Genomic DNA, 249341 nt, shown 5'->3' with positions numbered 1-249341 from the left:
ATTCGGGGGACATCTATCAAGGAGAAAGACAACCTTGCACACTCACACTCATACCGAAGGACAATTTAGGCTACCATGCATGTTTTTGGAATGTGGGAGGAAACCGGAGTACCCGGAGAAAACCCACGTAGGCCCGGGGAGAACATGCAAACTCCACACAGGTGGACGTGACCAGGATTTGAACCCAAGGGGCAATTTAAAGTGTTCAGCCAGCATACGATGCATGTTTTTGTGATGTGGGAGGAAAACAGATTACCTGGTGAAAATCCACACAAGCCCGGGCAGAACATGCAAACTACACACAATCAGGACCCACTTGGTATCAAACCCTTGATCTGAGGGACGTAAGGCAGACATGGAAACCACTCAATCACCTTTATAGGTCAACAATAATATCTAGTATACTGTACAAGGGACTACTATACATAAAGTGAATGTAATTTATTAAGAGTTTGTTCTCCAAGAAACCACGGAAACCAAACTTTATGATGATGTCTTAGTGCCACACAAGGGAAAAATCCAGCAGTGTGTAAAAGATATGAGTGTGTTGGCAAATGAGAGAGAAAAATAAAGGTTGCTACATTTTAGTTTGCATGCGAGAGAAAGACCTCCCTGATAGTCTCTGGACCGTGGATGGTTTGAAGGAATTACAGGGACACTGCATTGGCAGAAAGATAATTGCTAGTTGGGGATAATGCTGAGGAGGAAAATCACATCCTTGTGGAAAAGATGAAGACTAAACGTGAGAGTGGTAAAACAGAAAAGTGGTGCTTTAAGCTGGCTTTGGCTTTGCACAGAGCCAAGAGGCTTTATCTATATGTGTGGATTCAGGAAGAGTCAAGGAAATATGAAAAACGATTGATATTAAAACTAAGTTGCCAATGTTGCTGATTTTTTTTTTTTAGCCTAACTAGGGAGAGGAGTCTCACACAGTTAACTAAGTTCTACTCTATCAGAATGACTTTCCAACTTACAGTTAGTATGATATTCATTAAAAAAACATAGTCTCATTGAGTAAATTAAACCACTTTTGTGTGGTTTACTTTGTTTCCCATGGGGTTACAAGGTACATCCGTGTGGCTGGTCCATTAACTCTCAAAAGGCCTTGGGTACTTACTTTGATGGATAGACTGTCTCTTTATGGATTCTGGTAACTTTAAACCAACTAAAGATAAGAACATGTCAACCCAAACAAACTCAAACATATGCAAACATTACACAAAAACACTATTTACTCACTTCTCTTGTGGGGTGGTCTGTAGAAAATACAAATAGCTCCAATTTAGGGTCATGTGATTAATGATATCAAGCCATGATATCTTACTTTAACTTTTGTAGTAGATTTGCATTAGTAGCAGACATACAATGTAAGGAGTGGCAAGACTTTTCTATCATGCATCTTCTGTAAAGTTACATTTCACCAACATGCTTTAAATTGTATGTTGGCATTTCCCCAAGTTTCCAAGTTCTTTTCTTAATTCTTGTACTTTTGCCAAATGGAGTAAAAACAAATGTGAACTATTACAATTCAAATAGGCATTACAACTGGAGTGCTAATGCCCGCCTTAGTTGAGGAACATCATAACAATTTTTGACAAACTTATTCCACAATTCTATTATCCACATGATAGAATTTTAGAATGCAAAACAAAATGCTTGTCAAGTCAAATAACCGCTTCAAATTTAATAAGTGCAAGGCTGTTGCGAATATGCATCGAGAACGAGGACCAAGAATGAAACCTTAGCTGGACCAACATGTCTGAGGCTTTGGATAGTGTTATAGATGACACTCTCAGACCTATAGTTGCCAAAAAGTAAAGGAGTGGTATTTTTCTTGAAATAAATGAAGTGGATTGTGTGACGTGCCAAGCGAAATTACAGCAAGACAGAGCATGCAAGCCATGGGTAATTTTGATATCTTCATGCACAAGCAGCACAGCAATTGCATCATTTTAAATTGTACAGCAAAAGAAAGCACTGTGAGATCCAGGAATCTTTTTTAGGCCTCACTACCAAAAACAATTTCACTGTTATTTTCATTGAATCATGTAGCATGCCATTTTATGAAACCAGATTTGATAGTTGCTATATGCCATATAAAACGGCATATAATTGGATAATATATGCCATTTTAATAATTAATAACTATATGTATCCCTCATAAGTTACAAATAAATTCCCAGATTTTTGCAGATATTTGCCCCAAAATTCAAGCTTGTTTGCCCCGGAAGAATTGTGGCCATTTCTTGGGCAATTTTCTCCATGTTAGAATGTTGAATTACCACAAATTTGAAGCACAGTTAAAAAAAAAAGATTACTTTGCCAGATTTCAAAACTCTTTCCAATGTATTCAGTCTTCAAAAAGACAATGTTGACAGCTGAAAAGTTAGATTTTCCATTTTTGACCTAAGCGTATGGTGGATAGCTATCCTAAACCTTTCATTTCAACACGGGGGAGTCACAGAACCAACAATGGCATGTTTTACCAGCAACTGCATATGGAAAAGGGTCAAGGCCTGTGAAGAAGAAAAGAAGGTTGGCAGGATTCCTACTTTTCAAACAATAATAATAACATGATCACTTTATAGTCAGATATATGACTTAATTCTAATAATTTGTCAGAATTCTGACTCAAATAGCGACGAACCTGTGAACTTATTTTTTTGCTTCACAGGCCTTAATCCTCTTTTGTATCTGCAAACACACAAGCACTTAAACATAATGTCTTTTTAACATTATGAATCAAGCACATACCCTGAGGGGCCTTGTCTGTTATTTTTAAGTCTGGGTTTAAGAGGGAGCTCTTAAACCCTCAGTGATGACTGACTAGCAGGTTTCTAATGGCACCTCATGGAATTCATATTGGTGTCCATTCTTTAGAATCTTTGGAAAAATTTCCAATGTATTATTGTATTGTATATGTTTTCATATTACATATACATTAGATTGGGGCCAGGTGGCGCAAGTGGTTAGCGCATTGGCCTCATGCTCTGGGGTCCTGGGTTCAAAACTAGGCCATTTACATCTAGGTGGAGTTTGCATGTTCTCTCTGGGCCTGCGTAGGTTTCCTCCGGGTACTAAAGTTTCCTCACACTTTCCAAAAACATGCATGGTAGGCTGAGTGGACACTCTAAATTGCCCCTAGGTGTGGGTGTGAGAGTGGTTGTCTGTCTCCTTATGCACTGCGATCAGCTGGCCACCGCCTGTGGCCCTGAGACAGCTGGGATAGGCTCCAGCAACCCCTGTGACTGTAATGAAGATAAAGCAAATCAGAAAATGAGATGAGATGAGATATTACATTGCTGTGTGGTTACATTTGCTCTTGGTTTTAGCAAAGGCATAAATTAGATTTAAAGACTCCTTCCCTTTAGGCCAGAAAAAGACAGATTATGTTTGATTTATGCCCTTGAAAATAAACCTGTTTTCTTTATGGGCTACCACAGGGGTGGCCAATTCCAGTCTTCTCGAGCCCCTATCCAGTCTGTTTTACATATCTCCTCCGGTACCACACCTGAATCAAATGACCAACTCATCAGCAAGTTGTCCAGAAGCTTTAGACTGATCCCAATTATTTGATTCAGGGGTGATGGTGGAGGGAGACATGGAAAACAGTACATAGGCTTCAGTGTACTCGGCTACTCGAGGACCGGACGTGGCAACACCTGCGCCTAAGCCGAACTCTAACCGTAACTCTAACCCAAAACTTAACCTTAAACCTAACAAACCCCAAACCTAACCCTAAACTTAACACTAAACCTAACCCTAAGCCTAACCCTAAACCTAAACCTAAACCTAAACCTAAACCTAAACCTAACCCTTAACTTAACCCTAAACCTAACCTTAACCTTAAACCTAACCCTAAACCAAATCCTAACCCTAAAAATAACCCTAAACCTAACCTTAAACAAAGATCCCCTATCCAGTCTGTTTTCCATATCCTCCTCCTCCACCAACACACCTGAATCAAATGATCAACTCATCAGCCAGCTCTCCAGTAGCTTCATACTGATCCCAATTATTTGATTGAGGTGTGTATTTTTATTCAAAATGCCTGAAATGAGAATGCCAGTTAATCTGGAAGAATGTGTTAAACAGAAGATTGAAAATAACAATTGAAGCAGGGGATCTCTTTAATGCCAATTCCGATGTCCCTTGCCTGTTCCACCTCCAACACTCTCTGGCACCCCTCTTCCCCCATATTTTTATTTGGATATTAAATCAAACAAAATTACACGGGTACTGCAATATAACATTTCTGTCTCTGCTGCAGTTTGGCCGACAGTTGAATGAATGATCCAAGTTGTCAGTCGATAACAGCGCCAAAATAGAAATAATGGCAACGTACTTGTGACCACTGCCATGACCCAAAATAAAACCAAGTCATTTTAGAATCCTTTTATTCCAGTACCAAAAATGATTTTTCATCTTCAAAGCTGTACAGTAAAAAAATATATCCCTCTTTCCCTTGTTTTCAAAAAGCATTTCCCACTTCAAATGGTTTTGTTGATTTTTTTTTTTTATCCCGATTTAAATTATGTCATAAAAAAGACGTGGTATCTGGGTTTTTTTCTTCTAGAATTGGAGAGTGAAAAAAGTAACAATTTTTTCTACTATTTTTACTCTATTGAACCAACAACAATTCTTTGCTATGAGTTACCTCTACGCAAGTAGTCATGAGTGACTACTGTTTAAACTTCCATGACGCACTTCTTTTCCTAATGATACCACACTGCAGACAAATTATTTAGTATGCATATTTTCAGGATGGTGTAAACATCCTAAATTCTAAGAACGGGCAAGTTGCTCCAACATTATCTTTCTTTTGCTGTTTTCATTTCCTCTCATATCCAACAACATTCCAAAGAAAAAAAATCAGTTACTGTTAAGCAGAGCCACAAGTCAGATTGTCAGACAGGATTGATATACAGTGTAGTGTATGTGGTCCACATACAGTCTGAGGAGAAGCAGAAGGAGACACTCATTTAGGACTTGATAGGTAGCTCACAAAGTAATGCTACCGAGGGACATATGTTTTGACTTTGTTTTTTGTTTTACCCTGGAAACAAAAAGAACAGTTGAGTATCACGAAACCACTAATGGCCTAATTTTTGTTCAGTGCTGTAAAAAACTGTTCACAGGTCTCATTCTTCCATATAATTAAGTAGGCAGAAAAAACAAAAAAACAAGCTTTGGCCCAGTCATCTCATGAAATGTACAAATATTTTAAATGCTACAAAATAAATCTAATCTAATGTTTTCCTGCAGGAAACACATTTTAATCAAAGTGCATATTCAAAATGTAAAATATTTGGCAAGGCCCAAAAATGAAGCCAATTTTGTGTTATGGATTATTTGTTTGATTATGTACATTGCATTGGAAATGCTGCACCGTAGTTATGTATAGAGTATATCAACTAACTAAACATGGTGAACTGCTTTGTCTTTGTTGACTAAAATTGTTGACATTATCAAATGGAAACATTTACATATAAATGTAATGAGGCAAAGTCTTTAGTTTGTATATTCTTTTAAAACTGTGTACCCAGCAGACATGAGTAGAGACAGACATTGCGACCATGAAAGAAAATATTTGGACGGATGATAAACACTGACTTGATAGTGTTTGAAAAATTAGGCAACATTGGGTCTAAGAATTGGACCACACTGTTTTTAAGTGTGTAATCTAAGTTTGCAGATAGCCTATGAAGAGTGAGAAATCTCCCCACCGTGGCAAGTACTTCAGGGATCCCAAATTGGTGAGTCCCATTTATTCAACTACAGGACATTATTTACATAAATTACATCCTGGAGCCAAAACGAATGACTTAAGCTTCAGACTAAAGTGAGCCAAAATGGCAGCTAAGTACTAAACAGAAGGTAACTCTCATTAAAGCAATGACATTACCCAATTAAGATAATTCGTTGACAACTTCAACCTTGAGGCAGTAGCCTTAAAGTCGTATCGTCTTGTCAATTTAAGTACAGACAGCAAACAGTATATTTTATCGTACATGCTTTGTTTTCCCTAATGTGATAGTTCATAGTGCATTATTGCTGCATTTACACAAGATCACACCATATTGTTATGCATACAAAAGAAATGGAAGAAAGCCCAGCAAATTCATGCAATTTGAACAACAGGATGTGACAATGCAATACCCTCAGTGGCCCTTTATTCTGGGCTTCAAACCAACACGCAAACATCTTGAAGCGTTTAATCTCATCACAGCTTTTTTTTGTTCTTTTTTTCCAGCAACCACACGCTGTAAGAAGTGGTGGGCTGCGGAGATTCAACACGCTCCATCCATATGTAGAATCTCATAAAGTGAGCAAGGGGGTTTGTGAGGAACGAATTAGCTTCTGGCAGAGATTGTTGATTTTTGTCCATTGGGTGCAGATTGAGACACAAACAGATTTCATTTTATAAGTGGGACTGAGTCAAGTTACTATTACATTTTACTTTTCTTTTGGGTTGTATTGAAATTAAAAGCTCTAATACATAAACTCTACGGCATTGTAGCAAATTATTCTTGTGGGAAGAAAAGGTTGTCTTGTCTTACACTTGAAGCACTGAATCCAAGTGACATTTAAAAAATGCACACATTTATGGTTTGCAAATCTTCTTATCAGCACTTCATCATTTCTACTACCAAAAAGTGATTTTCTTGCTATTCCTATAGAAAACCAAAAAAGACCTTAAAGATATCAAAAGGCCTCCCGGGCAGAACATATGTGGAAGAGGTCTAATCACAGTGTAGAATGTGCATTGAGGTTGCAAAGCTCCTTCCCACACATTCCAATTACCCAGCCACTGTTCATCCATAAATTTCCAGCATGCAGTCATCTGGAGGCCATCTTTACAACTTCACACTCAAAGCCTGATGGATTTCACAGGACCACTGCACACAGGTATTGGTTCATTTTACCTTACAGATCAGGAATGAACACACACACACAAAATCTTATCTCATTCACTGATGTCGACAGTGATAGACATTCAATTCCATTTGAACTGGGAGGGAAACAGTGAAATACCTATCACCGAATGTGATTACCATTCAATGCATTTTGCCAATATGGATAGGATGAGTACATGTAAAGTTATTCATTCATTCCCTACATTGCTTATCCTCAACATTGCTGATCAAACCCTCGATCTCAGAATTGTGGGGCCGATGCGCTAACCTTTTAGTCACTGGCCAATCTATATAAAAATTATATAAAAATAAAATAAATCTGCGGGCATTGTTTACAACTTGTTCTCTGTCATTACGTTAAGGGAAGAAAAACCCAGCTCACACACATGCTATGTGTGCATTGTAATGTTGAGTGAAAATAGAGACTTGGCCAGCTGTATTTACACAGTCAACATGCTGTACCACATAATAGTCATTCACAACATTTATCTTTTGGGTGTATCACTTAGTCACAATAGCACTCATATTATGAACTTTGGTCCTACATAGCAAAAAGCATGAATATACATGTTTCACATTTCTCTGAATTTGAGTATGGCAGATTAAATACATTTTTAATAAAAATGGTCCTTTGGCTGGCTACTGGTGCACATAGGCTTCGGCACCCCTCGCTACCGTTGTAATCATAAGATGTGAAACTATAAGCAGTTCATACAGTGTCTGGCATAAGATACATACAAGGTTGAGTGTTTATCTATTATATAAGACACATAATATATAACACACAAATAACAACAATGTAAAGGGAGAAAAGAAATATTCACTATTGCAATTTGGTTAACAGATATGCCAAATTCTTTGTTTTCTTAAAACAAATGGAAAAAAGTGGGTTTCAACCACCACAAACAATACATCAGCTCAACATTCAGTAAGAGAAACTTAAGAAAGAACTGTCCATATAATACAACAAGCTGTCCACAGTGGAAGCGACGATTCAAACGATTCACTGTCATTGGTGGCAATAGATGGCCAGGAAAGGAAGACTGACAGTGATCACTCACTATTTACACGAACACTGTAAATGTATTGGATGTCTCATTTGCTGCAATTAAGTTAACCTCGTGTATGAAATTGGAATGCTCAGTAGACCTCAATTTACTCTGCTTAATGTGTTTTACATTGTATTGTTTTTAGAGAATAGTATCTCATATGGACGTCACATTTTCCCTCGCAAAAAAAAAAAAAAAAAACACAGATGCAACTGGGAGCCTGGAACAAATCAATGTACGCTAATTTGTGTGCAGTACAACAAACTGGGAATGTGCCTTCAAATACTGATGCGAGCATTGAAGAATGCCTTTTTGCAAATCCTTTCATTCTGCAGCTTCTCTTTGACTTCTCCAACAAAAATGAGACATTGCATGCAGAAAGCTAAAAGCTTTTGCGATCCAGGTTCAATTCAGGAAAATGTATTAACCATGTGGGCTGCACATTCATGTATCTTTCACACACTAGAAGAAAGGATGCCTGATTGATGGTTTCATGCTAAACCTGATGCTTCTTATCTTTTTTTTATTTAATATATACTAGTAGTCTAAGGATTTCAAAGCTAAAAGAGCAAAAACTCAAAACATATGACCAGATAGAACCCAAAACACCTGCTGCGCTTTGCTCTTCGAGTTACAAAAGCGATTTTGCCTTCTTAAAATTATTTCTTTCTTCAGCTACTTCATCAGGGAGTGTGAAGTATGAGGTGCTCTTGTCTACAAATGTATAGTCCATCAATTTTCAGTTTTTTACTTATGTAAGACCAGTCAGGCCAAAAGCTATACACAATTTTTATTCCCGATAGAGCAGACCCCAAGGACCATGCTCTATGAATCTGATCAACATCAGTGCAAGAACTAACTATTGGAGGGAGGAATGCCAAGCTAGAAAATACTTAATACATTGTGTACAATTGATGAGCTACTGTCCAATAAGTTTGTTTAAAGAGCATTAAAAATGAGGAAAAATAGAATGAAGAACAGGACCAAAGTAAGCAAGTTTTTCCAGACCTAAAAAGTATTGGATGACACATACTAAATTGGAATAGTATCTTCACCAAGTTTGAAACAGTTCGACCCGGCAAGTGAGACTTGGGAGACCCTTTAGTATTTGAATAATCAAGGCTTCATGTTAAAGTGTCAACGTTAGCTTGTATAAAGATTTGAATCTGAGGGTTGTGTATTTCGTACTTTCCTTTAATCCTTTGCCTACCATTGACCTTCAGAGATGCCCTGGAATTCCCTGCCAGCCCTCACCACTCATATGGATTAGATGTCTATCGCTGTCAATGCCACTGTTTGAATTAAATTTCACTTTACCTGGATAAAATGATGCAATACACTAATCCTGAGAGCTACACAGCTAGGCAAGTTGATGAAGTAGATAGTAAATCAGAGACATCTGTCCAGCTGGACTAGGATAGGATCAAGGTGGATCATCAGCATGCTGCCAGATTCAAGTGAAACAGATGATTTCTTCAGATTTAACTCATAGCAGATTTCTGGGCAGCCCTTGGATACAAATTCCATTTCATTTTATCTCCTCGCACACTTGGCTTATCCCTTTGCCAAACCAGAGCTGGTTTGAAGCCAGTCCCAAAGTGTTCCCTGTACAACAACTCTCCAAAACGATTAAGTGTAGATGGGCCAGCACAGCAGCGTTGTGAACAAAACTTGGGCAAAATCTAAGGTCAAGAACGTGCAATCCGTTGGAATGAAATATACTTACATGTATTGAGTGATTATTTCCAAGTGTCTTATGGATATAACTTGCCAGATGAACAGTGTTCTTGTGATTTAATTTAAATCAGTTTTAAAACAAGCAATCTGTTCCACATTTTAGAAAGCAAATAAAAGGCCCTGTGTGGAAAGCTATGAATTTTCAATCAGACAGCAGCTGATTTAGGAAAGACATTTCCAAAGTAGGAACATTGAATCATCCAAATTTGGGATAATATTGAGACCCTAAAGACAATATAAGTGATAAACTGTATCGTCTTCGGAGGTACTGATTGGTCCTTTAGGTGGTTATTAAGTATATTAACACAGTAAAGGTTAATTTATCCGAGATTTACCCAAGTCTTGATATTCAGACAGCATGGTCGATAACTTGTCTATAAATCCACACATAACACTTGAAGTGAAAAGGTCAAGGTGGATAATTGAGTTCAAAATACCAGCCACAAAACACCTGCATATTAATGTTCCCATGAGAAAAATGGGAGAAGAGAGCCTCTGTGAATGTGAGTGGACACAGCAATCTGTTTGAACAATCCATAACAACTACCAGAGTTACATACACACGCATGAACGGTATTCATATCTATCCATAGGAACATCTGTTACTGCTGCAGACTGTGGGCTGAAGAATGGTTGTGTCATTTTTTTTTCTTTTTTCCAAAAGCAGAATACGTCTTCCAATCACTGAAAAGAGGCTTTCCTTTTTGAGATACACTTAGTTTGCACCCTCCTTTTACCTCATACTTTGAAATCGGACCGTTCATGTCTTGGTGGGCAAGAGCTGAAGATCATTGTCCTCATAATAAGATTAATTCGGAATATGATACATACAAATCCATTTTCCATGCTGCTTATACTCACAAGGGTAGCGGGAGATGCTGGAGCCTATCCCAGCTAACCACAGGCAATAGGCGCGGAACACCCTGAATTGATTGCCTGACAATGATTTTTTTAAAAAAATAAATATGGAATCATTTATAGAGAGCAGACACTTTTGCAGCGGCAGGTGTCCAAAATATTTAGTGGTACGTTGACTTCCAGCCAGTCCAACCAGTCCAACACTAACCCTGTCAATCACTTCCAAATTGAAGAGAGATGTAAGGAGAAATATTATTACAAGAGCACCAAACATGCTCTCACAGAAATGACATAGATAATGATGATAAGTTTAATCATCTCATGGTCCCCCACCCATAATAAATACAAATTCACCAAATGAAATGTCATTTTATATCAAATCATTTAACACACACACAGACACAAACCCACTTCTTAAGACAAAATACTTCTCAGTAAAACATAATTTATTTTACCACTGTGGTGTCTGTATTCTAGTCAGGGTAGACATTTACAAAAGTGCCACCCAGTGAGAAAGCATTGGCTTTCCAGCGTGATGAGATATCATTTTGCCATATTTCCTTATCCCTCATTAGGTGGTTTATGCCTTAACATTCCTTCAGATCTTTTTGTCAAAAGACACATGATAACATGTTCAATTGAGCATGTTCATTCAATTGATCCACAGCAACCCATTCCTACTGTTAGAAGTCATTGCTATATCACCCCTGGCAGTCAAATCCTTTTCTGAATCTGCCAATTTATAAGTGTGCTACTAGTGAGTTGAGACACAATGTGAAATCATTTCTGGCCGAGATCTGGGATGGAAATTCTTACAAATAGACCAGTCAATGAATGAAATTATAACTCTTATACCAAAATCCTAGATCCCTTAAAGATGATACATTTTTGACCACAGTCTAACTCTGCTGGGCACAGCTGCGGTGAGAACAAAACCGGTTTCCATCACATTCTCACAGGGGAAAACATAACATAACGTTTATTTTGCAATGGACAGCAATTCTGAGAATACGTATTCAGAGAATTCCACCTAATCCAGAAATAAACTATTAATAATGTATCTTGGACAGCCTGAAATATAATTGATTTCTACACTTTTCCAAGCCGTGGAAAGCAAGCATAGCTTGTTACTCACCAGCTTATTTTTGAAACTGCGTGCGCTGAAGTCAGGCGAGTGAACCACTACACCATCAGGTGCCCCTTTGTCTTGTATATATATCCTAAATTTGATTAATTTTCCCAAGAAGCAGTTGTCTATGTATAATGTCTGGGTCTCAGTTAGTGATGAGTACTATGAGCCAATTAGGAAAAAGGAATTTGATGTCTATTACTGACATTGGCAGCTAGTAAGTTAGTTTTGTCTTAAAACTGTGTACACAATATGTACAGTAAACCAGACTTTTCTAAATTCCTCCTTGTGACAAATGTAAATGTCATAAAAACATTTTCTTTTGGCAGTGAATGAGTTAATTATTCATTCATTTTTTTCCCTACAGTCAAAGGGAAATGTAATTAGTGGTACATTCCTAACTGTTTCAGTACAAATGTTAATCAGTGGCAACTTCAACAAAGTATACAGTTCCTAAGAGGAAAAAAACCCGCACTGAATTTTTACAAGCTGTATATTTATCTTGAAACTGTGAAAGCCAAGTAGTAATTGCCTTGTTAGCTTTCTTTGAATTACAAGATCAACCCAAGGGTGTTGTTAAAGATAGAATTGAAACCAAATCAAAAATTTGCTACTTAGGTGCATTGAATATTCTTTCAAAATCTTGTGGGAGAGAAAAAATGTTTGCATTTTGATGGACTTTTTTTTTTAGAACTTATATATATTAATTTAATTCCCTTTGACATTCTGTGATTACCTCTTATCTTAACCACTTTCCTTCATGTTACATGATTAGGACAGACGTCTATATAAACACAAAAGACTCCATGAGCTCGACTTTACAATGGGAACATCAATGTGGCTAGTCGGATGCCCATAAGAAGAAAGAATGGTCCAATGAGAAACACATGCTCTTATATATTCCAGAGAGGTTGAGCCATATACAGCAAGTGGAACTCCAATCTCATCCACTGGCATGAATTCAATTCAAAATGGGACTAAAAGTTCCAATGCGTAGATGCACGATAATATTGAGTGCAGACATGGGTGAATCCTGTTCAGGTTACCAAAAAATAAATAAAAAATGCTCCAGTAATTAAATGGAAGTTACTGGTGCGTAAATAGAAGGATTAAGGAAGCAAGAAGTAGGTTTCCGTGATGTCACGCACAAAATAAAACCACACTTAATAGTGTAACTGCAAGCATACTGTTAAATGATCATATAATAGCTTTCCTTGTGCTATAATACTGTCACCATGCTTGCTTCGCATGAAATCTGACTTGGAAACCAAGAGGAGCCAGGCTACTGCATGATTTCATGACCATACCGCTTCCTTTGAATACATCTCATGTTCCTCCGCTCTATCATCAAAGTAATGTACCATTATTTCAGAGCCACACCGCAAAGGATGGGGAAATCGATGACTCACTTCGATGTCTACCAGGATGGTTGGATGTTGACACTTAGATGGTTGCATTAATCGCAGTCAAAGCCATTGCTGAAAATCCATGCAATACTGATAAATCATACCATTTTTGTCAATTAGAGTGTGGGCGGTAATACCTTATTCTTAAATACAAAGCAGAAAACCTCAAAAGTGCATTTTTAATCTCCTAAGTATATATACATTATGTAAATATATGATTCTATAGTACTATATGACACCATATTGTTAAAACAACGATGGCTAACACGAAAAAAATATTGTTTTAACAAATTTCTAATACAGCTTCTCTGAGATTTGCTATTCACTAAATGTATATGAAGATACTGTAATCAATAACATCTTGGTGTAATCATACATGTGCTCCCTTGCTGGGGAAAAAAGTCCCAAATACCCGCTCTATTAAGAGTTTTAAAAAGCTTTTCTGGATGAAGTAATGTCGTGCATATGTGTGTGAAATAGAGTTAAAAAAAAAAAGGTAATAGCAAATGTTCATGTTTTCCTTGTCTAGCTGCAAACATTGAAAACTTCAGTTGTGGAAAGCTTTCACGCAGATTAAAGTTGTACTAAAGCTTTGGAAAGGGCCGCCAAAACATGAAGCCAAAACAAATACAAAAAAACTTTCACAAAGGAAACTCTGCTGCTGCTCAGGACAATAAAAGCCTCAACTCGTAATTACAGAGGCACACAAGTGATGCCGCGTGCACACGTGGCTTTGAATAAAAAGACTCCAAAGTGTCCCCAGACAGATCCACAGGCATCAAGTCGATTAGAGCCGCATCGCGTGATGCGCTAGGCCAGTAAAGACCTCTAAATCATTGGCGCAGATAACTCTAAACCCCCAACTGTACACTTTGCCATCTTTTGCGACTGCATAAAAGGGTGAATGTCTCCAAGTGTGATGTCAGTCCTTCCAAGGCCTTAAACCAGAGACGTGTGGTAGGATTCGGCTTATTTACCACTGAGCCGTGTCTCTTGATCCGCGACACTATTTCCCGTCCACATGTGTGACTCTGACAGTTTACTGCCACTCTTAAGCTTCCCCAGCACATCATGAAAGATGAAACTGAAAGAAATATCAGCTAACACAAAACACACACACACGCACACACACACTCCCTCAACGAGAGCATAACTGTTCCTTATAAAGTTGACATTTCACAACCAATGGTGAAAAAAAAGGTCACGTCATTACCACATGTAAAGCAAATGTGAACAAGAGAATAAAGTGCATGTACGTTAATGTGAATTTAGATTTTTCTTTTCCTGTTGCAAGTATATTCAGCATTTTGTCAAGAGTGCAATATTTCACTTCAGTAAACTGGTTCCGCAATTTTAATATGACTGAAATATCTCAAGCATTTAAATCATAGAGAAATAGTGCAGTAGTTCTAAATAGAATACTGTGCTGCTCTCACCTGTTAGTTGTGTGCATTACAATCTGTAATCATTCATTAATATAAGGTAACCTTCCTAAACTCTCATTCGCTGTGTTGACCTTTGAGCTAGACAGAAAACAAAAGAAAATGAAAGGGAGGAAATTACCTTTAATTGACTTCCAATAAATTTGAACCAATTTCATATCATCGGGAAATCACAGATCATTAACTATAGATAAATATCATCATTACAAATCTTTCAAAAATAAGGACCTAAGTCATGTTTTTACATTTCAGAAAACAAAAAAATGGACCAAATGGTAAATATATGACAAGCTACAAAATTTTAGGATCATATATATTACACAACTGTCACTGTGAGGATGTGCAAATTTTTAGCAAACGTGGCCAGAATCATGTGAAGATAATGAGAAAAAATAACAATTAAAATTAACTTTTTTTGGTGCTTTTTTTGGAGGAATAAAGACTACCAATTTCTTGTAAACTTTGAGGGAGACACCAAAGATAAACACTGTCTTCTAGTGGATGTTATTGAGTACTGCTTCTTTCTCAAAATATTCTCAAAAAAGTACACAACAGGTCAAAATTATGCAAGCAATCAATATTATATGATTATATTCAAAATAAATGTTCAAAATGTTGGCAAAAATATTTAAATTAAATGTTTTATTCTTATTGTTCCTAACATAAATACTTGTCATTGCATATAAAATATGTATTTGACAGTTTCTTCTTTTAATTTTCAATGTGAATTATATCAAAATATATTTACATATATATTTGATATTGACATGATGGACGAGCGTTGCTATAGTAACCATAGATAACAGCCCCGCCCCTTCTGTTTGCCTATCCGGCGTGTGCTCAGTGAAATTCCACCACTTACACACTGGCCACACTATTTGTCACCTTTCTGTGTCAAAGTCATTTGCTTCAAGTTAAACTAAGCCGTAAAAACAACGAAAATTGACTCTTTGGCTTACCTGGTATGTACGTTTTCTCTGTCTTTTTTCCATTTTAAAGCCATCGAAATGGAGTTGTTGAACTGGCACGCCTTTTTGACTGATTCTATCTAGATTTTTATTTTAACAAGTGTGTGTGTAAAGGATGGTAAGAGGCCTTCAGTGGTCCCAAAGAGTATTGCACGATTAGATTTAAATTGTCAAAGTAAACATAGTTTTCTTTTCTCCACATTTATTTTAATGAATCATGTGGCAATGAATGAACTGGTGCGTCTGTTCCTGTTTACTTCCTATTTCAGGTATAAAGCTTGGTGTCATTTTATTGAAATTACCAAACATAAAAATGTTAGAAATTTACTGCAACCTGGTGAAATGCAAATAAGGAAAAACAAGAGAAAATAAATGATAATATTCAACACTAGAGGTCATTTTAATTCTGATTTTGATGCATGAGCTCTAATTTGCAGAGATATTTTTGTCTCAATATTATCAAATATTTGGGACAAATGACAGCAAATTTGCTGTAAACTTTTAAAATATACAGGTAATTGGTTCATAGTATATTGAGAAGTTAGTCAGTTATTCTATTCTGAATGTATTTGAATAAGAAGCCATTATACCGAAGCTATTTCATGATAAAAAAAGGAGCCTTTAACCGTAGAGCTAGTTTTAGATGTCAGTTCCTCCCAAATTTGTCGATAGATTTGTTTAATGGTCTTCAAAAAAATACAATAATATTACCATGTCCAGGTTGAGGTCAGATACAGCATGTTGAATTTGTTTTTGTCCCCCATATAACCTTATCTAAGAATTCTTTAAATAGTCTACCAAGTGTGAATTGAGTTCAGTTGAGGACTGGTGCATTTGGGGGCTTTAACCGTTTGTCTTTCGGAAGTCTCTGGTCATTCGTCAACACCTTTGAAAGACACTTTAATGCAACCTTTACTCCAGCCTATATATCACCACATGAGAGATGAAACAATGAAGACGAAAAACATTGACTTCCTCTTCTAGTTTCCTCTTTTAGACTCGAGAGAGATCAGTTGTGCTTGCAAGAAGTTGCAGAATGTGTTTTGGTGTTTGTATTTCTTTGTGTGTGTGTATGTGTAAATGAACTGTCTCATTGGCATGCTTTATTTTAGAATCAACCAAAGTTAGTGTGAGACAAAGGAAAATGCACCCAATGTAAAAGTCACAATTCTTTCATAATTTAGAGAGCTACAGAAAATAGAGAGATTAAGACGTGCAATATCTCTTTGTTTACTTATTGTGTATCTGCGGGTAACTCATAAATGTTTTTAGTGTCTTAGGATATATAAAAAGGCTTGAAATGCATGATTTCAAGAGGTTAAATTTTAAATTTAGAACTAAAAACATTGTACACACTCTTTTGAACAGGTTTGCTTTATTTTTCTCTTGTAAACTCCTTGTCTTTATAAGCATTTGACCATGTAACATTATTGTAAATTACATTTTTCAGTCCTTAAAAGTTGATTTTTCTTGTTGTTGCAACTCTCATTTAATGGAAATTCAATGGATGCTTTTCTAGGAATTTAAATGAAATAAAATAAATACTAATTCCGAAAATATTCCTTCTAAGAACATCGCTTTCAAATACATGAGCTAAATCTCTTTCAATCTGCTTGCTATCTTTCATGTCCAAATGAACCAGGTGGTTGCTAAGAGATGATGTGTCACATCGCTGAGAGCTTCTGATGTCCTGGCACCTGTAAACCTTACTTCTTCTTCTGTGATCCATCCTCTGTGCACCTCACTCATGTGAAGTTTAACGTTGGTGCTCACATCACTACGAGCTACCGCCTAGGCAACTACCATGGCGGCATTAATTGTCCCTTCTGCCCTCACCAACACCACTGCTGGGTCCAAATGTGGAAATGAAGGGGCAAACCTGGAGAAGCGCCATGTTGCTCAAAACATGGTCCTGGAGAAAACAAGGGAGTTCTTCCAAGTCTGTGACATTGAAAAAAAGGGCTTCATCACTCAACGGGACATGCAGGTGAGGTGGCAGTTTTACATTTAAAACTTTATTACTTTCTAATTTCTATTGAGAAATCCTAAATGCAATCACTTTTTCAAACCTATATTTTAATTCCCAGCATCTCAAAATCATTTTTTCTTTGTACCCATTTATTATATATTTTGCTAATTTCCGGTTAAGCATGCTTGTAAAATAAAAATACTATTGTCTATGTTAGTTTGTAGTTTAAACAGAAATATTGTACTGTTTTTCTTATTGGACAATGTGAGTTTCAAATGAGATCTGAAATTTGTGACCCATCACTCTTTTTAAGCGCCAGTTTAAAATCCAAAATATTGCTGCAATTAATAGTGTAATATTTATTATTATATGTGTCTATGTTTATTTGAAAACACAATACAATAGGATACAGCACACATTAACACTTGCACCTTTAAATTAAAATTTACAATGAAATCATTATCTGTTCACTCATTTGTGATTCTGATAATTAGACATGAAGAGAACACGTGTTCTTTAGTGAAAGCCGCGAAAGAGGAAGGTGGTAAAGATAGTCTACTGAGCAACATGGAGCGCTTTGTGATCCGAGCTCTCCACTTGCATTATTGTGCAGATTTACTCGGCCCTCGGATGTTGCCGTTCCATTGATGAAGCACTCGAGAACACAAACACTCGCAAAAAAAAAAAAAAAAAAAGCTTTGATATGAAAGCCTGTTCTAATGAGGCTTTAGAGTGGAACAATACTTGAGGCTGTTACTTACAATATCTATCCATTATGCTTTCAGATACTCACTGTTTCAACCTATCTCTCTCTCTGTCGTAATGGAGGTGTCCCAGAATTTTATTTAAGTTTACTTATCCCCACCCTGTCTTAAATGGATGTTCTTTGTCAAAGGATGAGGGAGAGTAAACATATCCTAATACTACCACACTGCTTTAAATGTGTGCCTTTATGAGTGTGTGTTTTAACCTTTGGTAAATACTATGTGACAGGTACTGTCATGGGTTTTTGGCATGATCACATCTTTATGTAACCTCTAGTTATCAGATTCAATGCCTTTGTTGGCAAAAGACATCCAATGCATTTGAATTGGACTGTAATGACTCACTAAATTCAAATGGATTCATGTGAATGAAACAGCTTTTGTTGACAATGACAATGAGTGACTCTTTAGTAACTTCTTTATTCTTGAACTAATTATTCAATTAAAAAAAATGTGATTCATCGACATCACTTGTTTTTCACCATTGTATTTAATCCTAATTAAAAAAAGTTTATATCTTTTCACAACTTATCTCTGCCTCTTTTAAATAGCATTTTTACTATTTGAATCTAGTAACATAAAATTAAACTAAAACCCTGATTTTCCACATTGTAACCCGTTGGAAAAGCTACATTTTATGTGGAAATAAAACATATGTTTGGCCTAGTTCTGACCTAGTCAATCATTGAGCCTCTTATTTAATCTCTACTGGGAATATTTCAGATGGTTCTTGGTATGAGATTCTCCATTACATGTGCATGTAACAACATAAGAGTTAACTCACACACCATCTTTCCTGTGTTGTTTAAAATCAATAAAGGAAACAGCTATTGGTTTACCTAAATCAGCCTTGAGCCCCTTTAAAGGCGTTCCAAGAAACTACTATTGTCAATGTACGTCATTATTATGATGGCACAAATGCTCCTAATGGCTCTTAAATAGCCGTTGTTATGGCTACTCTGTTGTATTGTCTTTTTTTCTGTGTCCATTGTCACTAACAGCTGTTCATCTTGTCTAAAACAGAGGCTTCTTGGCGAAGTCCCTCTCAATGCAGACGACTTGGAGAAAGTTTTTGACACTCTCGATTCTGACAGCAACGGATTTCTAACCCTCGAGGAGTTTTCAGCTGGCTTTAGTATGTTTGACTGCAATTTATCATGGACAAAGTCAACAAAACATGTCTAATATGTTGATTTTCAACTGTTTTCCAGGTGAATTTATGTATGGCAGGGACATTTCGTTAAAAGAAGGCATGGGAGAAAAAAACCCCTGCACAAAACTTCCGGAGGCGCTTTACCTGAGCCGATGGGAAGCGAGTTCGGTAACCTCAGAGGATGAAGAGGAGAAGCATTTTTCCATGCTAATGGAGCGCCTCGGAGCCAACAGGGTCCTTGAAGAGTGAGTATTCTGTGAGTCTCTTCTATGGTCAGTCTCGAAAAGTTGAAAAATTATCCTTATCATTTCTGCCCAATTGTTCATTGTTGTAATTAAAAATATGTTTTATGTCATGTTTCCCAAAGTTGTTTCTACTCTATTCATCATCAATTGCTCCTGTTGGTCGTTATTCATAAATTGAGCACTTCTTTTATTCCATTTAAGTGGCCTGAAAGAATGTCTCAGTTGTGGAAAACCATAATTTGTGTGGTTTTTTTGTTTAATTTCCAACCTATTACAAAGAGACATGGCTTTTCTCAAGGAAAATATGTATGGGGGGGGGGGGATAATTGAATTTTTGTCATTGAACATTGTCAGTGAAAACTTCTTGTCAGAAGAATATTTGTTTGTTAACTTTGTTCTAATATTGACATTTAATTGACTATTCTTATGTTCATCTTAATATTTTCATGGTACTACCTGCTTTTTTTTTAGTCCTGCAGAGGTACGTAATTTGTGGGCTCAACTACGACGGGATGAGCCACACCTGTTGACTAATTTTGAGGACTTCCTAGCAAGGGTAACATCCCAAATAATTGTTGCAAACCAGGAAAAAAAGGAGATGGAGAGTGCACTGCACAGGTCAGAAAATGAAGCACACATTTGGATTGCATTGAGATTAATGACGCTTTGCTCTTTAATCTGAAAATCAATGCAACCACATTCCTTATGTATGATTAAAACAAGACTGAATGACTAACTATGATTTTGTTATAGAAAAACAGCAACACATGATGATGAGATCCATCGACTTTACGAGGAAATGGAGCAGCAAATAAAGACTGAAAGAGAACGAATTGTGTTGCAGGTAAAACAAACAAATAATTAAGCAAATAATTCTTTTTAAAAAGGACTTTTTTTTAAACCAAATGGATCTCAAATCAATTTGAGCTAGAAGCTTGACAGTATCTGATCTTTCAAAGGCACCACTGATCACTGACTTGGTGCTTGTAACGTTCCTTTTCATTCCTGAAGGATTATAAGAAGTTTGTGTCCCGTAGTCAAGACCTTGAAAGACAGCTGACCACTAAAGAGAAAGAGTTGGAGCAGCTATTTCACAAGCAGAGGAGCGTAAGTGATTCCTTTTATTTATTTCGTATTTTAAATCATTGTGTGCTCCGCGTTGCACTAAGTAGGGTATTATGAAATAAAGAGCAGACAATCCAAGCACATCCAATTGAAATGTCATTCTTTTGCTCCCATTGTTCATTCGCAGTTGGAAGATCAGTGTCAGGAGCTTCACAGTGTGCAACATGTGACCAATGTGGAGAATGTAAAGTTGAAAAAAACAAATAATGAACTGGCAAAAGAATTGGATTATGCCAGTCAAGAGCTGCTTTTGGCACAGGAGCAGCTAAGTTTGCTCCACGAAAAGTCCACACGACTCAACGAGGAGCAGGAAATGTGAGTGTCGGCAACACGGGGCCCCGTTTGTTGCACTTAAACTTGCACTAAAGACAGAATATGACAGTGCCTTGTTAATAATGACAATGACAGGGAAATATACCGGATGACAGAAGGACTGCAACGTGAGCGAGCAAGCCTTCTTAAACAATTGGAGATGATGAGGTGTGTGGACTTAACTAAAAAAAGCTGTGAATAATTTGCAAAACTTGGCTTAATGTTGTAATATCCAAATTTATTTTTATGGACTGTTTCATTTTCCTCTATGAAATTGCCATTTGTAGATTTAGTGTCCCGAGTTGTAATCCATTTTTTGTCCATGTTAACTCAACTTTTTGTGGCATTGAGTCTTTTATTCGTAGGCTTCTTTTTAGCATTAGTTGAAAATGTGAGTATTGATTTTTTTTTTTTTTTATTGAATCGTCTCCAATATTTTTCTTTCAGGGAAGTAAACAAACATTTACGAGATGAAAAAGACATTTCATTTCAGGTTTGTCATACGTACCAAAGAACAATTTATTAACTGTGTGTGTCTTTTTAAATGATATCAATAATAATTATTACTCATGTTTGGCATTTCAGAATCCTCATAATTTTAAGAGCACAAGATTGCAGCCAAGGCTTCCATATAATGCTTTGACAAACACTCACTTCCTCAAAAGGTAAAAACATTGTGTTTTTGTGCTGTGTGACCTCCCAAGTTGAACCCAGTTATGTTCAGACTTTAATTTACTTTACTGTAATTTAAAAAAACATAGTTATGTTAAGGTTCCTAAACAATGTTCCCTCTAATGTGCGCAATTGCGCACTACTCTCGTCTTCTCTGCGCAGCAGCAATCGTATGGCGCGCAGTAAATAAAATCCAAACTTTTTTTGGACCTGATAGGACCTGATTTCATTATTACGTCTTTTTTTCGTCACCTTTAGGAAGTTTTTGTTTGTAAATATGATCTGCTTGTGCATTAAAATGACTTGTTGAAGTATTTCAAAGCCCTTCATGTCTATGTCTTTAAATTGAATCAGCTGTGAGGATGTAGAAGAGGATCTAAGTAAGAACCCAGCCAAGATGTTGATGAAAACATGTGGCCCAGACGTGACCAGAGGTTACCTACCAAGGCTCATCTCCATTGAGGAGGACCACCTGCCACATTTGCTCCAAAATGGCGCCTACACTCAATTCCCTCTTCAGCCATATAATGAAGGCGAGGAAGTGACAGACCAGGAAGAGAATATAGACTTGATGATGAGTGATATTTATCCTGATCAGCATCATTTGTCGGATGAAGTTGAAGAAATGTACCAAACTCCCACGTCTCCAAGGGGTCAACCTGTTGGCAAGGAGACCAGCATAAATGTAAGCTTTTGTTTGAGTTTGATTTATTCCAGCTAGTTTCAACACCGTTAATCTTGTGTACTATTTGTAGGAAGAAAGCAGTCCCTCGTTGCCAGACCGCCTCTTTAAAATCGTACTTGTGGGGAATTCCAGTGTTGGCAAGACCTCACTCCTACGACGCTTTTGTGATAACTGTTTCCATTCTGACACATCTGCCACTGTTGGTAAGAATACATTTATCAATTCCTACTTTGTTAGAAAAACTGGATTGATAACATTAAAATGAATAAAAGCAGCAATACGGACAAGTTACAGTTACTCAAAAGAAGGTGCAAATATTGTAATTGCAGGTTTGGACTACAGTGTGAAAACAATAATGGTGGATAACAGCCAGGTGGCACTGCAGGTGTGGGATACGGCAGGACAAGAAAGGTCATAAAACCTTAATATCCATTAAAATTCTTTTATGGTGACAGTTTGACTTTAAAAAAATGACTTTACTACTTCCGAGACTTCTCTATTTCTTCTTTCGGAATAACCGCTGTTGATCTTATCTGTATTATTTCCCCATTTAAGGTATCGAAGCATTACCAAGCAATTTTTCCGCAAAGCTGATGGTGTGGTTGTAATGTATGACATAACAGTTCAGCAGAGTTTCACAGCTGTCAGGGAGTGGCTCACAAGTGTAAAGGTGAAACTTAATGTTTGTTCATTTTCTCCTCGTTGTCTAGATTTAAACCTTAAATGCATGTCTTTTAGGAAGGCTCAGGCGAAGACATAACTTTAATGCTGTTGGGAAACAAAACCGACTTGGAACGGGAAAGACAAGTGCATAAAGCAATGGGGGAGAGGCTGGCTAAGGTCAGTCTTATTTTCCTTGTAATGAAATTGCAGAAAGTTTGACTATTTTATTACCAGCTATAATTTCTTCGTTTTCCAGTGGCATTGTGGGGAAATTTGATTTATGTGTGTTTTAAAGGACTGTCAGATGACTTTCTTTGAGTGCAGTGCATGCTCAGGGCAAAATGTAGTAGAGGCCATGCTTCATTTGGCTAGGTAAGTTGGATATGTTTTTCTTTTTGGTAAAATCACCAAAATTCATTTGCAAAAAGTGTCATTTTGAAATGAAACAATCAAACTAGGTTTGAATGTCAAGCTCATTTTAACTACTCATTCCCAATGTGAGCATCAGATATGTTTTACTCAAATATGATGCTGACAGGGTGTAAATGCAGACTTTTTGGTTTTCTTTCCATTGTCTCAGAACCCTAAAAGAGCAAGAAGATCGAGAAAAAGAAAAGACTGTCCAGTTGATCAACAGCTCAATGGAGAAGAAGAAAATCTGCTGCTAACAAACAGATAAAACACACTTGCACATTGTCACTTCCCCTTATTATTATTATTATCATTATTATCTCTTCAACTTATTTTCAATCATCAAATTCTTTTAAAATGTTGCCCTTTTCAGTCACGCTGTCATATTTTAAATATATATCAATTCAAGCTGTATTTTTCCACATCATTCAATCATCTTTTGCAGTACAGCAGAACAGAAATATATGTGAAATGACATTTAATGTTTTCTGGTGTTCTTGCAATCGGTGTCCCGGTATTGTTTCTTATCACTGCTTTGTTTAATGTCTTGCTCACTAGGTTCTTATGAGTATTATAATGTGTAGCATTTGCGGATAGAGCATTGTATATATTGTTATTTTATTCTCCATTTTTTTGTAGTGTAGTGGCGATTCTTTGAAGATTTGACTTGCAGACAATCACATTATTTGATTGTATCGAAAACATTTACATAAAATGCACAGGATTCACTTGCCAAGTATTTTATACACATAATACTATTCATTATTTAATGTTATACCAAGTTATATATTATGTATGTGACCTCAGATACAATTGTAATTCACTCACTATTAGGGGTTCACTACATCTGTTGCCTTGCATATCAATTTTATGTGTATACACTGATATTTAATTCATGAAAATAATAAAGCATTGAGTATTGTTCATATAGTTTTAACGTTCTATTTATTTTTTACAGCATCAACGAACGAGTGGGCAATTTTTCACAGTGCAATTTATTCAATTTTCAAGACATCACAACAGGATTTGGAATACATACATTACAAATTAAATATGATTAACTGGAAGAGACATAAAAACATGCTTCTTATATATCTAGTGGCATTTAAATCAACACCCTCAAAAGAGTTCCCAAATATAGTATAAGCAGTGCTGTGATTTTACGCACATATTTTTAACAAAATACGTACATGTGTACTATGTACTCTGTAAGATAGATACAAGGGATTAAGAGTTTTACTTTTCTTCAATAGTTGATCAAACCTATACTTTATATTAGAAGTCCTTAGAGGGTATACCTTAGTCACATTATGCAAAGTATTTAGCTTACTCTTAAACGTATTCTCCAGTCAGTAGTTTTTGTCTATGTGGAATTCTGTAGGCCGTATTAAAATGACCAGGAAAATTGTTTGATGTGGTTAACAACAGTGTTCACAAGTCGTGTAGAAACAAATGACATGTTAACTTATTGTTACTAATGTAAATGCAGCATTGAAAATAAGAACCAGGAACACTTGGGAACTTGGTCAAGGCATTAAGCAAGGGAAACAAACCAGCCATTTCAAAAGGAGGAGACCCATTACATTAAGAGCTATATGGTTTTGATTGTGTGATCTTTATCATTTCAGTTGCAGTTTCTGGTGATGTATCATAGTAATCTTTGTGTCATAGAATTTTGGATACAGCTTGATCATTGGATCACATTAGTTTTTTTCACTATTAGTGGCATAGCAGAAAACTGTGTGGAACTCTGTTCAAACTGATGACACAGAACACAATATGGAATTCTGCAACAGTTGAAATCGCCCATCACACACGGTATTAGTACACTAACTATAAAATACATTACCTTTTCACATAGCACCTAATAAGTAGCCCTGCTGCTTGTACACTTCCTGCAGCACGGTAATGGTAATCCTTGGCTATGGTGCTCAGGTCAATATTTTTTTCATCACTAAGCATTAAGTAATACATTAATAATTTCATACCCAACCATAATTAAAACGTTTCACACCCAAAAAAAAAAAAAGACAATACCCTCATAAACTGACATACAACCCACCCCTAATCAGTGTAATTCAAGTCATGGTGAAAAACAAAACAAGTACATCACTTCATTTCACCAAAATGTACAGGTAGAATCAAAGTCTGAACACAAACACACACATTCACACAATTACATTCAGAGGTGTTTAACAGTCTCCGCCCATTACTTTCTGTCCGACAGTGTGCTTGGCGACTTATTAGTGAGATCATTTCTGTCTGCCCCATCCTTCTGTCTGCTATTCACCAAGGCTCTTTTCTTCCTCTCAGGCCTTGGAATTGATGTCTCCTCTTAAACCTAACGCATCTTATAGTCATGGCCTATCGCTGCTTCGCACAGTTGTCCTTTAAAATCCAGCTCAAATGTAAAGTCCAAGTCCCGCTGCATTGAGAGAGAAAACTCAAGTCAATCCAATTGCTCTCAATATTAGATTGTCATGGGTTGATATTTACACTTAAAATCTGCCAGTAAAAATGCAGGGATTGAATTCAAAGTGAAACATAAAGGTATTTTTGTAAATGCAGGACGGGTACAAGTGCAAAAAGCTTGTTGATGAACTCTAACAACTGTTAATCAGCTGTTTTTTGCCAGGCTTTTCCTGAGATTCTTTTGTTTACTGTGCTCTATGTTTCCATTTTTAGAGCATTTTATTTTTTCAAACAGCTTATAAACCTAATTGAATGCTACAGTTAACATTCATTTATTTTCATTACCACTTATCCTTACATATCCCAGCAAACTGTGCAGTAGGCAAGAGACAACCCGAATTGGTTACCAGCCAATCGCAGGGCACTTACAGACGAACAAAAAAGCACATTCATATCTAGGTGCAATTCAGTCTTAATTTTTTTTTGCATCTCAAAAAGATATCAATAGTAATGATACCAATGGACAAAATAGTTTTGTTTAACACTTACGATATTTTTGTCATTTGGCTTCATTGCAATGCTGCCAGTAATTTCCTCTCCTCTTCGCACTGTCAAATAGTCCTCCAGATAGAAAACTGTCTGCTTCCAGTGCGTGAATGCAGCATTTGGAGCTGGGAGACACATGTAACACACACACAAAATTACATGCCACATATATATACATACATATATATGTATATTTTACACTCAATCCTATAATGTCACTGCAAAACAAAGCATTACCGAGTTAAGTAACATGAAAATCAGCTACACCTTACCTGTGGAGAATCCAGTCTTTTTATGACACTTGGTGAACTCAATATTGAAATAAGTGACCAATGCATGAATGTAGTCATTTCTCTGGATCTGCAGACAGAATGCTGATGTGAAAGACAGATCTTCAGTCTTCACCGTGTAGATGTCCACCTCCTATTAGTGGAAAGAGATGGATCTCTTACATAAATGTAAATTCACAGGTATTTCACTATACATCACGATGGCCAGATTTTAAAAATACTATATCTTTTTATGTTAACTTTGGCAGCCCTTGATGGCGATAGAAATCCAATTTATTTGTGACTGAGAGTCAAATAAGTCAAATTGGATTTTACATCTACTCCCGTTAATAGAAGTGAAAGATAATCACTGCCAGTCTAATTTATCATAGAGCATGGTCATAATGAGCTCACTCTGCTCATTTGGAACTTCAGCGGGGAACCATTGTTCTCCTTGACAAGACGGACTTAATTACTAGTTTCCTTTCGTTATTTCCAATGTGACGCTGATTCTGCATGACCTCAGAGTAACATTTCACAATTAGCATCAGACATTGGTTAATGTCAAAAGAGTAAAAATAAGGTATGACAATGAGCAAGAAAGCAAAAAGCATCGAAAGAACAATGGCATCAAAACAGTGAATTTGGTAGTATCAATATTGGCAATGAACATGCATTTTATATTTATTAAGGGTGAACAATATGGAGTCTTTTAGCATACATGTGACTTCTAACTTCTATTTTGCACTGATCACAAGAGTTTAACAGTGTTTTACTCTCCAAACCCAAATTCACACTTTGAAGAATGTTTTGTTCTACTGTAATGGAAGATCTAAATCTAATTCTAATTGTAATATTTGATAAAATGTAACTTTATGATACTTGAGAAGCGTGAAAAATGTATTTAATTTCATTAGTTACCTCACTAATTCTCAACCTGACTTGTACCAAGTGACACATTTTACATCAGTAAACTCTTACTGCACACTACCAATTAAAACTATGACATTGCATTTAATTTAATTTGGATCATGCAATATACTCTACAAGTTGGTGTTACACATTGACAAATTGGTTTAAATTGGTCCATACAAGTCATAGTAAACATCATCATGCAACTGAGCACTGCCCAAATGGCCTATTTAAGTATTTCTTTTAGCTGTTTTAATGCTTAGTGTGAGTCTGCTTACAAAACCAAGCTCAGACACAACTTTAAAATGTAATCCAAGAAGTGACTCATAATTCTGTGACTAATTCTATTCTTAATCTATAATAACACAGATTGCTACCCACTAGATGGTGTTATATCTTATTTTGACACTGGGTGAGAAGCATCTGGTTTCGCCTCACAAAAGCATGTCTTTCAAACCTCAAGCCTTTGCTTGGTTTTTGTTCCAAGCACAGACCGTTGAACCAACGTGGTTTATGCTAAAAACAAGCAGTACCGAACTGCTATTAACGAATGACACTTGGCTGGTGAAAAGGTCTTTTGTAGTTGAAATGAAAATCCTGCAGCTAGTGACTTAGTAACCAACGCGACCACTAAAGTACTCAATGTGGATAGTTTGGAGAACCTTGCTTTACAACATGTCACCCTAAGAAACTGAATAGAATACGTAAGAATGAACAAATTGATCATTATAATGGTGGAGAAAAAAAAAACATTGTTAATGGTCATAAAAAAATGGATGGTACATACCTTGATAAGACAGGAATTGGTCACCACCTGTTTGGGATCCACTATATCGACCAGAGGCTCTTTCATTGCCACATTGCGAATACAAGTCATGTCAAAACCATACACATTCTCCCACCCTGCAGTAGAAAAAAAACAGTATAATTATTCTAGCGTGTGAAAGAATAAAGACGTTACTTGGAAATTCTTGCGTGCATTAAAAAGCCACGGATATAGACATTGTTTTGAGTTATATGACTATAAAACCACAAGAACTGAATCTCTTCCTTCATAGCACTTTTAATTCCTTACATTAGATCCTGCATTCTTTAGAAGCAATTTGCTGTCATTCGACACGCAAAAGAAAGACACGTTGTCTCAACATAAACTTCTTAAAGTGCTGCTTTCACAATTTAAATAAAAATACACTGCAAAACATCATCCGATAGAACAAACTGAGTCTGAGTTAAAGTCATGAGTGAGCACATTTTGGAGTACATTTGCCGGGTTATATAACCTATGATGTTCAACATTAAGATTAATGATGCTGTCCCTGTAGAAAGACGATGCTTTGCTAAGAGTAGTGCTTATAAAAGAGTGGGCTTTGCAGAAGGCCACTTCTACTTTGGTGCAGAGGTCAAATGAGGCCATCTGCCCACAGAAGGACAAGACGAGTGCAGATTGTGCATCACTCGTTTCAGTTCGTCCTGTGTGTAAACTTCACATTTACACAACATTAAATAAAATATATTTTAAGAGTTAAAGTATTGTGCGGTACCGGCATAACTCCAGGATGCATCAACTGTGACACTTCCTTGCAATTAGCAAGTATTTCAACAGTTATGTGAAGTGATATAGAATCCATGAAAGTCAACATGATTGAATGCATTTTTGTTGTTGTTATTCAACATGAAAAAAGGATTCTCTGAATGCATTTTTTTGTTGTCATTATTCAACATGAAAAAGGATTCTCTCGTACCTCAAACTAATTAAATTATTTGCAAGGTTGTGGAGTTGTTGTAGATGACTGCTGTTGTTTATGTTTCCTTTGACACATTTTGGAGAAATAGTTTTCGCTTTAAATATTGGGCAATTTGTGGTTTCTTCGGCAAGAAAACATCAGTTAAACTCAGTTACGTGTTTCTCAATGATGCTGAAGAAAAACCCTCAAACTAAAGCCACATGCCTTTTGTAGTGTTATTATAAAAATGGATATTCTTGTTGACCAATAGCCAAAATAAGTTTCTCACACTCACATTGTGGATCTGCATAATTTTTTTACAGTATTGTGTTACTGCACACAAGAGACATTCAGTGAAGGTTTAGATAAAAAATTACAGTCAATAAGTTCTTAATGTTGGGAGTTGCTTTTCTGCAGTTTCCCTCACACTCAGCTTTTTTTGTGAGTCTTTTAGCTTCCCTTTTCTATTCAACATGACAAATACTCTCTTCTTTCAGATAGTCCTGAGTCGCTTCTAGAGTGTCTTTGGAGTCATTATTCAACTGCACCATGAAAGGCCTCCCTATCCTTTGTTGCATTGTATTCAATAAGAGCAAAAGAAAATACAGTTTACATCTATTTATTCATGTCAGAAGTTACATCATCACTAAACACTAAGGACTCTCTCTATCTGTTCCATAAGCAGGCACACACATAACCCTCACTGTCTCTTCCATGTTCATAAATTCTTTCATTCATCCTCACTTGGGCCGCGGGGGGTACTGGAGCGGTGGCCAGCCGATCGCAAGGCACAAGGACACGGACAAGCATTAACGTCCTCATAACTAGTGGCAATTTAGAGTGTCCAACCAGCCCACCACGCATGATTTTTGGAATTTGGGAACAAACCAGAGTACCTGGGAAAACCCACGCAGGTCCGAGGAGAACAGCAAGCTCCACACAGATGGACATGGCCTGGATTCAAACCAAGGACCCCAGAGCTGTGAGGCTGACGCACTAACCACTCAAGTCGCCGTGCCCTCTTCGATGCTTTATATAAATATAATATGGTATGTTCATATTTGCAATTATGTCAATGGAGCAAATACTTCTAAGATCATTACATTTGCCAGATGAAAATGTGTGAAATATTACAAATTCTAGCATATTGACAGACATACTTACAATGTATTTTGAAGTCTTTATATTGCCTGTCCTCAATGGCCAAGATGTACAAAGAGGCACGATCGGGAAACATCAATCCACCAGGTTTCTTTTAAAGATAAAAAGCAGAGATAATGGGCTTTTTCTTTTTGCTGTAATTTGCAATATTCACAGCTGTTCATTATCTGCTGCAAAGATTTTGCCTGCACAGGAACTAGGCGACAATTTTCATCAGGACATAATTCACACATGTTGTTAGTTAGTAAACCTAAGTTAATGCCATTAAAATGACAATTAAAAGTTTCAATTACCTGTTACTTTTATGGATTTTAAATTTTATCATGAGGAAGGCTATAGGAAAGTCAAATGTAATAATTTCACTGCAGAATCAATGTCCAATATATTTGAACCGTGAAGGCTAGCAGTAAATGTTAAATGAGTTGACTTTACAAACGGCAAACATGACATTTTTAATGAAATTTCAGTGTGTTTTGTGTCATTAATGCTGTGTACCAGCCACTTGTCCCTGGCAAAGATGACCGTGTTCAGCATGGATTCATAGAAGAGACAATAGCCCATCCACTCTGATATAATGATGTCCACCTTCTCCACAGGGAGCTCCACATCCTCCACTTTTCCATTAATGATGGTAATCACTAAAACACACAATTTGAAAGGAATCTATGCAGTTGTCAAGGCAGGAAATATTGAAGATTTGATGTGGTGACATTGGTGGCGTAATTGTGTGAGAAAGGGATTATTTAAACCACAAAGATAGACCGTCTGTACAAAGTATGTACCATTATGGTGATTTTAAGCATGTGTGCGGCGCAGCTGGAGGTTAACCAGAGATTTTGTGAGACTCTGCAATTGGAGAAAAGTAGCTGACTATGGCTTTTGCCTGTTGTGTCACAACTTTTTTGGCCTGACGCAAGAGTCAGTTTTAAGCACATCTTAGTCCTTGTGGCTCTTTTAGGTGATTGGCTTCTTTGTTTTGGATATTTTTTCTATCTCAAGCCAAGTATATTTTATCTTATTTATGTGAATCAGATGAATAAAATGTACTAGTGTACGCTGCAGTGTAAGTCATCGAATTAGGCCATTTTATGGAGTTTTGGTACTGCAGTCGGAAGCTCGGAAAAACATTTTGTCTCTAAAGTAGTGCACTACTTGTTCCCTTTTATTGATTTAACTGCCTATGGGATGTCATGAACACATCTGTACATCTTGCATAGTTGTTTCAAATCTGTAACAGACCTTTCTATAGCGAAATTGTATGTTAAAAAAATCATAGACCATTTTTCAAATAATACATATTGTACAAAGTAAGTTAAATGAAGAAAAAACACAATGTAGACGTGTGCAAAGGGAATCACTGGTCTTCTCTATAGCAGTACAAAAAATCAACTCTTGCATTGAAGTTGGAGATTTACAATGGTAGCAATTAAGATTTTTGTGATAAAGTGAAAGGCACCAGAAAGATGAGAAATCTCCTACCACTGTCAAGGTGATTGGACTTGATGATCCTTTCTGAGTGTTCAGAAATACTTGAACATTCAATCTGGGGGAAGAACAGGAAAAGAATACAGCTCTGTCATCTTTTGGATAAAAGAGGAAACAGACATTATTTTATCTTCCAAGTCAATGCAACATTAGGAAGTGTGAGGTTCAATCTCCAATTTTTTTTCATAACCACATTATATTTCATCTGTCAGGGGTAATTTGGAAGTGCATCTGGTCGACATAAAAAACACATCAGAAGTAAAAAGAGATGAATAGAGAGTCTTGATGCAGTGTATTGTGAGACCTCAAGACTCCCAAGTTGTTTGGTTAGGTGCAACCAGACAACAGTTTGATGTTTCCAATAATGAGTTTTGATTCTTTGTGCCTCTCAAATAATGGGTTGGTGTGATGGCAAGGGTGCCACGTGTGACCCTTGGGAATATGTGTTTTTGTTGGCCCTACTACTAGAAAAAATGTAATTGCACATCCACTACAATAGGCCATAGTTATTCTACCGTTGCCTCTATTGTGTAATGTGTTTTTATCCCAGAACAGCGTAATTAAATCCCCAAGAGAGTACTATTGCACAGATAAGACTGCAAGAGATGTTGATCATTGGCCCAAAATGCTATAAAGCCCAAATGCTAAAAAGAGGAGTTTAAGGCATATTTAGTACTTGACTTAGACTTTGATTAATAATTTTGATATACTTGAAATCAGTTCTGTTACTGATTAAAAGCACACTCCAGTCATTTTAAGGATTTGTTTATAAATACATGACTTATGTTTGAGGATGAGTGCATGCACATACACAGGCTGAGAACAATTGAGTGATAAATCTTAGTTATAGCAAGAATGAAGCAGCAGTCATATGCCTGACCACTTTTAGAGAAAAAGTGAAAAAAAATATGTTTTTTTCATCTATGTTGGTTACGAGGATCCTAATTTCTTTCAGCATTCTCAATGAATCAGAACTAATGGTTGCCTTACATTTGAATAAATGTTATAAGGAAATTGTACTTTATCATTTGATATGGTGCAAATGTAAGGCACATGTGACTATATGGGATCAGTTATAGTGTATATCATCACGCCTATTGGACAAATGGAATCGAGCAAGTAATTTATTTGGACTTGTGACCATCAATTTCTTTATTTTTTTCAAAATTAGTCCATCTGATAGTATGTTGTTTTTCTGGTTAGTCACCCAGGTTTTCACCTTAGTTGCCCCTACTTAAAAAGATTCTTCATACACTTTTGAGTACAAAAGTATGGGCCTGTCTTTTGTGCGATAATCATGATCAAAGTGGACTCGATCCCTCAACTAAAAAATGCCATTTTTGGGTGTTTGAGAAAGCCAGATGGGCATCAGTGACACAAAAGTGAGTTGAAGCTGAAACAAAAATGCTGCTAGAGAGAAAGAGAGAGGAGGGATGGCTGGCCAAATCGTCACGCATATGCATGTCAAGCACTACCTTACAACACTCTTGGCAATTCCAAGTTAATCATTCCTCGCCTGAAGCAAACTACTCTCAGGCCTACTCCCAAAATAGGATCCATGTGTTTATCCAGAGCAAGTAGCGTGTATCCTCTGACATGACCTGACTAGCAATGACTTGCACCCCCTGTTCATGGTGATATAGAGGATTCTTTAATGGTTGCTGCTCGCCATGTGTACGGACCTGAGAAGCCATAACACTTTTATCGCCTGCCTATGAGATGGGAGATTCCTCTAAGATTATACTAAGATGGACCTGTGGTGCACTGCTTCAAATAAAAAGTGTGGTTGTATCAACAGAGGAGCAGAAAGTAGTACACACTCTCTAAAAGGCTGTCATATTCAGACACGTGAGTTACTTACACCATACACATGTTTTGCTCCTGCCTTGGCTGCAAACATGGATAAGATCCCCGTGCCACTTCCAACATCCAGAACTATTTTGTCCTTAAACACGTGCTTGTTATGATACATGGAATTGCGGTAGGTGAGTGTCCTCACTTCATCTTTCAGCATCTCCTGGTTTAATGAACAACAAAAACATGCATTGCTTTACATAAAAATTCTGCACAGAAGGGCCGTTTATCATAACAAGAACTGCACCACAGTTAACGACAATTTAATGGTTGTTATTGGTTCCCATGTGAACCACTTTCGAGCATTGTTTCATTTGAACAAATGGAAGTGTAGACGCTGCAGTTTTCTTGCAGCGGGGGAACAACTAAAAATTCAATGTACGTAGTAGCTATCATATCAATAAGTATACACCAACATACCTCATGGATACCAAAGTGGGCATAAGAATCAAAGTAGTAGTCTTTTGAGGTCATCTCGTCAGGATTAAACAGCTTTCCCATCTTACCCCGACCAGGACAGCTGGCAAGGGTGGCAGCATGTGGTGGGAGGGGGGGTCTAGGGGTGGGCTGGATGGAAGGCACAGGCTTTGGCAAAGAGCTTGGCTGAGCCAACTGTGAGCCGATGATGCGGACTGGCTGTTGCTGCGGCTGTTACAGAAAAAGTAGATTTAAATTACCGAAAAAAGATGATACTTTGCTTCTTAACTAATTGTATGTCATTCACGGTGACAGGTGTCCAGTCCATTTAGGGGGGGAGGTTTTGCAGTCATCATTCTTTGACAGCACTAAAAATTCAAATAGATTGAATATCTTTTCCAAACTCAAAACCCAGATTGCTGTTCCATTTGGCGGTTTGGTTTGCCCAAGCAGCCCAACGATTCTAGCATACACGCTAGATCATCAACTTGAATTTAGTCCATCTGTTAGCACAAGGAAATAAATTCTTCCTCCACACAGAAGGTATGCTATAAAAAATGCCATTATTATCTTATCGAGAGGTTGCTGGGAAGGCTGAATAAAGCAGAGACAAACAGACGGATGCATTTAAGAAGTATGCCAATAGCTAAATAAAGAAGTCAATTTCTTTCAGTACAAAAATAATCAACATGTCCAAGGACACAATGCTAAATAAAATGTTCAGTCATGTACAAGCTTGATGCCATTGTAAATTCAGCACACAAAGTCTGTAGCTACATACATGTATGTACCAATTTATCCAATTGCTATGACGAATGTGAGTGCTGGCCTTTCAGCCATTGTGGGTATCTGTTGTGTAAATGTATAAGAATGATAGAGATATCTGCTTGGCAAGGATCATAATTTAGTTTGCTAGGAACAATGCATATTCATAAACATTTACATTTGTGTATAAGTATTTTGCATTTGATGGACTGTTATTGCCCATGGCTCAATGCTATAGTGACTAATACATTATGCATTTAAGCCAAAGCGTCAAGTTGGTGTGGTTTTCTTCTCTTGAACTTTTTAAAACATGCGTAGGCGTGACAAATAGCGAAGTGCTGCCAGTGCATAAATGTTAGGAATGAATGCTGAAGTGTTGGTTTCTAACTTGTAATGCAAAATAAAAGATTTCTATTTAGGTATCTGCAATTCAGACTGGTACCACGGACAGCGCCAATTGGGACCCATTGAATAGAGATGGCTCATTCAGCTTCTTCATGCATTGTTAATTTAATTCGATAAATACTCCGGCTAAAATATAAAAGGAGAGAAGTCTAACAATTTACACAAACTACATACAATCGTAAGTAAACTGATTTATTATTATGACCCGATTTGCAATAGTACATTGCTTTAACAATCAATGTTGTGGTAGGGCAGCATATTCATTTATAGGGGCTTTATTTTTATATATAATTTAATAGGCAGCCCAGTGGGTGGGTGGTTAGAGTGGTGCGGGGTTCAAATCCAGGTCGGTCCACTTGTGACGAGTTTGCATGTTCTCCCCAGGCCTGCGTGGGTTTCCTCCGGGTACACCGATTTCCTCCCACATTCCAAAGACATGCACTTTAAATCGCCTCTATGCATGAGGTGTGAATGATTGTCCGTCATTGGCTGAATCAGGGTGTTCCCCGCCTTTGGCCCGAAGTTAGCTGGGATAAGCTCCAGCACCCTCTGTGAACCTTGTGACGGTAAAGCGGTTCAGAAAACGAATGAATAATGTAATAGCCAGCGTTCCATCAAGTAAGAAAGTAAAGCAGATCAATGCAGATTTTTTTAGCAGTTGTGGCATTGCTCATATTGAAAACTCCAACGGATTCTTTCAAGGCAAAACGAGACAACCATGATGTGGACCAACCAGGTCATAATGAAGACACTATATATGCAGGATGGGCAGCACTTTGTACGTTTTGCACGTTTTGGGATAATTCTCACTTATACCCAAATGCCCAGCATGCCAGTTAACACACAAGTGTCCAACCTTGCGATGAGGACCCCCTCCCCCTCAACTTTTCAACTGGAAGCAGCACCCCAAGACAATTGTGAGCGTCAGAGTCCTAACAAGTAAGAGCAGCCGATTGGTTTTACGCAACCAAAAAAGCCACTTGCTGACTTACCTCAATGCTCTCGGAATCCGCCATTTTTCTCCTTAGGAGCATGCAACGCGTCGAGTGCTTGATTCCCATAAGAAAAACGTGTTCTGACGCTTGGTAGGTGAGAAAACGACGTCCCGTGCACCTCCAGCTGTCCGACAGAGATTTGTCATTGAGCACTCGTCATTTTCAGTCCCCGATGCATCTGGAAGTGCAAAAAACTACAGGAACCACCAAAGGCCAGCAAAGTGTCGGTGCTGCAAAGTTGTCCAGCTCCCATGGTGCAAAACTTCTGCTCTTCTGTGTCAAGGCAAAACGAGAGGACAGACGAAATGAAATGAAAATACGTCGAGGTGCACGAAAGATGTGTGGTTGGCACTAAGAGCACAACCGGCGCAAAATAGTGGATCGCAAGCCACTTTGATTGATTCCACTACTGCAACGTTGTTTCTAAAAATAGGAACAGTGCGGTTACCTCACACAGCGCACGAACCCGCGCTCGCCGACGACGACGCGCACGGCAATCTGATGAGTTTGATACGTGTACGGGTCCTCGCCGCATTACAGTAGACACGACATCTGTTCACTGGCTTGCTGCACAAAATCACTTTAAACTGGAAACTACATTTTCTGCACCGCGTATCTTCACAAAGATCGCAGGGGGTGCTGGAACATTTCCCAGCCAACTATGGGCACCAGGTAGGGTGCCATTCAATCCCAGTATACAGTTATTGTATTACAAGGGTGCAGCTCTTTGCTTTTTAATCATATTTTGTATAATCCGTGGATCTTTGCCTCATTTCATGTTGATCTTATTTTCAATTTGTATGTTCTCTTAAAACACTAGAATTCATCATGGTCCATTAAAAAACAAATAATAATTAGGCAGATTGGATTTTTTTAATGCTCATCCTGACGTAAGGGGTGGCTCTTCAACTCTAAGTTACAAATGTTGGCTTTCTGTGTCTAACTTGTTCGCCACCCCTGTTATATTCATGTTCTGGAGACAACAAGGGTCGTGGGTGGAGGGGGTGCTGTAGCCAATCCCACCTAACTATAGGTACCAGGTGGTAGAGAAACTGAATCGGTGGCCAGCCAATCGCAAGCCACAAGGAGACAGACAACTATTCCATTTAGAGTGTTCAATCATCCTATTCTTCTTCTTTTGCGATGTGGGAGTACCCGGAGCAAACCCAAACATTAACGGGGAGAACATGCAAACTCCACACAGTGAGGACCAACCTGGAATCAAACCCACTACCCCAGAACTGAGAGGCGACGCGCTAGCCAATTGGCAGCCGGGCCGCCTGCAGCAATTATATCAGAATAGAATGATAATATAGATGTTGGTGTTGGCACACATATTTTATGATTCACCTGATGCCAAGAACCTTTTATCTCATCAGTTGACACAAGTGTTGGGGGCTAATACTTTTTAATACTCTTTGACAGGATTCTATTGTTTGTTTGGTGTGTAAAAATTAGTGAAAGTGGGCTTTTAATGAACACTGCCCTTGGAAACAAGCAAACTTTAGTACCAAATATATCTGCGTTTTGGGCACTGTTAAAATCATTTATTTTCCCCTAAAATTGATGCTTCTTTTATAATCCTTATTTATGAATTCTGGTGTTGTTCAATGACCTCCAACCAATTATTTTGAAGCTCTGTATTATACAGCTCCCTGCAGTAAAACAAGAAACATTCATCATCCACCAAACCCATCAAGAAAACAAGGATAAATGAATTAATATATAAAAGAGAGTTTAACAATAAAGAGCAAATGACAAATGTAGTAATAATGCACTATTATTACGCCTTACAAAAAGGTGCTCATTGATGGTGTGCTTTATAATTTGGCAAAGTATGTTGTTATGAACATATGAGGAGTCAAATTAAGCATGTCAAAATTTAACAATAGAATTTTATCAATAATAGTTTGATAGTTGTTGGTTCGTGTGCCATTATTATGTAGCAAAAAAGTTGCTGTGTCACAGGCATATTTCCATACTGTTGCAGTTCTTGTACTGCAGTAATTCTGCAGTCCTGGCATTCCTATTCCTCTGAACTACTTCTCTTGTATGGTGGACTGATGTCTATTTTAAGTAATGGCCATCTTTCTTTCCCACCCACACTACTCACCATTTGCTACATTATTCAGCACTGAGAGTAGGCAGACAATCACCGGGTAGAAAGCTGCAAAGGCAGCATTATGTATTTCCATGCCAAGTGACAATTCATTCATTTGCACCTAATATAAGACCTATATTTTGCCATACAGATGGTTCTCCTTTTGAACCAAATATAGATGACTTTAACCTGATTCACCTCTGGGTAATTACTGGAATAATGAGCTGTAGAATTAGTAACAGAGAAGGCAAATGACTCCTTTCCTCACAAGCTCCTTGGGACATTCAAAAATACACTGGAATGACTTCACCTTAATCCCCCTGGTGTATCTATATTGCTCTTTTCCCTGTTTAAAATATTGCACTGCCTGCTCTAGCTGAAAATACCTTTCTTCTGATATGCTATGAATTTTAACAATGTGTTGCTTTTGTCAGATTTAGACCTACAGCGGGGGTGTCTAACCACACTAGTGCGAGTGCACGACAGAGATTCATGATTATTGGGAGAATACTGCTACTCTGCAAAGCCTAATTGGGTCGATGACATCCATTTCATTTGAAGGCCAAAATGCTTTGATTCGGACCTTTATACAGTACATTTGTACAGATAAGGGAGAAAATCTGTTATAGTTCATTAAATCCATTGTGCTATGTAATGTGTCAGTGTCATAGTGAAGCAAAGGTTACTACCTCTTTGACATTTGCTGCCTTTCTATTCCCAATAAATCTCATTTAATACATACTCGAAGCATTCCATTCACCTAAAATGTTTTTTATTGTTTGTCTGGCGTTCCAACAACCTCAAGGAAAACAAATTAAAGATGCTCTATGTATGTAGGAGTTGAATTTCTGTTATGGAAAATATAATTATTTTTGTCTATTTGGGATTGCAACCAAAAGATAAGAAAAATAGCTTTGCTTGAGCTGCAATGAAATACTCAACTGCTGATTACAACTGCATTTATTTGAATGCAAGTTGAGCATAAATGTTATCCACATTCAAAAATCATCGCCTTCAGAAACTTAAATTTGAAAAAATTAAGTCATGTGTTGGCCAAATAACTCTAAAGATAGTATGTGCTATAAGTGTTAAAGCTACATCACAAAACTTACAAATAGACTTTGTCATGAATTAAAATGAAATCTTGACAAGAACATTGGAAGATTATACAATTGTCTTCGGTAATTTGTACTAGGTATGTACATGTGTGGACCTGTACCTTCCTCTATGAATGTTTAGACGGCAATTTTGTTGTATCTTCCATTACAATAACAATCTTTCTATCTCGTTATCATGTTGGAGAGTACTGTATAAACATAATTAATGGTAATGAAGCTATTACTCACATGAGTAAACATTCGATATTGCAGGTAGACAAAAATTGTTTTCCAGAAAACAACATTTGCAAACAAAGGCTGAATGTCCCCGCAAACATTTCACCTGTGATGCAGTCAAGGGAAAAGATTCATATTTAATGACCCACTTGCAACAGTATTTTCTGTTAGGACACCAGCCATAACAGAACCCAGAACCAGGTCGTCAAATTTTGCTTAGAAAATAAAGGCATTTTCTAAGATTTTTTTTTAAATAAAAAGAAAGCCTTATCGATAAATATCAATCATGGTTGCTTTTAAAATATATATCCCTCAACTTGCGAGAATATTAAATCATTGACTGCCTTTGACAGCAATGTGTGCTCAATACATTGAACTCCATTGAAATGGATTAATGGTCTAGAATTAATCAACAATGTGGTTCCTCTTTTTTTTATGTATGGCTTGATGCCCCCGGATGTATTGGATAACTCAAGGTTGACTATAATTCTTCCGCAGCAAAAATTTTGCCTACCTGGCTCCTTGCAGTGAGATCAAATACCAAATAAAGCATCAATCAGCATGTTTACATTCTGAATAGCTAAGCTCTTGACACTGATACTCCAAGTGTAAAAGGCTTTTATTTAATTTTCCATTTACTCAATCACAAAATATTTACTTTAAATTACTAATTCTTAAATTCAATGTCTACACCTCATCTAAACAAACTAATGATATGGTTGGAATGCTGAAAATAAAATTCTGACATGATATGCATTGATATACATACATACCAATTTGCAGTTAGCACTCCATTAAAACCTGCTTTATACATCTGACAATAAACCTTTTACATATTCATGCCAAGAGATTTTATTATAAAGCTTTATTTGATTTCAATGAAAGTTTACGTACATGTTTAGTTTTCTACAACAGTGTTGATCGCCATCTCAGCCAAAAAATGTGAAGCACAAAACAGATTGATGACACAAGCCTTTTAAATTCATCTTGTAAAACATCAGAGTGCTGCTATAGCTCACAATGGCAAATAGAATATAAATAATCCATGTGCTACTTGGCAACAAAATAACTTTTAGATATCTCCACGCTATTAATATGTCCAAGCTTACTCCCCAAAAACATTTTAAGGTCGTCTCTTGGCGTGGTGATACTCTTGTCCGCATTCCATTGAAAAAAATATACTGTATGCAGACCTCCCCTATGGTTTTGAGTGCATTCAGTTCTAAGGTTTGCGACAGGATTTGGCATTCTCCTCACACTTAATTGTCTTCACTCATGATTGCACCATCACAAGAAGGATGACACTGGTGGCTTGTCAATAGAGGGCACTGGAGACCCGGCCCACTGCTTGGACCATTTGATTCCAAGATTTAAATTATTTGTGACTTGATTGACAGTCGACCAAATGACTTGCGACTTGCTTGTGACTTAGATCATAGGGGCTCAGAATAAGAATCCTCTTGATCACGGACGAAAGTGGGCATTTGCGGTAAAAAATAACCGTTACTAAGAAAAAAAAGACAACTTCAGTTAAAATCATTTTCCGATTTAGTTATTTGCATTTTGCTATTTATTTTTTTCTTTCTGAGTCCATTAATGTTCATATTTGATCATTGGAATAGCTAAAAATGGGTGAAACCTGTTTAAATATGTCTCATGGGCAAGGTCTTAACTGACAACATGAAGACAAACGCACACACAAGAACTGTCACAGTGACCAATGAAATTCACATTGATGCATCGTTGGTCATTTGATGGAGATTGACAAATAAAAGACCAGATCTTGACAGTTCCATTTTGAGCTCAAGTGACCTGAGAAAGAAAAAAATCTGCTTCTGTTTCTCAGGCCATCCCAATACAGTCAATTGAAAGATTTGTAACTGTTCACAAACCAACAGCAATAACTATATTTAACAAGTGTCAATGTCCTTTTGGATTACGATAATCACCCTGCTGCTTTGACGAAAACATGTACTACATAACAAACATCTTTCCGGTACTGAGAGCCAATTGGATCTGTTTGGTATGCAGGAGTGTTCAGAGCAATAAAAAAAGACTTACTGCAGGTAACATCCTTCTTCGGGCACTCAGCCAACATAAAGGCTTATAGCTCATTCATCCTCGAGTGTCGATTCATATCCATTACCAGAGCTTCTCTGTGGAACAGGACAGCTGATGGAAATTAAAAATGAAGGTCCAATGCTGTTGAGCCAACTCTATGACAGAAACGAGCATATTTCTGTGAGATTTAATTCATTCTGATTGCAGGCTCACAGACAGAGTGAAAACAAATATTTGTGTTGAGAGGATGTCCAAAAAAAAAGTCCCCCCCATTCAGATATGACCTCTTTTGATTTAAAACTTTTATAAAACATGTCAATCTGAAAACAATTGGAGTTTGTCAATCAGCCTGATGGAATTTAGCATGTTATTTGAATCCATAATCATGCCATTTAGTGTTTGAAAACTCTCACTGATGTTGCTCATTCTTAGGAATCCATCTATTTTCTTTAATACTCATCCTGAGTCAAACTGTATACATTTATGAAATATAAACAAGAACAGGGGCAGCAAATGAGTGGGAAAGTTAAGGAATGCACCAAAGCATTCCACTGGTTAAAAACTTTTGAAGATAAACACAAAAAAAGCTAATTGACAAAATAAACACAGGCAGGTTTGCCGAGCTTTTGGACTTTGGGCTGCTTTTACTTGGGTAAATCTTACCTTGCTATTATTACATTATGCTCACAGTTATTTGCAACAGATGATGACACAAGTACATACATTGTATTCAACCTCCCAGAAGGGAGTCTTATTCATGTAATCTGTTCTTCTCCACGGGCAAATCAGTTCCTCTTCTAGCCTTTTTATTTCCTGCTGTCTCTCATTTTATAATTGTAAAATAAATAAATGTGGGGACACAATCTCAGACACAATTTAGTCCCCAGGCTTTGTTTACTGGGTGGTTTCTTATGTCAAAGTTTAGTCATGCTTGTCTTTTTGAAAACTAAGTTAAACGAAAATTCCAAGATGCTCTGAGTTGGTATGTATTGCATTTGTGTATTTATTTGGTCCTTTGCAACAGGCTTGTGACCAGTCCAGTATTTACAATATTAAACCCTATCATAACGGACAGACACAAACATTTGTTATGTTTGTGTGAAGGTTTCAAATGATTAATTTTGTTGGTGTGGTGGAAAGACCGTTTGAGTAATTTCCCAATGGAGTGGATGGAACCGATAGACATTGGTGGTAGTGAAGGCAGGGACACATTTCGTTGTTGCTGGCTGGCATGAACATTTCGCGAATGGAATTTCTGGAAGAGATCCCGGAACAAGGGAAAAAGGGTGGAGTAGCCTGAGGGTTCAAGGCGTAAGGAGAGATGGAGTAGTCGATTTATGGTAGAGCCTGTGGTCATTTAGCTGGTTGTTGATGTGAGTGGAGTAGTAATGGGTCTTGGCATGGAAAGAGCAGCTTTCTATTTTAACAGATGGTCCTCGAAGCCTTTAAGGTGGACGTAAAGGCCGTTTTTTTGAAGAGCTGTTCAAGATGATAGCCGGCAGCCTTGATGGTGCGGAGTTCAGGCATGAATCAAGGAGCATGGAAGGACAAAGAAACAAGCTGTTTCTCAATTCAAGGGTTGCACAGACAGTACTTAAGCAGCTCTCTATGTCATTGTTATATCTGCATGTGTGTTTTCAATTTTCTCTCTCACTCCAGATACAAATTGAAGTGGATGGGTAGTCATTTCACCTGCACCAAAAGTGCCCGTGAAAGAATCAACATGAATATTTAATAGAATGCGGAGAAATAGAGATGCTGACAGAGGCTAATCAGTAAACTGTTGCGATCATGGGCAGAGGACCTCAAAGCAGGCAAATACACACTTGATGTGGAACTTTCTATTTATTGAATGCGTTCCAAAGACAGGCGAAGGCACAAAACGAGCAGCGTAGACGAGTCGTCTGGGATAGATTCATTTCAGCTGGACCCCAACCACGATCCGAGAGAAAATATAAATCATTGGATTTGATTTGTGTGAAATCATTAAAATTGTAGCTCATGATAATTTGAGCTTTCCATATGTGAGTTGGCCAGTATCTTGCAGCTCTGATAATTAACAGGTGGACAGAAAAGACAGAATAAAAAGGATCCGAAGAATCAAAAGGGCCTCCTGTGGTGTCTATCCCAGCAGGACTTCATGAAAAAGTTTTAAGAGAGACATGATTTTAATCATTGACTCCAGATTTCCTGGGTGGTTTGTTCCTTTTCTTTTGTTTGAGGCCCGTAGACAAATTGAGCCGGTCTATGAAATGTGATCACTCACATTTACGCATTCAAATTCTACTCCATACCTCTTCAATCTGATCCTGGCTTTGGTAAGCCTCAATGAAACGGCCCCCCAGATAACCCATAAAAAGGGAGTACACCTAATGAATCAATGGTTGGAGCTCCAAGGACATCTACAGCTAAAAACACATTACTGCCATCCCCCTCGTGACCATTCCAAGAGCTTCTTGCTCTGATATGATTGGCTGATAAGGACCTTGTTAAGTATTCCACATTAAATCAGATCAGAACAGCAAGTACTGCAGCTTCCTCATTCACTGTTTTGGACAAGATTCACTTTTGCTTTTTTAAGACTTTTATATCTTCAATAAATACAATCCTTAAAAGGAAAAGTCTTGTAAATATTATATCCCACTTAGATGTGATTAAAAAAATGTTTCCTCTATAAAAATAAAATCTAAAGCTGAAAACTCCCTTTTTGTGACAATTTAAGAATATCCAATGTTAAAAAAGAATTATTTATTACATTTGTGAAGAAAGTTTTGCAGGGTAGTACGTTTAAAAGTAAGATAACATCATTAGTACTTTGAAAAGTGCTCCTCTATACCGAATGATTACACTTTCCTTAGCTGATAATTGTGTACTCTATTTAGATATTTATTGCTTGATGAGAAAATGGAGTTGAAAAGAGACAATTTCCTTGTATGCAGGTTATTTTTCCACCAGACGCAGTCATTTCTAACCAAATTTCACTTCAATTTAGTGCTCTGGTCATTTCCGTCACCATGTGTTTCCTCTCAACATGTTACCTTTCAAAGATAATGTACTTTTCCACAAATATAATTAAAGCCTAGAAACATAACTCAATGCTGTTCCTGACTTTAGCCGATGGGTAGAGGACATGCAGCATTGTTCCTTATTCCACTGGTTTAATGTTGAAATGGGCGATGCCAGTAACAGTGTTATGCGTCTAATCCATTTCAACTGGGAGGGCTGAAAGTGAATGATCATCTTTCAAAGCCAGTGACTTATCCAGGCCTGCCATCATGATCATGGCATGTTCCCTGTGTGTATTAGTGTTTGCAAGTTTGAATCTAGACAAGCAGAGCACCGGAAATTGCAAGGAATTACCAACTAACCGATTATTTAAACAAGCACTAATTGGTGTCGCCAAACTGTCTTTTGTTGTCATTCATATTCTGTACTTTCCCTTTTTGTGCAAAATTTTCCTTGTTTGTCTGCCAATACTACTATGCGGCTGAGAATAAGTAAAGGGTTGTTGCAAAAATGTCTGTTTTCTCCTAATTTTAGTAATCCACCCAGACGACCAGACTTTAGGTCGATATGCTATCATGAAGACGAGACTGTAGTCTTTCTGACTGTGGCATTCCCCGGTCTTGACGAATAGATCACTGTGACTCATTTTGCTGCTGCAACCCCTCTGGGGGCCTTAAACTGAAATCTCGAATGGTGCTTCTACACCAATACTACTTCACAAAATTCACAAAAAGTTTTTTTTTTTAAATCACTGCATTACTTTATCATAGTTTTGAATAAAGTCAGTGAAACTTTTCAAAAAACAATAAATATTTGGAACAAAATGTCATTGGGAATAGTATTTACACGGTTTAAGTTAACTAAAATCAGTATTATTGATACTATATCTTGTTAAAAGTTAGGTCATTTTAAAACGATAATAAGAATTTAAGAAGATAAGAATTTAAAACCCCATATTTCAAGTAACCTCCGGAGGAAGGCAAATGAAAGCAATCTGTTCAATGATTTATGCCTCACTTCCCTCATTTAGTTTATTGTCTGAAGAAAAGCACAGCATTGGTGCATCCTGGGTGGCTTCATAAAATACAAAAAAACAACATTCCTTTGTGTGATGCTCATAGTGCAATGTGTCATTTATTATATGGTGTGGCATAAATATATTGTACTTTGTAAATGTATAATTCCTATGCACATATTCATAATACATATATATCCATATACAAACGTAAACAAAAGGAATGGCCATAACATTCAGATACACTGTGTGCTTAAATGTCAATTTCAACAACAACAACAACAACAAAAATTACTAATAGACAAAATAAGACCTCAATCTTAAAAGGCGAAAAATACAGGCAGCAACATTTCTTCTAAATCTGAAAGAAGAAAATCGTATTGAAAGAAAACAGTTGTTTTCAAAGGCACAAGAGGTTAATGATGTTAATTGCCAAGTGATTTGCTGATTCATTGCAAGGTATCACCACCAGAGAGCTTCTAATTAACCACAATAAACAGTGTTGAATTAATCAAAGGAAATACATGCACCCCATCCATCACGCCAGCATACCCTTGTTTACCTTAGTATTGTACTACAGTGAGGACAAGTGGAAAACTTGCACATGCAGGTAATAGGTCTAGTTGTTTAAGGATTTCAATACGTCAATAGTACCTTAATTGTTGTGTGGACTGCACTGCCTGTAATGAATGCTTGTAATTTTCCATTGTATGATGCATGGGCTCATCTCTGTACTTGAAATAATACCAATGGACATGACGGGAAGTCTGTTTCTACCTGTGTGTGTGTGTGTGTGTGTGTGTTTTTGTGTGTGTGTAAGTCATAGACTCCATTAGAGATTGGTAATAGACATCTTCATTGCTGTAAACTGTAAAGTGTTTCCCTTTGCAAGCCATGTTCTGTGAAATGGGTTTGAGAGTAGGTTCCGACTTTACTGGTAGAAGATCTTCAACTCTCCTGGGAAGACATTTTTGCATGCTTGGTTGTGTGCTACGTTTGTTATTGTTAATTTATCCACAGAGACGTTGGTCATTGTAGATATCGAGTTCTATTCCAACCACATTATGAATGACCTTTGTTCTAGAGTGTGGGCTGCAGGAGAAAAGGACATTTATCCCAAAGTGTTTCCACAAAATTTAAAGTATTGTTCAAGCTGTCACTTCGTTATCCTGGAAATTCTCCCGTAACATTAAACAATAGGCGGGGGATTCCCTGATTTTTGTTGCCAGCCTGTTGGAAGTGTGTTATAAAGTAAATATTAGTGTGAGAAATGGACAAACAATGAGCCAAGTGCAAAATGTTCTTTCATTGCATAGACAGCTTCACAAGGGCTCTCAGCTGATAAATGAGTTGAGAACCCTCCTCTTCATTTTGCTTTCAGTCCAGAGGGAGGCACACACAAAAAAATGATGGAAGAATAGGAGAGGAGGCTCTGACAATAAAAAATAAGGAAATTATTCGAGAAAGCCTAAATTGTGCTCTAATTGTCTCACAGGATTATGGAATTGACTTTTGATAACGAGCATTATTCATTTGCATTCACAAAAAAGAAATATGTGAGTTATTGGGAGTGTTGTGCTCCCCAACACAATGCTTACTATTGCATTGTTAGCTTTGCTTTTACTACATTTACTATATTTATATATTTGCATGTTCTTCTCGAGTTTGCATGGGTTTTCTCCGGGTACTCTGGTTTCCTGTCACATCCCCAAAACTGAGTAGGCTGTTTGTACACTCCAAATTGGCCCTAGGTATGGTTTTAACAGGGCTCCTGTTACGAGACGGTAAAGTTGAAAACGACCAAACGATCTACGACAAAAATATGAAACATCCATCAATTTCCACCCCCTTATATGAGAAGCATGATATGAGTAACTTCAGCAGGGAAATAAAGACTTTCCTTTCTGCATCCATTTCTTTCAGCTCCTACACTCCACTCATACAGTGATTGAACCGCCCAAATGGGGGGTTGTGGTACGTTGTAGGACTCCTGAAGGGTCTCTCGCCTCTCACATTGCGCAATTCCGGAGTTGAAGAGTGTCGAGCCCCTCTCAAGAGGAATGGTATCAGAGTAAAAGCTGAGGTGAGCCTGATTATATCAATTGGGAATTTCTCAACCTTACACACTAGCTTGGATTCCTTTACAATGTGAGAGATGAGAATCCTCTTCCCAAGAGAACGCTTCTGCAGACGGGGATCGGACCACTAAGGACAACTTCTTTGGCCACATCTTGGTTATATATTGCCAGAAGCAGATTTGTCTTTCTCAGTCTTCCACATTAACATATAAGCACAGTAATTATGGACAAGTTTAAATCTAGTATGGCGTTTTTAGAGTGATACAGATTAAAACCACTGGCTGAAAAGTAAAATAAAACTAATTCGGGAAATAAAGTGGGATGTACAAATCAAAGCCTTTGGGATCATATGCTGTTTTATGACCTGACAAGCCCAATGTGGAATAAAATCCTTTATTGGGAATTATTTTCATTGTGCTTCATTAAAACAGCAAACTGTAATGCAAAACAGAAAATAGTTAACAATATTTCTTTCTTCCAGGCTCATTGACACATCTTTATTCTCTTTAGCGCCATGCGACCAAAATGGAAAGAGATGTGATTAACTCTGGCCTTTATCCATGTATTTCCATTTTAATTTCCTATCCTATTCCTGCTTGTCCCTGCTTTTTGCGGACAGTTTTCTGAAGCCAGCTCTCTCCACTGCACAGGGTATAGTAATTGTTACCCATTTGTCTGAATATGTTTTCCCATTTATTTTGTCACCGGAGTCAAGGGAGACACAAGCACTTGGCACATGAAATTGTACTGAATCGTTTATTCTAACAAGGGTCACATGGGGTGCTGGAGCCTATCCCAGTCAAAAATGGGGACCAGGCGGGGGAAATGATGAATCGGTGGGCAGCCAATTGCAAGACTAAGGAGACGGACAACCATTCACCCTCACACTCATACCTAGGGGCAATTTAGAGTGTGCAACTAGCCCACCCTGCATGTTTCTGGAATGTGGGGAGGAAGAAAGCTGAAGAAAACCCACGCAAGCTTGGGGAGAACATGCAAACTCCACATAGTGAGGACCCAACTCTTGAGCCCAGAACTGTGAGGCCGATACGCTAATCACTCGGCCGCAATTAAGTAAGTAAGTCCATTAGGAGGTCTCATTTTCAGTTGTATTTGTGTAGATACAAATTCTCTAGCTGAATTGGCTGAAATCAGTAGGCATGTGTTCATCATATGTTAAGACTTCCAAATGTACATAAAGTGGAAACCACCAGTGAAGTCATAAATCTTCAAAATATTCCAAGTATTTGATTTGAATGATCCACAAGGGAAGTCTAGATTCATTCATTCATCTTCTAGTCCAGCTAATTGCAGGGCACAATGAAATGGACAATCTTTCATGCTGACTATCACACCATCACTGCTTGGGAATCGAACCCGGACTGGCCGCACCAAAGGATTCTTATAACAAAACTACATCAAAACAAATCCCCTTTAACCTAACCTAGTAATAATAGTCCAATTGTTTGAGCATGAAGATTTTTTTTATTTTTTATTGCCTCCTTTGACAGGCCATGTCAAGTTTTGAGGAAAAACGCTAAATTAATTCAGGGTGCATTTCACATCACAAGGTTGTTTTCCTGATGTCGCCTGATGAGAAGCTTTCTCACAATGCACATAAATATTCCAGTCAGAAACTGTCACAAACCATTATGGTTATGATGACAGCACATCTGACTTCACGGTTACAAATCTTTTATGTTATGATTGCACAAAGAGAAGAGGGCAGTGGGTAAACATGCATCTGGTGACCCAAACTTAGAAGAAAAGTTTGGGGAATATGTTGACAAGATAACACAAAGAGGCATTTATAAATGTTGTTCTTCTTTAAAGTTAAATTTAGTTAGCGTATGATCTTATTAAATTTCCTTCCTTAAATGCCGGAAAAATCTGTCATTGGAAAATTTCAATTCCGTTTGGAATTATATCATATCCTTTCCAATTTATTTGTGGTTTTAAGAGTTTGCAGATGATTGAAGTCGGTGTGATTCTGTTTTTGACTTCAACATGAAAGAAATATTTGTTCTAAGCAATACTGTGTGGAGCTTTTTTTTGGGTGGTGAAGTTCTTCAGTGTGAGCAGAGTGTGTGGATTGGTTGAATGGAGATTGAGAGCTCCTTCAGGTGTTGCACATCATCACACGCTATAGAAGCAACCCCTAAATTATCAAAAGATTGCATTATGGTTGTTAAATCAGATGAGGTGAAGCATCCTTCGTTATAATGTAATTCTCACAGACAAAATGAAGAACTCCTCTAGCTGGAATGAAGCTGGTTGATCACTTGCACATTTTCCACCAGAGCGTGAGAGCATTGTTATTGTTTCATCATACTTTATGGAATCAGTACTCTTAGTACTGTTAAACACAATAACAAGTGAATTTTAGGAAGGAACTTGTGTTATTGTGGAACAATACATCCAAGGAGCATTTAACCTTTTTAGCTACGACACTTTGGGAATCTTTCATGTCCAACAAGGGATGATTACCGGTTAAATACAGATTACAATATAAAACAAACAAAAAATGAACTTGTTGAGATGAAAAAGTCACAAAATGAGTTCTCTGGTTCAAAAAATATGTCGTGTTCTGCTGGTTGATTGCAGTGATGTGTGTTAATGATCCAACACTATCCACATGTTTATGAGTGCCAAAATACTAATACTGATTTGTATTTATAGTATGGCCTATTTTGAAAGAAAAAATATAATGTTGATTCTAAGATTACTGATTACCTGCAGGATTTTATTTTGCCTTTTTTTGTGTTCTAATTAATGTTATACACCATCTTTATGGTGTGCCATTAGTAGGTGAATATTTAGAAAACCCTTCAACAAGTGAAAGATCATCTGTCATTTCCCTTGCATGTGCTGTAATTACTAGTGCAGGCCTGCTTTGGCAACCTTCCATGTTCATCCCAAGCTGGCTGTTAAGTCATTAGCCCATTATGCCCCTCCATGACGCCCCCTCATCATGTGTCTACCACTGCTGCAGAGAGTTATGAGCAAATCAGATTGTAGTTCTTGCTGTAAAATATATATAGAGGTCACATCCAAATGTATCACTAGGGACTAAACTTCAGTTATGAAAATGTTATTGAATCTCATGAATAATGGCAGAAATAAGAAAAAGTGGACGAAGCTGAATGGGAAAAATCATTTCTAAATCAATTCCTTTTTAAATTGCATTTCTCTTATAGGATCATGGTCATAAAAAAAGAAGCTAAGGACCACATTACACACAAACCCACAATTTGAGTGCCTGTCCTTGCAAAATTGCAATTTAAATAAAAATATGACCATCCATAATTTTGACATGGAATATCAATACTACAGTTAAGTTACATTTTAAACTGATTGTAGAAAAGTTGTTGTTGATTGTTATATCGAAACAATAATTATAAATACAGTTTTAGGAAATAACCACCCATGCTTCAATTCTTGGATTTTGTCCTCTTTTAGGTGCATGTTTTATCTGGTGGGTGGCCCGGTGGTGCGAGTGGTTGGCGCGCCGGCCTCACAGCTCTAGGGGTCCTGGGTTCAGGTACAGGTCGGTCCACCTGTTTGGAGTTTGTATGCTTTCCCTGTGCCTGTGTGGGTTTCCTCAGTGTACTCCAGTTTCCCCCCATATTCCAAAAAACATGCACGTCCTTCTCCTTGTGCCCTGCGACCGGCTGGCCACCGATTCAGGGTGTCACCGACCTCTGGCCCGGAGATAGATGGGATTGGCTCGAGCACACCCCGTGACCCTAATGAGGATAAAGTGCTTCAATAAATCATATGAGATGAGATTTATCTGATGCCATCTGACTTTGGCTAAGACCAGGATTCATCACTGTTCAATCACAGGCCCCAACAAGACAAAGTAAACTTGTGCCCTGTGAAATAAAATCAAAATGTATTAAATTCATCAAAATATTTGTAATAACATATGATTTGGAGCAAGGAGTTTGTTGAGACTCACAATTTAACGTACAATAAAACTGGATTTTAGTGTCACTTCCAATTGAGTTTGATTTTTTCCCCTGGAGCACAAAAATCCCCCAGTACTCTCTCTCGCCGCTAGATGTCAGTAAGAGCTTCTTGCTGCTTCTCCACCTCATTTCTTGCTCGTCTAAACCAAAAAGGTGCAGCAACTTTTATCATCACATGCACGAGACAACATAGTGCGCACCTCCAAATCGATGAATATACCCCAAAAATCCAACAATTAAAGGGGTGTAAATCATCAGAGCGATTTTGACTGTCACTGCCTTTTGACCACACAATTGGATTTGAGATACAACGCACACCCACACAAAAACACAGCTTGAAAAGTTTTGTGTGGGAGCTTCGAGCTCGTGGCAGCTGACAGATTGCTGTGTTTACAACTATTTTGAAGGTAAACCAACTTTTTAAAAAGTTTTATCATACTGTAATGACCAGTTTGTCTTTCTTTCTTTGTGTTTTGTGCCGATTTCAAGTCCGGATTACTCATAGTTAACAAATCTAATAACAATCTAATAACAATTATAGTAGTACATTAGAACTCGACCATGGAAGATTTGATGATTTTGTGTTTATTATAGTATATTAATTTTGTACACGTTCGGAATCATTCTTAAAGTTGTCATAAATAAAACAAAATAAAAAGAAAAGAAAATGCAAACAAATCAGTCGCTCAATATATTGATTAATTGGTAACAGCTTAGAGTGCGAGGCACCTGTATTCTGTGTGTGCGCGCTTGTGTGTGCGCTGATTTCATACAATTAGGATGTAAATGTGGTGTTAATGCAACTAATCATAGTACTTAAATCGTTTCTGATGTAAGCAAATGACAAAGTTACTTATTCAATAACCTGAGACCATTCTGGATTTTGTTGAAAATATTTCTTTCATTGTTTGCATTTTTATAAAAATATTAAAAGTCAATGATTATTTGGCAACACATTTCTTTGGACACAAAATCAATCAATCACATTCTCACTAGACTTCAAATTGAAATATTAACAAACACTGTAAACTTTGTGAAGGATCACTTTTAATCTGATAAAAATACATCCCCAAAGTTATTAACAAAGACTGAACTAGACTTGCATTTATATAGTTTAATATTTATGTTTTACTGGTAAAAATTTCCTTTGTTTTTAATGTTTTGATTATTGTTTACATGTCTTGTAAAGTCAATTCATTTAATCGAAGGATCTAAGTTTACTTTATCCCAACTGATTCCAATCAAATATTAAGTTGTTTACTTTTTATGTACTATGTGGAATGTCCAATGTCCTTTCATAGGCAACAGATGCATCTCCTTCAACTATTTTATTGATACTTCCAAGAGAATAGTAGTTTTATTTACAAAGTTATTCTTTAAATTTATTTTGTAGCAATTGACCCGCAATTTCTTTGGTACTTTGGGATATTAAAAGTCTTTCAGTGACATAGAATGCATGCATTCTATCAATGATTGATGAGCTTGCTCGTGTTTCTCTGTTTACATTAAAATGACTAATGTCACTTTTGACATCAACTTTGGGTAAAAAGTGACCACAACTATGTCTTTTTCACACATTTTCTCTGAATGCTGATTCTGCGTTGTCAGTTGTGGTGTGTTTAATGTGCTGTACATTGTTGTCTTCCTGTCATCCACTGAAAACTTCTCTGATGTTGTTTACTTGTTTAGGGAAAAAGAAGACTAGGTTATTGCTGTGCTTCTCCGGCTGGGCCTGAACAATCAAACCAACGATTTCCTTCCAGCAGTCTGTTTTTAAACTTGAAAAGTATAAAGTCAGTGATATATCAACTATGTATTTAACTTTGAATTCATATCAATTATAACATTTGTTAGTTGAGTGTCTTTCCTGTGGGAAACACTGGTTTATTCGCCGTGCTGGTAAACAAAAGAAGCAATGTTGCTGTTACCCTCTCTGTGTTGCGGCCCTTCCTGAAAGTTCCTGTTCTCTGAGAGCACAAACATCCGTACTCTGTAGGGCCTCACAATAGACAAGCTGTTATATCAACATTTACTCCATTCTTTTCCCCACCCGGAGCTTTATTCGCATTCTTGTGGGGCAATTGGTATCAGCGAGTGGCTGTGTGAGATTATACAGTTGATTTGTTGCTGCCAACACTCCATGACATTCTATAGATCAGTGTTTCACAACCTTTTTTGAGCTGTGGCACATTTTTGGCATGGAAAAAAATCGACAGGCACACCACAAGCTAAAAATCTTCAAATTTAAACCTATGTCACTTATATTAACATAATAAAGTCGTCCTCATGTCCTCAAGTTTTATTAACAGGAATTAAATAATCCCCCCCAAATTATCTCCAAATATATTTTTTTTCACACCGATCTAACGTCATCAAAGTTGATCTCCAAAGACCCTGAACAGCTTTCAGTTGAACTGATGTTAAAATATTGAACCTTTTTTAGCCTTATTTTATTTTTTGACTTTTCCTCCCAATATTGCGCAAAAAGTAATGTGCTCACAGAGACTTCATACCCCCAAAAGTTGATGCCCCTGAAGCCAAACAACTTCCGGTTCAGGCACCGTAAAAACATAAAAATGATTTAAATTTCATAATATATTACAACTTTTTCCCTCCCAATATTACAAAGCATTACATGAAGAGCCGCTTTGTGCTCACATAGACTTAACGTCAACAAAAGTTGAAGCCCGGAAAACCACACAGCTTTCAGTTACATATGGATAAGCAAGAAAATTGCTTCAATCTCATATTATGATTTTAATCTTTTTTTCTCTCTTGTATTATTACAATGTATGACTTTCCCGCGGCACATCGCTCACTTGGGAAACACTGCTAACGATGGATGGATGCAGACATTTTTGTGCGTGCCATTCGTAAACCATCATTGACAGGCTTCTCTTTTCCTTCAACCACAGGGCTCTACTAAACCTTATACACATTGTGTTCTTAGTTTTTGGCAAAATGTATTCAAGAGCACTGCTTAATAACAATCCCCAGTAATATTCTTGATTGCAAAATGTGCTTAAAATTACATTTGAAAAAATTACTCTTGCACACTTTTGACATCACAAGACATTGTTTTAAGTATTCATGAAACGTCTTAAAAAGGAAAAGTTTTTTTTTTTATAACATATCAACACTAGATCAATCAAAGTACTTCACACCACATACAAGTCAAAAACACAAAATTATTCAGTAAAGTCACATTGAATCATCAGGACAGTTAAAAGCAGTTGAAGCAGGGAAATAGAAAAAAAAAGAAAATCTGAAATTATGAGTTGAAACTTAAACCATATAGGCGGTTATAAATACAATGCGATAAACAAGACAGTTTATAGCTCTGATTTAAAGGAGCTAACTGTTTCAGCAAACTTCAGACCTTAAGGGAACTTGTTCCAGTGGTGAGAAGCATAGTAACTGAATCTTGCCCCATCCAGACACCTGAAGGGGCCAGAAGCTTTTTAGGACACATTTTGGTCCTAGGGCATTAAGGAAGAACTGTAAAATTCTATTGCTATGGTTCAATCTACGAAAAATACTTGCATTGATAGGTTTCTAGTTTGGACAAGGCACCCCAACCCTAATTCTGGCTATATTTTGGCAGTAATAGACAGATCTTCTGATGAACTCTCGATACTGATATTTCACCTTTCTTTTTTTGGCCAAAAGATGATTTCTGGGTGATCTGCCATATGGAATCATTGACTTAGTCACCCTGGTTGCTAACAATGATTTTGGACAGCTCTAGCAATATTTATTTCTTTTTCGATGTTGATGTGAGAAAACTTCACATTATGTTCTGACAGAATATCCCTGATGATTTGGATTAAATACAGATTTTTTTTGTTCTTGCAACAGAACAGAAAGAAGGTTTAGGCTTATAGAAATATAATTGAGTATTGTTGAGTAAATATGTACGCCAAAAAGATAAACATTTCAATGCACTGTTAGAGTTATTAATGTCATCATGGCATGATTAGTGTTCATTGGAGTAATAATAGTGTTCGTTGGATATTGCATCACTACAAAAGCAATCATTACTTCATGAGACTGGCAACCAGCTGGGATATGCTGTTGCCTACAGCTAACTGTTGCTTTGCTGTGATCAGTCTATGCGATCTAAAAATGCAGTATTGTGCACAACAGATGAGCTTTTGATTCACTGCGACTGGCCAACATGTTCTAGAGGTGGCATGACCTTCCTCTGCATAACTGCTTAACAGATGGCTACAAATAGGTTCATAATCCATTCATCAGACATCAATCTAGAGGTCTTTGGAGGGAACGGTCGGTCCCCCATTCTGTTGGAATTTGTCAGGTTTAATTTCAAAGGTGTTATATTTTAACTCGGTTGTCTGGCTTCAAAATTAAACTGTGCACAGCAACTTCTTAAAGTTGCTTTGTGTCAAATGAACCAGCAGCGGCAGCTGCTCATTAAATGATACATTGATCTTTTCCACGTGTGCTTCAATTTGGTGTTGAAGGGACTGTTTCAGTTGCCTTGTCTCCCAACTTGGTCGCCTTTTTGTTGTTGTTGCAAGCCTGATGATAATTGACTTCTTTTTTTGGCATTCTAAAGTTAAGTTTGAACCCTGGCACCCTTGCTAGGAAAGCAAAGGAATCGTAATGAAGCTGAATTTGCAAGATTGCTAAAATTATATTTTTGGTTGTTGTTTGTAGTAGTTTTTGATGATGTTGTGGTTCAAAATCCTGAATAAATCTTTTCTCCGCAATTTACAACCATCTTGTTTGCAGGGAAATTTCTAGTTAAAAAGAAACAGATATGGTTGTAAACGAGGGGTTTCCAAACCAGTAAGTGACACTGATTGTAAAACAAAAACTGAATAAAAGCAAAAAGGTTTCTTACTGAAGCCTCTGATTTGTCTATGTGTGGAGATCTTAAAGACTATCTTTCTTCAGAAAGATTATTACTCTTAAGATTAGAAGGAAGCATTGAACCTGCTGTGAGTAAGCAGAAACTAGGACGCCTCATTGGAAAGGCAGAGCTCGCACTGCTTGAGCTCCGTGCCAATGCGCTCATCAAAAGCACCTTTGTAAGTTGAGCCTGCCTCAATTGAACTGTTCAAATGAGATCCTAGCGGCTTTAAATTATTTCTTTTGACCTCGACCCCTTGGATTTTTTTCTATTTTTAGATTCTTCTTTATAGAACTTGTTTTTTTTTAAGTTAGAAAAGACGTCAAATTTATTTCCTGGTGAACCCCATGGAGTGGTTTCATATGGAGACTTGAAATATGTGAGAAAATAGCAGACAACAGCCAAGAATGTGACGCTGGCAGAGCTTAAATTTGAATCAGAGATTTCATCTCAATTTATTTCTTAGTCGAGGTATCGGTAGGTTTCACCATATCTGATTAACAAGGGTACTTTGTTCGAGAAAATGACTCCTACTACTGCTACTAGAGCAGAGGTCCCCAATATAAGCATTACCTGACTGATTGCATTTATAAAACACTGTCCCGTTTAATTGCAATGAAATCCTTCACCCTCTGTGGCCATTTGTGGAATATTATAGAGAGTACTAGTGTTTCAAATTACTTTTTGATGGTTCAAGCTTTAAACTTAGCTTTAACTATTAAATCCCCTAGGAATCTCCCTTTATGAAATATGGCATGTTATTATTTAAGTTCCAAGGGCGCTTGCGTGCTTCTTTTTGAAAATGTGTTTGCGCATAAAATGTTCTATACAATTTATTTCCCCTTTTTTTGTTTTTTTGTTTTTTTAAATATCACCCTCCCCGTTTGTATGCATATGTTTTTCATATGGATTTAAAGCTTTTACCACTCAGGGGAAGTTTGTAAGTGTGTGATGACTGACTTGTTTAGTTCCCTTCAGAAGGCTGCCAGAGAGCCTTTAGCTACTGATATTTATTCCCTCTGACAGTTCATTTAACCTATTTAAAGTTCCCCGCCTCATTTTCACATTAATGTTGAATAGGGTTGGCATTTTGCCTGTCATCGGTCTTGGCATCTTTTCGCATTGGATGTGATGAGAGAATAAATACTTTATGCCAGACATCACCTCCGTCTTCTTATTTATTAGTCATATTGCTTTCGCAGGTGTCATATTTAGAATTCCGACTGACACTGCTGAAAAACAGCCAGTTGTGATTTCAACAATTTCTAGAAGGATTTATACCTTTGACATCTTAGTCTTCCAACCTTCTGGAATAAACTGTCGTTCAAAAAGATAATTTAAAAAGATAATTATTTAATTTTTTTTTAAGAAACTTATTTTCAAATAAATCAGAGCGAAAAGAAGCAGTGGGACTTAACATTTTAAGTCGATCTATTTGTTGTGAAAAGCCAACTATTATGGAATAGAGCACCACAATATTATTTTTATTATAATTGACTTGGAGTTGACATGTCACACTGATGTCAATCCTGGTCATATTGTTAATCACTAAGTGTTAAAATATATTAAATATATTAAAATTATCTTTTAGGTCTTCAGATTTTTTTGTCATTGTATGTTTTTTTTCCTCAGTCAAAGGCAGTTATTGTCTCGATCAATCGACACCGTCTTTCATTGTTGTCACCAAATGAGTTTCTCCAGCCAAGCATGGACACATCAACTTCTACAACACCTTTCAAACCATATAATTCGTAAATCTGTGCCAAAGAGACATTGTATTTTATATATCTTGATGGTGAAAGAAAATTGGCAAGAAAAACATTTGGGGCACTGTTTGCCTTTGGTATAAATGTTTCATTTCATTCAGTTGTGGTCAAAAGTTTACATACACTTGTGAAAAACATAATGCCATGGCTCTGTTGAATTTCCATTTATTTCTACAACTCAGATTTTTCTCTGACAGAGTGATTGGATGTGGCTGTATGTTGACTGTATGTGTCCTGTCCCTTTTGCTCTACTTGCTAAGGTTCCCAACACCACTAAGTGGTGCTTAGTAGGCCCTCTCTACTCCACTACGCTTGTTTGACACGAATGTTCCCACTCTAGACCCCCTTCAATGTGTAAATCGGGTGAAATGAAACCAAACTGCCAATTCCAGTGTGCACGCTTCTTTATCTGAGCCAATATGCCATAGGCAAAATGTAAGATATTTAGAAAAAAGAAATCATTGCCAAAGTGAAGTGTCTTGCACACTTTACAACTATATAGGCATCATCCCATTCAGACTTCAGGCGTACACACGGTGCATATATGGGACATGTGTTTAACACCATCTAAAAGGTGTGAAATAGAAGAAAGACGCAGCTGTTAGATATCTTAATAACCATTAGCATTTTTTAAAACGTTAAATTTAAGGCATGCAGAATGATTTTCTTTAAGATACTAAAAAACAGGTTTTACACTTACTACTACTACATAATACTGGCATATTAAGATGAGGACTGACTGCCATCATATTTGAAATTGCCTCTGTAGCCCAATCAGGACACTTGACATTCGGTACTTGCTCTGCAAGCCTATATTGTGTTTAGCCCACATCCTTTCTAACAAAGTCATCCATTAAAATTTATTCACCAAGTTTATTAACATTGCAGGCAGAATGGTCAAAACAAGAAACAATTCCATTTGGGCTCCTAATAAAGGCAATGATTTGTTAATTGGGTGTCAGTTGAATATCATTGTTCCATTTCTCCAATTTTCCTCTGATTATTTTGCGTCTAGGTCGAATTTTTTTTTCAATCAATAGATACCCTAATGTGTTTCTGAATAAAGATTGCAGTAAATGCTTTACTGTGACATGCCACACAAGAGTTGGCTATATCTCACTAAAGTCGATTATGATTGTAGTTGTTGGTCATTATACACCAATTGAGTCATCTGCACAATCATCAGTTTACTATGCATGCATCGCATTCAAGGGCACAGCGGGCAGGCTGGAGTCCGTCCCAGTTGACGTCGGGCGATAGGCTGACTGCTTTGTATACTGGAATCAAGTCAATTTCACGCCGTGAAGGGGATTTTGCAGCAATTGATCCCACACCAATACATTCCAAATTGACAAGTGCTGGCATGATGCTGGAAAAGATCCATTGACTGTACTAGCTGAGAACTGTCTGAGTTTGTGATTCTGCTTTTGGGGCTGTGACATTACATATTGCTGGTTTGTTTGTACATAAGATGCAAAGTTGGCCAAGTTCAGGAAAAGATAAGACAAATCCAGTTCTATATGTCAGCATGGTTTAATGGTGATAAGGTCTTTAAACACATCTTTGGTATAAGTAAAAAATGAAACCGAGAGCTTTTCTTGTTGGATAGGTTTTCTTTTACCCATGTAGTTTGTAAAGAAACGCACAAAGTCACTTAGCTTTTTGGCCATATTACCTAATTGATCTGACAGATAATGTAGTCATATAGTACCATTCTATGGCTACTTTCTCGTTTCCAAACATTTCTATGTACTGTAAATGGTTGTGGAAGTCATTTGTCTATTTTGTCAATTTTGCATATTACTGACACTGCTTTTGAGTTGTCTAGTTCAAATATTCTGCAAACAAAGACATAGGATTAAACATGGATTGCAATTTTTTTTTGCCCATTACTGTGTATCAACAAGCCTGTTAAGAACGCAGGGCTGGGTATTAGTCTGAATCCCTCAATATTGAAAAATAATCACCATAGAATAAAAAGTGTATCTCGGAACCAATCCCCCGAACTCCAGTTCTTACAGCTTGTCAAGTTAATTCAAGTTGATGGGAGAAAATTATTTAAAACAGAAGGAGCAGACTATTTGTAGAATCAGTACCAGGTGTCTGAGTGTTTATTTTTTTAATAGTTGCTAATATAATTCTGTAGTTAAATAAAAATTGTGCAGATATTGCCTTGCTATATTGTTGTTTTGACAGATTTGTTTTCTGGAGGTAATGTGAATTGACCCCCATTGTGACTGTTTAGGTCAAGCATCTTAAAAGATCTATCACAGGCACATGTGAAGAAATATCCCCCTTTAAAATGTCCAAAGAGAAAGTTGATACAGATGCTGTTAGTGGATGCCATCAAAGTGATTGATCTTCTCAATGTTTTTATGTGCATGAAATGATGTACCTCTTCTTATTTATGGTGGATTTAAAAGGAAAGTTTTCAAACTGGGAAAGTGTGTCCTTTCTGGCTTAATGGCTAGAAATGTAGAACAGAGGCTGGATGTACAAATGAATTGATGGGTGGATAGATGGAAATGGCCCCAATTATGTACACAGTTTATCTATGTACATTTTGCATTTGTATGTAAAAGTTGGGTTGCAAAGGATTTGTAAATAATGTCAATTTCTGTCATTTCGAGGTACTTTTTCCACTCCAATTTGAAGCATGCGCCTTGCAGTCCAGTGTGGCTTTATAGTTATCTAGTATATATGAAGGATTATCAGAGACCTGTCTTTCAGTGTGAATATATCTGCAGTTTATTGTCCATTTTTATTTTTCTATGAACAAATATTATAGATACTAAATTACATTAGTTTGTATTTGTGGGAAATACATTTAAAAAAAAGTGTAATAATATTTTATTCTTCTATCAAATTAATACTTCTGTGTTTAAAAAAAAAAAGATGATTATTTCTTTATGGCCAAAATCCTAATGACGGATGGATAACTTTATTCATCCCGTATTCGGGAAACAGCAAAAGCAAGAATACAGTAAAGTCCCAGCATTTAAACGCATTCCATATATATGTCACAATATCCTTAGAGTTTATAAGAATTTTTATCGTTATGATTCACAGATGTTTAACTAGGGCTAAAGCTAAGATTTTGAAGCCAGATTCAGTTATTTATAGGTTTGCTCTTACACTCTCTCAGTAAGATACTTTACTCCACACAAGTTAAGTCATGCTTGATGTATACACTTATGTAAAGATTTAGATCCTGTAAATTCATCAGATCAGTTCTTCTTAAATCTTTCTACAACAAATACTCAAAAATAAAATACTATGAACATCAAGCTGAAGGGTATTTACAAAGTGCGCTACTTAAACTCGTACAACCACTTTTTCCACATTGTAAAAAAGCAGTGGGGATTTGTGTTGATGTCAGTGAAATAATTCACTAAGTCATTTTTTTACGTGTATATATAGGTAAAGTATTAGAGTACATAGTATTTGTTTTAAATTGGAAGGAGCATTTGAAAGTTGGGATTCTAAAGCTCAGGGCAAAATTATACAAAGGTGGATCAAGTTCCAAACATTTTTCTCCTTTTATACCAACTTCTTTGAGGCTTTTTCTGCCCGAAGAGGTACAGTAAGTCTTCTCCAGGTATGTTGGGTCTATGTATTTCCATTTTTGAAAGAAATGGAAATGTTAAATATTCAAAGGGTGAAACCCAAAAGAATTCTGAGCCAATACACTGTACTGCCTGTTGATCTTCCATTTTAGGTTAAATGAGGGAGAACATTTATAAATAAATGCCACTTCTCAAACTGACATTTGCTTTTTTTTTTCCCCGCTTCCAATTTTCACGGCAGCTTTCCTCATTTTTTGATTCATCTTCATATATTTTTATGTCACCATTTCCACTCATCTGTTTCTAGCTTTAAAATATTTACCTATACCCCTGCTTTTTGATTTTGGTTACATCATTTGCTGGCTGCACTCACCAAAATTTTATTTAGTGGAAAACTCCTTCAGCTGGTCAGTGATTCTGCTACTGCTACTTTTGAAGCAGCTGAGTATACAGAATACTATACTGTGTGCAATTTTATCATTAACCTCTAGTTAAAAAAATAGCAACCATATACCACATATAGGGAGTGCTTCAAAATATGCAATACGCATTATCGGTGTCAACAAATTCAAACCCAATGATGTTTTTCAACGTCCTATTGGGAAAAAAGAAAGATGCACAGAACCATACATACATATAGAATAATTTTTACAAGTACATAACAATGGGAAGTAAGTCAAACCAGTCTTTAATGAGTTGTAGCCTTTTATAGTGTATATTTAAAATGTTGTGCATCTGCAATTTCATCAGTAGCAACCTACTAATCCCATAAAATGCATTTTATTACTCTGCTTTGCTCAACAATAAGTTTGTGTAACAGACTAATAGAATGTTTGCGTTATAGTTGTGTGTATGTGGGTGTGCACGCTTGTTGTGTATCTGTGTGAGAGAGCGAGAAAGATAAGAAGGCGAACATATGTGGAGCATAAGTGAATCTGTTCAATGCATAATGTCACGTTCAGAGACACTTCTATACACATGTGATTTGTCTTTCATTTAGTTTTCTTACACCAGCGCTGTGGGACAATCAGCTCCTTGAAAATCCACTTTAAGAATTATGACATCAGTCTTCTGTAACCCTTTTTTAAATTAGCGGTAGAGCAAAATTGGAGGACTGGTCTTAGTCTCTGTTTTTCTTCTTCTGTTTGACAGGTCGTTGAGGGTGATTCCTAGTAGGACTGTTTCCTCCGTTTCCAACTGCGTGCAAGCAGGTGAGGAATTTTTCCACTCTGCTTATGTTAGAATCCACTCATTCAGTAATTCTTCCTAATTCTGTTCCTCCTTTTTAAATGTTGAAAGTAATTGCTTCCACCAAGAAGATGCAATACAATTGATTGAATATTATTGAAACCATACTGGGATAATAATTTATTGAACAATTTGGTTATATGATGTTGATATACTTGGGCTGCTGTTGACAGCGATAGACGATGGTCATTCAGTGCCACCCAATCCATATTTAGTTTTTATTTACATTTAATTCATCTTTTACACTGAACCGCTTTAAAACTGTATATACTTTCAGTTTTTTTTAAAATTAGATGAATCCATAGCCATGGTTAAAGTTATTGTTTTACAAATTTTACTATTGTGGTGGAAGAAGAAAAATCATAAAGCTGCACCAAGAGCATTTTGACTATGTTTGGGACTTAAAAATAGTACACACAATTGCACCATTGGGAATATGAAATATTTTATAAATAAAAATACCTAAATTTAATGACAACTGCAATACAATCATCAAATCAGTGTGTTTAAAAAAAACACTATCGGTCTATATGTCTGTCTACTTATTTTACTAAAGTAACACTTTTAACATTCCCTGTGTTTATACTGTATATTATTAATTTAAACCTTGACAGGTTTTGTTTTGTTTAATTTCCCTGTTGTGTTGTAGTAAAGGCTTTATGCTTTATCCTGGGGTTTGTGCCAACTAGCGGCAATTTAAAGACACGCCATGGGCTTCAAATCATCTGATCTTGATTATCTACCAATAAAACATCATCCCTTGCCCCTTTTTTACTCCCCCGATTTTCATTCATTTATTATTATTTTTTTTAAAGAAAACATTCCAAAATAAGCTATATCAAACGCTGAGTTATCTGAAGGGCTGATTTGAATTCTTCAATGGACCAATTAGGCAGGTATAAAATTAAATTAAAATTAGTACTGTAGATGATGCTCTCAAGGGTATTTATGAAGACAGAGAAACCCTTGGGAGTTTCTGAGTTGAAAGCAGTGTTGTTTAAAGGGGTTGGTGGTTGAGAGTGGCTCTTAATCAGTATTACTGGTAACACACAAGCCCCAAAATCCCCACGAATGTTGTGCCAAAGCTTTTTCAATGGCAAGGTTGGGGGGCTGACTGGTTTCTATGCAACTGCTGCCACTAGGCGTCAGTGTAAACACACGACTAAAAGGAAGACTGCAGTAACATTGCGAATTACAAGTGCCTATACTTCTGCTCAGTTATTTTTTTCCCAAGCTTATAATCCTGTGTTGAATTTTCCCTGCTTATGCAAACTTCATAAATCGGTGCTTGCCCCTGCGACTAAGCGGAGCAAGATGTCTTTTCAAAAGCAATCCTAAACAACGACATTCACTGTGTCAGTCTAATTCAGGCTCAATGGTGACAACTTTTACGCATAGTAATGAGAAGAACGTTTTTGTATAATGTCCTCGTGCTGCTGAAAGAGACACACTGAGCTATCAACATGAGATCTGACCTAATGTGGCAGGAGTAAAGATTTGTCAACCCTGTCCTCCTCCTTCTCCTCCTCTCTTCCGACACTGACAGCAATTCTTCACCCCGGGTATTGATCCTCATTTGGCTCGGATTCTTGCTTTCCCTACCCTCTATGTAATGACCGTGATCAGTCTCAGGGCATCTGTTAATGACCCTCTCTCTTTGGGTACGTGTAAAGAGAGGAAGTACATGACAGGCAAGGTTAGGTGAACATGCTTGGCATGAGGAGGCCGCCAAATGGAATGCTTGGGCAGGAAGTGCTGTGACAGCCGCAAATGCTTTGTGGTCAAACTTCACATGACTATCTGCATGCAGGCAAGCGGAAGGGTAATAGAATCCCGCTATGATGCATGTGAATAGTGTGCATAGGATAAATTTAGCCATGGCCTCAAGCAGGCTGATCCTCGGGCCAGTGGATACTATTGGGACAATTTAGACTACCCTGCAATCCCAATAGGAATCCACTTTTCTACTAACACAAGGTGATTTGCCAATTGGAGAGAAACACAACGAGCAATGGCGGTAGTTGCAATCACCCACTCTTTCATGCCTTTCATCTATCTGGCATCACTTTTGTTAACAAGTTTGACGCTTTTGAAAGCAATAGATGTTCAATCCGTTTGAATTGGGAAGGCAGTGGATGAAGCCATTTCGGTGCCATTGTGTGTCTACCACCGGGGATGGCAGTGGATTAGTTTCCATGCGGTATGTCAAAAAAATGTTGGAACTGGAGCCAAAGAGTATATATTTCAAGCCCAAATGAAAATCAAGTTAGTTCCTTCACTTTATTCTTGCTTTTTCTCCCCCACCAAGTTCATTTTGACAAACACACACACACACACACACACATATATATACTTTTCTTCTATTGCTCCCATTGGTAGTGTTTGCTGTTGACAGTCGCTAACTGTGAGTGATTAGATAAAAAATCAGAAATTATCATAATTTGTACTGGACGTCTTGGTTTCGTCTTTGGTTTGATCTTTTTATGGTTGCACAGTACAACTTGCAAACAGCCAGTGTGTGAGTTCTCAATTCCTGAGAAAAAATCTCTACCATCTGTGAACGCCAACAAGGTTTGTAAAGGCTGAAATGGCTGAAATACTGGAATGTCACTTGATTCTGTGAAGCACAGATAGGCCTAGGAAAAACATAGAAGCTTAAAAAACATTGCTTTATTATTCAACATAAAGGTCATGTTTTGTTTGTTGTCAAATTAAAGGTGGTGGGAAGTTCTTCTCACCAGTCAATAATCAGGGTTTTTTTTTCTTCCCATCAAAAATCTCTTGTCACCTTGTTGATAATTGCAAGTTTATGGTTGTACTCTAGTTGCATTTTTGCAAATGAGGGAGAGAGCTTTTTGCACACACATTGCCCATCTGTGCAAATTGTTGTGGTACTTAGTATTCTGACATTCAAAACGGATTGTGCATTGTCCTTAAAAAAGAAGAAAAATAAATAATTCAATGTCTTCTTATTTGTGTATTCAGCGAGCATCATAATACATGCAGAGTCTGGTTTAAACTCAATATGTGTGCCATTTGTGTGAGTGGATACATTCTCAACAATTATCTCAATTTTTTTTGTTCTGTTTCTAATTTGCCTTTTGGCATGGCTTATATTTATCTCTGTGATCTCAACTTTTATTCAATATTTTCCAAGCCTCACAAACAATAACTGCATCTGGCTCTGAGTCCAGTTTTCATCCTTATTGTATGATAGCTGAGGGACTATATTTTCCCTTTAGGACATCACACAATGAATTGCAAATTCACTGTGGGCACCTGCCCTTAAAAATATATATATTTTGTTGTTGTAGTTTTTCTTGATCAATCTGGCACCAGTCATCCAATGGCAAATGCAAACATTATTATCATTAGTATTATTTTTAACGACAAGCTGCTGTGAACTACAGCACGCCTCTGAATGGAGTTTATCCATGGAACTATAATAATAACAATAATAAAGATTTTATTCAGCTCCTGCTAGCAGCAGTCCTTTCTACTTTTTGTATTCATATAATAACCATTGATATTCTTCATTGACCTGTGTACTCCTTTTCTTTGCATTGTCCAAGGGAAGCTGCTTACTTATTTTTTGTTCAAAATGACAGTAAAGGAATGCTGATTTCGATTGTGTTTCTCTTATTGTAATGCATGTTCAGGAAATGTGTGATCGGAATACATTTTTTTTGTCTTGAATCATAGCCAGACCAAAAGACATCTTTATTGTTGTATTTAATAGTATGTACATGCATGCAAGCAGATGGCATCTCCATGATGACAATGTGTTAAGGGGCTGCTATACGAGTCTCGCAAAGCATTTTTCAGCCAAAAAAGGTAGTTTTTTTTCAATAATATGAGGAGCAGGGGTCCCGAAAGAAACCTTTGTTCTATGTGGACATTTCCGTTGATCGTTTCCCCCTTGATTTTTGGCAGAGATTTTTCTCCCGTATTGATGAAAGATGACTCAGAATGGTTTTCTATAAAAAAGTTGTGTGTACTGTGCCAATGTTCTTATTGGTGAAGCAGCACAATGGAAAAAAAGGCGAGTGTGTGCCATCAAGGTCAAATGATCGTGGTTAGAATCTTCAATTGAACATCTGTATCACATACAACTGTAGCATTCCTTATTCCAAAAACATGTTATACAGTTTCATTTTCAGTTCTCTCAGTTAGGTAAGGTAAGGTTCTTGCTAAACCCCCATTGCTTCCTCTACATAATCAGTATCAGCTGTTGTCTCCTGCTACAACAAAAGACAATGCCGGATTCTTAGAATAACCTCTTGTCTAGACTAAGTGTCCCTTGCCTCTTTGTCATTTTAGATCTGTCACAGGTGTTTTTTTTTTGTTTTTAGTCTTTTGTCCACCGTCTTCTTGTAAAGGGTCCCTGTTCACCACTTACTCAGTTCACAGGTGGTCCCTTTGTAGTGACGGGTGGTCCCATTGTAGTGATGATTTTAAACAGTCAGGTTGGATACATTTCATGACATTGGTCGGGCATAAAAAAGCTGCCTGTGCATATCAGGTATTTATCACAATTATTGACAACTGCTCGATGCTTCAGCTTTGGATAAACAATGATACTTAAAAAAAAAAAAAAAACTTTCTGAAATGTTGCATTTCAAACCAGTATTGAAACAATTGGTTCATGAAAAAAAATAGGTAGATTCATGAATTAAGAAAATATTTGAATTTTGCAGCTGCGGTAAGCTTTCACCGCTGTGGTTTGTCATAAATGTCAGAGATACATAAACGTAACTGCATACTTAAAACAAGATGAGGAAATAGGTCTTAATTTAAAACAGATTATTATGTACATCATGACCTCATATGAGTTCATTGTTATTTTTTCAGTTTTTGTTTAACTCCCTTCCGACTATTGACATTCATAGAAATGAATTGGCTATCCATCCCCGTCAATGACTTTAAAGAACAGTAAGGCTGCGATATTGAAAGGGAAAACTTTGTGGTTTATCTTAAAAATATCTTTTTTTTCACCAGTACTGAAACATTTCACTCTTTTTGGAAACACAAAATGGCTCGGTTGAAATGTTAGATTTCTCATTTCGATTTGAGTTGCTATAGACTGTTTGGCCTTCTCGAAAGATTGCGAATCAATATGGCCAACGTTAAATGCTTGTGTAGATGTGGAGAAGGAGGTCTGATGTCCTATGTTTTTCAGAGATGTTGAGTGAAGGCCTGCAATTGATGGAGAACTGGAGCAATCCTGACATCTTGAATGTGTTTTTTCAGCATGCACGCTCTGTCATCTTTACACTGTTGTCATGCTTGTCTTGGCAGGAGTCGGTTTGTCGCTGCAGAGGCACGCCAGTTGTACCTCCTGTGAGACTGATTTTGCACAGGTGGTGGTCTTTTGTATGCTTAACTGCAATCGCCTGCCATCTGGAGTCACTATTGTCAATGCTACACCCCTTCCTCCCACTGAGATTTATGTTTTGTATAGAATTGGCCGCCAAATTTGTCAGGTCATCCAAGTACAAGTCATGACCTTCAAGTCATCTATACTTTTTGTTGGAATGATCACTCAGTCATAGTTTCCGTATCAAAGCTGGACAACACAGAATTATGCTGGACACATAAAGCATGAGAATAAATGCTGATGGCCACATCTGGGTGGAAGTCCGGTGTTACACTGCATTGTGTTGGACTTTTCTTACTGATTGTGGTCACCAAGATACAGTTTGGGTAAACATTGGTCTGAGGCCACCGACAACTCATTTATCACATCCTAATACTGGGGTGAGATACTGTGTGCAGGTAATACCTTGACTCTCCTTCAAGACTCCCGCCTACAACTTGAATCATTGTTTGTAATTACACTGGGTAACTTCGAAATGGCTAACATAGCAGTGTTATAATTAGCGGACCATATTAAAATCTGAACCATGAAGCATGTCATTAAAAATCATCTGCAGCAAGCCACCTCCGCCTTGCTGAATGAAAAAAGCTCAAAGGGGTTTATCCTTTCATTACCTTAATCCTTTATATTGACCTGCTTCCCTGGCACGAACCCTTGAAGTCTTAGAGGGGTGAGAATCGGCAGCCTCACCGATATGGATCCATATCGGTGAGGCTGCCCAATTGACTTATAGACTTACAATAAGTCACTATTTGTTGAGACAGGATCAAAGCCACATTATATAGTCCCATGAAGGCCATAATTGGGGGATTTGTAAGATGCATCCAGACGTCTTGTCTGTCAAAATAATGATAAATGAGAACACCATTGGAATTGTTCCCTCTCTCTCTCTCTTGTTACTCGGGCTCCTCCTCTCTCTGGTTACTCATAGCTAAGCAAAATGATGAGCAGCAGAGTGGAGAACAGGTGGCGAGAGACTGTGTGGGTTTTCCTTGAAAGTGACATAACGCCCTGAAGCCTCTGGAGTGGGCAAAGCTGTTATATACGTTGCCATCTCTGTTGAATGATCATGAGTAGATTTCGGTCCTCAAATACTGCAATCTCACAAGGAGAGACCTATTAAAAAATACTTATATATTATTCATAAAGATGTGCATTTCCTCAGATACGGCAATGCGGTTTGTTTTCCAATTAACAGATCACCACCTCTTCTGCCACGGCAGCCTCCACACCTTTGTTTTAAAACAGTGTAGGGAGTGTTCTTGACACATTGAATTGGCAGCATTTCTTCTCGTTGGTGTCAACTGGCCTGAAAAGAAGAGGAGCATAAATAGGGAGGCTCGGGTGAACTTTTATGCACCTAAGCAGGAACGAAGATTTCGAGATGCAACATTCCCCAGACCTACTTTCATTGATAGGCCAACAGTGGCACAGCATGGCTTTAGCCAAAGTAATATTCTTTGTGTTCTTTGTCTTTCTTTGCATCTGCAGATCGTAATGTATATTAGAAGATGCACAGTGGTTAAGACCGACTGGTTGCCAGGTCAATTGACTATTGCCTTCAGTTGCCTAGTTGTGAAAGTTGGACAATAAAAAACATTTGAATTTGCTGTGTTGATTAGTACTTTGACAAAACTGCACTCTGAAGAATCATGTAAAGCACTTGATATAGTGATAGATGTGTACTACCTCAGTAATGTTTGAACTGGCTCCACAGAATTCCTCTGTAACACTCTTATAATGTGGTGAGGTTTGAGTATCTTTTTTCTTTAATGTCTTTGCTTGACAGTTTCTAATATATTCTGTAGTACATTAAGAGACGGAGTTATAAAAGCCATTTTTACTAATGATGTTTTCCAATCACAAGCAGTTCTATTTCATCTTCTCTGCACGGTTCCCACTTTTCATTTAGCAAACACCCCTTGCTCATCTCTCTCTTCATTTTCCTCCGTTTGAAGTAGCATCATATATTTTGCCTCGGAACAGAACACGTGGGAGACAGATGAGATAATGGGATCATTATTATCTTTAAATCCAATACCGTTGACATAAATGTGTATGAATTATTTCAGCATGAACCGCACATGGATGTCGTTCAATTAACTTTATCATTTATCAAGATTAAATTTTTACACCTTTCTTAACAAGTGGCAAAAACATTTCATTAAAAAATAGCCTTTGCAAGGTTGAACATTCTCACAAAATGGTCCTTATTTAGTTTGATGGCAATTGTGTAAAAACCTTTCATGGGAGATTTTTTCACTATTTAAAAGAGAAAAAACAGAAACTTGATCATCTTAATCTGAAAAATTGAAAGTTTTGCTAAATAATGGAGGTTCTGAAGCATGTTGTACCATGTGGAGCTCTGTAGCTCTAAACTTCGCCAAGAGATGATTTGAAGCCATCTGTGATGACACTTAGTCAACATGCATTGAACACTCACCCCCCCTAAAATCCTTTGTGTGCAGTTTCATGTCAGATGTGTGTGTCTGTTGTTGCATACAAATGTATGCATTTAGTTTAGTGGTTCCACATAGATGCCCTAGATGTTTTATGCCCTTAACGCGGATGAACAATCTCTTGCTTATTGGACACTGCAGCTTCTTCTGTCTATATTTTGGATCCGTAAGCAAAAGTCTTCAAAGACAAGGGAAAAAGATTAAGAGCTACATTGTTTGTGCCTATCTTGCCAGCGTGGAAGATGTGTTATCCTTTGTTATTTTTCTTATGAAATGGAGTATTGCTTTGACCGGGCCGTTCAATGAAAAAACAAGCAATCAGATTCCGGCCTGATAACAAGAAACTTAATGGCTACACTATTTCTGTATTCATCTGCTTGATGTCAAGGTTTAATGGTTACAGTTAAGAAAATGGAAGCTGCGAACCATCAGCAACTGTAAGGGAATATGCAATTCTTATACATTATGTGTAGTTGTATCAACTGTTATATTGATTTTGTTACCACCAGCTCTTACAAAATGCTGCATTATAGTTGAGTCATAGAACCATATGGTGGATAAGTTAGTCCTACAGCTTCATACATATTTCCACAAAGACTGAGTAATTCTAAATTGTACTCACTTTAAAGTGCCATATTTGTATTTTTTGACAGTTTCATTGTGTTTGCAATCTCACACAATGTTCTGTGTCCATCTCTTTAGTTTCTTCCAAATGCATAAACTTCTTGGGGAGGTAGGGAGCTGACCTTGGGCTCAAAGTAAACTTAGATCTAACCACAAACCAGACGGTCATATAATGATATTTAAAGCCCCTGTGGAAACAAAGACCCATCAGTGTCATTGTGACACTGGCAATAGTTTATATTTTCCGCTTCTCTCATCAAGGATCATCTTAAAAAGTCATATTTCAAATGCCCAGGATTATTCACATTCTGGTTTTACGCAATAAATAAAATATAATTAAAATAAATGTAGCTGTACTGCTCCCGGCAACAATGAAACTTGGTTTCTCATCTTCATTGCTGTATTCAGGGGATAATCAAAGTCTGCTGCAAAATATTTTGTCCTCAAAAAGATTGAGATGGCAATCATTTAACATTTAACGATCTGTTTGCCTTCTTAATTTCAAATCAGAACCTGGCTGCAGGGTGCACACTCCACTCTTAATGTAGCAATATAATTTGTTTCTACCATCCTTTTTTCCAATACACTGTAATCATTGAAAGCACAAGTGTTCTTCAGAGCTTGTCTGTAGTTTCTTCCTACTTTTCTTGTGATACCCATCTGTCCAGCAGACACCCACTTTTTATTCTGCTACCAATCTTGCAAAAAAAAAAAAAAATTCTGAAATGAGCAAAAAGTAGGAAATAAAAACATTGTGTCTGTATGAATTGCTTTCAATCAGTCTGTTTCCTTTGGAACAATACTATAATTTTCCCGCTGTCTAAGAATTTTTTTAATAGTGTCATATTTTGTTATTTAATTTAGTACTTTGGCCAGTTATTAGATCTCATCTTATCTCATTCTCTGAACCACTTTATCCACATTGGGGTGGCGAGGGGTGCCGGAGCTTATCCCAGCCGATTCCAGACGGACAACCATGCACTGTCACGCCCATACCTAGGAGCAATTTAGAGTGTCCAATCAGTCTACCATGCATGTTTTTGGAATGTGGGAGGAAACCGGAGCACCTGGAGGAAACCCACGCAGGTGAACGTGAACTGGATTTGAACCCTTACATACATATGCAAAATATAGGCGCTACAATATGCCAGTTAACCTGTCATGTTTTTGAAATAGGCAGTAAAATCTCTTCTCTTGACGGCATTCCCACCCATGATGTTGAGTGTTAGACTCTGAAGTGCCGCAGATTAATGGCAGCGTGTGACATGACAGCAGGGCTGATGAGATGGTGTCCAACCATCGTAAATCTGCTCCACTGGAACACCATGCATGGACCTTGGCTTAGGGCCGACTCCTGAAACCTTTCTTATACGGCGGCTGAAAGTCTGCGTGTGTGTGCAAGCAATCATACAAAACATATGGGCTTCTCTGACAGAATTGTCAACAGCTGACATGTTATGACATTAGATATATATATTTTTTCTCTTAATTTTAGAAATAACAGCTTTGCATTGTTTACTATGACACTCTAAAAAGCTCAATTTCCTCTCTATAGTGCTTCAAATTGAAGATGTACTCTGTACTCGAGGCCTGTAGTCACACATGCCCCCCCCTCAAACCAACCCTCCTCCTCTATCTGACAAGCAATTTCCTGGTCAAAGCCAGCCATGGAATTCAAACACTTACGAATTCTCTGCAGAAATTTCAGGCGCTTGTCTTTTAACTGAGCAATGTCACCCTGTGTGGACCCCTGGCTCAACTTCCACTCACATCGGCTGCTAGCGAGAAATTACAAAGCAATTGACTGCAATAACTTCTTTAGCCTTGACTATTTGTGGCAAAATAACATGCAGCGTTTGGAAAGCCATGAGATGGAAATGTGTAATTGAACATCAACACCGTTGACATCTTTATTTATTTCTTTTTTTGATACTCCCTACAATGTCAGTTCAAGTGTAGTGTCTTGGCTGCATGTAGATTGCAGAAGTTCGAGCATCCACTTCTCCACTCTTTGCAAGGAGATCTGTTTTGACTTCTTTTTGGCATCACTGGCTCAATCTAGCTGCTGCCTGCTTTAATAAATGGCCCGAAGAAGCACCATGGGTTGAGAGCCAATAACAACGACAACAGCGTGTATACTCCCTAAAAGTTCATTTTGATTTTCTTCAAAGCAAAACAACTACTTATTTACTTGGTATTTTTAAAAGAGGCTTCTTTGCCAAAGCGTTCTTGGCTTGTCCTGAGTTGATATGATTTTAGTTTGATCAGATTCTGTAATAAATTCTACTAGGGTACTAGGTCACATACACAAGGAAACTGAAAACAAATTTATGGGATTAGCTCCCACTTTGAAGTTATAACGAATTCCACCGGTCTGGCGAGACATTCTAGATTTTCTTTTTCTTTTGGAGTTTCCCATTCAAGTAGAAGATCATTTGGGTCATCGTAAACTTCGCTAAAACTATCTTTTTTGTAGCGATTTTTGTTCGGGTAATCTCCAGTTTATTTCAAAGGGGGTTAAGAATTTTTAATAGCCCTACCCATTTCTATTGAGTCGACTGCTGTCAACGCCAAAGAAGGTGTTAAAATCATATATTTGTTTCAATTGCTGGTTGATGAAATGGAAGTGTGACCCAAAGTTTTATTTGTTGTCATTCTCACATTTTTAAATTCCAACAATTTTATTATATGCACTCCCAAATATTTGCTTATATGAACCCCATTTACACTTTGACAAATTGCCTTACTCTCTACACTAAAGAAACACAATTAACACTCGCCAGTGGATTTCTTTAGACCTTTTACCAAAAAAGCAAAGCATGACTTTGCTTTCCTGTGAAAACCCACAGCCATGATTGCCCCAGAGGAAAAATATCAGGATTGTTTATTTTTGTAGCTAAATGTCAGATAGCCAATGTGATTTTTTTTCTTTACAGGGGAGTTCAAAAAGATTGAACTGATTTCATTCGTCAATATTAAGGGAAAGCAACAGAAAATTCAGCCAAATAGTAATCTTACCGTAAACTTATGTTTCTTTTATTTCACAGTGTTTGTTTGGTAACAAAAATGTTATATGTAGTATATTCAATAATGAATATGAGCCGCCTGATGTAGTGGTTGACTTAATTGACTTTAGTTCGGGAAGGTATGGGCTCGATTCCCACAGGTAGCGGTATGATTGTGAGTGCGAATGACCCCCTGTCTCTGCCGTATGGCTGACTGGCGACCAGTCCAAGTTGTAGTCTGCCCTTCGCTTGAAGTCAGCTGTGATAGGCTCCAGCAACCCTTACGAGGATACGAGGTACGGGTACGAGATGAATGAATGAACAATAAATACTTTACAGCTATACCTCTCATATTTTTGTATTCAGGTATTTTTTTATCCCCTTAGGCAGTATCACACAGTTCCCGTTTCGTGCCCCACACTCACACAATTGTGCATTTATCCATGCCAAAACATGTTTATGCTTGCCATATTTCACAATAACTACAGATTTTGCTGCAAACCATCAGTCTGGGAGAGTTTACTTCTCTTTTGTGATGATCCCCATGGACCCCAAAGCTATGTACGTATACTGGTATTTGAAGGTTTTTATATCTGGCAAAAGAACTCATGGGATTGTGTGTGAATGAATGCTATTATGTGGACACCCGAAATGCTGAGTGGGTTCTAAATGTCCGCAGTGTAAAACAGAATGTCACGTATGGCCCACCAGATAATTAGCTTTCATCATTGCAGCTGCAGTAGCATATAAGGGGCACATGCAGGAGCACATTCTCGCATTCGCACCTGCGCTGTATGAGAAGAAGGCCACAGATGTTAAATATAGTTCACAGGGCTGAGCGATCACATACGATTGAAATTATTTCTGTTTATAGCTGTAGGAACAGCTTAATGGATAGACCTACGCTAGAGCTTTCCTGCATTGAACAAAGTCTGATGACCAGAAACCAAACATTTATTCTATGAGCGTGATTTGATAGTTTCGTAATGTTGTGCTAAGTGAGTAATACCTTACATCCTTGTTTGTCACAGTTTAGAGTTATTTCTTATTTTTGAAGGGCTGCATGCCCCTGGGGAATGACGAGAAGCACATAATGAGAAGTAATTATGTAGCACATTTCTCTTATTACATTGGATGGCTGCCAATTAATGGTGTGTTCTGCCTTGTGCCTATTGTTGGCCTGAGATAGGCTCCAGCACCCCCAGGACCTATGTTTGATTAAGCGGTATGGAAAATGAATGAATAAATGGATTTGTCTTATGATATAAAATAGTGATTTTTGAATTCATTTTCTACTAATTGAAGCCACGTGAGCCAAGTGTCAATGATTTGTTTGCTCTGCTTTCATTGAGTCCAGTGATTGCTATTCTTTGTATTGATTAATAAATTTGTCTTGTTATTCTTTGCCCAATTTAGTTCTCTATATTATCAGTACTTCCAAATAAACCTGGGGAGCTGACTCTTTTATGGAAGAAAAAGAACTTCCACAATATATTGCGTTAGTGATTGACATGGCTACCATAGATATGAAGTACAGATGAATACCATTGCCAAACAGTTGCAGCCTGTCTAATGCCACATGGAACAATCATTGTCCTTCACCTGAGCTCTTGCAACAGGGAGAGGCAACTTTAAGCCACCATACATCACAATAAAATGGAAATGAAAGCCCTGAGTGCGCACTCGTAAGTCATCCAGTGGGGAGAAAAGTGACCCCTCTTGTATGAGATTGAGGTGCTAAATCAGCCCGCAGACACCTCCAGCTCCCCTCATCTAAGTCGCTCCTGGAGAAACATCATTCATGCTCGAGAGCAGGAGCAAGGTGCTGATATTTTGTGTGTTCTACCATGACTAAGTGGTGCAATGAGACTGCATGTCTTTCTTGTTGACTTGTCTTTAAATGTTTAATACAACAACTCACGAGTTGTGCCCTGGAATGCAGGTGTTTTAAAGTTTTGATGTTGACCTGGACATCTTGCACCATGTTGTTATCATGGCTGGAGTCATACACAAATAATTTATCAGTTTCGTATTTTGTCGTAAATAGTAAATTGTATAAGTTAATTATAAAAAGTATTTAATGCTGGTGGGTTTAGAGTTGCATTTATTGGTTTCATTTCATTTGTTAGTCACTGTCTTGTTGTTTTTGGTAACCCTCTCCCTCGGTCATCATTTGAATGACAATCTGTTCTCAATTCATTTTACCTGGTGTTACATTTTATGATCAGTCACTCATATTTGTCTAACTCTGTTTGAGGTTTTATTACAGCTTTCAATGCTTGTCAACTTCAGTCTCAAATAACTAATATGTAAGCCATGACAATACCAAGGTTTCTGATTTACAGTATATGCAAAACAAGAGATTAGAGTTGTCAAACTCAAGTCCTTGGGTCTCATCCAGCTTGCCACAAAAGCAAGTAATGCATGTCTGCTTTGTTTGTTGGCAAAATATGTGGAGAAATGTCTTCAATTTTAATACGGTGGTGGTGTTGCCTTTTGTTGTTGTTGTTGTTCCAAAATTCCAAAAATATATCTCTACCTAAGAATGTCTCTACAGACAAAATATTCATGTTACAAGGCTTCAACCGGAAACCTTTTCTCCTGATATGAAAGAAATTCCAAGTTATGAAACGGGAAATTTAATAAGCCCTTGTAGCAATCAGGATTTCATTTTAAAATTGCCGTAACCGAGTTGCTCTCCTTTTGCCTATTAGTGGGGTAATGGCCACCGGAGAAATATGAATGTGACCACCTGAACAAAAGCCCACTTTCCAGGCACTTTTTGATTTTTTTTCCTGGACTATGTTAGAGCCGTTCCAGCTGGTGGTGAGTTCCTGATTTGTCGTCTTGGCATTTTCTCTTTACGTGGATGTCTTTGTATGTTTACTCAGCTGCCAAACATTTGCCTCCATCTCCGTCACATAACTCACTGGCCCATCCAAGCCTATACAAAATCTCTTTGCATGAAATTAATTGAAATTCTCAACAACTAATTTTATTATCTTTTTCACTTTTTTTGTGTTTTGCACCTATTTTGGCCATTATATTGGGGACCCTAGAACAGGGAACGTAGGTTATGCATGTAAATTATGTCTCTACTTGAAGAAAATTCAAGTTACAAAATCACTTTTGGAATAAGTTTTGTAATTCTATTTATCACTGTAAATTGATCAAGAGTGGAACAAACCTTTCTGTAATCAAGGAATTCAATTATTCAGTTATTTGCACAAAAAAAATATCACGGGTCAGTGAGGCATACCTGTGTGTCCACAATAATAATGTAAGACCTCTCAGGCAAAACTCAAATGTGGTCCGCCACAAGCATGAGTATTGAAATCATATTTTAAGATTTACAACATGTCCACTCAGATCACATGGTGAATTTTATCATTCAGCAACATTACACCTGCTATTAGTAATCTTTACACGATTGCATCATGGAAAAAGTCTGCACCAAGAGGGTCTTTAAAATCCAATCCTTCGTAAGCCTCTGTTTTAGATTGAATTTAGAAGATCCAATGTCCTTCTTTTCTTTAGTCATCATCATCATCATCATCAAAAAAATAAAACTTTATAAGATAACCATTTTTACTGATGTTCACATACACAATTCAATGTCACATATTAACATTGTTTGATCCCACATGGTAAGCATGAGAGTGATTTTTTTTGTTCATGAATAAGTCATCGTATGAAAATCACTGGGGCTCTACTCGATACCACCGTTCAAGGTGAAAGCAAAACGTAGCTGAGCTATAGATAATGCGCCTTTTCCGCAAAGCTAGCCAGAACGACCAGACTCTCTAATGGCGCCTGTGGTAGTTAAAGCTCTGTTAGAGTGTTTTGTGATGGAGGAATGTATGACAGCAGAGCAGCAGTGAGTGACACCACATTACTGCTTGTGCGGGTTATATCTGACAGGTTGGTCCCATGGGATCTATCATTTAACAAACTCACACTACGGTTTAGCTCCAACAACCAAAAAGTGTCTGTCTTTCGTTGCTCATGTTGTGAAACTACCTTTTTTGTTTCCCATTGATGGTGATAGATGTCCTATCCAACATTATCTGGCACTGCTGCAGTTAATGTTTCCTATCCATATGAATGAATTCAAATGGACTAGACATATCTCACCATCAATAGCAGCCATTGAGTTAAATGTGAATTCCTTCCAATTACAAACTACCAATGTCTACTAAACCTAAATTAAATCAAATAAATAGGGAATATACCGTTCTTGGTGCATTCTGATGATGCCACTATGCTTGCCACTTTTGAAATTTCTTAAGAGTTTACATCTAAGAAATCATTCTTTCTTATACTCCTACGCCTTAACCTCATGGGCAAAATGTACCATACAACATCAGTGATTGCCTATCTTATTTTTTTGTATTAGATTCACAATTTATTTTATGTATGTTCTTTTTAATTTCAACACCATGATAATTGAGCAATTCCTTCATTTAAACTAAGCTTGTATATGATATAGTTTATTTTTTCTTGATGTCGCACTCCAACTGCATTTTAATTAAGATAAAAATGGCCTGCTACAATTTAGAAGAAATAATGGAATGGCGCAAAGTGCTGAGTGTGGAATTATTCCAGATCATTGTTTTCATGGAGATTGAGTGTTCTTTCTCATTCTTTGTTGTTAATCACTCGTAAAGCATAGCAATCCGCTATGAAGACAATTAGACCAGTGTTTCCCAACCAGCGGCACACTGGTGTGCCGTGAGTGATGCTCAGGTGTGCCGCGGGAAATTACAAGAAGTCATACATCCTAATAATCCAAGAGAGAAATCTAAATATTTTAGAGATTAAAATCGAACTATCATGAGGGCAAAATTGAATTATGAAATCATATATTGTACTATAAAATATTAAAACCGTAATATTGTATATTATATCATATTTTAAAGTAATTTTGTTGCTTATTTTTATGTCAAGTAAACCAGAAGCTCTTTGGTTCCCCGGGCTTCAATTTTTGTCGACGTTTAATCTGTTTGAGAACAAAACGGTTCTTCTCATAATGTTAGGTGGTTGAAGTAATATTACAAGATTGAAGTCATTTTCCTCTTTTCACATTACAAAACGTTGTAAAACTTTGATGAGAACGACTTTATAATGTTAACATAGACGACATGGTTTTCAATTATAAGATTTTCAGATAGTGGTGTGCCTTGAGATTTTTTTAATGCAAAAATTGTGCTGCAGCTCAAAAAAGGTTTGGGAAACACTGAATTAGACAATGGTGATGTGATGCACCAGCAAAATGCAAAATTCTGTCTGCTTGTTTGGCGATAATAAGATCATAGTGTACAACAGACTGCAATGCGGTGTGCCTGTGTATTTGTATAATTGCACTTTTAAAAAATATATATTATACAAGTTGTTGACCTGACCTGATGATCATGACATGATGATTCTCCCATTTCAACTTGGCTTAAAAGAACCACACGCACCACTGACCACCAGAAACCATGGCTCTATAATTGGTTATTGATTGACTAAGCAATGGCAGTGGCATAAAATAAGATACTTTAGTTGAGAGAGTGGTGGTTGACAACTTGTGTGTGAGGTGTCCGCATTGAATGTGGGTTTGTTTTTATATACATGCAATCATCTCATACTTTCCAAAACTGGTGGTGCAATACGTTATGGGTGGAATGGTGGAAATACGACAAACCGTGTGCGGTTTGTTTATTTGTTTAGGTCAATACACACTGCTTCTGCTGGCACAAATACTGTGAATGTGCGAAGATGCATTCAATTTATCTTGGGAAATTATATGCACTTGTCATGGAATTGGGTTCTGCACAATAGTCTTCTCTGTGCCAATAAATAATTCAATGCTGAATGTGTCCTACTCACATGTTTCTCTCAAGATAAAATTGTATAATAAATGGCTTCTCTCACAAAAATGTAACAAAGAGTTGCTTTTGACCAAATGCAGATGGAAAACATTATGATCATGGTTTACTTTGAATTATTGCACGCAGCGTTTAAATGTGCAAAGTGAGATTTCCTTTTTCTCCACAGGAGTGTAATGCGATCCTTATTTCTAGCCAAATGTTATGCTGAAGATCTCACAAAAATTTGGTTTCTGGGTATGATGACAATTAGGCTTTTGTTGTTTGTCGAGTCAATGATGATGATGATGGCAAAGCCTATGTCCGATTATTATTAAAAGGCCATATTTACATATTCCTTCTTTATATTTTTTTCAGTCTAGGTACTAGATTTTGCGCTCAGTATCTCTATTATACTTCTCTATAATAGCCCTACATCTTTTTGTGTAATTACGGTACTTGAAAAGGAAGTAGAGATCAGGGCTATGCAAGGGGGATTCAATCCTTTTCCACTAAGCATTATAGCTGAACAGGATATACACCCGTGAAATAGTGTTATCATTTCTATTTCAGCTTATTTTTCCATGAAATTAAATGATTTTAAAATCGAGGATCTTGCTTTCAATAAAGGTCAGTGGATGTGCAGTATTTATTTTTCAGCCTTGTCTGAGGTCTCGTTTCCAATTTGGCTACAAGGGACAGACAATATTTTATCTTTATCATGTGCATCCTTTCAAAAGCAATTTTGTCTCATAAAATGAGAAACACAAAGTTACCTTTTTCTGATTGTAATAGTGGAGAAAAAAAGCCGGTATTTCCTTGAAGTGGCCAAACATTTATCAAGGTCACTATTACTTTGGCAACACAGATTAGATCTAATAGAGCTTTTTTTTGGTGGTTTATCCATTTTCAGACTGCTTCACAAAATTTTGCTTCAAGTGTATCTGTCAGTTGATCTATCTAGACTGCTTAGTTTTACCATTCAGTACAGCCATGGAAGCCCTTGAGCTCGAAAACATACAGTACTTAATACATCAGTAATATGCCCCCCTGCTGTGTGGTGCAGTTCCGGGTCCTGTTTTGCTAAATAACAATAAGCTTAGTTTGGCTTTGATGCTTGCCTTTTACGTGAATAACTTTCTGTCCATGTGTGTAAATGCGTGCCACAGGGAATTTCTGTGAATGCTGATAGACTGTGGGATGGATTGCAATTCTATAACGACCCTAACTCCAGCCCAAAGTGTAGGCTGTATTATCTGTTGTTGTACCGAGAGCAGACACTGACCGCATATCCCCAAAAAAAGATTATAAGAGGGAGCTACATTGTTAGACGAGTTATGTGAATGATTTTGATTATTTCCACTTTTTTTCTGCAGTCCATTAAAGAAAGACATATCTAAGTAAAATCCCAAAGGCAAGTTAGTTTTATATTAATTCTCAGCACAAATCTATCTTGGTTTTCCTGATATTCTCTCTTTATTCTCCTAGTTAACACACACAGATTACTTAGCAAATGAATAATTCTTTTTTTGTTTAGGTATAATGAATGGCATCAAGCGTTGTGCAGGCAACTTGGGAAGGATCTAAAAATTTTGATGCTCATCTTCAACTCAAATAGCCTGGCATTATTTTGTTTAGTGCTACAGTTTTATATTTTGTTATTAATTTGCGTCATCTCCTTACTATAACCTATTTCATTGTCATTAATAGTAAACTTGCTAGGCTTATGCCACGATGATGATGAACTACAAGAGCATAAAATGGTATCTTCAATGTTATCCCAAATTGGTGAATCATTGGGTTCCATTTTTCATCTCAATGATTTACATGTTATGTTCCCTAATGATGGATGCGATTGTACAGTTACACAATCAATTTTTTAATTAAATCCTCTCCTTCGTGTGATGTGTGCCACAGGAGGTATGCATACCACGCTTTGCATATAATCAAATGCGCAATCCACTATGCTGTTGTGAAACAACAAGTAATAAATAATGTGCGGCAATGGCCAAACAGTCACATCTTTGTGAATGCCCCTTCTTGATTGTTTTTCATCATCACATCTGACAGATATTAGGTCAAACATGTAATCACATGCATTGGTGTGTTTGAATGGAGTTTCAGTTGATGTTTAGAATTGTGTGCATGTGATTTAGTGTGTAAGTCTGTCCGTGAAGGCAAAGCAAGGATAGATTTCTGCTTGGCATCCATACAGATTTGTGTGCCGCCACAGTGAGGTAATAGGGCAGGCGCAATGGAGTCAGTATGTCTCTGGAGCGGATTGGTGTTTAATGTACAGTGCTGGAAATGTGAGGAGGGATTAATGGGAGATTTCAAACCTCAATGATCCAGGGTGTTTTAAATAGTAGCAGCGTTTGTGTGCCCCAGTACGCCTCTGTATGCAAAAGGAATCAAATATGCGACAATTAAATTGGGTCGTATGTTTCTGTTTGTTCATCTCCATAAAATATGACTTTCTAGTGTGGTATATAATCTAAATCAACGGTCAGTTCTATATTTGCAGGCCTATATTTCTGTATGTTTTCCCTTGATTCTACTGCGGTCCACATTTTCAATGATTTCTCATCTTCTTTCAATAGTCTTTGTTGAAAAATTATTTCTATAAATATTTTCAATAAAACTACTGCAGAGAAGATGTTGACACAGTTGCAATTTCAAAAAGCTGAAAATTTGCCTGAATAAAAGATTACGTGGTGAAATAGGTCTGGGACTGCTTTAATCTTTCCCAAGAGTACAGTAGATGTTTTTGTGTTGAAAGGAGTGGGATCAAGCCCTGCATATGATCTTATGGCTCATGTAGACAGACAGATGGGATTTCTGTAGAGACTGCTGAAAATGGATCTTAATGCGATGGATCATAGGATATCAGTGCTAGCCTTTCACCATAGATGTCCCACAAATGGTGACAATGACCTGGTTGGATTGGATACCACTGTGAGCTCGGATCATTGCTTGACCCCTACACTTAGTGTGAGGTGTAATTTTCTCTCTGTAATTATACAATCTGCTATGGGGAGCTACGATTGCTGAGTTTTATTTGCTCTGGACAGGATTGGAAACCTCACTGGCTGTGTGAAAGGTGGTATACTATGGTACCTTTAAACTAAAAATGATGAAGATCAAATAATAATGTTGCATTAATCACAATAATGAAAACTCAAGGAAACAAAGCCTTAGAATTCAGTGACGAATGAGGGTCGAAGGCACACAAATCAGGAACTCACCGCCAAAGCAAATCCTTCAGGCTTTGGGAGTTGTCTGAAGAGTGAATGAATTGAAAGAAAAAGAGGGAAAAATCTACTTCTGCTGATGTATTCCTTTTGTAGTTGTTGACTTAAAGGGAAACTAACCTCAAATGTTTAACTATACCTTTAAGTACAAGAAAAAAACATCATATTGTTGTGATATTCTGGCACAGAAACGTAGACCAGAAGTCTGATATTGTTGAGGCACCAGATGGCATTTCTGATCCCAAACCCCTCAGTCTGTCAAACCCTCTGAACCCATTTTACACTATTGAAAAAAAAGAAATTCAATGGTAAAATACTGGCATCTGTAGTTTCTAGAATGGTGTAAATTAAAATAAAAATGCTGTAGTTTTTTGTTAATTGTCAATTTCATGGTAGATTATTGTCATTATCATCATAATACGTGATTTGACACTATATGGCAAAAGAGCTTTAAACAGCCTATATTTTAAAAGCTCAATTTTGTATGTGTGTGAGCTAAATTTGGCCTGATGTCTCCAATTTCGGTGAATTTTTATGTGCATGTTCACTCGTAAGGTTTACTGTGTATTGTTGTTATTTTGGGAGTAGCAGTTGTCTTTGCCCCTCCTCCTCCAATCCCTCCATCCAAGAGGCAAGATAATGACTGACAAGGGCGCGCTTTGGGAGACTTTTCCTGTCCCATAGCAAGGCCCCCCCTATGTGGAGATCACAGAATAACCCAACCTTAAGAGGATTATCTAATGTTATGACATTGCAGGAAACATGTTATCATCTCCTTGTGACGATGAGCCTTCTTTAATTCCTCCACATAAGCGGACTACTAGCAGCTATATATTACGGAGGCCACACATCACCAGAAGTCATCGTGTACTACCTGTGATGGTTGATATAATATTTATATTAACAATCAATGTTGTTCAGCCACCAGATGGTTCATTGGGTCATTAGGTGTGTTTGTGAGTGCAAAGGGTTTTCTGTCTCTGTGTACTCTGCGACCAGGCTCAGTTGTAGTCCGCCTTTTGCCCGAATTCAATTGGAATAGACTCTAGCTCCCCACAACCCTGGAGAACTATAAGAGCTGTTGAAAATCAATGAATACATGTTGTGCTATCTGAGTTAGTCATTTGCTCCGATTGCAAATTGATTCATGCATTATCCATTTAACGACTGCATAAAATGCTGTTATTTCAGTGAAATAGCCATTATAGATGTACATCCTTTAACTTTCTTCTTGTAGACACCATCCAAAGTTCCTACTTTGTTCCCAGTGCCCAAAAACACTATATACCAGACTAAAATCTTTAATACGTGTTTTCAAATCTTGGGTGTCACAAGACTACACAATGGATTTCAGAGTTCAATGGTGAACGATGGAAGAAGATGAATCAAATATAATAAAGCAGGATGTTTCATAGAAGTCGAATAGACAGAATCAGAAAAGCCAATTTTGAAAATTTCCAGTTTCTTGTTTTGAGTGTATATTACTATGAGCTGCCATTCAGTTCACCATGCATGTTGTTTCTCTTCTTTTACTCTAAACTTTTTGATATCCCCTGCCTTTGAGACGGGTCTACCATTTGTTTTGAGTTTACTGTTCACCAAGGAAAAACCTTTCATCTTTTTCAAATTATATCTGGTTACTGTGCTTGTCATATTTACCCTTTGGCATCCTCTCTGCACTCTGGAAGCTGAGCTTCTAGTACCTTTCAGAATTCATCATTCATGGCCAAGAAGCAATGAGATTCATCAGAATATAACGCAACGCGCTTGCCACCCTCACAGCACTTCCCCCACCTGTGTAGTCCCGTTTGAGAGCCGGGTTGCCTACAGCCAACATGTCTGTACACTTACTTGTCAAGCTTTAGGCGGCTGCATTGGGAGTTCTGGCCTGTGCAAACTAAGGCCTTCTTAAAGATTGATTTATAGCCTGTACCGGACAAAATGGCTTTGGTCTGCGTTTTGGTGTGGTCTCCACATTTCTCAGCCAGACATATTGATGAGGATCATGCCTTTACACCAATAGTGTATTAAAATGAGGCAATAGGCAGACATGTGTAAAATGCATTTTGGAAGTGGCTTGGGGGAATAGTTTGAGCAGAGGCTTTATGGATATTCCAGAGAATTAAGAGAAAGCAGTTAGCATGTTTGACTTTTATATTGGCTTAGCGGCTCGGGAGCAGAGGCAAGGTTTGGTTAATGCGTCATGCGGCTTTCCACATATACACCAGCTTTTTGTCTGAGTCGTGCCCTTACACACTTTGTTCTCGTCTCCTCTTATTTGATGTGCTGTCAAGATGTTTCCCACTTAATGTGAAGGTTTGTGGATTAAAAAGCCGAGTATCCAAGTCCAATCCAACAACAGTTGTTGAAAACTATAATATAAGGGGTAACGGTATGTAGTTATGTATAATTAGATTTTCATCAGCAAAACGTGATCGCTTAGCTTCTATTCATTTGATTTCTTGTTTCTCTCTTTTTGTCTTGCAATTACCTGGCAAACAGTCGATGGTGCACCCTTTCTCTTTAACCAACGTCTGCAGGGATATGCTCCAGCTCATGTGACCCTTTAAGGATAGAAAATGGATGGATTGATGCTGTGACTATTTTTTTTATGTTCTCTTCATCCATCTGTACAATACTTAGACCACAGTGTATGGAGGCATTTTCATTAGATTCTTTCCATTCTTTGAAACCTTGCTGAATGAAATACGCTGAGCTCTATGGTTTGCGGCCATCATTTGCCGCCACGTTTTCTTCAACTGGACCACCAACACACACATGCGGCTCTCACACCTGTTTCATTGAGTACTCTCAGCAGGTCCACTGCCTGTCTGGTCAACGGCCAGCCAATCATTCACTGCCTCGTATTCAAATTCAGACAGTGTTCACCTCATTGGATAAATCCAAAGCAGACAGCTGGCCTCACAGTAACATTTTGGCCGACCTGATAATCATTGTTTTGTTCAAAAGCAAACATCCTGTATTTAGAGCAGGGGCTGATTCATCAGGTTAATGCCATAACTAAATATAGATTTCTTCTCTGATCAGATTCAGTGGAAATCATCTCACAGGTGGAGTGCTCCCTTTCACTCCAAATCCTCATGGTTATTTTTCAACCTAGCCTAATTTTTTCCCCTCTGTGTTATGTTTTGTTCTTCATAGTTACATTCCTATTTTTAAATATAGTTTAGCTATAACTAAATTTGCAAACATCTGAGATGCCTTTGAATTCCTCACACTAAAACTAAGCTTATTTCCTGGACTGTTTTTTCTTTGATTCCCACTGTGTCAGTGAAGTCTCAGGAAATGTTAATCCACAAGAATCCAATATTCTGAACTGTTCAGTACTAATAAAGAAGTTATGTCTAAATCTGTCACTAGTGGTGTAGCGGTGCATTCGCCCGATTTAAGTGCTGGCAGTGTTGGATCGATTCCCATTCAGTACTGTTTTTGTGGTTGTGAATGCTTTGTCTACCTCTGTTGTGACCTACAACCTACCTGCAACCAGTTTAGAGTATAGTCCATCATTCACCAGAGGTCAGCAGTGATAGGCTTCAGCACCCTGCAATCCTGACAAGCATAAGCTTGTGTTTAAATCCTAAAATCTGTGTATTTAAAATCCATACTTTGCTTGCACAGTATTCATTGCTTTCCCTCACTGTATTTTTCTTGCCCCCAAAAAGTTTGTTTTAGAGCCCTGAAGCCCACTGTAAATTCTGACCTTACTTTTTTCAATCTGTGCACCTCTGGTGTATCTTCACCTTCCAAGATGTTAGCAAAGGTCAAATGGATGAGATTACATGATTAGTAATTTTGTTCCTTTTCGCTTTGGTTTTCCTTGATGCCTCGTTTAACTGGATTACATATTTAAACTATGCTCTCATCAATTTATGAATCTAATATCTACATCTTTTTTTTATTTTTAAGTATTTTGTATACGCTATGTACAACATCTATGACATGACTAGTATGATTCATTTAGTTATGCTGTTATACATTTCTTTCCTGTCCCAGATGACAATAATTTTGGCTTGTTGAATATCATCCCATGTCTTTAGAACACTTGAGGGATTGTGATTTTGTGTTTTGAGCATTTTTATGCTACAGCCACATAAACAGCTTAGTCAACTGCATTAAAAAAAAAAGAAAGAAGAAACACTGTATTGTATTTGCATATTAATTGAATCCCTTCCCGCACATGGCTGCATTTGCAAAAGCAGAGCATGATAAATAAGTAATATGCTCAGCTGGCTTTCTCTGCTGTTTGGGGAGCTATTGGTGTTTTCCAGATTGTGGTCGAGGGATTGGAAACAGCTTTTCACACATAAGCACGGCTCCGAGGAATCATCTCCAATGTTTGTTTGACACACAGGAAAATTGATAATATTTCATATAGGGAACTGTGGAACTATTTAATTAGAATGCATTCTACTTTGTCATGGTTTAAAGTTACTGTCAAATCGGGAAGTGGGAGATGGGGGTGGGGTGTACTACTTTCATTTTATTGCAACACAGCTGAAAACAATACCAACCTGCTGGTCACACGTCTAAGGGGAACAGTTATGGCCAAAGGGAGAGCTGTTCTAGACTGGTTAAGTCAGTTACATTTCCTCAGTCCAGGTGTTAAAGTTTTTAAGCCCTCGAGTCGAAGCCCCAAAAACCTCTCAATTAAATATAACTCCAAATGTCAGTGCCTGTTGTTCATCACCAAATCCGTCGGGAAGTTTCAGACATTACCTCGACATGGACTGAATCGGGCAAAGTTGTGAATGATCACTTTTTCCCCCCAGATTTAAGTGTTCAAGCTGGTTAACCTATGACATATGTTTGCTCGTGATGGATCAAAACAGATTGTTTCTAAAATAAAGTTTCTCAAGAATAACCGGAAAAATTATTTCCTAGCATCTGGGTTTTCTTATATGTGGTATATGGTCTCCGGACATATCCTGCCAACTCATACAATGGAAATTTGGATGATATTATTGACCCCGCCCCTCACACAAACCCCCAAAACTAAAGGAACATGGCAAGTCTGCAGAAAATGCTTTCAGTGTGCCATTGAAAGATTTTGAATGCGTGTAGTTTGGGCTACTTGTGTTCTTCTTGACTCCTAAAATCCCTTTTCTTTGGTTGACTCAAACTGTCAATAGGAGTGAGTGTCTCTTTACCGTTTATTTCAACTTTTGCCAAAAATAAACTATAGTATGCGATTCACTCAAGATAAAAGGCCATGTATAAAATGGATGAAGGGTTACAAGACGGCTCACGCTCTTAATTGTGCGTAAATAGCTGCAACATTAAATTTTCAGCAATGTTCTATCAACATTTCAGGTCAGATCATTTCTGCCATCTGGAATAAGATGTTATCAGGTAGCTGAGGTCCTTTTTCTTCCAAATTCTCTTTGAAATACAGTCCAAGTACTTGTGCTTTTCCAACAATTACCTTACTCTTCGCTTTTGAGGTCCACAATATATTATAATTGTGAATTTTTTGGGGAAAGTACAGAAGTCACGATCATTCGTTTGCATGTGCAAAGGTACTTAGCTGAGCTTTGTTGTTTTTGTTTTCAAACGAAGCCGTCGCTCCATTTAGGTGTCTCTTTGTTGTTGTTTAATAAATACAAGGTACATTAACTTACTCAAAAACAGCATCATTTGTCCACCATACTCCCAATGTTCATTATCTAATGGGCTGCGATTCCATTAGTTTTGATGCGAGTTTTAACAGAAGCCGTCTTTAAACTGGTCAGTCAGCACTCTACTCTGATTGTCCCATTTTCTGATTGCTTACCAGTCCTCCACATCGAATTGAATGCACTGAAGTAGCGATAATATAATAAAGAATTATAATGGCTTCTTAATTTTCTTATCTTCATTCACGATATCAGTATGCACATTGTTTCTAAGGTCATATAATAAAGCAATGCAAATTATAATATGCAATATGTTTTAATGTGTTACCAAGCCAGATGCTAGATAATTGATGTTATCTGCTACAGCCCTGAGGAGAATTGCAGTATATGAACAGAAATAAATTTCACATCATATGGTGCCTATTAAGTACATAGAACCCACCCAGCGTGCTCGGAAACCACAGACTTAGAAAGTAGCATAACCTTACAGCACTCATGACAGCCTTTGCCGTTGTTTCATAGAAAATTCCTTAGATCTTAATGCTTTAAATATTTATTTCCAAACTTGCTCCAAATAAAATAATCCGGAACATGGCACACACAAATAATGGAAAGGATGTCTTTTCTGTGATGGAATAGTTTCTGGAAGACACATTATCTCCCATTGATGTCTAGTCAGAAGACAGCAGGCCCAATTCAATACAAAAAAAATAGTGAAACAAAAACTGAAGGCATTATTGCACTGTAGTTTTCATATGAACATATTAGTTCAAATACATATAAGGAAGAAATTTTAAAAAGCGTTCCCTATAAAGGATTTTAATTCTGTATCATTAACTTGAATTGTGAAACTGATCCAACCCTGGTTTAAGAAAATGTAGTAAATATTTGCATTGAAATCTGAACATTTTTTGTGGTGGCTTCCTCTCTTTAGTGATTGCATTATTGTCTTTTTAAATTGTTTTCATATCCTTTCAATTAACAGTAAGTAATTGCTGTTTGAAGACAACGATCCTACTTTTGTTATTTTTCTTTGCACCATTATACAAACAATTGGATTTGTTAAAAATAAACTTAGATCAATTAAGAAAATCATTGCATCCAATAGTTTACTGTAACTACCAGGAAATTACTGTTTTGTTTCTTTTTCACACTAATTATTTCTAATCAATTTATTATTTTTTTAAATGCAAAAGGTGGAATAATTGTCATTTTATCATCTATATTTATCCTGCTGTTTAAATTTCTTGTTTGATGCTAGACAATATATTTTGTCTTCGATTATTTTTTTCTCCATGTTTTCTACTACTTCCTCAGCAGTCTCCTTCAAAATATTCTTGAGAACTCATTTCATTTTCTGAACCGCTTTATCCTCAATAGGACCGCGGGGGTGCTGGAGCCAATCCCAGCTGTCTCCGGGCCAGAGGCGGGGCACCCTGAATTGGTGGCCAGCCAATTGCAGGGCACAAGGAGACAAACAACCGTTCACACTCATACGTACCTAGGGGCAATTTTGAGTGTCCAATCAGCCTATCATGCATGTTTTTGGAATGTGGGAGGAAACCGGAGTTCCCGGAGGAAACCCACGCAGGCCCAGGGAGAACATGCGAACTCCACACAGGTTGACCGACCTGGACTTTAAACCAAGACCCCAGAGCTGAGAGGCCGACACGCTAACTACTCACACTAACCACTCACGCCACCGGCCCGCCTTCTTGTTGACATATCTTTGTTATTTGTTATGTTTGATGTGGATATCTGCAGTCTCCATTTGCAAATTTTGAACGATTCCTGCCGAAGGCACAGCTTCTTTGTGTTTGATCAAACTTTGCAAATGTTGTTTTTTTTTTACTTCCTTTCCATCTCTGCACTGTTTGATATCCATCCAGCGTCATTTGAAACGAATTGTTTGATGTGGCAAGTAAATGATCACATGCTACATTCACTTGATAGAATTTAAAGATTGGGAGCATGTAAACAAAGCTACAGAATTATGACATATACTGACTGCTTTTGAACGCGAGTCATTTGCCTGCTACGTCTTAAAATATTTGCTAATGATGTGATTGCCTCGAGTTCAAACATTGGGGTAAAATGCATCTGTGAAACTGACAATTCCAGGATGTAGAAAATGGAAGAAGCTTTCCCATTTCAAATGGATTTAACCTATATTGACGTTGCTGGCACTGAAACATAATCATTCACTACCATCCCCGCCTGCTCAAAGAGTCTGAATGTCTATAGCCATCAATGGCATCCAATTAATTCTCAAAAATTCCCCAAGACGAAACCCAACATGTTATGTCCCAAAACTTTAGTCCACACGATATGTTCTTGTAAAGGACTCGTTTTATATTACACCTCACGTAATTAAGGGTAACGGACCTGTAAATGACCTGGCACTTTGACAGAAAGGTAGCGAGCCCATGAAGCATGAAAAGCTGCAGAATCCAAGAGGTACATCACATTTTCCTCAATCCTACATTCTAATTTTATGCCAGAACATTCACACACATTTCATAGTAAAGTAGCTTCTGAGGTTGCGGTTGGTCCCCAAGATGACCACATTGGCATTTAGATACAAAATGCTGTATTACACAGCCACTTATGTCTCAGAATGCCAGGCTTTTTGTTATGTAAAACCACTTTGGCACCGGCAATTGTGGATGTTCCATCGACCACATGCATAGTTAAATGTGTTCTGGGGAACATGAATGTGTTTGGGAAGATTGATGGATGTAACCCTTTTAGCCATTAAGACTAGTTTGTTTATTTTTTTGTTAGGGTCGTACAAGCCCTACAGACTACTTTCAATCTTCATTCACCATTTGGAAAGCCTTGTTATCTTTCAATTTGACTTTAAGTAGCTACCCTGCAGTCATCAATATCTTATTAACCCTTCATACTGTGTTTCCAATCATCCAAATGTCACATTCGGAGGTGGTTCACGTTAGAATGCATTGTCATATCACGTCATTACTGTAAAGTAGTGAACATTAACTGACGGTCATAAAGCATCACATAACTCCTGATTCTCATGTGATGACAGTGTAGTTGAAATGATAGTAGTAATCATTTTCTTCCATTGCTGTTCATTCATGTAATACAATTATTTCAATAGTGCATAAATCAGGTAGAGAACGTGCATTCATATGTTTCTGGTTGATTACATTTTGGCATATTTTGACTCATTCTACAAAATTTGCAAACTGTCTTTTCTCATAATTGAGCGCTTGTGTTTCTCTTGGACAAATAGAATTCATTCGCTCTGAATTTCTGAACTTTGCAATTTTTCTTTCATTATAAACTTTCCTCGCTAAATGTTCGGTGCTGGTTGAGAGAACAAACACATTTTTTGGTGAGTGAAGCCAAGTACATCAGGCAGAAAACTTAAATATGCCTTTTTCAGCCTGTCTTGACTGATAATTTCCTCACTTCAACAAGCTGTGAATTCAATTTTCATGGAAGACATTTTCAAAGTGCACACTGTCACCTCAAAACTGTTGGAAAGAAAGTAAAGAGCTACCATACCCTGGCTCATATCTATAATATGGACAGAGGTTTTGATACTGATTTATGCATGATTATAGTTTGTGTTGAAAATCTTTGTTTCAATCTAAGAGTTATTCATAGCCGGGAATACTAACAATGGACCATTCCTCTTGAGCAAGTGGTTCCAACATCACTTACGACTAAGAGATCCAAAATCACAGCGGTGGAGAGAGATTGCTGTCATCGTCTCCACCTTGGGGCTTTTAGTTCTCAGGGTGCTATACAAGGGTTTCAAAGTGTTCAAACATTTTCCTGCTTGCAAATTCATTGTGAGTGTTACTCTGTGTCTGCGGGGATCACTGGGAATGTGTGTGTGTGACTTGCTGTGTTTTAGGATAAGAATTTGTGTTACAGAGTACACATGAGGCAGGCAAAGTGAAGCTTCAAAATGTGACAGTGTGGGACCCTCCAGGCACTCAGGAAAAAGTCACGTGATGCACGTCGACCCGTGATAACACACAATGTATTCCTCAATGACTGAAAGCAAGGCACTCGTGTCACTCGTGAATGGTTTTCAGGACATTTCTATTTAGCGAGCCGTTCACCAAAAGGCAATTAAAGTGAAAGGTATTGAAAGAGAGCATACCTATTCACTAAGTGTCAAACTGAATTACTCGTTCTTTTCAAGGCTGTTCTTTTTAACTTTGACTGTTTGTTCTAAGCCACAAGACAGCGGGAACATCATCTTTTATCACCACAGCGATTGGATAGTAGAAAGTGTTCAAAGAAGATGAGAAACCAGCTGGACTTTATGTTTTTCTGTTTTGTGTGTTACAGGAAAGACAAAGACAAAGGCGGAAAGGGAATCGAGAGAGGCAGGCTCAACTTTGACACTCTAAAGGTAACAGATTGAGAGAATCAGGACATGTTCAGCCTCTATATACACCTGGTACAAGTATTCTATTCATATGTTTAGTGTCAACAATTCCCTCATAAAGGTTTACACATTAAGAGTATTGCAGCTTTAATTTTCAAGTGATTTTGGGTGAGAATGAGTCAGTTTACAGTTTTGTTTCATGATTTCTTAACTTGTGTGTATGTAACTATGTATACAAACAAACAGACACCTTACACACATCCTACCAAAAACATTATGGCCTTAGCGAAGCTAATAAAAGTTATTTTATTACTAACATTCTAAGAATGGACAGCCTAAAGAGATTTAGTTTCCGTCAGCAGAGAAATCTTGTGAAAGCTTGTCAAAATTGTTCCACTGAAAATTCTATTCCCTCTTACGCTGCATCACATTCATGCTTTCAGACATTTTTAAAACTCATATAACTCTGGCTACCTTAAATGAACTTAGTAAAACTGTAGCACGCTGCACTCAAGCCACTAATACTCTGGCACGTAAGAAAGCCAGCACTAGTCATCCAAATATCGGTATATCTCTGTGAGCAGCTCACATTCATGCTGGAGTAGTCTTGTCAAGTTCCTCGGAGGGTTTGGTGCTTCACTAAGCTGACGTGTTAACGTATTTCGAAAAGGGCAAAGATGCGGTTTTGAAGATTTGAGAGTCAAATAGCAAAATATGAACTATAAAGCACATCTAGTCCTTCAGTTTTTGTGATATGCACTTCACAGAGCATTTGATGTTAATTTGTTTTAATCTCCACTCCTCATCCAGGTAAGAAAAATAGAAACTTATTTTATAATTCTGATCATAAAATAAACATTTCCTACGACATAATAGTTAGTAGCTTAAGGCTACTCTTTTTTTCACTCACAATCACTAGTGGATGGTTTTACATTGAATTATATTATAAGTACATTAAATTAGTATAATTTGGTACACAATCTTCAATACTACTCTGACAGCCACACACTGTTTATAGACACAGCAACATTCTCTGTGCAGTTTTTACCTTGTTGAAAGCATGGGTAGCTATAACTTTATAATGAATACTTTATGAAGCTATTAGAGTAGCTTTCTGTAAGGCTCGCTGGTGAAATTGAAGTGCAGCAAAGCATCTTTACTACGTTACTGGCCGCTGTCACTCAAGTCATCAACCTTGGCTACTAGAGACGGTTGTACACTTAACACACTTTCACATTTGTCATTTTGGATTCAGCCATTCATCCATCCATCCAAGTTATAGGGATAGTGGATATACTGTGACACTCAGTAATCAAGGTGAGAGAGAGAGAGCCATCTAGGGATGCTAGTTTGAGCCATGAAGTAATCCATGAACATAGAGACAACCTTGCCCCAACAGAAGGTAAGCAAGTCATCTCCCTTGCAATGATGAGACAGCTGGAACATACTCATTAATATCATCACGGTATAGAAGTATTTCGATCTTCAGTAGGGCTAGAAGGAATCCTGTCAACCCAAATGATTTGTAGGCTTTGACTGCAGGATAAACTTATTTGGATTGTTCTATATTTATGGCACAGCAAAATTATACAAAATACAATGGATCTCAAAAAAGGATATTAAGTTAACCTGATCAATGAATCTTGAAAATTGAAAATTTGATACATGTTGAATGATGATGTTGTCAAAAAGCACTTCTCGTTTTGAACCTTTCTCCAATACTGTAAAAAAAAAGTAGCAAAAAAGATGACATACACTTTTTTTCTTTCTCCGAGCCCCAGTATTATAAACTAGAATATCAGTTTTGTTCTGGTTGAGATGTAGGAAATTCTCTTTTATCCAGTACATAATTTAAAATGAAATGTGAGACTGCGAAAACGTTGCAAATTGCGACATGAACACGTTATAAAAAATGTCAGCTCTTAAATTGTACCGCCGGGAACACAAGGCAACCTGTGACCTCCTAACAAGGAGTTGTCGCACATTGTGACATAAACCTCTGTGCTAGTGAGATAATATTCAAATAAGTAAAAAGAACACTTGTAAGACCCATGTATGGCACAATCTGTTTAAAATGTATATTGTGGTTAATACCCTTGATAGTGTTGGAATGAAATACTGCGTCGTCTTGGCATTACAAAGGACACATGAAATCTTGTGTTAACCACATTCACTAGAAATTGTTTTGGCAAAAGCAAGAAACTATATGGAAAAATGGTCATTGGCCTCATGCTGAAGACATGGTGGTGTGTTATTGTACTCTGGAGTTGTTAATTCCTGGTACCTGTGGGCAAGCCTTGTAATGAGTATCCCTTAGGTCTGCACCAGAGTCTGCTCTCACGGCTGCATAAAGTGTAGACACACGGATTGAGAGTCGTGGCTAATGGAGGTCCTGGCACAAAGCCCCCATCCACACTGTAATCACAGCTCTGCCTGGCTCTGAATGTGCAATGTGCTGAGCAGGGATTTCTCTTATCAGGCCAGCCATATAATACAGAGGCTCGGCTCAATCCTATCCATTAATCCTCACAGGTGCACCAAGGATCAATCTCTAGTGAGAAACTTGTACACTGGATACTTTCCTTTGCTGCGATCGTGTCGCTTTACCATTCAGTAGACATTCATCTTAAACCTTATTTAAGAACCTTTGATTAAAAAAACTAATAAATAAATAAATAAACACCAGGTCGGTTCTTAATGTACCTTTCTGAAGGTTAGGTAGTTCTTTTAATGTGTTAAAATTACTTGATCTAGAAATGCTTGCTTCTCACAGAGTAACAGCTATCATATGCATGGATATAAAATGAGTCATGTACAGTTTATCCATTTGATTTTTATAATCATTTGAAAAACTGAAAATTAGCTGAGTTTTAATGGGATATTTATATGTACATATACACACAGACACACACACACATACACAATATAATCCCTTCCTCTGCTTTCCAAATAACTTATTCATTTAAGTGCATCAAAGTCATGCTGTTTTAATACAAATCAACATTTGTTTCACTCAGCAAAATAACATATCCTGGGTAATAGGTTTGCCAGGTTAAGATAAAGTGTTTTGGGCAATTTGAACATTCTAAATAACATATACGACATGCATAAAAAATACAGGCAATTGCAACACACTGCCTCCTACATGTATAAAAAGTTACATTTCAACAAATGACTTAAAACCATTTTTCTTTTTGTCGATGTGCTTTACCCCCAGTGCACATTTCCTTTCGCTGTTATTAGCTTGCTACATCATTATTTCATTGGCTTGTCATGTCCGATAGAAATGAAGTGTTGTGACACTAAATCCCCATTAAAGCAGTTAGAATCTTACTCAGAATCGACTTTAATATGAAATAAAATTATACATTTATGGTTGTGATGTTTTAAATTTGAATAGAAAAATAGAAATGCAGGGTGTACAGATGTTCACACCCATGCATTCAGTTCATCATTGTATCCCTTATGTTAAAGCCTTCAATGTCACTGCCTTGCCTTGAGCTTTAAAGCAACATAAGGAAACATTCCTCATGTCGCAACATTGACGCATTAAAGATCTTCCATCTCAGTGGATGTTGTCATGTAATCCAGATCAGTTTCCTGCCAGCCGCAATATATGCCCAGAGGCTTGTTCAATATAACTTTAAATTGTCCCAAATGTGTCAAGGATACTACAGAGATAGTCACATTGCCAAAGTTTTTTTAATTATTATTATTTTTTTTTTAGAATTAAAGAACTATTTTAAAATTGAAGCAATTCTAAAAGCAAAAATAGCATCTCTTATGGGATCAAGTTATGACAGAAGCACATTTAAACTGACAGAATAATGCTCATCTGCTATCTTGCTCTGTATTATGGTGTGCTTTTTTTTTTGGCAAGATACTTAGCCTTGGGCATTTTCTTTACATATATAAGCTATTAAAGCACATACAGTTTATTTTATATTCTCTTTTTAGCGTATGCAACTGGGACTGACATTTTACCTTAGCTGATATACATGTTAATTGTGTAGCCGAAGAAAGAAGTTGACTGTAGTATTTATTTGGTACTGACATTTCCACTGATGGAGTAGCGGTGCATTCCCCTATATTTGTCCCCACTGCTAAAGTCAACTCACGGGAAATGTTTATTTACAATATTTCTCAAAAGAATGCAATATTCCAATGGCCATTAAACGTGGCTTATAGATGTATTTTCATGCATTCGAGTCACCGTGAGAAAATAAGCTTTGTGTGCACTTGGAAACGAGAGCGAGATAAAAGTTTCCAAAGCTGGAAAGTCAACCTTGCAGCCCTGTTTTAGCTGCCCAAAGGGCATAAGAAGAGAGAAGATCTAAAAGTTTAAAGTAAATGTGAACTTCCATTGTAAGTGCTAAAAACTGCACAAAGCCAACACATCCACATCCAATTCTTTAGTGCATTTGGGAAATTCATGCTACTAAGTATTTTGTTTAGGCCAAGGCAACTTTCGGTTTTGGCACTATAGTTTTGGTTCAAAAAAATATTTTGGACCAAAACCTAATTTTTATTGTCATTTGGGCTGATAGTTTTCATCTACCATATTTTTGGCATATCTCTCATATATGCAATCCAATTTGTAGGTCTGAATTTGAGTGTTTGTGCCCTGTGATTACCTGGCAACTAGTTTAGGCTGTAGCCTGCCTCCTGTTTATCGGCAGCTGGGAATGACTCCACCATCCCTGCAGTCCTTATGAAATTATATATAATATGTAGTACATTTTTTAAATTCACGCTCATTTTTCCTTGTAAATATGTGCTTTACAATTCATCCATCAAGCCGTTTAATAATGACATGGCCTATAAATTCCTTTTTTTTTATGTTAGTCCAATTGCACGGCAATGTGTCATCTTTTAAATATTACATATTGGAAACCCCATTTTTGAAGTTACTATTATTCATTCTGTGTGTCGAGACATTTTGACTTCCTGCAGTCTGAGTGCAATCACATTGCATCACTGCTGCCATGAACAAACTAGATAGAGATATCATAACACAACACAAATCAACATTACTGGCAAACGTGACAGGCTGTCATTGCCTCTGGTGTCTGGCTACATTTTATCAACCTGTATATTTGCCGCAGAATTGAAATTACAATGACAACAACTAATAAACCATAACAATGTAAAAAATAAATAAATCTAAAATGTTAAACCAATAGCTCAAAAATGCTCTCGGTTATGGATAGTTAAAACAGGAAATTTAATGAAGTGCACTGCACTTGCTCTATAATAATAATGTTTTCTCAGCACTTGCTTCCATTTTTTTCTCACCTCATGATTAAGAATACCACAGAAGACAAACCTAAAATAAAAAGGTTGTCCCACTGTGTCGTCTCCGAAAGTTGATGACATTGGCTGTGCTTTTCCCAAGGTCAATGATTTGTTATTAAAAAGGATATGTTGATGATTGCTGATCTTGAACATTTTTTGCACAAATATATAGAGTAGAAGGATAACGAGCTTTTAAATAACTAAAGTCATGGTCTGTGGAAAAAGTGAGTATCAAAAACTATGCTAGTGGTAGAATAAAACTTGAGCAGAGGGTAGTGTTTTATTGCAAAGCTCAACCTCAGTGAAATGTTTTTCAAACATTTTAATCCCATAATTTTACATTATACTTAATTTGTGACTTTAATGATCCAACCATTGTATTGGTATGGCTTGTAGGGCAGGGGGAAGCTATTTCCGGGTTGTGAGCAATTCTTGGGGAGACCTCGTGGTCTTAAGAGTGATGTACGTATAATTGATGGATGAGTGGAAGCAACTGGTTCCACCTTCGCTCAGTGACCCTTTTAGCACTTTAATTTGGAGGAAAGGGAAAACTAATCAGGTTAGAAATTGCAATCATCTTTTTCCTCTTTGAAAGTGTATTCATTTAAATGCTTATTTTCGGATATGAACGCACGTACACTGTAGATACTATGCATAAATGAATGTTCATGTTCAAATCTTTATCATCTTGGTTTTTGGGTAAGGAAATCGATTCTGAAAGGTCACGGTTTATCTTGATTAACCTTACTTAATAAGGGAGATGTTTTTAGAGTGCTGCAATGTAATTTTATTACATGCAAACTCTGAGTTTAACAAAAAGGTGATAACAACAGGGCAGTCAAGTTCAGGGTCGACACGGTCTCAACAGTTAACTTGGAAAAAGTTCACCCAGCTGACTTCTTAGCCATGCCACAGGTTGGTTTGATGATACTTTTGGCTCTGACCTGATACCAAATTAGCTTATACCTTCCGCTATTTAACCTCTGCGCTATATATAATTCGTCTACTATATGAGAGTGCTCCGAAATCGTAGACACAAAATTCAGTCTATACTTCACCAGAAAATTGATGTTTTTGATGAGATTACAAATCAAGAATGTGTTTATTCGATGGTGTTTTTTTTCACAAGTGCTTTTCTACTTCTAATAATTCATGAGGCTTTGAGTACACATTCTGTAATGCTCTCTAAGTACACCCATCCTCAAGAGTTGTTGATTGAAGGATCATTTCTGCCAAGGCAGACAATCTTTGGCTTATTTTTCAACATTAAAATTGATCTGAGCTAAAAGAAAGCAGAAGAGGATAAAGAGGCTATTTGCAATATTATGCTGGAATAATGACGACGGCGAGTGGGATGTTGCCTGCCTTTTCTGAATGTAACAATCAGGGTCGATTGGCAAGATTTATTTCCATCTAAAATAGATGAGTCACAGTTTCAAAATGCAGAATTTGGAATTGCTATATGATAGTTGTTTTTGCAAACAATCCACAAACCGCCAATGACTGTTGTTATTACCATATGCAAGGAAGAACAGGCTCATAACATTTTCACTGCCGGTGCTTAACTCTGTGGGCACATTTAGCTTTTATTTACACAAAAAAAATCCATTATCTCTTGTTCTCAAACTCTTTTTTTAAGTGTATTGTAATGGGAGGTATTATAATAATGCGTAGTGACTGACAATGTAGAGTGGAATTATTATTTTTTTCTTTTGATTTTCTGAACCGCTTTACTCATTGGGTCGCTTGGGGTGCTGGACCCTATCCCAGCTGACTTCGTTAGAAAACACCCTGAATTGGTCGCCAGCCAATCGCAGGGCACAAGGATATAAACAACCATTCTTGTTAACACTCATACACAGGGGCAATTTAGAGTTTCCAATCAATCTACCATGCATATCTTTGGAATATGGGAGTAAACCGGAGTACCCGGAGAAAACCCACACCGGCCTGGGGAGAACATGCAAATTTCACACCGGTGAACCGACCTGAATTTGAACCCAGGACCCCCAATGTGAGGCCGACATGCTAACCAAGCACTCGCCCAGCGTGGAATTTGCTTTGATGATAAAAGGTGAGCCTGCTCCAGATTGGTGATTTTATGTGCATGTGTGTGTGTGTGTGTATGTTGGGGGTTTGTTCTGTCCTTTTTCTAAGCAATTAAGATTTGTGCAGATTTACCCACAAACACAATGGCATGGCAGATGCCTCTTTAGAGGGGGTGGCACTAATCCTTACCAGGATACTAATGTTAAATATAATAGTGCAGCTTTTTGTCACTGTTTTACACTAGGCATCAGAGTTTCTGTCCATGCACATATGCAGCAACAAAGGACCTTTTTACAAATGATCGCTTCATTTTTTATGCGGCGTGCTTCTTTAATTAAAACTATCATGGCCAGTTCAAGCGCACATGACATGTGGGACATTTGCTACTAAGGACATACCATTGTGTGGGGAAGTGAGACCAGCTGGTATATTTGGAGATTAACCCCATTTAGCCTTTTTTGTTCACCTTTTGCCTGTAAATTTCCAATGAACCATCGGATTCAACTGCACAACAAAGAATAGTCAACTTTTACAGGGAGAACTGGAAAATGAAATATATGAATAATAATAAAATAATGCCATTCAGTACACGTTGAGCCTCAACAATGGCTGAACTATTTGAGATACGTGGAACACAAACTTGCTCATTAATGGATCTCAGCAGACTGAATTAGACTTCTTGGGAGTTAAATGAACAGTCAGGTGTTACCATCTGGATATTGTGGGGGGGTTGATGGTTTCTCTTTACGCCCGTCTAAGTCAAACAGGAAAAATAAATGCAACCAACATCAAAACCAAAAAATCCGGAGTCAGTTAAACTCCCCGTTAAGTTGCTTTGAGATCACTATTTTTATTTTTTTAACTCCATTAAAAGCATCAAAATATACAGCATCTCATTGTCTTCCATTGAAAGAATTGGAGAACCTTGTAAGAAAGTTAATTTAACAATTTTCTTTTTGGTGTACTATAAAACAATACTATGTCTTTCAGTAATTAAAACGTGTCCTGTGTTTGCCAAGTTTATAATGACAATGTTTATATCGGATTAAAACCAATTCAACAATCAACCACTTGACGTGTCAAAATGAATGACACTATGTTGATTGATCTTCAGATTCTGAGATCAATACCTTTGAAGTCAAGCCAAGAATAGAGAACAGGACACAATTCAGTCTCACAGTTTTTTGAAAGGTCGGTTTTGAAACATATTGGCTTCAGGAGGATTTTTTGACCAATGGTTTCTAGTTTGTGATTATTTATCAAGTATTGTAATCACCTTTAGCATATGTACATAGCAACCAAAGAACATTTTAATGAACCCCACCTTGTGCCATATTCCAGCAAATGTGAATAGTAAAACCTTTACTATACATCCGCGTCTTCGTTTCCATATTTCAATTGATTTTAGAAAATAAGGATGTGATGGGTTTTGTCAGGTTTTGCTCAGAAAGCAGGGATGAACCAAAAATGAAAATATTGATCTTGCGCACTGCATAGATTAAGCCTGTGGTCCATTTTGCTGATTGCATGTCCCCGCTCACCCTTTCTAACCGATGTTCTCCTGTGATGACATTTTTAGTGAGTGCTCCTGTGTGCCCTATAACCCATTTCCCGGAAGCACAGTGGGTTATTTAGGCATATGTCGCTTTGATTATAAGGCGCCACATTTACACATTTCACCCTCTGGGCTTTAAGGATCCAGTCTGAATCCAAATGCACCCAACGTACATGATATCATACTTCTGCAGCCGTAAATAACGTTCATGTTATACTCGCAACAGTGGCAGGTTCTGGAAATTTGAGCTCTGAGTGGTATCACTTCCGTTATGGGTGCAATTCTATCCATATAGCATGGACTTTAAGTAATCTTTCACTTCCGAGTATACATAAAAAGACATGACTCGTTTCCCCTTCCCATCTTTGAGCCAGTAACTCAAAATGGATAACGGAAGATGGGTGTCTTAAATTTAAATCTGAACAAGTTTTATCTATTTGAAGATTTTTCTGGTATTTTATCACTTTCCAATTGTATGCATTATATATTTAAAATTAGTATTAACTAAGACAAATCCCAACATTAGCCATTTGCCACATTTTTTATGAATGTTCTTAAGATTTGATATATTTTGGACAAAATATGCATCGTCAATATGAAAAACATGGAGTATCAAGGGAATCTGTAATGTGGCAATGAAAGAGCAAGTCGATATGCTTCTCAAGGGCGAGTATGACAACTTTCCCTGGTTCTATGCCAGAAAATGAATAGTCAAAGCCTGACTTGAGTAGATCGCCCTCGCAATTGCCACTCAACTAGATGAGATTCATATCGCTGATGCTCCATTTTCTACCATAGTTGTTGCATAAAGCTTTACTATTCCACTCTTTTGATCTGCATCAGTGGCACTATGTCACTTTTGATTTATCTTTGAGTCTTTTCTTGGCTTCGTGTACGGTCCAGGAAAAAACGTCACCACCATTTGACCTCTTTGTGGCAGCCTTGTTGACTCAGACATTACCGATGCTGTGCTGCATTACAGTGGCAACTGGCTGTTCCGCTCTAAATGCTAATTCAATGTACTGTTGTCCATGTAAGCACACTTTCTTTGTACAAGCTCTTATGTGTCCTACGTTGTACTTCATATTGCACAACTTTTATGAACATTCCAAATGGAATGAAAGGTCACCCTGGAGGTCAATCTGCTGTCTAATGCATATACTGACTAGTTTTGTTCCGTGTTCACTGCTAATCAAGAACATCAAATCCAGTGATCATTTGCTACCGAACCCAGAGATAACCAAATAATCAGTGTTGTTAAGGGATACTTTTGAAAATTAAAGTTTATAGTTTCAGTTACTTCTCTTAAAGCTTCACAAAATTAATTCACCAAACATAAGTGACACGAGTACAACAACTATAGATAGGGTCATTTTAGATTGAGAAAATAAAAGAAGTAGTGGTTTTTGTTTTGTTGATTTGTTTACTTTTGTAATGTGACTGTCATGTCTTGTTAGGGATTTGGGTGGAGGTGTGTGTGTGTGTGTGTGTGTGTGTGTGTGTGTGTGTGTGTGTGTGTGTGTCTGTGTGTGTCTTTGCTTTCCGCCTCTTGTGTCCCTCTGGGCTTCCCTTCCTCTCCTGCTCGTTATTGATAATCAATCCTTGTCTGTCTATTGAAACCATGTGTGTTTGTTAGTCAGATCGTCTGCCTTGTTTGTACCATGTCACGTTTGCATTTCAAGTTCCTCGTTACCCCATGTCTTTCACGTCAGGTTTGATTTTGTTATTTGATGTCTCAGTCCTTGTTTTTTCTGAAGAACCCTGCCTCATATTAAAGTTTTGTCGGAGCACTCCATTCCACTCGTCCATTGCCTGCTTCCCTACATTTGGGTCCAACTCGACGTTCCACGCTTAACGTGTCCAAGCATCTGTTGTACCCGTGATTTTCTTTCACGGGTAGAAGGTGGTAGTGGTTTCGCCTTTAACAGACGGGTGAAATAATCAGACAGGCTCTTTGTTGTCTTTCCAAAACCAACTTGGATAACTGTCTGAATAGCCCGTTATTATACCCTACCAAGGTCTATGACCATTGGTTAGTCATTACGTCATCGCCCCTTGTTTTTCGCATGCTAGCGGCATGAGTCCCCTTTCAACTTAACACCTGCACTCATATATAACATCAACTAATTAACCCTGTCACACTAGCGGCATGAGTCCCTTTTTAACTTAACTCCTGCACTCATGTCTAACATCAATCACTTCACCCTGTCACACATCCTACCATGCATGTTTTTGGAATGTGGCAGGAAACTGTAATACCCGGAAAAACCCACATAGGCCCGGGGAGAATATGCAAACTCCACACACTTGGCCATGACCTGGATTTGAACCCAGGACCCTAGAGCTGTGAGGCCGACGTGCTAACCATTCATTCCACCGGTCGGCTCCAACACTGCAAATGACAAATATTAATATTTGGATTAACAAACTTCAAACTGTTAATTAGCACCCCATTCAGCCAATCTTATTGAGGCTCTTGTTGCAAATGAGCTCATTTGGAAAATTGCACCGCTGTCAGGGCAAAATAATCTTATTGGGTAAGTCATTGTGTAACGTTAAAGGCCAAAACTGAGTTATAAATATTAATCTAAACTATGATTTAATTTTCTGGCATATCAAATAATTGGATTGAGAACAATTTATGCATATTCTTGTTCTTTACTCAACAAATGTTGTGAGTGTGATCTATTTGCACCGATGGTCCTACGCCAACAAGCTGCCAGACCGTCTGTAGGTCACAAAGGCCACAAGCAGGGAGACATTGCGTATGCGGTAAACCTTTGTAGTTTTAATCCTTTCCCCTTACATCATCCTTGATCATAAAGCCATCTCAGATCACATGCTGTTAAATGTCATTTGTATGTCTGCAACTCTGATATGGTTTCAGGATGACTCCGTAAAACGATACAGCAGTAATTCCATTTGTAAACTGAGCTGTTACCATTCAAGGGACTGCTAATTTTCACTGCAGAGGTCATCAGTTGCATTCTTCCACACTCTGGCACATTCATCGAATATTTCATTAAAGATATTCTTTCTTTTCTGTAGTGTATATATTTCACATATTAATGGCAGGTTGTTTTTGTAATTCTGTTTGGGTATGGCACCATGTTATTTGAATAGTTAGCACAGCCGCATCACAGTTCTAGAATTGAGGGTTCAATCCCCCAGCCTTCCTATGTGGAGTTTGCCTTTGCACCCCGTGGCTGAGTGGGTTTTCTCTGAGTACTCTGTTTTATTCTCATATCCAAAAAACAAAACTAGAAAAGAACAATCAGAATAATCAAATCTGTTTACAGAGAACCAACAAACCAGCTGGCTTGTAGACTTTTACACAAAATCGATCAATAGCATCAATACCTTCTGATTAGTCAAATGCTTGCACTTGGATTAATCACATCAATATGATCATGAGTGGTGCAAGCTGAAATTCCATGATTCATTCCTTCCGTATTTTACCATATTACTCCACCCAGACGGTTCTGTACAATAATTGATGTCATTTGCACAAGAATAGTGATTCCTAGTAGGTAGTTTGCAAAAATTGCAATTTGAAAAGAAACCGTGCCATAAGGTTCGGATTAAAGAAAGCAAACTGTGGACTTTCTTGGTGTGAATCCAACCACTGTCCCTACACTTGCTGTGGAAATCACTTTGGCAGTTCCCCATGACAGAATGACATTTAATATACCTTCTTTAACTCTCCCTGCCCTCAATTATGAATTCCAGACCTCAAAGGCCACTGTAGCTCCCCACTTGTAAAACACCAGATTGGTGAAAACGTGTCGTTTCTTTGGCGAAATCCTGCTCCCAGTGCGGACCTACGTGGAATAGTTTGAAGACCCCTCCTATGACTAACCATCAGTGGTACAGTTATGCAGATAGATGTTTTAGTAATGCTTCACATATAGAGACTAGTGTACATTTTTTTTTTAATTTTAAATGAGTAAAAATACTACTTTGGGCTTTTTTCAATATAAGAATGAGTTTACTTTCTCCAACTGCAGACTCTCTAACACTACCTGTGAAACCTGATATTGCCAATGGTTTTAGCTGAAATGCATTTAAAAAAAAAATAACAAAAAAAAGCATGATTAGAGCAGAGGAGTGATCTCTGAATTATTTTGTTTCCAGAAGTCACATCACAGCTGTAAGAAAAGCCGGACTACGCTTGTGTGTAAGAGAAGGTTTTATTGTAAGTTTGTTATCACGTATTCTGCTCCACACTTCTTATATCCTGACCTTTTCTTTCAGTGTGTGGCCTCAATTGGTCTGTGTCATCCTGCAAACAACTGTTACTCGTAAGTCTCAATGTGCTTTTCTCTCATCCTTCTATGTCGTATACCAGATGCAGTAGCGCAGAACATTTTATTGATCGGAGTCGATCTGTGCAAGGTTCAGGAGGGAAATTACTCCAGAAGTATCCTTCAGGCTGCTTGTGGAGTCTCCAACACATACTTAGAGACCCACTGAACTCTGATAGATGAGCAAAACTAGAGGAAGATGCACACGTATAGTCCACTCACCATTCAGCTAATATACTCTAGGACAGGGGTGGCGAACAAATTAGACACAAAAACAAAACCTTTAAATTTGAGAGTCAAAGATCACACCACGCAGTGATTTGTCAAAACAGACAGACATTCACAAAAACACAAGACCATATTGTTTTTTTTTTTTAAATATGAATGTATTTGTTTTTAATTGACCTTAATAATATTGAGTGTTTTTATAAGACAATGTTACGACTCCCCCTGGGGTATGATATACCAGGGAGTCGCAACTATCACAGCAGACAGGTTCGGTCAAAAATGAGTTCGGACAAACACTGCAAGTAGCCTTAGTTATATTTTATTTACAATAAAGTCATTAAAACAGACTCAAGATAACATAGGGGAAGCACAAGATATTAAAGTGGCACCCTCAAATAAACACGGTAAAACCCCCTCCCAGACAGGTGTCCAAATGAACACCCACAAAATACAGGAAATAAGACCAGGGACGCCACTGTTAAATTGATGTAATATAATCTAGACAGGGGAATAACTGTGTCTAAATGCAAAAACTATATGTATACCCAAAGGTGTCTAAACTTATCTCAATTCCCTTTATGCAACCCAAAAATCATTAACAACACATACAAAATATAACAGGGAGTAACGTACTCACAAGCCTGCAACTCAGCAAGGCAGCAAGGCAGCAAGGCAGCAAGGCAGCAAGGCAGCAAGGCAGCAAGGCAGCAAGGCAGCAAGGCAGCAAGGCAGCAAGGCAGCAAGGCAGCAAGGCAGCAAGGCAGCAAGGCAGCAAGGCAGCAAGGCAGCAAGGCAGCAAGGCAGCAAGGCAGCAAGGCAGCAAGGCAGCAAGGCAGCAAGGCAGCAAGGCAGCAAGGCAGCAAGGCAGCAAGGCAGCAAGGCAGCAAGGCAGCAAGGCAGCAAGGCAGCAAGGCAGCAAGGCAGCAAGGCAGCAAGGCAGCAAGGCATCAAGGCAAGGCAAGGCAAATGCAAGCTGACAAATGAAAAGGGTTTAAGTAAGGGCAGGAGGGAATCTTGATTGGAGGAGGGGATGATTGGGGAATTAATTAAAGCTGTGTTGGCCTGGGCAGGGCTCTGTCACAGGGGTGGAGCCCCAGCTACAGGTACCTGTAAAAAAAAGAAAGCACACACCTCCTACATAGTGTGTGTCCAGGCTGCCAGCCGTAACAGACAATAAAAATAAGAGAGACTTGAAAAGAAGCAAAAAGTCACACTATGTATAGAAAATATGATAAAAAGCAAAGAGCCACATGCAGCTTGTGAGCCGTGTGTTCAGATACAGCCCCTTGACCATTATCTAACTCCTTTCATTAAATAAAGTTAAATAACCAAAGCATCTGCTCTGGCCTCTGGACCGTAGACAACTGGGATTGGCTCCATCACCCCCTTAATGAGATCAGATGAGAAATAACCAAAGCCATAATTTTTCAAAAATGGTAATTTAAACATTCATTCGTTTTCTAAACCCTTTAGCCTCACAAGGGTGGCGGGGGTCCCTATACTGGCTAACTACGGTAATCAGTGGCTAACCATTCGCAGGGCAAATACAGACAGACAATTCAAAACTCGAGTACCTGGTGAAAACCTGCCTAAGCTCGATAGAATATGCAAACTCAACACAGCCAGGACTGACCTGGGATCAAACCCCTGACCCCAGAACTGTGAGACCAACGCACTTACCGCTCGCCCGCCTGTAATTTAAACAATCAGACACATACATCTTAGCAGCTACTGTAAGCTCTTGACTAAAGGCAAATGTTTCTCTCCAAGTCTCTTAATATTGCTCAGACTATCAAAGCTTTTCGAAGAGACATTTAATTACATTTTATTTTTCAAGGTTTAAATTTTTCTGACATGCTTTTCCTCTGAACAAATGTCTCATTCTTAATTGTTACTTCAGGTTTCATTTTTTCCAACATAATTAGCCAGAATAATTATCCATACTGCTATAGTCATAATACATGCTGGGTTGCACTGGATTCTTCTCAAAAGAAATTTTGTTGAAAAAAACATCCTCTGTCTGGAGACAGAACTGGCTGGCACTAAAAAACATTGAGGACCACTAACCATATACAACTACCATATGTGCAATGACGAGTTAGTAGTAAAAATAAAGATCTTTTGAGGGCTCCTCCACTGTTATAACAATTTGTTTGGGACAAGTGAGGACCTTAAATAAAACCTGGCAACTTCAATATTACATGGATGCAAGTGGTAAAATAATCAGTTTGAATTTTCTAATCCTTTCATCTTTAATTTTACATTGCAGCGATTGGATAGATATGGGGAGGCACCTTAGATTAGAAAGTGAGGTCAATTTGAAATCAAAACCCTGCAGTATTATCTTGTCAGTTTATTTTGTGACTCAACAGTACCAGTATTTAGTGTTTGACCCTGACGATGCCTTGGAAAGTGTGCTGAATGTTAAAGTACTGTTTGATTCATTTGGTGACAATTCCGAAGGCAGTTCATTGTAAATTGCAACTTTGTACAGGGATGTGGGCAACGCTGTAATAAAGAACACAGACGTGCTGCAAATTGCAGCTGCACTTCTACAACCACAACCCACATGAGAAAATGCCCTAATATTATAATCTGTTTTGTAAAAAAAACAAAAAAACTAAATCTTCAAAATTAATAGTGCTAAATTTATAGCAATGGCTGTCTAACAATATTTCAACTGCAAATACAAATCATGAGGAATTGTATTAGCAAAATGTCACCCTATCTCTTCACCTCCTAACTCTGTCGCGCCAGAGATCAGCCGTGTAACTGCAAAGCACGTCATGTCCTCTTTTAGTTTTTAATCACTGTTGAATTCATCTCTGACATCTCGCGTCCCCTGACAGTATAAATTGCTGAACATGTATAGTCAAAGCAAACACAGCCATGAGCTTATTAAAGACACTGGGAGTGGAGAGGTGGAGTTTGGATTTCCCTTCAATTGCTGCATTGGCTGTCTGCTCAGCATGGGGAGGGCTTGCATGAGGGAGCGAGAGAAAGAGAGAGAGAGAGGGAGGGAGAGATACAGGAGAGTAAGGGTGCAGCACTATTACTAGGAAGCAGGCAATCCTCCTTAGTTGCGTCTCTACTGAGCGGCAGATCGGTTGCATCGGAGCTACCCGGAGAGCCGAGCACCGGCAGTGCGGGGGAAGGAGACCCTACACTAGAATCAGTCTCCTTAATGGAATAATAAAAAAAAGAAGCTGAACAGATTGTCAGTTTGAGAAAAGTTGAGGTGGAAACAAGACAGCTGAGACAGACTGGGGTTGCCACTTTCACATGGAAATGAAAAGATAGAGACAGAACTTCTCAAGAGATGACTGATGCTCTCACCAGGATTCATCTTAAAGACATTGAAAGCAAGACATCATCCGCATCTTCATTCACTTCTTCGCCGGACTCCTACATCCCCAAATTTACCGGCTCAGCTGTGTGATTTGGGTCAGATGTAATTTATCTTTCATCGGTTTTGTGGCTCGGGGATCGCTAGAGACCTGGAGGGCACGTCGCTCTGTCCTGTCACCTCTGAGACTATGTTAGACTGTGCGTCAGGGAGATCTTCATCAGCAGCTGTAGCCCTCGAGCATGGAGAAGTCCAGCAGTGAGGAGTCAGCCATTCATCGTAGCCCTTCAGTAGATAGCTGTGACTCTGATTTTCCTCAAGCATCCACGTCTGGTCGCCCATTCGGTGGTCGCGGCTTCACTGCCGGTGCTTTCTACGGCTCCACGGGGCCGCATAAAAACACACCGCAGGGTCAGGCTGCAACAGCAGCGGCTGAGACCAGCACAGGAGACAAGACCAACAACAAGTACAGCTCACCCAAAGGGAGCAAATACGTGGTCTTTTACCTGGATCTATCCTTTGTGTTCCTTTTAGAATTCAAGAAGTTTAACATGGCAAGGGGTTGCCTCTGCTGTTTGAAGTATTTGATGTTCATCTTCAACCTCATCTTCTGGGTAAGTGCTTCTTTACATCATTTCATTACATAGTCAAATTGTGATGCAAAGTTGACAAATTCACATGTAGGTAGATGTCTATTACTTAAAGCTGGAAAATCTAGTGAGTGTAGTCGGTGCAATCATGCATTTCTAATTATTACATCAGAGGGCTTGTGCCTGTTTCTTTTTATGTCTTATTTTTTCGGAGTGTATGTTGCTATTCTTGGATGTCATGACACGCAGTGCCAGTGCACCAGCACTTCTTTTGTATGTGGCCGGAGGAAGGAAAGGAATGGGAGATGGACAGAATATGGTGGAATTGAGGATGACACTTCAGTGGGGTCACATTCAGTGTGGTTGCAAAGTGTTATTTAAAAATATGCTTAAGACCAAACAGTCAACATAATCACTAGTTTAATTTGTCATCATTTTTCATTTTTTTTTAAATGTGTTTGCTTTTTAAAATAAAATTAAAAAAATCTATTTGCTAAGTGATAGATTTTAATGGGGGAAAAACACGTATGGGTGGTAGTTTCCATTAAGTGGCCAAGCATGAGCATCTTTTGTAAAAGTGGAAATCCCTCGAATATTTATGAAGTGGATTAAAGGGCTTATGGTTTATGAGGCTAAAGTCTTTTGTGTGAATCCAGCCGAGCTGAAAGCATGAAAACACCCCATATCCATATCAACCCTGGGGTATCATGCCATTGGACTAACTGGGCCACACTAGGGGCTATAGGGATCATTATGCAGAGCCCAGCTGTGAACAGGTCGGCATTGAAAAAGCATACACGTACCCATTCATCACACAAACCAACAACCCTCTCTTTGCCTTCTCCCTATTCAAAAAAATGAAAGAGGAAGAGCTGCTCTAGTCTCGGGGTGCAAAGAGCAGTTCTGCGTGCTGCTGTGGGGCAAGTTGCAGCATCTATATCATTCTCGTATCATTACTCATTTCTGTAAGTGAAGAACCAAGTAATTGGTAGAAACGAACAAAAGGCATTGCATGGGCTTTTCAGTTTGCATTGCCTTGATGTAAATGTTGTGCAGGAGAATGAAGAAGCTCCGAGAGGCTCAGTTGATGCTGGACTCTTTCATTCTGACATTGATTTACCTTGACACTGCATCTCCTGTGAGATCTGTAGTTCTCAGGCTTTGACATGTCTCCAGTTTTAGGTAGACAATTTAACTGAATTCAACACTGTCCTTTTGCACCATCAAAAAATGAAGTCACTGAGACACAGTGCTACTACTGTAATTACCAGTGCTATAGCATGCCCCTGACTCTACGGCGCAATGCCAACATTTCACAAAATGAAAGAAATGAATTTATGGAGATGTCAAACCTGATTAGAATCCACAGGTCTTAGCATCTTAATATGGAATATTTTGCAAAGAGTCATATTACACAGATATATTTGATTGATCCACAATATCTTCATTAACAAAATGAACATGTATCAACACTCTAGGACTCTCTTCATTCATATGTACTGGCCTGTCACACAATGGAGCTGACAACACAACCAAAAATGAACCAACTTAGTAAAACAGATCATTACAATTACGAAAACAAATAAAATCCTCTTTACATCCCCTTCTAAACTTGAAGTGGACAAAGCCCTCTTAAAAATTGGGTCTGACATACTCAAGTCTAACGACTCTCAGCAACGACCGTAACATAGCAGCATTGTTGTCTAAACACAGTGCCATTTCATCCTCTTCATATCAAAACAAAGTCAAAACATGCATTGGCTTCCCTAAAAAAATTCTTCCATAATGACATTGGCTGGAGCCTTCCTTAGCCAATACTTTATTTTTTGAAAGGTGGCCACAATAACTGATATAGTGGGCCAGTTGGTAGACTGCAGTGCACTAATTTTCTCAAACCAGCAGAGGCGCTCTTGACTCAATGTTAACCTATTCAGGATGTTAAGTGCAACATGGCTTGCTTAATAAAATGTTTGGGTATAATATATATTCTTTACAAATCAACAAAGAAAACAATAACCCAGTGACTGGAATCAAACTCCATTCATTGATAAAAATTAATATTTCAAGAGAGATGGCTATAAAAAATGAAATTGATACGTCTCTTCTTTTAAGTGCTTTCTAATCTCCAAGTAAGTGAGTTCTCAGCTAATCTTATAGAGGAGTTAGACAATTTAATACAGCAACTATTTTTTTGGTATACGATCATGTCACTGTGAGCCGAACGCAGGAGTCTGAACTAAATTATTGATCACATCAACCTAGACTGATAAGGCTGATGGATATAAATATAAAGCACCAGACCAAAGGTAAATATTCTCACCTGCTTACTCAGCAATGTTTTTCGTTTTTTCTTCACGTCTTCAAATAATTAAAACTGATAAAGAACTATACGGTTCATGAAAAATAGCAAAACCTTTAAACTGACTGCGTTAGAATAAGAATTTGGATTCCTGTGTGTCATTGTTGTCCGATTGTTCACATTCAACAGTTCGGAAGCACCCACTGTGTATGATAAGTCAATAAATCACCTTTAGCAGCTTTCTTCAGAGGCAGTCTTGGGGGATTTGCTTCGTGGCATTTACTTTTCCAGGTCTCTCGAAAGCTAAATTTGAGCTTAACCCAATTTCTGTGACATAATCCTAGTAATGCTGCACACCCTTTGTCACAATCATCAGAAAATAAGATTTGGAATTGTCTTCAAATTTTCCGGAAAGGTTTTCTTGTGCATCAGCACATCATTAAGTAGCAATGAGGTGTCCACTTCCATACACAACCCTATGGTGCAATAACGCCATTCATTCTACATTAATTTTCTTTTAATGAGAATCCACTACTCATATTTACTTATTTGTCTATGGTTTGATATTAATGTATTCACTCCACTCTGGGCCCATTTCAGGGTCCTGAGGGAAACTAATTAAGCGAGGTTCAGGTCAGACTGTAATTGGTTTGTTAAAGTCTCCTTTGCTGGCGACAAGAAGTCACAATTATTTTCCATCACGGTGGAGTGTCGTGTCCAATACAAGGTTATTGCGCATGTGCCTTGATGCATGTCACTTAACCCTTGGACACCTCTGAAAGTAGTAAGTAGAAGGGCAGTTTGCTCTTGTCTGTTTATGCATATCCTGAAAAAGTAAATCCCAGTGTGATGGGTTTAAATGTCCTTCAAATGGCTAAGCATTCAGAAATGTCATAAGGGAGGGTAAGAGATCTGGAATTGTGGTGTACAAGTGACACTGAAAGTCACGAGGTTGCTCTAAATGGTAGGCAAGCCTGCCTCTGAAGGTCTGAATTCTCATCTTTGTGCTAAGCAAACACAAACTATCACAATTCTTTCATGACTTCTTCTGCCTTGTTGTACAAAAACCAAACACATAAATAACCATCTTGAAAAATGCATTGATCATCAATGCAAAGTCCAATTTAGTGGCTTTCCAGCGGTAATTTAAAGTGAGAGGGACTCCCTTTCTATGTGCTCATCCTCTGATGACCCCCAGCAGTTGTACATGACCACCTGGCTCCTCTTTCTTATAAAGGATTAAATGAGTCTGAGCTGTAGGGGGGGTTTCGGCCAGATTAGAGCATTATTGGATGCTTCTGTCAGGATTGAGACCAGGGCTCTTTAAACCAGCAACCATCAAAGTACAGCCTAGGCGCCATGTCAGTGTCTAACAGAGTGGGAGGTAAAGGGAGACCCATCAAATAGAGTTTGAATGTCAGGATAGGACAAACATCATGTAGAACAAGATTTTTTTTACCACTACCTACCTTCATGATTCACTTCTGTAAAGTTCTTGACTTTTAGGTTTCCCTGGTAGACTTGACACAGATGACCTTTGTCTTTATTGAATATAGTTGTTTTCCTAGTGAAGCTATTAAAAACCATCCACTCAATAAATCTGAGAAAAAGACTGAGAAATGTGTGCTATCGCAAGTGACGGTATCAGATTCTGACAGTATAATAACCTTGAGAAAAAATATTACGGTATCACGGAATTGTGATTGCAGTCATAAAAGGTTTCATTTTTATATATTTAGGTAAAGCATTGGTAAATAACTGAGAAAGCCTTTTATTTTTTATGTTTTAACCAATACTACACAAAGGTTATGATGAATTGCAAATATGATATGGTAATGTATATAGGTGGCCAAGCTTTTTAGCTGGTCCTCACTCTGTGGAGTTTGCATGTTCTCCCTGGCCTTGGGTTTTCTCCAGCTACTTTGGTTTCCTCCCACTTCCCAAAAACATGCATGAAATATTCATATACATATCCATAACATTTGCAACTCACGGGGGGCGGCCCATTGGAGCGAGTGGTCAGCGCGTCGGCCTCACAGCTGTGGGGTCCTGAGTTTGCATGTTCTCCCGGGCCTGCGTGGGTTTCCTCCGGGTACTCTGGTTGCCTCCCACATTCCAAAAAATCATGCACAGTAGGCTGCAAACTCTAAATTTCCCCTAGATATGCGTGTGATTGTGCATGGTTGTGTCTCTCTGTGCCCTGCGATTGGCTGGTCATAAATTCTTTAAAAATCAAACAATAGAATTTTCTCCATTTTTTTCGCCCACATTCTGTCTCTCATGGTTAAAGTTTACCATGTTGACAATTACAGGCCTCCCTAATCTTTTCAAGTAGAATAATTTGCACAATTGGTGGTTGACTAAATACTTATTTGCCTCACTGTATATCACTGACTGAAGTGCACAAGCACTGTTTTCTATATTTGCGGTTGTAGCAATATATATACATTCCCTAGTGGGGCCATTACGATGTCTTATCAAAAGCTAAAGCCTCATCTGCTATTCAAGAGAATGTGAACTCAGCAATCTTGTCCTCATATGTAGACTGAGGTGTTTGTAAGAAAGCTCTTTTCCACGAGGAAGAACCAACCGTGTTAATTTCCAGCATTCTTTCTCTCAATTCACTGCTAGATTTTGCCTGTGAAGCATATGTCGGGCCGCCCAGCAACCAGGGCGTTAGCGCGTCAGCCTCACAGTTCGGGGGTCGTGGGTTTGATCCCAGGTCAGTTTGCATGTTCTCGCTGGGCTTGTATGTATTTTCTACGGGTATTCTTTGGGCATAGGCTACATCACCCTCAAGGACACTAGTGAGGATAAGCGGTTCAGAGAATGAAAATCCTGAATCTGATTTTCGAGGATTTAAATGTGATGGTATCACAGATTCCTCTCTGATAAATCATCGCCCAACATCTGTTTTGATGGAATTTCACAAACAACTTCACCCAAGTTTTGTTCTCCCACTGCGTTTGTAATGTGTTGTGTCAAAGCAATTTGTCTAGTGTTCATTTTCCACATCAGCATGTAGGTATCAGCATGCTCAATCATCTTTCATGGTTAGTTCAAGAGGCTGCGTTGTAACCAAACCCACTCCCTTTCACACACATGCATGTTCCTCTTTAACAAGAGACAAAACTGTACTGCATCAGCCACTGCCAATGGAAACGAAAATCAGAGAAAAAGAAAATGAAGGAGTAAGGTCATGTATGCCCTCCAAGACACTGCATTCAACTCTTCCACTGCCACTATTCTAATCCATTTTACTTGAGAGGGATAGAACTGAATGGCAATGTTTCAGTGCCATTGACGACGAGAGACTTCCAATGCATTTGAGCTCAGACATCTGGAAGCGAATGGACATTTGTCACTGTGTGAGGCAGTGAGTGAATTTATGCCATCTAAATACCATGAATTGTCATAATGCCTCCTTAAGAATTACATCCTTTATGACTACACAGATGAAGATCCCAAATTTGAAAGCATTGGTCTTTCTTCAATAGTAAGCCAAAGTCAACACATTACATATGGTCTAATTGGCATCATGTATAGATTGTTAGACCTTGATTCAGATTGACCGACCTCCTGGGCAAATATCTCAGTAGCCTTGCTTTGTCTATTCACACCATCAAGGGAGTTGACTCTAATTTGCACATCTCTCCAGCTTCATTGATTTCTTGTTCGTGTTGTGTTGGCCGTCGACGCCATTAGCGCACATTGCAGATCAACTTATCTGGTCTGTGTGTTACTGCTAGGGGATAGAAGTTACACAGGAGGATTAGTGTTGCTTGATGTTACTAATACGCAGCTGGTAGGTGAGTCTGTGTAAGAGGAATACAGCTTTAACTCAATAAAACCGAGGAAACACCGAACAAAAGTACCCATTCACTTGGGAGAGGGTTACCAAATAAAAGCTCAATAAGTTCAAGGCAATTAGTTGACTTCCAATTATAGTAACATTTTACTTCCACCCTAAATTTTGACAGTTTACCACTGTAAACTGTAGACTGTAAAACAAATTAAGCACCGGGAATGCATAGTGTAAAGGTAATTGACTTTTCAGATGCATCACCCAAGAATATTTTTTTAAGCAGTGATCAATATAAACTGCAGACAAAACACTGACTACATTTTCCTAACAAGTGCAGGTAACAGAGTTACTTCATTGACTTCACTTCCACAAATTCGGTAGAAAGTGGATGAAAGCGACATGGCCAGTTATTTTTGTGATGCCTTGCCAGACTGAACTCTGAACCTCTTGTGTGATGTTGTATTCAATGGCAAATAACGTTAAATTCCTAAAACCTAGAACCAAAAGATATTGATAGTCTCCTCTCTTGTAGTGATCAGACAGGTTTGATGCAGTAATAATGAAATCTATTGAGCACATTGTTGACTTTAAAGCTACTGCAGTAATAACAACACCCAGATGCGTTTCAACGTAAACTGAAGAATCAGACAAAACAACACTCCAATGATCTGAGGAGAGAAACAAAATAGTCTTCTAGAACTTGAGGAGGCAGTGATATTACTACTTTGCATTCTGTGAAACCGCTTCTCTGATACACATCACACACCTACCTGACTCCCATGAGAATTAGAATGCATAGGGGCTCTACTACCTTGTTCTCTATTATTCATGACTTAAAGTCACCCCCCCCCCCCCCCATTGTCCCAGAAGTGACTTTATTAGTTTAATATTGTATGGTTCAGGAAAATAACCTGACCACAATCTACATGAATATATGAGTTCAAACATGAGGCATACAGTAGAACCACAAGCTTTGGCCATTGGAAAAGACAGAATTCTAAGTAACTTACCAGTAATTATTGAGGTAGTACATCTGTTTCATGTTCTGTATATAGCACTGTACGTACACCTAATCTATTACTATGACAAGAGGCCAAATTCACTTCTAGCCGCAATCAGTGCACAATTTCTTTATATTTTGCCAAAAATGAGAAACAATAAATAAACCTTAAGGTCACAAGTCAGAAATATTGATCCTCAGTTTTACACCTTACAATAGTTCAAGCAAGAATTTATTTGTTTATTACTTGGACCAGGGTAATAATTTCACAGTTTTAATTTGCAGCAACGTTAATATCAATAAAAATAGAACAATAATTTAAGATCTTTAAACATTTTCAGATAGCTTTAAATTTGCATAAACCTGCTGCTAAGATACAGTATTTACTATTTCTGAACCACAGTGACATGCTTCATCTTTAATCACTTTCATTGGTGTAGATCTTGTAAACATTTCATTTAATTTTGCTATCCATGACGTTTCCCACAAGTACACAAATCAAATCCGCCCTTGTACATGAGCGGTGGTAGTTTATCATTACCTTGTCTCTTCTCCCCAGGAAGACCAATCAATGTTAATCTGCACCTATCCAGTGAATTAATGTGAACATTCCTGCTTGCTAGTTGAACAACTCAGCATTTTCTGCCACCCAAAGGCAAATCACAGTTAGGATCAATGCTTCACGGCCATACCCTTTGACTGCTAAGAGACTTGGAGGCTGCCGAATTACATATCGTGCCCTCAGAGTGCAAATATGTATATAACTTCCTTTCTCCTTGGCAATCTACACTGTATGAAATGTATACAGTATATTTTAACATTAGTATTGCACCACTGTACCAGGTATAACATAACATTTGTCCTTAAGAAATGGCTTTTGCTGAAATGAATTGATGCAACTATGAAAATAGAATTATTTATTCATTTTCATCACTGTTTGTCCTTGTCACGGTCAGAGGGTGCTGGAGCCTATCACAGCTGCAAAAGGTGGACTAAATCCTGGATCAGTCAATAGTTGGGCACACATTGAGACCGACAAAGAATGGGACTCACAATCACACCACCACCGAGTGGGAATTAATCCCACACCAAAGTCAGACCAATAGTCCACTGAACCATCGAGTGGTGAATAGAATTAAGTTTCGACAATTTAAATCAAACGTTAAGCATTGTTCCTACTGAGACACCCAATGGTGCAGTAGTTCTTTTGACCAACTTTGGTGCAGACACCGAGTTTAATACCCACTTGGTGGTGGTGTGTTTATGAGTACAAATGGTTGTCTGTCTCTGTGTGCCCTGTGATTGACTGGCGAGCAGTTTAGAGTGCAGTAGGCCGCTCACCCAAAGTCAGCTCGGATCGGCTCCACCCCTCCCACGATCCTTACAAGGATAAGCATTGTTGAAATGAATGAATTATCATTCTTCATTTGTACATTACATTTTTCTAGATGCATTTTGGAATGGCAACATTAATTTCAAGTAGATTTTTAAAACTTTTTTTGTTAATGAGGATGAGGATGTTTAGCCTTCAGCGTGACATTGTATGTCCAGTTCGCTTAACTACCGTTTATCTGAAGTGTTGCCAACTACTGGCCTTGCATTCACAGTGTAGTGGGTTCTTTGGGGGTTTATTTTTACTTTTTCTGGTATTTTGGCTTTTGTACTTTAAAATAACATTCACTATCTGTGGTGGGAATGTTTAGGAAAAAAATTATAATTATCATTTGTTATTACCGTACAAACATAATTTCAGTACCTCCTGGAAGAACCTGCCTTATAAAGGTACTCTAGCATCCAAAGGTATAATTTCCACTCATCTGCTCCTCACAAAAAATGAAACAATACAATATGGGGAGGCACAGGATACACCAGGCATCTGTGCCACAAAAGGCCAAAAATACGTGTGGAGAAGATTGACTTTGAATTTGTTTATTTTACATGTGTCATCTTAAATTTGGGTCAGGGACTCAGGCGCTCACTGCCTGAATGGTAATGAGCACACACCGCAAGCTAGGCTCCAACACGCAATGATGCTCTCACACTCATTTGCAATGTTGGCCGTAACAAATGAGACAGATTTATGCCTTAAACATTAGAGCATGTATTGATTTATTTAGCCAAACTGCCACAGATTAGTGCTGTGTTATAACTCAACCATAAAATAAAGCATAATGTAGCTTGCAAGGTTACATTGCATAAGTACACTGCCAGACAAGATGGTATTCAAATGTCAGGCATCTTTTTTTATGGTTATTTTTTAATGGGGCCATTTGAAGTGAATTATGCGGTGAGTCGTGTGTTCAACCTGTCCCTGTGAGATGTTACATTGTTTACTGGAGCGCAACTGGGTTTTAATTTGGAAGCCCAGGTCTGCGTTAGAGCACGTTGTCTCATTGCTCTGGTTATGTCCAATCTAATTTTACTTTTGTATAAGATATGAAGTGGAGAAGAAGCTTTGGTAGTTCTGCTGAAGACACAAATGCAATCACTGCACTTGGCCATGCCACAAGATAAGAGACTGACTATCTTGCTGTAAAGCGAGCCGTCATTCAACATGCATATTCATTCTCCGGCTTATCGCCACAAACATAAACTGTCCCCTTGACATTGGCCGCTTCTTATCACGCCACAGAAGCAAATTGTTCCTCTTGTTTATTTTACGCCAATTTGCAATTACCGCCTGCACTTTGAAATCCCAAGGAGACACTCCCTCTCATTTTCTGTACATTTCTGCACAACTACGCAATATGATGCCGTTCAATTCTAGACCAGTACAGATTGTAGATGTTTGGGCTGTTGCCGGCACTGGTTGTTAATTCTGCCTGAATGTCTGAGTTAATTTATCTGGGTACACACTCTTCAGTAGTGGCTGAATTGAGATGATAGTAGAATTTGTAAAAGGTTCTCAGAACACTGCTGTATTTTTACACCAACACTACAGGAAAAACTCCAATTTCACATAATCATCGAAGCATCCATTATGTATATTCATTCATTATCAATACCGCTTATCCTCACAAGGGTTTGAAAAGCAGATTGAAGCTTCTTCTAGCCAAGTATAGGGTCCAGGCCGGGGACACCCTGATTGATGGCCAGCCATTCGCAAGGCACGAGCAGATGAACAACCATTCACGCTCAAACTCATACCTATGGGCAATTTAGAGTGTTCAACCCACCTATCACGCATATTTTTCTGGATGTGAAAGGAAACCAGATTACCCAGAAAAACACACGCAGACTCCACTCAGGAAGTTTGGAACCCACCTTGGATTGAACCTATAGTATTGATTGGTTTTGATATTTTTGCCTATTTGCACACAGTGGTGGCTGGCAAGGTTAATTGTAATGACTGTTTTGTGTTTTCATGTAGGCAGTTGATGATGTTTTAAATGTTCAGCAAAAATTTATCACTTGGTTTTATTGAAGGGTAGAATAGGGACAGAAGGATCCTGTCTTTTTTTTTCCTCACAAGATTTTCTGACAAGACAGACTGGTTGCCCACAAATGTTCTGGTTTGGTTGGGAGAAGTGATGTATTACAGCAAAGAGGCTGGGAAAGAAAGACATCCTGAAGAGAAAAAGAGGTGAGCAGCACACTGATCTTTAGTGACAGCTCCCCAAGAGGTGAATCACTCTCATAGTTCTTCTCTTCAGGCTGAGCTTGGCAACATTCTACTATATATATATCTGCCAGATTTAAAATGTGTCAAAACAACTGCAATTTTCATAGCAGTTGTCCATCCCTGATGGATTATTCTATGTTCCTCCTCCCATAATTTTCAGTGTACCATTAATGAAATGGTCTCATCAGTTAAATGTCACTGATTTGAAGAGTCTCTCCAAATTAAATCATTCTTTAGCAACAGTAGTTTCTGTACATGTATTCTAGACTAGTGGGTGATTCCCTGCAATGTCAACAACAAAATATCTAATATATTCTCATTAATTAAATGTAATTTTAAAAATGTGTGATTTTGTTTTGCTATTCTTCCCGCATTGCATTGACACTGCATTGCAATATGTGATATTTTGCTCGTCAACTTCTAGTGAAGTAAACAACATTTGTACAACACTTATTCCCCATACACTATGGATTTACCTTTGAACTGTTCCTGGCATTGAAACCATACTTAAGATGGCCATATACACTGCACAGTCCACTTGGCATAGCACTTAATGACGATTGTAACACAGCTTGTCTCAGCAGGCTTTGTTGCAAAATGGCCGTCATGTGGCTTTGAAACCAAATTCAATTCAATAGACCTCTTGTTTTACTTGTTTTTTTTTTGGTGGTCAGAATGCAGGAGATACTCTCTGATGTGCTCCATGATAATTGCTATGAAACCCCCTCAAGAAGAAGCGACCTCTTTTTTTACTCTCGCAACAGATACAACCCTAGGAGGCACAAAAGTAGATACAAAAACATAAAAATAAATAATGATTCATTGTAAGGCGGGTCAAGGCTTGATGGTTGAAACGGCATGTATGATGAATTCATATTTTGAACCAAAACAACCACGAGAGAATGTGAATCAATGACAACATTTAAATAAATCAATTCATACTGTTAACAGTAAGTATAAGTATATTTATAATGCAAAGAAGGTAATGCTTTTCAAGGTTATTTTTATTATGTATATTGCTAGATGTGAGACAAAATTTTGATGGCTGCAGTTGCAAAAATGCTTTAAGACCTTCTGCTGTTTAAAATCAGCTCTTTAGTTGCAACCATTAGAGGAAAACCCTGCGGCTTTCCTGTGTAATTACAGTAATATTTGTTACCAAAAAAAGGAACTTAAAAGTAGGCACACGGTTTTGTTCAGGCTCATTTTCCATGGATTGTTACAGCAAGTAAGGTTTGTTAACTCATCACAAAACAACCAAAGGACCGTCATTATTTATTAATGAGTCCATCAGCATGTTTTGAACTATATCTGCACAACCTTGTTCTCACTGAATCTAACCAGCAGTGTGTGTGCACATAAGACTGTTGGTTTCATCTGTGTTGTGGCTATGTTATGTTAGTTTTCTCAACTCCAAAAAGCCCCTAAGTATTTGCGATGATTTAGAGCAGGGATGGCCAAGTCCAGTCCTCGAGAGCCCCTATCCAGTCTGTTTTCCATATTTCCCTCTTCTACCACAGCTGAATCAAATGATCAACTTATCAGCAAGCTGTCCATAAGCTTGATACCGATCCAGATTATTTGATTCAGGTTTGTTGGTGGAGGGCTACATGGAAAACAGACCAGAAAGGGGCTCTCGAGGACCGAACTTGGCCACCCTTGAAATAGAAGTTTTTTTATTGATAAAGATGAAGACTCTGGCAAGCCACTTTGCACTCACGCTGATTATTGTGTTCACCAAACCGTCAAGATGACAGCTGAGGCTTTCATCTCTTTATTACTATATAGTAGCAGAAAAAATTAGGGTTCTTAGAATATTGTTAAAGCTGGCAGTAGATGATCATGTTTAAATGCTGTTAGACGATCGCGAATAATAATTGGCAACCGTTGATTTATGTCCATCTGTGTGGCGTTTGCATGTTCTCCCTGGGTCTGCGTGGGTTTCCTCCGGGTACTCCGGTTTCCTCCCACATTCCAAAAACATGCATGGTAGGCTAATTGCACACTCTAAATTGCCCCTAGGTATTGGCGTGAGAGTGCATGAATGTCCCTTTCCTTGTGCCCTGCGATTGGCCGGCCACCGATTCAGGGTGTCCCCCGCCTCTGGCCTGGAGTCAGCTGGGATAGGCTTCGGCACCCCGTGTGACTCTAGTGAAGATAAAGCAGTTCAGAAAACGAGATGAGAACCCTTGATTTATGGATTGGATGGTAATTGTATCAATAGTAGAGCATCAAGTACCCATTTACTATTAGAATAGTGTTTAATCAAAGGCAATATATTCATATTAAATGTTACAATCATATCCTCTTATGTGTATCTTTAATTGAATGCCCAAAAAGGGTATCTAAATATTTGGTGACCCCTGCTCAAGAGCAGTCACATTTCTATTTACACTGTTTTACATCAGATTAGCCTCATTAGCCTCGTTAATCTTTTGATCCAATATTGGCTGTAAATATGCCATCACTGCAAATTGCTTTGTTTTTGATAATTCTAAAAGTGTTGTGGGCGGCCTAGTCAGAGAGTTATTTCATGATTAGCTCTTAGTATTTGCCGCAGAGACATCCCTGCTCCCATGCTGGCATGAAAACTGCCACAGTGGGAGATCTCGATTGCATCATACGTGCACATTCGTGTGCAAGATGTTTCAAGATGTGAGCAGTATATTTCCCATACTGACCCTGGAGCGCCAGCAAGGAGACTTGTAGTACTGTTGTCCGTGATCATGCCTACAATTATTTACATTATTGGCCCCACCAATGTGGAAAAATAACAATGCATGTAAATCCATACTAAACTCTAAACATGCATTACTTAATTTGTATTTTACTTTCTTGTTGCCTGCATGAAAATTAGCACCTGGCAATGGATTATGCTGGGCCACCGCCACAAATGCTTTCAAACACCTGCCTGCACACCTGAATCTGAAATGCCTTTTAAATGTTTTTGCAAGTGTGCCTCAGTAAACAGCAATTTGTCATTCATGAAAAATATAAATCCTCTTAAATTGAGTGTTTGAAGAGCATACACTTACAGATTTTTTTCTTAGATGAACTAAATGAGCATATTTAGAAGTCCTTGTTACTTTAGGGGGTGGAAAACTCCACTAACTAACGAATACACAATGAAGAGGAAGAAGAAAAAAAATATATAGTTTATAGGCAGGCAAAAATGCAGTTTATAGGTATGTTTGTGTGTGTGTTTATATAGATCTATGCGTAGGTGCATGAGCCACGGAAGGCAGCCAGTGAAGATGTCATCGAAGATCAATATTGACTGCTCACACCTATTGATCCAAATGTATTCTCAATATTATATATACCTGGATTTTTCACCATTGTGTGCCCAATGGGAGCAGCTACTAAGTAGAATTGCATAACTACATAGCCTGCCTCTTCCATTCCATAAACACTAGATCCCATTTAAGGAGGACACAATCTGTCAAACGCTAACCATACGTTGCACATGGAGGGTATATAAAGCAGTTAAGTGGAACAGATGGCTGCATTCATCAGTCATTCTAATAACACAAGCCCTCCTGTATTGTGATTGTAAATCACAAATGGAAAGTAGCAGAATATGAACAGCATGTTTAGGCTTTCTTTTACTGCTGCTTGTATGTTTGTTATAGAGGAGAAACAACTTGGATGCATTCTATGGAATTTTGTACAGTAAGACTACAATTGGGTTAGAGTCTCACTGAATTTAGGTGGACATTTGGTCGAAACACGATCATGCATTATATAAAAATAATTTTTAAATCAAATTGTGCACTGCTCATAGGAAGAAAATTTGGGCGATCTTGTGGCAGTATGTACAGAACCAATGGAAAGTTAGAATATTATTCTTAAATCTTTAATATGGGTGTTGATTGTGTCAACACCCATTCATAGCTAAAGTGGTAAGTGAAAGGAGGCATTTCAACATGTGGTCATCCAATGCAAATCATGTCACAGCAGAATTTAGTGTCATCTACAAGCTACAGTTGGTAACGACCTCTGGAGAGTGCGATATAAGTCGCGTTGGTGTGGACAAGCTTTATCTTGTATCTCACTTGTTCCTGTCCAAACGAGATAGACCCCCTATCTGCTGGCAGGTGTCCTACAGCCACACTCTAACAATACCATAGACTCTTCAGACTCATCACCTCTCACACAATACCACCATTATCCATCTTATTGCCATCCTAAACTCCCAGGATGGAGGACTATTAGAGGACTCCAGATACAGCAGGTGGATGTACTACCTGTAAGATGGTGGAGGGCTGAGAATTGAATAACACATTTGCTCCATCAATTGTCGCCCCTGTAGTTTGACTGGTAGACTAGAAGATTACCCTCTTTTCGAAAGTGTTATTATCACAATGGCAGTATGTGTGTACCAGGTCTGCCGTATGCGATGTGATCCTTTAGCTCCTCATGTCCTTTCTTAAAATCATAGGGAGTGAGATTTCATCAGCATGCATCACATCCAATGAACCTGCATCACTCATTATATGTAAGATGACAATTTTATTTAAGCAATGCACATGTTACCCCACTTTTGAAACTTATTCAGGGCCCAACATGTCGTTTTAATTTTTCTCACAGGTTGGACCATATGTCTAAGCCTACTTTACTGTGAATTGCAAGTGTGTAGACAAGGTTAACTAATTTTGTGCTTTGACAACAATAGATGTCCAATTCATTTGGATTGGGAGGAATTCTTGGCTCTCACTACCAGTTTAAATAAGTTTGACTTCCCCACCATTTGTATCAATGCAACGGATGAGTTCAAAAGTTTGGTGGTATAATAAAGCAGTATCTTGGAAGTGCATTTTAGTACTCCGTGTTGACCAACTTTCCAAAGTATGAAATTCTGACAGTCTCTTGCTAGCAGTGCCTTTTGAGATAGACGGTGTGTTAATTATTCAGACTTCAATAGAGTCCTCCCCTATGGCTGAGCCGAATCACAATCAGCATGTGAAGCGAGAGCCGCTGTGTAAAATTCTTTGATATTATCCCCATTTCTGCCCAATCGTTACACCTCAGCTTGTCCTATTCGACTCCAAATGAAGAGCCAGTGAGTGAGGAGGGGATGGGGAACAGAAAATAAACAATTTTCCATGTAGAATTTTGTTATGTGTAGAGTTGCAAGATTGATTTACTTCAGGGTGGTTTTCTCAATGACCTGCTTGCTGCAATTTTGAGTTCCACATAGCAGTGAACCCCTTTCTCCACTCTAAGTACAACTACTTCATTACACATATTTAGCCACATCCAATAATCCTTCTCATATATATAATACAATTTGAATGAGAAGGGCATAATAATTTACAAATGAATTATTTTAACAAGTGAACCATTTGAGGCAACAAGTTTTTTATTTTAACTTTTATTGTAGGGTTGCAGTCATTACTCAAGGGATTTCCAATTTGATTACGTATGAATATTCATGTAAACTCCACAATGAGTTCCAAACAGCCTATTATGCAGAATTTGCTTTGAGCACCATTATCACAATAATTTGACTGTTGTGAGCATTTGCTTGCAAAACTGCAGTTCTAGCTATAATACAGACTATAATTTAGTCTCATATTTCATTTTTTGCCTCCTAATCAATCGAACCTCATTTAATAGAGCAATGTAAAGTTCACAAGTTAATAATTACAGTCTTTTGTCATTCTTTGGAATGACAAGCATTGCCATATGGTTCCCCCAGTGCACATGAATTGTGTTTGTTGGCTTATCTCAAGTAAAAAGGAAATGTAGATGAACTCATAGATTTAAATGATGTAATATTTAGTAGTGGAGAGAGACGTGAGTAAAACATGACTGTTAAGTGGAAGTAAATGAGTGCAGACAAAAAATTATAAGCACCTTAATTAGATGCATTTGTCTAGTGTACTTATTACTGATTAAACGTGTCAGTGCAGAGGATCTGGACTGCATTAGGATCTGCTTGAAAACAGAATAAAACTTCATCATGTTGTTCGTGTTCACTGATGATTGCAAAATAAAATCTAAAATACAGAAGTACACCATCTGTGCTGTCAAGAATTCAAATAGAAAGGGACTTCAGTAAATAATTTTTGCTCCCTCCTCAACATGCTGCTTCTTTAACTTTTATGATACATGTAAGACTAGTGGTCAAAATCTTACTGCAACCAGGGTTAAAACATTGAAATACACAACAGTCCTTCCCTTTTAGGTTGCCAGATAAACATTTGTATTGGAGAATTATGTGCAGTAGCATCAAACCTACATTGTATTTCAATCAGAAAAGACAAAGCCTAACAAACTACACATTAACATTAGGAATGATCAAGTAGAGCATGTGTAGTCGAAAAAACTGCACATTATATACAGGTCTTACAATCTTCAAACGTGAGGCTTTTCAATTGCACTAGGATTAAGTTTGTGCACATTTCATTTTTGCCGATCTAGGTTAACACAAAAGAGAAGACATTTAAAAAGAAAGAAAAAAGAGCCCACTCACGAGCTCCACACTTGTTTTCCTTTGCATCGACTGGAGAACAATAGTAGTTTTATCACAAACATATAATCACAAATAATATTTTATTTGGTGATGCATTGGTAGCATCCATAAAGACAATTTTATTCCTTCTTCCGTTTCAATTAGGGACAAACGTGTACATGCGTATTGACAGTATCCTTGCTCTGTTTAAAAGACCTAGATGCTACACAATGGTAGCATGAACATGAAAACTTGGTTTACATTTCAAATGTCAATTTGCTATAGAGGAATGTAAAAAAGCAAAATGTAAAATGTCATCACCTTTCGTGGAGAACTTTGGCACCTGTCGTAATATTTTCCTGTTTACAAAGTGTCTCCATTGTTTTTAGAAGGCATATCAAATGCATATCTTTGTTTTGTTATTGAGGTTGTCATGACTCACTTGCATTTGGAATGGCATTTTGTTTTTGCTCTAATGGTACACAACATCATTAATTCTGACTGTGAAAATGGTAGCAGCCTTACTAGTTTGCATAACCTACAGAGATGTGGCAACCTGTACGAAGACAAAGAACCGATACCATAATTGGCTGATGGTAGAGGGCTAGACATCCATTGTGAACACAGAATTAAAACAACAAGCATTTTTCGGGGACACCAATTGGCTTTTAAAATGGGAAAATATCCACAGAATTTGTCCCAAATAACATGTTTCTTTAATTCTATTGAAATCGTAGGCCCATTTAATGAATAATTGAAGTACACTTTTAGACATTGCTTCTTAAAATCATTGCTGCTTTGAATTTTTTTTCTTTCTTTGAGCAAGCTTGTAATTTGATTCTCTTGTACTGAATATCCATCCATTTTGATTGATAGGGCTGCTAGATGAATATCATCCCTACAAGTTCAAAGAGAGTAGATATATAATGCCATCTGTGGCAGCCTATAAGTCAAGGACTGTACGAAAAAGGATAACACTTTTGCACTGTTGCTACCTATTCCATACTTTGTTTTCGCTCATGACTAATATATATATATAAAAAAAAACAGATTTTTCAATATTTCACAATTGAGCTCTGCACAATATTCAGTGACCGTCATGCTGTGAACACGTGAAAAGAAAATCAAAACCTCCCAAGAATAAAAAGTTTGTGCTTTTCTGCTTTCAAATGTGCATTACCAATCGCTTGGTTGAATCTGAGAAGCAATGGATGTCCCTCTCAAAGTGAGTGGCAGGAGATAAGTCCAAGATGTACCCTACTTTCCATCCAATGTCACATGGAATTGACCCTCGATTCGATAAGCATTAAAGGAAGTGGATGAAATGGTGAAAATATGAGGAATCCAATGCATTTCTTCTTTAAACGGGACTAGCTGAAATAGAAATGTGCTCTGACTAAGAAATAATTGAATTGAGCAACTTCAGCACCCACTGCTATCCATCTCAGATAAGCACACTATCTTTCCTGTTCCATGTAGATAGTGTTTTCAAAACCTTTGTTCTTCAGAAAAATAGTAAAACAATGGGATAATATTGAGATATTAATCTTAAGAGTGGAGCCTCACAGATCACCCGTTTACCCCCGTTGCCTATATTCCGTTTATATTTGGCTGAAGACACTTAAAATATTTATAATTTATGGTTACCTTAAAAATACATCGTCTTTGATACTGAAGATACAGATGTCGAAGGCTTTATTTTGGCAGAGTTCATTTTGGGTCATTATCCTGCCAGGGAAATATAACTAAGCAGGCATGAGGCTGTGTCATCATTTATTGATAATCATGCCAGAAGATAGCAATGAAGTGAGGATACTGTTAAGTGCAGGTCACATCAGCATGAAAAGTGCATTCGTGCCATTTTCAATAGGGTTTTATAATGCTTCCCTTACTTGAGAAAACTAAGGCAATTGATCCAAGCGCCATGTCGGAATTTTTAAATGTGGTAAACTGTTCAAAAGGCATCATACCACACCATTCATGAACAAACTACAGTATTAGGTGGGCATTGGTTATAATGGAAAACAGCTTGCATAGTTAGTGCTTTAAATGTGTATTCGTTAATAGTATGCAATCACAATATTTTCTTCCCATTTGTTTCTCTCTAGAATAAGCAGTACATGAATTTATACTGAATATTTTAGGACCAAGCAACTTGACAAGGCTGGCTATTGTGAAGGCTTCAATTAGTCTACTAAAATAATTATTTATTTGACGAGAAATCCACATAATTGAATGTTTTGAGAGCGCCAGATGCCATATTTGAGGTGCAACTATTCAGATTAGCTAGAGGAAGACTGTATCTTCATTTCCATTCTTAATATACACTATCTACAAACAGTGCATGACCTCACAAGTAAAGTTCTCATCTAATTACAAGCCAATTAACTACAGTGTGCTGCTGTGATCTGTATGCTGTGGAGGGAAAAAGAGACTTGACTTGCTGACACACATTGTCTCTACATTCTTTTTATGTGTGCTTCCCTATCTTCTGGGGTTTGTGTAGTAGCTCACTTCAAGAAGAGAAATGTCAGCAGCGCTCATATCTCTAGTGTAGACACGGGTAGCATTAGAGTGGATGATGTTTGTGTGTTTTAATTGAATACGTTTTACGAAATATGGCCACCTGGGGTTTTTGTTTCCATTTTCAACCTCAATGATTAGTCAAACTATTTAATTGTCATTGTTATGTTCCGAAGGACTTGAATTGCTTTGATTTTCAGAGTATCGCATTTGGAGAAAAGACATAGCTCTCGTAGCTTGCACCAAAAACCTGCAACACTGATTCAAACTACAGTAGAATCTTAATCGTCAAAAGTTTCCTCTAATTTTCCACTATCGCAGATACCTGTGGTTCAGAAAATTACCCGCTGTGCTTAATGTCACACAAGCTAAGTTCACTCTCACTACGTTTCAACATGTTTTACGAGAAATGTGAGTTATATTTAGTGATATATTAATGAGTGGTCAATTGAGAGGAGATGCACTTCACGGGTGGCTTGCTTTTTCATTTTGTTTTGATTTGACATGCAGTAAAAAAAAATGGTTGGAACTGAGCCATCCATCCAAAACATCCATTTTCAAATACTTATTCTGTTCAGGGTCACCAGGGTGTTTGTCCATATCCTTGCTGACACTTGGGCTAGAGGTGGGTTACACCTTAGAATGCATTTTCACTGTAGCCTGTTCCCACTGTGAAAAATCGTTTTAGTCTTCTAGATCCCAAAATGAAGAGATGAGTGAGGAGAAGAGTGTAGCAAATACATTTGCTTTCCATTTAATGCTTGTTCCCATATCCAACTTTTCAATATTAAAACAGGAATGATGAGAAGAGAGTCTTGCCTCTAGTTCTCCATTATTCATTCTAACAATGGATCATGAAGTCTGTGTTATAGGAAGTGATACTTCTTCAGGTGGTCTTTAGCTGCACCGAGGTGTTTTTTCAAAATCCTAACCTGTAAAATCTTCACGGGCATACTCTGCAAAAAGGTTGGCAATAACAGCCACCTTGTACAGTATAATTTTCCTTTTTTCATATAGTGAGCCCTCATTCAGTCATGATGGTGTACACTGTGCTCCATCTTTTATTCATGAGTGTAAAGTTTTCCTTCTGCCGAGACTCAGAAACTACAAGAAAAAAGTATTTGCTATCTTCTATTAATTAACTGCGGGCTGAAGTCAGCCCCTGAGGCTTATCTGGCTCGAGCATGCGACCCTATTGTTTATGTGTTTCCCTCAGTGTTTCAATGTCTCATGTACGAGATTGGAAAACGATAATAGGCATACTCGATCAAGGGGAAAATTAAGGGTTTATGACAATGTCAGTGACTTCTTTCGTTCATCAGTCTTTTATACTACTTATCCAAACCTAGGACCAGTGTGCGCTTTTATAAGATGGATTTTGGGGCAATAGGGGGAATACACCCTGGACTGGTCATGCAGAGAAACCCCATTTTAAAAGCGTGCTGTTATGTCATGGGTCAAATTGACCCATGTTGGGTGCTTCATTCCTTCTTCTGCCAAACAAACACATCAGGAAGGCTCAACTCCCAGTGACAATAAAAGACAATAACAATAATAAATCAGTGAAAAAGTACAGAGCTTGTGACAGCATGATAATAGCGGTTGATTGCAATATTCCTGTTACTGCATATTACATCTTTATTCAATTTATTTTTCAATATTTCATGGCCGAATATGCTGCTTCGGGCTTGTTTGTCGTATTATGCTTATTTCAGTTTTTGGGGGTACCATATTGAAACCAATACTTTGTTGAACTAATACAAAAGAAGTTAAGATTATTGATTGATCTCAATCTTTTTTCAGGCGAATTGGATTGTTCGTGATAAAGCCATATTTTAAGTATTTGTTTGTGACCTGACAAAACAGATGCAATCAGTCTGACAGCATTGATTAAAAAGTCATTTGTGGTAAAAATAATCATGTTTTAATTTCAACTTGAGAAGGTAATTTGCTGAATGTCGCAGTCAAACCAGGTCAATCAAAGTGAAGGTGTGTCACCACTTGCGTAAATGCCACTGCACTCTCTAAATGGGCAACAGCGGAGAAAAAACAAAAACAAAAAATGCATCATCCGTTTGTAGGGCAAGATTATGAACGTGCTTGCAGATACTGTTGGTATGTGTAAAAAAATCATTCCTAATGTAATTTCTAATGTAAGCTTTGACACAAACAAAATTTGTAAAGAGTAAATGTGAAAAGTAATCCCCGTATGAGTAAAATTAAGTTTTAAAAGTTTAAATCTGTGAAATGAAGGTATTGTAGCGTATAATAGCAAGAGGGAGAACTGTACGAAAATTGAAGTAAGCATTAGTATGCATCAATGCAAAGCTCCTTGTATGTAAAATTACTCAACTTTATGATTATTGTGAGAATAATTCACATTGCCACAAAAAGAAAGGTACAATAGCATTCCCACAATATTAATATAGATGAGGAATTTTATGTATGCATTAATGCAATGCGCCTCACATTAATGTTGTTTTGATTGAGACTGTCAAATAATAAATTTATCATCAGTATCAGAGGGGTATATAGTACCTCTGCCCAGGATCACACTGTTCTCAGAGTAACTCCTCATGGAATTACATAACACGGAATACTACATGCATAAAATCTCATGGCAAGATTTTTCTTTTACTTTAGATTTGTAGAGACATTGCCACTTTCTATTCATCATCTGCTTCATACAAAAATGCCAGAAGTACAGTAGCACAAAATACCGTAGCTGTAGATTTGCAATGTCATGTAAAGAGAGTGAGATCGGAGGGAGATTATAGTCAAGCAAGAGTGAGGCATTAATGTCAGCTGGCAAATATAGCTCAAGGCTTGGAGCGCTCCTGGCCGCATGGGATGGATATGGTGGTGTCAGCCCACTGTACTCTGCGCCAGGCCCAATGGCTGACTTCAAGCAAGTCGTCAATCATGACGGCTCTTTTTCCTCATATAGCTCTAACCTCATGCCAGGTGGAATCTTTACTTCTCTGCCCGTAGTTCCTCCAAAAATGCAAAGGCAAGAATAACATTCTTCCAAAAGCTGCAGTAGGATTGGCTACATCTCACCATTTACCACCAATAACAACAACTGTCTGTGGCATAAGGTCAGACTTTGGTGACAATGAAAGGTTGCCTGCATATATTATCACACTAATCATCCTCCAAAAAGTTACCAGGTTCATGACTGGCATTGCGTGCATATTTATTAGAAGCAATATTAATGATGACAAACTTTTGGTCCCAGGCCACAGAATTAACTGGTTCATGCAAAAACAAAATGTCAGTCTTAATTAGAATGATTTCAGACTCTCACTCTTTCATCAATTTTTGGTCATCCGTTGTTGAGTGTATTTCCCTGATTCATATTTGTTTCTAATGTAAAAGTAAATATAAATGCTTTAATGATATAATGATTGATAGCTATTTATTTCATAGGAACACAAAAAAAGAAAATGTTATACGTGCTTGAGGGTTAGTTAAATATTTACTGAACTGAAAATATGTTCAATAAGGGCAAGATTAATCCATTTTTTTTAATTAACTTTTCTGGATCTGCCCTACACTTGTGACACACTCATTAAGCATTAAGTGAAACAAAGCGAAAACACCAATACCATGAAAAAATATGCCAGCTTAGGTCACTTGGAGTCCTCTTACGTCCCCTGTCCCTACAAGTTTCTTGGTTTATTTAGTGTTTAATTTTGATATTCAAAAAGCTACAATTCCTTTCTCTGGCCAACTTAGCTGAGACATTGACTGCCTCAGGAAATTCTCTTTGCAATTGGAATGAATAAAGGGTGCTTCTGTCACTACAGTGGTGGTTACAGTCATCTCAAAAACAGAATGTATTCTTTCATTAAACGGTAGCACAGGACTAAAACATATTTGTGGATGTTATATGCCAAGATTTTATAGAGCCATATTCATTTAAAGCCCATCATTGTGGTCAACTCCGGTTATTACATAAATGAGTTGCTGCACTGATTAACCAATAATGCAATACTGTGGCTTAGAAAATACAGTCCCAGGAAATACCTGTCTTTCATCTGAAGTCCATGTCTGTTTGGTTTCACAATGATATCTTCTGAATTCACTGGGAACATTTGAACAATTCAACTTCATTATCACATGCAATTTTCCACACAAGTCTACCTTTGTGATTCGTTATTATTCAGACCTGCTATAAGAATAAAATATAATTGCCATTGTTCAAGTAAAGGGCCATTAAAACTTTTGGACTGTGGTAATCAATACAATGACTACATCTTTATCCTGCAACTAAAAGAAGATGCTGATCTTAAGATGAGGAAAGCTCAGTATTAATGGTCTGGTTAGAACTCAAGGTCCACTTGTATCTTGATAGAAGCATCTCATGACGTGATAGAGGACACAGCTTCATTTTCCAAAGATAAATACATCACTGTAAATAAAAATAAGCCATTCATAGCTTTAGCTCATGTGATTATGTGGTTTAGGAGTTCGTGAGAAGGGAAGGTGAGACTGCAGGGCCTAGGGAGGATGAGGCATTGAACTTTATTCACAATTAGATCAAAACTGCCTTTACCTTAGAGGTTCAATTGTCAAAGTTTTACTCTTTATTTCTGAAAAGTACATGGAAAAACATGTTTACTTTGCAATCTTTCGATGTTGAAATTCTTAGAAAGGTCATAGAGAACACAAACTGTCAAACATTCTTTGGCTTTTGTTAATTAAGTTGTTTACCAAAAATGTTGGAGGTTTATATTTTATGCTGGATGGCTTCATTCGAAAAGGCATCGAAATAAACAAATTAACTAAAGCTTTGGTATACTAAATATGATTAAGGTTAACTAAACAAACTTATAATTTTATTGGATAACAACCTTATGGAGTCCATTTTATAGTCATAGTGATTAAATACGATCTACTTCCAATTTTTTTTAACAAACTTGGAAAGAAAAGGCATTTCCTATGTGACGCACTTGCAGATGGTGAATAAAATTAATGAAAGTAATTCCTAGAGTCATATATTGTACATTTAAAAATTGTTCTGCTTTCAAATGAAAGGATGCAAATTAAAACTTCAATTCATCACTATATAATACTGTGCTCTTAATTGGTTCTAAGCTAAAACAGGGTTAAAATCAGCCGTATCATTAAAAACATTAAACTTAGACATACAACATTGAGTGCTGGCTGTAAAAGGGTGGATTTACATATCTGGTGCTAAAGCTGTCCAATGATAGTCATTCTTCATGTTCCTGTGAAACTCTTTGTTGTAAAATGTTTTTTTATTGCTGAGGGGAGAAAAAAATAGAAAGTGTAATGTGACATTTGTGATTTGCTTTCGGCCAGTGATATTACAGTATGTAGGCTACTGCTCCAAGGTATGAGTAATGAATTTCTTTTCCAACTTCTTTTATTCATTCACTTCATGTATGACGCTTTTTCAAGATGATCTTAATTTGTAAAGTTTAGTAAATGTCAGGACTTTTCCATCTCATTGGCCAAGTCAGCATTAATTGTATGACTCACTGCCGAGAAATTTTTTTTATATCTTTAGTATTTCCTGGTTTTGTTCAGGTGACAGTGGAGTCGATGACAGGCTTGTTTTCAGCTAATGAATCGTGGCTGGCATTTAGACACAGACATCTCCGCTTCACCTCCTCAGCCCCTTTCTGGCCTTATACACATTAGAAGAAAAAAAAGACATCCCCTTGATTGATTAAATTGTGATTCGTACCGACACTGACAAATGACGGTAGGTATGGACAACTCAAGTGTGGTTTGTGTAGGATGTGGCATGTGGCGTATAATGAACTTGTCATCATTAGCTGTTTGGCTTTCGGACTTAGATTGAGTGGGCGTAGTATGGATTGTCTCATATATATTCTCCAGTCTTTGGTTTCAATGTCAGGTAATGCCATTCTTTAATGGATCATTTTGGTTCATGTCTCTCTATTCTCATGATCAAGTCAATCAAAGTTCCTTTATTGTGTGTATCAGTCAGGCAATCAAATGTTCCCATACCATGCAAATATATATACTACTGCTTTTTGGCTGCGACCAAATATTAGACAGAATTAGCTTGCAATTTTTTTCCAGATGGCTCTCCAAAACCATTTTAATCACAATTTAAGAATAAGTCAATATGTCAGTTTTCACCAAGATATCATCAGCCATATAAAACCCAACCTGCATGAAGGACAAATAAAAAAGTAATGTGTTTGCATCAAATATGGATTTAAGTCCCATGGCCTGTAGCAGTGCAAAGATGGGCGGGCACTGCAGTTTTGACGACTTCCAAAGTACTGCCCTATTTTTGCTAGGTTCTCTGAATCCCACAGGCATGCACCATGTAAGAGGCAAATGGCTTAACCTCTCTGACCATGTCCCTTGCTGCCACCCTTTTGAAATGCTCCTAGTGCGCATCCAATTACTGTCTCATCATCTTTCTTTTTGCTGAATTGATAGACTTTATCATACGAAGCCACAAGGGAAATATTGTTATGGTTTTGTGTCATGGAAATGCTTCCATTACACCACTTGCTGATTTTAGATGAAAGATCTTGCACTAAATCAATCAAGGCCTTGTGACTGAGCCCCAACTGGTTCCTCTGCACTCGATGACTTGCCAGTATGTTCTATATTTAACTACCTCACAGGCTGGTTGGACTTCAGCTGACCTTACTGCATTTTTTGTGGCTAGAGGATTCAGGATTTGACTGACTCAGTATGTAGGTTGCACACTCTCTCTGATGGGTTTATTTAGTGATACACAATGTCCAATGATAGTGGAAAAAGCACCTACCACCTGTGCTCTAAGACCGGATTGCCATTCATGGCATTTTTGGGAAAAGCTCTATCTTAGGTATCCAAGTTTTTTTTTTCATTCATATCTGAAGTAGAAAGATGGTGAAATCCAGGTCCCTACCAAGCAGCAAATTCACATTTTAAACTAATTCGATTGATATCAAAATCATGTTCTGCGGGAAACCAGTTGCAATATTTTTTAGATTAAAAAAAGAGAGGGAAAAAGAAGAACTGCCAGATTCCATTTGAAATTATTCGTCACACACGTCATGGATACATAACATGATCTAATTGTATCCAAAATGTGAAAGAATCCATTTAATCAGCACACTCTTTTTACTGCTGTGTGACATGTGCAGATTGATCAGGTCGGTTTTCTTTTATGGCCAGTAGTTGCTTACAGTAGAAGTCAAATATATTCAAATTAGAATACAAGAATCTCTAAAACTAGCTTTGTAACTCCTCAGTCCACTCTTAAATGCACCACCAACAGCATTATTAGTGTGGCGGACATTATATGGTTGCTTGGAAAGAAGAAAAAGTTGAATGCAACGGTGCACTCAGCATAGGATCTTTCGACTGTTGAAATAACCATCATTTTGGGAGCGGTGTTAATGCCATGCCTTGGTTCCGCTGCCACTTTTGAAATAGCAATCTTGTCATGTACTGAAAGACCCAGTATATTCCGATTTGATTGAGAGTACTTAAAAGAAATGAAGCAGCTTGAAGCCGTGAAGTAGTACAATCACTGTGTGTCCTCATCATATTTAAATGACTCAGTGTCAATGTAAAACAAGTCCTCTCTACGTACAGGATGTCATATGGAAGGTTTTGAATTACTCCTACTTGAATTTTTTTTTAGCACATTACGTTCTGTGGAACTGACCTTACTTAGCCCTCTGACAATGACCTGGACCACAGTCATGCTTAAGAGTTCTGTGCATCTGCCAGGGGGCATAATATTCCCACGAGGACACTGAAGACAAAATCAACCGCAAAGGCATGATGCATTACCAAAAATACAAGTCTGTTCTAAGAAGAAGGAAGGACTATGCACAGCACGTGCAGTTCAAAGACACTAAATTAATCTGATGGTGATCTGGTCTGCCACTTCATGTGCAGTTAGGTGATGAATCCTTCAGTTAACCTGGCATTTGGCATGTTCTTGTCTCATTCATTTCACCCCAGGAGATAGAATAGAAGCCATAACAAGACAATAATGATAGAAATGGCTGGAAGGAAACAATGGAGAGTTTCTCTCTTAATGCCGGCTCAATCTGTTCTATGTTTACCTTGTCGCACTGGCATTATTTTAGTTAGAATTGTCTGTCATGCCGGAATTCTCAATGAGCGCAAAGTTTTGTTTATACTTGCAGTCGTAATGAGGATATTTTAGCCACGTGCACAATGTGTAAGCAAAAAGAAATTGATTCAGAAGTTGAGACAACTGGAGTAATTGTCCTGATTTTTGGTTAAGAAATTCGTCTTTTGTAGAAATTAATATTCCCTATTGAAAATAATAGTACAGGAATACCAAGAATTGGTTAGCTGATAGAAAACAATGCTGCAAATGCGGGTATGTGGAATGATTTGTGTACATTTGTGTATATCGTAGTTACTAGATCATGAAATTTGTTTTAGGACTTTTCTGTTTCTTAAAAGTGATTTGCCTGCCATCAACAAATAATATTCAGATAAAATATTTTATATTGAGGTTTATCAGATATTACTATGATTTTGTGACCATCTCCCTTGACATAACTTTCTGTAATGGATGTGTTTTAAAAGTGAATCTATGATAATGCGAGTTATTTTGGAGCAGGACGGGACATCTGTACTCAAATTCACTATCAAATTGGAGGCAAGGTTAACATCCTCCAAGATGAACATAACTTCTATTTGAGGGCACAACTTGTGATACTCACAAGTGTGCATGTCTCAGTGTGTGTCTGTGTGTGTGTGTGTGTGTGTGTGTGTGTGTGTGTGTGTGTGTGTGTGAGGAACCCCTACCCTGACTTTGAACCAGACTAACAGCCAAGTGTGAATGTATACGTGTGTGTGTGTGTGTGTGTGTGTGGGGGGGGGGGGTGTCTGTGTGGAAGGGTGTACATGTGCTTTTGTGTGTGTACAAAAATTATAAGGGATACTCACATTTATTTATACAGTAATTCGATAGTTATCTCCTGAGAAACTGCAGTGTCACATTCTTCAAATGATAACTGAAGGTTACTAACCGAAGAGCCAAATACAGTAAAATAGTACACACATATGATATAAATATAGATGTGGCTCAAAGCTGTCACTTTTCCCAAAGTTGAAGTTCTATGACCATGAATTATACAGAAGGTATTGTTGAACTTATACTGGGTCTCAAGGATAAGTAGTACATTTTGGTGGCGACTTACCAATTTTTTGTTAGCCACTTTAAAGTCATTCTCCATTCATAGTTGGCACTTGTGTTGAGAAAAAAATTCTTAACGTCCCTTGACAAAACGAAATATTGAGCTTAGCATTTTTGACAGGTTGAAGTGAACTTTAGTATTGAGTGTCCACATGAATTTGAGTAGCAATTGATCGCTATTTTCCAATGTCAAGCCACATCAGTTTTTTTCGCATTTAGCATTTAATACTGTCACCTCAAAACTATCGTCCCCTTGGAGTTAAATACAGTGAAGTGTGTGTCTTGTTCCTGACAAACTGGTAAAAAATAAATAAAAAAATCCACCGTCGAAGAAGCAAGTTTTGCCCCGAATTAATTGTATTTAATGATTGACGTGATTTCACCCATGGTTCTTAAATCTTCTACACTTTTGTAGCACATCACGCACACCTATCCTTTCAATATTCCTCTTCTTTGTTTGGTGATTTGCTTTGAAATGTTTCCGATGTAAAATGAGTTCCTTGGCTCAATAAACGTTAGGAACCAGTGGCTTATCCCATTAAGATGGACTAAGTGTAGTTGATTTCTTTACATATCTTCAAGGTCAGGTAAAACATGTTTTTACCAAGAAAGCACACTTCGCCTCTAGTAGGGATTATGTGAATGGAGTGTCAACAAAAGTACACTCTGAGTTTTATTGAAGTACATATTGTAACCCTCTGGTAGAAGACATAGCAGTGAGCATGTACCACCCCATCCCAAAAGAATTGTTTTGGGGAATGGTTCCTGAGTACTGTATCTAGTACTAGTATCTTTTCTGCTACCATTGCTGCTTGAATTTATGCAAAAGCTGGTATCACTTGTGAGGATTAACACTGCGATGAGTATGACTCTGACATTGAGATCTTTTAAATGGCATAGTTGCCCACCTAATTATAGTACTACAATAATAATTGAGAGCGGTCTGAAAAAGTGAGTACAGTAGTACCTAACTACTGTATGGAAATTAGATACGAACAAATTAAGCATATGTTAGTTATAGGGTAAAAACAGAAAAGATCATTTTGATTTCAAATAAATTGGCTTCATGTGAGGGTTTCATGCAGATCTGTGGAGCATTAAAGATAATGCACTTATTGCAAGTTATTTGACAATTACTCTATAGTACGGATTTTTAAAACATATTGTATAGATTAAAAACCTTTTGTTTATGAACCATTGCCAGCCTATTTGTCTGCAGTCAAATTTATGTTATTGCTGTGTCCAACAGAGCTCAATTATGTTGCTTTAGTGAAGCATCTTCAGTGCACCACCTCTTTCTGAATGAAGCTTCAATTACTATCATTTTCTATACTTCACCCTCTTCTATACCCTGAGGGTTTCTCACCGAATAACATTGGTGGGTTTATATTGCAACATTAATATGGGGATTGATGTCCTACTATTATTTAGTGATTTGTCGCTCTATGCGGTCCAGTGCATCAGGATAAGAAGATAAGGAGACTTAAAGGCTGGCTGACCAGAATGAGAGCAGTTACACAGTCCATTTGCTCCTGTGCTGATTAGCATGTCAACTGTAAAGGCGCAGCCAAGGAGCCCTTTATGGAAGGACCAAGGAAGCTTTTTATCATAATGACACTAAAACCTGGCTGTCTGATTTACTTTGAAGACAAGACCGCCTGTCTTGATGGTGCTCTACATTAGATTGGCATCTAAAGCAAGGCTTTAGAGGGAGGTTTGTGCTTTGGGGAGAAAATTACCTTGAAGGTTACTTACAGGAGTACTGTAGATCTTCTGGTCACATACATTAATCCCTATTATGCTATTTTGAATTCAACTCCATAAGCCTAAGAGTCCATTTACATGGATATGTTCTAACTGAATCAACGGAAAACGGCCCATTGCAGATTTGCATACACAAGGAGAATACAATTTCAATCTCTGTTTGAACGATTCTTCACTCCACATGAATACAATGTAATATTTATGCCAGGCGGTGGTGGGCTGTGCAATTTTACAACATGACCCCTGTATACAGATATCTTTGACAACATCCTCCTCAGCTCAGGTGGTCCGTGCAGACTACCTATATTGTTTTGTAATACTGAAGCTCCTGCAAAAATCAGCGGCACGTCTCACCACGCACCACATCACCCAATCCTCCCTCAATTGTCCCACCGGCGGCTATTCTCCCCATCCAGCAACGGCTTTCAAAGGTGGAAATTTGTCCACAAAGCGGTTCAAATCCATGGAAATTTAGTGAGTGGGGATGCTTTGGAGGGGGAAGCAGAGTGAGGAAGAGGAGAGGGGAATTCCTGGGAGATGAGTGTGTGTTAGTCCATACCACAAAGGAAAAGCCTAGCTAAGCAAGATTCGAGAGCCAGCCATGGTGGCTTCAGTAATTAATTCATTTCCTGAATCGTTTACCCTCGCAAGGGACATGGGGGTGCTGGAGCCTATCCCAGCTGACTTCGGGCACCAGGTGGGGGACACTCAGAATTGGTGGCCAGCCTATCACAGGGCACTAGGAGACGGACAACTATTCAAGCTCACACTCTTACTTATGGCCAATTTAGAGTGCCAATTATTAATGTATTCATTACAATTTTCAGGCAGTTTTAAGATTTCTTTGAGAACAACCATGTTGGAATTCTAAACATTCCCCCTGTTTAGTGTTTGAAAATTGTTCTACTTATTGTTTGAAAGGTGTAAGGAAGGCATTTATGTCAAATTTGAGAAGCCCTTACCTCCAGGTTATATGGAGTAAAATCATGCTGCCGAAAAAAGTTGACAGAGGGAAACTAATTGGATATGCAGTACGATAGCTCAGTTTCCCAGACCTCACTGTTATTTTTTTATATCATATTCTGAATTCAATCAAAAATTCCTCTTTTCAAACCACCATTGCACACAAGTCATTTTGTAATAGCAATTAATCATGAGAATTGTTAAAGTTTGAACAAAATTACCTTAGAAAAAAAAACGGACTCAGACGTTGTGTCAAAAATAATTTGGATGGTGCAAAATATCAGATAGTAACTGTTCACTCATTGATTTAAAAGATGTTTTAAATAAAAGCATATCTTGAAGCATATCGTTTTTCCTCAAATCTGCAAGTGTCAAGACAAGATTGCATTAATTCTCTTTTTGCCTTTAACTCTTCTATACATGGACGGATGTCTTATTGATGGATGAGGGGGCTTTTCGGCTTTAAGTGCTAAAGCTGTCATGACAAAGGTGAAATAGAATCTTCCCTTTTCTGCCCCTTCGGCAGGCGAGCAGTCATAGACGTGGTGTCATCAACATTCACACGGCACAGACGTGGTGCACCTCCGTGAATACCAATATTTACCTGTATGCTGATTCATTTTAAGTAGTAATATTTCCCCATCAATAGTAACAACAGATTTAATAGTACAACATTAGACTTCTTTATCACTTTCAAGTAACCTGTGTTATACTACAAGTAAATCTACCTCTCTCAAATATAGCTTCTTTTCCTCCTGTCTTTAAATGTGTGGTGAATTATTTATAATATGGAGAGAAATGAAGATCGAGAAGCCCTTTCAAGTGAAGGGAAATAGTCACTTTCCTTGTGGCATGCCATGCAGTTAGACTATTGATCATATATCTTTAAATCAAATATCTTCTATGAGTTATCCTCAAGCTCTGGTTTTCACTTAATGTGCATATATTTTCTCTTCCTCTCCTGCCATCATTCCTGGGATGCATAATGGAACACATTGCATAAAGCACTATTTCCATTCACAGTCACTGCTCCAAGAATAAACATATATGCTTAGATGTTCACTATTCTTCTCTTGTGCAATTGGTTCCACCCCTCTGCAAATCATGCGCATATGAACATGAAACAGACTCATCCAGCATTTATGTGCTGATGAAGAATATTCCAGTTTATTAGGAGTGGGGGTTTATTCTAAATACATTCTGTGGGAAGATATAGGCCATGCCTTTGTAGCAGTGTTGCTGATGGATGCAGCAGCAGAAGGTTAGGTCTTGCCAGGATTTGCAGTTCACTAAACACCCTGTCATAAGGCCTCACTGCAGGCAGGCACTACTTTATCCAAGTGAGAGGATATAATCAAGTTGAACACACATAATATATTTAGTACTTTTGTCTCTATCGTAGCTAAAGCAAACCACTGCAGCCTGACATTGTTCAAGTAACAAGAAGACTGAGATCTTAAGGTCACTTTTCTCATGTATTTGAAACAAAGTTGTTTTACATTTCTCGTTAACTGCAATGTCACCTCAATTCGTTCCCTTCAAATTTTAAGAATCATAAATTATGAAAAAAAAGAGGATTTTTTTTTCTCTTTAGTTCCTTGTGCTTTATAAAGACGGAAAATTGGAGCACTTTACTGGCAAGTTTTTCAGCGTTATGAATTCCAGTATGTTCCTTTAATTTAAGAATTGGATAACAATACAAGTGAGTCAACCTTTTGTGAGACAAAATGTAATAGAAGGTCCCTTCAAGTCCATTTAGCTGTGTTGATTGCATTTATTTGACTTATGGCTAATATGAAGAGAATTAAAAAAAGAAGAAAATGTGTTGGGACCACGATTTTCTCTTTTAGTTACTGCTCTCTATTCTGTAGCTGCCATGTAGGCCTTTAGGGATTTCCCTTCTTCCTAAGCCAGGAGCACCTCGGGGCCTTGTCCCGTGCAGCAAACAGGTTGAGTGTCTAACCTGTCTAATACTCTAGTCTCTGGCCTCACTCCACCTTTGCTGAGCCAGCATGCTCATTAGGCTCTTCGACCAGTCAACCTCAATGGGAGACTGTCCAAGCGTCTGCCTGCCTCTGAGAATTTTCAGCTTGGCTGCACCAGCAGACTGGGTGAGATATTTATTCCAGCCAAATGTCTGTATGCCTCCACAGGCGAGGGAGTTTATGTGAAGGAAAAGTCATAAAAAGCCACTGCCTACACATTAATTGTTGTTTATTTTCTTAACACATGCACTCTAGAGCATGTGCCCTATGAGCCATATTAACTTCCGACATCTTACAATGTCAACAGTAAGTGGCATTAAAATTCACATTTGACCTTGTGTGAGGAATATTGTTTTGAGCAAATTACCATTTATTTATTCATAGCAAGACATCACATACACACTCACCACAATACCATATCAACATCAGATTAGCGGTTAGAATGAGGTTTTCTCTTGATGGATTTTATTTTGAAATAAGTAGTTGTGTAAAACAACAAGCGTATGACCTCACTCATCTCAATATCCATCCATTCTCAATGCCAATTACCCTCAGTAGGTTTTCAGTGTGCTTTGAGCCTATCCCAGCCAACATCAGGCATGAGTCTGCACTCAGTCAGATGGTGACTTAACGGGAATTGATCCCATACTGCCTGCACCAATGCCAGGGGAACATAACACTACTTCATCAGTGCCTCTGATTCCAAGGATGACTCTAGCTATAAAACTGAAATTCGCAACATCAGGCGAGATTTTCTCATCTCATTAGGATATCATTCAGACTGTTATAATGATATTGACAAAAATGGGTCAAATTGTGCCTTGTTTTTTTTGCCACATGCTGAATTTCTTAGAAATCATAGGTGCCACTAGCGTTATAAATTAGCAGATGTAAGTCCTGTCTCAAATACTTTCTTAAGGACGGAGAGGCAAAATAAGATTGGTTTCCAGTAGAAGTGTTTTCACTTGGAACATCGGTATTTGGCTCCCAGCTTTATTTCTAGACTTGGCTCACCAGCCCATTTTCTTGTTCCTCTTTCTGTCTCTCCATCCACACACTCACTGACTTACTGTGGCAAGAACAGCTGCCTCCTTTTTTGGCTCCTATTATAGAGTGACTAGTGCTCTTCTACTTGTTCCTAATGCATAATTGAAGTGCCTTTGGGTTTCTAGGCTGAGTGAATAGTCCTGTTGGGATGGCAAAGATCTAACATGAGAATAGGTCACCAGTATTGCTTCTTCTGCTATTGCCATAGGTTCATTGTGTGAACCTCAATTGGAAGCTGCATTCAAGTGTTAGAGAGTCTGCCTGTGTCCGCCCAGACATCCGTGATAGCTGAGGACAGGCAGAAAATGGCTTGGTCGTCTTTAATTCTTCCTGCTCCAATGGATTTCTGGTCACACTGCTATAGACAGGACCTTCAGCTCGTCTAAGGAGAAGGAGAAAGGGAGGCGGGCTCTTTAATGTGCATAGCTGCTTCAGCAAATATCATTCAAATAGAGTCACACTGCCCACGTAAGGCGATCAACCAGGACTTCTATACATTGCCCCCCTCTCCCCCATCTGGTCTTAACTGGGATAGGCTGCAGCGCCTCCCACAACCCTTGTGAGGATAAGCTGTTCAGAAAATGAATGAATGAATGAATGAATATTCATAGAAAGCAGCATGTTCTGTGAATCTGTCAGTACTCCAGTGGTTGAATAAAACTTTAACCAGGCTGATCTAGATTTTTTTTTTTTAATCCAACACCCTGCCTCAGTCTCTTTGAATTCAGGGTGTGTTTATTCCAAGGCTGAAAACAGTTTCCTTAAGCAGAGTGTGAATAATTTAATTGTTATACAGTTTACATTGGCTTTACATTATTCACAGAGGAATGACTGGAATGCTATTTGCAAGCCAGGGGAGTCTATGATGAGGATCTTTTTAATTTCAATCAAAAGCTGCATTTATTGCCTACCTGTGCATATCAATATTAAATTTTGGATAATTGGGAATCTTGACATAAGCATGTTTTTCTAATGTGATATTGTCTATAAATGAAGATTAGACAGACACATATGTGTGATACCCTTTCTAATGAAACACCAAATAGGATGAATTGTGAAAACTAACTGATTCGAACTATTTAAAAATATTCATTCATCCAGTTTCTATTCATTTTTTGGGGAGCTTATCCTCATGAAAACTACAGGGGGATTTGAAACAGCCTATTTGAAAGAGTTTTCATGGTCGAAACGTTTGCAATCAATATACAGGACAAACAAACAATTGTTTGATTGTGAAGCCGTCCCTCAATGATCCTTGTTGAATCTGAAGAAAAAGCCTTCTCCCTGAATCAGAGCACCGCTTTAAATTGAGTTTCTACAGGCATGGACAGACTTAAGTACTCCCTGTCGAGAGTGGACTCTTTAAACGAGCCATTTTCTTTCAAAGAATGCTTCAAAGAAAATCCCTTGGTCTAGTAGGGTAGACATTATTAACAGCTTGTCTTGTAGGCTTCATCTTTTTCTCCAAGTCTTTTTAATGATAACATTTTCACTTTACAGACTTGGTGTTATCTGGAATGTGTTTATTGATATCAAACCAGAAACTGTTGACACAGATTCATGTGCACACCCTGCAGGACTTCAAAAACCTAATTCCGAGCAGGGTATGCTTCTTCTGGGCATTGCCTTAGACATCATCTGTAATTTGACAAAAGCTGTCATTCCTTTTGACAGGGCATCGTCAGTGAGTGACTATTCAGAGCGGGGAAAAGGTCAACAGCCTTGAAGTTACACATAAACATGAATGTCCACCAAACCTCGAGAGATATATGTTGAGTCTTTTGCTGGAGAGCGGTAGGCCTCTTAACTGCAGGGACTGATTATCCTTGCCGGTGCGCACTTAGATGAAGAGTCCACCTCAATTTTCTTTCTCCTTCACTCTTTTCCTTTGTCTTCTACAGTGCTTCCTTTTCATCTATTTCACCCACTTCAATCTTGACCCCTTGACCTCATCTTTCCCTCTTACGAGTTTATGCTGCAAACAGTTCCTTGCCTCAAACTTGTAACAAGACCCAAAACAGTACAATCCCGTTTATCTCATTGGAAAGTCTCAGCTCATGCCCTTTCTTTTCCTAAATTCATATTATGCGAATGGATTTGGTCTCCATTTTGGCATTTGAAATATTGGCAAACACTTGGAGAAAGGTCACACAACTCAGTCAAATAAAGTCATCTCAAGATATTCGAGGCTTTTGGGGGAAAAATAGAAAGACAAATATCTGCAAACTGCATTATATGGTTTAACTGAAATTTATTTTCAGAGCTTTAACGGAATTTGTGTTAATAATATACAAGTTGAGGTGCCCACGTCTATTAGGATCCGACAGCCATTTTTTGACCTCCATGAAAAAATTCAACTATCTACGATGCACGATTTGGACAAACATATTGTGAGAATCTTAACATATCCATCCCCAAACCACACTTTATGAGCAGTATCGATGAATATTTAATGTAAAAAAAAAGGCATGTATAATAATATAAACATATTCCATCATGTTAATTTTGTTTTGGACCGTGAGTGAACCTTAGCGAATCCCAGTTTAAATCTAAGAAAGCATTAAGCAGACAAGTCAGGCCAGTAAATTAAATATTCTTGGAAACTTTAAATATATTTCTGCAATATAAAAAACAAAACAAAAAACATGTAACTTTTTCAGACTGAACATTTACTGTCTTTATCAGTGTGACTGCCTGCTGTTGCCCCAGTCTGTTTTTTGTAGTTGGATTTAAAATGGTTGTTTTTGTACAAGTAAACCATCAACCAAAACGATATGCCACTATGTGCAGCAGCATTGGCTATTCTTGAGTATAGAGGCTTTATCAATCCTTGTCTAAAAATGTTCAACAATTGAAAGAAGATAAAGAGCTCAGAAGAATGTCTCAAACTGAATCCCTGACCAACACATCAAGGTCAGATAACCTATGAGATCAGAGCTTACACTAAAGAGATCCGTAATAGTGTTGGCACCGAGGTCTGTTGACATTGCGCTGTTGTTGCTGTTGTAGTAGCAGTAGTACCAAAACAAGGGGGATTAGACAGATTGAGTGGGGGCAGGATAGTTTGGCAGTCACTTAAGAGGGCGACACACTTGGACAAGCTCCCCTCGCTGGTATTAAACACACTTAAGTGATGGCACTGCATCCCTGCCCACCTGGACTTCTAAAGATCCTTTTGCTTACCTTGCTTGGCTGTAAATCCATTCCATCTCTAGCCCTTTAACCACCTATTCTTCCCTCGTGGCCCTCAAACCTGCAGCATCCATATCAGATTAGAATAGATCAACTTTATTCATCCTGTATTCGGGAAATTCACTGTCGCAGTAGCAAGAAGGTGAGAACACAGACACAGGAAAAGACATTGTAGACATAAATAAATAGGTTATAAATAAGTACATACATAAATACATACATACACACACACATGCGGTGAGCATTGCAGTGCATAATGTCAGAGGTGGTGTTAACGTTCAGACATTTCTTTTGTTAAAGAGCCTGACAGCTGATGGAAGGAAGGATGTGCAGAAACGCTCCTTCCTGCAATGAGGGTGCAGCAGTCTATGGCTGAAAGAGCTTCGGAGGGACTCCATAAAGTCATGCATGGGGGGAGGTGCTGTTCATGATGGAAATCATCCTGGGCAGCATCTCCCTCTCTCCCACCTCCTCCACAAAGTCTAGAGAACAATCCAGAACAGAGCTGGCTCTCCGGTTTCTTTCCCTCTCTGTGTCCCACATTGTTGTAACAGGTCCTCTGTGTCTTGCGCACTCCAAAGGACCGCAGTCCCCTCAGGAGATAAAGGCGGTTCTGGCTCCTCTTGTACAGGCCATCTATGTTTGTGGACCAGTCCAGTTTGTTGTTGAGTCGAACACCGAGATACTTAAAATTCTTCTCGATATAATCTCACTTCATCAGGATTTCCAGAAGCACTTGGGTTTACAAGTGGCAGGGTGTAGTATTTGACCTGAAATTCAAACTGATTTCTTAAAGGATTTCCCTCAAACAATTGAGATTTTGTGCAGTCATGAATCATTATCAATTTCATCCTGGCTGTCTGCCAACAGTCCATTCACAATGTAAGCCATATCCTTGAAAGCACTGCTCTATACCGTGTCAGGTCCAATCACCAAATCAAGCCCTATGCAAAACGATGTAGCCCGGAAGCTCAAGTAGAGAGAGTTTCAATTAGTTTTCAGTTGAGACTTGAGCCTTAAGCAAAAATTGCCGCATCAGCGAGTGAAGAAGATGCAGCAATTAGTCGGCTCTGCGTTTTACACACGACTCAGCCAAGGGTTTTATGTACAGCATATAACAGTAGTAGGACCAGCAAGACTCTCCTACTGGCCTTGTTTGAATTATTTATAATTATAGATTTAGTATATGTATAGCATTAATTAGTTAATCATTTGTTTTGAAAGTTCCAAGGAAAGGAGAGATCACATTTTTCATTGTATTCTTTATTGTTGTTTTTCATCAACCTTGCATTCTCCAAATGAATCTGCACACTTTGAATATTGGTTAAGCAAATCCCCTTTTTTTACTGTATATGGTTCTGTGTTGTAGATACAGTACATTTACTTGTGTACATAATTTTCATTTGACATGTGCCTTCTAAATCATTCCATCAGTCCATTGAGTGACGGCGTATTATTCCAAATATTTGATTAAGTACATAGAAGGTCCCCTTTATATTGCTGACAGACTTTAAAGTGTGCCAGAGCTGTGTCGCAAAAATGAAAATGGAAAGGATGCGTGAAACGAGATCAAGGAAAGGCAGTGGCGTCTTGATTTATTGTGGCACCTTCCTATTTTACCTCGTTTTAGATTTTAGTTTTATTCATTTTGAAATGGCCCTCAGTATTTCACTCTATTTGGTGCAGACAAAAAAAATATGCCACCACTTTATTTCTATGTTGTATTTCACAATGGTGGGGATATGTTTGAATAGTTGTTCCTCTGATAGATGGTGCTGCTAGATCAGTAGGGGGAGGGCGGGACATTCCACCCTGTCAATCAGAAGTGTTTTCTTAAATCTTTTCCACAGTGGACTTGACAAACAGTGTGGTGTCTGGCATATTAAAAAGAAAGACACCCTTCTAAGTGGATTTTAAATCAGCTACTTGTAAAATGTGGATATTTTGAAGCTTGTATTTGACTCGCGATGGTGCTACTGTAATTTCATGTCTGTTTGCTCTTGGTTTTAATGGGATCATTTTAAATGTGTCAAATTGGTACAAACCATTTCCAATGTGTAGTTCTAATCCCTTTCAGCTTTTATTTGTTTAGTTTGCATGTAATTAAGAAAACCTCTGGGAATTTTAACCAGTGTTCCATGTCATTGTTTGAGAAGAGCAAATGATGAAAACTCCAGGAGAATTTCGAAGTGATGATCGCTGTCTCACCTTGTCTTCTCTTGTCTCGCAGTTATGCGGCTCTGGGCTGCTCGGCGTGGGCATCTGGCTCTTTGTGTCTCAGGGCAGCTTCGCCACCTTCTCGCCCTCCTTCCCTTCACTGTCAGCAGCCAACATGGTCATCGCCATCGGCGCTATCGTCATGGTAACGGGCTTCCTTGGTTGCCTGGGTGCCATCAAAGAGAACAAGTGCCTGCTTCTGAGTGTGAGTTTTTAATTGGCACTTGTACGTTACCTTTGTAGTCGTGTTGTACTCCAGTTAGACACCTTTAAAACTACATTAGTGTTTCATAGCCCATTTTGAGCTATGGCATGTGTCACATTTTAGAACTACAGCAAAGAAATGTCGCAGAAATAATTTAATAATCATCATGTTTTAATTCATCCTCAAATATACTTTATTTACTCACATATAAGCCACATTTGGACTGTAAACTGCTGAGGTCAAAACGGGGTGTCAAAGTATGAGTTTATAGTAATAAAATTATGTTTATTGTGCAAGGAGTAATATGAGTAATTATCTAATGATAGCACAAGACTGATTTACTCATCTCTAATATTTTCTTAAACACAAAGCTATGATTCTGTATGCTAAATGAAAACTTCCATCTGATCCCCAACCCAGTGTTCCAAAATTGTAAAAAGGAAAATTGCCTAATTTCTTTCAGCACACTGCATATAACATTCCGTTTGACTGTAGTTGCGATAAATTGGAGTAACACACGATGCAATATTGTTATGATAACCTCCTACGGATTAGGATTAACATGATTTATTAACTGGAATAAATCTAGATATCTATGTAAATGCATTCATTCATCCTCCGTACCACGCATCCTGGCAAGGGTTGCTGGAGAACTATCACAGATGACTTCGGGCAAAAGGCAGACTACATCCTACACTGGCTATGTAAATGCAGTAGTGAAAATGAGCTGCTTGACTTTAAACTTTAGAGCACTTGAAGAACACACAGCCTTTAAATAGATGTTATCAAACATTCCTTATTCGCATAAACTGTACTTTAAATCATCATCATTCATGTTTTACATGCACATTTACTTATACAAATATGTTTACATATAACATTATCCTATGTTATATGCCCTTTTTTTAAGCAGTAAGTCAATAAGTTCTATTTTTGATAATTTTGTTATCGGTTCCAGTTGAATTACTGCGATGCACTATTCTGTACATTTGTAACCAACCGTTTCTTCTTCTTTCTCAACACACTGATACTCAATATTGGTGTAAAATTGTTTGCATTTGGCTGGAATTTTGTTTTGTATTTCCTTTTTTATACCAAGGTGTTGATAAATATTTTGCTTTGTTTCGAAAAAGGAGAAAAAATAGTAGAGCTCGTAAATAGTGTTTTCTACACTTTGATGAACGTACAATTCAATATATTAAGTCAGTGAATTCTACTGCACTTAAAACAGTCCATTTCAGTTTGTTTTTAACCTTTTTTTGTTTAATTTGCCATCTAAAAACCTTTCTCTCCCTTTTGTCTGACAGTTTTTCATCGTCCTGCTGATAATTCTTCTGACAGAACTGATTTTACTCATCTTGTTCTTTGTGTACTCAGATAAGGTAGGTTCATTTGGTTTTTGAATGAAATAAACTCTCTCATATTTTCCTTTGGCTGCTTCTGTCAGTCAAAATGTGACCTCTCTCACAGGGGCAGAGAAAACTTAACAAATAAAATATGGCCTTGAATATATTCTACATGTCCATATTCTAAAAAAAGGTAGCCTGCTGTCAAAGGTTAGAACCTAACATGCAGAGTAATCCTCACCAGTTGGCGCAGTACAAGTGGCCCATTGCACTTTTCCCATGACCCTTTGTTGAGTTCAACTTAAGCGGGTGTACAACAGATGACAATATTTAAAGCTAGAGGGATTATTAACATCATTTTGAAATCTGGAGCCCTTTCTCAATCAAATAGCCCCATAAATAAAGCATAATGTGGGCAACACCTACATAACAAGAAATGCCGAATACTAGGCTTAGTTATCAAGGAAAAAAAAATCAATCATTATTCTATTGATCTTCTGTGGCACATATCCTCACGAGGCTTGCAGGAGTTCTATCTAAGCACCTACGGGCAGTTGTAGAATGAACTACTTGTAGACTAACATACAAATCAGGTTAGTTTGCAAAAAGCCATCAATACAAAGATCCTATCTTATGGTGAACGTTCTGTTGTCTGATGAGCAAAAGTGGAGCTGTCTGGAGCCCACAGGAGGAAAACTTGAACACTATACTACAGATGAAGTGTAAAAGTAGCATCATCATGTTGAGAAGTTGATTTACTTCAGCACGAACTGGAGCTCTTCATAAAGTAGACAGCATAATGAAGAAATAACATTATATGCAGATATTAAGACAATATCACAATGCTAGAAAGCTAAAACATGACACCAAATGGGTCTTCCAAGTCAAACATGACCCAAAGCATACTGCTGAAATAGTTCAAATGTGACTTGAGAATAACAGAATCCATGTCTTGGAGTGGCCATCATAACATCAAAAATGTTTGTTATGTTCAAGGCAAAAACCGTTTCAAAAAATAAGTGAATTCACTCATATTGGTATCAAAACAGTTTGTTTCTATCCTGATATAAACCATTATTGCAGGTAGCACATTTAAGTATGAATGCAATGGATTATTAACTTTATTTTTCTGTTAACCATATATTTTGCATCAGTGTTGGTCATCCTGTATTATTTCGTGATAGAAAGGATGAGTGGTATGAAAAATGAATGAAACATATCTGTAATCATCACTGACCATATTCTGATCTGAATTTAGAGAGTAATATGTTTTTTTTGCAGTGTTAGTTCAATTCTGGCTTCTACAGTGTCTAGGTGTGTGTTTAAATGTACACATCATTGCCAGTAATTGACTCTCATCTCACTGCGCTGACATTATTGGAAGCAATTGACAATATATATAGAATGTATTTGGCAATATCCTGTGAGTTTACAGTCTCTGAGTCCTATGATTTAGAGGCTCGTAATATAATAGCACGACGAAAACATGTACATGCAGAAGAGGAAAGAGTACACCGCAGCTGTCTAGTTTCAGTCACAATTTACAGCATCCCCTCAAATGGTCGACAGAAATATAAAATATATATGTAAAAGTTGCACAAATATTCAAACTCCATCTTTTAGCAATGACAAAGTGATGTATATAAAACATTTTTGCGCGACACACTTTAATTTGGTATATGTAAATATTGTTTGACAATTTAGCTCAGGCCCTGCAGGACCTAGTCCCAGTTAATTCTTATGAGAGGTGTTTATTCAGACTTGGTCTTCCAAGCAGATAAAGGAATTCATTTAGCAGCAAATCCATCTTTAGATTTGGATCAGGTCTCCAAGCACACCCGCCAGCAGAAAATAGGCCTGCTGCCTTATCTTGCTAAAATTATTAGATGAACTAATGGGATGTGGTTGGGGAATCCTCACCTTGAGGCCTCCCAGAAAACTTAAATAATCTTCCTCGATCCACGCAGAGTAAAGTAGAAGTTTGAGTTCATTCATCTGTCATCTGTACCACATATCCTCACAAGGATTGCTACAGCCTATCCCAGCCCACATCGGGCGAAATGCAGACTACACCATAGACTAGTTGCCAGTCAGCCTTAGGGCACAGAGAGAAGGACGACCATTCACACTCACAATACCGCCACCACTGGGAATGGAGCCTGTGGCTGCCTACACCAAAATCAGGCATGTGAACCGCTACACCATCAGGTGGCAAGTTTGAATTGGTCACTTAGTATAATGTACTAATGCAATAACTCATGTGATGCGGAATGACTCGTTTATATCACAGAAAGGCAACCTTAATTGATCACTATTTCAATAGATCACTACTATATTTTATTTACATAAAAACATCTTTAGAAAGTAGGGTATATAAATATGGGGATGTTGTCTTAGTCTGTCATTGTGCAGCTCTGAATATGTGATTTAAGAATAAGGCTATGCAAAGACAGTGTCCATTCATTGGCTTTCTTCCATGGAGTGGATTCTGGCATGCTGTGTGTTGGTCCCCTCATCCTCTACTACAGGCTGTGATCTGAAGAATCATTAATCCTCTTCTGGTACTAGCCCTAATCACAAGGCATTTATTAACACGCCTGGAATACATCCCACCACTACTTGATATTTGCCTTTGGACTGAGAAATGACTGTTGATTGTTTAGGTTTCACTTTCTCTAGTTCTTTTAAAGAGTTGAAAGTGTTACAATTCTCTGCAAAACCATCATCATCTCCATGTTTCATCACACACACATCAATGGTCATAGTTGAATTAAGATTGGACTGTAAAATTTCAAAGAGAACTGGTGGACTTTCGGCTTATCCCCTCATGGGTCGCCGCGTTCAAAATGTAGAATCATGCAGGAATAATATTTCAAAGATTAAACTCATTGATAGCTCCTACCAATTCAAATGGAATGAATGTACATCCGCGCCAATGCCAGTCAATGATTTTAAAAAAAAATGTGATTTTGAATATACAAAAATACCTCCCCATAATGTTAACGTCTAATCCATTTGAAATAGGATGGCTAGCATTGAATGATAATTTCAGTCTTCGAAATGGTATTATGACAAAGCTACAATGTACGTGCAATTTACAAATAGTTTTCATAATTTAGGCTGCTCTGTATCATCTATCACAGTCCACAGCACCCAATTAGTAAAGGGTAGATAAAGGTCTTGGAAATGACTTTGCCATATGTAATTTACCTCCGTTGCCTAATGTTCTTCGCCAGTTGCCTCAAATGCCATATAGAATCTGTACTATAATAATGTCAGATACTGCAGCCAGCTACCAGCTGACTGCAGCAGATGGCCGGGCCGCAAACCAGATTATTGCCATCCGTCTTTAACGCAGTGACCTCATTGTTTCTCCGTCAACCCAACATGCCAAACCAAACAGCGGTAAAGGTTTATTAGCTCACAATGTGAAAACCAAACCTGGCAAAAACATAAGCGGAGAAGCAGAGCATGTAACTATGGCAGGTATATAGGGCGGAAAAAAAAGAAAAAAACAAACCGACAGCATTGCTGGAGGGGAGCCGTGCGGAGGGGAAAATGTTTGGACTCAGGAGAAAAGTAGGCGAGTTGTTTAAGACGTGAAAGACTGGCGCAGTAACAGACAATGTCATTAAGGAGCTCTATTGGCATTCAGGAGAGCACGCCACTTTAAAAGGGTTCGGGAAGTTTGTCCATCCATCCATAAGACACTTTAATTTAACACTTTAATTTGAGGGGCAAAAAAATGAATCACACAGGATGTACTGTTGTTGGTTATTAGTGAGATGGGATCTATTAAAGCTCATATTAGCGAAAGGTGGACTAGACTTTAAAATGGTTGTCATTTTACAAAGAGAGCAGTCATATAAAAGTAGTCATGCAAAGAGGCGCATCAAAGTGTAACAGCAGATGTGGCAGTAGCCTATTTTTTTATTTATTTTAAGACAGAACCCCACGACAGCAGGATAATCATGCACATCAACACTGAATGGCTTATTTCCTAGCATGTTTTCCAAAAAGTTAATGGAAACGAGCCATGAGTGTTAGTTAAAATAGAGAGTGAATATAAGGATTTCTTATTTAAAAATATAACTTTTCATGATTCTTAAGGGGACAAATTGAGAAAAAAACAGACTCTAGCTACGTCAGCATGGAATCTTTTGAGTCACTTATTGAAGGATGATCGCATCACACAACAAATGCGTTGGCATACAATCTTCAATTTATCATCGTGGTTTATTATTTCAGCCCAAATAGAGGGCGATTAGGGCTTTTTCTTTCCTTCTATTGAACATTCTTGCCAAAGGCAATTCAGGCCATCCTTCGGACGCATCCTAGGGAATTCAATATCCTCTTTAATTGTGTGTTGTTAGGGACCTTTGCCTCTCATGCTCTTTCACTCCGTATTATTTATCACACTGTGAAATAGTTATCTCAACTCGCCTAGACAATATCTATAGTACACTGTGAGGGGAATGATGTCAGTAGAAGCAATTTGACACAAAATGATTAAGTGCAACTATAACTGGTCTGCTACATGGAAGGCATGGTTGCAATACTTTAGAAAGATCATAGAGTGCACTTGGACAATTCAACTTTCATAATTAAATATTTCAATTGTTAAAAACAAGGGTGTGTGTGGTGTGTGTGTGTGTGTGTTGTGTATGTGTGTATATGTATGTGTATGTATGTGTGTATATGTGTATGTATGATATATATATATATATATATATATATATATATATATATATATATATATATATATATATATATATATATATATATATATATATATATATATATATATATATATATATATATATATATATATATATATATATATATATATATATATATATATATATATATATATATATATATATATATATATATATATATATATATATATATGTTATTTCAAATGAATTGAGACAACATGTATTAAAATTAGTAGTTTTTAATTTACTTATTTGACTATTTAGGGACCCTGTTAAAAGGTGTAAAATGGTTAAGTCTATCTACAGAGACCACTGAACACTGGCGCTATTTTGACATTAGTTAGCCAACGACAACTATACTGTAGCACCTGGAATAAAAGTGTCAAATTTCCCTTGTAGTTTTCTCAAGTTGTGAACCTGTGAGCTAGTGATGCCAAAACATCAGAGCGAGCTGACATGCATGAGAAGGACAACACAGAAAATACATTGTTGAGCCAATAACCTGCAGAACACATGCAACCCGATTCCCCACCATTAAATGTTTGCTGTACACTCTGTCCTAACCCCAAGGTGTTATCTTGTGAAAAACAACTTAAAACTTAAAGGAACATTTGAAATCGGAACGTGGAAAAATATTAATTCACAGAACCGGCAGATAGTCAGAGTGCAATAAAGTAAGTAATAAATAGTTATAAAGACAATTTTGGGTTTTCTAACATTTGTTGTCAACATCAACATATTTTAGAAACAGCTGGAGCAACACCCGTCTGTCTAAAAGTGGTTTTAAATATTAATAATAACCCCACCGTGTCACCTCTTTTTTTTTTAATGCTCACGCCTTTCATGCACTCACATGCAAAGGGGCTCCTGAGAATGGGAGTGTACAAGACCCGGAATTTGGTGTTATGGCCATGATGCACATCATGCTTCACATCTAAAAATATTAGTTTTCATGTGTTTCATGGTATGTTCTATAAGTGGGCGTAGTCTAAATTAGCTGTGCAGCACCCTAGTTAATGATTAAACAGTAAGAAAATGTGTGAACTCACTGATGGTCCCTGTGTACCTGTTCCCTAGGTGAGACCCTAATACTGACAGCAGGGAGTCTCATGAATAATGAATGGTTTTGAATCAAATTAAAATGGAATCCACACGCTGCAGAGACATCTTTAGGTCCCACACCAACATTTCCAAGTGGAGGTCCACGCTCACCGAATAGCAAACAAGCTCAGCTTTCCTGAAACAAAAATGTATAGACCAGAGGTTTTTAGCCCGGTTTCGATCGAACCCCTGGGGTTCGGTGAGTCAGTTTCAGGTGTTTTGTGGAGCCTCTGTCAGTAGAGGTCAAAAAACATTGACTCATCATATCTATTCACAATAACATGGCCCGCTTTACCATCACTGGCTGCAGATGATCACATGACATAGGGTTCGGTGAATGCACATATGAAACTGGTGGGGTTCAGTAGCTCCAAAAGGTTAAGAACCACTGTTATAGACGTATGGTTTGGGTTTTTTTATGACCATTGATGGCCATAGACAGATCAATTTAGACTGGGAATGTGGTCAAGGACTAATCTCTGCCAGCCTCACATAATCAAAACAGATTCAACGTCCACGGTTGTCTATGGGAGCTAATGAGATATAATGAGAAAGGAGCCAAGTCATCGGAGACCGAGATGATTTTACCACAGCTTGTCTATGTGCGTCTTGGTGTAGAGTGTAGAAGGAGGGTGCTCTCTAGTGACTGATGGGAGTTGGTAATGAGGAAGCAGTATCGTACAAAGTCGAGATTGAAAGCATAGGACAGAAACAAAGAACGAGGCAGAGATGGATGATAAAGTCCCTCATCTAATTTTCTTGTCTGAGGACTGAAAATGCAGAGGCTGTCGAGGCCTGCAGCACAAGGAGATATATGCAGATATGTTTCTCTACGTCAGCGAAGTCACACAGAGGAAGGTGTCTAGAGTAAAATTAATCTCTTTTAAATGGTTTTAGAGGACGTTGAAATGGAATTTGCATTTAAAATAATTACTGAGGCATTTTAATGCAAGAGGAAAATTCATTACTCTGAATAAATGACTTTTTTTTGCACCTCTATCTTTGCCATGGCAACCCGAGATCTTCTATATAGCCATTGATCTTATATTTTTTATAAAGTTTTTCTAGGATCCTTATCAACAATGCCTGTCAAAGAATGTTTTCAGGCAATTTCCAAGCCGGCTTCCACCTGTTAGGCTGAAAGCAGTGTAGCTGTCAGGCCAAGATTTAATGTTCCACCAGATGTTGACACTAAAATCAACTCAGATTTAATAATCTAATTGCGTGTCCCTGGGTTCTGTCTCAAAGGCAAATGCAATTCAATGCTGTTGTGGCTAGTCTGTATGTAAGAGGCTTACAGTAAAAAAATCCATTCATGTTTGTTAATGTTGTCATACCAGAGCATGTGTCAATGCAAACGTTACTGGGAATTGTGCTTACTTTTTGTATAAATTTGTTCCCATGAAAATGATTTACCCTTGTTCTAAATCCAGCTGTCATTTGCATTTTTTATATGTTTTTATCATTAGTCGGATGGTGGTGAGCTCAGGCACTAAACCTTAACTTGTGAATACTTTTTTCTTGTGGCGTGACTAATAGAGCCTGTGAAGCTGTGCCGTGTGGTTAAGGGACTATGCTCCTATTTTCTCAGTAATAATTACCACATATCTGAAGTGCCCCTCAATCTGTTGCGGTCGTTAGTGAAATCTCCCACGGGCAACACAAACTGCGGCAGAACTAAGCCACTGACTTTTGTTTCTCATTAACACATTCAATAAGATACTAATCTCCCACTGACATGACACAACCCTGAGTACATAGCTGGAGTTCAGTCATGAGGAAAAAGATTAACAAACTTTGCTGGAGGGTGTCTTGAAGCTGCGTGTGGGTGATGCGACATAAGTTGGGTCACAGTTAAGAGAATGAACAGAAGAAAAAATAGAACAATAGCTGCATGTCACACCTGTCTGTAATTGCCCAGTTGTTCTAAACTCTATGCGTGAACATACCTTGTATTTCAAATTAATGCACATTGTTTCTGAGATGGAAAACGAACACAATGTGACAGATTTCTGTGCACGATATTGTATTATGCATAGTTGTGACTCTTACAGTAGTAGGAACGTACCTCACATTAAACCGAAAACTGGGAAATTCTTTTAGAGACACACATCAATCATGAATTCACTTATCAATCATTGCAGAATTTCATCAAAAGCTATCTGTGCATCTTTATTTCTTCTATTTTTTGCGAAGTTCTGTCAGCATTACTGTTGCAACCCAACGCAACTGCCACCATGTGTCACTTTTTTTCCCCCCAAACATTTTTTACATCATTACGTACAACATTCAGAAAGAAGTATCTGAATGAACGGGTCCTATTAGTGCACGTTTCTGACTTGCTGCCCTGTGAGAAGCAAGAAAAGTTCTGATTTTGAATGATACCCCATTAAATATCTTTGAAAGAGAGAGCTAAGCTCAAATCTCACAATTGTTGATGTTTTTGACAGCTCGCTCCAAGGTTCAATTTCCCACCATTTTCCCGCATTGCTGTCACTCCAAGGTTTTCTATTCTGAGGTTTTGTATGAAATAATGGCTTATATTTCTTTTCCATCTTCAGGTAAGCGAGAATGCTAAACAAGATCTGAAGGACGGGCTTGCTCTGTACAACTCAGAAAACAATATTGGCCTGAGAAATGCCTGGAACATCATCCAGGCAGAGGTAGGCGAGAACTTATGTTGTGTCAAATATGATTTACATTATCAGGACAACAACTGGAATATTTCAAATAATGCATGGCCTCGTTTCTTTTCCTAATAAGAATGTGACACTGAATTTCAGAGCTGTCTGTCTGAGTACATTGCATTACTGTGTAATGGAATGCAAATGATGTCGGCTCAAAAGTACTTTGTTAGCTGATGGACTATCTGGCTCACTGACTGCATTTTGTTTTCTGGGGCATATGCAGTGGAAGTGCTGCGGTGTTATAGCCTACACCGACTGGCACGAGGCCCTGAAAGAGAAGGTCGTTCCTGACCGCTGCTGCCAGGAGCATTATCAGAACTGTGGGCGCAACTCCACCAACATGTTCTGGAACCGGGTGAGTGCTGACTAACATTGTTCAGTGAAATTTAGTCTTTCAGAATAAAATGGGGAGCATACTTTTCAATATATCAGAGAACCATATTTTTCACACTATAGAAGACTTCAATGTTCTTAAAAAGCCAGCAGTGCGCCTTATACATGGATCAATTTGGATTATTCATTGTATCCACTCATATAATGTATACCACAACCCCTAACCGCTATTTGCCACTAGAGCTCCATCTAGTGGATTCATAACACAACCCAACTACTACTACTACTGCCATAGCCAAACTAATGTCTTATAATCCAGTGCGCTTTATATATCAAACTAATTTTAAGAAAGGCCATTAATTGAATGTGCACCATATAGTACCATGTGCCTTATAGTGCGGAAAATACGGTAATCATCTATAGTGCCATCTTAAGGGGTGATTCCAATTATTTTAGCAGTTGAGGGACTTCCACCCAATTCTCCAAATTACCTATTTTTTTTAAATATTTTTTCTCATCACGTTCTAGTTTTGTGCTCACGCATTTTCACGCATTCAGTATAGTATTACTAATTAGTAATAATAAAATGGCGCTCAAGGCGGAGAGCTAACAAGTATGAATATGTCATAAATAAATGTCATAAATGTGTCTGGCCTGGGAAGACGAACTTGTGGAGAAGCACTATACAATTTCGTCATACGCTGCTGAGGGTATGATGACTACTAGGCTTTTTGTCAAGTCAATGATGACGACAATGCCTATGTCTGATTTTCATTTTCATTTTAATTGCTAATTTTTCCAATGAAACAAAAGTATGTGAATGAAGTTTTTTTTGTTTTCTTGTTTGTTTTGTAATTGTGATTGCTCCAATTAGAATATATTAGATTGAGGTGCCACACACTCCATTGTTCAGATTCTAGACATGCCTTCTGCAGTGCCTGGAAAAAATGCAAATACATTTGTAAATTCAGCTGTTTTTGAGTTTCTTTAACAACCTTGTGTGACTAATCAGAGGAAATAGAATTGCCATTAAGTGTTATTTTCATTGCTACTGGACTTTCTCATTATGCCACCAACAGCCATTTTGTGTAACACTTTGTTTACCAATTTCCACCTATTAAATCTGATCTGCTTAGTTAAACAGTTAGTTCGGTCCAAAGAAGGGGATTACGTACATAATTGCCAAAATGAGAATAATAAGACATTGAGCTAGCATTGCATAGTCCTAAAATCCTGGAAAAAAAACAAACAGATCCCAGGGATTTCCTCATGTTATCACAAAGTAGAAATTCCTTTTTACAACAGAAAGCTGCATGACCTAATCTCAATATCAGTTCCATAACCTCGGAGTGAACCGAGGCACGCATTTTTCATTTTGGGAATGGTTCAAGATTCATACATCTGTAGATTTGAGTTACACTTCTCAATAGGGAACTTACTATTCATAGTTCACTTGATCAACAAATCACGCTATCCACTTTTATCCATTGTATTATTCACTCAGCTTCCCAGGTAAAGTCTGTAGGCCCCTGGCTGACATTTTTCTTGTATGTTCCTTCCTGTAGGGCTGCTTTGAGAAAGTCGAGGAATGGCTTGATGACAACAAACACCTGCTGGGAACCATAGGCATGGTCATTTTGGTAGTGCAGGTAGGCGTTTTCAGGTATTGTTTTGCTGCTAATTTGTGTCAGACTGCATCTGTCTGCATCACTTGGCTTGGAGTCCAATTTGCCTACATGTTCTGCCAGGCAAGCATAAGGTTTGTCCACCCACATTCTGAAAAATACTGACACATTTTTTTAGATTGTCTCTTTGGTCCTCTCTGCACACTTTTGGTAATATCAGCAAAAAAGATCAAAAGATATGTATTAGGAATAAAAATTCTTAAGTCCAGTATGCAAACGTTTAATAATAGTTGTTGATGGGGCTATATACAAGTATGAATTAAAATACATCTGTCACACTCTCCCATTAAAGTTAGTTGAACATATAGTGGCATGTAGAAGTGAACTATTCAACCTAAAAACATTGGCACTCTTGAGATATGATTACCAAACAACAATCAGAAATAAAGATGTTTATCTTTTCAGTTTTCTTAAGATGTGATTAATGAATTTTAAAAAATGTCATGAAAATATATTATTTACCATTCAGGTATTACCACCTAGCCTTACAAGTACAAAAAAATATAGTAACAATCATGGTAATCCCAGTTAATTAAATCTGCAGACAATTTTCAAGTGGATTCAGTGAGTATTTATCTTTTTTTAATCATAGCAGGATTTGTGTTATGTATTATAAGTCATTGCTAGTGAGAAAATCTCTCAGTGAATAAAAACTAATAATAACTGCTATTGTCAGGACCCACAATAATGCACCTGAGGTTACCACCTGTGCAAGCTTTGCCTGGCGTGTGCGAAAAGATGACAAGCTCCTGTTGTATCCATCTTCAATTTGACATTATCTCCTTGCTTTGCACATCTCACTCAGACATGCACACAGACAGACACACACTATGCACAAGTGGGAACCTGACAGATATTGATCATCTTTGCAGACTGATAGCGTCTCATAGTACAGCGGCTTATTTGATATTAGCTTTAGTGTCTATACACAGACACAATCATTTGGGGCCTCCAAGTGTTGAACTCTCCAACTCCTCAAGAGTAGATCCTACTTTGAGTTTCGTTTGAGCTGAAACTTTCTAGCACTTCATAAAGTGACTTAACAGTATGAGTCATAAACATAAACATCTAAAACATCACAAAAAGTTGTGATAACTTGGGATCTTGGGTAAGCACAGGTCAAACCTTTATGTTTTTATCGGTATTTGTAACTATACACATATATCTATATATCTTCTGTTCAGCGATAACTTGGATTTAAAGAGATTGACTTGAAATGTTCAAGTACCTTTAAGATTTACATTTACGGATGGTATGTTGAATGTAATGTTTTCCCGAGGTAATGTTGTAAACTTGATCAAGTGATTATGAGTTACGATAATCCATTCATGTTAGTGAATAAATCACAGAACAAGTCCCCAAAATTTAATAGTGCACATTTAATAGGGCTTAATACAGATGAGGCAACCCATTTGGATTGGGAAATGTTCATACGCCCCTACCTAACCCAAATGTCAATTTTAGCAGTGAAAGGTGAGCATGTTTATGGACACTAGTTTGTTATCAGCATAGGATTTCTGAATGTAAAATACGAGAACATTTAAATTTGCCACCCATCTGCTTTCTAACTCTACAGCATATGATTCAACTGGAGATATATTTGCTGTAGAATGACCCACATAAATTTATGCTCCTTGTTCAGAGATCGTTCTTTTTCCTTTCACTTCAAATAATATTCACTTTGACTTCACAGTAAGGTGCACTAAGATGTACGCTACCTGCGTTAGCAGATAAAAGTATTAGGATGAGTCTTGCTTCTGTGTTTGATGTACAAATAGGATGGGTAATGGCAACTTCAAAGAGACAGCAGTCTTTTGCCTACCCGGGCATCTCCATTTACTACTTGGACTGAATGCTCGTACCCACCAGTTTCCAATTGCAAAGGACCGAATGGAAATGTGTTTGTGCTTAAGAGTGAGATTTACTGTACATCAAAATGTGTACAGGCCACAAGGCATAACATTAAGATGAAGCTCTTACACACACACGTGTTTTGCTTCTTTCTCGCTCTGCAGCTTCTGGGTATGGCGTTCTCCATGACGCTTTTCCACCACATCCACAGAACAGGGAAGAAGTATGATGCCTAGCCTTTAGAGAAGAGGAACCTCAATCCCCAATGGGATAAAACTCTGATTAAATGTACCCCCTCCCCATCCGTCTACACCCCTGCCACTTTACAATCATCCCTTGACTGTTCTCAGACTCTGTGTGCCGATTCTAAGTGTCGCCGGTCAACTTTGCCAAAGAGTGAGACAACTGGAAGATGAGAAAGGATGAGGATTATCATTCTGATTGTCACTCCTTTTTTTTCCTTCCTTTTTTTGGCTTGGAATAGCAATTTGCTGTAGGAAACCGCACACCGACACAGACATTTAAGATTTTTGCTAACACATCACACTTCTTGGGGAAGAGAACATCAAATGCCTTTTTTTCACCTATTGCTTGTGGAGTAATAGTCTTTTAATTCATGCTTACAAAAACAAACACCCATTTTCCTTTGTAAATGGAAAAAAAATCCAAGACGGCATGCTAGTTTTCTACTTCACCGACTTACGTTTGAATCCTGTATCATCCATTTTGTTTCCCAGTATGCTTTTTGTACTTGTGTAATACTCCTGTGGAATGTTAGTACAACGTCGTGTGTGTTGGATTTGAGGTGAAGAACATAGACATGTCAGGATGGTGTTTATTATGAACCATGAGACATATATTTTCCCTTTGACTAGCATTTTGGATCAAGTGAGTGTTATTGGAGGAAGTTATTAAAGGGAGAGGAATCATTTTGTACTAAATTTCGCTTTGTTCTTTGGATAAGGGTACAAATCAGTCTTGGCCGGAACACACACACACACACACACACACACACAGACACACACACTCGTCCACTGTGCTACCACACACGCACATCAACACAATTCCCTCTGAGACGATATAAATTGTGTAAAAGGCTCGTTTATTAAAGCTCCACCAGGACTGTCAAGACTAAGATCCTGTGTGATGAAATTCCCCCTTTGAGAGTACACACACTAAATTGTGCTATTTGTGTGTGTTTTATCACATTGTTCCACACCGAAAAAGGCATAAATGCACAGAGAATCATGGGCACTCCAAGCAAAAACAGTATTCATACTGAAATCATAAATTGCGTTTGCGGAGGCGGCAAAAGGTTTTGGTTTCCTCTTTCATAATCCCCCGCCACACATTTGTCCTCCCTTAATCAGCCTCTTCATGTCTGGAGGTTAACTCTAACATTTGAAAAGCTGCAAGAAAATAATACTTGGAGGCTAAAAATAAATGCAAATTTTTAAAATCCCATCTAAACCAAAATACCAACAGTTGATACTAGCAGGCACTGCCATACTTTTGTATTCATCTAATACTACACTTAAATCATTCATCCAAACAAGCTCAACAAAAGAGGGGATTTCTTTACCTTTTGATCAATGTTTCCACTCATGCCACACCTCAGGTTTTTTTTTCACCACTCCTATTCCCGAGCTCTTTCTTCATCACAGCTTGGGGACGGTGTGTTGGTAGGGTAGGCCGATCAAAGCTAAGGAAGATAGCCAAGGATTTCAAGAAACCTCTATTTGGGACTGCTTATCACATATTCCCAATAGGGTTTTACATCAATCTGTCTCATGAAAGACTGAAAATATTAGGAATCGCTTCTAAATGTCTGCTGTGGTGACTTCAAGGTTCAGCTTCAGGTGGCAAGAACATGAAACATCATTGCATTTCCAGGAAAAACCCTTTTCACCAGTCAGTATGTCGTTTAGTAACATTTTTCCACTTAAAGTTGGCCAAATCTTTGTATTTCATATACATGATTTCTCACCCCACTCTCCTAATAGTTAAATTTCATTATACTTATACATTTGTATTGTTTGGTTTCATTTCAATATTGTGTAATAGGTCTGGACAACACTCAGAAATGGTCAATGAGGTTTGTATGCCAAACTGTTGTCGCCTATATTCAAATTAGAGGACTTAAAAATAATAGAAAATATACAGTCCTTCAACTGATGCCAGTTGTTTTCTTGTTTGTTCAACTAATTTTAAACATCAGTGATAAAAGTTTGTCATCTTTGCAAGTATAAATATAATTTGCAAGAAAGTTTAAATCATTTAATCTGCAGATGGTTGGTCCATTTATAAATCACTATGATATTGAAAGCAACTAACACGTAACACATTTTGTTTTTCTCCACATCTGCGTTGCCATTTTGCATTGTTCCAGTAAGTGGGATTATAGTATGTCTCATCTAATCACATAGTCCATGCAAAGATGCGTCATGCTGTTAGACAAATAATTGGTATGCCATTGTTTTAAATGCACCTTTGGACCTATTAACATCACTAAGAATGTTAAATTGCTTCAATTGTACACTTTTCTATCCTGGCAGACTGAATGAAGCCACCCAAACATCTCTAATTTTACAGAACACAATAGATCAGACCAATAGATGCTTCTTCTTTCTATTATTATATATATACACACCATAGGACCCTTGTTTTTGAAGGACAGTATTGTTTTTATTTTAAAAAAGTGACTGACATGCAGCGACCCCGTCAGCCCCGATTGACTCCCCCGTTCCATATGCTCCAACTCGATCGGTGCTGTCCATAGCGTGGAACACGACAGTTGCTGATGTTCAGGGCAGGGACGAGCGAGCACGGCTCCTCCGGTCGGCCGCCCTCGCAAACTCTCCAGGCGCATTCCATTATTTACGGTGGCACTGTGCAGACGGCCGGCACTACGAGCAACAGAAAGGCTGTTGTGGGAACGGACCCAAACCCTGGAGGGATTGAATAGGAAACATCTGTGACTGTTCAGTCAGTCAGATGGCACACCGGCCTGACTGGAGGCAAGATGTTGAAGGCATATTACAGTGTTGTCCAGCCGTTCATTTTCTTACATTCTAGCCTAACATGCTAAGTTCATTTATGGGGAGGCTGAGATTTGAACCCACAACTTGAAGACTGTGAGGAAGATCTGTGCTACTTAGTCATGGTGTTCCATGCAATTCAAAAGCAAGAGAGTTAGTGTTGGCATGTTTGATAGACAAGCTGGAGTGCTGGATATGAGAAACTTTCATCTCAGCATGAACTCCCTCTGAACTCTTCACATCTTGTTGGCTTTGTAAATGCTCAATCACACTCCAACTATCAATGTTGTTTCAACAAAAGCTGTTTCATACTGTTATTTTTGTTCATTGGCTGTCACTCTTTTACAGTTTATGTTTCCTTCTGCCTTTTTCCCCCACTGTGAGAAGATGACATCGTTAAATGCTTGTTTGCTAAAGGATTAGTCAAATGCAATGTTTTCCAATAAGTACCAATGGTGCTCTGTCTTAACACAGTGACGGCCACTAAAGACAATTCATTTTGAATTCATTCAGATGGAAATTTGTCTTGTGGCACTGGTTAAAACCACTTTTTTTATTTAATTCCAGACTTTTCAACATGTTAACATCTGGATTCATGAAGTAGAATTTTTCTATTAAAAATGTCAATGCAAAAAGCGCCATTAAGAGTAATGTTGACTGCCATAATCTCCTTTTTACATTAGTCTGACAAGTGATGATTGTCAATCCGAAGTCATTGCAACATAGGTGGGCCTACATTTTTCTCTGTTGTGAAAATAAATTACCTGTATGCACTCACGAGAGCCATTACAGAAATGCATTTAATTCTTGCTAAAAGGTCAATCCCAACACAAAGACACTTAATTGGACTATATCTTACTTTGACAGTCCTAATTTGACTAATTAAATGTTAAACGGTGATCAGAACGATGAGTCCATTAGTGTAATACAATGACAACAATTGTAATATGTTTAACACAGTAATAAAAAAAAACACATTTTGGGTTTTTATTTTCATCTTTTTCTCAGTGTGTACCCACAACCATTGTTGTAAGGTAAAAGAGTTATTCTAGAATATACAGACAACTTTCAGAACAGTGCAAAATGTATTTCCTTTACTCATTGGCTGCCATTGACAATGATAGACATTAAATTCATTTTAAGTGGGAGGTTTGGCAGTGCCCTGACAGTGATAGACATTTAATCCAGTTTGACTGGGAGGGCAGTGCCAGACCTCCCAGTTAAAATAAATGTAATGTCTATCACTGACAATGAGTGTCGATGAGTTTTACCAATGTCTGATATGATCAGGAATATGACTAAAGAATGTAAATAACAAAATATTTCAACTCAAGACAGTAAGCGTGGCATTGACACCACATTAAGATCGACTCTGTTAGAGTTTACTAATAATAAAACACCCAAAGAAGTTCATGTCAAAGTCAAAAATGAGCCACTGTAATTTTTCACCAGTTTTTTTTCATCTAATTTCAGTTTTCATTCTCTGGTGCGACAGAAGCTTTTTGTCTTCTCAAGCATAGGAGCGGTGTGCATTTATGTATTTTTTTATGGTTTCTAATATCATATTCCACTGCATCTTGTGGCTTTTAGTTGGAAAGAAAATGAAGTATTTCCTCCCTTCTGTAAAAACGCCCACTTAGCTACAGAGATGGAGGAAGAATGCTCATGTACTAATTGGCTTTTGTGTGCTGTGGAGAATTTTCAGATACTAGTTATTTTCTGTGTTTGCTTTCTTACACCTTTGACACATGAGCTATTTAATCTCCTAATTCTCAGACCCCCCTCTGTGCTTCTACTGCATATCTAAGTTGTGTGCTCTAAAAATGGTGTGCTTGATGTTGTGTTCGTCTTGCTGGTCTTTTCTGATACCTGCCAGCTTTGTCTGTCCTGTGGAGTCGATATTATTTTTTTACTCTACATGTGAAAGAAAAAAGAAGTCGGAATAAGTGGTGGGCTGAATATACCTTTCTTCCCAGAAAAAAACTATTTTTCAAATAAAGAAAAGAGTGTCACAAAATGCCCCAAAGCCACGCACTCACTTCCATTTTTTTGTTTTAAATAGACATGTTTAGTGTATAAGGTATAGACTAGCAAAAACGTTTACACTTTATGCTTTTTTTCTTATATTTTTAAGTGTTTTATTCAACCTGCTCCAGTGTGTTATGGCAGTTTCCATGATGAGCCTATGTCTAAATTGCTATTTAAAAAAATAATAATAAATAAATGTAGTGAAGAGTAGTGGTGAGTGAGAAAGATAAGGAACTTAAAGAACAAAATGTGTTTTTGTAAGTAACTTGGTTAAACCCCATGTATGGTTGTGATTGGAGTATAGAAGCTTTCAATACTTTTTTCATCACTGTTCTTTCTATGCAAAAACTATACTGTATATATACATATACATGTATGTATATGGATATAAATATAGATATAAAAACACACATATATATGACCTTTAGTCTTTGTACAGATTATTTTGTATGAGTAACGTCATCAAATAAAATGAACAAAATCCAATGTGAATGCAGTGAATTTTGTGTCAGTGTCGGTCGGCGATTGTGTGTGTCATCTGTAATGGAAATTGCCTTTTTGTGTCGAATAGGAAAATGAATCAGCTCCAGGACGTTGACATGTTTGTTACAAATGGCATAAGCTGAAGACCGGCGGTGACATCACCACTTGCGCAGTTTACAGCACATTTGAGTAAGCCTACTTTTTAAAAATGTATTGGTTGGAACTGTAACTGTGTCAGGCTGTCAGCATCAAAGGTTAGTATGCAGATTTATTTTTCCTTATTAACCATTTTGTGCTGCAATTTATGATTTCATTATTTTTTTTAACTCATAAGGTACTCATTTAATATATTGGCTTTCCTTGACGGTACCAGGAGAGGTAAATGAAGTAAGGCCGAGTTTCTGCCAGTGGCACAAAAACATTCACAGCCAGTTCTTCCAGTTTGAATTAATTGCATATCTTGCCAGTGGCAGGTAAATATTGTGAAATTTAAAAAAAATATTTTTTTCCAGGTTTAGAGTGTTACGTGGGTGTTTACTTATAAAAAAAATATTTTAAAAGTTATAGGAAAAAATCTGACAGTGATTAATAATTAAATGAATTGAACTGAATGCTTTTATTGTCATTATACTGTTTAATGAGATAAATATATATAGATATGTTAGGGAATGGTTTTGTAATGTTTTTTTTTCAACAGTGTCATATCGCTTGTCATCCCTCAGCCCCTGATTATCTACTGCTTCCTGTTTTTTGAGTTTCCCGGGTGTTTCTGATTGTCTCGTTCAGTCTTTGTCAGTTCATCTGTGTTGTATTGTCCACGTCCATAATCCTCGGTTTTCCCCTTCAGGTTTTATTTTCTTGTTTAATTCCAAAACTATTTGTCACTTTCTGATAATCCTGCCATAATTATCAAAGTTTTTGTCAGCGCACTCCCCTCCCTGTCCGTGCATGTTTACCCACGTTTGGATCCTAACCATACCCTCATTGTTCCTGCACAAAATTGTGACTCATATATTTATATATTTTAAAAAATCAATTCATTTCAAACTATATGTTGAAATAGATCAATATGAAATGCATTTTTTTTTGCCATCTGTGGATTTGGAGTGGAATTCTGAAACTCAAAAACAAACAATGCCTTTGTGTATCCAAGTGTGATTGCCAAAGGCAGCACAGATTTGAGTTACAGACTTGTACACAACTTTTGTGTTATGAATATAGTACTTTCAAGGCTTGAGTACAAGGTGCTGGAGAGCTTTTACCACACTTTTCAAATGTTTAATGCATGAACAAAAAGATAAAATGGGCGAAGATAAAAATTCAATCGTGACATTGCCTAAATTACAGTTAGGAGCTCTGCCTTTAGTCACTCACTAAGATGAAGTTCTGCATTGTACAACTGTTGGAACTGATGTTAATTTTATTGATCCTGCCCACTGCAATGTGTTTTGCATTAAAGGGATAGTTTCACCTTGAAGTGATTGGGTTTGTTGCACTCAACGCTCTGGTCCCACAGTTTTTATTATCCATTTAATTCATGTTGATTGTCTCCACAGTCTTATGAGTGAGTCAAGGCATTTGATCTTTTTCAGAGATTTGCTTCCATGCAAGCTAAACTGCTTAGAAGGCAGAAGCAGAACCTGGAACTAGGTGTGCTATCAGGACCCCAGGGAGGAAAATCCCTGCCTTACTTTGTAAATTGTTATCAAATTGCCATTAGGCTACTGTGGAGATGATAGAAATGTTCTTTTTCCCTGGATTCAATATTTTCTCTTCTTTTTCAGCTTCCTCTTTGGGGTGAGTACTGAGGTGTTCCAAGGCAGGGTAAAATAGACTATTTTGCCAAATAGTGGGCAATGCATATTTTCCATATCATCAGCTTGCAGGGAGCCCAAGGCAAGTCTACAAAGATGATGAAATTAATAAATCTGTGGGGCAAATGTGATTAATAATAGATGAAGTTTAATTTAGATTGTGTTTGAGGTAAAAAAAAAAAAAACACATTAAATGGCAGGGGTGCTTCACCTTCTCCACTATTGCCCCTTTTCATTTTTTGCTTGATCATCTATCACCTTGACAAGTCCTTAATCTTCAGTTTTTTTCTTTATTTTTTAATTTTTATATCAACTCATTGTGACAACAATGCAAAGCTTTGCATTGCTAGATTTTGCAAGCTTTTACAACTGCATTACATTTGTGTACGTGTGTGTGTGTGTGTGTGTATATGTGTATATATGTGTGTATATATTTGTATATATATGTGTATATATGTATATATATGTGTACATATGTGTATATATGTGTACATATGTGTGCATATGTGTAAATATGTATATATGTGTACATATGTGTATATATGTACATATGTGTATATATGTGTACATATGTGTACATATATGTAGATATATGTGTACATATATGTAGATATATGTGTATATGTGTACATATATGTACATATATGTACTTATATGTACTTATATGTACATATATGTACTTATATGTACTTATATGTACATATATGTACATATATGTACATGCACGCACGCGCACACACAAGTCCATTAGGCACTAATTTGTCCCCTACTCGCATCTAAGACTTTTTTGTTGAATTTATCATGAGTATTTTTCTTTAACTCTATATCCTGCTTGAAATCAGATAAAAGCAAACATAGAATAGTGAATGTGTCTCCAAATCTAAGCATCAAACCCCACAAATTTCTATGAGAATAAAAAATGAACGGGAAAAAAATGATTGGTTGAATAACCCGGGGCAATGGGCAAAATGCCTTCTGCATTAAGATGCATGCGCCAACTGTGATTACATGGACTAAATTTAGCCTTCTGATGTTGCAAAATGCCAAGCAGCCTCCAAGTGACAGTCGATCAGGCTGAAACAGCCTCTAAGTAAAAAATCAAACTTGTGGGCCCTAAATAGATCATTACATTTATGATCCTTGTGCTGGAGATTTGAATTTTACATGGGCATGCATGCAAGGACTTGTGTCTGAAGGGCTGGAGCCGGCACCTTGCCCCAGGGCAACAGGACAGTGGCTGGGAATTGGACATGCATTTCTCCAGTTGATTATTGCCAATTTTACCTGATGCAGTCCGGATCAAAAACAAATGCGCGACCTCACAGATCACCCCGTTTTTTTCCAGTAAATGTCAAGGATGAATATGTTATTTTCAACACACTGTTATTGTTATCGACAGCCCGGCAACCGAGTGGTAAACACGTTAGCTTCACAATTCTGGGTTCGATCCCTCTCACTCCATGGACTTTGCCTGTTCTCCGCAGGCTTGCGTGGGTTTTCTCCGGGCACTCTTGTTTCCTTCCACATCCCAAAAACATGCACGTAGGCTGGTTGGACACTCTAAATTGCCCCTAGGTATGAGTGTGAGTGCCCATGGTTGTCCGACTCCTTGTGCCCTATGATTGTCTGGCCACTGATTCAGGGTGTCCCCCACCTGGTGCCTGCTGGGATAGGCTCCAGCACCTCCTGCGAACCTTGTGAGGAAAAGTGGTATAGAAAATGAAGCAATAAATGTTATTGTTGTCATTACAACTGTACTTCGGCCAAAGGCGATTCTGCCGAAGCCCACTGAGGCAGCAAATTAGTTGGTTCAGAAGTAAACTAGCCCTTTATTTTAATGAAATCTTCTCCTCCTGCTTCGATTTGCTATACGGTCTTATAAATTTCAGTCTGTCAACAGGCATTGAGCAATATGTGCACCCAGCCTGGCCGTGTTGTCTTTGTATATAGGACGTTAGCTTGGGAGTGAACACTGTGGCTCTAATCCATCAGGCCTATTGTCTTCACGTCCTCATGGCTCTGTTCAGCTGTCTTTCACCTCCCTGCGCTATCCACCTGATTCATCTCTTCTGAAAAGCCCGAAAAGCCGAGCGATCCCTTCAGCATTGCGTGTGTACTCAAATCCACGGTGGGAAAAGTGGTTTGCTGGTCTCCCCACTCCTACACACTTGAAATTCTTCAAGAAAAAGAATGAAAAGCCTTTTGTGAAAAGTATATATTTAAAACACAGCAGTATACAAAACAAGAACATTTTCTTTTGTCAGAGGCTCTTTTGTTAGAAAACTAGGTACATCCCTCAGAATAAATTCCCAACACTAAGTGTAATGGAAAATATATGGAATAAAAGCCTGCAAGTCATTTCATCTACAAAACAAATCCTCTATACAGTCAAACAATGGACTGCACATACACTTCATTATTTTTCAATGCCTATCTGTGAATAGGAAGGAGGGAATCGTATACAATATTTTATTCGAGGTGAATGATCAATAAAGAATAGCAGGGAAATTCTTCCTGACAGCGCAATTTATAAGAAACTCTTTTTTTGCTGCTTGTGTTTTGGGTGAAAACAGCTCCCTGAGCAGATAATAACATCCATACGCCCACTTTAGAAACTCCTTACGAGAATCAGATTTAGTGTGTCTGCTAGCTCCATTGTGTCGGGGGCACGGTATGGGCAACCCACACCTCATTTGTGATTTCTTTCGACTTGGCAGGATTCTTCGTGTTTGGCTTCGAGCTCCGGGAAGTCCTCACATGAGAACCCCTCAATCCCCTCTTGGTTTTTTACCACCTTGTCATCCACGCTACTGTTGGCAATGACAGCTGAAGGCAACACATTTCCCTTCTTTTACAGACAATGTGAAAAGTTCACTTCAAGCTAAGAGATTTGTTTCCCTCTTGTCCAAGGTCCATTTGTATTTGTTGGGTTTATGTAAGATGCTTTTACATCACATAGAAATGAAAGGACATTGACGTTGGGTCCAGTGTTTCCTTTATAGAAATTGGATCAAATCGCACATGGAGGTTGATTAGTTTATAGAAATGTACTGAATGAACCGGGGAGAGGCTGGAAATTCTTCAAATTCAATTATTTCTGATGATATGGATTTGTTGTTGTTCTCAATGAAGACTTGCAGCATTCTAACTCAAAATGGCAAATATTTTATGATGAAAGTCACGCTAGCGAACACTCTAAAATTTAATAGATACTGGGAATATATTTAGCAACTGGCAGATTACAAATGAAGACACAAAATTAAATGGAAATAGTAGTTTAAGTTTGTAATATCCCCAACTGCTTACACTTTGATATTTTAAAAAATGATTTTCTTCATAAGACAGCCTGGTGTGGTTGACGCATTATCGGCCTCACAGTTCTGGGGCCGAGGGTTCGATCCCGGGTCGGTCCTCACTCTGAAGAGTTTTCATGTTTTGGATGTAATCTGTAAATTTTTTCCTTCCACAAATGCTTTTAAATGTGAGAAACGATAATTCCTTTCTAGTTTCTACCTTCAAGCTCAATTCTTCTTTACCTTTTGCTTCATTGGAACGTTTCTGTTTCAGCATTATATCATGCTTGGGCTGGTTTGACCTCCGATCTTACAAATGCTTTTCAGGATGAATGAACAATTATCAACCGCAAACTTATTGTACAAAGTCTTTCTTTCACTTCAGCTCTCTTTGTAGCACACGTGACATCATGTATAATTGTAGCGCTATATTCATTATTTGTCTTTCCCCTCTAGGTTTTCTCTTATTTATTATTGCTATTGGCGTGTATGCAAAAGTCCAGAAAGCCACAGGTATTTTTTTTTCTTTAAACTAAACTCCACTTTCATACTTAGTGTGATGAATTATTATTATAACGTCTAAAATGCACATTTTTGCCTCATTTGGAGATTCACTCTCTACTACTTTCAAACACTTGAGTATTTGAATAGGCTGAATGAAGGTACAACAACCATTTCACCTTTTCTTTTTTACTTGACGACACAGCTCAGTTAGAACCTCATTGAATCGGAGAGGCTTGAAATAGCTGAGGTCAAAATTTGCCCTGCTTTTCTACACTTGAACGACTGAAACAGTTGCGTTTCATGCTCGTTGGATGAGTGAGCAAATGGTTAACCGCGATTCATTAAACACTTGACTCATTGCCTTCCATTTACAGTGATAGGAATCCAATCCCCTTGAACTGTGACAGATGGCTGTGAATTATCATGTTTCAGCGCCATTGACGGCAATAGACGTCTAATCCATTTGAATACAGCAATTCCTCTCAGTTCAAATGTTAACACAAAAGAACCATAAACCATCTCCCACTGTAGTAAAGATGAGACAATTAAAGAGGAAGTCAGAGAGTATAACATTTAGAAGTTGTACATCTTAAAGAGCTTCTGTCAAAGCAGACCTAATCCCATTTCTGTCTTTCCACCAGACACACATGAGGGAAGTGTTTCTGATCAACCCGGCCGCCATCCTCATGCTAGTGGGAGTGGTCATGTTCTTCATCATTTTCTGCGAATGTATCGGAGCCCTCCGAGAAAACATTGACCTCCTGAAAATATTAACATTCTTAACAAATACATCACAAATATTGACTTTTTTTCCTCAAACAGTGACAGCTTCAATTTGTTCTAAATACATGCCTATCATTGGCTCTATGATGACAAATGTGTCTAGTGTAATTTAGCCAAATGTCTCTTCTGCTTTCAGTTCTCCTCCAGTCTGACACTGGTCTTCCTAACCCAGCTACTAATCGCCATTTTGGCCTTCTTTGACTCAGAAGAGGTGCGTGTTTGGTTTCACTTCATCAATTTACAACATAAAATCAATAAAGCAAACACCTCAGGGCCTCATTATTGGCTCTCTGATTTCATTCTACACCAGCAGTGTTTTGGCATACACTTCTGAAGCTTACTTGCTTTGTAATATATTCTCACATGACGCCATTTTTCAAATACGGTGCACATTTTTTGACAGCTAATGTAAAATATTTACATGTAAACAACTTGGTGTCCACATATAAATTCATAAGCATCGTGATGGACTGGCCTATTATGGGACCATGGAGGCTGTAACCGTGTTTCTTAAAACCGGATATTATAAAAGTGGACTTATCTGATTTGCATACCAAGTCATTGTGCAGCATCGTGCAAATATTCGGTAAATGTATTTGCTTTTAGCTCATATTTTTATGTATTCCATTGTTGACCTTAGGCTACCTCAACACTACAACATGCAAATTAGAGACAGTTAAATGATGAAATTTAATATGAACTTATGCTACAGTATCGTTCTCGTATTTTGCTGCCAACACAACACAACAGAATATAATTTGCCTGCCACTTTATACATTTCAATGAAATAAAATTGATGAGATCAGACTGCTTTGTTTGGAAAAACAGTGCTATAATACTAAAACTACTTTTCCTTCCCTTTGTTATGTCTCAAACACTTGCTATTTGCCCCCCAAAACATGACAGTGAATTCTTTCAAATAGCATAAAATCTTAGCATTCATCTCATTTAAGGCTTTTGTTATGATGCTCTATTTATTTTGGGTGTCATTTACTGAACAATGAAAGTCATTAAGATGGTGTTGTATATCCACAAAAAAAGGCATGTGTGGTCCAGATGTGGTCTTAATCAATCCCGGGGAAAACAAAAACAATATTGCTAAATTAATGCACGTCAGATGTATAGGTATGTGCTTAGTTTTAATTTCATGCTTGATTTTGTTATTAACACATGAGCCGCAGCTATTATGTTGTTGACATCAATCTGCTTTAACATTTTATTTGAAAACTTGTACAACAAACCGCTGTAAAAAATGAATTAGTACATTAATAAATGAGCCTAACAAAGTTCGTCTGAGGTCTACAGTGAAGAAACTTTCTCCTTTTTTGAACCGCTTTATCCTCCTTAGGGTTGCCGGGGGGTGCTGGAGCCTAACTCAGCTGACCTCAGCCCTGAATCGGTCTGACTAATATCCAGGTTTTCTATGCCACTCAAATGACACAAAGTAGGACTATTACCTTACTCCAGTCTGCATTATAAAACCACTGTGCTCATCAACGGGTGACGGTGAATTATCGTAACAGCCCTTGGTTTCCCCTCCGCTCTGATTTGTCTTTGCTGCTTCAGTAGCGTTACACATTTATATAATACAAAGAAAAAAACAGCTCCATAAACTGTAATGGATATGATGGTGCTGATAAGATTTTTAACTCGTTCACTGCCAGCCAAGCTATGTATTTAGTATCACAGAATATGTATTGATGCAAATAGCAGGCCAGGTGGGGAGGGGGACTAGTTTCACCTTGATCTGGCCCAGTCTCCTCTCCTGTAACCTCAAGGTCAAAGGTGTGAACTGGCCATGCAGGAAATGCTGCATATTGATGATGCTAAACAGGGAAAACAAAAAAAGCAAGTTATATATAGAGAGTGGAGATTCAATAGATAGGCTTAGGTGTGTTTTTTTTGGAAATCGTTTTACCTTGATCTGGCCCTGTAACCTCAAGGTTGTGAGTGTCCTGGGAAGACGTGCATGCTGACGCTAAATGGGGAAAACTTGATTTAATCAAGGCATTTGGGAGTTGCCAAACTATTATTACAGGAAAGAGAAATCTTACAATAAATTAATTAACAATCAAGATAAAGAATGAAAATAAGTTAGTTAGTGCTCAGAGCTATTTTCCCTTTTGCACATCAGGTGATTAAATATACAGGCTGACATTAACAACTATGAGAAAGTTGTCTTAACAATTTTTGTGTGAATTATTAGTGTGTGAAAACAACTGGAGTTCAGCATGTAATCATTTACAAGGGCAGTTATCTGCAGAGGTTGACAGATATGAAGTATCATTTAAATGTCTAGAAGTAAAAAACAAACACCAAAGTGCATGTCATCACAATGTTCATAATGTGCAATACTACTGTATTTTAATGGATTAAAGCCCAACCAAAAAGTATTGACAGCTTCCCCCACAGACGTTAGGATGAATACAATGTATTTTTTTAAGTATGAAAGCCTATTTAGACACGTACTTACAGCCCCGCCCTCGTCCCACCCATTGACTAATGCGTGTTATTATGAAAACAATGTATTTTTATTTTAAGTATTAAAGTCCAACCAAAAAGCATTTACAGCCCCATCCACACAAACATATACTTACTAATGCACGTTATTATGAAAAAAAATATATTTTTTCTATGTGTCCTTTTTTTCAGTAGGCGTGGCCGAGGCCAGAGTTCAAGTAGCCGACGTCAGACGCCAGAATCGCTGATGACCCCGGAAGGAAGACAGGCGTGCGTGCGTGCACTGCATGGCAGCTCAAAAGTGACGATTTGCCGACGAAATCCTGCCAAACTTGTCACAGGACGATGCTGCACATTTGGTACGTTGTCGTTTGGGGATTTCGAAGCCCCAGTTCTCGTCTTAAGAGTGATTCGTTGACGCGATGTAGCCCCATGTGTGTGCAAACGGCAAAATGTTTGTAAACAAATTGGCTACATTGCGTTACCGATCGCTCTCTGTTTAAAATGAAATCATTCCTTTGTGTGTTTCAGTCCCTCAACGAGCATCGAGTGCTGGGAAACATCAAGAATGTGGCCAAAACGAGCAGAAAGGAGCAGTTTGTCGATGCCATAACAAAGTGAGTCATTTTTAAATAGTTTCGATTTTCTTTATCCGTGTAATATTTAAACGCCAGCGTTCAGGGCTTTGTGCAATTGGCTCGATTTTCATCATGATACATTCAATTTTTTTTTAAATAATAAACAACTGGATAAATCACCCACACAAATTTCATTAGTGGATTGTAAGGAATAAACGGTAATCTCTGACTATCGCGGTTAATGTAGACCAGACATGGCTGTGATTAATGATAAACTGTAAAGTAGGCTCATCCCTATTAAAGTAAATTTAAAAAAAAAATACTGTAGTGGCAAGTGAAGGAGTAACTTCTGCTTGAGTTTCCACATCTTTTTGAACTTAAATAAATTATATACATTCAGCCCCTTAACTTGGACCTTTTTTCATATTAGTTTTAAATGTAGTTTTGACAAAACAGATTTATTTAACAATAGTGCAGGTGTCATTTTTGGCTCATTTAAACACAAATTGAAAAACAAACTCTTTGTAAATAATAAACAACTGGATAAATCACCCACACAAATGTCATTAGTGGATGTAAGAAATAAATGGTAATCCCTTGACTATCGCGGTTAATGTAGACCAGACATGGCTGTGATAAATGATAAACTGTAAAGTAGGCTCATCCCTATTGAAGTAAATTTAAAAAAAAATACTGTGGTGGCAAGTGAAGGAGTAACTTCTGCTTGAGTTTCCACATCTTTTTGAACTTAAATAAATTATAAACATTCAGCCCCTTAACTTGGACCTTTTTTCATATTAGTTTTAAATGTAGTTTTGACAAAACAGATTTATTTAACAATAGTGCAGGTGTCATTTTTGACTCATTTAAACACAAATAGAAAAACAAACTCTTTGTATATTTATTTTTTAAACAATGAATGGATTTGAAATAATTGACTGAAAACTTGAGGCAGAAGTAGGATTTATTTTAACTTTGTAGGCCCCTGTCCAGTGTTTTCAAATTTCCCACCACATGATCCTGATATATTTTTGTGGAGGAAAACAGACAGATCATTTTTTAGTCTACAGAAGACTGTCTAATATTGCCTTTTGGTGTTTCATAGAAAAAAGCTAAATGTAGGAGTTAGTTGTCAAATTTTGATGTTCGGCGCTAGTCTGTACTTTAATCTATTGTTTCTTCACTCTTTTGGTTTCCTGCCTATGTTGAGATTGGTTCTGCAAAACCAAAAAAAACAATTCCAAGGTCTTACCCTTTTATTTTGGGGAAAAATTCATAGATTTGTTCTGCCTGATCATATCTAAGAGTTTTTTCAAAATAAAAGGTATGGCCTTGTGAATGTTTTTTTATTTTTCAGAATTCCACCCAAGGGGGACCAAGTTTCATGCCTGAGCCTATCTTGACATAGGCAGGAAACCTGAAAAACATTTCCATGGTATTTCCTTTTATTTTGAAAAAAAACTCATTTGTTCTGCCTGAGTGTATCTGAGGTTTTTTTTCAAAATAAAAGGTGAGCTTTTCCCAATGTTTTTTTTTATTTAACTCTGAACTGACTTCTTTTTTTTCCAGAATCCACCCGGTTTTTGCCTATGAACAGATAGCCTCAGGAACCCCCATGAAGTTTTTCAAAATAAAAGGTAGACCCTTCTCATTGTTTTTTTAACTAACTGTGTACTAACCCCCCCTTTTTTTCAGTTTTCCAGAATTCCACCAGGGGGTGGAGGAGATTCGATTTTTTACGATGCTGGAGCACCAACGGGAACCAGTCTATGAAGTTTTTCAAAATAAAAGGTAGGCCCTTCTCATTGTTTTTTTAACTAACTGTGTACTAACCCCCCTTTTTTCAATTTTCGAATCTTCTCCACCAGAGGGTGGAGAAGATTCGATTTTTTACGATGCTGGAGCACCAGCGGGAACCAATCTACAAACTTTTTCAAAATAAAAGCTGATTTCCTGTTTTTCCAGATTTCCTGCTGGTGACTAGAGGAATTACTTCATTTTATTTAAGTTTTTCAAAATAAAAGCTTTGAAATGTAAACATGTGTTGGTCTTTATCTAACAAAAAATGCAAGTCACAATCAAAGTTCAAAAAATTTATTTACAAGTAAACATTTGAAGTTCAGCATACTTAAGAAAACATTTGTAGATTAACAAAAAACTGCAAGACACTTAAAAAAAAGGGGGATAAACACTTAGAAAAAAAATGATAGAAAAAAAGGGGGATAAACACTTAGTAAAAAAATGATGGTAAAAAAGGGGGATAAACACTTAGTAAAAAAATGATAGAAAAAAAAGGGGGGATAAACACTTAGTAAAAAAATGATAGAAAAAAAAGGGGGGATAAACACTTAGTAAAAAAAATGATAGAAAAAAAGGGGGATAAACACTTAGTAAAAAAAATGATAGAAAAAAAGGGGGATAAACACTTAGTAAAAAAAATGATAGAAAAAAAGGGGGATAAACACTTAGTAAAAAAAATGATAGAAAAAAGGGGGATAAACACTTAGTAAAAAAAATGATAGAAAAAAAGGGGGATAAACACTTAGAAAAAAAGGGGGATAAACACTTAGTAAAAAAATTGACAAAAAGCAGGGGGAACACTTAGAAGATGAAAAAAGAAGGGGGTATAAATACAGAAACTAAATCTTTGAGAAAATTGGGTGGGTATAAACACTTGGAAAATAAAATTTAGAAGAAAAAAACTGGGGGGGGATTGACACGAATATAATTAGAAGGAAAAACAACACTTAGAATTCTTGCTCCAACATTAAATGACAACCTTCTTACCTTAAAGATCTAGTCAAAAAGCTGTGGAAATGAATGGCCAGTGAAATGTCATCATGACTTAGGCTTTTATTGAATTTTCAGAAATACAGAGACACCATATGATGCAAGAGAGACATCTTCAAGTGGGCATCCAAGATACCTCAGGCCTGTTGCGTGCAAGAAAAATAGCAAAAGTTAGAATATATCGAGACTGGAGATTCAACTTTTTTTGATGGGGGTAAGTTTTACCTTGATCAGTCCCAGTCTCCCCTTCTGTAACCTCAAGAGTGATCTAGGCACACAGAAAGCTGCATCTTGGTGCTAAACAGAGAAAATTGCACAAACAAAAAAGCACAAGTTAGCATATATACAGCCTGGAGATTCAACAGGTTTTTTTTTTTTTTAAATGGGAAGTAGTTTTTGTCTTGATGCTAAACAGTGAAAACTTGATTTAACCAAGGCATTTAGGGTTGCCAACCAATTACAGCATAGAGAAATCTTACAAGAATTTTAATAAACGATGAAAATAAGTTAGCGAGTGCTATTTCCCTTTTTCCAGACAAGGCGATTAAATATACAGACTGGGGTTAAAAGCTAGGACAAGGGTGTCAAACTCGAGTAGGTTCGCAGGCCACGATAAAGTCAACTTGATTTCATGATTGATACCTGTACTATTTTTTAAATATTTCGATATTTTTTTCCATTTAAATTGGATTAAAAAAACTGCATCAAAAGCCCTCAATATTCCGTTTTTTTTATAGATCTAAAACAAATGTTTGAGCTTTTTTTTTTTCTTCATGAGGGAAATATCTTGTAATAATTTGTTTTTCATTTCAAAAGGAAACCAAATATTTTGGGGAAAATGTTCAATATTAGCGTGGAAAACAATTTTTAAATGTTACACTATGCTTTTTTAAACTTAAAAACACAAAAAGTAAAAAATGATTAATAAAATACAATTATTGATTTTAAAAAAGGTGAAGATGAGGTCATATAATACACATGTATAATCTTCATTTAAATTTGATCCTAACAGAAAGTCAGCACTCATGATTTACTTTCTCAGGCCGCACTAAATGACTCGCCGGGCCAGATTTGGCCCGCGGGCCGCCACTTTGACACCAGTGAGCTAGGAGAAACTTTGCTTAAATTTTGTATACGTGATTTTCGTTTGTAAAAATAGAACAATTAAAAATCGGGAACGGGTGTTTAGCACTCAGAATGAAAACGATTACATACAAAACAACAGGAACTAAGTAGTGCCCCTGGATGTCATTCTAGAGTGAACACTTACCCAGGAAACTGTTGGTTGATATCTTGCGTTGTTTGATTAAATTTAAAGTCTTGCTACACGACTCAATAATGGAGAGAAAACGGAGAACATGCTCTTTAAATCAAATCGTGACGCTAACACTAATGCTGACTAGTAAGTAACATGTGGCACAAAGCCGGTCGAGAAACTGTTGGTTGATATCTTGCGTTGTTTGATTAAATTTAAAGTCTTGCTAGACGACTCAATAATGGAGAGAAAACGGAGAACATGCTCTTTAAATCAAATCGTGACGCTAACACTAATGCTGACTAGTAAGTAACATGTGGCACAAAGCCGGTCGAGAAAAGAAGCCCATACTTAAATTATCGACGGTGTGTTAAACCTGGCATTAAACTAAGAGATTTGTTGGCGTTTTGGGCTAAATGAATTGCTGAAAAATCTCCCGATCGTGTGATAAAAACGCATTTAGGCCAGTGAATTGCTCGATTCCTTACCTCGTGGCGTGGGAAAAGCGCTGCAAAAGGAAGAGTTACTGCGCATGCACCTAATTAACTCCTTCGCCGTCGACAATAGGCGTAACCACGCCCATATTGTCCCGTCACATTGAGGCGTAACCACGCCCACATTGTCCCGTCACATTAAAAGTGGAAAAGATGGTGAGTTGCTTACTGCGCTCCTAAGAGGTGCTTTGTCCTCCCAATCAGTCTATGTTTAGAAGATGACGAAGAATAGTCGTGAGTTGTGTGGTCTTGATGCTGTAAAACACTAACCACTCACCCACCGGGCCACCCAGGTCATTATTGATGTTTTTTTGTGTCTACAGGGCTTGGAAAAAAAACATTGTAATTGATCAAGTAGGCCTTAAAAATAAATAAAACACAATGTTCTAAGGACATTTCCAGACGAAGCTCTCAGAGCAAACCATACCGCCGACTCCCCGGCACCCCGGGCCGTTCGCACTGTCAGCCGCCGGACTTCCTGCTGCTAAACAGAGCAATTTAACAAACCCCAGCATCCCTAAATGATTCAAATGTTCCGGCACTTCAAAGCCCATCCAAATGCTCCATTTCGACAGATCCCTTGAAGGAGAATGTGCAGCTAATGACAGGAGAAGATGATGTTAGGTCCCAAGATCCTCAAGTACAATGCACCACGTGTAGGAGGAAGATCAGTGTGAAATGTTCTGAAATATTTAGAAGAACAACAGGATCAAATACATTTTGATCCAGCTTGCCGTGTATATCAGCAAAACTAGCTTTTTCGCTCTCTTTCTCTCCTCAAGTACAAATCAGTCATTCCGGGAGCCCAAAAGCACCCACAGAAGTTCATTTCAAGCCAAATTAAATCTTATAGCTCAGTCGCTTATCAGAGTAAGACGGTATATTATCTCAATTCGATCTGCATCACCTTGTTTTGGCATTTTTATAAGGAAGGCCTGTTACAAAGAGAGAAACAAAAAATACTTTTTAAATGAAGGAAATTCATTCAGGGGGTCTACTCATAAATCAATCAAATCAGGGCATTTAATTTATAATTCATCTGGGTCTTGATTATATTAACACAAGTGGAAAACACTGAAAACAGAGAGTAGAAAAAGCATTTTTCAACTGTAGCGCATTTTACATGCATTAAGTCTATCGACCCTATAGGTAATGAGTTTTATGGTAAATGCTGCTAGCATTTGTGCAATAAACATTCTGTTTCTCTTTCAAGGCTCACCACCATTTGGGCAGGGGTTGTGAAGAAAGGGATCAAGCACTATAAGGATGACCTTGATTTGCAGAACATGATGGATTCTATTCAGAAAAAAAGCTACTCTGTTCTTTTCTCACCCTACTTACCATATATCAATAACTAGAACCACAACTTGATGGCACACATCACACCCACAAAGTGAAAACAGCACCTTGTTCCCACAGAGATGCGAGAAGTTTTGTTTGTTGTTATTTCCATACTTGAGAAGCGAGATTTAGTATAAACCCCAAGGCTCGACTCATGTCACAATAGCGAGCAGTTATTTTCAACAAACAAACCGGTGGGATGTAATGTAAAGCGTAGAGCCATGTTTTCACAAACAATATTATTTTCCTCATAAGCTCCATTGCACCAAATCCTTTCAGCCTTTCAGTTCATTGCAGGACCACATGGCATAAATCTCTCCAGTTACCTAATACTGAATCAAAGAGCATCCAGAAATCATTGTTTGCTAGAAAGACAGTCATGACCGTCCTTTAGGCCAGTTTGAACTTGTCTCAGAAAGTGAAATGCACATGAGCAATTGAAGGATCTTTCTAGTCACTGATAAGTCTAAAAGATACTTTGTAGGGTCAGAGTTGGGGTGGGAAAAGGCTTAACTAAGCATACATCAATGGAGCTATGCCATTCCAAGGTCATGTGGTGGCATCACCATCAATTGAGAAAAAGCGTACACTTTACTGAAGACAGCCTCAAACCAGAAAGATGTCAATCACAGACGTCTTTGGTTCAGGATAGAACTTTACCCTTTAAAAATGGTATTGCAAATCTGTGTGTGGCCTGCCAATAGTCATGACTTTGAACTCAAAACAACACTTGCAGGCTAAGCCTGGCTCCGTGGTTTATTTTCAACACAACCATTTTGCCACAACTCCTGCTGGAATGCCATTTGTGAGCAACCTTAGGATATCGAAAACTAACAAAATAACTTAAGCTACTACAACTGGAAAAATAATTTAAATGACATTTTGTGCTTACAAAATTACTCTCTTCTCACAGTATTATGACAGTTTAATCTTGCACACAATAAAAACCCATTATTTATCTAAAAAAAATCTGAACTACATTGGGAAATTTGTGGGAATTCCACCCAGGTTGTGCTGGCTGTGTGTGGCTAATCCACTGGGGATTCATTCAAAGAATTCCCCCCTCACATTGCCAATTTTTCTTATTCAAGATTACCAGTCAAATAATTCATAAAAGAGGACCAAAAAGAGTAAGCAGTTTGGCAACGGCAGTGAACATTTGGCAGACTTTCCTCGGGTAAAAGCACATCTTCAGTATGACTATTCATCCCACAAGGACATGTTCTCTGAAAACGGGGCATCACTTGACAGGGAAAAAAACTGATCGTGGGAAAATAAAATACATCAAAACACAATGTTAAAAGTGAGAAGTAATAAATGTAGTAAATGTACATTCCCATATGTTTCTAGTCATGTCCGTCACACAGTTCCAGTGTTGTGGGTGGAACAACTACACGGAGTGGTCACGGACTGCGTACTTCAACTGTACCGAGGAAAAGCCGAGCTCCGACCACAGTGCCGTTCCTTTTCTCTGGCTGTGCTTTTCTTCCTATAGAGGTGACTGTTTTCTTTTCTTTTCTTTCTTCCGCCCACAGAAAAAGAAAGAAATCACATCAAATAGGGGAGAGAAGATTAAAGTTGCTGAAAAAACACGACATCCTCCAAGACTCATAATTGGTTGACTGATTGCTCTGGGGTTAGTGAAACAGCTAATCGAGGTTCAAGGTGATTGGTTGAGTGAGGCTGCAATTTTGGGACCGTGTTACACCAGCCTCAGCAAACTTGCACTGCCATTAACAATAATACCAGAAAGTCTGAATCTATTTTCACAGTCAAGGCTGGCAGTGGATGATCTGTTACAGTGCCAATGATGACGATAAAAAAAGACAAGTAAGGCCTTTCTTTCCTGTAAAAAAAAAAGGAACATGTTAGGCTTTATTTCCTAAAAATAAATATGTATATCAAGGATTTCTTTCTTTTAAAAAAGATAATGGATTTGTTTTTCAAAGACCATGTACTACAGTATGACTTTTTTTATGGTTAAGTTTTTTTTCCATAAAAAAGACACTCTTATGTTTGGCTTTTGTAAAGAACATGTACAGTAAAGCTTTTCTTTTTTTTTTTTTTTTTTAAAGGATAGACCATGTATCGTAAGGCTTTTTCCACTTTTGACCACTTAGTCAGTTTTTCCTTTTAAAAAGACCAAGTATAGTATGTTTTAAATACAATATAATATATAATTAGTATAGTAATGCTTTTAAAAACTAGACATTTGCCTTTAAAATAAAAACCACGTATAATACATTTTTTAATTTAAAAAAAAGACCCTATATAGATAGACAGGCTTTTTTTTTTTAAATATAAGACACTGTATAGTAAAGCTTTTCTTCTAACAAAAATAAGACCATAGAAAGTAAAGGCTATTTGTTTGTATACCTTTTTAGAGCTTTTTTCCCCTTAGTTGTAAATTCTCATCTCCAACCCGTCTGATGTCCTCGGCATCCAATTTTGGTAGTGATTCCTTCCTTTCTTTTACTCATTCAATTTATTCAGCGTATCTGTACAAGGAGAATATCCACACAAATCAACTCAAGGCTGATGTAAATGTGAGCAGATAAAGTCACACCTAGGTACACACATAATATATATGCAAATATAATCTCATGCACGCATACCTGGTTGCAATTTTTTCCATTTACAGAACTACATTTGGAACCTTGGCCAAAATGCATGGTGTACATGCCTCGAGTTGACAGCTCCTTTTTGTCTTCACCGAGACAGGAAACTAAAGAGGGCTTGTAGATCCATCACACCGCCATCGATTATCTATCACAAAGCCAAGAAAACGCAGCAACCTATTTTACATTACCTCCGAATCAATTAATCAAACCCTTAATGAATCGGTGCAGAAATGCAACCTATTGGCCCGCCGGGCCTTTAAATGCGGGGAAGTTGCTTCAACTCGTTTAGGCTTTCACCTCACATCTAACGGACATTGAAACCTTTTTTTCCCAGTCGTTTTCTTTCTTTTCCCAATTCTCCGCAGTAAACAGGCTTCTGCAAATCTCTTCGCAGCCGTCAAAACATTTAACGTCCTTGTCAGTGCAGGGAAAAACACAGTGCCACCCACAATGACTGTTGGCTTCAGAGAAGAAAACTTGAATTCTCATATGAGTAAAGACTTTCAATATTTGCTTTCTTCCTATCACGCAGGCACTCGTCAACACTCTGCGGCACTTGAGTTCAAAACTTGGACCACCTGCAGGTCGACAAGTCAATCTACCCAGTGGGGTGTGCCGACAGGGCCATGTTGTGGATCGAGTCTCAATCTCTTACTGCTGGGAAGCATGGCGCTGGGTTTGGCCTTGCCACGGGTAATATTTCAGCACCACTCAACATCTCTAAGTATCTTTTAAGTCCTTGATAATTCATTTGTTTTTTTCTGAAAGAAAACCCAGGATATTCTTGCTTGATTTGTGCTCTAAAATAGCAGACTGCAACTACTAAGCACACTAAAATCAAATTTCCCTGTTCTCACTGTTCAGCTCAAATGGAAATATAGTAAGCCAGTCAGTCCATGGTATGGTAAGTAGGTGGGTGGGTTCCTTGCTCAAATGGGAGAGCGGTCGCTTACCATGCAATTCCCCTAACCTCCAAGTTCTCTCATTTTAAAAGAAAGCTTTACTATACATGGTCATTTTTTTCATTTTATAAAAGAAAATGCCTCTACCAGTCAAGGTGGCACTAAAATAGTTAAAAGACTAGATGTAAAGAGCAATATTTTTTTTTTTTGTTAAAGATCTATGCCAGCAATCTGAAATCAAATCTGCCATGAGCTCTCCCAGATTTGGTCAACAAATTTGAATTTGTTATGTTAATAATCTGCATTGTTTTCCAGCCCTGTATGGAGTCACATTTGATTATGCAATCTGGAAATGTCCAATTTAACACCCAGCTTGAATATTGGTTTGTTGTTGTTATGTGTTTGTATCATTAGGTTCTCGAGTACCAACGAATGGGAATTCTACCAAATTTGTTGTTTTTGTCCAACATCACTAAACTTGATTTCTAAAGTAATAGCACAACAGCTGTACAGAAAAAAAATAAATCCAACAATAACAAAGCTCCTGGATTGCAGCTTTATAACCCTGTAAATGTGACTCTTATCCACACAGACTCATTCGGAATAATTAGGTCCTGTTGTCATATGAACATTGCAACACGTTTCGGAGGCACCTTGACAGGGTTGGCACAGGCAGGAGCTTTAACAAGCGCCAGTTGAGTCATCTGAAGCTGCTGGTGCTGTCCTCTAGATTTCAGGAATTGTGCTGTCCCAGATCCTGATCTCGCAGATCCGAGAAGAGATTACCTCCCTGTCGTGAGCGCCATCCAACAAAGACTAAGTAAGGAAAAGAAGAATAGGAGAAGAATGAAAAAGACAATTGCCATGCTCTTTTCCACTCAGAATGCACTCACAAAGGATTTTAGCTGCATTGTGTTTTCCATGTAACTACAATTTGTGTGAAACATTTAGTAATTGTAAAGTTGGGGTCGGTATATTAAATATTGAAATCAAACTTGAACCTCAGTTGCATGGGTAAGCAGTGTTGATAATGAATGAATTCAACCAGACCTGACACGCACACAAAAAAAACAGGCAAAGTTTTTGTTGTTGCTTAATGATAATTAATAATTTATTGACATGAAATCATGTATTAAGGGTGAACAACGACTTCCAATGTTTTTTTTTTTTTGGTTTTCAGGTGGAAACAGAAGAAAATATCATATTTGTCAGCCACAATTTAAAATGTCAAGACATGAAAGATGATTTAAAATGTGAAAAATGATTAAAAAAGTCAGCACCTTAAAACATTGTCTCCGATGGGCGCCTGTAATCAAACATGGCAACACGAGACTCCCTCACGTGGTCCTGCTAGCACGTTGAAATCCTCTTACTGAAGGGCCATCGCTCTCTGCATCAGACGATCGGTCAGTGGGGAGTTTGGTTTTGCTGCTTCACGCTCCACTACCAGACATCTATTGGAATTCAAAACGACAGCACGTGAAGATGAGCAAAGATTCAGATAGAAAAGAAACTGACAAGCCAATCAATAAAGACAGTTTTACAAAAAAAAAACACTAAAGGACTCGTGATCAGTACAATGTCAACATATAACACAAATAGAACCGGACCACTGAGTCATGATCACGTTTCTATTATATTATCATTGCATGGTATTATATCCGTCACACAAAAAAGAAAATAAACTGATCAGACAAGAAGCAGTACTGCATCTCCTGTAAAGCTCCCCAAAGTATGTCACCTTCCGATTCTCTGCTGGTGTTTGTTCTCTGATTTCAAGGCCGCGTGAATAAGCAGTTGATGGAAGACGTCTCTCTGCAAACAACAGTGGACAGAGCCATTAGTATACACAATAACTATTCCACACTACATATTTGCTTTCTCCTGTTTGGACTTAACACTGTGTATACACTGTGGCACCTTTGGGACATGAAGTCCATCAGCATCCATCACGAAGATTCATTATTCATGTGTGTGCACTGTGCAACATTCTCACACTATCCAATGCAATATATTTACAGGCTAAAAAGCTGGAGCTCTTTGGCAGGACATTCTTTTACTCTAGCCTAACGTTCATAATAAACAGTTGTTGTTTTTTAATGCAAGAGACAACATAGCAAAATAAAAGAAGATTGAGATTGTGTTAACCGAACATGGAGTTTGTTTTGTTCTTCCTCTGCAGTTCTTACCTGTGCGTCACTACCCCCGATCTGCACCATGTTGTATCGCACAGGGTAAAGTAAGTCCACCGCTTGATCATAGCGTCCTTCATTATATTCCATCAAGGCCTGACACATAGGCACCCCAATTGGTCCAGCCACTTTATGTTGATAATTGTCACCAGGCGTCCTATGAACAGAAGGAAACTATCGATAAGGATATGGTGTTGATACTTTGGGAGTTATCTTGCAAAATCAAAGCTTTAAAATTGAGCAAAAAACATTCAGCATGGTAAAAAAAAAAAAAGAGTATAAAAGTCAGTGGTACAAGAGCAGCAACTATTTTTCACTCATTGCCCATGTGGCCTTAAAATGAGACTCAGTCAAGCACGATGCAAAAAATTCTTAAAAAGCTGCTGAGTAGTTTATCACACAGACTGTTTGATAAATAATCTAAAAGCTCATTTTCACGAGTGGCACGTTGTTATGCCAAAGGTTAGTAACAGTCCCGAAGCCAAAACATTTGGATTTTACGGTCAATATGTCGCAACATGGCGGTTAAGAATTTAGTAGCCCGCAGAAGAACTGCAGAGATGAGAGCAGAAAAAGAATGGAGACATCTTAGAAGTCTGACCAGTGGATTTGAAAGTGAATAATGATTCGTGCCCTTGACTGACCCGGAGAGCTACTGAGGTTTAGATTAGTTCCAATTCCGATCTATGTGAGCAGCCAGGTAGAAAATGGGACAAACATGTTCCGTTCACATAAAATAATCCTAACACATTCAATTCCAGTCATTTAACTGACACGAGTGAACTTTAAGCGTGGAATTTCAAATATTATCTAATCATCCTTCTCAAAATAAGGACAGCACAATTATAGTTCCAATTTGCTTCAAAATATACAGCAAAATCTTCAATATATTTGAATCACAAAACACTATGTAAATTGCTGTTGAAAGAAACGAAGAGCTGTCCAACTTACGAAAATTCAAGTGAAGTACAGGTGAATATACTTTGATATACAGAGCAGCGTTTCAAAGAGTTGCTCTGGAGTGGCTTCTCTAAACTTTTTAGGCAAAATTGGTGCAAATCACTAATTTAATGCTCATACAAGACTGACTCTATGATCAATGATAAGATATTTGGCACCTGTCTACAATTATTGAATCACACCATTAGCACAAACAGATCAATTAAACTTATGGCAATAAAGAAATACTAATGAATATACGTATAACAAATGTGCAATGCATTTGACAGTGTATTAGTGGGAGTAGATGAGCTTTTGAAATTTTCTTTTCATATCCATCATTTTGGAGTGTTATTTATTCTTTTAGTTATTGCAAGTTAAGGACAATATTTCAATATTTCATTGCCCCTGTAGAATACTAAAGCTATTAAGAAGACAAATGCCAAATCCCATTCCATTTGTTTTACCGTAGATTTCAAAAGGAACCTGGCGTTAACCTCACCTCCAACATTCCACAGAGATGATCCCTTATTCTCATAAGGCTTTCTTGGCTTTTGCCAATAAATCTCAGCCGTCTAACTGACAGTACAGCATTACTGCGAAGTACACATTACGCAAAATCCAACTATTTAAACCAAAGTTGCACGTCAATAAATGAAAAGCTTTAAAACATATCTTGACATATTGCTGGCTGACTAAAGCAGAGTGGAGAGCGTCAATCTATCACCTCCGAATTGACTTCCAAGAGACTTTCAAGAGCTGCCACCCACTCGAACATCACCCCCCATCCTTCCGTGCATCTTTTGCTACTTATGTAACACTGAAAGACATGACAATATAAAGAAGTGCTAGATAACAGCTTTTCCAGGGGCTTTTTCCAGATGTAAATGGGAAACGACTGTTTGTGGTCAGGCTGCCTGAACACATTACAAGCATAAAGCCCCAAGGGGGAAGCAATGGTTGGACTGGGCTTTGCGACTTGGACTGCTGCTCTCTATTCTGTTTGCACACGTCCCACATCATAGGCTTAACATTTCTCCTGTCTCGGTTTTACATAAGGTCCCGGTAGATCTTATGTAAGACAGATGGTGTTGAGGTGTGTGGCGGAGAGAGGAAATGGTGCAGAAATTACTTAGCAAGCTCCTGGAGGCCTTCCAGCAGACGGCGAGAAGCTCCCATCTCGTTCGCTCCCAGCAACGTCATGAGGAAATGGAGGTCGTTGAATAGAGTCACGTGGTCGTCGGTGTGAGGAAGCGTTACCTGGAGCAGCTCTCGGTAGCGCTCCTTCACAAACACACCTGACAGGTGCACAGAATACCGAAAATATGTTCATTGAAATGACAATGAAACGCATAATCATATTACATTAGTAAGACAGCTTAGGATTGTTGGTCCAGTAAGTTAGCAATTGACAATTTTATTTTCCGTGTTGTCAATTTCAAATAATGTTCAGTTTTTTAAATATACAAATGGAAGCTTAAGTGTTTTTTTCCCTCGATGAAGTGGAAAAACTATTTAGACATGAAGAATTTGATAAAAACATCATAAAGTCTAAGTCGGCAGTTGACAATTTGATTTTCCGCGTTGTCAATTTCAAATAATGTTCAATTTTTAAATAAACAAATGGCAACTCGAGTGTTTTTTTCCCCCCGATGAAGTGGAAAAACAATTTAGAAATGATAAATTTGATTAAAAAAATCATAAAGTCTAAGTCTACAATAACAAATTGTGTAAACGAAAACCATAAATGTCAGCAAACTTTAGAAAAAAAAAGCTTAGAAATGCTACTTTGAGGGGGTCCAAACCTACTGGATAAGATACATTAATTTGAATTTTCAAGTTGTGAATGTGATTTGCGTGAAATATAGAATGTCTGCTTCATTAAAGGCAAATTGAATGATCAAACTCTAAAATAGAATATTTGCGAACACTTGACAATGAAGCAAATGAATTTTGAGCAACATTTTGCTTACCCTCCATCTCCAATCTGGTGAGCAGTGAGCTGCAATCCACGATGTCCAGAATGGATGCGGAGACTTTACAACGTTTAATCAGCTTTCGGAAAAAAAAGAAAAAAAAACAGTCACCACTTGTTTCGTCTTTTAAACAAGGATGAAAAAGAACTTCATGGTTAGTAACCCACTACAGCTTTAGAATAATAACATAAAAACGAATGAGAAAAATGATCAGTGTGCCATCAGTATGCATTCCTTCTAGCACAGCCACTTAAGAATGAAATGGAAATAAGTGAACTAACCTGAGAATCAAATATTTGCAGCGCAGCCTCGTATTGCCCCTGCGGAAAAGGAGGCGGCACACAAATGGACGTCAGCCTTGAGACATGCATGCGTGATAAGATTGCTCAGTACAGATGCATACACAAATTAATCTTGCAATATAATCAACTGTGGACTTCAAATTACCCCGGAGAAAACACATCACAAATACAAGTTGCACAAAAATGATTTGACTGCCAACTTTGTGCACGACTGAGAAAACTCATTATAGCGTTTACCTTCTCAATATAGTAGAGTGCCCAGTGCCAATAGTTGTGACTGGCCAGCATATCGGATACCTGTAATCACACCATATTTGTTGACCAGAACATTCCCCAAGGTCGTTTCATTCACTGCACTCTGACTCAAGCAGAAGAGGGCAAGCATACAATGTTTTTTTTTTCATCAAGGCAACATGCTGCTTTTCAATACCTGCCACTCTTTCTCCCGCCCTTCCATGAACTTTAAGCCTTTGTCTATTTGGGCTGTCATTTCATAGATGTGAGCCATGGAATGGACAGCCCAAGCGTCATCAGGAACCAGCGTAAGACCCTGCACGAGAAAGAGATCATCAAAATGACTGAGAAAAACCAATAGTACCTCGGTTTGACCCGTGGATGCAAATTTATTTCAAGTGTTCTGTTTTACAACTAAAGTGGAATTTTGCATGTTGAGAAGTGTAATTTGAGAAAAAGAAATTGGCTTGAAGTGACATGACACAGATTTAAAGCAGAATGACTGCCGCAAGACATGAGAAGATTCACTTCTAGTTGAAATGAAACAGAGCTCTATCGCCTTTAACAGCACTAAAAGCTACATTCCAATCTCAGGAACAACTTAAAATCTTGTAAACTCCCTCTTTAATAGATGCTTAAAATCGCCCAATGTGTTGATAAAAGTGATAATGTTTGATCTTTAAATGTATTACTTCCATCATTTCCTACAGGAAAACTTTTCAATCATCATCCTGGAACAGACTGTTCTACCTTCCATAGTGCTTGTATTATTCAACAGAGCAGATAAGGACTCCATTAGAGGTTCATTTATGGATGTCAAAAATAAATCAAATAGCATCATGAATGAGGTAAAAACTACAGAAGGAAACTAAACTCACCTCCATTGCTACTTTCTCAGCTTGGTCATAAAGTCGTGTCTCAAGAAGACCGAAAGAATACATTCCTTTCATATAGCTGAAAATAGACAATTATTGAAATGTTATATTTTTTGCTTTTCAACTAAATACAACCAGAGAGCAATGTTCCCTCTAATTTTCCATTGGTCTTGACAGAAAGACAACCTCCCTGAGCGCACTGAGTACCAGTGTGAGCGACATCATCATTGCTCGCTATGGGCACACCAGTATCACCCCTGACATAAGCAGGCGCATGTCAATGTACCCTCTCATTTTTCATGTAAAACATGCTGTAAAACACAAAAAAAAACATAAGAGTTGACAGAGCTACTACCACTGGCTGCCACGTAAACGGCGTCATCATCGGGAAAGGGGTAAAAAAAATAATAATAATAATAATAATTTGGATGTATTTTATTTACTGCACGCCATATGATTGCTGCTGCGCAGAGAAGACGAGAGTAGTGCGCAATTGCGCACAGGTTAGAGGGAACATTGCCAGAGAGTGTAAATGCATGTAATGTGCACCTGGCCATGGGCATGTGAGGCTTCCAGTAGGGCAGCACTCGGGCAACAGAATCCCTCATCTGGATTTGGGCTCCCATATAGAAATAACTGTCATGGGCAAACTTGAGGGCAAGCATGTCTGTGGGATGATCAACCAGGATATCTTCCCAAACATCACTGGCTTTGGAATAGTTCCTACAAGAAACACATGTTGATGCAAGGACAGGAAACCCTGTCAGCAAAACGGAATTGGAAGTCCAATTCTCATGAGATGGATGTCCAATCCATTTAGACTGGGAGAGCGAGCAACGAATTATCATCAACAGTCCTGGCAGTCTATATGGCTTGGACATCTATCGTCGACATAAGATACGGCCATTTTAAACTCACCCATGTGAGAATAATTCCATGGCCTTAACGTGGAGCTTCTCCCTCGGGCTGAGGTTTTGACTGGCGGCAAGCTCCACGGTTTTATTCACGGCGCTCGCCAGGCGTTGGTTCAGGCGGGGGGAAGTTGCAGTTCCCACCAGCTCTAAGCCCGTGCTTACCACATGACCCATCACTACAGAGAAAACCTTCATATCAGTCATTTCTTTTTAGACTATCTTACTGCACACAGAAGTCAACTCTTGCTTATGCTGCATTCTTTATTGATTCATTTTGCGTACCACTTATCATCACAAGGGTCGCAGAAGTGCTAGACCTTATCCCAGATAACTGTGGGCAGTAGGCTGAATTGGTTGCTAGCCAATCACAGGGCACAATGAGGAGAATAACCGTTCATACTTACACTCATAGACACTCAAAATTATAGCTGAGATTCGCACTCACTTAAGCTTTCACATAGCTCATAGTTTAATTGGTTTTAAAAAAAATAAGTAACATATGCCAATAGAACTCAGTAACTTCTTTTTTCTCTACTCATTAACCATTATGCATACAAAACTAGAGTGCAACGATACATTAAATCATTTCCCTGCACCAGAAGCAAAATATCCCGAGTAATGTTTTTGAAACATTTAGTAAGTGGTTTTTGTGCGGCAGCCAGTGGTTGGCCCAGTTGAAAAAACAATATTGTGTCACCACAATTGTAAGATATTGTGCCAGTAAAATTTCTAAGGACATTGGCAACCATGTTATCGAGTTACCAAAATACACATTTCTTTGTTTTATATTGCAAATGGCTTGGATTATGTCTGTGGATAAAATTGTATTTCAACTGTTCTGTTTTACAACAACAGTAGAAGTGTTGCAAATGTGTGCAAATATATGAGTGCAATTTGAGAAAAAATAAATTGGCTTGAAGTAAGATGAAACACATTTGAAGCAGGATGGCTGCTGCAAAACATTATAAACTTCACTTCCAATTGAAATGGAATGGTTGATGGCAGGGGGAAAAACCCACCTGGATTAAGCCTCATTTTTGCAAAGGTCAGAATTTTTTACCTGCTTTGAAATTATTTTGAGTTTTCGCCAATAGCCCACCAACCAAGTGTTTATAAATTATTTTAGAGTCGGACATTGTCTGGGAGTAATTGCAGTCAGTGCCCCAATCAAGACCCAGCCATTCCTGAGCCCTGATCAAAACAAAGAAATGTTTTAAATTAAAATGCACAATGTTACCAAAATCTGGATCTGCTGCCTTGATGGCTGTTATGCATCCTTCGAGTCCACCAATACTTTCAATGTTGCGCCACTTCACATACTGGTTTGGAAAGATACAAAAAAGCAAATAGTCAGCAAATTTCTAACTCCTGTCAAAGACAAGTGAGAAAATGAGTTCACTTGTAACATTTGTACTTTGTTATCTGACAGTAGTTTATCTACCTGAGTGAGAATAGCATCATAAAGTTTGCAAGCCTCATTACTGCTGGTGGACAAGGGAAGCCCTTCGGCTCTCCAAGCCTGGGGGAGAAAAAAAGTGCCAAGTCAGTACAGCTCCAGTCAATAAAAGGAAACAAAGTGCAAAAATGTAATGCAGGAGATAGTGAGAAATTCTTTTGGAATTTAAGTATGTCTAGCGGCGATACACTAAAGCAGGGGTGCCCATTACGTAGATCGCGATCTGCCGGCGGGTCGGGAACCTTTTTGACGAAGAGAACCACAAAAAAATCCTATTTTCCAATGTTATTTCTTGTGAGCCATACTACTATTTAAAAGTCAAAATACATACATGTAAACGAGCGCCTGTTCATTTTTTTTTTGTAATTTCACCACTTTTAAAGTGGAAAAAATGAATATTTTTTTAAAAGATTCTGATGCTGTTGCCAATCAATGAGAGGATGCATTCCAAAAGAGTCTACTGCAAAAAAATGAAGATTAAAGCAGTTCTAGGTGTAATATCTCAGTTCTGTCACCAGCAATTTCAATATTTTAGCTCACAGGTTAGCAAAGAGCCAGATGCACCCATCAAAAGAGCCACATATGGCTCCTGAGCCATAGGTTCCTACCACTGGTCTAATGTGAGGAGTAACATTACAACATCATTGATGGGCTTTGTCAGTGGCCTGATAAATAGATAGTGGAAGTTTAACTCCTTGAAAAGTAGATATTGGAGCAAAAAAAAAAAGATAATATTTATTGAATGTATGATAAACTAATTGTATCAGTGGGAACCTTTGACTTGATTTTTTTTTTCTGATAAACAAGAACCCACGTGTACATCTGTAAATCAAAATTTCCAAATGCACTAAGATTTGGGTGATTAAAATAAGATTTATGTATTTGTTTTTGCTCATCTCGCAAAGATGACCACCAAGATGCTGTGATGCCAAAGATGACATTTTGTTCCGATGGTTAAGTTGCAGATAGGATTGATCATTACAAAGTAGTACTTGAATTGACTTAATAAAGGAATACAAAGTTCATGCATCTTATTCAGCCATTCAACTATAGTGTATACGACTGCATATATCCTTTTAATTACAACTTGTGAGTGAACAAGCTTGCATAAAACTTCAAATTAAAAACAAATCAAGACTTGACAATTTTAATATTTTATGCTTGCCTGACTAAACTTGCTTGACTTGATACAGTCATGCGATTTTGTTGCTTACTTGCACCTCGGCAAATGCACTCAACGTTTGTTTTGTTGTGTTGTTTTGCCAACGTTTTAATCAATACACACATATATATAAATATTTTTATGTCATTCCGGTTGAGAAGCCGAAACTGCGGGTGGAACGGATCGCCACGTAAGTCCTCTAACACCACGAGGGATAAGACACCAAAAGTTTGGTTTGCAAATCGTCCTACAAAGTTGCACTTTGGCAACACTCACCTCACAGTCCCTGTAGCTCAAAGCATCCATTTGGAGGTCAGTGTCCTGCTGCAGAAAACTTCTCACAAGACTTCTCGAGTCTTGGGAATGTGTTTGCAGAACGCAAAGTTTGTTTGGTCAAGTTAGAAGACGTTTCCCGGAAATGCCACCAGAAAACGCCCTTTCAGATTAAGTGTCCAAACTAATGGCGCTAAAGATTCATTCATTTTTTGAACTTCTTATCCTCACAGGGGTGGCAGGGGTGCCGGAGCCTATCCCAGCTAAATATACCCATGGTAAATTAATGGGTATAGCAGAATATATTGTAATCGACAATGATGTTGAAGAGTGAGTTGCCCAATATATAATTAAAAAGGTACTTTCAATTGTTTGGAGATCAGTTGTATGTATTACCCTGCCTTTTGTGGAGTTCAGCAGAGATGAGCTCCATCACCACACTGTTATAGTGTAACCTGAATGTTATCACATATTTAAAACAGGCCTTAAGTGTAGTAAATACAGTTGGTAAAAGTTAGATAAATCACATAATAGAAAGGGGGTTAAAAAAAGCAAATTGCAATGCATCAAAATCCAGCAATGTCCCAAAGATGATGCTCTGTCTCTCATTTTCATGAGTTGGGATTTGTTTTTGCCCTAACAAAGCAATGCACTTCTGATCCAAAGCAATTCAAGATTGGCATGTTGCTTATGGACACTAATAGAGCAACTACAATAGTGTCAATGTAAAAACAGATTTATAGATGCAATGTAATGAAACACCATTGTGAGTGGAGAAAAATATCCTCCTAAACTGCCAACATTTCCTGTGTAGGCTTTTCTAAAAATGCACTTGAAACAACTGTTAGAAAGAACAACTGCATCGTTTTATTGCTGTTTGCAGCATACATCCAACACCCAGAAGCATTTTTAGCTACACGGAGCTTTTACACAAGTCGAGTCTCAACATAGGAGTTTAAAAATTAGGATTCTTATTCTTTACATATAATACAATTTTCACACGTTAATAAATATCAATACAATAATATCACTCATATGTGAATCTACAATCTGATGAATTGTGTAAATGTTTTCAACTCAAATCACATATTACATAAACAATAGTGCCATAAAACAGTGACCACTATTTAAAAAAAAAAGGATATTTAAATTTCTATGTGAGCTGTCACTTGGGTTCGAATTTAATGCAAAATAGTCACAGCATTTGCATTATTCCACAATCTTAAATATTTGCAGAAACCCTTAAAAACAGTTGCTATAAACAAGTAAAACCCTTGCGTCTATTGATACACAAATGTAGACTAAAAGATAGTGAGTAAAAATCAACAAAAAAAAGGCATCTGTATGTTTTAACACTAAAATCTCCTCACTTGGACATAGTTGTAGAAGATATAAAATACAAGACATGATATGGACCATTTTGTGTAAACATTAGCCAACAAATACAGTGAACTTCATCATGATGTGACACGCCGAGCACGTGAAACCCTTGACGGTTTACTATGTACATAAAAAATGAATTAAAAAATAAACTTCCCTGTAATCATCCTTCCATCTACAGTTGGAAACATTTTCTGATTGTAGCACCCTGCACTCCTCACTTGCCAATAACAAGTTGTAATCTCAAAGGACAAATTGAGAATGAATCTTCTTTATGCCTGTGGCAGAAAAATAACCACCACTAATTGCTTACCAATCACAAAAGTCTTCTCTTTCAAGACCATATGAAGAAAAGTAACCAGGGAATGGATGCAGATACCATTCACCACGTGACAAATACCTGTTTACTGCATTTCAGGGAAAATAAAGAGAAATCACAAGGGAGGGCAATTGAGAACAGAGAAGTAGAAAATCAGCTAATCATGGTGATGCTGCACTTTTGGAGTCAAGGGCAAAATATATGATGGTGTCTGCTTAACTGGTTGACCGTTTTCTTTGCCCAGAATGTGTGGCATATACACATCTTACCACACTTTCTAAGGTTCGATCACAGTATCCGAGACGACATGAAGGGCGGCTCCAAAGCAAACTATAGATCAGTGCTCGTCACATTCTGCTAGAATCCCTCATGGTAAAGCGCATGCATACTCAATAAATGTTGAGAAATAAAATTGGTGTCACAGAGGAAGGCGGCTCCACAATAACCTTTGCGTTGTTCCTTTTAGTTCTCCCTAATGGCCAGATTTTGATCTGCGGGAAACCGTGACTGCATCTTCACAAGTCATTTAAAAAAGATGATTCTTCCTTTACATCAGCAGGACCAGACTGCAGATGATTCTGGATTAAAGAAGTCTTTAAAACACACTTCCCACGGTGTCAACGCTTCAAGGGATGCGATGATTAACTGTCAACGTACTGTCTTTCAGCCCCCCAATGACACTGGAAACCTTAAGTGATTAACCAAGTTTACCGCAGGGCTGCTTGTGGGCTCAGCATGTGGAAAAGCTGCAGGTCGCTTTGAGCAATCGGAGGTTTAAGCATGTTTGTTGGGAATCTTCACACATTTGCCGTTGCAGGTGGACAATCCCACAGTAACTGCTTATTGTTTTTCCCCTTGATGACTGCAATATGCTGATTAAAGGCGGCATGGGTTCAACCTGGAATCTACAGGAACAATTGCTTGCATTTTGTTAAACCCAATTAAGGTTGAATCCTTTGGAGAGCATCACAGCCTCCAGGTCTTTGTCTTCCTCTTTTTCTCGAAGCCTTTGCTCCTCCAGGAGCGCCACCAGGGAATCGCGCTGTTCCACAACTTCAAGCATCTCATTTAAGATCTGCTTTTCTTGAGCAAGCTCCTTCTCAGTCTTCAGGTGGTCTGAAAAAGAGCGTTTGTGAGCAACCACAGAGAAAGAACATACCGGACAAGAATAGGGATTGGTGGATTTAAAAAATAAAAAGTATTTATCAAGAGAACAATGGCACTGCATAGTCTCAGAAAATATATGCCATTTGGCAGGGATGTGCACCTGTGAGTGAATTGTTCCTCGACACCCACACTTTCCATTGAAAAGCTTCTACACACACTTGACCAGTTATAATTGAAAAAATGCTTTGCAGGAGTGGGAAGCCTTTACTTCCTCACAGCCTTGAACAACAGCGTAGTATGTGCATTATACAAATGATATATTTAATTTAATTTAATTTGTTGCCGTGCATCACAGAAGAATCGACACTTTTCACCATTTAGAGAGGAACACAGACAGCCAAGCTTGGGCTTTTAGCCACAAATTTACCTTCCACAGCCATTCTCTCCCGTAATTCCTGTTGCAGTCGGCTCTGACGGTCTTCCAGCTCCAATTCCCTGGCACTAAAAAGATCAAATAAACTTCTATCAACCATAATTGATGAATTTTGTAGCAACACAAGAAAACGAAGAGAGCCAAGTTAGGTCCAACAACAAAAATGGTACAAGAAATATAATTTATTTTAGCAGATCACACACAGCTTGTGACAGCGTACAACTAAGAATATATATAAATATATGGACTCAACTGTAACCTATTGAAGAATTATAGGTGTGTTAGTACAATTACTTACAATATCATGAGTTCAGATTCATAGCGGACAAGGGCATTCTTCTCCTGCACCAGCTTGAACCACTCTTGCATTAATTTGGGATCATCTTTCTTGCCCATGCCTGGAGAAGAGAGTCAGCAAAGTATGGCAATGAGATTTGAGACTCAAAATAGGACATACTACAAGGAGGACAATGAAGGACCAGCCAACACTTGGTAATGCAATGACAGCAAAGGCGGGTAGTCCTTGTTGAGGGATGGTGGGGTGTAAGGATGGACTGACTAGACACCATTCAAGTCCTATGGACCATACTTTGAAGAATCACATAAAGATGATGTGAAGGTTTCAAACTCTGAGGTGTGCATACAAACAAACTTTGAACACACATACAAACAGAAATCCTACATGAAAAATTGATTTGTTTATTTAAATAAACGAGGCTCTGTTCGTAGGTAGTTGTACGTTGGGGAAAAACTAGCATTATTTTCTCAATTTGTGCGTGGATATTTCTAGGTGTGTTTGTAGATAAGACAATGGAGCAAAATCAAAGAATTAGTGGGGAATCATTTAATCCTTCACCAGTTAATGAACTATCAGCAGAAATGAAAGAATCCAAAATTCAATAAAACCAGAACGGTTTAAGAGAAAAGAAGACTTTGGAACTATAAATTGATTTTCCTCTGATATTGATGTGAATGCTGGTTTGTATGACTTCCAAGCTCAAACAAATGAGTTGAAGAATATTGTATAACATGACAAGTGTAGTGTGCAGAGCTTCAGACTTTCCCCATAGCATATGTGGAAATAACCGTTGCAGGGGTATCCAACAGGTTTCACTGTAACAGAGATTTTAAGTCAAGCACAACATATGTACTAGAAAATCAGGTTTCTAAGGAAACAATGTGGTTCGTTGTAAAAAGCAAATTATTGGCTGTTTTTGGTTTCATTTTAGAGACCTTAGTTTGGGGTTTTAATTCCCCAAAATACATCTTTCCACCATCTCCACCACACCAGCCCTCAGCGCAAGGTTCCAAAAACAGGGGCACCCTTCATAGAAGGGAACTCATAAGTAAAGCAGAACTCAATTAAACCACAAGAAAAAAACAAAAGCTTGCTTCTCCACCTTTTCAAAATTCAAAACCAGGCAAAAACTCCATTGGCAGGTGTTAGCTACAAGAACAAAACCAGATGATTCATTCATTTTTCAAGGCCTGCTTCGTGCAGGTCTCCAATATTTATAACGACTCTTCACACCATGCAAGGTTCACACAACTGAATTATAAACCTAGCCTGCAAGCAATATTTGTATTTATGGGTTTCAAATACGGCGGTTATCAATGATCTGAAAATGTAAAATGAACTATTGAACTCATTAATTCATGAACAAAACATGCGGGTGATTCCAAACAACAAGACAACTTTGTCTGTTAACTTTGCATTTGGAGGAAGTCCTCTGAGCCAGACAATATATGTACATAATATTAAAAAAACAAGGGAGGAGGGGAAGGTTTGGGGTAGTCAAGGAAATATTCCAGTTCTGGAGAACCCCTGTGGTTGCCACGGTAACCTGCCACACCCGACAAGCAGAGCCGGCGAGGTTACTTTACCTTCAGGGGAACAGCAGAGGCAGAAGGGGAGAGATCTCCGACGGTCCGCCCCCACAAAGGGGTCAAGTTCCACAAGACAGGGGGAAAGCGAGCGAGGGACTGACACAGACAGGAACATGTGTGCATAATAGGGAAGGAATGGCAGAATGGATAGGGAAGGAAAAAACAAAACAAATTTTACAGTAGGAAACAGAAGAGGAATGTTGGGATTGTGAAGGGAAAGGTGTGATGAGAGAGAAAAACATGGAGGAGAAAATCAGGACAGACATGTGAGATAGGAAGACGACAAATCACCTAGGAGGTGGGAGATATCGTCTCTGTGCTAAGAGGAACGATGTGGGGGCAAAAAACAGGCAACTAACATGTAAGGAAATGCTTTTCTGATAATGCATTGATAACACTTCCTATCAACTTGCTTCCATCAGCCATCATCGTTTTCGTTTGGAGTTATGAAAGAATAAAAAAAAATGCTTCTGCTCTCATACAAAAGACCTTAACAGGCTAAATTGACACCACAGGTTTGAAGTGTTTCCGATTGTCAGCATTTAGATTTAAAGAAAAAAAGTGTGGAATCAGGTATTCTCAGATGAAAAGTCCTTTTTTATAATGTGATTGAAAATCAGATTCCACTCAGAAACCATCAACTGTAACACACTGAGACAGGAACTGCCTATTGAAGCTTGAGGTTATGGCAATGTCAAGTGTCATACAAGGCGACTTTCTGCAAAAACTACACATTCAAAAACCTAAGTAATAAATTTGATCTTATAGTGACGATTAAGACAACTATTGTGCCTGTATTTGGACAATATCTTCCTTTGTCATTTTCAAAATAACTAGTTTGTAAACTGTAAATTTCTCTCTAATTTGGTCAAAAGCACGACTACAAAAACAGGAAGAAACCAGGTTTGTGTGTCTGGCTTATGCTGGGGGAGTATAGGAGGATCTCATAGAGACAGAGTCCCATTTCCAGCCAACTATAATTCAAGAAAGAAATGGACATTTGGAAGGACCAGGGGGCATTTTTTTTCTCAGATAGCACATGGAGAAGACATAATATGGTATTGGGAAATTCTAATGGGAGCTCATATTTCCACAAATTGATATTCCATCACATTGGTAAAATTAAGAGAGCAATAACTCTAAATTGGTATTATAAAAGGCCATTTGAAATAGCCTTAATCCAAAAAGTGATTCAGGGTTAAAGTAAAAATTTAGATTATAGGTTAGATTAGAACTTTTAGCCCGCATTCAGGATATTCTTTTGGTTTTTTGTTATGAAACGAAGTGAAAATGTAATACAAATATATTATATTAAAATATAAGCATTCATGCATGTAAAAATACAAATAAAATGTACTAAATTAAGTGTATTCATTAATGTTCTGGGTTTTACTTGTCTGGTCTTAACGCTTGAAATGTAATTTACGCTTCATTTCATGACGTCCGTGAACGTAAACAACATATTGGGCAAGTACCACTAAAAATTACCATGTGAATAGACAATTTAAAAAGTCAGAAATACATAAGTGTTAAATCAGAATTGGTCACTGAAACAAACAACAGTGTGCAATCAGCCTACGATTCACTAATGCTGTTTAAGCTTTTAATTATCATTAATCACAACCGCTTCTTTTCAATTACGCAACAAGCTCCAGTTATAATCAAACACTATTTTAATTTATTTGGAACTGTTGTCCTAATATGATGCTTATTTGGTGACTTCATTAAGATTGCATATATTAAGATTTGTATGTTCATTATGCACCCAGTAGAGTGGACTCTAAAACGGTCTCAAATTAAGCGAGATGAGCATTATATTCATTCATTATCCTAAACAAATGTGGGGGACTTTCCGTTCTATGCACATGGTCGATGAGAGTTTTAGGAAGAAGATATTCATTAAGTTCATCTCAAGTTCAACACAAATATGTTTACAATAGTGGTCCAAGTCATTACCCTATAATATTAATGTGCAAATTGCCTAAAAATGCAGACTCTATGGAAAATTCAAATATACTGACCACCTTGTTCTCCTACTATCATTAAATTATGGCTATGCAAATCCAAAACAACTGCACCAAGATAAAAGTGAAACTCAATACACGTGCTGCATTATGAATACAAAACTAGCAAGAAAATTCAGACAGGAATTAAGCTAAAAATTCAAAGTCAAAAGACCAACCATATCGACAAACTCTCTCAGAGGAACTCTTTAGACACAAGATAGATATAAAGCATGGAAAAGCAACACCTATATTCCCTTGGCATATTCAAACTTCGAAAAGGTTACAGGTCGATTATTTACTCATGTGGCAATCATTAAATTCGACAAGCAGCAAAAATAAGAACTCCTGCAAACTAATAAGAAAATTCTTGGGCGCTATGGCATATATAAACTTTGACCCAGAGTGGTAAATTGCTCAATTGTCAGATGAGTTAAAATTTAACAAGAAAAAGTAATCCAGAAAAAAAAAATCTAAAACTATTCCCTTTAGATTTAGGAGATATCCACTACAAAACCATAGTTTACCAAAAATCCACAATTGTTCCGTTATAATCGCTTTAAAGTCTGTTATTCTGTCTAAAACAAAAAAAAACCTTTGTAAAAACCTAATACTTGAAAAAAAATTAAACCACTGTTGTATTTAAAACCATTTTGATAATTCCTACATTTGTGGACAGTGAATAATTTGGTGTAGTCAGTTTACCAATATGTCCAAGCCAATAACATTCACATCATGAGTGATTAAAACATGGTTTCATGGTCAAGAGAAGCCACGGGGCATCTATAAATGTGAAGATTAATTCAACAAAACCAAACAAAAACTCTAATCACACACACTTGAAGCAAGACTAGAGGTCAAGGGGTAATATTAACAAGAGTTCACACTGTCTAAATACTAGCGGAGCAATAAATGAGCAGGTATGAAAGAAAGCCTGGGGGAGGGGGGATTATTGCACACAACTAAGAAGAGTCAACAAAGCTTGGATTATAAGGAATATTGACAAGGTTTAAGTCTAATTTGCACTAGGGGACACAGTTAATCGGACAAACAAATGTGTTTCTAATTGAAAGACACAAACTACCACATTCTGAATGTTTCCCCATCCCTATAATGTACATACATGCTAATGTGTGTGTATGTGTGTGTGTGTGTGTGTTACAGACTCATTGGCATGAGGATGGAATGTACTGGAGCTATAACAAACATAATGGAAAAAAATTAAGGGAAAATATCCAGTGAAATTTGGGGCTCTTTCCTTTTTTTGCAGATATAATTTTGATGAGATTGTGTTTTTACGGATGATAAAAAAAACATGCAAAAACATATTAGTGTTTTGTTTTTTATCTCGAATGCTGTGTAGTTTTGTGTTTTTCTCGTTGTGGTTGTATTAGACTAAGTCACATAAAAAGGGCAACATATGACAATACAATTGAATGAACTGAATGTAAAACCCAGCATGTATAGCTTCACACAAATCAGAGTTAATCTCAAAGGTCTGATCCACTTTTTTTGCTAGGAAATGCCCAGGGGGATACAGACAAGTGGAATGGAGGTTTTGTAATGACACTAAAAACCAATCAGCCAGCCAGCCCATCAATGGAGGTTGAAGGGTACAAAGCACCAAAAAAAAGGATAGGGTGGGGAGAGATTCAGTTAGCCATTGGGTTAGTCTGGAACTAACAGATTGCAAATACATACCGCCCAGATGTAAGTCCAGGATTTCACTGTAATTAGAATCTCCCCAATAGTCTACAATGACAGGGATATATTAAACATTTGAGTTATTTCATACAGCCCCAAACCGGGCATGCCAACATGCCTAAAATAAACATGCATGATCACACATGTACACTGTAACCTGCAAAATAACCTTCTGTACTCAACAGTTTCCAGTACAAACAGATTGTGATCATGAGCACATGATGCCTATCAAAATTAATAAAATGCTTAATGGATTTTCTGGATTGCAACAATCTGACTCGGGTTGTTTCGTTTGGAGTTTTATGGCTATTTTGTAGCATTTAATTAAATTACATTACCTAACCTAGCCAAGTATGGAAGATTCATTTTATAACGTGAATGAATACTTGGGTACTTCTCACCAAAAGAGCATCTGGGTGTAAAATGGGATATTTGACTACAACTGGATACAGATAGTAGTACAGAAGTATTGGGACGAGCTCATTCTCTCAATAGAAATAGAATTCATATATTTTCCAACTCAGTATGTAAATCACTGAAAGGTTCTTTTCCGTTCCAGCATAACTGAGTAGTAGTGCAAAAACAAAGTCCAGATGGCCCAGTGTGTCCATTTATAATGTACATTCAATACAAACCCTATATAGGTTGCTGTTGCCCTACATTGGAAAAAGCGAGTCAAATGCAAAGCTTACTGGCAGAACTCTTTGCGGCAGCCCTTAGCTGCAATAAACCAATCTGTGTGAAATGACTGTGTGGGCTGTAATTCTATAAACCAATCTGAATTATTTTGATTTCCACCATATAGCATCAGTCATCACAACATATTAGAATTATGGAACCGCTCGTCGCTGGGAGACAGAAGGAGATAAATTGCATTCAAATCAGGCACACACATCTTTATCAGAACACAAGATTTTTCTAAGTGCATGCAACTCAAACTAACGATGGCGGACATGTTACAGACAAATTACGATGTTCAAAGATGGAAACGTGTTGCAGTGTGTCACCACAGATGGAGCCGACGTAACAGTGTCACATGAAGGAAAAATGTCAGTAAAATCTAGTACCTGATCTCCTTTTGTGCTGTTTTGGTAATGTATAAGTACCTTTGTACATTCCTTTAAGAAAATAGAGGGTCAGATATGTTAAACCAGAGAAACGATTGATTAAACTAAACAGTCACTTGGTTAATGGGAGAACATCAATACAAGTAACATCCGATTTACAAACTAGATTGGTTCCCGATCAGCCGTTTGTACGTCAGATTGGACGCAAGTTGGGAGTAAAGATCATACAATATATAATAATTTTTGTCAAAAGTTACTGATGAATGATTGCCGTCAAGCTATAACGGCCATGCCGGCTGGCACTAAGTGGAGATCACGCATCTAGCTATGTTGGCGGTTACTGCAATTAATAACGTCTACTGATCTGCACGGCAGTGGTTTCTCCTTCCGTGCAGAGAATGACAAACAGCAACCACTTAAACCTCAAAAAGATGCTCAGACTTACGACTGGCCGCCGAGGTAGGCGACGTCAACGTGAACCAAATGTTAAGTTTCCTCGAGCAGATATGGAAGAAGTTGGATCGAACTCATTGCATTAAAGTAAAAGAGCCAATACAACATCTTGATGGTGTCGAGACGCTATCTAATTACTGAGGGAAGTGGTAGATTGCTGTGCGAGAGTTAGATGCTGGCTGCCAAAATTGTCACGTTGCAGGGCTGCTCCTCGCTGCAGTGCCAGACAATGAATTAAAAAAAATGAGCATCTGCTGGAAAAGAATTTGCATCTGGTGGCAGTGGTCGTAAGTCGGATGTTACTTGTATTAATAATTTAGGTTTTTATGAATGGACTGTAAAAAAACTGGAATCCACCATTAGATAAGGTGCATGAAATCATACAAAAATTCCAATTAATATTCTTTCTTATATCAGACATCTACAAATTTTTGTGGCAAGAAATTAATTGTGGTTCTTTTTGTAATTATGCTGAAGACATGTGTCTTATAATAAAAATACAAAGAAAAAGATGAAAAAAAAAGGATGCTTGCAGTAGTAAGACGGTGTGGTATAGTCGTGTATCTGTTCGAAGCTTTTACTACAATAGTAAGACATCAAAATAAACTAGGAAGGAATACTTCCATAACACAGTTCCATAACAACTATCTTGTAAATAAAGCAATCTTGTTAATGTTCCGGAACGCTATCACGTAATGAACAAACGAGTAGTTGTTTATGCTACTTGTAAAAGAAAGAACAATTACCTGCTTCAGTTGTGAAGAAATAGAAATCTTGCTGCCACAAGATCGAAATGATCTTACAAGAACAGTTATTCATTTCAATTGTAGTTTAGATCAATGTGTTCATCAATATTCTATTTATTGTTACCGTTGTAGTTTAAGAAATAGCTGATTGCAACTGAGAATCAAATTATGTCAAGACATGCCATTGCTGGTAAGAGGAGGGCCTTCAAGAATAAGATGTATAACTCTGGCATGTTTGAACATCACACGACTCCCGGAACGAGCATTTTCTGTTAAAAGTCTGAGCTACACTACCACTTGGAGATGAAGAGAGAAAAAGGCATTAAAGTTAATGTTTACCTGCTTCTCCTCGCAGTGCCTTTTCCACAGCCACGCCTCTCTCCTCTAGCTGTCTCTGCTTTTCTTCCACCTGCTCCAGTTGCCTCTGAATAATCTAATGTTAAAAAGAAAATTTAGAACAGGGTGTTACCCAAAGAATAATCGAATAAATGATAAAAACATTGGAGAAATTATGGATTGTGGTGAACATTTCTACCCTTGTATTGGAAATCAACTTTTACTGGGAACATAGTCTAGCAAAACTAGTATTTTTCTAGTATTTTCATTAAATTGTAATTTTGGGATAAAGTTATAAGGGGTATACTAGAAGCAGAACCCGATACACTGGACTTTTTTCTTGCTTTAGCATTGATGCAACTTTAATCACATCATGCACTAGGCTGGAGAAAAATGAGGGGGCCCTTTTGCGCACTGCCCTGATTGCAAAAGAAGAGTTCTCCGATGCACTTTAGAGCTGAATCGACAGCCTAAGAGGAGTACTGCAGACGAGTTGTACAACCCACCAGAGTGAATTTCTTCACCATGGGACACAGTAGTTCTCAGTGCACCGGGTCAGAAGAGACATACCATATGTTGTGCAAAACGATTGCATAATGGTGAATTTTTAATACTTACATACACAGCATAAATAATTACCATGCTGTTTGACCCCTTGCTAAATTCTTAAAAACCTGTACTCAAAACAGTTACGTAATAGTAAGTGTACAGGCAGGCATTCCCAGATGAATGGATAGCTAGAGAAAAAAATCTTGCTAGAAAGAATATAAATGCATCCAAGGATAATGTATGGAATTTCCATTGATATTTTTGCATTGCAAATAACGTTTAAATGGGCTATTAACCTGGGCACGGTGTAACCTCTTGAGTTCTTCCTGCTTAGCTTGACGTCGAGCAGCTTTCTGGACTCGTCGTGTCAGCTTGGCGTTGAGCTCCTCTTCTGTGTAGGTTTTCTGGAGATATCACAACAAGCCATTAGACGTTTTAAACAAATAAGAAAAATCAATAATAGGCCAATTATTCCACAACATACTGAACATTTGTCAACTAGCACTTATGTGCGCTGACTTGTAAATGAAACTAAATTAACCTGGAACTTGGCACAGTATCTTATTACTTTCCAATCCTCATGTAAAAAAAAGCTTGTGAAATTAATCTGCAAACATCATGCATCTAAAGCTCCATGGAGCACCTTTGATTTCAATATTACAGCATGAATAATAAATGCAGCATATACAGTATTAATTCCCACCATTGGACATTTTACAGTATTATTGTACAACAGCAGGAAATTAAATTCTCTGCAAAATGAGTTATTTGAGTCAGATAATACAGTGATGTTCAGACCAGAGTATAAAAAGGACTTAAAAGTGCATTAGAAGTTGGGATGAGGCACAAGGACAGTGCAAGGTACTGGAAGGAAATGTCTGTTGAGCAGTTCTTACTGGAATAAACATGCTGCAGTGACAGATAGGCAGGTTAAGGTCATATCAGCCAGAAAGGGCTACCTTTGACACCAGCAGATAGATCTATTTGTGCCTTGTTTGCAAAGTGCTGCAGAGAAGCCATGTTTGGCCAGAGGTAGAACGAGTGTGAGAGTCATTGGTGGGTGCTGTTACCCCACTTGACACATGCACCCGGAAAGGACAGTTAGTTCAAATGTTACAGAGCTAGATAATCATAGCCATAAATTGGAACATGCGCACAGCAGCAGGTGTACAAGGGAGTGTTATTGGTGAACATGAAGGATACTACCTTTGAGGCATATGATCTCTTGAACGCCAGTGCATGAGGGACATAAACAGACTTGGGGAGGACAAAACAAAAAAACAAAACAAAAAAAATGAGGAATCAAACATATGATGATTAAATGGGTTAATGTCCATGTCAAACTGCATCCCAAATATTGAAAACATTGCAACTAACAATTAAAATTAATCAAAATTACTATTTCCAAAAAATAAAACCCAGTGTAGTGAGATGGTGTATTAATATGTTATGAATTAAAAGTTAGTCCTTAACATTTGTAAATTGAAGCTTTACAGCTGGAAAATACAAATGTAATCAAATTTCTCTTAGGAGAATTTAGTATGATATACATTTTCTACTGTGATATACAAGTCTCACTGAAAAGACTGTTTAAATTCAAAACAAAACTAAAATAATCCATTATGCTTCAAATAAGTAATTAGTGATCCTTTTACAAGGAGTCAAAATATTTAGGTAAGTTTCTACAACACCCTACTGAAAGGTGACAAGAATGGACTAATCTAAAACAGGACAAAACAAAATAAAACACAAACTAATGAGCAGCTCCTGGGGGATTGTATCACACACAGCCAGACATGACATGATTTTGTGTCTGCAGCATAACATTTATGTCCTACTGATCTTCAACAAAAGTAAAGGTGACTTTTTCTTTAGTTAATGACAAATCTGAATGGGATGAATGCAGTTATTTTCCAATGCTGCTGACTGAACGGATGCCTCTGGCTCTACATCAAACAGCTCTATCTATCTACGCCACCAGAACAGGGGAGAGAAGACATTTGAATTTCAAGCATTAACATAAAAATATAATGTCAGTTGCTAAAGTGACTTTAATAATCCAACAAGATTAGCTTTTTGATTCGTCTAAAAATAAGATTGAAGAATTAAATATTTGGTAAACTAAACACAACTTATCCAACTTGAGTAAGAGTTGTAATGAAAAATGATTTCATCTACTGAAATTGGACACAATTTAAAGATGTTATTGCTTGAAATTCCTTTTTAAAGCCCCCTGCTGAAAAATACCTCATCGTCTTTTTCCTTTTCACGACCGACAGCTTTTTCGCGTTCCCTTTCTTTAAGTCTGACTTTCACCCCTTTTCTTTCTTTTAATTCCCTTCTTATCACCTTGTCCAGTTTCTCTTCCTTCATTGCTTCCTTCTGGATGCCTGATACTAGGTCAAAGATGTCGGTGTGTCGCTAGAAATGGAAATTATTAAGAAGGAAACAGTTTTTAAAAAGGGGAAACCAACCATTCATCGCTTTGATGATGAGTACAACTTTCAAACCTTTTCATCTGTTACGACACTACTTTCATACCCTGTATTATTAACTTGACTAAATGGGGCAAAATGAATACGGGACGGACTTGGCCTACATGGCGTCAATATTTTAGATGTTGACAAAACATCATCCCATTGGATGTCTTCAAAGTGATTGCTTGTCACTTTTGAAAATTGGTCTGAGAGATGGAACGTTCATAATGACTCACATCTGCCTTTGACCTCTGGGACGATCTCTCCAGAACGTCGTCACACGACAGATCGGAATCCTCAGAAAAGCTCAAGTTTCTGCGTGACTTTCCATCTGTCACGTGAGATAAGCAGAACGAACTCAAGCACAACTATATGGATACAGAAATATATATACATATATATATTTTTATTTTTTAATTACCTGCTGATTTCCCGTCAGGCGAGTCTCTCTTTTTAGAAGAGTCGTGAGTGGCAGAGCTAGATGATGGTGTACTGGGACATGATTTGTCATCTTTCTTCTTTTTGTCCTTTTTGTACCCTGAGAAGACAGCCTTCCACAAAGATTTATGCTTGGGCGGCGTCTCTTCTGTACCGGAGACACGGCTACTGTCGTTCTTTGATTTCTTTTCCTTTTTGTTTTTGCGCGGCGAGAAGAGCGAACTTCGTTTTTTGCTCTTACTTGTGGACGAGCTGTCAGAGGATGCCACTGAGCTGTCCAGACTCCTATTGCTACTAAACAGACGCTCAGGAAGCGTCTCTGCCTTCTTGGATTCCAAAGATTTCACAGCAGTTGTTTTTGGAGACACGGCAGACTTTCGAGTTTTTCCAGTGACCTCTGGGGTGACACTCCAGGCCACTTTAGGTGATGCCACCACTTCTATGGTCGACTCTTTCATTTTATTTAGCTGCTGGGCCATTGCCTCTTTCAGAGCCTGGCTTTTAATAGACTTTTCTCTTGCCCTTATCCTCTCCTCGGCTATCTCTTTAGCTTCGGGGGAGAACTGAGTGGCCCTCTGCGTCTTTGAGGCTGGATTGACTGGAATAATTGGTTTGCCATTTTCCATTGCTAAAGCCAGGTGAAAAGGAGGTCTGTCCGCGGTGGCCTTGCCGGTGGAAAACTTCTTTGTGCTGGTGTCCAGCACCCGCTCATCAAAGTTTTCCTCTACATCATCAGCAAATGGAATTTCTTCCACCGTTTCAACAAACGACTTTCTCAGCTCCTCTGTATGAGGCTTCTTTTTCTTTTCCCTCATAATGACTATGGGTGTTTCTACCAGTTCTTTTGATGGTGACAACACCTTCCTCGGAGCAGGTTTGGGTGCAGATGCAGGACTCCTTTGGGATCTCTGTGCAGGGACGGGGGTCTTTGATTTTGGTAGCTCTTTGGAAAGCTCTAATGGAAGTTTTTCTTTCCGGTTGTTCCAGGAAACTTGGTGTTTTTGCTGCCGGATAATTGCAGGGGATTGATTATTAGGCACCGGTGGTGGTGGACTGGAGGGTGGAGTAAGCACGATGGCGTCTGAGGTGTTGTTGCTGTCACTGTTTGCTGTTTGTGTCCCATTTAAGCCCATATCTGAGTTGGAGCTCAATTCTTTCCTGTCAGGATCATTATTTTTAGACTCCACAGAAGCAATAGGTGTAATGACTTGACCTTGAAGAGTAATGTTGAGTCTACGAATCACAGTGCGCCCAGTAGAAGCAGGTTTCTGCTCTTCTGACACATTCAGAGTTTTGGCAGTTGTGGAAGGTGGTGTTGGAGTCTGGACAACACTCGCCTCCAAAATTTTACTACTTCTATCTAAAGGAGAAAGACCCAAACTCTTTCGGATCTCAGCACTCTTCAACCAGAATTCCTCAATAATATCAGTCTTTTTCGACACAGATTCATCTGTTGAGGTATCTTCCAAATCTGACATGGATTTGTCAGTTCTGGACATGGGTGTTGATGTGACATTCGGGATAGGTTGCGTTCTGACAGGAGATTCAGAGACAGGGGAGGAAGGTTCGTGGCATGGTAAAGGCTGGGCACATATTGGGGACAGCGGGTTGCCCGTGAGAGGGCATATGGACCGATGAGTGGAGACGGGAGACTGCGGTGGGCATGTCTCTGGTAACGAGATAGGCTGGGAAACGATTGGTGAGCCATCCTGTGACGTCAAGGGGGACCGGACGGGGGTGTTGAGAACTGGTGTAATCGGCGAGACTGGGGTTGATTTGGAAGGCGAGTGGTTGAGGGGGGAAAAAGGTCTTTCCAAAGATGCAGCGGCTGGAGACGTTACAGGCGAAGGCTTAAGGACAGGCGAAGGGCTCTTGGAAGCTGGAGATAGTGTTGCCCGTTCAACTTTGAATTCCTCAGAAAAGAGAGGTTCTGGGGATAGGCAGGTATCTGAAGACTTTACCTGTAAGTCAAAATATGCCTCAGTTAACTGGAAATCAACTTACACGGAAAGAGCCATTGCCATTTTCCGACCTCTCTTTCAGGTTCTCTAGCAGGAGAAGCCGGCGATAAGACGACATCATCATCTTTCTTTACAGGTTCAGTGTTGGGTAATCCTGAATACAAAACCAATGTTGCTACATAAGGAACATGTTAAAGAGCAATATTTCTGGTGGGAAGGTTGCAGGGACATACCAATACTTGAAGCCATTTCCACACTCTCAGATACTCTTTCTTCTCCTGGAATGGCTCCACTGTGCACTGATGGGTGCAACCGTGCCTCAGCTTCAGCATCAGAGGGGATGTCATCTAGAATTAAAATGGTCATGAATAAAGAACTATTCACTTTAGTTGTAGCACCATTTTTATAGAAATGACATAATGGTGCTGGGAAATGACCTTGATCCATTTCTGTACCAGGCTCCACATCTTGACTATCTGCTTCTGCTTCCAGATCATCATCTTCACAAGGTTCTGGTGGAAAAAATATTTGGCAACATAAATTATATTTTCCGACTGCTTGTTACCCAAGTATGATTAGTAAAACACACTATAGTTGTTGTAGACATAGGTGCAATCTGGGGGGAAAAAATCAAATAAAAGATTTTTTAACAATGCAATTTGTTTTTAAGAATTAGAATAAAGTAAAGTACTGTTCAAAAGTTTGGGGTCGGTCACAAAGACATTTTGTAAGAACCACTAGTTAATCAAATGAGTTGCAAAATGAATAGAAAGTATTGTCAAGTTATTAACAAGTTAAGAAATTATATTTGAAATAATAATTTACCTCTTCAAAGTTTGATTTTGGCATTTTAGCTGATATTTTGTTGAGGAAATTGGGAAGAATTTTCAAGCCACATTTGAAGAAGTCACTCCTCTAAATCATATAAGCTTGATACATACAGTTGAACTACTCGTGAATATTAGCTCAAAATAATGAGCAAAATAAAAAATAATGAGCAAAATAAAAAAAGAATAAGGAAAATACATAACTGTCTAGGTCACCCCTAACTTTTGAACAGTAATGTATCCTACTTGCCGATATTTTTTTAAAAATGAATACAAATAAGTTATACACAAAAAGCAGAGTTACACTGTAGCTGAAAAGAAAAAGTCATGCAGCTGTCCATTTTTGAGGAAAAAGGAGCAACCAATACATATCATGAGTTAGATGTTAATCAGTGATGCATTACATGGTTGTTGGGAATGGAAGACTGAAGCCTTGATAGCCTTGATTCTAAACAACTAAGGCCTGGTACACACATAAAGATTTTGAATATCTTAAAAAAGAAACCGTTCAATTGCTCACAGACAGATTAAAACAATTGAGTATTGAAATCTTGTATGGAATCTTGACACAAGCTTGTGATTTAAAAAGCCCAAAAAGAAAATAATTCAATAAGTTGTGTCAATGTTCCCTGGCTGTTTGTTTGTCAATCGCAATGTTATCAAAACAGACGGGTTTTGGAAAACACTTTTTCCACTGAACTACCAAATGGTGGAATTTTAGTTGAGGGAGCTTTCTTGTTCAGGGTCATGGTGGATCTGGAAGTAGTTAAAACTTAATTGGGAATAAAAACCTTGATTTTCTTTATGTGTAGACCGGGCCAACTGTCTAAAAAGTTTTCAAAGCAGTGACAAAAAAACAAAAACAAATAACGCACACATGGCTCATTCTGTTTGCAGCCATCGATAGACATTTAAAGGAAAACAAGTGTTTAAAAAAAGGAGACATTTCCAGAGTTGGAATGTGTGGGAAGCCAATGCGAAGAATAAGTCATGAGTAGAACACAACAATGACACAATTTTGAGAATGGCAGCCTTCCAGCATGCTTGTGAGTGTGTGCTGTTTGTGCATGCTGCAAAAGCCCAGCCAAAAGACAGTGAAAGATATAAGAGTCTTAGACGGGATGCTGTGATCCCTCGGAAGTCTGTGCTACCTCCAGACATTGACTCCAACCAGACTCGCACTGCTTCGTGCCGGGCAGATGTGTGGGCAGGGGCTACATTCAAACCAAAAGACACAGCTCAAATGGGGGTTGTCACGGGAGTGACAGTAAAGTAAAAGGCACATGGACACATTAAAAGAGATAACAGAACACAAAAGAAAGCAGAACCAAAAATTCTGAAGCATCAAATCAAAGGATTTATGATAAATTGGGATGAAATAGAATAATGTTTCCTCCTAGAGGACCAACAACAACTGTAGAAGGAAAATGAAATGAATGAACACTTAATTAGACATTCCAGGCTGGGGGCGGGAGCAACGTGATACAAATATTAACCAACCAATCAGGTTAGTCATGGGGTGAAGGCTTCTCCTATTCTGCGTAATAATATAGAAGAGCATCACACTGATGTAATTAGACACACTTTGATCTAATCCCAATGATGTCAACTTGTCTAGTGTGGGCTCGGTGACACTTTCCTCAGTCTTGGCTCCTCTGGGTGCTTTACCTGTAGATGAAGCATGTGTATGCTCAGAGGGTTGCGAGGCCGAGACCAGTTGGCCTTCACCATCGGTCTTTGAGTCTTCATTTGTTTCCTCCACAACTGGAATTGCTAGAGGATCCAAAGGCTGCAGGGCTTGTCGAATGTGTAGGTTTTTAACTAAATGAAGGTATTGTGCATGTTTCAATGTTGTGTATGTGCAGACAAGGACAAACAAGTAGGACAAAGATGTAGGGAAGGTAGGGAAAAGGAGAAAGAGGAAAGTATGGGATAAAAAGGAAAGAGAGGAACAGAGGAAGTTAGAATATATAGTTGCTATCATAGTACAGGATTCTACATGCACTAGAATAGACAGCAAACAAGTCAAAATAATACATAAAAGTTTAGACATAAAAAAGTTAACAACTAAAAATGGTGAACTATAATGTCAACCCCTTAGAGAGAACAGGCCTGGGATTAATTTGTTTGTATTTTAAAATCACACAAAATGTTATTGCACAGATGTTGCAACAAAAACATGACAAGAGGTAAAAAGTAGCCAGAATTGTCACTGTTAACCAAAACTGCTGTTGTGCCGCTACCTTTAAAAGTACAAACATCATCTTCGTCTGTGAGGTACTTCTCCAGCCAAAGGCCTGACTGGAGCTCCCTGTCCCAAGGGCAGTAATCGCCCTCTGCCAGCAGGCGGAGGCAGATTCCCATCAAAAATAATTGTTACACAAAATATAACAGAGAGGAAAAGATGGAAAAAGGAGGAAACATTAAGGATGATTGACGTTGAGACACTACACATGAAATACAGTTCAAACAAGAATAGAACAGCTCTGAATGACAAAGACTCAACAATAAAAAAAATCTGTTGCAACAGGTCGAGAGACAAATGGAGAACAAAACAAATCAATTTTAAAATGTCACAAACATACCTTCACTTGACTCCTCATCGTCATCTTCGTCATCCTCAAGGTCACCATTGTCACCTCTAAGTTGGGCGTGAAGCTGGACTGCTTCCTTCCAAGGGACGCCACCAAGGTCTGAAGGACTGGGAGGTTGCTCCTCTAACTCGAGTTCCACCTCCTCCTGGTCTTCCTGTTCGTCGTCCTCCTCCATGTCGGAGTCTGAGCTACTGCAACAAAACATGAGGTGAGCAAGTATTAGGTCTCACATTTACTTTGTCTGTAAACATTATATCTCAACCTATAACATAAGAGGTTAAGAATTGATCAAATGTATAATTCCATATCAACACCTTCTGAAAAAAGTAACTTTTTGTGCATTCTAAAGAGTCTGGGGGTAAAAATGACCAAAAAATGAGGTGAGCAAGTATTAGGTCTCACATTTACTTTGTCTGTAAACATTATATCTCAAATTTGAACATAAGATGTTAAGCTTTGATCAAATGTATAATTCTATATCATCACCGTCTAAAAATAGTAACTTTTTGTGCATCCTAAAATTTCCCGGGGTAAAATGACCAAAAAAATGAGGTGAGCAAGTAAAGGGTCTCACATTTACTTTGTCTGTAAACATTATGCCTCAACATGGAAAATAAGATGTTAAGCTTTGATTAAAGGTATAATTCCACATCATCACCTTCTAAAAATAGTAACTTTTTGTGCATCCTAAAAGATCTAGGGGTAAAAATGACCAAAAAAATGAGGTGAGCAAGTAATAGGTCTCACATTCACTTTGTCTGTGAACATTATGCCTCAAACTGGAAAATAATATGTTAAGCTTTGATCAAATGTATAATTCTATATCAACACCTTCTGAAAATAGTAACTTTTTGTGCATTCTAAAATGTCTGGGGGTAAAAATGACCAAAAAATGAGGTGAGCAAGTAATAGGTCTCACATTTACTTTGTCATACCTCAACCTGGAGAATCAGATGTTAAGCATTGATCAAATGTATAATTCCATAGCATCACCTTCTAAAAATAGTAACTTTTTGTGTATCCTAAAATGTCTTGGGGGTAAAAATGACCTGAGTGATTATTTTAAAAGTAGACGCCAATAATAATATTATTACCTGGAGCCCAAATCGATGTCTGTAGGTTTATCCAGCACACTGCTGAGATTGTGTTCTGCCAGCGTCTCCTCCGGCACTTCTTCCAGCTCCTCCTCTTTCTGCAGAGAGAGTCGGTAGTTTTCCAGCTCAATTCGCTCAGGTGTCGCATGAAGCCGCTTTGCGAGGCCTGGCTCCAGCAGCCCGTTGGCTTCCGGTACTGTGGTTGAGGAGAAGAATGTAAAGAGAAACCAGAGTGAAACAGCAGTGCCATACAAGATCATGAAAGTATAACACACATTCAGGTTGATCACCTTGCTACGTCAATAAAGTACTACATATTTAACCACATATCGTTGTTAAAAGTGTGCATTTACAGTGAATGGGGATTGGGCATGCACAAATACACAATAGTTCCAACACCATCTTCTGATAATTTAATAGCATTCACTACCAACACAGCTCTACTAATGTGTATATGCACACAGGACAAACGGACAAAAAGACACTGATATTTAAATCTTTAACTGAATTTATTGAATTTAATATTATTCCTAAAACAAGCATCAGTAGACCAATACAGCACAGCACATCACATCATTATTACATGGTGGATGCTTTGCCTTTTCCCCATCCTGAGAAGCAAATCCTAGAACTTATTTTTTTATTACTTGCTAATTACACTAGAATGTAACGTTCAAGAGCTGCTTGTTATCTGTCCACTAAGTGGAAGAGAATTAAAAAAAGTCATTAAAACAGCAAGTGGACACTGACAATCTTAAAATGTGTCAGTTTTGGATTGTATTAACGAGCGGCTCATCATTCTTAGTTTACGACTAAGTTAACAAGCGAATTATCATTCTCATTTTTATTTGTTTCAATTCAGTTCTTTTTCATATGGAAAAAAATTCACAGATTCCAAAAATGTATTTTAATAAATTGCTATCATGACACCAAGGAGGTTAATTAAAGCGTGTTAGAACCAAATTTGCACATAACTAGTTCAAACTTTCTGCTGAAAGTTAAACCTCAAATGTTAACTTGTCAATGAGTAATCTATTTATACTAATTTTGCAGTGTAATTCTTAACATGATATCCTCTACTAGTAGTTAATGGGCTATTAGAATTATTTACACACATGATTTACTTTGTTGGTTATTAAAAGATGTCACATTGTAAATGTTAATGTCATTATATTAGTAGAACGCACATTTGCTACTAGTAGTTAGTGGGCTATTAGAATTATTCACACACTTGATTTACTTTGTTGGTTATTAAAAGAGGTCACATTGAAAAAATGTTAATGTTATTATATCATCTTGAACGCACATATGCTATAAACTCCCAAAAGATCAACTTCAGGCCTAATGATAAAGTCTATACTAACCATTTAACTACTATATTTTTAATGCAAAAATTATCAAAAGAATTAAGATTTAGAAAGCACATAGCAATTTGAAAGTGACAATGCGTTGCTGGATATAGTAGAAAAAGGCAGAAGAAGGGTCCAATCACAGGCCACAAAATAATGCAGAAAAACATAGCTAGCAGTTTTAGGATGTTCTGAAAGGAGGGATAAAGGTAAAGCTCACAGAAGCACTGATACAGGCAAGGTAAGGTGCACTATTCTAATAGATTGTAGTTCAAGTGTTAGTCTTATACAAAGGAAAATTACTGAGGAGGCTCGGAAAGAAACACGTCACATGTGAGCAGTCACAGGCCACGAGTGGTTACATTCACAAAATAATCTTCATTAAAATACAGGTATACCATACGAGTGAGCCTTCCCGGTAAAGCATGAGGATGAACTCATTCATCTGACATACATTTAACATTGCCGTTTCGAGAGTTGACTAAGGAGAACCATTTTTTTTTCTCAATTTCCACCGGGATTTGTAAAAAAAAAAGTTTAAGATGCACCATTGTTTTTCAAAAGCTGCCAATATCCTCTACGCGGACCCCAAAACAAATAACGACATATACTAATATCAACATTGATGCATCTTAAAGGAATAAATCATTTACAGAGACAAATTGCACTATTTACACAAGCAGAGTAAATACAATCAATCCCATGAGAATTTGCGACGCCAAAAATTGTAAAGTCCCACGCATGTTAGTTGAAAAGATAAGAAAAGGAAAAAAGGAAAAGAAAAGGGGACATGTGGGCCATGCTAGAGGAAGCTGAGCAAGGCATTGATGGTGAAACACCAGAGGAGGTAGATGCAGTAGCTACACAAGAAGGGAGAATCAAAAGGGTTGCGCGCCACCTGGTGGCATGTCCAAGAAAGCGTGCGCCAGGCAGACCGCAGCGAGACGCCACAACTCACAGACGTACGCATGCCCGCGCAGTGGGGGGCAGTGGTCATAGCAAGAGAGGAGAGGTGAGTACCTGAGGGCCGGATATCGGCTGAGGGGGCTGCCACTGCTGTTGCCCTTCCAGGGGTGTCCACCAGACAGACCGCAGATGTTGTGGGCTCCTGGTTTTCCTGTAAACGTTAAATGATGGTGGATGTTAGCCATAATATCGAAAGACCTCGTTAATCACAATCATTTAAGTACCGTAGAAGTAGTTGGAGCAGGGGAAGGAGAAGGTGCCCGTGTCTTTCTTTGAGCATAGCCAGACAGACGATAACAATAATGTGGCTTGCAGTAAAATTTACCTGCAGATTAAAAAAAAACAAAAAAATACATTTAAGAATGAGGAAACGGTGGAAAGGTGCTAAAAACATTTTAGGGGGATGCTGTACAATAAGTACATTGGGGAATATTTGACATTAAATGCAGATTCATTAGATTGAACTTTACCGTCTTCAACATCAAATGCGTAGGAGGACAGTCGGAGTGTGGTGCCGCAGTAATCACACTTGAAACAGCTGCGATGGAAGAATTTGCCTTCGGCACTTAGTCTCTCCATTACGTAGACTCTCTTCCGACAGAAGAAACAAACATCGCTGCCTCCAATATTCACAGGGAATTCTTTTCTGAAAGAACCCTGTAGGGAGAAACTAACATCAGTCAGGGAACGTAACAGTAATGGCAAATAGAGTTATAGCGGCATTTTAAAATTTGCCGTAAGCCAGTTAGTTATTGGTTTGACAAAAGAAATTACGGTATAAAATCAACCGTTTTTTCACCACTGGTATAAACATATTTTTGTGTTTTGTTTTGGACATCAGCAGTGTACAGTTTCTCATTATGAAATCCCATTGAGTTCCAAGCAGTATACACACAGATATGATACGGTTGGAATATAATACCAGCCTATGATTAGTTAAAATATGACTTGTAATATCAGGTTCGAGCTCAAAGACGGGCACTGCAGGAATCTACAGACACAAAGTGTAAAATCAACAATCATCACACAGAACTATCCAAAGGGAGCTCCTAGCACAATACCATCACACAGTGCTCTTATTTGGTCAGTCCACAGTCATAATTTCGACTGAGCATTCCTACACAGTATAGACAGGCACGTGCCATTGATCACCGATATGACAAGCTTACCACATCTCTTTTCTCAGGAAATGGTTTGGATACTTCCTGCGATTGAAGCTGATTGGCTATCTGCTCAGTCAACGAGCTAACTCCCCCTGTGTACATCCTTACATAGTGCTATGTAAAGTAGTACAGGAAAAAACATGGAAAAGTATAAGAACGTGATGAAGGAAAATAATATGAAAAAGGGGATACAGAAGACGAAGTAAAAAAGAAACAATACAAAGATTAGTGTTTTAGGTATGCCGACAACCATATTGAAATACTAACAATTTCAAGGAAAAGGGATTTTCAAAAGAGGATAGGTATCCTTATGTTGTGTTAAGGATGCCAGGGATTAATAATTTACAACAACTCAGAAAAAGCAATACCAGATTTTGCGATTAAACTGCCTCAATTCATTGGGAATTCCAATATCCCAAGGCTTTTGCTTTCTTGAACCCTAACACTGTACTGTAATGGCAGTACAATGACAGAATGTTCTGTTTTTTTGTCTAATGTCTGGCTGAGAAAGGGATGTTCCTTTTTTCAGGAATAAATCAAACCTAAATTAGTTAATATACATCACTATATGCTGAGTAGGTTAAAGGTAAAAGTAAACCACAGCAAGGATGTGAGACAAACCTCTTGAATGAACACTTGTTATAGTGTGGGTTAGCATCAAGACATTTAGTTTCTTTTTCCAAGCAAATACCTGTCTCAAGTTGTCAGAAAAGTGTGAAGTCTTAGGAGCACTTTGGGCTTGGGCAAGATGCCATTGTTCCATGAAAAACCGTGATGGCTTTTTCTTGGGCTTCAAAAATAAGATATTTCAAAGGGGGGAATTGTGACAATTAGCGCAAAATAAAGTGTTAGGGGAAAAAAATCAAAAAAGCATTTTACCCTATTTGAATAAAGGGTTATCCTACACTTGAAAACCAAGTTTGCTAGTCACAGCACAGCCATGCAAAGTGTTCACCTTTGGGGGCTTGTTGGTTTGACCCCTAAACTTGGAGATAAGGCAGTCAGCCCTCTCCTGTATACCAGGTACATGGATGGGGGATGGATCGTTCAGGTGCAAAGGCTTCCAATCCTGCACAGGAAGCTAATTTAACATTCCACGCTGACTCACAAGTCGCCGGTATGTGTATTTTCCATGTACTGGCACGAGGGAGTTTTGGAACCCAGTTTGACTCACCACAAACGTGTAAGGAAACACCCTTATTTGGCACCTCTTCAATTTTCCGTTGAACAAATAAAAGGATTCAAAGTTCACAAATCTAGTCTATGGGAACAACCTTTTTTTTTTTAACTTGGTCAACTTGAAGAGGAGGGCTTTACCTTGCATTATTCTAATGCCAAATATGTCACAAAGTCCAATCTGTCTCTATTGAATTCCTATCAACCTCACTGACCAAATCTAGCCTTATTTTCGACCATATCTACAATGCCTCTCATTGAATAATGATGCCTGGTTTCCATTAAAATCAAGCTTTCTTAACGAAGTCTAAATATTGTCATTTTGAATCTTTTGGGAAAATGTTTCTGTCACATACCTACTGATTGTATTTTATCCAATACTGACAAAATATCAATCTTGCCAAGCATTATACAGAAAAATACTATGAGCAAGCGAGAATCCAAGCAGGCATTTTACCCCGTAATTCACAGGCTTCTCGTAGTATTCAAGCTCCTCTTCATCTGAAGTGACAACCAAATTCTTGAAGGCAAAGAGAATTCAATTGAATCATACAATGCTCGTACTAAAAGCACGTGTTAGTTCATTAGGCTGCTGTAAAATGTCATACGAACATGACATCACCTCCCCGGGTAAGATAACAGGCATGGTTAAGATGATTGTTATGTCCTTAGGGGAGCAGTAGTCTACCAAGGATTGGTGGCAGATATGTACAAACGATATAAACACAGCAGAATGTGTGTCACCTCTGTATGGAGAGAGAGTGAAGAAGCGGAGGAGGAGGAAGAAAGGAGCAGAATGGTTTTCTTTGGGCAGCTCCGAGAGCCTAAGATGGCTGCTTGTTCGCCAACGCTTCTGGCCTTGAAGGACGAGGAACAGCAAGCAAATTAAGCTTCTACACGTCTAGATAACTAAATTAATGTATTGCTTTTAATACTACAATTTAACGATGAATGACACCAATTAACAACTGTTTCAAAAACAAACAACTTCAGTTGATTAATGGCTTTGGATTAGGGCCCATAAATGATTGATTAGTTTCACCACTCCAACAAGTAGCAGTAATTGTGACTTAATTATAAGCACTAAATCTAACTGTAGAGCTTGGTGGAATTTGTCCAGTTAAAAAGATATATTTTAGGTCAAAAAACCATACTGATTTCTTTTTGGTGCAATGTTACATGGCTTTAGTTTCAATAAGGAGAAAATACACATCGGTTTTCCACAAACAACCATGCCTTTTTCTAATTAATTAAAAATGTAAAATGGCTAGTAGAGTTAAACACTTGTACAAATTCCCATTTTAACCAATACAACAGTAAGAAAAAATAGCTCAGTTAAAATTTGGCCAAAATCGCTGGAGTTCTTACAATAGTGAATATGGTATTTTTTTGTCTTTCCCATCTGATAGTGGGAATTAAAGGGCAACAAGGTTTTGTATTTTTTTTTCTCCAATACCCAAAGCAGTTGAACTTTTTAAATCTTATCTTCCCCTCTGAAAACCATTTAATGTCTGGGACATAGTGAAAGTCGACTTTTGAGGATTTAAAAGAGTTGGAGGGAAGGACATGGACAAGGGCAGTGGCACTAATCATACCTGCTCCCCCCTGTTGGGCAGCGTCTGACACTTGATCTTTTCTTTGTAGCGAATACTCAGCTGCTCCTGCTGCTGTGTGCGTCTCTAAATCATGACAGGACAGGCAAGGAGGAGAGACTCTCACACTCTTGTTTTGACACCACATAGCAAATATCCAATCATTTGGTTTAGTGCTTCTGTCAGTATGGGATATGAGTTTGGCGACATAATTTTATTTAGAGGGGCTCACACGGGTTATTATGAATCTAATATCATGAATCTATGACACACCACGGGGAAATATGGTTAGTTGATCAGTGCCTGGGGGTTTCTACAAGAGAGGGGTAGGTCCCCCTTTTTTTTACCTTTCTCCAAGCTGGTACAGGTGCTAGCCGCATTGGCTCGAGTGGTTTAGATGGGGACGGGTGCAAAATACAGTCCAGATTGGGCAGAGAGTCACCCTTTGTGTGTGTAGAAAATGAGGAAGGGTTGTAGGATAAAGAGGCATACAAGCCATCAATGAACAATACATGGTAGCAAGTGATCAAAAGAGAAGAGACAAATAGGCACAAGGAAGTAATAAATGGAAGACACTAAAAGGGGAAACATGTCAGCAGAAGGCCATTCTAAAATAATGGTACCTTACTTGCAATATGATTATCATATCAGTATTGACTAAATTAATGATTTTAAAAATGTAAAAAGTCATTTCAGCACACTCGGGGGCACAGTTGTCGGTTGGTTCTTACGCCGTATTCACACTGTTTACCTACAACCTTACATGGGACTGGTGATTTGTAATGACTATGGAGATGTTACAGCATATTAGCACAGGATAAGCATAGTCTGTAATTTCCTGTATTTCACTGACATTGCATCCCTACACTCCACACAGTAGGCGTTAGTAATGCACATTGAACATTAGATGCCGCCTGCCAGTAAGCACAATAACGAAACACCAGATGTCGCAGGGCCAAATATATGTCATACTCATGAATTCATCTATTTTGCTCATTCTAGTAATGGCAAAATGTCCCAGACTACAACTTGAAAGACACTCATAAGTGCAGTTGCACCCCTTCATGACCGCTAACACTAAAACTGAACTATCAAGACTGCTAATTATGTACTGAAGTCACCCTTAATCATTACAGTTATACAAATGAGCATTAATAAAGAGAAGAACACAGAAAGAAAAACTGAGAAAAGTGGTGCTATTACTCTTAGAAGCATAAACACGCAGTTTTGCGCAGTGCTAATATCAGAGGACCTCTGTTTTGGGCGAATTACAGTAGGTAATTTGTTGCAAAATTTTAAATCATAGACATGGTGCATTCACACAGGATTAAAATCTCAGACATCTTCTGTGATCATTCCAAATCACCAGGAGTCCTCAGATTTTCCACTTCAACACCGCTGCCCATTATAACCATTTTCCCAATACACTCAAAGCCGTGACTACCAGCAACATGTAGTTGTTTCCCTGAAACAAGCACAATACTCTGACTGACTGCATCTCATTGAAAAAACCCCTACATCTCTTCCATCCATACGACTCAAGGTTCTGTCGCAGCGGTTCACCAAAATGTTTCATGAAGGAAAAAAAAAAGAAACTCAATTTAAGTGTGCCTACCTGTCTTTTAAGTCCTGAACCTTGGGCGGGAGCATTTTCCTCAAACTTGGCAAGAAGCTGGTTTGCCATAACCTTGACTTTATTGTTGTTCCCTGCAACAGCAGAGTCCATCTTCTTCTCTAACAACAGAGCGGGGATACTAGGCTGTTTATCCTCACGACCAGCCTTGGATGTTTCCTCCTGAGAAATAATTATCTTATATTTTTACTGTGTACAAAATAGTAACATTGTTAACATTTGTTATTTATACAAAAAATGACACTCCAAATTTGTCTAGACATTCTTAATCCAATTTCATTGCATTCAACAACTAATCAACAGGATGTGTTTTTTTTCCAGAACGGTTTACAGTACTACTTTCCAAAATATTTTTGGATTATTTCAATGTGAAACAAAAGCACCTAATTGCTACTCACTTCTTCAGACTGGCTGGTTTTTCTCCTTTTCCCCAAACTGTCCAGATCCTTTTCTTTTTTGTCCTAATTATGAAATATCATGTGATTACCTCTGGCTGCAATTACATCAGTTTGGTGCATGTGTAACAGACATTTAGGTTTGAAGATCAACACTCACCTTGGGGTTTCGCTTTCTTGAGATTGCTATGCTCTGGCCAAGTTTGCTCAGGAAGGAGATGGGGGATTTAGTACTAGCCATAAGAGCAACCTTCTCCTCTGGACTTAGATTTTGATTATCTGAAAGAGATGAAAATGAGGATGACAATACTGAAACACATGCTTGCACTCACATAAGATTAGAGGTGATTATGCTCGCCATTGCTGACGCATGAATACATGTCAATGATGTCAAATGCTATAAAGTATCGCTCACCTCCAGGTGGCACTGTGTCCCGAAACATTTCATAGAACTGGCTGAGGTACATGACCATTGAAAGTTTATCAGGCTCAACCACACAAGACATCTCCTTCCCTGTCATGCAAGGTGAGATGCCGAATTCCCGCTCAGCTACGTCAAAACCCAACTGGTTGTTTTTTTCTTGGTCTTGCTCATCTAGAGAATCAAAGTCACTGAAGATGGAGAAAAGGGAAATGTCAATAATGATCAATATTATCAAGATTCAAACACACAATCCAGGAATTAGGATTCATTTGAAACAAGACAGATGGATGAGTAAGGGTGTTGTTAGACGTCATCCAATTTTAATCATTGTTTGGAAAGTAATAAATGTTCATGTATCAATATTGCCAACACATTGTCACATGCTCTATGAGATAACAAAATAAATCGGGACTTCCTGGAAGAAATGAAAAAGGTAAACCATGACTTTAACGTGGCAGACAATACTTACGACATTTGTTTTATTTTGTGATAGTGCCAGAGTGAAGGAATGTATTTTCAAACTATTTATAAAAACAAACAGTGGCTGACGGTAATTAAATTTACTTCAGGTTTGTATTCGAAAAAAGCACTGTACAAAGTCTAATGATGGTGACACTATCTTTTACCTGGAACACATTCTACACTAAATTCCATCGGTGCAAAATGAACACCATTTAAACCACTCATCAACATTAATACAAATATTCTATTAAAAAACATAAGTGCATTCCATTACACGCCACGGGAACTCTGAAACCTCTTTCAATATGCTTTTACACGTTGTGTAGTACATATAAACATCTCTCACATTCAACCTTAAAAAGCGGCTGAGACAGCACAAAGAGCTTATGTTAACAGCTTTGTTGCCTCAAGAGACCATAATACATTATAGCTCTTTAAGAACACATTCATTTGTAGGTGAACATAAGGCAAAGTCCCTCTTAAGTAGCCTGCCTATAAGTGGAATCTGTCACTTCATTAATAATGACAGAAAAAAAAGGTAATGTCCCAACCAGACAATAAACAGCATACATTTCCACAACAGGACAATCATTCCAAACACTACTGTAACCTTCCAGCAATTTGAATTGGATAGCATATGCTGAGCCCAGTTGTCTTTGATTTGCAAGCTATGCAAGTGTCAATTTCATATACTCACATAAGATCTGGTCGGTATCGATGGATGAGTGCACAAAGTGCCAGACCGCTTTTCCAAGACATGGTGAGGTCTTTAACGCAAACATTTCGGTATCCTTCTGTTTGTCTCTGGCACCAATTGAGAAGTTTGCTGGATCTTGCTATGGATTCTGTAGAGGTGAGGAGAAAAATGTGTTGGTTAGCTGATGGTATAAAAATCTATTTTACATAAACCATTACCATTTTGACCGAAACACTTGCACGGTACCTATACACAATATATTGCCTACTGTGATAAAATGGCCTACACCACTTAGTACCCCCTTAAGCATTTGAACTAACTGTATGTATATACCTTAGTAGTTAGAATTATTTAGTAGCATGAATATGTCCCAGTCCATCGATAAAAGTCGTTAAGAGGAAAAACCACCACAAAAACACACACCAAATCTCTTTGAGAAGTCTAAACTCAACCTAATAAAACAGCTTTCGATTGAATAGCATGATGATGTGCGCCAGCTTCTCTTGTTAAATACATATTTAATGCTCTTTATTCCAATTCTATAAAGTCTTATAAAATATTTAAAGTCATCATGTCTTCCAAGGGCATTATCACAGTGAGCCCAAATAATTTTGACCATATAAATGGATTTCCTGCAGGACAATGATCTTCAAGCCTCGGTCAGGCAGTGTGGAGTCACAAAGGGCAACTATCCGTGACTTTATCAGCCATGTTAGTACCAATATAAACTGGTCCATCAGGAAATGTAATTAACCGTTAAGGGTCAATTGTTCATTGTCAAAGATGATACAGGATGCAAATGAAAGGTTAGGAGAGGAGGCGGAACTCAAGTGCAGTTAAAATTGAATTGACTAGAATCACTCAATGACTAAGTTAGTAATTTCATATTTCATCCATTAAAATGTTGCTTTAATCTTAAGCATAAGGTAGAAAAACACACACTTGTTAAAATTATTAACACCTGAAGAAAAGCAATACCATGCACTGAGAACTGATTTTACCTGGCAACTGCTTGTCAAGCACACAGTTGTCTACAGTGGAAATAGTCCCGCATTATTCAATCAGAGCAACAGTAAAAAATATAATTAACTGATGAATTATGAAAATGAAAAATAAAATTGGTAAAAATAAATTAAAAAATAACCTATGTGCAGAAGATAAAGAGTGAATACAAACCATTCCTGATCAACTTAGGTGTTGATGAGTTGATCACATTCTCAATTTCAATGCGCATCTCTGTTGACTCTCCTGTGTTTAGAAGGTGCCGTACCTGCGAATGAACCAAGTCTCTATTACTATATACTTATATGAGTATATGACATGAAGACAATAGATTAACTCCAATAACAAATATGTCTATCTGACAGAGTTACAAGTATTAATTCATGGCAATATTCAAAATAAAGCTCTTGAATTTTGCAAAGGTTAACCTAATTGTATATCCTTTTTTTATTGTAGACAGCAAACAATGTTTTTTTTTTTTATTTCCCGCCGAACTCACCTGGCTAGGTCTGAGGAAATTAAGGCTAATATTGGGGTAGCGTGTCGTGGGATCTACGCTGTAGTGACTGAAGTTCTTGCTGACATTTTCTGGCGTGGTCTGAGGCAGTAGGCGATAAATACTCTCCCTAGGCAAAGAGCAGATATTTCAAAAGAATTAGTTAAATGTATTACTAATCCAATGAATGGATTAGTTTTAGATCTAACGATAGAATTAAGACTGCAAAACCATATTAACGAGAGTTCACATCTAATTCTGTTTAGATACTGTTTTACTGTAATGTATTCTATTAAGAAAGAGAAAGTAAGTAAATGATGGTTTAAAATCATACACATCCATGTGTCCAGGGAAATCACTGAATTTAAGGTTAGTGTTTGAAGAAGAATGATGTAAGTGTTGGACTACGAGCTTGACTTGTAACAGCTTCATGTTTCCACACGCTCACCTCTCAGACAGTACTTCTAACGGCTGTTTTCCCTGAGCCCAGCTCTTCACCATCCATCCCGAATCCATGGCTGCCAAGAAACCTCGAGCAATTCCAGTACCCATTGGCCAAAAGGGCTGGAGACAGCAGCTCATTTAAATGTGATGACCCAACATAGGCATAAAAAGCACCATTTTTAAAACCACTCACCTCCAAAAGACTATCTCCCACCAACGCCACCAACAGTTTATGGCCGTTACGCTGACGGACCATGGCAGCGTTCTCGGATGCGTACATGCAGGTGAAGTCAAACATGGCAACATCAGGCTGGCCATAGTGGTTAATGGCAAAATCCAGAGTGGGCAGCTGATGGTTGGTGGAGAAATCTGCTGCCTCGCGGGCATAAGACAAGAGGGCAACCTGATCCACGTTTGCTCTGGAAAGAAGCATCTCTGTATCTGCGTAGTCCTACAATACAAAAAAATATAACATTCTCTTTACCATTTTTGTTTGTGCAGGTAATTTGCCTGAACAAATTAACACATATTTGAAACTAAAATATTTATGAAAGGATTATTGTATGTAATCTTAGTAAAAAATCTTGTAACCATAGACAATGATTAGATGTTTTTATTACAATGCATTTTGATTGTAATGCAACTTTTACTGTCAACCAAATATCAAATGCTACAGAAAGTAGGATAATTTCTAAGATTCTATCTATGGTAATCTAAGAATCTTTTGGATTAATTCATAAGTGGATAGATCAGTTAAAGTGTCATAAACAAAAAAATGGTGTCAACTACAGTATATTGCAAATTTATGGGGTAAATAATGTACAAGTAAAACAGTTTGAAACCACACATGCATAGGGCAATGTTCTTGTGTAAGGGTTATGCTTCCTCTACAAGTCTTTCAAACGTGTAGCATCAAATCAATGCATGCTTTACGAGTGACCGTTTTTTATTGCTGGGTGTAAGAGCTACATTCTTCTTGCTTCAAGCTTGCTGGGCATCTATTGCCAGACTGTTGTTAGTAGAAGGTGGGAGCAGAGGAGGTTGTCAACTAATGCGTCATGATGGAATTATGTGGCCTTGCTTTTCCCCTGCCAAGAAAACTGTCTTCCTTGATCTCTCCCTTTCCAAAATGTACGAGAGTCATTGTTTTGACACAAAGAGGTACACTTCCTCAGCTTTAAAGGTTTCTACATTTTATCTAGTATTAGCGTACTTAAAAACATTTAAAGTGGAAACTTAAATTGTTATTTTAAGACACCTTCAAGGAGGTTAATGATCAAAACAGCACATAGCCATGATGACACACCTTGAATAGTGTTTGTACAGTGCTTATACATGCTTTCCTGTGGAAGTGAGCAAGGGAAAGGAAAGAATTGAATTGTATTGGATTTTATTCCAAGCAGAACAAATAACGAGGGAAGCCTTGTTCCCACACAAAGAAGCTAAATTCTTTAATGTGTGAATTGTTTCCTAATTTAAATGATCTGTCATTGTTAATAAATGTTTAAGGTTTAAAATAACTATCAATAACACTAATAATAAAGCCACCCAGTGGACGAGTGTTTAACCTGCCAGCCTCACACTTCAGAGATCGAGGGTTCAATCACAGGTTTGGACATTTCTGTGTGGGATTTGCATGGTCCTTCTAGCCTTGTGTGGATTTTCTCTGGGTAATCTGGTGTCCTCCTACATCCCAAAAACATGCATGGTAGGCTGGTTGAACCGTCTATTTTGCCTCTAGGTATGAGTGTGTGCGTGAATGGTTGTCTGTCTCCTTGTACCTTGCGATTGGCTGGCCACCAATTGAGGATTTCACCTGCATGGTGCGCATAGTTAAGCACCAGCAGCCCCATGACGCTAGTGAGAATAAGTGGTATGGATAATGAATGGATGAATGATAATAAATCCTTGTTTGCAAAAGGCCTGAGTTGCCAATTGGGTATTGACAATATTTGGCTTTGTTACCCTAAAAAGGCATAGAAGGCAGGCCAACGAAAAAACTAATGGAATGAAACATGCTACTGTCTAACAGACATTTTTTATACAATTTGACAACTTAACATCACAGACGATCAGAACTTTGATCACTCACATGCAAAATGACTCCTTTCTCCAGCAGGCTTTGTTTTTTGGCAGTCATCACAAAGTAGTGTGTGTCGTCTTTGTAGTAGACAATGTTTTCCAGGTCAATACCTAAAATGGCCAACCAAGAGATGGTACATTAATGCTAAATACAAAACATTTCCCAGTTGCATCAGCAGAGGACAAGCGAGGCAATTATGTGATTAACGGCACATAAGCAGATCACCAGAAACATTGCCAAGTCAGCAAAAACTACGTAAAAACAAAACTGCCGTCAGTGTTCTAATTGGACTAACAAATTGGGAAGGCTGTTCAGAAAAATAGGTGGGTTTATAAGAGTTTTGACGACAGTGTTAGCAATGGGACACTTGCAGCTGACCAACCACACACCTGTTGCTTCTCTGAGGTCTTGAAAAAACTTCTGATTGAAGATGAAGGCTACTCCGCTGATTTCTTCCACCTTAGCTTCGGCCGTCGTGTGCCTGTTAATGAAGTTTGCTGTGATGGCAATTGCAAGCTTGCCACGGAACTCCTTTCGTCGAAAACCTAGTTAAATGACACAGAGGCAATCCTTAGACAGGGCTGGAATGAGCTATTTTTATTTTCTGCTATATTTCTTCTTTCATGTCCTAAGTGCACAACAATAGTGTTGCCATTCATGGTTTTTCTTTGTTCACATTGGAAACATGAAAGGAAAAGGAGAAGTGGACTCACCTGGCAGGGTGTTTCTCCTTCCGTCCGCTCCAATGATCACATCAAACTCTAACTCGTTGACAGGGTGTGTCCTAGGGTGGACCTCAGACCTCCAGCCTATTTCTGTGAAAAATTGTATGTATGAGGGTAATCCCATAAAAATGCAATATCAGAATAAACAACACCAATTATCCAACGCACTTTCACTCTCTTGGTCCTCGGGAGGTTCAATGAGGGATTTAAACTCAACGTTGACATGGATTTCAATGCCCAAAAGCAGAGCCACTTTGAGAAGCATGAGCTGAAGTTGACGAATACCTAAAAATGAAAGGCAGTTGCATTATCACGCCTCCAAATAATGTAATAACACATTCTTTTTTTTCCCCATTTCATTTTCTGAACCACTTTATCTTCACTAGGGTCGTGCTGGTTGCTGGAGCCTATCCCAGATCACTCTGGGCCAGAGGCGGGGGACACTCTGAATTGGTGGCCAGTCAACCACAGGGCAGGGTCACAAGGAGACAAACAACCATTCACTCTCACACTCATACGTATGGGCAATTTAGATTGTCCAATCAGCCTACCAAGCTTGACTTTGGAATGTGGTAGGAAACCGGAGTACCCGGAAAAAAACCCACGCAGGTCCAGGTAGAACATGCAGACTCCACACAGGTGAACCGACCTAGATTTGAACCCAGGTTCAAACAAGAGTGGACTGTCACAGTGTGCTCGCAACAACTTACTGATATGATCAATAGAACCAGCGCAGAACTTTCCATAGAATTTCTTGGCCCCAAGGCCCCTAAGGTCCTGTATAGTAAAGGGCCATAGGTGGAGCACATTGTTCCTGGAGAAGGCATCCCTCTTCTCCAACAGCACCACTTTGGCACCCAGAAAGGCCAGCTCAATGGCTGTTCGCAATCCACATGGTCCAGCGCCGATGATCAGACACTAGTGTTAAAGCAAAACATTTTACTGAACCACCTCTTGTCAGATTTATTAAATCAACAGCATATGTACATCTACGCAGTGATTGAAAAGTCAATCCCTATTTTAAAATACGTATTCACATGGTTCAAATATTTTTCCTACTTTTTGTGTCTTCCTGTTATTTTTAAGATTGAATGTTTTCTCTAAAATGTGATTTCTTTTAATCATCATTTAATTATCAATAAGCAAATAATGCCATGGTTTGGATACACAGTGATGAAACAGAAGAAGTACCTTTGAATTGGTGCAGGCACGACCCTTCTTATACTCTTTCTGATTGGCCCTTTTGTCTAACTTGGCCCAAAGAGCTTTTGCCTTCCAATAGTTGAGTTTAGATTTGAGTCTGTGGTAAAAGACCCTATACTCTGTTGGCTTGACATCAAGGTGGTCACACAGCTCCTGGAAGGCCTTAAGCGTGCCTTTACATGTGGTTGCCTGGACAAATTTATCAAAGAGGATATGGGACTGGTTGACCCGTTCTCCTCCAGTTGCACCGACTCCTCCATCCCCCATTGTCCAGAATCACACAAGGCTGATAGGGCCCCGTCACCCCTACACAGGGGTCTGTGGGTCCATTCACAGCCCTGTATGACGATTTTTGGTTTCTCTCTTCGGCGGAAGGTTCTTCTAACTCCCAGCCCCAGGCGCTTTCATTTTGTCTGGAAAAGAAAGAGAAATAAACTAAATTAAACTTCTTATGTGTAGTACAGCATTTAATCAAAATCACATGTCATATTTGAAGAAAGGCTGGGAAATAAGACTTGCTAAACTTTCCAGTAGTTAGATAAATAATAGTAAATCCAACACAAACAGGAACATAGCATCATATTACTGATGTCTTTGGAAAAACAACATCAGTGTCATACTAACATACTGTCTCATTTGGTTACTTTGTGAGCGCTTACAAGAAGGGTGGGAAAACACTGCGTGGAAAAAGGTTCATCTACATGAATTGAGAGTTGAAGAACATAAAAGATGCTGTTGCAAGCTTGCAACCATATCATCTTACACTCTTTCGGGAAGACCCATAATGGACAGAGGTCACTGGGGAATCTTGCTGTGTTTCCATAATGTAAGACCTCAAGCAATTGTTATAAAAAAAATCTGAAATTCCACTTAACATGCGATAAGTAAATCTAAACATATTCAAATATGTAGGGAAGAGAAAAATGAAATAATTCAGTGGTAATGAAAATTACATCCTGATTCATTCTAAAATTCAACCTACATGATTTAAGCCATGCAATTCCGTACAACAGTTACAAAGTTTAACACATGAAGAAAAAGATTAAAATACCTGCTTCATGTAAGGACCACAACCTAGTTGTAAATGTTTGGGGAGGCACATTAAAACTAAAACTGTACTAATGACTGTTTACCCAGCACCACAGTTTCAAGATAGCTGGGCTTACAGTGTGCATTGACGGGTATCCTTAAATGGCATTGTGTCCTGCACGGCTGGTGCTCTTGTGGCACACCCTGGGGAGGAAGCATTCTAACTGCTCTCCTTCACCTTTCATCAGGATAGAAATGCAATTGGGGGGAAAAACTTTCCCTCCAAACCCTGCTTACTTTCCGAAAAATACAAATTGTGGCATAAAATAAAGAATCCCAAATTTGCTCAAGGCTACACCCAGAGGACTCCCAGTTGTTGGATGTGGTTATTTATACAGTTAATTATATGTGATAGGTCCTGCATTGGTAAGAATAGCTGAAAAAGTACAAAAAATGTCAAAATTCAAGAATGGTTTGAACATTGAGGGTTGCTGTTTATGTAGAAAAATATTTGCCAAAAAGATCATCATGAGCAGCAGGAGTCACATGACCGTGCCCCATCAATTAGTTGCACAGTTTCGCAATTTCTTTTCGAGATTCTAATTGCAATATGAAACATTCAGTTTGTTTCATCACTGGTCACAATAGTCTATAAGAGTCATTTCATCCAGAAAATTGCTATACTCAGCCTTCATTCAAATGTGAAACGCAGGCATGGCTACTATGTGGCCAAAAATGACTGAACCACAAGAGGAATGGAGCAACTATGCTGGAGCACTGACGCACAACGTTGCTACTATGAATAGCGCACGCAAGGCCTGCTCCCTACAGCGTTCATGGATGTAGCTTGCAATGTTGGTCATTTGCATTAGCTCCCCGCAAAGACGGCTTGAGCCCAGTGTTGTGGATCTGGTTACCCGGACACTCCAACCTTCCAACTGAACTTCGATGTGTAATGTGAGAGTAGACAGAATGCACACCAAACGTAGTCCTGTCTTAGGATGAAAAATAGACTGATGGCAAAACCAATGGAGGAAAGAGGCACAGGACCAGTGGTGTGACTTGCAGGATGTCAAAACTGCGTTCTTTTTAAAAAGTATTCCAAGCAATGAGAAGCACAGCGACCTTTCTAATGTTATCAAATTGGTATTTGGGCATCAGAATTTCTTTACCCCATTCTGTGAAGCCACCACCATATCATCATTAGGTTATTTCAGATGAAAGCATAGTCTAGATTTTGATCTGCAAATTAGTTGCCACTGAAGCATAAGCACTTTTGATAGTTGCAGTCATGTAGTGCATTTAATCATTAACCAAAAAGATTTGACACAATCAGGAGCACTCAACTCATCTAAAATTGTAGGATTAGCATCCTTTTATCTCAGATCTATGTTTTACTCAAAGCAACATTACAATGCTAAACCTGTTAAACCAACAACAAAAACTGATTTAAATCCAACTACTTAAACAGTTTGATTTAGTGCCTGAATTTCACAATTTAGAATAAAAGGGATATGTATCTCATGGAATCAGGTTGCTTCATTGAAGAGCACTGAGGAGAAATAAATAAATTCATGATGGTTTGATGCATACCATAATCCCGTCACATCACCAATTGCTATCCCTAATCTGCTGCGTGGGCGATGCAAGCTGCTCAAATGACAAGTAACATCCTTTTGAGGACTGGCAAATATGAAAGGATTACATTGAACTCGGGCCAATAAAAAAAATGTACAATAAGAAAGGAGAATATAGTCATTTAAAAAGATCATTTGACCGGCATAACAATGGAAGTGACCTTTTTGACACCTCCTGATTATTTGTAAAACAAATGATTACACCACAATTTATCTCACAATGTTGATTGTTTTTTAGCTTTAACATATAATTATATACTAAGAGTAGATTTTTTTAGTGAATTATACTGAATGTGAAATTGCAATTTGACTTGTTTTTTTTTAATTGAACTGAGGGTGATTCACAGTGTGATTGGGTCCAGCAGCCCTGTCTTTCTGGGAAGCCTAATCATGCAAGCTTTTAGATAAAACCTAGATTGTGTCATTTCACCACTGAATATTGTCATTTGTAGTTTAAGGGAGTAAACAACCAGTATATTGGTCAAATGTTTGTATGAATGTAACCACATGAAAAAAACAAACCACATGGACAAATCAAATTCGAGGCTGACAGAATCGAACGTGATAATAAGAATTCCCATGAAATTTTAACACGGCCCAAAAAGAATAACAATGTAAGCTGGAGGAAAACACTGCAACACCAAAAAGTGCAAACAGTAGATGGTGGACAAAATTCCTTCCACTAAACCAAGTTTTATCATATGCCTACACACCGTAAAAAAAACTTCCTGTCTTCGTCCTGGCATCGAGCTGCTGCCAATTGGGATGGGGACTAACTGGAACTTCCTCTAAACCAGAAAAAGGTGGTAATGACTCAGTTTTACCCTTACAGACTTTGTCTGCATGAGTACATTGTAGTTCAAGCAATAGATCTCTAACCACAACAACTTGGCAAAACCTGACTGCCATGGTCTCACAACTCACAGGTAGTAGAAGAAAAGAACCAAAAAGGTCAGATTTTTTTGTAATATCCGCATTATTTTCATACCTAGTGTTTGTATCAACACACAATGTTGTGGTTTACTACATCAAATTGTGCCCGGAATATTTTTTACTACAACCCTGAGTCAATCATTAGAACATTTGCTCCATTGTTTGGGTTGATTTGAGTGACAAAGTGGAAATCTTATATCTCACACTAGTTACGTCTGGAGTTTCAATCTAGTGCAGCTGTGAATGATACTGAAAAAAGATATCACAATTAATCTAAAGATAAACCCACACCACAATCTTGATTTCATCACAATACTTTTAGATTGTTTTTTTAACTAATTCACACATTACTGACTATTTTCCTCATATAAAACCCTAAAAGAAAAAGTACACATTAGACCAAATAATCAGGTTTTAATTTATTAGTGCAATTCATTCACGTAAACTCAAACACAAAAGGCCATGGACTTATGTAACATAAACACTGATTTAATTTCCACACCCACATGTCAGGGTCACTGGGAGCCGGAGCCTATGCCAGCTCACTTTGAGCAAAAGGCAACCCATACCCTAGACTGGTCGCCAGTCAGTCATAGGGCAAACAGACATACAACCATTCACAATCATGCAGCCACTGAATGGGTTCGATCCTACATCATCCACACCGAAATCAGGCAAGAGAACCACTTCACTTTCGGGTGACTGACATAAAACTATGCTGATTATTTTAAGTAACTAATTCCCTTTAATGTGCAACAATTGAAAACAATTATGTTCCTTGCTTCAAGCTTTTTTTCTCTCCTGTGGTGACACAAATAACCAATCAGTCAGATCTTTAGCCAGGAAGAACAATTCATCATGTTCTGTCTTGAATCGCCATTTGGTGAGTGATTAAAATGATGTTGCCATATGTCTGAGGGAGCCTTTGTTGCCGGAATAAACTGATATTTTCAGTCTAGTTGGCTGATTATTTCCCTCCATTCTCCGCCATCAGGCGGATCCCATCCATTTTCATAACAAATGAACAGGCAGATAATTGCAGTACACATTTGAAGTGTCCAAGATCAATTCACCATTTAACAACCAGGTGCCACAATACATTTACATCAGGGAGCCGGCTCCACACATAAGTAGTTGCTGCCAGTAATACATTCCTAGACCCTAGTAAGACGATTTCACTATCATCAACCAAGCAATCGTAACGATCAAATACCACAGACCCCTAATATAATGTATAATGAATGAATTATTCTAAGATTTGAATAAAATAGAACATTAATTTGGCAATTCAACTACTAAAGAGTGCCTAATGATCTTTCTAATGTTGGCATGGGGCAATCAAAATATCATTGATTGGAAACATTACGCTGTAGTCCTAAATAATAGCAACATGTACGTAGAATACATTGTCAAAGCAGCAGTGATTCATGCGTCTAGTCATGACATGGACCAAATCATAATTGGGCAATTATAATCCATTCATGGAGGAACATGTGTCACTGGAATAAATCTTGCGTGAAGAACGCCGCAGCAGGCGCGCCACCCGATGCGATCCACGCGATAAAGAAGCCCCCAATCTGAGTCTGTCCCGTCTACAAACGATCAAAATAATCGTGACAAAACAATATTTAAATGCTGTCAACTTTGCTAAGGGCACTTGTCATTGTGTTGTCCTTTGGTCTTATGAAATAGGGAGTGCGTGACGTCGGCCAACGAGGTGCAGTCCAGGTTCCGAGGAAACCTACAAGAATGTTGTCAACGTGCGTGTTGTCAAGCGACATGGAGAACAACCGATCACGCTTACCTTCGACACTGGTGTATTTATAATCCAATTTTGCGTTGCATTAAAGAGGCCATGTTTTGTTAGTTATTCCAGATGCCCACGCATAAGTCCATCGAGTAAATGGACGGGTTATAGAAGACGAAAATATGCAGCCAAATAGGCGCAAAGGATCCAGCGCCACTAGGAACTGACAGAGGCGGGTCGGTCCAAACCATTACGGCAGCAAGGAGGGGTGACGGATTAAAGATAGCCAAACCAAGACGTCAACATACTTTTGATGCAACACTCGACTTCATTGTGATGACAATTTGACGTTGAACATTCAAATGAAAAGGATATACTTACATTCCTTCCTTGTCATTTCAAATGGTGCAAACCGAAAGCTCTTACGCCAACAGAGCAAACCAACGCGTTCTCATCAGGGTCTACTCTGATTGGTCTATTGAAAAGTGACGTAAAGACTGCTTGGTGCTGGGTTGTTCAATTAAAGAGATACACCCCCAGAAAAGGCTAGCGCTCAATGGATAAACAAATAGTAAAATATTGCTGTAATACAGTGTATTACACTGGAAAACACTGATTACATTGTATATTATTCTTATGTTTATTTAATCTATTATGTATTACCTAGGACTTATAGTTAAAAATACCAAGAAGGCAAATGAGATCTCAAAAAATGATTAAACACCATATTTAATTATTTAGGGCCTGAAATTCAGACAGAAGAAGGAATGAGTTATTTTTGCTCATTTCTTTATTTTATTTTCTAACACACCCACTAGATTTATTAAGTTAGGTAGGTTTCAGACATTTTTTCTTAAGACACAACAGTGCATCTTATTATTGAATTATTATTCAAATCTATATCTCCCATATTTTTGTTTTGGATGCTCTGCAATGAATCTTGAAATGTACTTTCCCGTTTTAGAATCTTAAGCAGTGGTCAAAAAACAATGGGCTTGTTTGCAAAGAGTGGTGGTGGTTGAGTCACTGAAGTTGCCAAAGAGTAGAAAAAATAAAACCCTTTGAGATAACAACCAGGGAAAATTACAAGTTTAACACAAGGGCTTTAAAATACAAATGCACAACAAGTCAAAAGAATGACATGAGTCAGCTTCCCAGACATGATTCCGTTTGTAACATCATTTTGCCTATTTGTCACTTCAGCACCCCAGAAATCCATGCAGTAAACTCCGATGACATTTAAAGCTATAAAGATGATCTTCATAAGCAAGCTGGCTGCTTCTGAGGAAAAGGTCAATGGCACATTGTCCTGCACAGTGTAGCCTCAGGGCCGTCTTCCCCAAAATATCCACTCTCAGGCCAAACATGTACATATACTGCTAGTTCAATTCCAATCATTTTGGTCCAGGAAATAGAAGGAAAATGTACAACAGCTAAGCAGACATTAACAATAAATACGCTCAAAGCTGGAAGCATTGTTCGCATTTGATATTTGAGAAGTTTACAGATCATAGCCAGGAAAAATGTAAAAGGCTTCAGATTAGTTTTTCCACAACCCCAAGGACATTCTGTCTGAGAGTTCTTCATCTCATTTTGAAGCTCTATTTAGATGTGCTAATTAAACAAATCCCAGGGGGATTCTGGCTGTATGTGAAAGGCAAGCAAGAAAGGAGAGGGACTTTAAAGATGTAGTAAGAATATTTGGTAGTGTTGCGTGGGATCTTTTCCAATTGCCAGTCCTCACTGAACTACAAGTTCAACAATATTACTGATAAAATAAGATAATAAGATAATTAATAATAATACCCTATGAATGGTGGTGTTCATGTGTGAAATTTTAGTTATTTGAATACAGACATTCACCGACGGCAACTTTAGAGTTTAGACTGCCTTCATTGCAACATCAACTGATGGCATCCAGCTTTCCCAATGCAATGCAACTAATCTAAAATTGATGGATGTATAAAGATCATTAATAATAATAATAGCTATCAACAATATAGTATTGCTTTATACAGTTCAAATCGACAGTGATTCCATCTACAAATAAAACAGCGTGCTGATACAAAGGTCTGCTGTCAAGGAGCATCTAGTACTGAACTCAAGTAATTTGCTCAACCCAGTCATACTTTTTATATCAAATTGTGCTGCTATTAGCACATGATGAAAATTGAATAATATAATGGAGATGATTTAGATTTGACAACATGACCTTTCCAAAACACATTGTTGTGCATTGTCTTTGTTGTCAAGTTACAAGGTGTGGTTCAAAGACAATCTCTGCAACTAGCAAATCCTACTTGACAAGGAAGTGTGTTAGGCAAGATTCATAGTAAAAACCCCAAGGCTGAGGCCAGGGTGCAAGCCAAATGACACCCCCATCCCTGAAAACATTTACTTGAGGTCAACAAAAACCCACTTAACAATAAAGTTAGTGCTCAAGGTACAGACTAGAATTGAATTGGAACCTAACACTAACCTCTAACGTAATCTGGTCGCCATGTCAATGATCTACAAAAGGATGAAAAATGGTCAATTATTGTTTTTTTTAATAGGAAAACAAAAAAAAAATCTATATTTAGTGATGTTAGTGTTAACATTAGCACAGCATCTTGTAATGAACCCAAATTAAATTACACTAAACACAACCAGTTTTCCAATTGACTATGCCTCTGATTGTGTGTCATCAGCCATTGCCTGAGTAAATGTGGAAGTTAAATGATGCAGAGACAACAGCTTGTCTTGTCTAGGTGAGGCTGACTGAACACATAACAAAGAACTTAACATGATGTCACTCCTGAAATCTGTCTGGTCATGTTACCAAACACACACAAAAATCACATTGTCTTTAGCATTGAGATATTATTATGAATGAATGAGATTATTTACTTACTCTTATAAATCCTTGCCCCCTCTTTAAAAAATATTCCTGCTTAAATTTGATGTGCTTTCTATTTTCCCTTTTGATCTCTCCCACCTTTTTCCTTGCTCTTCCCACCACTGTGAGATGCTGCTTGGACCAATGGTGGTTGTCATGGTTACCAAACGAAGGGCGTGATCAACACGTGATGCAAAACAGCACAGAGAAGCAAGGAGGGGAGGTGATGATGTCACCCACCCTGCGTTACGCGCATGGGAGGGATTCTCCTTTGCCAGCATGAAAGATCACACACACAATAGGAGTTTTTTTGTTTCTTTCTTTGTTTTTGTAAGGGCGGGGTTGCATTTGAAGACGAGGAGTCAGCAATAATTCCATTTAACAGAAAGATTTCCTCGCAACCTGAATACAGTTGATCCAATCAGATATCTTTTCACAGGTGTCAAATTGATAACTTGATTTTTAAGACAATTATAAGTCATGCAAACAACAACAAAAATCAGATTTTTTTTAAATTCAAGTCAGCACTGCTGGCACCACCTTGAGAATTTTACACATTTCTCTTTTCCTGTTTTTGGTTTCCAAAAAACTGAATATTACATTCAGGCAACTCTCATGTTGACTGCAATAGTCATCTTATACATCTCATCTCACATGCGCTTAAATATGCACTTTGGCCCAAAAACCAAAAGAACCTTATAACACATACTTGCTGTCCAACCTTCCTACCAATACAATAATTAGTTCTCCTCTGCAGAGGCCACAAGGAATTATTTTTAGTACTGTCCAAACCAGACTTGCTTAATTTATACTTCCCCTTTTGTAACATAACAGCTCATATTTAACCTATTGCTTCACCAAGCACAGAAATAGACTTGAAAAGGGTCAGGCCAGGAGCAATTGAAAAGTGATTCATTGTTTGCTTTATTTTTATTTAAGTGAATGAGATTCAGTGATTCTAATTTTCTGGTAATGACGGTCACAGACGTTCAATTTGAAGTAAAAGTGCTGGCAATGATCACTACCAAATGTTCCAGTTCAAGTGGACTGCACATCTATCATTCTCATTGGCAAGAACAAGCTTTACGGAATGATGGTTTGATAGACCGATTCTCATAAGTGACCTCATCATCTTCATCGTTGGCCATCACGAGCTTTTATAGCCGACTGGCCCTTAAAATCAGTCGAGTGTAAGGGAGCACTGAGGACACTAACAGGAGCAGCAACCCTGATGTCAGTTTGCATTACAGCACCAAAAACATTGGCTCAACATTCTTCTACAACATTCCAATCCAAAAGCAATATCAACAGTCCACCCATACAAAGATAACAATGCTTATTTTCATTGACACTTGCACCTTATTGCCACTAATGGTACTAGAGAGAAAACCTTTGGTTAAACTGCTTTTATTGTTATTAATTATCATTATTATTGCTATTATCATTATGATTATTTTTACTATTATCATTATGTTTATTTTTTACTATTATCATTATGATTATTTTTACTATTATCATGATTATTATAACTATTACTATTACTATGATGATGATGATTAGTATTATTGCAATTATTATTATGATTCTTATTATGCTGATTATGATTATTATTATTATGTTTATTATAATGATTATTATTATGATTATTATGATTATTATTATGATTATTATGATTACATTGTGATTATTATTAATAGTATTTATTAGAATTATCATTATTATTAATTATTGTTAATATGTACTGCTGACATACATGAAAGTGACATTAGGTTTGTATCTGATTAAATATATTTTTTAAAGTATTAGCAGAATCACAAAGCAATATTTTTAGGTTGCACTAATATACACCGTGCTTGAAGTGGAAAGTCTAATTTTTAGCAAAGAGCAAGCGTCTAATTATTTAGCATAAGTCACAATGTGTAATGTATCTACCAAAAAAGGACACTTTTAGGGAGGGAGGAAATAAAAGCCGAAAAAAATGTTCTAAATGCTGGAGGTAGTATTACTGTGTCTGTTGTCTAAAATTATCTCCTTGTGTTTTGAAGAATTCAAGCTTTGACCAAGTGAGAACTGAAACAGCGTCAGTGGTCAGGGTGCGGCCACATGGAACTTGCACTTTATGGATCCTTCAACTATAACAATCTGAGGCACAGGTCACAGTCCTTACGTCTTGTTTAAACTCTTGGTCACATGTTCCCAGCGTAATAACGGCCGCTTTTAATGAGGGTGTTTAGGAAGCAAAGGATAAACTTCTGCCCATTTTTTTTAAGAATTTGCTTTAAATTACTCTGCCTCCAAATGGAGAAAAGAGTCTCAAGATATGCAAATTAATTTCTAGAGTAGGTGCTTTTTCCTTAGGGCTTATTTACATACAGTGGTGACGTCATAACAGGCTGATGAGTCGTATACTCACGAGGGTCAACACCAAACTGTGTACCAGCATGGTACAATTACCTTTTTTTGGTATACTTCAACTAAGGTTTAGCTCACCCCCAGACGCTCACACCCTCCATCTTATAAAGCAAAGATCTTGGTGCTGAATAAACACACGACTATCATGTGCAGCTGTTTAAATATTGTGACATGTGATCTCTGGCTGGCACAAAGGGCTCTTGTAGTGAAGAGTGACCACAAAGATGTCCAAAGCTTATCCTGAACATATACGTAGTACATACTGGCTTATTTATATTTGAGGTATGTTTTATTTTACTGTACATCTCTTTGTATAACGAGAGTAGTATGTACTTTAAAAGTCAAACACCTTCCATATGTCAGGAGAAATAACATGAATATTTGGATTGAGGGTCTTGAGTGGTGACAAAGTATTTGTTTAACTATTTTATTTCTTTTTTAATTTTAGGTGCTTTTATTCTACTTGAATATGTTTTGGTCATCCACTAAGATTTTTTTATGAAAGAGGAGCAGACATGGGTGAAGTAATTGAATGAAAGAATGAATGTTGTTGTGGAAAAAATGGCTCTAATGTCACATAAAACAATGAATTATATTGTCTTGATGTAGACACACCAGACCAGCATGTTCAAGAGCTCGCTTCAACACCATTACAAAATCCCGGTCTAGAGTTTGAAAACCAAGTGCTTGAATTACAAAACATCTCATTTTCATTGGAAGCAAAAGGACACATTGTTATAAAACTATTAGAATTTCTGGGTATGAATAAGAAACAGACAATGGAAGAATGTAATCGTCCACTTGAAAGAAGAAAAGAAAATCACGTCAGATTGAAGCTATTTGAACAATTCCAATATGAAAGACTGACCTAAGTGAAGTGAACAGGCCTTGTATGGTGTGTGTCGCATCTGCTTTGCTTGACTTCCTGATGAGCCACTGACGTACTGTAGTATGAAACTCACTGCAACACATTTTTTTTTCATAACAAACATAGGTCCCGGAAGAGGCAATGAAAATATTTCCGGTGAGAAAACCTCAACTGGCCTGAGGCTAAACATTCTTGAAACGTTTTTGCATGTTAGGCTACACGTCAATTTCTTGAAAAAAAATTTTTTGGGCCGTCTGCAGAGGTTACAGAGCACGTCTGGATGTGGACCAAAGGAGTGACACCATCTTCAGTGTCAGCAAGCATTTATCATCTACTGTGGGTGTGTAGCAGCATGTGGAGTGACTCAGGATATAAGTAGGGTATGATTAAACAGATGACAGTAGACTGCAACTTATTTTCATCCATGACACGGCTCCGAAACGTCTGAAATCACTGATGCAAATGTGTAACTTATTGAAATGTAGGATGCAGTCATCAATGGACTGCCAAGAAAAGAGAAAAAGGAACTGGCCACATCCCACTGCTTCCCCT

The 249341-nt window shown here is 37.9% G+C and overlaps 5 protein-coding genes, 2 long non-coding RNA genes and 1 pseudogene across 12 annotated transcripts; 4 read left to right on the top strand and 4 right to left on the bottom strand.

The window, feature by feature from the left end:
* Window positions 1-15369: 15369 nt before the first annotated feature.
* LOC144215755 (EF-hand calcium-binding domain-containing protein 4B-like) lies at window positions 15370-24431 on the top strand. Its single transcript, XM_077744869.1, has 18 exons — window positions 15370-15500; window positions 17149-17493; window positions 19263-19374; window positions 19451-19637; window positions 20109-20255; window positions 20391-20481; window positions 20649-20744; window positions 20890-21077; window positions 21171-21242; window positions 21522-21567; window positions 21660-21739; window positions 22101-22431; window positions 22502-22634; window positions 22761-22842; window positions 22987-23101; window positions 23170-23271; window positions 23390-23466; window positions 23675-24431. Exons 2-18 carry the CDS (start codon window positions 17311-17313, stop codon window positions 23760-23762), a joined length of 2130 nt encoding a protein of 709 aa, XP_077600995.1. The 5' UTR covers window positions 15370-15500; window positions 17149-17310; the 3' UTR covers window positions 23763-24431.
* Window positions 24432-24481: 50 nt separating this feature from the next.
* LOC144215756 (protein arginine N-methyltransferase 8-B-like) lies at window positions 24482-37023 on the bottom strand. Of its 2 annotated transcripts, XM_077744871.1 has the most exons (11): window positions 36899-37023; window positions 36448-36723; window positions 34289-34516; window positions 33876-34031; window positions 32009-32072; window positions 31025-31167; window positions 30533-30620; window positions 28432-28547; window positions 26736-26886; window positions 26467-26588; window positions 24482-25930 (listed from the first exon to the last, which is right to left on the bottom strand). In XM_077744871.1, exons 2-11 carry the CDS (start codon window positions 36514-36516, stop codon window positions 25847-25849), a joined length of 1221 nt encoding a protein of 406 aa, XP_077600997.1. In that variant the 5' UTR covers window positions 36517-36723; window positions 36899-37023; the 3' UTR covers window positions 24482-25846. The 2 variants fall into 2 exon arrangements, with proteins under 2 accessions (XP_077600997.1, XP_077600996.1); XM_077744870.1 differs by lacking the exon at window positions 36899-37023 and having other exon boundaries at window positions 36448-36885.
* A 15182-nt stretch (window positions 37024-52205) lies between these two features.
* Window positions 52206-166334, top strand: tspan9a (tetraspanin 9a). 3 transcript variants are annotated; one of them, XM_077744820.1, is made up of 12 exons: window positions 52206-52423; window positions 63377-63435; window positions 94000-94063; window positions 107073-107115; window positions 107193-107239; window positions 111351-111430; window positions 151481-151672; window positions 152980-153054; window positions 161399-161500; window positions 161748-161879; window positions 163423-163506; window positions 165558-166334. In XM_077744820.1, the coding sequence occupies exons 6-12, from the start codon at window positions 111368-111370 to the stop codon at window positions 165627-165629; spliced, it is 720 nt and encodes a 239-aa protein (XP_077600946.1). In that variant the 5' UTR covers window positions 52206-52423; window positions 63377-63435; window positions 94000-94063; window positions 107073-107115; window positions 107193-107239; window positions 111351-111367; the 3' UTR covers window positions 165630-166334. The 3 variants fall into 3 exon arrangements, with proteins under 3 accessions (XP_077600946.1, XP_077600947.1, XP_077600945.1); XM_077744821.1 differs by having other exon boundaries at window positions 107073-107133; XM_077744819.1 differs by lacking the exons at window positions 52206-52423; window positions 63377-63435; window positions 94000-94063; window positions 107073-107115; window positions 107193-107239 and having other exon boundaries at window positions 110517-111430.
* A 6212-nt stretch (window positions 166335-172546) lies between these two features.
* Window positions 172547-190576, top strand: LOC144180893 (tetraspanin-33-like; annotated as a pseudogene).
* On the top strand, window positions 180001-182412 carry LOC144215813 (uncharacterized). The gene is made up of 5 exons (XR_013330504.1): window positions 180001-180155; window positions 180328-180413; window positions 181944-182011; window positions 182070-182165; window positions 182243-182412. It is a non-coding gene; the product is annotated as an uncharacterized LOC144215813 (long non-coding RNA).
* Window positions 182453-184966, bottom strand: LOC144215814 (uncharacterized). Of its 2 annotated transcripts, XR_013330505.1 has the most exons (4): window positions 184908-184966; window positions 183390-183461; window positions 183162-183307; window positions 182453-183076 (listed from the first exon to the last, which is right to left on the bottom strand). It is a non-coding gene; the product is annotated as an uncharacterized LOC144215814 (long non-coding RNA). The 2 variants fall into 2 exon arrangements; XR_013330506.1 differs by lacking the exons at window positions 182453-183076; window positions 184908-184966 and adding an exon at window positions 184435-184865 and having other exon boundaries at window positions 183208-183307.
* LOC144215812 (tetratricopeptide repeat protein 38-like) lies at window positions 190160-200240 on the bottom strand. Of its 2 annotated transcripts, XR_013330503.1 has the most exons (15): window positions 200104-200240; window positions 198651-198728; window positions 198447-198528; window positions 197214-197385; window positions 196845-197018; window positions 196299-196374; window positions 195617-195736; window positions 195424-195483; window positions 195166-195204; window positions 194882-194963; window positions 194041-194206; window positions 191967-192126; window positions 191519-191592; window positions 191058-191231; window positions 190160-190593 (listed from the first exon to the last, which is right to left on the bottom strand). XR_013330503.1 is itself a non-coding variant. In XM_077744971.1 (14 exons), the coding sequence occupies exons 1-14, from the start codon at window positions 200131-200133 to the stop codon at window positions 191147-191149; spliced, it is 1398 nt and encodes a 465-aa protein (XP_077601097.1). In that variant the 5' UTR covers window positions 200134-200240; the 3' UTR covers window positions 190910-191146. The 2 variants fall into 2 exon arrangements, 1 of the variants encoding a protein (XP_077601097.1); XM_077744971.1 differs by lacking the exon at window positions 190160-190593 and having other exon boundaries at window positions 190910-191231.
* A 704-nt stretch (window positions 200241-200944) lies between these two features.
* On the bottom strand, window positions 200945-242964 carry LOC144180928 (protein-methionine sulfoxide oxidase mical3a-like). Its single transcript, XM_077709102.1, has 42 exons — window positions 242689-242964; window positions 237274-237698; window positions 236793-237000; window positions 236251-236367; window positions 236071-236172; window positions 235747-235902; window positions 235367-235467; window positions 233468-233725; window positions 233279-233394; window positions 232834-232960; window positions 232509-232602; window positions 232334-232363; window positions 231333-231480; window positions 230165-230361; window positions 229910-230028; window positions 229753-229815; window positions 229337-229516; window positions 228069-228164; window positions 227725-227808; window positions 226874-226987; window positions 226587-226649; window positions 224261-224447; window positions 224015-224115; window positions 223845-223941; window positions 221476-221671; window positions 220373-220572; window positions 220031-220123; window positions 219456-219608; window positions 217398-217472; window positions 217194-217307; window positions 217032-217114; window positions 214983-216960; window positions 214798-214892; window positions 214332-214505; window positions 213291-213341; window positions 212381-212488; window positions 211539-211632; window positions 210001-210051; window positions 208931-208981; window positions 203638-203737; window positions 203334-203407; window positions 200945-202915 (listed from the first exon to the last, which is right to left on the bottom strand). The coding sequence occupies exons 2-42, from the start codon at window positions 237550-237552 to the stop codon at window positions 202731-202733; spliced, it is 6912 nt and encodes a 2303-aa protein (XP_077565228.1). The 5' UTR covers window positions 237553-237698; window positions 242689-242964; the 3' UTR covers window positions 200945-202730.
* Between the last annotated feature and the right edge of the window lie 6377 nt (window positions 242965-249341).

The sequence above is a fragment of the Stigmatopora nigra genome, chromosome 22 (genome assembly GCF_051989575.1).
Source record: "Stigmatopora nigra isolate UIUO_SnigA chromosome 22, RoL_Snig_1.1, whole genome shotgun sequence".
Taxonomy (NCBI): domain Eukaryota; kingdom Metazoa; phylum Chordata; class Actinopteri; order Syngnathiformes; family Syngnathidae; genus Stigmatopora; species Stigmatopora nigra.
Note: the sequence above shows the minus strand (reverse complement) of the source record. Positions and strands in the feature narration are given on the sequence as shown.

What these genes read in the sequence shown, in the direction of transcription:
- LOC144215755 (XM_077744869.1), top strand. Translation starts at nt 17,311, where the DNA reads ATGGCGGCATTAATTGTCCCTTCTGCCCTCACCAACACCACTGCTGGG. An exon ending in CTCAACGAGGAGCAGGAAAT is followed by an intron (nt 21,078 to 21,170) that starts GTGAGTGTCGGC and finishes TGACAATGACAG; the next exon opens with GGAAATATACCGGATGACAG. An exon ending in AGTGGCTCACAAGTGTAAAG is followed by an intron (nt 23,102 to 23,169) that starts GTGAAACTTAAT and finishes CATGTCTTTTAG; the next exon opens with GAAGGCTCAGGCGAAGACAT.
- LOC144215756 (XM_077744871.1), bottom strand. Translation starts at nt 36,516, where the DNA reads ATGGGAATCAAGCACTCGACGCGTTGCATGCTCCTAAGGAGAAAAATG. An exon ending in CGGATTCCGAGAGCATTGAG is followed by an intron (nt 34,517 to 36,447) that starts GTAAGTCAGCAA and finishes TTTCTGTAACAG; the next exon opens with CCGCAGCAACAGCCAGTCCG. An exon ending in CCAATTCCTGTCTTATCAAG is followed by an intron (nt 26,887 to 28,431) that starts GTATGTACCATC and finishes TTCCACTAATAG; the next exon opens with GAGGTGGACATCTACACGGT.
- tspan9a (XM_077744819.1), top strand. Translation starts at nt 111,059, where the DNA reads ATGGAGAAGTCCAGCAGTGAGGAGTCAGCCATTCATCGTAGCCCTTCA. An exon ending in TCTTTGTGTACTCAGATAAG is followed by an intron (nt 153,055 to 161,398) that starts GTAGGTTCATTT and finishes TTCCATCTTCAG; the next exon opens with GTAAGCGAGAATGCTAAACA. An exon ending in CCAACATGTTCTGGAACCGG is followed by an intron (nt 161,880 to 163,422) that starts GTGAGTGCTGAC and finishes TCCTTCCTGTAG; the next exon opens with GGCTGCTTTGAGAAAGTCGA.
- LOC144215812 (XM_077744971.1), bottom strand. Translation starts at nt 200,133, where the DNA reads ATGGATGCTTTGAGCTACAGGGACTGTGAG. An exon ending in ATGATGCTATTCTCACTCAG is followed by an intron (nt 198,529 to 198,650) that starts GTAGATAAACTA and finishes TTTCCAAACCAG; the next exon opens with TATGTGAAGTGGCGCAACAT. An exon ending in CACTCTACTATATTGAGAAG is followed by an intron (nt 195,205 to 195,423) that starts GTAAACGCTATA and finishes CCTTTTCCGCAG; the next exon opens with GGGCAATACGAGGCTGCGCT.
- LOC144180928 (XM_077709102.1), bottom strand. Translation starts at nt 237,552, where the DNA reads ATGGGGGATGGAGGAGTCGGTGCAACTGGAGGAGAACGGGTCAACCAG. An exon ending in TTAGAAGTACTGTCTGAGAG is followed by an intron (nt 232,961 to 233,278) that starts GTGAGCGTGTGG and finishes CTCTTTGCCTAG; the next exon opens with GGAGAGTATTTATCGCCTAC. An exon ending in CACTCTCTCTCCATACAGAG is followed by an intron (nt 226,650 to 226,873) that starts GTGACACACATT and finishes TTTGCCTTCAAG; the next exon opens with AATTTGGTTGTCACTTCAGA.